General features: G+C 41.3%; 4 protein-coding genes and 1 long non-coding RNA gene across 7 annotated transcripts; 3 read left to right on the forward strand and 2 right to left on the reverse strand.

Moving 5' to 3' along the window:
* The first annotated feature begins 52,517 nt into the window (after window positions 1-52,517).
* On the forward strand, window positions 52,518-72,685 carry LOC125171787 (uncharacterized). Of its 2 annotated transcripts, none has more exons than XR_007154421.1 (3): window positions 52,518-52,580; window positions 61,261-61,412; window positions 72,548-72,685. It is a non-coding gene; the product is annotated as an uncharacterized LOC125171787 (long non-coding RNA). The 2 variants fall into 2 exon arrangements; XR_007154422.1 differs by lacking the exon at window positions 72,548-72,685 and adding an exon at window positions 64,796-64,921.
* A 54,206-nt stretch (window positions 72,686-126,891) lies between these two features.
* FASTKD2 (FAST kinase domains 2) lies at window positions 126,892-144,583 on the reverse strand. 2 transcript variants are annotated; one of them, XM_047872057.1, is made up of 12 exons: window positions 144,383-144,583; window positions 142,770-143,590; window positions 139,255-139,358; window positions 138,461-138,569; window positions 138,048-138,171; window positions 137,638-137,777; window positions 136,346-136,518; window positions 132,221-132,384; window positions 130,739-130,948; window positions 130,256-130,343; window positions 128,453-128,567; window positions 126,892-127,087 (listed from the first exon to the last, which is right to left on the reverse strand). In XM_047872057.1, the coding sequence occupies exons 2-12, from the start codon at window positions 143,490-143,492 to the stop codon at window positions 126,968-126,970; spliced, it is 2,070 nt and encodes a 689-aa protein (XP_047728013.1). In that variant the 5' UTR covers window positions 143,493-143,590; window positions 144,383-144,583; the 3' UTR covers window positions 126,892-126,967. The 2 variants fall into 2 exon arrangements, with proteins under 2 accessions (XP_047728013.1, XP_047728014.1); XM_047872058.1 differs by lacking the exon at window positions 126,892-127,087 and having other exon boundaries at window positions 128,450-128,567; window positions 130,767-130,948.
* Window positions 144,584-144,641: 58 nt separating this feature from the next.
* MDH1B (malate dehydrogenase 1B) lies at window positions 144,642-169,293 on the forward strand. Its single transcript, XM_047872059.1, has 11 exons — window positions 144,642-144,767; window positions 148,592-148,704; window positions 151,967-152,101; window positions 152,297-152,439; window positions 154,007-154,503; window positions 157,556-157,697; window positions 159,037-159,200; window positions 161,638-161,777; window positions 162,316-162,367; window positions 164,858-164,938; window positions 168,778-169,293. The coding sequence occupies exons 1-11, from the start codon at window positions 144,746-144,748 to the stop codon at window positions 168,807-168,809; spliced, it is 1,521 nt and encodes a 506-aa protein (XP_047728015.1). The 5' UTR covers window positions 144,642-144,745; the 3' UTR covers window positions 168,810-169,293.
* Window positions 169,294-182,206: 12,913 nt separating this feature from the next.
* DYTN (dystrotelin) lies at window positions 182,207-233,815 on the forward strand. Its single transcript, XM_047868742.1, has 12 exons — window positions 182,207-182,225; window positions 184,977-185,051; window positions 188,189-188,390; window positions 190,169-190,254; window positions 190,771-190,871; window positions 195,671-195,742; window positions 196,240-196,403; window positions 200,972-201,083; window positions 202,766-202,914; window positions 225,778-225,937; window positions 228,305-228,809; window positions 233,712-233,815. The coding sequence occupies exons 1-12, from the start codon at window positions 182,207-182,209 to the stop codon at window positions 233,813-233,815; spliced, it is 1,749 nt and encodes a 582-aa protein (XP_047724698.1).
* A 4,861-nt stretch (window positions 233,816-238,676) lies between these two features.
* On the reverse strand, window positions 238,677-243,153 carry FAM237A (family with sequence similarity 237 member A). The gene is made up of 2 exons (XM_047873639.1): window positions 242,742-243,153; window positions 238,677-238,816 (listed from the first exon to the last, which is right to left on the reverse strand). Exons 1-2 carry the CDS (start codon window positions 243,151-243,153, stop codon window positions 238,677-238,679), a joined length of 552 nt encoding a protein of 183 aa, XP_047729595.1.
* Between the last annotated feature and the right edge of the window lie 4,864 nt (window positions 243,154-248,017).

Consider the following 248,017-nt stretch of genomic DNA (forward strand, 5'->3'; position numbering starts at 1 on the left):
GAGTCATTTGTCCCTCCATATAAACTCTAGAATCAGTTGGTCAATATCCACAAAATGACCTTCCGGGATTCTTATTGAGATTTCATTGAATCTATAGATCAACTTGGGAAGAATTGACAATAGTGAGCCTTCCTATCTATTAATATGGAACATCTCCCCATTTATTTGGTTCTTCTTTGATACCTTCCACTAGAGTTTTATAGCTTTTCTGATATAGATCTTGTGCATATTTTTTTAGGCTTATACCTAAGTATCTTATTTTGGGAGGTGATAATATAAATGATAATATGCTTTTATTTTCAAATCTCTCTTATTCATTGCTGTTATATACAAAAGCAATTGACTTTTGTACATCAACCTTGTGCCTTACAACCTTGCTTAATTGTTTCTTAATTCCAGGATGGATTTTTTGTCAGTTCTTTCAGATTGTCTACATGGGTGATCATGTGATCTGTGCACATAGTTTTCTTTCTTCCTTCCCAGTCTGTATACCTTTTATCTCCATTACCTGTCTGATGGTATTAGCTAAAACTTCCAGTGCAACGTTCAAAAGTAGTTGTGAGAGTGGACATCCTTGCCTTGTTTCTAATCTAAGCGGAATGTTTCTAGTTTTTCACCGTGAAGTATGATGTTAGCTGTAGATTTTTTTGTTGCTACTCTTTACGACGTAAAGGAAGTTCCCCTCTATTCCTAATTTACTGAGTTTTTATCAGGAATGGGTGCCGGTGTTTGTCAAATGCCTTTTCTGTATCTATTGATTCTGCATCATATGAGTTTTTATTTCTTTGCCTATTGGTGTGATGGATTTGCATTAGTTGATTATCAAACATTAAACCAGCTCTACACGCTTGAGATAGATTTCAGTTGGTGGCTGTGATGTATAGTTATTTTTATATATTGTTGGATTCAACCTGCCAGTATTTTGTTGTAGATTTTTATATCTATGTTTATGTGAGATATTGATCTGTAGTTTTGTTTTGTGTTTTTTTCATAATGCTGTTTTTCTGATTTTAGTATTCGGGTAATGCTGATCTCATTGAATAAGTCAGGAAGTATTTCTTCTGTTTCCATCTTCTGATACAGACTGTACAGAATTGGTAAAATTTTCTTTCAGTGTTTGGTAGAACTCATCAAAGGCCCCATTGGGGCCTGAGCTTTCTGTTTTGGACAGGTATTAATTATTAATTATATTTCTTTAATAGATATAGGCCTACTCAGATTGTCTATATATTCTTCATCTTTTGATAAACAGTTTAATAAAACTATTCAGTTCCGCTCCGCTATGTCAGATATTGTGCCAGCACGTAAGAGAATATATTCATGCGCGTTATATAATTTATTCTCATTACAACCCTGTGAAATGTTATCACCCATGTTTTATGAATAAAACAACTGAGGCCAAGAGAAATTCAGTAACTTGCAAACGGTTGCGGAACTAGTAAGTCGAACAGCTAGTACCCTATCTCTAAGTCATGCAACTGTTTGATAATTATTTTAGTTCCCTAGCTAAAAGACTTTATTTAAGCAAGAAGTATATAATATTTTCATTATGAGCACATACCAACTGATACTTCATTCACCCAACAAATATGTATGGAGTGATTATCATATTAAGAGCACTAGGATGGGAGCCTTTGGAGAAGCTGGGGTGTGAACTTTTGGATTGTGACCTTGCACTGCAAGGATGTGTCAGAGATTGAATTAGTTAATGTTTCAATGACTTTTATCTATTTTCTCTTTTTTTTTCCCCCTCTGAACATTCGTGGTATCATATCTGCCCTTTCCCTAAACCTTCATTTCCTTATCTGCAGAATGGGAATAACCATACCTTCCCAAAGGATTCTTACAAAAACTAAATGAATTAATACACTTATCCATGTTACAGTGAGCATAATTCTGACAACTAGTTAATGCTTGATCGGCGTTAAGGCACACTAGTAGTTCAAAACAAAGCAAAGCAGAACGCTATTTAGCTGCAATCGTTTTAAAAATAACAATTGTGTGGAGAATACTTGAGCCACCTAACTGGTATTGTCTTCACACAATACTGAGCAACAAAATATTTTGAAAGAATTAATTAAAACTCAAGTTCCATTCATAGCTACAGAACTCCAGTAACTGAATTGACTAAATTTTATTTTTCAATCTGGTTCATTTAGCACCATGTACCACAATTACCCACTGTAATAGAAATCAATCTCTCTAACATAATTCCATGGCTTTCAACTTGGAACCACACTTATTATTTTTAATTGTTACTAATATTTATAAGAATAGCTAATATTAATAAGAATTATTATTCTAAATTTAATAACAGTATGAATTTTACCTTATTCACTCTGTGCAAATGAAAATCTCATGAGATAGGATTGTCTAAATAATCAGTTAAAATAATGAAAATGAATTTTAGGGGATTAAAAGAAATAACTTATTAAAATTGTAATGGTTAAGAAACAACATGTTATTCAGGGATTGGTTTCTAATATTTATCATTCATTTGATTTTTTTTTTTTTTAGTAAGCAAGAGTGCTTCATTCAGGGTGAGCAATTCTAATATAAACCATATATACTGATGCAAGCAATATGTTGAGGCTGATCAACAAAACATATTATCATCTTGTAAAGAAAATATGTACAACCCCTGGTGTGTTTAAATTAATAAAAATTCAATCTACACATAAATGTTCAAGGGCACATTTCATGTCTTTATCAAATAATCAGAAGATATATATATATATACATATATATATATATATTATGATACCAGCTAATCTTTATTGAGCGCTATATGCTAGGCACTGATAAAAGCATTTACTTCATTCAACAACCCAAGAGGTGGGTGCTCTTGGTACTGTATGCAAAATTAGTAATAGATAATAATAAAAGAAAAGTCGATTTTGTTTTTACAGACCTTAAAATCTACTTAAGGGAATAAACATAAATACTCAGCCATTAAATAATAAGCCATAAAGTGTGAAAAGGAAAGTGCCCGATTGACTACCAGTTAAATGGTACACTAAGTGTATTGGAGACAAAGGAGGGAGAATTCTTAACCTGAGAATAGCCAGTAATAACAACCAACTTTGTGCGAGCAATTATACGTGCCAGCACTGTTCAAAGAACTTGATACATATATATATACACTTATTTAATCCTGACAAAAATCCTTAAGGTAAATACTATTATCCCAGGTTGTTGTTTTATTCTGAAGATGTTGTTACATAGGTAAATTATGCATTTATTGTACCCTAGGGAATCAGCATACAATATTTATTAGCCCATTTAAAACTTTGTCTAGCTCTAATTTGGACTATGAATAGAGCGCAAAATAAGTACGAGCATTATAAAGTCACTAGAAAACAATTTTAGTGCTTTTCCTGGAAAGAGGGAGAGAGGAAATGAAGCAAATTAGAAGGATATCTTTTCAGCCTTCCCTTCATCTTTCCTCACATTGGCTGTCCTGCCTGTCCAGTCTGGCCCAGAAATGAGATCATCAGAGAGGCTTTCACAACACTGTTGGGACAGAGATGGTCACTTTTCAAGAGCGACCCTGTTCCATCCTTCATATAGTTCAGCATTTATGGTTGAGTATCATAGTTATCTACTCAGCAGGGTAGGAAAGTGAGTACACAAAAAACAGGGCTGGTCCCTGGTGAGTTCCTGTTTCAGTTGGGTTGATATTCCCTGGCAATTCCACAATAGAGAAGGGAAGAAATTAAAGGTAACTGGACACCATCAAGAACCAACATTTGGCTCTCCCCTAGCTAATGTCTGCTAAATGTATGAGTACCTTGCCTATTAAGCCCAACATTGAATGACTGAGTTCACTTAATATGCAAAAAAAAAAAAAAAGAAAAGAAAAGAAAAGAAAAAAAGAAAAGAGGAAGAAAAAAAAAGAACCGTATGGGATCTGAGTGAAAACATCTGATATTAAGAGTGTTTATCATTTTTACATGAGATTAAACACAATACCTAAATCTTAGAAACCCAAATACTTAGTTCAAGCAATGTTTAAACCATATACTTAGAAAAGGCAATTCCTTGTTTCTAGGCGATTTCTTGGATGATGCATAATGCATGCAGAGAGGGAAGAAAAGCTGGCTAATCCCCCAAATTATCACCAGTCTCATCTCACCGATCAAATGAAAAGATTATTGTACTTTGTGTATTCTTTTTGAATAGGAATTCATGAAATGTTTAACAGAGAAAATGATCCTTTGGGGTACATTATTAATAAATACTGTGGATCAAAGATTGTCTAGTGGAATTTTGACTGGAATGCATAAAGAGGCAAAAATCTAATGAACACTGAGGCAAATTTTGTATTTTCAATACTTAGTAAGGATACAGTTACATGAATATTTCATGACAGTAATGTATTTTCAAACTTTTTTTCCCTTCTTATAAGATTAGCATACACTTAACCATGGAAAATTTAGAAAGTATGGAGAGGAGAAAAATAGAAAATAGAAAGAAGGAATAATCCTTAATAATCCCATCTCCCTGAGTCCACTGTTGATATTTTGGCATATTTCTTATCTGTATTTTATCCGTGCACATTTTTTTTCTTAAACACAATGCAGATTATATCTACATCAAATTTTGTCTTTACTCCTTTGTATTGCCTATCTACCAGAAGCATTTCCTCAAACCAATGAAAACTTTTTATAAACATTGGTTTTAATGACTGCATAATATTTCACAGTAGGTATATATTACTAAGCATCACTTATTTAAACATTGTCATCTATGCTACATATTAAATCTATTTCTCCTTTTGTTTTTTTGCTATTGTAAATAATTCTGGAGTTAATGACTTTTTGCATAAATCTTCGTGCTCATTTCTGACTATTTCCTTGGGCTACATCCCAGGGAGAAAAATTAATAGGTCAAAGAGGATGAATATTTTCAAGCATTTAGGTCACATTGCTAAATCCCAAGTGATTTTACAGACTGACACTGTCTTGGGAGTATGCAGTATATAGGAGCTCACTTCCCTAAATGCTCAAAAGAAAGATTGCAAAGCTTGTAATCTTTGTTAATCATAGGTTTTCTGGACCTGTATTGCATCACATGTAATGAATAGAGTATCAAAAATGGCAGGTAACCGATGTTTTGAGTTGGTAAGAGCCATAAAAAAAGTGGACATTATTTTATATTAGTAAATAATAATGAAGATGCAAACAGTCACTAAGGACCAAGACTAGCAGATTTAAAATGTTCTCCTTAAGAGCAGTCATAGCTGCACTTGAGTTATCCGATGGAAGTCATCTCGTCAGAGTCCCATTGCCTGAGCCAAATCATTCCCCTAATTTAACCTGGGCTTGAAAAATATTTTTTTCAATAAAAGTTTTATGCATCTTTATTGAAGAAAATTCACAAAATGAATAATTGATATTCACAAAATGAATAGTTGAAGGTAAAGGGGGGAAAATCACCATCCAAAGATAACAATGACCATTTTGGCACATACTTTTTCTTTTCTTTTTCTAGCTATTTTATTACATTTTTCCATTCCGCACCTTGCTTTTGCATAAAACGTGCTTTTTCTAATTCTATTAAAATTTTTTCATAATCATTATTCTAATGGATAAATAATACTCCATTATCATAGATCGTATATCAACATGTATATAACCTAATATGGGACATTTAGGTTGTTTCCAAATATTATAATATTTTATGCAATATTTATATTATTAATAAAGCTACATCTCCATGCATAAAACTCTTTCTGTGCTTAGCTTATTTTCTCAATATAAGTTTTCAGAGACAGAGCTACTACTTGAAACAACGTGTAAGTTTTAAGGCTTTTGATATTTTTAAGCAAGTTGATTTTTTTCCCAATCAAAGCCCCATGACATATGCAAGTCTTTGTCTCTAATTTGTGAAGGAAGAACCTCAGGTGGAAAGATAAATGCAGTATATATATATATATATAATATATATATTATAATATATATAATATATATTTTATATATATGATAATATATATAATATATATATTATATATATACTGATAAATGCAGTATATATATATATATATATATATATATATATATGAAACCAAGTAAACTGATGGAAAACATGAGATGGACTGTTCAAAGAGGTTTTGGCATTGGAAAGATCCTAGACTCTCTCTATATCTCTGAAATAAGACTTCCTATCAAGCTAAGAGATAAGCTGAGATTGCACTGTTCATCTGGGGCAAAAATCAGAGTGAACTTCCCTGTTCTGTGAGAGTGGGTTTATTGCAAGATTCTTTTAACCATGAAGCAAAAGGAAAAAATACTATCTACAACCATGCATGCTTGATGAGATATGCCAAATGAGCAGGATAAACCATGCATGAACAAAGGAAAATACACACTTTATGTGAAAACTATACCCTGCGACACACACAGATTTGATATACATTATATGTTTTAAAAAGTTATGATTCATTATGAAGAGAGAAAGAACACAAACATAAGCAAATGATACGAACAGGCAATTTATAAACTAATAAAATGAGTAATAATCAAGACAAAACCCACAAAATTTTATTAGAAATCAACAAAATGCAAAGTAAGGCAAGTGGATATTTTCACACACAAACCGATACAAGTTTTCTAGAGGGAAATTTGGCAATAAGCAATATGATTCTTACATTTTCCTCAGCTTCTGAATGAGGAATTCTCCTTCTAACTTATATTAAGAAAATAATCAGACTTGCAAAACATTTTTATGTGGCTGGATGCTCACCGTGGCATTATTTGTAAAAATGACAAAGTAGAAATCAAGCATATGCCCCGTAGGGTACAAATGATGGGATATTATTAATGATTGCAATATGTTTTAAATGAATTATGAATGTCAAAGGAAATTTTCAATAATACAATTTAACAGAAAAATTCTGACAATAGTACTGAATCTATCCATCTATCCAAAAACAATAATAACTATATCTTGGTGAAATTTTAAACATTTTTAAACATTTTCTCAAATAATTAGCATAATCTTATTTACCAATTATGAACCTGTAAATAAAGGATACAGAATTTTCATTAATATTTCCTTTTTTCAATCACACATGACATATCTTTGGTATTTATCATATGTCATGTTGGAAAATATTTGTCAGATATTTATCTATTTATTCAAAGATTATTAGAGTAACACTGAATGACAAAACTTCCACAATCTTTATTATTCTTATTTCATGGTAGGTGCATATGGGTTGGAAGAGGGGAGAATCCAGCTATACTGATCTTGAAAAAAGCTTTCCATTTAGATGGTCTAAATCAAGATAAATCAGCCCCTCTTCCCACGTCACTCTCACCCATCATATCCCAGCTCCTCAGGAACCAGGATCCCCAAGAGGTAAAGGGTCCCAAGCAGCAGCTTCATTCTCCTGCAGAAAGAACTAGATAATCCTGGGCTTCTCTTGCAGGTTAATGGACCAAGCACCTCTGAGAATGCATAAAGGCAGAGGCTCTCACAATCAAGATAAGTCAGTTAATGGATGTCTCAGCAGAATTTTATGTGAGCAGTTGCTTTATTAACTCTATCGTGTCCTCAAATAGCTTTTTTTTTTCCTTAAGTAGTGGAAAACACTACCATTTTATTTTTCATTTCTCCTTGAAAACCAAATTCACACAAGTTCTTGGCTCCACTAGATCCAGAAAGAAGTTCTTCCCTACGTGAAGTCCTCATTGCCAGGCATCCCCATCACCTGTATTTACTTAGAAGCTGATTATTCCTGCTGTTCTCTCCACACAGGTCTCTGAGCATAATGGGTTGTATGTCTTCCGCTCTGGGTACGGTGGGTGTGGTTATTATCAGGATTTCCACTCCCCTCTTAAAGCTTTACGTTGGGTCAAATTCCTTCTCTTGTTCTGAGAAATCACCCCACCAGCTTCTTAAACAAATCCAGGTCTCTCCGAATCTGAGCAGTGAACACATTTTAAATCCCTTCCAAATGGATTTTCCCACACACCCCTCTCACATAAAGGACTCTGTCACATACCCCACCATGTTTCCAGACAAACCCAGGATATGCCTGAATCTCAGTGATCACTAACAAGTAAAAGTTCAAGTTAAGATTGTTGTTAAAAGTCTAATTGAGCAAGGCAAGCTTTCGTGCAGAGAAGTGGAGGATTTAAACAGAGTCTTTGGCATTTAGGGACTTAGTCTAAATCCTGTGCTCCGTATTCATTCATTTATTCATTCATTCATTCTACAACAATGTAACAAATACCAACCACACACCGGGCATTAGTACAAAGATGAAAACATACAAAGATGAATGGGGCAGACCATGACTCTGCTTTATGGAATTCACAATAGAGTGGAGAGAACAATAAACACGTGTGCAAACAATTTCAAGTACAATTTCAAGTAAAGGGAATCAAATTAAGGAGCTAGAGAGTGATCATGGGCCAAGACTATACTGAGATGGAGAGGTCTGTCCTGATTTAAGACAATATTTTTTAAATGTTTATTTATGTATTTTGAGAGACAGACAGAGAGAGAGTAAGCATGAACAGGGGAAGAGCAGAGAGAGAAGGAGAGAGAGAGAATTCCAAGCAATCTCTGATCTGTCAGCAGAGCCCAATGTGGGGTTTGAACCCATGAACCACAAAGCCATGACCTGAGCTGAAATCTAGAGTTGGATACTTAACCTACTGAGCCCCTTATTTAAGATGATTTTTGAGTTAAGTTCTAAACGATATGGTTCATGCAAAGGGTTGTAGAAAAAGTATGGTAGGTGATGGGGCAGCATGTGTAGGGGTCCCCGGGAAGAAGTAAGTTTGGTGCCAGTGAGGAACCGGAAAAAAGCCAGTATTTGAGTGAAGTGGGACTTAGAGAGTGATGGAAGATGGGGTCAAGGAGATAGGCAAGGGCGCTGGTCTTGTAGAGACCATGAGCCATAGTACGGACTTTGAATATTATTCCAAGAAATCACTGCAAAGGTTTTGCTTTTATATTTTAAATAATTTGCCTGGCTGCAGTGTAGAGAGTAGGCAAGCATGGAAACACAGAGGCCAGCTGGGAGGACACCATAGCAGTCCAAGGGAGAGATGATGGGGCCTCGGGTTAGTCAGTCACAGTGATATCACGTGACATGGCCACACTGGGAATTTATTTTAAAAGCAGACTCAACAAACTTGCTTATGGAATACTAATGAAGTGTGAGGGAATTAGGAAACTCAAGAACAACTCATAGACTTTGGGACTACAAAATGGAATGACTAGTGGTGACTTCTCATGAGATGGCGGAAACTGAGGGAGATGAGATTTGAAGAAGGGGAAACTCAAGAATTATGTTTGGCTCTGATAAGTTGAAGGTGCTTATTATTATGCATCCAGGGGATTGTCATGTGGGCAGCAACAATGGCAGGCTGGAGCTGAGGAAAGTTGGAGTGGGGTGCATAAATTTGTGACTCTTCAGCTTGCAAAAGATGATGCCTGAAGCCACATGAGGAGCTCATCTAGGGTGTGAACATAGATCAGGAAGGCAAGAACGAAGACGGAGCCTTGGGCTGGTCTAACATTTAGAGGTCTGGGTAGAAGAGAGGAATTCAGCAATGGAAATTGAGAAAGAACAGCCAGTGAAGTAGGTGGAAAACTGAGAGACTGTTGTATCCCAGAAGCCAAGTGAGAAAAGCATTTTAAGAAAGTGGGAGTTACCAGCTGGGCCAAATGTTGTTCAGAAGTGGAGTCAGATGAGGACTGAGAACTAGCAGTCTCATCCAGCAGGATAGAGGCTCCTGGAGACCTAGAAAAGAGCAATTTCAGTCAACATGTGGTAGGGACAAAAGCCTGACTGGAGTTGGTTAAAGAAGGAAAGCAAAGTGAGAAAGTGGAGGCAGCGAGTATAGAAAACTGCATCAGCATAGCTTGCCTAATGGAAACTTCATTGTTATGATCTTCCGCCATCCCTTTGGGATATTGTCAAGTCAGATATCTTGAATTCATTTTTTTTATTTATTTAAATTTGAGTTTGTTAACATACAGTGTAATCCTGGCTTCAGGAGTAGAACCATCTTGCACATGACACCCAGTGCTCATCCTGAAAAGTGCCCTCTTTGATGCCCGACACCCATTTAGCCCATCCCCCCCCCCCACCTCCCCTCCATCAACCCTCAGTTTGTTCTCTATATGTCAGAGTCTCTTCTGGCAAAATCAGATAAAAACGGAGAGGGAGGCAAACCATTGAATTCAAATTTTGATGATGTCCAGCATGAGAGGTAAGATGCAACACCCGACACTTTTCCCCTCACCCAAGTGCGGGGACAGAGCAGCCACCTCAGAGTCTTCATTCTGAAGCAAAGGTTTTAATGGAGCTGTGAGTTCCACAGAGGGAGAGTGGAAGAGAGGAGTTGAGGGTGTTTTCTTTCCAGTCTCCTCTCTGCCTCATGACAGAGGAGTATGGGGGTAGTCCAAATAAAAGGTGAGATTAGAATAGGCTTCCCCCTCCATCAGATATGTGACTCTATGCAGTTATTCCAAAGCTAAAGAACACAAATAAAAATAAGAAATACATGAAAATGCACAAACAATATATACAAATTGCTATTAGAAGCCTACAAATAATTTTTAAAACTATGTTATGAGACTTGGGTGCTCGGGTGGCTCAGTCAGTGAAGTGTCCAATTCTCGTATTTCAGCTCAGGTCATGATCTTATGGTTCATGAGATAGACCCCCATGTCGGGCTCTGAGCTGACAGTGTGGAGCCTGCTGGGGATTCTCTCTCCCTCTCTCTGCCCCTCCCTAACTCTCTCTCTTATGCACTTGCTCTCTCTCTCTCTCTCTCTCTCTATCAAAATAAATAAATAAACTAAATTTTAGAAATATGTTGTAAGCACATTTGGCATTGTTACACAGGGTTTTCCTAACAGTCACTGGTAATTGGATTTTCCTCAATCCTCGTGTCCAAATGCACTGCAGTATGTGGTTTCCTGCCAATTCACTGGCCAAAGATTATCTTTCTGCAACCTTACGGAATGAAACCAGTAACCTAGAGCACCCAGAGCCAATGAACTGGGACCACTGGACTCCTCACTAACAAGGGTGAATTATTATCACATCTTTCCCGGTGATTAGATTATTCCTCACTGTTGTGTTTTATGGCTTTCTAGTTAGTCATCTCAAACAATTTATTCACAATAGTAGTGTTTTTTATTATTGCTGTTTTATAGTTCCTATAACAGTAAAATTTATCCTCAACTCTATTATTACAATATTCAACTACTAATGGAATTTTTGTTTCTATTTGATTGTGTTTTAAAGCCATAACAATAAAATTTACTCCCAAAACTGTTACCGCAAGTTTTATGTTCTTTAAACTATGCGATAGCATGCTCACAAACACATGTGGTTCTTTAAACCCACATGAGAGAAGACCTGCCAAACCATAAACACTGTTTTATGGGAAAAAAAAAATGGGAATTTGTTGCTATTATGGTGAGACCCATGTTCTTTGAGAGAATAAGTAATAGGATTAAAGAAATGAAAGAATCTTAGCGACTACTGATTTGGAGGATGATTACGTTGTAATTGGCAGAAATATTTGTTTAAAAGATCAACCTCTTTTTATTACATGCCAAACCCTAGACATTTCCACCGTCTTCGTCCTCCAAAATAATGTGGCCTCAGAAGGAGGTCCATGATTTCCCATGGCTGATTGCCATATTTGTTGCAAAGAAGCTCTATGAAATATTAATAACAAAGACCAGGGTCATTTTGAAGGTAAACAACTTGAGTGGCTTAAAAATTGAAAGTTATACAGCCAAGCCAGTTCACCACCTCTGCTGCTCCTTAGTTTTTTCCACTGACCTTGAACCCATGGACATTGCAGTAAAACTCATCGCTCGCCATGCACGTTTTATGGCTGGTGATGTGACTTTCACAACTGGGTCAAAGGGCTGGAACGTGAATCATCATCCACCCAGTGGAATAAAATACCAGCAGGAAGCAAGAAGGAGGTGTGTCAGACAGGCAAAAAGTGGGCTGTGTTTAAGGGCTTGGTCTCAGATGGATAATAGGTTGACTTATGGTCACAAGTAGGGACGCAGGCAGATTGCAGGGAGACACAAGCTAGTTGTCACTCAGAGATGATGGCCTTAGTGGCAGAAGAGGCAAACTCTAGATTTGGTTTGTGCGGCAGCACCTAGCATACATTCGTGTCCTGACAGAAGCTTCGGAGAATGCTGCTGTCATCTAAGACAATAGATGAGTGGATGGGTGGGTAGGTGGACGTGTGGATGCATGCATGCAGGAGTAGATGGAGGGATGCATGAATCTATATGCCTGTTATCGACAGACGGCATAAATCCATTGGCTAGATCCAGCCTCTCACCTTTATGGCTCGGCACTTAATTTTCTGTGACCATCCCCTTCCCTTCTGCCGGATGCGGTAGCTGTGACTATGCCAGCAGATTGAGATCTACTTTCAAGAGAAAAGCTGCTGCCAGTCTCTGGCTGTGAGTACTTTCAGAGTCTGACTCAGCATTCAAGCTGAGACTCAGTGCTACCTAAGAGGCATTCCCTAACCAATGACTGAACACAGAAGTGGCACAAGGGCTTACCACTGTACCTGTGCAGGATTCCTCTATTAGCAATCTTTTTGGAGTTGCACTACAGTCTGAGGCCTTTGTTACTCAGTCCCTCTGTCCTGCCCTTCACTTTTCACAGTTGTCAGATCTGGGTCATGCTCTGAAGGCTCTCCTTGCCTTTTCCTGTCTCCTCTCCCTTCTGTCTTTCCCAAGGATTACCCCCTGTAAATCTCTTCCACTTCTAAGTTCATCGTGACACCTGCTTCTCAGATGGCCCAGCCAACACATCAACCAGACCCCAGGACAAATGAAAATAAATGAATACAACTGTTCTTGAGTCACAGGGGTCTTTCTGGACTTTGCGGATAGTTAGATGCAGAAACAGACAAAACGGAAGTTCAGAAGAGCAGGGACCATCCCACACGGCCAGTCCTTACCAGGCTTCCAGAACAGCCAGTGAACTACAGAAAATCACATGCTGGCTAGATTGCACGCCATACTAGTTGGCTTAGAAAACAAGCGTCGTCTGTCTCATTGTTCGCTTGCCTTGCCAAATGTGTTCACAGTACTGTGTGACAGGGTCCTCAAGGAGGGAGATGATAAACTTTGCTCCTTCCCTCATGCTAAAGTATCTTTCATGTAGATCATCATGGAAAGGAAGAGGAGCAGAGGGAAGAAATACATGCTCTCAAGTGTCAACAGGAGAGGCGGGAGGGCAAGGAGATGGGAGGAGTTTGGATTTCCTCCAGAAATCTTTGCCACCTGTCTGGATGAGGGGTGGGCATAGAACCAAGGTGTGGTAAGGGCAATTATCTTGGGAATTAGCCCTTTGGATACTTTTCTGTCTCTTTCCCAGTTGGATGGTATTTCACTCAGCATTAACCACCAACTAATTTTCAAAACAACAAGACACTTTTGATTCATCACCCTGGGTCATACAATACGTATATATACACACTATATATATATACACACTAATACGATACAATATCATTCATCTATGAGAAAGAAGGAAATCCTGCTACTCGTGATAGCATGGATGGACCATGAGAGCTAAGGGAAATAAGTCAGAGAAAGAGAAATACTGTATGATATCACTTACATATGAAATCTTGAAAAAGCCAAACTCACAGAACAGATAGTAGGGCAGTTACCAAAGGACGGGAGGTGGGAGGAATGGGGAGATACAGGGCAAAGGGTACAAACTTCCGGTCAGAAGATGACTAAATTCTGGGATTCTCATACACAGCATGGTCATTACAGTTAAGAATACTATATTATATCATTGAAAGTTGTTAAGAGAATAAATCTTAAATGTTCTCGCCATAAAAAAAGAAAAGGTAATTATGCGGCATGATAAAGGTGTTAGCTAATTCTATGGTGGTAATCAGTTTACAATATATAAGTGTATCAAGTCAATATGTCATACATCTTAAATTTACACAATGTTATATGTCAATTATATCTCAGTAAAGCTATAAATATATATATGCAAAGATATATATATACAGGGGCGCCTGGGTGGCGCAGTCGGTTAAGCGTCCGACTTCAGCCAGGTCACGATCTCGCGGTCCGTGAGTTCGAGCCCCGCGTTGGGCTCTGGGCTGATGGCTCAGAGCCTGGAGCCTGTTTCCGATTCTGTGTCTCCCTCTCTCTCTGCCCCTCCCCCGTTCATGCTCTGTCTCTCTCTGTCCCAAAAATAAATAAACGTTGAAAAAAAAAATTAAAAAAAAAAAAGATATATATATACACATATGTACACATATATATGTATGTGTGTACATGTATGTATAAAAGAAAGGCAACACAATTAGAACAGGCTTTCTTCTCTTCTCTGGATTTTCCCCCAGCTTCATTGCCCTAACCTTTCATTCCTGTTGACTATATTTAGCAAAATCATTACAGATTACTAGAGATTATTACATTCATTGTCAGAATCTCAGTGCATTACTAGATAGACCATGTACAGAGCACTGGGTTAAAAGTCAGAAGCCTTGGTCTCTAATTTTTGTTCCCCCATTTATTAGCCATATGACTTGGGGCAAACCTCACCTGTCTTCCTTCATAAACAATTGTAACAGTCTGCCCTCCCACTCAGACTTGTGGAGCATATTAAATGAAATAATCTACGAAAGAGCCCTGTGAAGATTGTAAAAACTATCAAAAATGTATGGTGTAATTACCATTGACACTAATAACAAGGATCTGTAACCAGTTTATATTTCTGCACAAGATTATTCCCGTATGATAACCACATTCTATAGAAAAGAAAAATCAAACTTCCAAATAGCAAAATGTAGAACTGTTTTCTCTTTTATCATCAAATTTCCTAATAATATAAAGTTCTCTAGAGAAATTTTGATTTTTTTTTAAAAATTATTTTTTTCTTTTACATTTATTTATTTTTGAGAGACAGAGAGAGACAGAGCATAAGCGGGAGAGGGGCAGAGAGAGAAGGAGACACAGAATCCAAAGCAGGCTCCAGGCTCTGAGCTGTCAGCACAGAGCCTGACACGGGGCTGGAACTCACCAACCCTGAGCCGAAGTCAGACGCTCAACCAACTGAGCCACCCAGGCACCCCTCTACAGCAATTTTCTAGAGGTGAGGCAGAGGGTGGAGGGGTTTCTCAGCTTTATATCCATTAGCAAAACGGATTTTTGAAAATGAGCATCCGCTGAAAATGAGCTGTATATTAGCTACTAAAATCAGCTGGATAGAATCTATATAATCCTAGCTTTCTGTTTATGACCTAAGAACGTATTAATATGAGAATATCCCCAATTTAATGTATATTCCTATTCTCATGAGTTTCCTATATATCGAAAATAAAAACGTAGGAGTAAGACTCCTACTCTATTTCACATATGGAGATTCATTTTATACAGAAAAGTAGTTACTAAAATTATTATGGGGTTTAATAAACCCAGGTATACTAAAAAATTTCAGTTCCAGCTCCACACTTGTACTCTGAGACTACCACATTTCACAAGATTCATACCTGTTATTCTCTTGTATGGAAATAACGTCAGCAAAGCATTCACATCCCTTACCCTAATTGTCCTATGTCCTCATCACTTCTATTAGCATTTCCTTAACCCCCCAGGAGGATGCCATTTTACTCTGATGGGAAGTCTTTTAGAAGCTAAAGCAAATTATAAAATTATAAGGAAAATTTTTAAGAGATTACTATATTCCCAGACGCTATGCTTTAATGCATAAACAACCTTCACGTGGTAGGATCAGTTTTTGACCCCAATTACAGAAAAGGAAACTGAGACCCAGAGGTCTGCATTGATCATGCTATCTAAAACCAAAAATTACAAGTCAGAATATGGACTGGGAACCAGCATCATAAGCATTACTGAAGCAAGGTCAGAAAGGCCAAGTCTCCATCCCAGACTCTCCATTTTAATAAGACTCCCCCGGGGGGCGCCTGGGTGACTCAGTCTAGGCTTCACACTTGGGTTCAGGTCATAATGTCACGGTTCATGAGTTCGAGCCCCATAACAGGCTCTGTGCTGACAGCTCAGACCCTGGAGCCTGCTTTGGATTCTGTGTCTCCCTCTCTCTCTGCCCTTCCCCCGCTCCCACTCTGTCTCTCTCTCTCTCTCTCTCTCAAAAATAAATAAACATTTAAGAAAAAACACTAATAAGATGCCCCCAAATGAGTCCTACTTTGTTACTTTTGTATTCGTTTGTTTATTGTGGGCCCTATTTTCTTCTATCAGCATTTCCTTAAGACTCTAGAGGAATGTTATGTCACGCACCACTGCGCTCGCTTTTCTCTCCACCCAACGCTAACCAAGATTTCCCTCATTCCCTTAGCAGCACCCCACCCTTCCCTCACCTCCATCCTCCTCCCCCCTCTCCCCCGCTGAGGCAAGTCACCAAGTCTCTCGGAGCCTTTGTTTCCTCCTTTATAATATAAACAAGGATGAAAATACCCCCCTTAGGGGGTTACCAGGAGGGTTAAAATGAAATGGAAGCTCAAAGACCACTTGTAAATTGCCTAGCACTGCAGTTTGCTAACGTTGCTTCCTTTCAGAACCATCTGGAGAGTTGTGGGGGGCACCTCCCTTTTCGGGGCAATTACCTCAGAATTTCTGGTAAGGGCTCCCTGGCCGCAGCATTTTTACATTCCCAAAGGTGATTTGAATGGGGAGGCAGGTTTGAGAATCTCTGGCACCCTTTGCCATGTACATTGTAGATGCTGAATAAAATTTAGCCTTGATTATTATTTCTTCTATCCAGTCCTTGTCAAAGAGCAAAGCTCTGTGAACAGGCCATGCTGATTTCCTTTGCGTCTTATTACAGCAGGCTCTACCTTCCCATCTCTCCTGGGCTTTCTGAAGTCCTGACTCTGAAATCATACCTTTTCTCTGAAGTCTTTTCTGGTTATTCCGCCCTAATCTCCTTCTTTCCTCAAATCCAATGGCAACCTGAAGTCCCTACTGTAAACTCTACTCATTTGCCCACCTCTCTTAGGTGTAGTTTGTAACTGTTTCCCATGTGTCAAATTACCTGTTTCCCAGGCTTCGTGAGTTCCAGGCCCACATAGGGAACCTGTGCCGGCAGCACCGGGCCTGCTTAGGATTCTCCATCTCCCTCACTCTGCCCCTCCCCCGCCCCCCAAATAAATAAATAAACCTTAAAACAATTGATTCTATTTACTGCATTAATTAACAAGAGAGCAAATAGGAAGTTAGAACCGGTTCGAGGGAGAAGTCAAAGCAACACAGATATATAGGCAACAAAGAATGCTATATTGAATTTACAAAAATAGGCAAAATTAGTCATTTCCTTCCACTGAACACTTTTCAATGGTATTTGTTTTTTTTTTTAATTTTTTTAATGCTTATTCATTTTTGAAAGCTGGAGACAGAGCGTGAGTGGGGGAGGGGCAGAGAGACAGGGAGACACAGAATCTGAAGCAGGCTCCAGGCTCTGAGCTGTGAGCACAGAGCCCAACGTGGGGCTCGAACCCACAAACCGTGAGATCATCACCTGAGCGGAAGTCAGACGCTTAACTGACTGAGCCACCCAGGTGCCCCTCAATGGTATTTCTATGGACAAGAATCATTTGGATTATTATTAATTTTTCACAATGTACAGAATTGTAAAATATATCAAAAACAATGAAAACCAGGTAGCCACAAACAGTGCTGTAGATAGTGTTCTACCTTTACCATTGTAGATGCCCCATAATCCTCGTGGTCCATTACGTAGCTTTTCACAATTTTTCCTGACAACACTCTGCATTATTATGGTCTATTCATTTCGGGGGCAATTAGAAAGGGTAGTTGAAAATCAGGTGAAAAGCTTCACTTAGGTAGGAATTTGTGTGAGATTAATTCAGCTATTGGTAGCTTCAAATAACTGCAACCAAGGTAAAGCCCAAATCCAAACTTTATCTGGAGTAACCCAGACTTTTGAGATGTCTGTGCAAATTTTACTAATAAGGAGATCAAACTTCCAAGGTTGCTTGGAACGTTGTTATTATCAAGCTGGTCCAGCTGGGAAAGAAAGGCAACTTTTAAAATTGATAATGACAGGGGCGCCTGGGTGGCTCAGTCGGTTAAGCACCCGACTTTGGCTCAGGTCATGATCTCGCGATTTGTGGGCCCGAGCCCCATGTCGGGCTCTGTGCTGACAGCTCAGAGCCTGGAGCCTGCTTCAGATTCTGTGTCTCTCCATCTCTCAGCCCCTCCCCTGCTCATGCTCTGTGTCTCTCTGTCTCTCAATAATAAATAAATGTTTAAAAAAAAGTAGAAGTAAATAAATAAATAAAATTGATAATGACAAAACAATTATGACTGTTAAAAATACATATGGATTTTCACACTGACTTGGCTGGCCAAAGCCCATTTATTCAACTTTATTCATTCTGAAATGTATATTATTAGTCTAATGTTAGTCACTGATAACTTCTGATGAACATACAAGTATCTGGGGTGTATTTCCTTAGGACTTACCAAAGTAGAATGAATAGGTCTACAATTACTCTGTGGAAAATTGAACTAAATTATAAATTACAGGACTCCTGCAACAGTTTCCTAATTCATCTGCCTGAAGCCATTCTTTCTCTCCTCCGATCTGTTCTCTACTCTGATTCCAAAAAAAAAAAAGCTTTTCAAATCCCAAATTTGTTTATATCTTTCCCTGACTTCACATTGCTTTGAGGGTTAAGACCATCTACTTGTCATTTCCTAGGACCCTGTGGTTTGACCCTTTCTGATAACCCTACCCTAGTTTAGGTAACAACCATCACTGCCCCGTCATACCTCAACCTATCCATTTCTCAAGGAGGTCTTCCTTGGCCCCCTCCCACTCCTAATTGGGGTACCTCTTCCTCTTATACGCTCTTTTATTAGCACTAATCAAAAGTCCTTTATAGCACTAATTAAGGCCACAATTTCATACTTACTGATGTGATGATTTGGTTATTGTCTGTCTTTGCCATTAGACTATCCATGAGGGCATGGATGTATTTCCATTGCCTAGCATGGGGCCAGGCCCAGAAATGTATCCAATAATTATGAACTTAATAACTGTATAAACAGTCACCAGTTACATACAAATGTAGCAGTTTCTTCTTGGTCCCCAGAGCTTTATCAATTTATTTGCTGGTGTGTTTTGCCTGAGCTTTTCTTGTTTTGCTTTCCTTTGTTGCTGGTTTTATAAGATTGCATCATTCTAAAGGGAAGGAGGAGGGGTGCCTGGGTGGCTCAGTCGGTTAAGCATCTGACTTTGGCCTAGCTCATGATCTCGTGGTTCATAAGTTCGAGCCCTGCATCGGGCTCTGTGCTGATAGCTCAGAGCCTGAAGCCTTTTCAAATTCTGTGTCTCCCTCTCTCTCTGCCCCTCCCTGACTCACACCCTGTCTGTCTCTCTCTCTCTCTCTCTCAAAAATAAACATTAAAGAAAATTATTTTTAAAAAGGGGGGGGGGAGGAGGAGACATGAACTAAGCAGGTACCAGGCCCCTCACGGCATATTTTCACATGATTTCATTTGATCCTCATAATCTATATGGCATGTATTATTTTTCCAGTTTTACAAAGATGACACTGAGGCTTAGAGATATTATGCAAGTTATACCACCAGGAAATGGTAGAGCTGAGTTTGAACCCAGATTTGCCCTTTACTGCTAGACTTGGCATCAAAGACCTTGCTTGGTCAGCAGGCTGGGAGGTTATCTTCTGTACCATCATAGCAAAGTTTTGGGCCTCAGTTTCTTCCTCTACAAAATAAAGGCTGGAAGCCAATGTTAATATGCATTTCTTTATTCACTAGTACTAAAATCAAGTTTCCGTGCAATGATCTGCTATTCTGTGTGAGAGCCGCCTGTCTCCTTTGTCAATTACTGACATGGGGTAGGTTACAAAAATGGTCACCGATCTGCCTCTTCCCTGACTCTACATACTTTGGCAATGCCCTCCCACATGGACTCTGGGACTGATCATGTGATTCTTTTGGCTCATTGAACAGTAGCCAACGTGATGCAAGCGGCGACATGTAGAGCACTTGTGCACTGGGGTTTGCCCCCTGGCTGCACTTGGAACCCATCTGCCGCACATGAGCAAACCTCGACAAGACAAGATGGGATCAGGTGCCCCATTGCATCAGCCAACAGCTGGCCTTAGGGGCCAGACCACCTAACTGACCCCAGATGCCTGAGTAAGCCAGTGTAGACCAGCAAAGGAGCAGTCAGTCCAAACTACCAACCCATGGACTCGGGCGCTAAATAAATGGTTATCATTTTAAGCCACTACATTATGGGTTCTGACTGTGTATATAGAAAATTTTGTTTTTAACAGTAAGTTTGTGTTATACGTTGATCTTATAATTTTCCCATTCCAGGAGAAATGGCTCATATTTCCTAGATTTATTCTATTAAATGATATAAAATGTATAACATAATAGGCACATATCTCTTCTTCATCGGTGGGAGAAATAGGCTTTTTTATTTTCTTCTGATTGTAATACAATTTAACCCACTAATTCATTTGGAACTTAATGAAATTTTAGGGATGAGGCATGGATTTAAATTTTTTTCCTCCACATTAATATTCAATTGTGACATCCCTTACCATTTAATAACTCCTTTCTCAACCGCTATATTGCTTCTTGATCCTCAAGCATTAATTTCATATAATGTAGTAGTTATATTCTCTGGGATTGCTGTGGCGGTCTACCAAGTAACTTTTCTTTTTATAATTTAATACCATAATTTTATTACAAATTTACTATTCATCAATATAAAACATATTAGTAATATGCAACTCATAAAGTTGTTTGTTTCTAATAGTGTAATTAATGAAGGCCCTTTATGCACCGCAGAAAGCAGTTTCTTTCTCTCTGCTAATTTCCATGGCCTTTTATCTTCCCTCTGGCTCCTCCACAATTCTGCTTCTCTTGTAGTTATTTCTGCCATTCCCGGCATTCTCCACCTGACTGTAAAATTCTTGAGAGCAGGAAGAGTGCGTCTCTTCCCTTTGTTCAGTGTTTTCCACAGAGAAGATGCCCAGTACTTGTTTGCTAGAGTGATGTGAAATTTCATACCCCGGCAGACATTCGTTCTTAATGCAGTCTTCCTGAGCCTGTGAGCGCTCCTCACTCATGAAGTTCTGAAACCTGTACAAAGCGTGTCTTGTTGTCCTGCCTGGTATTGTGTAAACAGGATATCTGCAAGCTAGAAAGGGAAACTTCTTGGGTAGCTCAAAAAACAGGCATGTAAATTTAACCGATCGGGGTGTCCGTGGAAATAGATTCTAATTATTAGTACAGTAAGTGAATGCAAGACCTGGGGACAGGTTTTAGGTCAATGCCAGCCTATCGGGCAATACCCCCACATGCTGGGCCCAGGGCCTACAAGGGTGACTCGGTATGGTCCGTGCTTTCAAAACCGGCATAAAAATACTGACCACTATGAGAGCGGCAAAGTTTCATGACGTGCTTTTGCAAATCTCATTTCAGCTACTTGAAAGAAAGATTCTCTGTAAGAACTGAATGTCAAGACTGTCATTGAAAAACCTAGTTCTAATGTCTGCTTTCTTCTCCCACTCACAAATCTGTTTTTCAAGGAGAATCTATTTGCTGTTTAAGCTTTTTCCTCCTCCTTATCCTTGACGGTGGGAGGTTCCCACTAGGTTGTGAGGAATGCACTGAGAAGTAGAAGGTCAAGGCCAGGAGCACAGTTGGACCTGCCAAGGTCATAGCCCAGCCCTGCTCCGTCTCCAGTGGTTCCCATAAACACTCCACTCCCAAGGCCTCTCCCCAGACCTTTTCTTCACCTTGGCATGCACCACCTCTCAAATCCTGTCCAACCCAATCCTCACGGAGCATCATGTGTCCATAAGGCTTTTGCCGGCACCCTTAACGTCTTCACCCCCAGCTACACCCACCTGAAAATCTTCTAATCACTCTGGACCATTCACTCCATCTGCCTCTTTTGCATCTCTACCCCAGCATTTTTGAGGGAATGGAGAAATCTCACAGCTGCCATATCGCTGAGGCTTATTCAACCAGTTTTGTTGAGTGGCTGCTAGGCACTAGAAACAGTAGAAGAAACTATCCTAGACTCAGAAAAGAATACAACAGTGAATGAGAGAGAGGTTCTTCTTCTTCTCAGAGCAGGGAAGTTCTACAACTACACCATAGTGTTATCATATGGGAAAACAGAGTACCATGGAAATGCACAGGAAGGCACCTAACCTAGAGACTTAAGGGGCCAAGGAAGGCTATGTCACTTCAAATTCATGGCCTTCAACTCCAGGGGGGCCCTTGGCACCACTCAGCAATTATTTTATAATTGGCTGGTCAACTACAAATTCCCAAAAGGAGTAGCTAAGCCTTCATGGCTCTCCTAAAGGGCCCCAATCGACTCTTGTCGTCCTCATCTCTCAGCAGGCGAGATAGCCCCTGACTACACTGAAGAAGTCCAGTCCATGTTTATGAAACCATTTGCACTGCAACTCTTCCCCTCCTGACTTCGGAGAAAAGGTGCCCTTTTTTTAAAAATCCTATCTCTCCACCATTATCCCCAATTCTGGGACCAGGGCCTTGGCAAGTTGGTTGATTGGACTCCTTCAGAGAGACTCCATATACTCTTCCATGTTCGAGCTCTTCCTCTTAATTACTCAAACACAGCCAATAAATACAAGTCTCTACTACACAAAAAGTAAATCATAAATAAAGAAAAATATAACGCAACCCAAATGCTCCCGGGTTTCACCAGTTTCCAGATTAAACCCAAACTGTACCGGGTTAAAAAAAAAAAAGTTTACAAATGCTTTCCTGCACCTTGCCAAGTATTCTAACCCCAACCTCCACCTACCTCTGCCTCCAGCCTATGTGAGAGCCCCAGAAGGAAGGAAGATATTACATGTAGTCATGAAAATACTGTGTTTGTTGCTGCTGCCTTCCTAGAGACCTACCTCTCCCAGCCCGCTCCCAGCCCATGTCGGGGTTCTGTCATCCCCTGCTGGAGAGCTACTGCACTGTTGTCAAAAGGTCTGCAGCCTCCGAAGATTCCAGCTGAATCTGCAATGCGCCGAAATGCTGGCCTCACTGCTGAGCTAGGACTCCATGCCGGGGTACAGAGTCCTGCTGATGGTTCTGCCCCCTCAGTGCTCTCAGTGTGGACACTGACCTCGGTACCTTGCACGGGGCCTGGACAACTGCAGGGTGCAGACAGAAGAGAAGAGAAAGGATCGCACGTGTCTGCCCTAATTTCTTTAAAGAAGCCTGATGGCAAGCGTGTCCCTGACAGACCTAATGCCCCGTACAGCTCCAAGAGGGTTCCTTGCACACTATTTGCTATGTGAATGGCAAACTCAGAACATAACTCCTTAGAGTCCTCTCGGCGGCAGTCCTGTTGAATATTCCAGTCTCTGCTCCCCCCACCTCCATTTGGGAGGCGTGTTGATATCTTCTGAATCCCCATTGTGGCTGTGACTTGGGATCTCCCAGGAGGATCTCAAGCTTCCTGCCACTCAGCAGGTGTCAGAAAATACTTGGGTGGGAGAAGGAGGTCACAACTCAATATAGTAGCTGTAGGGAATGAACAATATTTCCTTGACCCCCTTAGAGTCCCTGGCTGGATCTGAATATTAAACGGACACGAAGACGAGTTAACAAAAGAAGAGCATAAACATTTTTTTTTAAATACAAGTTTTACGTGACCTGAGGGCCTTCACTTGGTCCTGAGTATTTTTATGCTCAAGTTGAAGGGCAGGCAGTCAGGTAGAAATGTGATAGGTCAGAGGGTTTGAAGGAAGTGTAATGAACTGGGGAAAATTAGCAAGACTTGTTTGTTAGGATTCTTCTCAGTATCTCTTTGTCTTTGCAGATAAGGATGTTTCTTCCCTCCAGGTATAGAGAGGGCACCTCTCTCATGAAGGTCTTGTGATCTCTTGCAGGGCAGACTGGTGGGGGGGGGGGGGAGTCAGAGTGACCTTCCTGCTTCTGCCATTTTCTCAAACCCCTTTAGTTTAAAATAATATGCCAAGGAGCCATGATTTAGAGTAGCATTTCCCAAACCCCATCATCATTTTATACAAATCATGGAATAGCCATGACTCTGCTACAAAAAAGAAAACCTCACTCCTCAACCCTGCACCCAGTCCTGGCTCCTACTCTCTTCTTTTCTTCACAGCCAAGCTCTGGAAAGAATCAGTTGTAATCTCTACTTTTGCACTGTGCATGCATTCTTTCAATTTAATACTACCTTCTTTTTAAACATAATCATATATTCACTTGGTTTAAATCTCAAAAAGTACAAAAAGCCACCCCTGGCTACCAAACATCCCTCCCTAGAGGCAATCAGTTTCCTGTGTATCCTATCAGAGATATTTTATTAAACACAAGCAAAAACAGATCTATTTCCACTTTTTTAAAAATAGCAATTGCATCCTGCATCTACACACTGTTCCTTTTTTTTTTTTTCCTTTGCTTAACATTGTATTTTAGGGATCATTTCAAATCAACAAATAAAGAGTGTCCTCATCATTTTTGGGGGGGTGGGGTGCTACAGAATATGATCTTGAATAGCTGTACCCCAATTTTACTTAATTAGTCCCACATTGTGGGTCGTTTTCAATTTTTCATGCCTTGCTGTAGAACAGAATTTTTTTTAAAATGCAAGTTTCCACTGAGGCACCAAGATGTCACATTTTGTTAAAAAACAAAATCCAATGGAATAAATTTTAGAGATCTTATTGGCTTTAGTTAATGATTCATGAATCATGCAGCCTCTAATCTAGCAGATAGAGAGAAGCTCCAAAAAGCTGTACAAAATGAATGACTTTTAGAGGCAGAAGGGAACAGGAACAAGGAAGTTATACTAGACAAAAATAGATTGGTTATCACAAGGTTGCTTTCCTTTAGGGGATAGAAAGGGTCTACTGGGCAGATTACCTGACGACTGCTGACCTCGCAATTCCCGACTGCCTGGTTTAAGATTCCATTTGTGGCAGAGCCAAAACCGTAATTAAGTAAAGTTTTGCTTTGGTGACATGGGGCTTAGCGGAAGCCACTCAATTTCGGACCCGTTGTCTAGTGTTTAACAATCCCAAAGCGAGGTAAAGATCATATGATTTCTAAAAGAGGTGAAAAACCAGTTTTGTGACTCTTAAGCTTCTGACCCACAGAAAGGATATAAAGAGGCGGAGATTTGGAGATGAGCAAGTATTTTGGAGACCGTAGTCTTGGGTTGTGAATCCTAGTCCCCCTTGGGGGGAGCACTGGGGATCCTCGCTCTCCATTTCATGACAAAGAAAGATGCTTCCAGATGGTTGCCCAGAGAGTGTGATACATGGCCATACATCTAGAAAACCTAAAGGTAAGGGTTGTGAGGCTAGCTGCTTAGAAGATGAACAAAGACATGGCACAGGGAACCTGCACTCCTTGAGTTGGGCAAGGAATGTGTGTTTCCTCAGGACCGGATGAGGACCCCAAGCAAGGGCTGTGTGGGATGTCTTAGGTTCTGTTAAACAGGAATACCTGGAAGAAAAATTCACAGTTGAACTGAAGCCAGAGTGTTAAGAGCTGAGGAAAACATAAAAGACGTGTTGCAGGGACACCTGGGTGGCTCAGTCGGTTGGGCGGCCGACTTCGGCTCAGGTCATGATCTCATGGTTTGTTGAGTTCGAGTCCCGCATTGGGCTCTGTACTGACAGCTCGGAGCTTGGAGCCTGCTTCGGATTCTGTCTCATTCTCTCTCTGCCCCTCCCCACTCATGCTCCGTCTCTCTCTGTCTCTCAAAAATAAATAAATGTAAACAAACAAACAAACAAAAACCCTGTTGCAATAAAGGTGGATCTATCTTCATGAAAGGTAAGCAAGATGAGAGATTCCCTGGAAATAAGGGAGACAGACCCAGCACTCCAAAAATCCGTGAAAGATCTCAAGGAAGAGCTGGGTTAAAAAAAAAAAAAAAAAAGCCAGCACAGCCAGAAATTGGTGTTGGTCAAATGAAGCATTTCTGCTTCCTCACTCTTAGCTCTCCCTGCTGTTTCCACCTCTTGGGGGGTCTGAAGGGAGATTAGAAAGACAAGAGGAAGCACAAAAGCATGGGGTGGGGAAGAAAAAGGCAACCATGCCCCCTCTCCCATGGCTGGAGTCCAGCCTGCAGTAAGCTGAACACGAGAAAAATGGGACTTAAATGAAATTCTAAGTATTTATTATTATAGTGGACTAAACATTTGACTTGCTGACTATAAGACCTTTTTATTAACTGAAAGTGATCACAGAAGTCATAAGGCTTATACCAATTTTCACTGAGGGACGGGGTTCCACAAATAAATCTAAAGTGACATCGGGTGACTGCCATTTCCTGTGAGGATGTAAAAAGTCATGAGAAACTGTTGCTTCTATCCTAGCAACAAGAACACTCCAGAGAAGTTACTAAATCATAGCTGTGGGCGTTTTTTTCTTCATCTGTCAGAGAGATAAGGACACAAAGAAATCTAAATGAACTGCATTCCAGAAAGTGACCGGCCCTTCTTAGGGGAAAAGAGACCCGTGGCCACAGTCATCCCTGGCAGAGTAGAAAATCGGATACTGAAAGGGGTAAGGAAAAAACAGGCAAAATCTAAATGAACTTTTAATGGCCTGCAATGGGTGTTCTGAGACCAATTTCCAACGTGGGTGGTGTTCTTCCCCATATCTCCAGTGATTTTCGACACACCGTCTGGGTGTCCTACAATTCAGCTCAGTTCCGATACTCTCCACCTGGAGATAGAATCAGATTCCACAGATTAAAGGCTCAGTCCTACAGGACTGCCTTCCCTGCCACTGCAGGTACCAGTCACAGGCCCAGGTGACCACCTGTGCTTCTGACCCACAGGCTATAGATTAGAGACCTTGTTACCGGTGGGACAGTCTGAGCTGTGTGAATGGAGGTCTCTGTCCTTGGATTCCCATGAGAAGATTCATGTGAGGGTCCGTGCTCAGAATAAAGACAGCCAGAAGGAAAGTTAACAGGGCCAAAGCGGTTTACTAAAGCAAAAGTACACTTCCAAGGTGGGAGACCAGCAGATTCTGCTTCTAATCCTTTGGAGAACTCCTCCCACAGTTTGGGGGGGGGGTAGTTTTTGACCCTACAAAGTTGTACCTGAAGGGCCCTGGCAGCCTTTCTCCCTGGTGGTGGTGGCAATACCCGCAATGCAAATGTACTATCATGAGTCTAGAAGTTGTCCTTGGGCACAGGTGGAAGAGGAGAGTGCTTCCTCCACACCTGTGCCTCTTGATCTCAGCCCCAAGGTTTTGGAAGCCTGTGACCCCAAGCTTTTAATGTGTAACCTATTTACCCTTGCCTCCAGCACCGGTCTTTATTGTTCCCCTTCAAGGACTTGGGACTCTGCCTCGGGGTGTTCCTTCCACTGGGTGGCTCAGTCATTGTCAGACTTTGGTTCAGGTCATGAACTCGCAGTTTGTGAGTTCCAGCCCCATGTCAGGCTTTGTGCTGACAGCTCAGAGCCTGGAGCCTCCTTCGCATTCTATGTGTGTGTCTCTCTCTCTGTCCCTCCCCTGTTCACACTCTGTCTCTCTTTCTCTCTCTCAAAAATAAATAAATTTTAATAAAAAAGTATTGTTTGAAGATAGACTATGTTAAGTTAAAGATGCTTGTTGTACTATCTAGAGCAAACACATAAAAAAAAAAGTACGGCTAAAAAGTCGATGGAGGAGATACAGATAATTAAAAAATCACGTTCAATTCACCAGATAGAAGTCATCAAAAAATGCACAGAGAAACAAAGAGGAAATGGAACTATCAGAAGCAAATAGCAATATGGTAGACTCAGACCCAACCATACCAGTAATTACATTAATTATAAATTAACTAAACATTCCCACTAAAAAACAAAGATTGTCAGACCAGATTAAAAAATTCAAGATACAACTCTATGCTGTTTGCAAGAAACTCACTTTAATAACTTTGAAAAAAATTTCCTTAAGTAATCTCTACACCCAACATGGGGCTCAAACTCACAACCCAGAGATCAACAGCTGCATGCTCTGCCAGCTGAACCAGCCAGCCGCCACGCAAGAAATCCACTTTAAATATTAACACACAGGTAGGTGAAAAGTAAAAGTGTGCTATAAGATAAAACATGCAAGCACCAAGTATAAGATGGGTTGTGTGACTATAATATCAGACAATGTCAATTTCAAGATCAAAGGTATTACCAGGGTTTAAGAGGGACATTCCTTGATGAGTTAAAAAGGTTGAGTCATCAAGAAAACATAACAATCCTCTAAATATTTCAAGATACATGGATAAAAATCCGAGAGAATGAAAAGGGAAAATGTGTACTACCTTTTTTAAAAAAAAGTGGAAATAGGAAATTTTTATATCCCTCTGTCGTAATTGATAAAACAAATAGACAAAATCAGTAATGATATAGAAAGCGTGAAAACTGCTATCAGTCCCCAGACTAACTGATATTTTAGAACAATACCCAACAGCTGCAATACTGAAAAGATATATTCTTTCCAAATGCACATGGAGCGTTCACCAAGGTAGACATACGGAGTATGCTCTCTGACCACTAGAATATTAAATTGGAAATTGATAATAATAAGACATCTAGAAAGTCTTCAAATATTTGGAAATTTATTAGCTATGCACATCTAAATAACCCATGGGTCAAAGAAGAAATCACAAAGGAAATTAGAAAATATTTTAAAATGAATGGTAACAAAAATACCACACATTAAAATTTGTGAGGTACATTAAAGTAATCGTAGAAGGCAATTTATTATATTAAATACTTGTATTAGAAAATAAAATAGTATAAAAATCGATCATCTAAGTTTCCTCTTAAGGAACTAGCAAAAGGAGAGAAAATTAAACCCAAAATAAGCACAATTAAGGAAATAATATATATGAGACCAGAAATTAATGATACGAAAAGACAAAATTGAGAAAAATCAATGAAGTCAGTAACATTGATAAAATTAATAACATTGATAAAACCCTAGCAAGATCAATGAAACCACACACACACACACACACACACACACACACACACACACAAGCAGGGGGTGGGCGCGGGGATGGGAGTGGGGGAGAGAGAGAGAGAGAACAATAAAATGAATGAAAGAGGCAAAGTTTTTTTGTTTTTGTTTTTGTTTTTACTAAACTGCATTCAAATGATAATAAGGGATATTATAAGCAATTTATGCCAATAGTCAAGAAATGCAAGGGTCCTGACTTCAAGAACTATGAAGATATCACTATATTTGTAAGCTAATAAGTTAGCCTGCCAATTTTGTGTATGCTGGCAGAAGACACAAGACTCCTAGGTCAGAGACAAATGATATTCCTCACAGCAAGTTATGAGCTTCATGTTTGAGCAGGTTCTCCCTTGATCCCTCAGTTCTATCAGGTGACACGGTAGTTCAGCTGGATGCTGCACATCAGTTGGTTTGTGTCACAACTGAAGAATCCCAAGGTTGAGAAACTCCAGTCTTTGAAAAGGAACAGCAAGCAAACCGGTCTGACATTTGCCCCAGAGGAAGACCTTATCTTTATTATACTGGAGAACAGAAAAACCTGCCCTCTACTCCAGACAGAGAAATGACTTCTATCTTCCAAGCTATTTGCCATGTAAATATCTTCAAAAGACAGTCTGAGACAAAAGCTGTCAGTGTTTCTGCTCACAAAACATGCAAAATTTGGCAAATCCATGGATAATTATCTCCCAACACCAACTAGATCAACTTTGGACAAATTCCTTGAAAAATACAACTTACAAAAACTTGCAAAAAGACATACAATATTAAATAACTCTGTATCTACTAAATAGAAGTTATAATCAAAACATTCCCACAAAGAAATTCCAGTTTTTATCAGTTTATTCTATCAAAGATTTTAAGAAGGAAATTCTTTCAGAAAATAGAAGTGAACACTTATTATTTTTATGATGCTAATGTAACCCCAACAATATTTGACAAAAATATCTTTTAAAGTTACAGGCCAATATCCCACACGAACATAGATTTGAATAAACTTAAGAAAATATTAGCAGATTCAATCCAGCAATGCATAAAAAGCATGCCAAAGTGGATTTTATTCCAGGAATATAAAGTTAGTTCATTATTTGAAAAATCAATGATTGACACTAACAGAAAAAAAAGATCAAAAACATAATTATTTGAATAAATGCAAAAAAGTATTTGACAAAATTCATTGCCTATTCATAATAGAAATTCTCAACAAATGAGGGATAGAAGTGAATTTTTTCAATGCGATAACTTTTTATATGGAAAACCTATAGGTAATATTGTATATCATGAAGCCACAAACACCTTTTTTCTATGATCCAGAACAAGGCAAGGATGTATACTGTTATCACTTCTATTAAACATTGTATTGAAGTCTAGTCCAGGGCAATAAGAAAACAAAAGAAATAAAAAAGCATAAAGATTACAGAGGAAAAAGTAAAACTGTCACTCTTTGCAGGCATGAATTGAATTTACAACACTCTTTGAAATTTGCCAAAAACTACTAGAACTAAAGTTAGGATGATACACAAGCAATTTGCAAATCCATCGTGTTTCTACATACTAGCCATAAACAATTGGAAAATGAAATTAAGCTTAAAATGCTGTATATAATAGCATCTGAACAATCAGATATCTGAAAATTAAGCTAATAAAAGACAGGCAAGATGTGTACATTGTAAGTGACAAAAGACTGCTGAGAGAAATTAAAGGAAAACACAAATAAAGGGGGAGAAACATATGGTATTCATCATTTTCTATTAAGTTTTTTATTTTAATTCCAGCATAGTTAACATACAGTGTTGTATTAGTTTCAAGTGTCCAGTATATGATTCAACAATTGTACCCATTACTCAGTGCTCATCATGATAAGTGTGCTCTGTAATCCCCATCACCTATTTCACCCATCCCCCACCCCCCCCACCCCCCCCCCCCGTAACCCTCAGTTTGTTCTATATAGTGAAGAGTCTGTTTCTTGGTTTTTTTCTCTATCTCTTCCTCTCTCTCATTTTCCTTTGTTTTGTTTCTTAAATTCCACATATGATTGAAATCATATGGCATTTTTCTTTCTCTGACTTATTTCGCTTAGCATTACACTCTTTAACTACATCCACGTTGTTGAGGATGGCAAGATTTCTTTCTTTTTTATACCATTTATGCATATATAATATATATACATGTGTATATATCATCTCTTCTTTATCCATTCATCTATCTGTGGACACTTGGGCTGCTTCCATAATTTGTCTATTGTAAATAATGCTGCTATAAGCATAGGGGTACACGTATCCCTTTGAATTAGTGTTTTTGTAGCTTTGGGGTAGGTACCCAGTAGTGTGATTCCTGTATCATACGGTAGTTCTATTTTTAACTTTTTGAGGAAACTCCATACTGTTTTTCACAGTGGCTGCACCAGTTTGCATTCCCACCAATAGTGCACAAGAGTTCCTTTTTCTCCTCATTGTCACCAACACTTGTTGTTTCTTGTCTTTTTGATTTTAGCCATTCTGACAGGTGTGAAGTGATATTTCTTTGTGGTTTTGATTTGCATTTCCCCGATGATGAGTCATGCTGAGCATCTTTTCACGTGACTGTTTTCAGATGACTGTTGGCCATCTGTATGTCTTCTTTGGAGAAATGTCTGTTCATGTCTTTTGCCCATTTTTTTAATTAGGTTATTTGTTTTGGGGGTGTTGAGTCGTATCAATTCTTTGTATATTTTGGATTCTAACCCTTTATCAGATATATCAGTTGCAAATATCTCTTCTGTTCAATAGGTTGCCTTTTAGTTTTGTTCATTGTTTCCTTTGCTGTGCAGAAGTTTTTTATTTTGATGTAGTCCCAATAGTTTATTTTTGCTTTTATTTCCCTTGCCTCAGGAGACATATCTAGAAAAATGTTGTTACAGTGGATGTCAAAGAAATTACTGCCTGTGCTCTCTTCTAAAAATTTTATGGTTTCACATCTCACATTTAGGTCTTTAATTATAGTGTTCATTATTGAAAAATTCAATGTTGTTAAGATATCCATTCTCCACAAATTTATCTATAGATTCAATACACTCTCAAACAAATTCAGCAGCTTTTTGTTTTGTTTTGTTTTGTTTTGCTTTGCTTTTAAAGAAATTCAAGCTGATCCTGGGGCACCTGGGTGGCCCAGTCAGTTAAGCATCTGACTTCGACCCAGGTCATGATCTTACAGTTTGTGAGTTTGAACCCTGTGTTGGGCTCTGTGCTGACAGCTCAGAGCCTGGAGCCTGCTTCAGATTCTGTGTCTCCCTCTCTCTCTGCCCCTCCCCTGCTTGCATTCGGTCTCTCTCAAAAATAAATAAACACTAAAAAAAATTATTTTTTAAGAAACTCAAGCTGATCCTAAGTTTTTTCTGAAAATGCTAATGATCAAGAAGTGCCAAAATGATTTTGAAAATTAACAAATTTGATAGTATGGAAGACTTAACCTACCCAATATCAGCAACTACTATAAAACTATAATCATCAAGTCAGTTTGATATTACCATAAGGACAAATAGCTCAATGAAAGAGAATATAGAGTAGAGCCATTGACCCATACAATTGATTTTTGACCAAGGCAACAAGTCAATTTAATGGCGGAAAGAAAAGTCTTCTTAACAAATAGTGAAAGGAGATTGAAAATAAAACAAAAATAACCTTTCAATGGCTGCTATGGTGCACAATCCAGATTCCCTCTTCAGACTCATTTCTCTGTCACTGGAGTGTTGGCGGCTGATGGCTCACAGCTGAGCCCCTTCTCCAGAAACTGTTGTCATCAACCAATGTTATAGCCTCTCCTTGGTAAAAGCAGGAATCCAATAACTGGCTAGTGTGGAGGTACAAAGGTCCGGGACTGTCGCATCACTTAAAACAATGTTGAAGAGCCATCTAAATCCTGAGCTCCTCATAGGATTGCCTGATGCCTTTTTTGCATCACACTTTAATTTCTCCCTCTGCCCAATCCTGCTTCCTTCACGACTCACAAGTATTTTTCCTGGGAATGAATGCTCCCCAATAAACCTTCTGTATGCAAATGTGTTTCACGGAGAACACCATATATTACAAACTGGACTCTACTGACCCCATACCAAAAGGAATAATTTGAGATGGATTATAGAGACAAGTGTAAAAGGCAAAACTAGAAAACTTCTAGTAGAATAACTCATGGGAGAATTTCCTCGTGACCTTGGGGTAAATGAAGATTTCTTAGGACACAAAAGGTACTACCCAGGAAAGGGAAACATTGATAAATGAGCTTCATAAAAATTAGAAATGCCTGCTAATCAAAAGATACAGAAAGCAAGTAACGGACGGGGGGAAAAAATACAATATTTAAAAAAAATAGCTTGTGTTCATAAATATAAACCAGTCTTTATAAATCAACAATATAAAGATAAATGGCCCAGTAAAAATGGACAAACGACTTAAAAAGAGATTTATGAAAAGCATATGTAAAGATAATTAATGTCATTGGTTATCAGGGAAATGAAAATTAGAGCCAAAAGTGTGATACTGTTTACAACCACTTACAATGGCTAAAGTTTTTGAGACTGACCACATAAGGCAAGGATGGGAGTACCTGGAACCCTCCTACATTGTTGGTGGAATGTAAAATTCCATAAAAACTTCAGAAAAATGTTTTTTTAGTTTCTTATAAAGTTAAATATACATCTACTCCAGGACTCAACAGTTCCACTTCTAGATAAGAAATGAAACCTTATGTCCCCAAAAGGATTTGTCAGTAGTGTTCCTAGCAGCCTTACTGATGTTTGCCAAAACCTGGAAACAGCCACATGTCCATCAATAGAAGAATAAATAAACAAATTGTGTATGTCCACTCACTGAAAATAACACTCAGCCAAAAAAAAAAAAAAAAAAGACCTACTGATACACACATCAATATGGATGAGTCTCAAAAAGATGTTGAATGAGGAACACCAGACACAAAATAATCATAGTGACTGATTCCATTTATATGAAGTCCAAGAAGAGAAATATAAATCTATGGTGATAGAAAGCAGAAAATAATTGCCTCTAATTGTAAAGGAGCATGATGAAATTTCAGCTGTGGTTAAAATATTCTCAAGTATTTTTACTTGAAGAGCTTTAAAAAGAGTTCAGAAAGATTGGGATCTCCAAATAAAAGACACTACAGTTTTGGAAAAAAACCTCACAAGTTTACCAAGATTAAATTTAGTCTTTTTAGGGTGAGATAAACAGCAATTGCTTCACACAATTATTCTATCTTCAAAGTACCACATATCTGCCAAATTCAGTATTGCAAAAATTGGGGATAACTTTTTCCTGAAGTGTAAGCAACTTAATAGAAAGGACTCGAGGCTTCATTTATTTTGGAGATTAGTGCTAAGCAGTGTACTTACTGTTTTCTTTTGTTTTGGTTTTATTTATCTCAAGGCAAAGAGCTTGGGTTGTTTGTTTTTTGTTTTTTGTTTTTTCCACTGGTATAATGATGTCTTCATCATTCCGGCAACCAGACAAGGAATCACTCTGGCTTTCTCAAAATCAGAGACCCCATCCTCAAAATAGTAAGACCCCATAGGCTCTTGGAAAGAATATTAAAATTATCCTTTGTTATATCACATTGTCCTACTCTTGCTAACAGATCGGGAAGAAGTATGATGAATCCTATTTTAATGATAGTAGTCTTCTCGATAGCTTCCTTTTGTGGTTTTCTACCAGAAACATTACAATCCCCCACTAAGGGGCACTTGGAGTGGTGTAGGAGCACTTTTCGGTTGTCATGGTGACAGAGTAGTACTATCACTATTTTAACATTGGGGACCAGAGTTACTGAGTATCCTGCAACGTACACAAAAGTCCTGTATTATAAAGGATTGTTCCAACCGATGTCAGCAGCACCTGTCTCAATCTGCTTGGGCTGCCATAACAACATATCAGAGACTGAAAGGCTTAAACAACAGGGATTTATTTTCTTATAGTTCTAGAAGTTGGAAGTCTGAGACCAGGGTGCTAGCATGGTTGGGTTCTGGTGAGGGCCCTCTCCCTGGCTTGCAGACGGCTGCCTTCTTGTAGTGTCCTCACATGGTGGAGAGAGAGAGAGAGAGAGAGAGGGAGAGGTGGGGATGGGGACTGGGAAAGAGGGACAGAGAAACGGTGGTGGAGAGAGAGAGAAAACTCTGTGTCTCTTCATATAAGAACACTAATTCTATCAGATTAGGACCCACCCTGTGACCTCATTTAACCTTAATTGCTTCCATGTAGGTACAATCACATTGGTGATTGCTGTAACCAGGGCATCACCATATAACTTGGGAGGGACACAACTCAATACATAGCACACCTCTACTGAGAACAATAAACGTGAGTCTGTTCCAGTTTAAGGTTATACCAAGACATTAAAATTAATATTGTTGCTTCAAGTTAAAATTAAAATTATGCCTTCAGGATAAATCTAAACTCCTAATCATGATGTCTAGGCATTTAATATCCTAGCCCTAAACTATTTTTCCAGTCTCACTTCTGTCCATTTCCCTTATTCCCCAATTCCATTTTTATTTTCACACCTCTGCCCTTGCCCCATTATTCCCTCACCCTGGAATGTTCTTCTCTTTTCAGTCTGCCTAGGAAGTGTTTACTGATCTTTAAAAGACCTAACTCACATGACTTCCTCTTTGCAATTTTTTCTGATCACATCACTCCTGTCAGAATTCATTAATTTCTTCTTTGGATTGTGCCGAAATTATTTACAGCCTGTCTCTTCTGACAGTTTGATCTTTATATCTCCAGCATCTTAAGAGTCCAACGTACATATGTGCCCAACAAATCGTTCTTGAATTGTATTAAAATTTAATTGATGTAATGGTGACCTCATATATTTTTTCCACTTTCAACTCTGTCATGTATCTCCTTTCTCCTTGGCTTCCTGCTATAGAAAATTACGATTTAGCATCCAAACCACCCTCATGACTTCATTTCTTCTCTCCCCATTCTCCTGATTCTTATATCGCAACTTTTCATAAGGTGAATAGTAATTGTTTATAATAACGATGCCTGTAGAGTCATGAAAAATTATTATACTTCATATCTTATTTTTTCTTGTATATTTGATTCCCAAATAATCTTCTGTCTGATTCATAGTTAGTCCTTGTCTTAGACAAGACACATCATGTCTTGTCCTTACCACTAAAGTTTCAACAATGCCAAGCAAATCTTCCGTCAATATAGTAGTGTTCCCCCCCACCCCTTACTTCCGCAGTTTCACTCTCCACCATTTCGGTTACCCAGAGTCACCTGCATTGTGTACACAGAAGATTCTCCTTCTGACCTATCATCAGATGATCAATAGTAGCCTAACACTACATGACAATGCCTGTGTCATTCACTTTACTTCATCTCCTCACATAGGTACTTTATCAACTCACATCATCGCAAGAAGGGTGAGCCCAGTACAATAAGATATTTTGAGAGAGAGAGACCACATTCACCTAACTTTTATTATAATAGACTATTATAATTGTTCTATTTTTTTTTTTATAATTTTTTTTTTTCATTTTTTATTTATTTTTGGGACAGAGAGAGACAGAGCATGAACGGGGGAGGGGCAGAGAGAGAGGGAGACACAGAATCGGAAACAGGCTCCAGGCTCTGAGCCATCAGCCCAGAGCCTGACGCGGGGCTCGAACTCACGGACCGCGAGATGGTGACCTGGCTGAAGTCGGACGCTTAACCGACTGCGCCACCCAGGCGCCCCTAATTGTTCTATTTTATTATTAGGTATATTTATTAATCTCTTACTGTGCTAAGTTATAAATTAAATTTTATCATAGGTATGTATTATGCATAGAAAAAAACATAGTATATATAGGGCTGGTACTATAAACAGTTTCAGGAATCCCCCGGGGGTCTTGGAATGTATCACCCAAGGATAAGGGGGAACTACTGTACAGATTTTGACTTTCTCAAAATCGCCAATAATATTTTTGGGTTGATGGATGAAATTCTCAATCACATATAGGTAAAACAAGCTAAATTTACTGCTTACTAAACAATGGAGAGCTATTCTTAAAAATCTCATTCTCGGGGCACCTGGGTGGCCCAGTCTGTTAAGCGTCCGACTTCAGCCAGGTCACGATCTCACGGTCCGGGAGTTCGAGCCCCACGTCCGGCTCTGGGCTGATGGCTCAGAGCCTGGAGCCTGTTTCCGATTCTGTGTCTCCCTCTCTCTCTGCCCCTCCCCCGTTCATGCTCTGTCTCTCTCTGTCCCAAAAATAAATAAACGTTGAAAAAAAAAAAATCTCATTCTCTCTGTACAAAGCAAAACTTGATATCATAAAGGGTTTTAGGAACCATGGTGTTCAAGGATTGGCAGACTCTCTAAAGTGGGAGGGTTTAGAGATTGCATGACTTTCAGCTGTGAAGTTTAGGGATTAACTGACTTTCAGAAGCAGGTCCTGGAGCGACGCTGCTGCTGATTGGCTGACCTTCAAAAGCACGTGGCTATCCCTCATTGATTCCTATGGGCTGAATACTTGTTCTGTGGTTACTTGTTTGCTACTCTGGACTCAGACCAAAGAACAGTCTTTTAATCTTCATTTTCAAATTAGGAAGCAAGATCTTTCCAGGTAGGGCATGCATCAGAATCACCTGGAGTGCCCGTTAAGACAGATTGCTGGGCACCCCCCCCCCCCAAATTTATTATGTCATCAGTCTGGAATTGTACCTTAGAATGCACACTTCTAACGAGTCCCCAGGTGCTGCTGCTGCTGCTGGGGCAGAGACCACTGAGACCACTTTGAGAACCACTGAGTTAGAGACGAAAATGTCATAAAAGTAAACGGTAATTAGAGCTGGCCAGGTTTAAGAACTCTTTGGTGGTAGTGACCTACAAGATCAGCCGGGTTACAGTTGGATACAGGAGCTAAGGCAATGGACGGAGGCATGGGCAAGGCTAGCCATGGGGGCTTTCTCAGGGGCCCATGGATGGCAGAGCTTAAGACCTGTTGGTGTGAGATATCTGCTGGAGAGGCAGAAAAAGGACAGCTTTTGCTCTCCGCCTTCCACACAATGCATGACTGCCTTCCACTTCTAAATTGTCAGTTAGACAAAGGAAGTCACTTTACCAAAATTTGTTTTCCCTTGTGTAAACATAGAATACCTAAATACAACGGGATTTTAATCTCCCCTTTCTTCTCAGTGTACGTCCATAAATTTTGCCTTTGCTAATTAGCCCATTCCTTCAAGGTAGTGGATACTTTATACATCTGAACAGGCAATTTAATGCCTTAAGGAAAAGAAGATCCCCAAGGGGGGAAAAATGTGCATCATCAGTTCCTAACACATGGAAGATCTATGTTGAAAAATCAAGGCCCATGCCCAAATGTGCAATATATTTTTTGTCTTCAATCCATTCCAGCACAAGAAATATGATTCCAACTAGATTGAAGATTTTTCTTCTCCTAAGAAATGTGATAGTTGCCAACTAGTGATGAAGTTTCCAGAATTCTTCTCCCGATACTTAACAGATGAATTTATTGGATGGAAAAGTAAGAGCAAAATCTGAGCTTCTTTGGAAGCGTGCCCAAACTCAGCAACGGTGATATCCATAAGTGTCACGTGGAGGCATGTATAAAAGACAGGAAAAGAGCGAAGCAAACACAAAACCACCAAAAAGGCAGCAAAGTAGAGCATAGCTAACCTTGATGGAGCACCAGAGTCAGGATCTGAGCCTTACCCATCCATCACCATTGCGTGGTGCTCATCAGGGTAACCAGAAAGAATGAGTGTGTCCTCCCTGAAGGAACGGAATGCTCTGGGACACAGCAGGTTGTGTTTCCTATTCTCTATAACGACTATGACAGCTCTTATCCTCCACAATGGAGGTCTTCTCTACAGAATGTTATTGACCATCCATGTTTGGAAGTACCAAGAGCTTCAGGAGAAGTCTCCAAAAAAATCAGAAACTGTGAATCTCTACATTTTGAAATGACAGAATCTTTCTTAATGGTGGGAGAACGCAATGAATTGGGCACAGAAATTCATACTTCTCTCTACTTTTAATTCCAAGCATCCCCTAGTGAATTTTCTGTGCCTATTTCTGCCTACCTAATAGAGTGAATCATTTACCAAATGTGCGAAATTTCAGCCAGAACGACATCTATTTTAACAATATTTTATTTTCAGGGTTTTTTTTTTTTTTTTCCCATGGAGGGTGAGCAAGCACTCTGTAGGTAGGATGTGGGTTTTTTTTTTTTTTTAATGAGTCTCATGGACAGCTCCAGAAGGCCCACAATGGCACAGATTCTCTGTGCATGCACAATTTGTATACTTTTTTTCTTTTCGCTGAGGGATATGCTAGACTGATCTGACTTTATTGATTCAACAAACATGTCTGTGCACCCACCCTGTCCCAGGTGCTGTTCTCAGGGCTGCACTTCCTAAGTGAGTCAAGTCTCTGGTTGCCTACGAGTGTGGTCTCCAGTTTTCCTTACTAGCTTTTTTATACCTGACATCACACAGAGTTCTAGTCCCTTGTTTCAAAATAAACAGGGGCTTTGTTCCTTGTTTAAAAGTATGAACAATATTAAACAGGTCCCATGGTTATTTACGATTTTCTGCCACTTAACTCAGAAATGTGTATGTTTTCCAACAAAGGATTTTGGCTAAGGAAAGAGTAAGGGTCTGGAAGAATGGAGACATGTGAGTCTCATTTACTTCTTTCCTACTTAGGGTCTTAGTGAGAGGGCTCCATTTTGGATATATTTTCCATAGCTTTGCTTCTCACAGTGTAGTCCCTTAGCAAATGCTATCAAAGTCACCTGGGAGCACTGATCTAGATACACAGAATGCAAAGTATAATAGATACTTATTGGATATAATAGATATAATAGATATATCTATATATAGATCTGTTATATCTATATCTATATATAGATATATCTATGTATATATCTGTTATATCTATATCTCTATATATCTATGTATGTATAGATATAGATATAACAGATCTATATATATATAATCTATAATATAATAGATATAATAGATACTATGCGTGATTGACTGCCACTAACCCCCTGCTCCCCATAAGTCTAGCACTTTGTTAGTCCCTCCATTCAACATTTCTGAAATACCTACGATGTGCCCATCACGATGCCAAGGACCAGAGGCACAGTAGGAGAAAACACATACATCTCTTTACCCAAGTCTACATTTTAATGGTGAAGATAGATGTAGAAAGTTGTCATTTCAGTATTTTGTGATGAGTGCTATAAAAAAATAAGAACATGCCAATATAGCAGGTTATAATTGGGGCACCTAACCTAGTCTAGGGAGGGCTGTGAGGGAAGACAAGGAGGAATCAGCCAGGAGGAAAGGATTTAAGGTTAATATTGGGAACATTATTTGAGATTTTATATCTATATATATCTAGATAGATAGATAGATAGATAGATAGATATATCTACAGTGAAGGTCTACAGTGAGAATGGATGTGCAATAATAAGAATATATTGGTTTCTGCCCCTGGTTCTTGCAAATATTTGGGCTTTGATCCTGGTTTCTGAGACACGGAGATTTTAAAACTCCTGCAATTTCCTGAGTAATGGGGTGATAGGAGCATCTTACACAGGGCTCCCAAATCCCTTAGAATTTCCTGGGTGATGGGAGCATCGTTAGTTCTAATAAAGCAACTCTTAGTGGGCTCCTGGATGGGGGTTGGTCACTAAAAGGACCAATCAAGACCGGAAGCTTGGAACTTTCAGCCGCACCTGCCATTCTCAGGGGATGAAAAGGGAGCTAAAGATTGAGTTAATAATGGATCATGCTTACGTGATGAAGATTCCATAAAAATCCCTGAAGTACAGAATGGGCCATGCCTCAACCAGTTTAGAATGCAAGTACTGTATGCACAGAGAGATGTTTAGAACTTGATAATCATAATAAACCCACTTTGCAAAAAATCTACTTACTTTATGATTTTGAGGTCTCCAAGAAGAAATTAAAAGCTATTCTATTATGTTAAAGAGAAGGCTGTTACGTCTTTGCTCTTTTGCCCACACTACTTTCCAGTCTCCTTGGTCATCTAAAAGGTCTTTGGCTTTTCTAATGGAAACAAATTTGTATTCCTGGAGAACCACAATAAAAACCCAGCTGAGTTCTGCCAGCCTGGCCCCAACCATGGACTGTTCTCCCCTCCTACATTTCTTCTTCTTCTTCTTCTTCTTCTTCTTCTTCTTCTTCTCCTCCTCCTTCTCCTTCTCCCTCTCCCTCTCCCTCTCCCTCTCCCTCCCTTTCCCCCTCCCCCTCTCCTCCTTCTCCTTCTCTTCTTCTTCTTCTTCTTCTTCTTCTTCTTCTTTTCCTTCTCCTTCTCCCTCTCCTTCTCCTTCTCCCTCTCCCTCTCCCTCTCCTTCTCCCTCTCCCTCTCCCTCCCTCTCCCCCTCCCCCTCTCCCTCTTCTCCTTCTCTTCTTCTTCTTCTTCTTCTTCCTCTTTTTCTTCTTCTTTTTGGCAATGTATGTCTTCCCTAAAGATGAAGCTGAATCTTATTAGGTAAAAGTAGAGTATTTCCTGGTAGGAGACAACAATTTCACCTGTTACTTTAAAAGAAGAGATTTTTTTTTCATGTTTATTTTGTTTTTGAGAGACAGAGAGAGACACAGAGCAGAGAGAGGGAGACACAGAATCCAAAGCAGGCTCCAGGCTCTGAGCTGTCAGCACAGAGCCCCAGTTGGAGCTCGAACCCACAAACCGTGAGATCATGACCTGAGCCTGAGCTGACGTCAGATGCTTAACCAACTGAGCCACTCAGGCACCCCAAAAGAAGGAATTTAATATTGACGATTGTTCATTAGATACAAAGAACTGCTATCAAAGAGAAAGCTAAGGTAAGATGAAGTAACAACTGTTGGAAGCAGCTCTCACTCCTAAAAATGAAGAGAAATAGCAAAGAGAGGTTGGAAATTTTGAAGCTTAAAGCCTTTTGGAGGAGGGTTGGAGGAGGGGCCCCTCTGCGGTGGGGGTGTTACTCCACTAATGCTGTGGGTGTTAGGGACACTGCAAAGTGGACTCAATGAACTGCTGTTGGTGAGATTAAAAAGTCTTGCTGTGTTATATTCACTGGAGAGAGAGCTGAAAGGAAGCCCATAGGAAGCAAACAAAAAGGAGACAGTCCATACCTCCTCCTCTAGCTTCGCAGTTCCCTCCAGCACCTCCTGCTGGCAAGTCAAGGGTGGAATCATCTGGCAAAGCAGATGAGTTCCCAGCCTCAGCAGCAGAAAGAAGCAGGTAGATTGGTGAGTTTAATTTAAGAGATAATAAATGACACTCTTCTATTTTTTGTAAAGAAGAGGTCCTTAATAAAAAATGGGCTATAACTTCTGAATTGGAAATCAACATCAGTGTTGAGAAATGGAAAAAATAAAACATCAATTGTAAGTACAACAGATTTTATGAGTTAACCACCATTTGTACAAAGTATAATAAATGATAATACAGTTCAATTTTCTTAAAGATGATGAGTTTTACTTTACACCAAATGTGGTAGATTTAATTAGTGGTTCTAATTGCTTCCTCAACCATAATAGAATCCTATAGCCACACCCCTGCCTGGCTTTATGGTGGGGAGAATGTACTCTTCTAGCTCTAGCTCTAGAGTACGCTTCTACTCTTCTTGCTGTGTCATGTGATTTGCTTTAATCAGTGAGACATTAAGTAATGTGACCAGGGTGGAAATGAACTTGCACAACTGAGCTTTGGTCCTTTGATGGTCCACTACGTGATTAACATACTCCCCACTGTAGCTGCTGCCCTTTCAACTTTGGCTCCAGAATAAGGTACATGGATCGTACCAAATGCTCTGGGTAACCCCTGGTCCAAGAAAGAGCAGAGATACATGGGACAAAACCTGATTTCAGCTGGAAGCCTGGAGTCCAGCCTAACCTAGCTAAGTAAAATTCAACCTACAGATCCATCAATGTAAGAGAAAATCTGTTATGTTAAGCCTTTGAGTTTTGGAGTTTGTTATGAAGCATTAGCGTGGCCATAGCTGACTAAAACGTTAGGTTTCTCAGGGTTCTTTGATGCATCAGTGGATCTAATCAGGAAGCAGAAAACACTCATTATTTAATAAAGAGACATTTAATGCAGGGAATTGATTATAGAGGTGATAGAAAAGGCTAAGGAGTCAACCAGAGGACATTGAGAGAAGCCAGAGATTGGTAATAATAAGAAACTGCTTCCAGACCTAGACTGGAGGGAAAACAAGAGGAAGGCTGAAGGATCACTCAGTGGAGACTAAAACCTTGATAGGTCTTTTCGATGGCAACTGGAGTCACTGAAGTTACATAATCACTTAAAGATGATGCCACTTAAAGCCCGACAACAGGGGAGAAATACCCTGGTTTCTCCCTTATTTCCCCTCTCCAATCTCCTGTGAAGTGCCGGTCATTGGCCAAAGCCCCCAGAAACCAGGTTTATGATGCCTGAGAAATGCAGCTTGCAGGAGACCACATGTCACACAGAGCTGAGCCCAAGGGAAGGGCAATGAATGGATCTACAGGAGAATCTCTAATCAACAGGAATGCTTATATTATTGCCTGACCACAGGAAAGTCAGTCTTGTAGAGTCCCTTTCTTCAAGAAATTTCTAGAATGTCCCCCAGGGGGGCTTACATGCACTAATTAATCGGCCTTGATCATTGTCACTGTGGCGACAGGTTAGAGGACTCAGGCCCCAGCAGTTCACAGTAGTTTCACTTCAAGCTATAACTCTGCTTCAGAGGCCATGGCTGCTATGCGGCCATGTCTCTGGAGCTGGAACTCTACAAGGCCCGCATGCTGATGGAATAAGAACGCAGCAGGGCTGAGATAATACCACCATTCTTTACAGTCAGAGGTCCACATTACTAATTTCAAGAAATGAAAAGGAACACATTCTTTTTGTTTTTAACCAAAAGAAGAGAAGGTCCCAGAACTAGCCTGAGTGAATCCTAAAGCATTACAGCATGGCGGTAAAGCGTGGTCCATTCTCCCAGAGCGTACAACTTATGCTAAGGCTGACTAGTGGCAAATGAACTTTCCTACCACTCGCCAAACCATTGATGGAACTATGACCTTCCTTTAATGTTTAGGGCTTTTGTGTGCTTCACGTTTTTTTCACTTATGGTGTGTTCCCTTAGAGGTCCCCGATGACCTTTTCTATGATATGGCCTTAGTCAGAGCCCCCCAACTTATTAGACATGCTTGTATGTGAGTGAAACTCCAAAACTAAAACCTTAAATATTTTCCTAGGAGGCTGCTTAACCCCATTGTAAATTGGTAGAAGCAAGAGTTAATGGAGTGGGGATGACTACATCCACTAGCCAGAGTACCTGGGCCTCTCAGCTCCTTCCCAAATGAGTTACCTTACTCTGCTCACGGTTCACACTAGAGGGAATCTAGAGGTTTCACTTAACCGTGTCAATTTAAATTTGAGAAAACTGAAGTTCAGAAACACAAAATGATTTGCCTGAGGCACAACTTTAGGTAGTGAGATGTGAAAAGTCATCCAAATAAGCCAGAGAAGAAGCAAACTAAGGGAGAGTCAGCAGCAGACCAAAGCAGATGAATGGAATGCTGGAAAAGAAAATAAGCCAGGGAGAAAGTAGCTTAATTTAAAGAAATGAAGTAAGAAAAATCAAAAGATTACATCTGTATGTATGTATGTATCTGCTCACCTACCTACCTACCTACCTACTTACCTACTTACATTTAGGCTGTGATGTAGAAACTCTATTCTCTTCAAGAACCATACCATGTCTCTTCTTAATTCCTCTCTTCTTGAGTTGTAGAATTACTCAATTCATATTTTCCCAAACTAAACAAAAAACTCACAACGTATATTGAGATAATAACATTGACTGAGAGTCTACTGTGCTTACTAGAGCAGAACACAAAGCAAGAGAGACAGGCTTCCCTCCTGCATTTAGGAAAGAGATAACGTCATCACTGTGGCTCCTTTCCTACCCACAGAGGTGGTTTCACCTGGTGCAAGCCATCTTGCCTCCCTGCGTCTGTTTCCCCATCTCTAGAATGTGATTAACTACATTAACTCCATGAGACCCCGTCCCTCTCAGGGAAATGCTGCTAGAATCGTGTTGATCTTGAGATGATTTTTAACTCTTCGGGTTGATGTGGGAATACCAAAGGAAAACGAGATGAGTTGTGGAAATACAGATGACTATTGTTTTGTAGGCGTAGAGTTTTAATAATCAGAAAATAAAAACGATAGAAAACCTGCTCTTATTGGAGTTTAAGTTAATAATCATCCCCCCCATCTTCTTTGAGCTCAAATCCAATTATAGATAAAGGGGTTTAAAATTTTTTTTTGATTCGTACTAGTACAACTGCATTGAAGAACAAAGCTTGGACTTGAGGCCAGTGTAGGCTTCTGGACACTTCCCCCTCACCCTTCACACACTCCAAGACCTCAGACCTGCAGAAAAGACACTCGCCCCACTAGGTGCTGGAGGATCCTGGCTTGTCTCTCCCCTTCGAATGCAGAGGGTCCTATTAATAGAGACAACACAGGGAGGCCACAAAGCGCCTACAACCCTTCACACGTCAATTCCATCTACCAGCAGACTGCTAGAGGCCCAAGCTCACCATCACACCAAACAGATAATACCACCCTTTCTTTTATGGAAATGGCCCAGGAAAGAGAACACACACACATACACACACACACACACACACACACACACACACACATACACACAGTTCCTCTTACCTCACACGGGCTGGAAATGTCTATTTTATTGGCCAGGAATCGAGGGAGAGGATGGCGCCTCTATAGGTCCTCACTGTCCCAGTGACCCTGGCAGAAAGGGACAAGGTAGCAGCGTGCAGCATGCTACTGACAGCTGTGTCCCTGCAGCTTCCTAGACAGGGCACCTGTGTGAATAGTTGACTGAAGCAATGGCAATGATGTTTGTGGCTCCCTCGGCCTATGCTGACCCCACTGGATGAAGAGGGAGCTATAAAATCAGGCAGAAAAAAACCCAGTTGACCAAGTAGTCCATGTGTAGAGACTATTCATTTCCTCTATGGTTAACTGGAATTTGGGGTTTGGAAATAAAGTCTTTTTTTCCCCTTTTGATAGATAAGAGGGTGGATCTTCACAATATTCAAGAGGAAGCAGCTGCATATTTTGGCAACCATTTAGAGGAAAAGAGTGAATATATGAAATATTACTGCAAACGTATAAGGGAGAAATTTGAGTAGACAGCCAAGAAAAAAAGCGAGGAGTGGAGAACAGTAAATTTAGGAGATCTCCATATGATGTGGTTTCTCAAAGATGGTGTATTAAAAAAAAAAAAAAGGAGCAAGGAGAGAGGGATAGAAGCAAAGGCTTGGAACAGTGAGCACCAAATTGAGGAAAAACTTTCCTGAGAGACACTTAAAAAGTAATCACAGAAGTAAGTTCAAGACCCAGAAAGGGCAGTTTGTCTGGAGCTTGAAATGGAAAGAATCACAACGAGATTCCCCTACTATATCAAACTCTCACCGGACCGAGAAATCTGCTGTGCTAATAGCTCTGAACCAATTGCTTTGCATGAGATCTGGGCTAATCTAAATGACTTTGTCAAACTTCAATTTCCCATTTTAAACGCAGAACAAATAATGACTTCGAGGTGTATATAGCATTAGAGCTATCCAGTTAACTCCTTGCCAAGAAGCCAAGTTAAGTGTATACGCTCGGGAGTTTTCTCGCAAGATTGATTCTGAGAAAGGCTGGATTAGCCACTTTCTGTAACACACCTTTCCTGCTCTGCCCTTCTCACCTTCAGCGTGCACTTTTCTTCATCTCATAGCTCATTCCTGGAGAATGCTGCGTCATCATTCCTTTCTTCTCCCTTATCTGGCATATCTACTGATGGACTCGGTGTGGCTACAGAGAATTCATTGTTGATATAAATTTAAAGTTTCTGCGACTTTAGATGACTCTCTGTTTTACACCGAACCTGACTTCTTATCATGCTTGGATAAAAAGTGTGCTGTTCTTATGTAATCAAGTGGTATATTTTGCTGAAAGCAACCCTGAAAACTGGCTTAGGGATCTAACATTTAAATCAAATAAAATCCCAGCTGAAAAAAAGCGACAATCATTAAAGGGTATTAACATTGAACTGCGACCGAGTAAGGGGTCATTGAATCAAGACGTAAGTATCTGAATTTCTCAGTGACACCATCTGAAACAGATCTTCCTCTGCTAATCAGCCAAGTGGAGGGATGGAGAGAAGCGTTGGTCAAAATATTGTGGACAGTCTTCTGGAATCAATGGAAAGAAGCTCAACTGTAAATGAGAGTCTTCTAAATTCCACAGCCTTTGCCAGCTGATTTTATAAACTTCATCTCACAGTGGCATTGGTATCACTACTTTCATTTTAAAGGCATGTAAACAAAATCAAAGAGTTTATGGCACTCACTCAGATTCACACCGCTGTTACATGGCAAATCCAGACTCCATGCTCTGGGCTATTTGACTCTGAGTTCACTGCTATTCCATTCTTCAGAAGTGAGTTCTTAGAGTTGTCCTATGGGATTCTTTTTCCTCTTCGGGCCACAGCCCTGGGTCTTATCTCAGAGGGACTCCTCAACACCCACTGAGAGAACAGACTCCTCTGTGGACCTGGAAGAACTCTATTCGGTCCAGTGGAGTACACGTCTAAGACACTATGATAGGTGTCGGGACAGAGAGGAGAGAACCTGGAATAGAAATACAAATAGAAGTAGGACATGTCTTCAATGCTTTGCAACAGTTTTTCTCGCTATGAAGTCTTTTCTGCATCTGCCTTCCTGGATTGACTTCTCCCACTTGAGGCCCTCACTAGACCAGGGACATCCTCCACCTTTGCACCTCTCGTGTTTCATTCCACTTGGAGCCTGTTTTACAAAGGAGAAGTCAGCAGTTGGCCCCCCTTAAAAGGGCTGGAGGAGAGGAGAAATTTGTAAATGAAGCTAACACTTATTTTTCTCCCTACATTTGACTGTCCGCTCCTTGAGGGCAGGGAATGCATCTGTACTGAGTGTTTAGCACAGGGTCTGGGGCATAATGAAGTTCAGAGTGAATCACTACATGAACAAATTGGGTAATGCAGTCTAGTAGTGGAGAGAAATACTTAAACGACTCAGTAAGAAACCAGACAGGTCAAATTCAACTGACTGACTAAGGGCCAATTCAACTGATAAGATTTTTCCAAATAGGGGTTTGCAGCTGAAATAAAAGAATCATCCTAAAACACACCGACAAACATTGAAACACTGATGAGAAGAATCCATAAAATGTGCAGTGTAACGTCTTTTCACCTTTTTCAAGGTATCTTCTAAACGCATCTGTAGACACCATAATTTATTCTGCCCGCCATTCTCCAACCGCAAACTACAGGGGAAGGTGTGCAATGTTCACTGTAACAATATTTGTTTTCTGATCTGTTCCCCTCAGCTCATCTTCCATTATCTGTGTCACACGCTATGAGACTACATATGGGACATGCCTCATAAAAGGGCATAAACACCTTCTTTTATTCACAGTAAGGTGAATGGCTGCTATTTATCGAGTACCTATGATGGCTGAGGCACCCACTAGATTCCTGACAGACTGATTTTATTTAATCTTCACAAATATCTTGATGAAGTGACTGTTAGGTTTCCACACTTCACAGATGAGATTTCTGGGACCAAGTTAAGTAATTTACCCACAAACTCCATGGTAACAGGAGGCAGAGTAAAGATGTGAATTTTGATTTGTCTGACTTCAGAGTCAGACTTAAACACCCATCTAAGCTCAGCAGCCTTAGACTTCCTTTGCAGGAAACAAGGATATCAAACACCACTCAACTTCTTCATTTCCAGAGAAAAAGCACCCTCCTCATAACGGGTCCTGCTGTTCTGAGCTGCTGTGAGAGGGTAAAGTTGCAACTCTGACATGCCATGCTAGCCCAGCTCGACTGCCTTAAGGAACTATTGGCCATGATACAGCTGGGGAGAAAGTTGGGGCTGAAATGAAGTCACGCTTTATTTTGTGGGGTCGTTTTCTGCATCAGAGAAAGGGGTCTTAACACATTTCGTACCAGCAACACAACAGGTCCCCAGTAATCTCAGGAGGAAGCATTTCCCTTTCTCACAGTTGCAAATTCTCTACTCGAATGCAGGCTTGTAAATAATTAGAATAACTAGAGTCAAATGCAGAGCCTCTAGAGAGGGAATTCATAAACACTGTGCAAAGTAGTTTATAAATGTCATGTTATGATTTCTTAAAATGGGTTAGGCAGGTGTTTATCCACGCTTTTTTAGAGACCAAAATGATTTCACATTCTCAAATCTTTCTCCTGTGGACTAGAAATGGTTGCAGGCTATCTCTAAAGGAGAAACTGAATACACATACGCACATGCGTGTTAGGGCTGGAGGAGCCTCAGAGCTCAGCTTGCCTGGCCATCATCCAGCTGAGGCCAGGGGAGCCGGTGATTGCCCTCAGGACACATCCTGGGCGCATCAGTAGCCGAGCCCAGCCTGAAACCCATGCCTGTCTGTTCTCAGCGTAGGATGACTTTTATAACACCCGAGGGGAAGCAATGGTCATTCAGGGAGAGCAAGAGTCAGAATGTCATGTAATGACTTGGAAGGCTCATACCAAGTCAATATGCACCAATATCTTTTTAAGCAAATATAAGGACTTTTACATAAATAATACAGATTGATTTTTTAATAGATAATAAAAAAAAGAATGGATGGGAAAAAATGAAACAATCATCTTATCACCCAGAGACAGTCGCTTATTGAACCTGGGTAGCAATGCCTCTGGATGTTTCTATGCTCACATGTGCTTAGAAATTGATTCTTTTATACACATGAGACCACACTATAAACACTGTCCGATAATTAGCTTAGTAGCATATTTCAAACATCTTTCCAAGCGGATGTATCTTCATCTATGTTATTTTTATAGCTGACTAGCATTCCAAGGCATGGCTCCTCCATAATTTATTAAACTGGTTCCCTAATGTGAGACCTCAACTATTTTTTTTCTTTCACTAATAGAAACATGGTGTGATAACTGGATGGGCTCGGCCCCCTTCCAGTGGTGTTTCCTTAGAGCTGTGTCAGGACGGACAAACAACTAACTTCTCCAAACTTTTTCCTCAAGGAGCAGTCACGCTTCTCACGGAGGTTGTTTGGTATCTTACGGGAGGGGGTGCGCATAGGAAGGTGCTTAACACATGTTAGTTGCTTTCCTCGTTACCATTTAGTTGGATGGTGTTGTTAGTAACAAGTCTCCCACAAAAATTTTTGCTAAATTTTTGTGCCCGCCCTTAATTATTTCCTGAGAATACGTCTTAGAAATTGTATCCTGAAATCACAAAATATTTCTAGATATTTCACATTTATTGCCAAGTTGCCCTCTTAAGACTATGCCAGGTTGCTGTCCCCTGAAGAGAAACCACTGTGCTCATTACGTCATACATTCTCCACAACTGGCATTATGATTCTTTTGAAATCATCGTTGCCAAATTGAGTATTGATAAAGAGTTGCCATTATTGTTTGAATGTTATTTCTTTGCGTGTCAAGATGGTCAACCTATCAAGAAGGTCAACCGGTTCCATCCATGTTTTGGCCATTTACATCCCTCCCTCCTCCCCTTCCTCCTTCTTCTCTTTGGACTTGTCTCTGGCACAATCTTCTCTCTCTGAGATTGTTCATAAAGTCCATTTAGCAGCTGCTTTAGCCCTTTGGGTAAAAAAAAAAATCCTCTAGATTACATAAGCACCATGAGGTCAGGGATGGAGACTGTCTTCTTCGCTGTTCTCATTCTCCATAGTGCCTGGTTGTGAAATGGCCCCAGGAAACATTGATGGAATGACTGATTGATTGAATGGATGATGGATGATGGGTGGGAGACTATAAGAATGGTTCCCTAGAGGGGCGCCTGGGTGGCGCAGTCGGTTAAGCGTCCGACTTCAGCCAGGTCACGATCTCGCGGTCCGTGAGTTCGATCCCCGAGTCAGGCTCTGGGCTGATGGCTCGGAGCCTGGAGCCTGTTTCCGATTCTGTGTCTCCCTCTCTCTCTGCCCCTCCCCCGTTCATGCTCTGTCTCTCTCTGTCCCAAAAACAAAAAAATAAAAAAATAAAAAAAAACGTTGAAAAAAAAAAGAATGGTTCCCTAGAATCAATATTGTGTACCTACCAAGTGAAGGCACTGGGGTCTGGGGGAAAAAAAAACAACACATGACGAACTTAGAGGGAGGAACAGGGTGTGCTGTCCCCGTCCTCGGGAACAGGAGTTCCTTCAGTCCTTGCAGATGTTACAGGAGCCGGGCAGGTCAGTATTGTGGTAACACAGCCACCACCAAGGGTGAGGGAGCATGATCTTGTTTTTTTCTTTTTAATTTTTTTAATGTTTATTCCTGAGGGGGGGGGGGGTACAGAACATGAGCGGGGGAGGGGCAGAGTGAGAGAGGGAGACAGAATCCAAAGCAGCCTCCAGGCTCTGAGCTGTCAGCACAGAGCCCCACGTGGGGCTCGAACTCACGAGCCTTGAGATCATTACCTGAGCCGAAGTCAGCGCTTAACCGCGTGAGCCACCCAGGGGCCACGAGGGAGCGTGATCTTAAAGAGGGCAGTCACTTCTCAGCTCTAGTCAGAGCAAAAACATGGGCTTGGAGCTGGCAGCATCTATCTGGGACGGGATGTGAAATCACACCGTTGGTTTACTTTTCAAACATTATGTAGGTCCAACAAAAGGTTAGCTGGCCCATCCGGGAGTTCTGCTCGGGAAGCAGTCAGCTCCTAGGAAACAAAAGGGCCACACTGCAAATGAGGGGCGCAGGTGGTAAAGTGCAAGGGCACGAGGGAGGGAGTACTGCTTGCGGGCGGGAAGCAGCTGCAGACAGAGGTGAGGCATGAACCTCATTTTGCAGGGCGGCGTTCAGATAGACCGAAAGGGCCATTTGAATGAACACTGAATGCACTTCTCGATCTTTCAGTTGCAAAGAACTGGTGTGTGGGGCGTAAAGGCAGAGCCCGGGCAGAGTGCCTTAAGTGAAGTGGATATAGAATCCACCGTGAATATAGGACCTGGCGGATTCAGCAAGACGTTAGAGAGCTAGTTTGGGGAAGATGGCAGGCCCACGTCTCCACCAGACGGAGTCCCCTCCGGCCTGCCTCCACGGCATTACAGATACAGCTCTTACCCTGCCTTGTCCCTACTGCAGCGACCCAGGACACCACCAGTCTTGGACCCCCGCCAGCAGGTGTGCATGGCAACCCTAACTGGCTTCACAAAAACCAGGAGACTCAGGAGCCTGACATTGCAGAATGTATCCTGGCAGAGGCCCGTTTTTCAAGCCGCTGCCCATCCCTTTTCTCTTTAAACAGCAGACTCATGTATGATGTTCTATTTTTCCATCTGAAAACGCTCCAGCCGAACACTTGCGCGGTTACCATGGCAACTATCAGGTAGCATCGTCTTGTGCCTGAAGCTGAGACTGCCTGCAAGAAAGCCAATGCGGTAGTATATTGTTTCTTCCTGGACGAATCTTTTCCACTGTAGCCTATAGTGTTCCCATAATATATTCGATCAGAAGCTTGAGTGGTTTATTGAATTTAATGTGCCATGGCTCTCCCTTGACTGAGCAATCCATTCAGTGGTCGGCCTTTATTTTGAATCTTCTCCCTGGCAATAAAAAGTGCAGGGCCTACTGTGGTGCATGTTTTGTGATTTCTAAGGTTCTAAGAAAGCAAATGGGTTGGCACACACCAACAGACTCTGTCTTTTTTAATCTCACACTAGTTGAGGAATTATTCGTCTTATTTTGACTGGACCCGAGTGGGCTATTTGCCAAACATCTGATTTCTAGATATTGTATATATCACCAGGGGAGAGCTAATACATTTCTGTGATTAGTGAACACTGTAAGGAGGCATGGAGCAAAAGCCAGCTGGCTCAGCCAGACAGTGGCCATCAATCCTAAACCCTCCAAGGTGCCCCCCTCCACCTATGCCCCTTATAGAGTGTCCATGCCCCCCAGCCTCCCTGGGCGAGAGACGTAAGGTAAGCAGAGGATGGGGGTATGTTTACCGTGGAAAGGGGCAACCCAGAAGGATACCATGAGTGGTAGTGTTCTTTGGGATCAAGAGAATGAGACACTCGACTGTTTCACAAAGTTTCAGAGTAGACTAGACACGGGGAGAGAGTAGGGGATTTTGAAGGAGCTTTTATACACCTGTGCGTGTACCTTTGCATGTCTGAGAGAAGTGTGGGTGGACACTGAAATCCTTTAGTGGGCTATGCTTCTTTGACTGTGAAACCACTCGGGATAGGGCTGGACCGCATGGGTCATAGCTTAGTACGCACTAACAATTTGTTCATTGGAACGTTAACGTTGCCTAATAATTTCATTAATACTCGTACCAAACCACTGACTAGTTATAAAATATTTAGCATTAGGCTTCTGGGTTTTGATTTTTTTTTTTTTTTAAAATCAGACCTTAGGCACACACTCATCATTGGCCCAAGCATGCCCTTCTTTGGTAATTGAAAAAATCTACACATGGGTCTACTTGCTAATACCTTGTGGACACCCATGAACCCATCATCCTCTATTCACAGTTCTAGATGTTGTAGGAGGTACAAAGAGGAGGGAAATGTGTCGCTTCTTCCAAAAAAGCCTCTAATTTGGTGTGAGAGGCTGATGACGGCTCCCAAAGATATGTTCGAATCCTGCCCCTTAGAACGTGTGAATATCACCTTAGTTTGAAACAGGGCCTTTGCAGATGTGATTAAAGTAAGGATCTAGTCACGAGCAGATTATCCTGGATCCTCTGGCTGGACCCTGAATGCCATCAAAAGTGTCCTTATAAGAAAGAGACAGGGGCGCCTGGGTGGCGCAGTCGGTTGAGCGTCCGACTTCAGCCAGGTCACGATCTCGCGGTCCGGGAGTTCGAGCCCCGCGTCAGGCTCTGGGCTGATGGCTCAGAGCCTGGAGCCTGTTTCCGATTCTGTGTCTCCCTCTCTCTCTGCCCCTCCCCCCGTTCATGCTCTGTCTCTCTCTGTCCCAAAAATAAATAAACGTTGAAAAAAAAAAAAAAAAAAAAAAAAAAGAAAGAAAGAGACAGAGAGCGGACCCACCCAGACAGACGAGAAGACACTCTGAAGACAGGGGCAGAGATTCAAGTGATGTGGCCGCAAGCCAACGAACACCCAGACAATCCAGCAGGCATCAGAAGCTGGAAGAGGCACGGGATAGAGTCTCCCCTAGAGCCGCCAGTGGGAATGCAGCCCTGCTTAACATTTGACTTCAGACTTCCGGTCTCCAGAACTGGGAGATAATACATTTCTGCTGTCTGAAGCCACCAAGTTCATGGTGATTTGTTACGGCAGCCCTAGGAACCTAATACATTTGGTGTGATGGCGAGGCACGCACACAAGCAGCAGCAACTAGAAAAGCCAGCACTTACTAAACACCTTCTCTACGCTAAGCATTTTACCTGCATTCTCTCTTTTCATTCTGCAAACGAATGGAGTCCCTGTCAAGCAGGGACTGTAATCCCCTCCATTTTGTATCTGAGCTAATTGAGCCTCAGTATCTTAGAAAACTTTCCCAGAGTCCTACACGTAATTAGTGGCATTCAGGGAATTCAAACCGGGGATTCCCCGCTGCTATCCGAAAGCAGAACATCCCCGTGAAAACTTTCATCCGCCAAAATGGTGTAAACTGAAAAGTATCCTCTGCTTCCTGAAAGTTCCTGTTAGGCCACGTGGTTGAAAGAAAGCCAAAAGGATTTTTGCTTTTACAAAAACAGCCTTAACTGTACTAACGTAGGTTTTTGTAAAAGGGAAGTGACAAATTGCAGACTCTTTGCGCAGGTGGGTGAGGGACGCTTGTACTGAGCACTGACAAGTGCACCCTCTAACTCAGAATTGAAACACATGCACACCTGAACTCTAACGTGCAGCTCAGCCATAAGTGCCGAAATGAACAGAGTTTCCTTCTAGATTTCCTAGTAGAAAAATTCCAGATAGCTTAATAGAAGCTTCATTTTTCTCTGCACGCTCGGTCTTCATTTCACTGGTATTCTAAGCCATACCTCATCTGTCTAATAAGAAAATTGCTATGTTTGCCTAGCACAAAAATGTGCAGAATGCCTTCAGGAAACACGGGGTAGACCAGTTTTGCTGAAGCAGAGCTGTTTGCATCAGAGAGTCCCAAGGGAGGCAAACAGAATTTTGGTGCGAGCCAGATTGCAAGAGGACAAAGGAAGTCTGATCTAAGGGACCCGGACTTGATTCCGTCATCAGAAGTCGGTGGAGGTAACTATGAAAAGACAATCAGCCTAGTAAGTAGGGGTCATTGGTGACCTTGAACTTAACAGAGTCTGGGGTGAGGATGATGGTAGACTGCAGGTACTTAAGGAAGAAGAGGGCATGTGGACGTGGAAGCAGATGGGACAAAGTCCTCATTGGAGGTGTCGGGCAGTGGAATAAAGGTGACAAACAGAGTGAGAGAGGGGGTAGGTGGGTGTCTGGGCATCAGCAGGTCAAGTCTCTTCCCTGTAGGAGAGACTTAGTGGGTGTGGGGCTGAAGGAGACTGGAAAGGAGGGCAGGCATTTTTTTAATTGAAGTATAGCTGACACACAATGTTCCATTAATTTCAGGTATGTGACATAGTGATTCCACAAGTTTATACTTTACGCTGTGTTCCCTACAAGGGTAGCTGCCGTCTGTCACCATACAACACTATTGTAGTACCATTGACTATATTCCCTATGCTGTACCTTTCGTCCTCGTGAATTACTCATTTCGTAAGCAGAAGCCTGTACCTCCCGCCCCCCTTCAACCCATTCGCCCATCCCTCCACTCCCTCCCCTCGGAAGCCAGTGATTTTTGTAAAGCCCCAGGGTAAAAGCAGGGGCCCTTCCTAGATTCCAAAGCAAGTGGATTAAACTGAGTTCAGTAATTCTCAGAGGGCTCCAGGGAGGCACTGGAGTGTATGAACTCCTTCGAGAATCTAAAGTCCAATCTCAGACACACCAATGCTGTGGTAACGTCTGTTCTTTAGTTTTTGCACGAATCACTCCCTTCACTTCAAAATAGTCTGCTAATATTTAAAGTGGCTGAGAAAAGAAGTTCTGTTTCCTTCTCGCCCCGGCCCAGCTCTGGTCCTGTGATGCCCAGCACAGAAGCCTTGTTTAATAAGTGTGAGCTGAAGGAATGAAGGGTGTCTACAGCACGACTCTACCATATAAGTTCCGTGACCTTGGGCAAGTTAGCTAAGCTAGTTTCCCGATCGCTAACGTGCAGATAATAATATCCCAGTCGCAGAATCATTGTGAGCATTAACGGAGATAATGAGTGTAAAACATATAGCGTGGCAGCTGACACATAATAGAGAAACTACCAAGTTGTTGAAACCACGTTTTGCAAAGCCATGTAACAGAGCTGTCAAGACGGAAACTGTGAATCGAGCACACTTGACTTCCAATTCAGTTCAGCTGCTTACTGTCTGGATGACTGTGGACGGTTTACTTATCCTCTCTAAAGCCAGCCTTTCATTTATAAAATGTGGACAATCATATTTACTTTATTAGGGATGTTTTGAGGAATTAGTGAGGTATCATACGTAGAGCTGGACTCTCCCTTCTTTTACAGTAATATGCAAATTTTTAACTAATATTTCACTTTGAGTGGAAAAAGAACATGGAAATTTCCAATAAAAATCATTTGGATTGGATGCACTCTCTTCTTTTTCCAAATGAACGATGCTGTGCTTTCTTCCCTATTTTCCCTAATCTAAAAGACAAGGCGTTATGCACTGAAAAAAATCTTTTAATGTTTATTTATTTTTGAGAGTGAGTACACGCAAGTGGGTGAGGGGCAGAGAGGGAGACAGAGGATCTGAAGTTCTGTGCTGTCAGCGCAAAGCCCCATGTGGGGCTCGAACCCACAAACTGTGAGATCAGGACCTGAGCCGAAGACGGATGCTCAACCGACGGAGCCCCTCAGGCATCCCACACTGATAAACTTAATATCATTCCTTCCCTAGATTAAAAGTGTCCCCAGCCTCTCTATTCTGAATGGGGTGGAACTTTACAAATTTACATATAGACATAAGAACATGATATTCCGTAATGTTCCTTATTCTAGTCTCTCTCTGGTTGGTTTCAATACTTCAAGGTATATAAAACTAACAAGGTTCACACTTTCTATCCCCCAGATGATGTGAGACAAATGGGAAGGATAGCAAGTAAGATCTGAGAAGATTTTGGAATGTAGATTCTCACGGTTCACACAGCCTCTGAGTGCCAGCCCATAATATCACTTCTAGATGATTATTGAAGACATGAACATGAAAATATAACAATTAGATATGACACTTCAGGGTCTAAAATCCCACAAGGTTCTGCTTGATTAAAAATGGTCCATGTGGAAACTTTCAAAACCTGAAATTAGTTTCAATATATGAGGAACTCTTCTCACACAGACTAATAACGGACAAATGAGCTTGCTACCAGGCCTTGGAAATAGTAAAAGGAAGCACAGTGAATCAACGCTCTAAGTAATAAATTCAAAACAGCCATGTGTTCCAACTTTTACTCCATAGAGTGCATAATGATTGAGTGTCCATTTAAACCAAGGTTCCTGACATATAGGGGTTTGAGTTGCAACGGGGGAGACAGACGTGGAAACATTCAACGTAAGTGCTATAATAGAGCGGGTCTTGAGGAGTGGGTCTTGAGCAGTGGGTCTTGAGGGTGCCCAGTTTGTGGAGAACAAAGCCCTGAAGCTGGATCGACAGATTTAGCAAAACATTTAATTATTTGGTCTTAATTCACTGGCTGCAGAATGAAAAAGACAGTTGGTAGAGCTCAATTTTCAGCGAAATATGAAGCTCGAATTTCACATTCTTCCTTTTTAAGATATCCGTCTCTTCTGCCTCTGATAGGAAAGTGAGGTCTTGGTGCCATGATGTATTGAAAACTAAACTTGAAAAAGAGGAAACACAGACAACCTATTGTTTATGTGACCTATGTGCTATCAAAATACTGATTTGTGTGGTGAATTGTTGTTCCATTTCTTTCTCATTGACTTGGTAGGTAGGTACACTGGGTACAAACTAAGTGAACCCAGAAACAGCAAAAGGCCCCAAGAAGATAAATCTATCAAGAATTATGAGAAGACTGATGTTACTAGAAAAGAGGGAAGAGTCAGTTGAATGTAAATTTCAAAGCTATCTTTATCATGCCGTAAAAAATTCCAGGTTTCGACGTATTTTTAAAGTCTTTGAATTGAGAAGCTCAGAAATTGGTGCTAGTCCTGCCTCTGACTTTTTCTAGGTCTGTCCTACCTCTGGATAGGTCACCACCACCGGTGTCGGCTCCCTAAGCCTCTAAAACGAGGGGTTTGTATACCCAGAACTCTTTTGGACCTAAGTAAGAGAAATTCAATTCAAACTGGTTTCATTTTTTCAAAGGGGGAACTTCATCGGTTTCGGTCACTGAAAAAGGTACACCAACTTCAGGCATAGCTGCATCTAGGAGCTTTGAATTATGTTGTCACCAGGACACTGTACCTGTACTTTATTAGCTCTATTGAGCTCTAATTTTTATTGTGCTGGCTTCATCCTCATGCACATTCTCCCTCTGTGATGACAAAATTGCTCCTCACATCTTCCGCTTTTTTCCTAAACACGTAAAGCCCAGCAAAAAAAAAAAAAAAAAGAGTTTCTCCTTCACCGTAATCCCAGGAAAAGTCCCAGAATTGAGTTTCATTGGATTTAATTGACTTCAGGCACATCCTTAAACCACTCACCTTGTGAATGGGGAATACAGTGTTTCAAACTGGTCGGGCCTGGGTAAAATGGAGCCACAGGTAGAGTCAGTACCAGGTCCGAGAGTGAGGGAAGACTGATTTCCAAAGGAAAGCCAAGAATCGGCTACAGAATAAAGGGGAAATGGAGTTTGGAGGCCCCTAAACAACAGATGTCCACTGTAGGATGAAACACATCGCCTGTAAGGCCTCTTCTAACCCCGAAACCTACCTCTTGAAACCTACCTCTTTCCTTTATTAGATAAGGAAATTGTCACCAAGAAAGGCCCGGTGATTTGCCCGTCTCACAGTTAGTTAATGACAGAAACCGAACCTCTGGTCTCGTAAGCTGCAGTCATGTATCCCACATATTTTCAAGGGTTCCGACTCCAGGATCACAACGGACAGAACACCAAGCGGTTCATAAAGTGTGATCTCTGCCACTCCGGGAGAGCATCGCGTTGAAGGTCACTCCTTGTCTTGCTTCTGAAGATGCCATTAGGGACTGCTGATAACCGATCGCAGGTGCGGCCGAGAACCTCTGCATCGCCTCATGTGATTGGTTGACTCCACTTCAAACGTGCTATATACATCGCACCTGTTTCCAGTCCAGCTGAACACGCTTTGCGTTCTCATTTTTAACGTCTTAGAAGAACAAGCTCGTGGTTACCATAGCAACTGTCCGGCGGCGACTTCTGCTTGGAGATGAGCATGCCAACAACAATACTGCTTCTTTTTCTTGATCTAGACTAGCCTTGCGGGTGGGCCCAGGCACGGGTGATTTTTCTCTTATAAGCTTCTCAGATGATAATGCACGGCCAGTGTTAGGAGATCTGATACAGCCTTTTAAATTCTTATTAAGACTGGTCTGGCCAAGAGGTCAGCCAGTTCATTCAATCTCATGCCTCCTGTTTCACTTCCGAACGTCCCATAAGTGCCTACCTGGTGACTTATTTAAAACCCTCTTCTCAAAGGAAAGGATCTGGTCCACTCTGGCACAGTATGTGATTTCTGGCTTTCCGAGGTGCAAACTCATGAATATTCTTAATTAGAACTGGGGTTTCTCCATCTCTTTCAAATTGGGCTATGCTGGAACTTAATTGCAGCAAGGGACTAGGGACATCTGGCAGGTGTAACAGCCATGATCTGTGGTTCTGAATATACCATATGAATTACCAGCAGAGTAGTGCGTCACTGCTGTTGCCGATATGCTGTGGAGATGTGGAGGAAGAAGGAAGCAAGGCAAATAATGACCTCTCAATTAAGTTTTCCAAAAGGCCCAGATGATTAACTAACTGCCTACAGGCAAAATTTACTCCTCAATTGAAAACATAAGCAACAACATAAAACAGGAACACCTGCCATCCCAATAACTTAGGGATGGTGAAAAGAAACATTCCATTTTTTTAAATTAGCGCGTGCCCAACGTGCGGTAGCTCTTTTCCAAATGATTTTATGTTCCTTCCTTCATTAGTGTGAAGCTTGAAATAAGGTCTATTCAGTTTCATACTATGGACTTGATTTATGTCAAAACATTGTACTGGTTATGACCTAGGCAGTGATAGACGTCTTTGAGGGAATGTGGCTCGGTATTTAAAATGTGGTCCTTGGGGCGCCTGGGTGGCGCAGTCGGTTAAGCGTCTGACTTCAGCCAGGTCACGATCTCGCGGTCCGGGAGTTCGAGCCCCGCGTCGGGCTCTGGTCTGATGGCTCAGAGCCTGGAGCCTGTTTCCGATTCTGTGTCTCCCTCTCTCTCTGCCCCTCCCCCGTTCATGCTCTGTCTCTCTCTGTCCCAAAAATAAATAAACGTTGAAAAAAATATTTAAAAAAAAAATGTGGTCCTTGAAAACTGAGTGAGAAATATTTAGTAGGGGACTTCTGCCGCCTTATTTTTGAGCTCTTAACAGAATAAATTTAAATTTTGTGATTGAAAATCATGGGGACCATTTTGGTAAATAATAATACAGAATGTATTCAGTAGATATTTATGGAGCATATCCTGTTGGCAAACTCTTTAGATGCGATAAGGGATATAAAGATGACTGTTCTTGGTATGTTTACAATCCATATGAGGAAATGAGGGAGACATTAATCACTACAATGCTAGGCCATATGTGATCAAGTAAGATAGCGTTTTGAACGTGGCGGGGAGAGAAAGTCACATAAAAGGAGCAATAGGAACAAAAATTCCTAAGGTACAGTGGGGACAGAGTGGGTGGGAGACGAGACTCACTGGGTGTCTAACGGTATGAGAAGCAGGTGACAGATTCTTTTCTACACACGTTATCACCTTTAATTCTTGCGACAACCCCACGAGTTTATTCACAGATAATTTCCAGATAAATAGACTCAAATTCTGAAATCCTAACTCAGTTTCCCCAGATCACTCCAGCAGTAACATTCACATTCATGGAAAAATGATCAGCTCAGTGCGACCACCCCGAAAGAGGAAAAGAGGCTGGAATGTAGTCAGAGAAAGCAAGATCACACAGGGCTGGAAAGTCAGACCGACGAGTTCAAAGTCAACCCCACAGGTAATGTGAATCATTCGCAGCCTGACCTAAATCTCAGCCAGTTCGCCTGTGTCAGGAGAGCGATGACAGGAGTCTGATGCCACCCTTGTGACGGTTCAAAGCCCTCCTACGTTTCCCATGCTTTCTTATGCTCATTTCCTCTCTCTTCCCGATGGCTCTGTGCTCCTGTGCCCTGCACATTTGTGTACACATGATGCCCAGCTCCATAGGGTCTCCCCAAGGCCACTACTTCCAAATATTTCATAAGCTTGGCGGCTTTCTAAAAGTGAATGGGGGTCATGAAGCAAGACACATCAAGAAGAGAGGTATCTATGACCCCGGGCCCATTCCTTCTATTTCCCAGTCCCTGCTTTTTGACTTTCTACTCCTCTTCCTTGTGACACAGGCAAGATGCTGCTCGTATTCATCTGTTTCGGGGAAGTTCCACCCACACCCTTGAGTGGGTCCTTGGTGCTTGTCTGCAGCACCCCCTCCCCGCCCCCCCACCCTGTGAGCTATTTCTTCTAAACAAATGCCGAGAGTTCTCCTCGGCAGGAGTTCTAGTAGATAGATGGACGGGATCCTGAGAGCCTGAAAGCGGGGAGACATGTACTCAAGGCCATCGCCCAAGCGCAGCACGAGCCTATACTGACTTTACCCAGATGTTGGCAGTAAGGGCGGAAGAATAAAGGGCAAACATGAGACACGAGGAAGGCGAAACTCTATTTCAAGTGACAGGAAGGAGAACTTTTCTATTTCGTAGATTCGTTTGCACCATGAAAACTACCTAAGTTCTTAATGAGGTTTATGGTATTTTTTTTTTCTTTCCCATCAAATGCTTTAGTTCTATCTAAGTTTTGGACATAAGGCAGTATTCTCTCTAGTTATAAAATAGACTATCAGCAGGTGGTCTCAGAAAGGAATTTTCCTAACAGGCTGTACACTTTGTCAGAGAAAATTTTTCATGCCACTAGATCTTTTTTAAAATCATGATTTACTTTCCAGATATTTCAACCTTTATTTCCATTTCGTTTGCTTTGAAACACAGTAGATTAGCTAGAGCACGCGGTTGTCTAGGATCGGCTGAGCAGCACAGAACACTGACACAGTGAGAGAGCGGAATGTGAGTCATTTGTCTTCTCTGCAAGCACACACAAATGATCCTTTCCTGCCATATGTTCCAGAGAGTTCTTTTATTTCCCTTCAGGTATTTGACCCCCTATTGAATAGAGGCATTGATCAAAGTTGAAGCTGTAAAGTGACTGATAGAACAGCTTTAGTTCTCAGTAAATCAAATGTTAAAAAAGAATCAAAAGTTAAATTCTTGATGTTTAATTCCTGTTCCTGAGCCTGGCTTATGTGGACATGAGGATATTGCTTAACAGTCTTGTGCTTCTGGTTTCTCTTTCTTTCTTTCTTTCTCTCTCTCTTTCTAGAATAGACACAGCCAAGAAATTCTACAACGAGAAAGAATTTTTTTTTACTTGTACTGACCTTAGAGATGAGACTCCTTAAGTAAAAGATGGCAATTTGAAATAAAGCTCCTTGTGTCTATTTCCAAAGAATTATGACTTGGAAGGTTCATGTGAGGTGAAGGAGAACAAGAAGAAATAGGCATCGAGTTGAGATGCGGTGCCAAACATCTGGAGGAGAGAATGAGAGCATTATGGGAAAACAGATGGAGGGAAGCTTGGCCAGATGAAATTAAAGGAAACGCCGCTCAACATCTGATTAGCTAAGAGAATTCTATGTAAAAGGAAAATATCTATAAAACCTGTACTTTAAATTGTCTCTTGACATAAAAACACTTTTAAAAACTAGAGTTCTTATCAGGCTTGAGATTTACTTTGAAGGTTTTAATTTACTAATTACTCTGTGCATTGTCTTGTTTGGTTTTTTAATTAGAAACATGACCCTAACTGATAACCAAAAGGCTTATAGATAAAGACCTACACTAAAAATTATTTCTATGCTATTTTCATTAACCCACTGAAATTCTGCTTGAAAAACCAGGGTCTAAATTAAGCATTTGTGGGTGTGAGTTAAATATTTGTATTTATCAAGAGAAGCTGATAATACCTCTTTGGAAATTGGCTTTCCCTCTGCAAGAAAGAGCTTACTGTCGCGTATGAACATTTTATCCATCAGTTATGTTGAGCACAGGGGCTGAAGGTTCAGAAGCTTTGCAGAGGTCCATGAAAATGTCTAAGATCTGATCTTAAAAATTCATTGGGTCCAAATTAAAACACTAAACTCTGAATAAAAACAAATAATTACATCAAGAATATATATTATCAAAAGCAAAATCACAAAGATGGTTTCAGATTCTTACAAGAGAATATTGACCGTATGTAATGTGACAGACGGGACATGAGGGCTCTATAATAGGGACACCCAGGTCCTACAGAGGCCGTGGATTAGCCCTGCTAGAGCACACACACCCTTATGTTAAGCATTTCTTTTGTAGCCCAAGGGAAAAATCATCCTTTCCTTTAACATCCAGAGGAAATGGTTTGAGTCACTAATCCAGGCCCCGGGAGATGTAGAGCATACTCCTCATGACTCTGTGATATTCTCTTGGAGTCTATTGCTACCCTAGTTAGCTCCTGCCCAGACTTCCTGCCTCTTCTGACTTCTTGATCCTTGCTTACTTTCCCTTCTCCTGTGAGTCCCCTCCTCTTTCCATGCTATGTGCAGCCACGTTTCTCCTCATTTCTTCCAAAACACACTGCCAACAAAAAGCCATTGTTCACAACAGACTTTTTTGAGTGCTTGGGTATAAGGAAGAGGGACCAGCACCTCATGGAATAATAAACAACTCAAAATTGAATACAAGGGAATAGTGTTCTTATAGTTCCTCATCCATCCGCCAAGGGGAAGTTTCCTATCAGCACTTTCCTGCCTTGCACGCTGGCCCGCCACCATATTTCCGGGTCCCCTCTCCCTAGCAAGATTCCCATTTTCCAACTCTCCTCTCCTAGCTCCCAGGAACCCCTGCCTACCAATAAAAAGTGAGCATTCCTGTCACAAACCATCTAGCTTGTGTACTTTCTTTTGCATACCTAGTGATGCCCCTGATTGCACTTTCCTAGCAAATATACATTTTGCCCTTAAATTCTGTTACATCCTTGAAATGTGGACACTGCTAAGTAACTTTCTTTCTTTCTTTCTTTCTTTCTTTCTTTCTTTCTTTCTTTTTCTTTCTTTATTTCTTTCTTTCTTTCTTTCTTTCCTTCTTGATAGTAATCTTTACCTTTCTATGACTTCTAAAGAAGACCCACATGCTCAAAATAACAAAAGGCATATGTTTCAGTAAACCTTCTTTCCCCTGAATAATTACTTTCTGATTTTTTTTCTTTTTTCTTTTCTTTCCTTTTTTTTTTTTTTTTTTTTTTTTTGACAAGGCTTTGAGAAAGAGTCCTTGGAGATTCAAGTACTTTGTTGATTAACAGAAGAGACAGTACAAAGAGCCATGAGACCCAGCTTTTGCTTCCATGGACCAACATATTTCAATTCAAAATACTGACTGAGTCCAGGGTAAGGAATTTAGGAAAGAATTATGTACAAACAACCATCATTAGAAGAGTTAAATAGAGAGACAAACACAGGAATGATAAGCCAACAGAGGCCTCAGGGAGAAGGTAATGTGTGGGTTAAGCCTTGAGGAAGTAAGATCACATCCTGGGAATGCTGGGGCACCATTTTCTTCAGTTTCATTTGACTCTGGACATCGTGACTGAAAATGTGCCCTAAGAAGTCCATTTTGTCTGGATGACATACTCGAAAGGAGAAAACCACAATGTCCATTTACTTCACAAATAAAGACAACATTCACTTATTTTCACCGAGTTTGCTAAGCTATCAATGGACTCAAGATACTCTTTGATTCTGACTCGGGCTCAGTGCACTATTTTTCCCTATTTAGCCAGCGATGATCATTTCAACTTGCTGTGGACACGCACGACGCTAGGAGACAGGAACAGACATGGAAGAACACACAGTAAGACATGGCCTCTCTGATCACTGAGTGAGGAATAATACGGCTACAGAGAGAGAACTGCAAAACGATGTAGTAAATGGCATCATGGAAATGGTCAGGGATAGCCATGGGCACAAAGGGTGATCGGCTCTCTCCAGGGATGTTGGGGACGGTTCTAAGCGGGGGTAACACCTGAGCCCCTTCTCCAAGGCTGAGAGGAGATCACCAGGCAGCAAGGAGGAGGAGAACATTCCAAGGAGGGAGGTAGATGGTGCAAAGGGGGAGAGCACAGGGAGAGGCCCAGAGTTGAAACGGCACAGAAGGGGAGCTGGAGAAGCTGTGCCATGTGCTTTGGATGTTCATGATTAAAACAGGTCCTAAGGGATCCTGTGTGTGCCACTGAGAGGAGGAGGACGAGGGTTGGTCAAGGACAAGGGGGCCAAAGATGTGGGGACATAGACTGAATGAGCAGAGACTCTGCCCACACCCAACCCTACTCCTACGGAGCAGAGATGCTTCAGTGTTTTATATATTGGGATGTCATATTATACTTCATTTGGGGAAGAAAAGGGAAATTAAACCTTAAAAAACAGGTGACAATGAAAAGCAGGAAAATGGCAATTGTAGATTTGTGAATTAGAAAGACAACTTCACCATCAGTTACAAAGTAGATTGGAAGACGTGGAGACCATGAAGGGGTTTATCGCAATGGCTCGGGAGAGGTGATGAAGCTTTGAACAAAAGCATGACATAGTTTGAAAGCCAAGTATAACTACCTCAAGGTTTTCAAATGTACTTTAGGGCATTTTGTTTTTTAAAAAAAATTTTTTTACATTTATTTATTGATATATTTTTGAGGGACAGAGACAGAACACAAGCGGAGGATGGGCAGACAGTGAAGGACACACAGAATCCAAAGCAGGCTCCAGTCTCTGAGCTGTCAGCACAGAGCCCAAAGCGGGGCTCGAACCCACAAACCGCGAGATCATGACCTGAGCCGAAGTCGGATGCTCGACCGACTGAGCCACCCAGGCGCCCCTACTTTAGGGCATTTTGTAAGGCCAGAAAGTGTTCTAGAGATCTAAGATCGTGCTGGGTAAAGAGGGAGAAATGAATAATACATACGACTACTTATTCATTTCACTTAGACCTGTGCCCCTTTACCATAGCAGGAGGGGTGATATGCTTACTGCCCACTGGTTAAATGGGTCCATTTAGGACTGTCTTCAGGACTGTCTTCCTTATGGTGGAATCCAGCTGACAGCTGGTGATGGGGAGGATGGGCAGAGCACCAAAAAGGTGGCAAACACAGACTGGGAATCCCTAAAAGGTATAGTCACTTCTCTGCCTTCGACATGAAAAGAAGCTTTTCATGCAGAACCAGAGGATAATGTCCCTCGTCTATTTAAGGCACCCCCGAGTTCACAGGAGTAAGACCTTTCTCTTCCCCACTTGCCCGTAGCCTCTCCCACACGTGTGCTCCCTCGACCTTGTTAATTCCTGCTTCCCTCCCTTCCTGTCCCCAAGGTCCCCCTCCTCTGTGCATTACCAGTAGCCTCCCTCCTCACAGACTGTTAAAGACTCCAGAACCCAAGGATGGAGGGAAAAAAGGAGGGAAGACCATCATTGTGGCTGAGCCTAAGGTTAGAAATATAAGATATAGTTAGACACTAAGTGAACTACAAAGATTACATTCTGCTAACCAATCTTCTTATAGCTCATAATGCTAAGAGTGCTTCCAAAATTCTGTTGCATTTCAATATGGCTAGATATTGCTAGAGATAGATATAGATGTTTAGATATAGGTATAGATATAGAAATTATGTGTATACATATTTATACACACAATAGTTCCTCTATTTCCTTAACTTGAAGAGAAACCTAGTTCTCCCAAGGAGAACAGAGGTGGTACACCTTTCCTGCCACAGTTTTAAATATTGTTTCTAACTTAAAGAAAGTATTTACATAATTAGATGCTAACATATTAGATTTTTCTTTCCCAAAGTCACATGCAGATTAGCAAGAGAAACCTAAAATAGAGCAAAAGACACCAAGACCCAAAGAGACCACTGTAGGAGATTCTTGGAGGGGTGGGGAGGATTTTTGACCTTCAGGGCATCTTCAGTGGTGGGTATTTCAGCTGCTCTAGACAGAGCAGAAGAGAAGAAGCCCTCAGAGAAGAAGCCAGGTCTCCTACCTAATTCCCCCTAGAGCAATACTGGGAACCTCTGTGCCAGTGTACGTGGATCAGAGACAATTCTAGATTGAGGCAGTGTCTGTCGCTGTGGGTTTTCCCCAGTTTAATCCGGAGGAATTGGCATTGTGGCAGAGTATGTGTTTACACACATTCTTGTCTTGTGTCTTCATAATATGCACTGGCTTGAAAACAAATATGAGTCACTGACCCTGCCATAAACCAGAGATTGCAAGAAACAGAGAAAGAAACAAAGACAGAGAACAAGAACGTGTGGGAGGGGAAGGAGGGAAGGAGGGAGGAAAGAAGGAGAGAGAGAGAGAGAGAGAGAATTCTGTTTCCTTTTTGAGCATCTTTAAGCATCCTTAAGACAAGTTGTGACATTCCTCTATTTGTCCTGAACCCCAGCTTCCGAGGGTGATTACAGTTTGTATTAACCACCATTCCGGGAAAACTTGTATCCCTTCTAAAGTCAGGCAAAACCAAGAATGTGGCAGTCATAAAACTCCCATTCTGCTCTAACAGAATCAGTATTGCCACCTCAGGAATCGGGGACGTAAGTCCTCTGCAAAGTTGTCAAGGAGGTTCTATTTTTGGCCCCCAGTCTGTTTCAGCAGTGATGAGAAAAAGCAGGCCAGAAAAACATGAAAAATAGTTGAGGGCATCTGTAATATCCATGAAAGGGACACGGAAGAAACTTGCATGTGTCAGATGGAGGAGAAAATTTGAAACAAAAGGAAAATCTGGAGGCAGATTATTTAACATTCATTTATGCATTCATTCAACAAATATTTGCTGAGTCCCTACTTGGTGCAAAGCACTGCACAGGGCGATCTTATGGAGGATATAAATATTAAACAGGCTCAGCTCCTGCCTTTATCTTACAATCAAGTAGGAGAGATAAGGCATGCATGTATTTATTATTTAGTGGTGTCGTGTAAACGTTTGAGGTGGGAATCTGTGGGCTAAAGGCTATATTAGTCACTCTACCCAGAGTGGAGGCACAAATCAACCTGGCCCACAGCACCGTCAGCCGGCACATGGCAATGACCTTCTGGCCTTTCCATAACCAACAGCCCACAGGTCCTATGTCACGGACCCAGACTCTAAGGAATGCAACTGAGTCCTCTCTCTTTCGGAGGTAGCAATGGCTACGGAATTGCAAAAATCCCGTATTCAGCGGCAGAGGATTTCAACAGCCTAACACGAGTGGATTCAGAATTCAAGGAGGCTGTGGTCTATGGTGGCTTAGCGCAGAGGCTTTGGAAGCACAGCCACGGATTTGCTTCTCACTCCTGCCTATTGGTTCCTTGACAATGAAACGCTCTGAATCTCTGTCTCCTCCTTTGTAAAATGTCATTTGAAAGGATACTCTGAAGCAATGTGCTCTGGAATAGAGTACTCAAAACACAGACGTTGGTAATAAATAGAACGCTAAAAAAAAAAAACCCAGACATTAAAGTTATCTTGGTCACTTTGTGTTCAAAGAGCCCTGTTACTACTCTGCTAGGGGTTAGTCCTGCAGCTTATGCTCGATTTTTCCTTTTGCCTCGTGGGGTACTAGATTCGCCATTTTCTCATTCTCTCATCCTTTTAAATCATCGTAGTAAAATATACATAACATAAAATTTACCTAACCATTCTTAAGTGTGCAGGTCAGCAGCATTATGTACATTTGTATTGTTGCACAGCCGTCACAACCCTTCATCTCCAGAACTTTTTTCATCTTCCTAAACTGAAACACTGTACACATTAAACACCAACTCCCATTTTCCCCTTTGTCCGGCCTCTGGCAACCGTTATTCTTTGTTTTTGTGAGCTTTTTTTTTTTAATGTTTATTTATTCTTCAGAGAGAGAGAGGGAGGGAAAGAACAAGCAGAGGAGGGGCAGAGAGAGGGTGACACAGAATCCGAAGCAAGCTCCAGCCTCTGAGCTGTCAGCACAGAGCCCGATGCGGGACTCGAACTCTCGAAACGTGAGATCATGACTTGAGCCAAAGTCGGATGCCTAACAGACTGAGCCACCCAGGCACCCCAACAACCACTATTTTATTTTCTGTCTCTGTGAACGTGACTACTCTAGATAGTTCATACAAAAGGAAGTATGCAACATTAGTCCTTTTGTATCTGGCTTATTTCACTTCGCGTTACGTCTTCAAGGTTCATCCATGTGGTAGCATTGTTGGAATTTCATTCCTGTTTAAGGCTGAATAATATTCCACTGAAAGTGTATATCACATTTTGTTTATCTGTTCGTCCATTGATGGGCATTTGGGTAATTTCCACCTTTTGGCTATTATGAATAATGCTACTCTGAACATCAATGTATACATACCTGTTTAACCCTTTCTCGTTTTTTAAAACAATGCCTTAAAAATATTAATGCTGTATTTAAAAAAAAATTTTTTAAGTATTTTTTAAAAGTATTTTTAAAAATACTCTCTTATCCCTCTAAGTGACAATATAAGGATTGGCGAAGTAGGTTCTCTTTTACCTATTCTGTGACCATAGTGGGAGTATCAGGAAAGTTATTTTATTTGGGTCCTGTAGAGGGTTCTTTGATAAGCCTCTATAACCATAAAGCAAGTACCCTTATAACTGGCAGAAGTTTTGTCAAATCAGATAGGCTACATTTAAAAATAATTTATTAAATGAAAAAAATGAAAATATACTATTGTTGAAAAGTATTACATTTGTCCTATGAATAAATTAGGCATAAAGAAATAGGGATTGACCAACAATGGCCCATGGGCCAAAACCCAGCCCACTGCCTAGTTTTTATGGTCTACAAACTAAGGATGGGTTTCACACTATTTTAACGGTTGAAAAAATCACAAAAAGAATAATACCTTGTGACATAGTAAAATTAAACACAATGCAGATTTCAATGTCCATTAGTAAAGTTTACTGGAATACAGCCACATGCATTTAATTATATATTGTCTATAGCTCCTTTTAAAGTACAATGGCAAAGTTGGGTAGTTGTGATAGAGTTTATAGAACTCTCAAATTCCAAACGTGTATGCTCTAGCCCTTTATAGAAAAAAATGTGTCAACCTCTACCCTAAATCATTGATATAATCAATCCCTCATTTACAGTTAAAGAAATCAAACCCCAGGTAAGTGTCCTGTCAGACCATAGATTTTAAAGCTTGAGTGGCTAGGGGCGCCTGGGTGGCTCAGTCAGTTAAGTGTCCTACCTCGGCTCAGGTCATGATCTCACAGTTCGTGAGTTTGAGCCCCAAACCCAAACAGCTGTCTGTGTTGACAGCTCAGAGCCTGGAGACTGCTTCGGATTCTGTGTCTTGCTCTCTCTCTCTCTCTGCCCCTCCCCTGCTCACGCTCTGTCTCTCTCTGTCTCAACAATAAATAAAACATTAAAAAAAAAATTTAAAGCTTGAGTGGCTAAAAGGAATCCATGCCCCAACCCCTGACCCTGAGTTCCTAACCATCTCTCAGTGTATTCCTAAGTTACAGTACAGTGGTTTACCTTACAGATGTAGATTATAGATGAAGACATAGCTGTTTCACATTACTAATGCAAGACAGTCAGCTTCTGTTCTTTATTTCCTCTACAGAATGCTTGGAGTACAGAGCTGGATGCTTAGTTGTTAGCTTCTTCGTGAGGTTCACATCGGTTCATATCTTTAGGTGTTGACCTTGGTCTTTAATTCCTTAAGCACTATTTCATATAATGTCAATACTTCCCAACTGCTCTTGTGATGAATCCTGTAAGATTCAATATGTCACGAGGCTTTTCTTGACATGGCTTCAACTTACCTTCCCAGTCTTATTTCCCCATCTTTGTTTTCCCCTCTTCGCTCCTTGTCCTCTATGCTCACAGGACTTCCGCAAACTCTCAGCATCCTCTGCAGACCTAGCTCATCTCTGAGTCTTTGTTCACGCTCTCCATCACCAGGGTAACATTAATCTCACTCACTCAGCAAGGTCTTCTTCATTCTCCAAGACCCAGCCCAAATGCCTCTCCCAGTGAGGGGCCTCCCCAGTTCCTACCACAGGCAGAAGCAATAACTCTCCTTCCCTGTGGGTTGTGGCCAAAATCATTTCAGGAAGGTGTATTAAACATCTGAATTTATTATGAGAATAGACAAGAAGTTATTTCTATAGATAGCAGACAATGCAACATCAAAGGCGAAGGTCCGTAGACATTTCCCAAGCTTTTAATTCACAGAGATGTGCATCAATGCCATTTGCTCATCAAAATTCAAAGAAGCTTGTATTATCATCATGTGTTTTTATAGTAGTTTTTGCGTCAATGTGTAGATATTGTAACTACAGTTTCTGACTCATGGTACTTTACGCTAATATGTACGAAGCGTTATGTTTTGAAAATGAAATATTTTCTAGTGTTTATTTTGAAAGAGCACTCTGAAAACTAGAATAATGATCTCAGAGCCTCATTTTGATTGATTCCCAACCAAAAATAAAATCTTGACTGCACTGAATCTTTTTTATTATTATTTTGTTAATGTTTATTTATTTTTGAGAGAGAGAGAGAGAGACAGACAGAGCATGAACAGGGGAGGGGCAGAAAGAGAGGAAGACACAGAATCTGAAGCAGGCTCCAGGCTCTGAGCTGTCAGCACAGAGCCCGACACAGAGCTTGAACCCACAAACTCTGAGATCATGACCTGAGCCGAAGTCGGTCGCTTAACCGACTGAGCCACTCAGGTGCCCTGGCACTGAATTTTACATTTGAGTTTCCTTCACTCTTGTTGGACTGACAAGAACTTAATGTTGACAATTATCAATTCGGTTCATGAAATCTTCCTGAAGATGAGATGGCATACAAAGGAGTTTATTTTTTGGTGTGAATTACCAATTTAGATCTTGCTGTTTTATAATCAATTAGGTTACAATAGAGACTTGAAGGAAAACATAAATGGCATGTTGAATACGCCACTTGGATCATTTCTACCATGAATTCATTACCTCCCTGTTGATTTTCCTTCTCTTCTGTAGTGCACACTGACCAGAGGGACAATCGAATTTCCACGTGGGTAAACTTTGGAACAGCCATCCATATTTCAGGACTCCTGAGATCTTCTCTAAAGATAATTGTATAGGTAAAAACTGACTTGTTATCAGAAAACCAGGATCCAAGCCTTTATTCCTCTCATTAACTTATCTTGATCAAGTCAATCTGTCTTTGAGCTATTTCTTTTTCAGTAAAATTGCAATCGTAATTCCTACCTTCCAGTTTGTCTCCTGAGAATTATATTATGTGACTTCTTTCAAAATTGGGGCCACCCATTAGGAGTAGGAGGGTAATTCATCCCAAACTCATCCTGCCAAATGCTCACCAGATGCTGGCGAAGTACCTACCACACAGTGTTCTGTCTAGTGAAGAGAATAGGACCGTCTCTGTGCTTGAGGAGTCAACACCCAGGTCTCAAGAGGCAGTAAAGAAATAAATATGTGAGTAAAGATTGTGTTGGGTGCTACAAAGGAATGGACAAGCTGCCCTGAGAGACAGAAAACACCTCTGAGGGTATGACATGTAAGCTCTAGTTTCTACAGGCCGAGAAGGCATCAGCCATGGAAGGGGGATGGACGCCACGTGAGTGATTAAAAAAGAATCAAAGCCAGACTCCAGCGAGACCAAAAAGACACTGCTCCCTGTGACAGGAGAGATGTTTAATCCCCTCATCTATGCCACAGAAAGAGGAAGGGCTTGTACAACACGTTTGCCCTCTCTAGGGGGCATCCAGGGGGAGGTGTCAGACATCCTGAAACTTCATGGAGCATGCAACCCATGTACAGCATTATTTAGGTATCCTGTGCAAAGAAGGTTCTTATGCATTTTCTGTAGTATTAATACTGAGAGTACTGCAGCTGGCTTTCTGAAGCCGCCCCAAGTCATATCTCTATATGAGATAGCAGCATGAGACTTTGTAGAGCCATTCATCTGTTCGGTCAGCATCTATGTGGGCCATGCCATCTGTATGCCCGGCACTGTGGTAGGCACTGGAAAAAGACGAAGGCACACTCCCTGCCTTCTGGGAGCTCAGAGCCAAGCCCAGAATAGACAAGTAAACAAAAGAGGCCAGTGGAACACATCACAATGTGAAGGAGGACGTGAGCTCTGATGTGATAGAGGCATGGGGGGTGGGGGGACTCGCTCAGACTCGAGGGGACACGGCTGGAGGAGGCTTCCCAGAGCCGCCATGTGTAATAACGGTTCAAGGCATGAGTTGGCACGCCCATTTGGGATATTGCAGGGGTTCCAGTCAGAGCAGAAATGTACAGTTTAGGACACTAAGGAGAAGAAAAACAAGCCAATAGAGATGGGCCTTTTGTGCCCTTCTGGAGATTTGAGATTATGCCCTAAAGGTCATGGATTGCTAGCAAATAGTTCTGAACAGAGAAGTTATGCATCTCCTTTGCATCCATGAGGAAATGTTATTATATTTTAGATTTAACTTTCAGAATTGTTCCATACAAGAAAATACATAAATCATAAGTGTGCAGCTCAATTAGAATTAGAAATTACAGGGGTGCCTGGGTGGCTCAGTCGGTTGAGCAAGCGACTTCGGCTCAGGTCATGATCTCGCGATTTGTGATTTCGAGCCCTGTGTGGGGCTCTGTGCTGACAGCTCAGAGCCTGGAGCCTGCTTCGGATTCTGTGTCTCCCTCTCTCTCTGCCCCTTCCCCACTCATGCTCTGTCTCTCTCTGTCTCAGAAATAAATAAACATCAAAAAAAAAAAATTCTAGAATTAGAAATTACATTTTAGGAGGGGATTTTATGTTATTTATTTATTTTTTTATATTAAATATAATTTATTGTCAAATTGGTTTCCATGCAACACCCCGTGCTCATCCCAACAGGTGCCCTCCTCAATGCCCATCACCCACTTTCGGGATCTTATTATTCTATGATAATTTACAGTCATTTTGGCTGCTGTCTTATATTTTCATAGTACAAGTGTTTAAAGTTTCAACTAGAAGTGAAGACATTATTTATTCTGGCCTAATTCATGATAGAGCAGTGCTAAATTACTCTAATTTGTATATCTGAGGGATGTAAAGGAACTCAATAAACACTCACCAAGCTTCAGTCGTATCAGCCTCCCTTCTGTTACACAAACACCATAGCACTTGCCTCAGCTCAGAGTATTTGCACCTGTTGTTCCCTCCACCCAGCACTCCCTTCCCTCGGCACCCATTAGATTGGACTCCTTTGCATTCTTTAGAACCCAACTTAAATGTCACCTCCCTGAAGAGATAGTCCCTGACTTACTGAGTCAGCAACTCTGGGTTGGGCACAGGACACACTGAACTTTGAGAACCACTGGTTAAGAATTATAGGATAAGCCAGGGAGATTCTGAGTTCTAAAGGACTTAGGCACCATGATGAATGTATTCCAATAAATAAAAATCCTATATATATATATATACTTACACATTGTTTGTGTAATAGGTGTTATAAAGAAAAGAAGATAAGTAAGGACCAAAGATGATAGTGGACCATGAACCCCAAGGTTCACAAAAAATCCATTCATTTCTCCATTAAATAGGGCAGTGGCAGTGGCCAAGTACAAGGGATAAGATGGTCACAGACAGCATCCTGTGTTCCTGAATCAGCCTTGAGTTGTGATGTGACTCAGGGGATATCTGAGGATCTGGGGACAGTGCAGTCCAGGAAAAGTTCTCGAAGCAGCAAGAGGCTTGGTGTGCTTGAGAAAGAGAAGGGAGAGCAGCATGTCTACACCACCAGAGCAGGGGCAGCGAGAGAGAAATGGGTTGCAGAATGAGGTACAAGCAAATGTACGTGGCCATGGTGACGTTTGGATTCGACTCTTCATGCAAGGACAGTTTTGGAGTGTTTTAAGCAGTCAGATGACATGAAGGGATTCTCGGTTTTGAAAGATCACTCTGGATGCTGGGTAAGAAGGTACCATGAGGGCAGAGGTGGGCCTGATGCTATTACTGATACACTTATGAGGCTTACAGCATACTCAGCCCTGCTTTAAACAATTTATAAGCAATGGGGCGCCTGGGTGGCGCAGTCGGTTAAGCGTCCGACTTCAGCCAGGTCACGATCTCGCGGTCTGTGAGTTCGAGCCCCGCGTCGGGCTCTGGGCTGATGGCTCAGAGCCTGGAGCCTCTTTCCGATTCTGTGTCTCCCTCTCTCTCTCTGCCCCTCCCCCGTTCATGCTCTGTCTCTCTCTGTCCCAAAAATAAATAAACGTTGAAAAAAAATTTTTTTTAAACAATTTACAAGCATTAACTAATTCACCAATACCTACAACACCTGATGAGGTAGATACTATCGCTCGCCCCACTTTATGAACAAGACAACTGAGGCACAGAGAGGTCAATAACTCTTCCGAGATTGGACAGCTGGTAAGTGGGAGAGGCAGGACTCAAATGCAGGCAGCATGAATTCAGAGTCTGCACTCATAACCACCATGCTAAAATAGGCATCCTGCTCTTGTCTTCCCTCCTGACAAAGGAGGGCTTTGAGCTTAAAATAGAACACTCTAGTAAAGTGCTTTGAATATTAAGAAGGGTACTATGTGAATTTAACAATGCCGTTGTATTGTATAAATATAACTCATTAAACAAAGTATAATGAATTGGCTCCTAATCTTCTGTATGTTGTGGTTAAAAGCAGCACTAATAGTTCCAGCAAGAAAAACAATTAGCACATTCATTAAGTAGAGTCCTGCTTACACTTCACTCATTAACTTTAATCATCTATGAAATGCTTAAACTAAACTAACCTGTCAGCCCCAGAGTCATTAGTGCCTGTCTGCAAAAGATGATGCTTTAATTTTTAGGGTATGTTTTAATTTTACAGACTAACAAAGAACCCAGCTCAGTCACTGTTTTCCCTTAATGGTACTTGTGATCAAGATATTGAATATTATTTAAGCTAAGAAATTATTATCCTTCACAACAGCACCATAAATTGGATCCTAATTAATGGTTACATTTGTTTCCCTTCACTTTCCCAAATATCACACTCCTGTTTAGCCTTCTTTTGTTAGCAATACGCATTCTTAAATGAAACAGGTCAATACTGTTGACCCTTGAACATCGTGGCAGGTAGGGGTGCCAATGCCCTGCCTAGTTGAAAATCCACATATAACTTCTGACTTCCCCCAAACTTAACTACTAATAGCCTACTGTTGACTGATAACATAAACAGTCAATTAACGCGTATTCTGTAGGCTATATTTTTATATACTGTATTCTTACAGTAAATTAGCAAGCTAGAGAAAAGAAAATGCTGGGGGACTTGGGTGGCTCACTCGGTTAAGCGTCCAACTTCTGCCCAGGTCATGATCTCACGCTTTGTGAGTTTGAGCCCCACATCAGTCTCTGTGCTGACAGCTCAGAGCCTGGAGCCTGCTGCGGATTCTCACCATTGGGAAAACTTGAATATGGAGCTGATATTAGAGGTTTTTAGGATATTATTGTTTCATAAGTGATATAATAGCATTTGTTAGGCAGGAACAGGCTCCTAGTTTTAGGAGATGTAAAAGTCTTTGGAGCTGAAGGGTCATGACTGAAATCTACATGAAAAAGTTTCAATAAGATTATATATACAGATGGATAGATAGATGGATTGATCGAGGGACTGAATTCTGGTTCCCCCACCAAATTCTTATGCTGTATCCCTAATCGCCCATGTGATTATATTTGGAAAGGCTGTTAAGTAATTAAGGTTAAATGATACCGTGAGAGTGGGACTTAATCAAATAGGACTAGTGTCTTATAAGAAGAGGAAGAGACAGGAGTGTGCACAGAAGAGACTGGGGGAGAGCACACAGTAAGAGGGCGAGCCAAGGAAAGAGGACTTAGGAGAAACTGAGCTTAACAACTTTGATCTTGGACTTCCAGGCTCCAGAAATGTGAGAAAATAGATTTTTGTTGTTTAAGCCACCCAGTCCATTGTATTTTGTTATGACAGCCCTAGCAGACTAAGACAGATAAGGAGATGATAGATAAAGGTTGCATGATAGATGAGAGAGAGGGAGGGAGGGAGACAGAGAGAGAGATGAGAGATAGCTAGATAGAGAAATTAGATAGATCATAGATAGATAGATATAGATAGATAGATAGATAGATAGATAGATAGATAGATGATAGATACTAGGTGGTGAGTATATAGTTTCTATCTTACTATTCTTGAAAATTTTTCTGACTTTGAAATTTTCATAATAAAAATGTGGAGGGAAGCATCCTTGATTTTGAGCATTTGGGGTATGGGAAAAGAAAACATTAATGCAATTTGCAAATCGAGGTGGGGGGAAGGTAGGATTTACATGGATATTCTAAAATAGAGGCTTCTAGTAGGAAAGTCCAATAGAAAAGAAGTTTCAGAGTTGTTCTAGAAATAAGATTAGGGAAGAGGTTAATAAAAAAGGAATGCCTCAGGTAAGGATCATCAATGGTCTACACCCACCTTAATTTCAAGTAAACTGAAACTTCTTTGCAGATTTGGCTTATTTATTCTTTTCTATGTATAGCTATCACTATCAGCCTTGATCACCGGATGATTAATTTTTGGAGGAATCTGTGAAAAATATTGATCTGACGTATGTTCTTTCAGAGTTCAAGGATATTACCAGTAACTGTAGCAGGTAAAGCTGATGTGAGAAAACGCCCTTCCACAGCCAGAAGAATCAATGAATAAAAGGAATTTTAATGCATTACTAGGACACGTAAGAAAAACTGGATAAACGGAAAGCTATACTACATGCCTGGGTGGGAAAACTATTGTAAAAAATATCAATTCTCTCCAGATCTATACATAGATCCAATGTAATTCCAATAAAAGTCTCAGCCAGATTTTTCATGTATCTTGAAAAGCTCATTCTAAAATTTGTGTTGAAGACCAAGATTGACAATAATAGAAAAAGAAAAAAAAAAACTTCTCTGCATAAAAAGAAGAAAAAGATTTAGTGATTTGTCCTCACAGATACTAAGCTGTGGTTATGAAAACAGCGTGATGGCGTGCTACTGGTGTGGGATAAATAAACAAAAGTAGAGTGTCCAGAAACTGATCCTCCACAGATGGAAAATTGATGTATCACAGAAAAGACTTTGCATATTAGTGAGGAAAGGATGGATTTTTTTTAATTTTTTTAATGTTTTTATTTATTTTCGAGACAGAGAGAGTCAGAGCATGAGCAGGGGAGGGGAAGAGAGAGAGGGAGACACAGAATCTGAAACAGGCTCCAGGCTCTGAGCTGTCAGCACAGAGCCTGACGCGGGTCTCGAACTCATGCACTGTGAGATCATGACCTGAGCCAAAGTCAGACGCTTAACTGACAGAGCCACCCAGGCGCCCCAGGTTGGATTTTTGAATAACTGGTGCTTGGACAATTGGCTATGTGTATTAAATATATGAACTAAATCCCTCACGGTGTAACCAAAAATCCCTTTTAATTCAGGTTAAAGTTTGAACTAAAACTTTTCTTTGTAGACTCTGGTTAGGAAAGAACTTACTTCAATATGACCAAATAAGGGGCGCCTGGGTGGCGCAGTCGGTTAAGCGTCCGACTTCAGCCAGGTCACGATCTCGCGGTCCGTGAGTTCGAGCCCCGCGTCAGGCTCTGGGCTGATGGCTCAGAGCCTGGAGCCTGTTTCCGATTCTGTGTCTCCCTCTCTCTCTGCCCCTCCCTCGTTCATGCTCTGTCTCTCTCTGTCCCAAAAATAAATAAACGTTGAAAAAAAATTTAAAAAAAAAAAAAAAAAAAAAAATGACCAAATAAGAGAGAGAGAAAAAAAAAGGAAACCATTGATATTTTCCCTACCCCCAATTTAAAAATCCCTGCCATCATTTAACAGGTGAAAATAACCCACACGTTGGCAGAAGATATTTACAATTCATATAGTAAACAGAGGACTGGCATGCAGAATACTTAGAACTCCTGATGGTGAAGAAGGCAAGTGAATGGGCAGAGGCATGAACCACAGCATTTCACAGAAGAGCAAACAGAGAGTCAATAAACATACAACATGTTCCCTTATTAGAAGTTGAGGAGGGGCCCCTGGGTGGCTCAGTCAGTTAGGCCTCCAACTCTTGATTTCGGCTTAGGTCATGATCTCAAGGTTCGTGAGTTCAAGCCCCACGTGGGGCTCCACACTGACAGTGCGGAGCCTGCTTGGGATTCTCTGTCTCCCTCTCTCTGCCCCTCTCCTGCTTGCTGTCTAACTCTCTCTCTCTCAAAATAAATAAACATAAAAAAAGAAAGAAAGAAAGAAAGAAAGAAAGAAAGAAAGAGAAAGAAAAAGAAAGAAAGAAAGTGCGGGGGCCTGGGTAGTTCAGTGGGTAAAGCACCTGATTTCAGCTCAGGTGATGATCTCAACAGTTCGTGAATTCCAGCCCCACATTGGGTTCTTTGCTGTCAGCTCAGCCTGGAACCTGCTTTGGATTCTGTGTCTCCTGCTCTCTCTGCTCCTCCCCCGCTTGCACTCTGTCTCTCTCTCTCTCTCTCTCTCTCTCTCTCTCAAAAATAAATAAACATAAAAAAACGACATTGAGGAAATGCAGATTGAAACTGCAAAAAATATACCATTTACACTCACCAGATTGTAAAGTCATGCAGTCCCACATGTTGGCCAGGATGTGGAACATCAGTGACATCTCTACATAGCTGATGGGAATGTGCACCGGTGCACCCACATTTCCCAATAAAGTAAAAAATGCAGATACCCTGCAGTCCAGCACGTTAATTTCAAGCACGTACCATAAAAAAGGCTTTCATGTGTGCACCCAAGGCACAATGTATGAATGGCTGTACAGTGTTGCTCATGACAGCAGAAAACTGGAAAACAGCATACATGATCACCATGACACTGAACAGATAGCTATATCTATATAGGTAAATAGATAGGTGGACAAATAGATAGACCCTTCAATATTTTACTTCATATTTCCTGTAAGGATATTCTCTTGCGCAAATCCTAGGTAGCTCAATTATCAACGTCAGGGAATTTAGCAAAAATGTACTATTTGTATCTAATCTTCAGTTCTTAAGACTTTAATCTTCCAGCCACAGCCAACCTTTCCTGTTGTTTCAATTATGTACCTTTCCCCTCCCATATGGGATCCAACCTGGGATCACGCATTACATTCCGTGATCAGGTTGCTTTAGTGTCCCTTAATCTGAATTTCTCAAATGTTTCTTTCATTGGCTTTCATGGCATTGACACTTTTAAGCATTTTGGCCAATGACTACACAGAATGTCCTGTTTTTTCTTTTGCTATATGTGGTTTCAAGTCATAATTGTAAAGGCTTTTTCTACAGCTGGATTGTAGAGGAATTCATCCGTGTCTCCCAGTCATTGTAGTCTTATTTTTTCATAGATAGATCGTTTATTAATTTGGAGTTTATTCTTGTGTGTAGTGTGAGTTTTATCTTTTTCCAAATGGCTCTCCAGTTGTCTCAACACCACACAATAGAAAATCCCATTTTTGCCCCAATGATTTACAATACCGCCTTTTTCATACACTAGATTTTTCCATGTAGGTGGTTTATTGATGAATTTTCAATTCTGGTCTGTTGTTCTACGTGTTCATGTGCCGGTACCATACCGTTAATCATAGAAGCTTTGGAATGTGCTCTGATAATATGGGAGAGTCAGTCTTCTCTCAGCTTCTTTCTTCTCAGCACTTTTCTAATGATTCCTATGTGTTTATTTTCTCCTATTATGTTTAGAATCAACTTTCCCACCTTCAACAAAGAGCTTGTCAGTACTGGTGTTTTTATTAGGATTGCGTTAAATTTATAAATTAACTTAGGGAGAAGTTGCATCTTGACTATGTTGAGATGTCCCAAGCAAAACAAGAGATGTCCTTCCATTTGCTCAAGTCTGCTTTTGTGTTTTGATCTACAAAAAATAAAAGTGGCATTTTAATATGGTTAAACCTAATAAATGGAGAAGGTTTATCATGCCTTTGGAGAGGAGATTCGATATAATGAAGATGTCATTTCTTCCCAACATAAAGACCAAATTTAATAAAATTCTAATCATGGTCTCAGCAGCAATTTCATTACCCTTGACAATAATCCTAAAATTCATTTGCAAAGGTAAAGCATCAAAGATAAGAGAGAGAAGGGGAATGCAGACTTGCCCTATTGGAAACCAAGACTTCCCCTCACACCAAATTAATTAAGACACTGTGGTATTGGTGCTTGGATAGGCAGATAAACCAATGGAAGAAAACAACCCAGAATCAGAACCATGGTATATTAATCAGGATAAGCCACAGCAACAAATTAGCCTGAAAATCTCAGAGGTTTAGCACTTAAGGTTACTTCTTGCTCGTATGGAGTCTGCTGCTGGTACAGATGACTATGAGGTGATGTCACAATGCAGACAGCTCTGTCTTGTGGCCCTGACATCTCAACACACATTCTTCAGGGCATCTGAAATATTGATCAAGGATTTTTCATTCTTTTCCCAAAATTGACACACGAGGGCTTCTGTTCGCAGGTCACTGGCCATTACTAGTTACACAGCCTTGCCAAGCTGGAGAAGAGCTGGGAGGTGGTTTTTGATATATCCAGAAATGACAGGATCACCAGCTATTGGCGAGTGCTAGTAATGTCCGGCTTACACAAAAACTTACCATACGAAAGAGATAGCATTACAGATAGGTTATTTTTGTGGAATATGCAAGCACTGGTAGAAGGTAAATTGGTTTTCATATAGAAAAAATATTAAATTTGATCCCTGTCTCACACTATGTCCATACATTACCAATGGATTAAAGATTTAAATGTGAAACATAGAACTCCAGCATTTTTAGTAGGAATTAGAAGGATACACACAGGGATTTCTTTAATAAGACAAAAAAGTACCAATTATAAAGGAAAGAAATGATAAACTTCACCAGGAACAAAAGAGAACACAAGCAATGTGTAAAAATAAACCATAGAATTGAAGAAGATATTTGTATTATATAACAACAACAGATTGTATTAAACAATGCAAATAACTCCCTCAAATGAACAAGAAAAATAAAATAACACAAAAAAAGATGAATTATATGAATAGGCAATTCTACTTCTTGGTACAAAGGTGTTTATGGGAATATTGTTGGTATTAAAGAAAAAATGAGAAGTGACCAACACGTTCAAGGACAGAGACTTGGGTGAGTAAGATATGGTATATCTTGTACAACGGATTCTAAACCAGAGTTAAAAGGAAGATCTGGACCCACTTGTATTCATAGGGATAAGACCTGGAAAACATAACGTCGGATAAAAAAGCAAGTTGTAGAATATGTATAGTAATAATGCCATTTATTCTGTGTATTATCCTGTGTGTTTTAAATAGGTATATGTATCATCTTGTATATTCTTATGCATACACATGACTCTAGTCAAATAAAAACTCATGGAAAGGAAGGACACACATCACCTTTGATATAAAGATTTCCCTTGAGGGAGAAGAACGGGCTTGGAAAAGTCTTTCTAAATTCTAGAGTGTTCTGTTCTTCCCACCACTTTCCCATAAAAGACATGAAGCAACATGGCAAAATAGCATTTATTAAATCTTGGTAGCTGGTAACTGTGTTTGTTATATTGCTGTCTGCGCATTTTGGTGCATTGGATACACTTCTTAATAACGAGCGGAAATAAAAGAAAACATAAAGCACTTAGAAGGCGTGATTTGTTAAAAGGTACCCGTTTGATCAAATCAGAGCTCCCTAACTAGTCAGGAGAAGTGAACAGGCATTGTATTCATCTATCAGAGACCAAACTCAATAGGGAGTCAAGAAGCCTGAGCTCATCTTTTAGACCAGTTCTTAGTTCTACAACTGGCTTCCTTTTAAGGATACTGCAAACACCGCAGTGTTGGTAAGAACAGATCCTACCTGGGCACTGGAAACCTTCAGAGGTGCATTTAAGTGTGCAGGTCAGAGGGATACTATTTTATTCTGCAGAAGCAATAATTGAAGTAAAGGTATCCCAACCACCCATACAGAGTGAGCAATCACATAAATAGCCCTGTTCTGTGGTTACTACTCGGCCTGTGTCATGTTCCCGACATGATAAGATGCTTTGAATTTCTAAGGAAAAAATGATAATAAAATATTATTAACCTGCTCTTTTCCTTTTATTTTTGGACCTCAATGGCATTTTAATAGCTGCCATAATTTTGGTTACACTGTAGTCACCCATATATCATTTATGAGGCTCCCCAGACATCTTTCTTGCATTAGGTAATTAGTTCAGCACAAGTTATGGTGAACGACATCTATTCAGTTGACCATCTGCCTCCACAATGCAGTTCAGTTTCAGGAAATGGCTCTCGTTCTGTCACACCATCAGTATTCACTGCATAGGTGCATTGCCCAAAGTTCCACTTCTACTCTCTGATCACTTGTATCTTAACTCTTTCCAAAAGATTTACAGAGCAGACCCACAACTAACACAAGGGAGATTTAGTATTAGAGAGATTTAGTAGATGCAGTCAAATCCCTTTAAAGATGGACTGGTCAAATGGTTATAAATGGATGTTTTTATATGTGATGTGGTTTTCCTAAATCAACAAATCTTATTATACGTCATACATCACCATTACAATGACAACCAAGAGCGTTGCTCCAAAACAACTCTCAAGTGTCACAGCCAATGTCTGGCATCTCTTCTGGGAAAGAACAATAATTCTCAGGACAGTGCCATGACACCAACTTTGAAACCATCTTGAATTTCCTGTTATGTTCAAAACTGCCTCTCACGTGCTAGTATAGCAGCCTTCCTGGCTCCTTGTTCTTTAAGCCTTGTAAAAGCGGATGTTCATGTTATTCACAAGGGAGTTAGTTTGTGGAAAAGACCAATAAGGAAAGGTGGGAGGAGTGTGGGAGGGAGACAGGGAGACTTATAATTTTCCAGAAGATTTGAGCTATATAGGATGCAGCACGCGCGCACGTGTGTGTGTGTGTGTGTGTGTGTGTGTGTGTTAACCTGAGACTTGGTTTTCCATCATACCATTGAAAAACCCCTCCATGATGACATCACTCCTATTTTCAGTTGCCATACTGCTATTCCTGCCTTACCAAGAATTAGAGGTAAATAATTCATCCCAGTTTTCGCTTATCTGCGTTTTCTACGTTTTTTACAACGAGCACATAGTAATTCTATAAGTAGAAGAAACAGGCACTTTAATTCAAAAATGTTTTAAGGTTTGCCAAAATATTGGGATTTCATCATATAATAGTATTTTTTTTTCTTATCTCGTTCTGCCACACGCAGATGTGAAATGTGATAGTGACGGGGAATTACTTTCTATCCATTGCTTTCCTGTATATTTGAGGTAACTATGTCATTTTAGCCTCAAATTTATTATTGTGTCCCTGTTGTTACTGGGTTACAACACTCAACTGGCGAATGTGAACAAGTAGCAGAGCAAATGTAAACAACACTTGCTCTACGATATTTTAATAGGCTTCCTTTGCTGCAAGGTCTCTTGACAACCATAAGAGGGTATATATGCAAATATCACTTAAATAGTTAAATAGCAATGTAATGTGAGTGGATCAATAATGAGATCCCCGCAAATTTAATACACTACGAGGTTCAGCTGAAATGAACACTGGAACAGCAAAGTGTGATTTTATCTACTAGCTTAGACCAGGATGAATAGATAAATGCACATGTTTTAAAGGTCAATAACCATAGGATCACACATATTAAGTGTGTCACATTTTTTTCCTTCAAGGCCTTATTCAAATTCTACCTCTCCCATGAGGCTTTTCCTGTTATTTCTGGAATATTCTTTCTTTCCTTGGCTCTCTTCGTAATTTGTGTCTTTTCATCCTAACGCTCACCACTGCCTCATACTGCATTGTCTCCTTACTGAGGCGCATAATTAAGCACATTTTAACATTTCTGAAATTAAGATGCATCCTATAATTTATATGCATAGTTAACGTGGTGCTCTTTTCCCCCTTCTCTCCCTCCTGCACCCCCCAAACAGCTCTCATAAATCAGTGGAAGAATTTATAATTGATCAAGCCTGGAAATAGCTTTGCTGTCTACCTACCTGGAGGACAGGTAGCACACCTTTGATTCTTGTAGTTTCTGATGATATAGACTATAGCCCTTACAGGATAGAGGCGTGGGGGAACTGTAGCTCCTAACACTCAGGCTCTCCCAGACTGCGAAGAGAGAAGAACTTTAAAGAGGAGACCACCATCAGGAAGAATTTTTGGATTTATATCATTGGAGTGCCATCCAATGATTTCCCCTTCATCTCTCCAAATTCACGTGAGTGTTCTAAGTCTCAATCTCAGAAGATTCTGTGATACCACATCTGTCTATATAGCAGCAAACAAATCAGACTTTACATATTTTATGTAAGTGACTTGAAGTTCAAAGCCCTAATTGCTTTCCTTTCTCTAATGCACACTCTGCTGGGCCATCCAGAGGCCTCCGCCCTCTCAGCACTAAGGCAGTCATTTACCCAGCTGCTGGGAATGTTGGTGGCTGACAGCTCGTGATTGATTCCTGCCGCAGAGATTGCTCTTTGTTAAAGAGAACTGCCTAAGCTAAGCTCACATCGCCTTCCTGGGAGAGCCCACATGCAGTGACTGGTCAGAGAAGTCAGGCCTGGTCCCCTGCCCCAGTTTGGGATGACAATCCAGAGCCTCCTCAGCCTCAGAGCAAATCATGGGATTGCCCGGGATCTTGGTCATCACAGCCACCTTTCCCCTTCTGCTCACTCCTGATTCTTTCCCTTTCCCGTAAGAGTCTACCCTCCCAAGATTACTACCTCCCAGGGTACGTGATTTGTGACAGTTGGTGTGTTAGGAGTGGTCCGCAAAATGATTCAACAATAAGATTTGGATCATCCACGAGCCAGTTAATAATAACTCCTATCAACTGATGGTAGGGGGAGCATGGGTGGACCCCAGCATGAGGCAAAACTTTCATTGGTGGTGAACCGGGATGGTAAAGTAGTGAAATAGAATATTCAGCAGGTCTGATGTACGAGGCATTTGAGAAACAGAGGGAATAGTAATAATAAGGATAACTCATCACCAGTTAAAGACTAGGCGGGTAAGCCAAAGCCTGCTTTGTGGCATATCAAGTGACTTTCGTCTCCTGCTATTGGAGGGCAACCAAATCTGAGAACCAGGCCCAAGACTTACAAAAACAAGAACAGTCTAATTCCCAACAATTCAACATCCCTGGCAGGCCTGACACGCCAAGGCCAATGCCCCAGGTTGGGAAGAATGGATTTGAGACATGAGATAAAGATGTCTAGGTTGATGCACTTGGCAATCTTAAGTCCCCAGATTCTCTTGAACCCTCTGTAGAAGTGACCCACCCCTCCCCATTAAAGGCTAATGCCCCCTCCCCACCTTGATGAAAGACAAGGCAGAGGGACTCTGTCCTTGCAAGACAACATAGACTCTACTCAGGGTCTGTCCTATCTTCCTCTTCTGGCCACTCAAATAACTAGAATAATTCACACCAAAATTTAGCCTGGGAAGTACTGGGCATGCTAGGGGAAGAAAGGGATCTTAAGCCAAAGGAGCTGTAGGACCTAAACAACAGTACTGACGGGGACAGGAGAAGATATCCAGGACTAAATTCCAAGGATTAAGGAAGGAGAGTCAGATAAGGGAGAATTTATAGGTGTGAGAGTCACATAGAATTTAACACTTGGCAAGAACCCAGTTAGGTAGTGATAAGGGTGGGGGCGACGGGGGTTGTTTCAGGAGCTTAGAGAAAAAAGTGGCCCATGCTAAGTAAAACTGTGCTGTTGGTTGAAGGAAGGACCAAAAGCATCAGGAAAGTAGGTAATAATGGGTGTACCAGTTAAAGGTGGAAAACCTATGAGACGACCCTGATCTATGAGAAGGCCCAGAAAGCACACTATGTAACAAAATGGTAAGGAATGCACTGTTGCAAGGAGCAGGAGCCTTGCTGGGAAGCTCAGTGGTGGCCAACATTGGTAGATCACGCCCAAACATTGGTAGATCACGCCCAGCAGTGGGAGTTGGTACAGAATTAAGCTCCTTGGTAGTGGGGAGGGGGTGGCACTTAGTCATGTGAAACAAAGTGGGTGCAATTATTGTGGCATGCATCAAGGACAAGGTAAGAGTTTCTAAACATATGTCTTTGGACTTGCTAGAGAAGAACTATCTGGAGGAGAAAAAAAAAAATATATATATATATACATATTTCTCAATTTCCACCCCATACCTCCAATCTTTGTGGGCGGGCCCCAGGAATGTGTATTTTTTAAAGCTCTCTGGATAATTCTGGTATGCAACCTAATTTAGGAAATGCTGCTACATCAAGAACTCAGATTCAATGCAGCCTATGATGTATGCACATCTTTCTCCATCTTCCTGTTCCAGCTTCTTACAGAAGGGGGAAGTCAAAATGGTCAAAAGTTCGGTACTCCTAAATACAACGTGGAGAGCTAATGTATGAAGTTCGCGGGAGGGACTGGGATACTTTTGACTATTGGACACCGACAATTGCAACTCAGCCCCTTGCCTCTGTCACTCAAGAAGCTCCGAACAAGCTCCAAACCTCTGGCTTTCAAGAGGACTTTACCATTTGGGCTTCCAAATGATCACCTCATCCCCGGCGGTCTCTCATTTTTGCAATCCAATTTCCCTCTCCCATCAATTTCCTCACTTACTTCTCGTTGTGTTTATATTCCACATATTACTGTAGGCAGCCCCAAACCCATTTTTTGGTTGTTGTTCTTGTGAGGAACAAGTGAAGAATCAATTAAATGAAGAAGGAGAAAAAGGATCTTGTCAGTGCTTAGAAATAGAGGCAGTCGTGGAGGTACAGGACCTGAATTATTCAGACTATAGATTATCACAAGCTGCTTTTATCAGACCATTATTTTAGAATGAGAGTTTACCACTGAGCGTTTTTCTAAGCATTGGGCAGTTAGTTACATATGCAGTATGTATACTAGGATGAAAGGGTGAGAAGGATGGGAGGGTGAATTCGGCTATGGTTGGTCTGGGCCCTAACTGAAGGTTCAGGTTTCAGCGTTTTTCCTCAGGCATGACCAGACCCCCACGCTGGGCACTGGTCCTGAGTCCCACATACTCACAATATCTGTACACAAGGCAGTTAGTCGGGTGGAGAAGGTGTGGAGGGCAGGGCTGAGGGGTCTGTTTAGTAATTATTCTTACCTTGCCCAGAGAGTGATATTTATTATAATTGTAGATCCCTAAATTCCCATCTGATACTGTTCTTTTTCTACCCGGTAGCCCCTGTGTGTTTTATATTAAGATTCTGAGTCATGGGAGGGGAAGTGAAAAGCTTTCTCTGGAACAAATCTGGAATGGAAACCTAATAATGCTGTTTTTTTTTTTTTCTTTTTTCTCGGGCTGGATAAATGTCCTAAATGAAACTGCCAGAAAGTCTGACATTATGTCCCTGATTATAAGCTTTTTCTCTCCTTCTGTAGTTGGCAATTCCTTGGAAGAATAGAGCTACAGTTTCCAAATGTATCAAGATCTTAAAAATACAGCTCGCGCACGTTGAACTTTATTTTCTCCTCTCTGGAAGGTAAGTGATCGTGATTAATAGCAACTCCACTTGTGGGACTCCGAGGCAACGTGGCCCCCTAAGGAAAAATGAGAAAAGAAAATCAAGCTAAAACACATTTGTCTTCATTTCAAGAGTATGTTATTCACTTCTATTTATTTAATGGTGTGTTTTGTCCATCTTGGACTGGGTTTGCCTAATATTCTTGTGCCTCCTAGAGGACTTACAATGGCCCTGGTACATTCCAGAGCTGGCCCCTGAACTAACCTTGTCCACCGTCCTGTCTTTCCCACCCTCAGGTGCCCTCTGGGCCTTTAGAGACATCCGCCTTGTAAGGAGAGGCAAGTATGCGTTCCTCACTCTATACCAAAGTACGAGATGAGCCTCAGGGCTTGTCAGCCCACAAACGTGCTTGACTTGATGTAAGTGCTACCCTAGTCTCATTTGGAAATCTATCAATGCTTAGGAGAGCTAAGAAATCTGAAACCAGACGGATATCAGGGCATAAGAGAATGAGCTCCTCTCTTAAGCACAAGTGACGTTGGAGAAAATTAGCCAACATTTAACGGACTTATCTGGAGAAAGAAATACAGCCTCACATTTGTATGTCATTTTATTGTTCATCGTGACATTTCACGATATTATCCACGGGGTCTAATGAAAAAAACTCTGAAGGAGGCAGAATTGGCGTCTTCATTTTCTTCATACAACCACCTTCCCTGCCTCGCTGCCAGGCACTTATTCCTCTCAGTCCCTAATATTTATGGATTTATATTTTTGAGATGCAAAAGAATTAAACTAGTGCAATTGGTCAGCCTAATAGAGTTGCTAAAATATCATCATCGTATCCTTTTGGACAGGATGACCACTTTTGGGCCTTAGCTTCCCCATCTTAAAAATAAAGGGTTGGTATTATAGGATTATTTGGCATCTGTGTAACCCTGGTACTCTATGGGCCACTAAAAAGTCCTCACCAGACCGGGGGTTTCTCCGTGGACTTCCGCAAGACAGCAGTATAGGAAGACCCTGAACTCGCCTCCCTTAGACACAGCAGAACTATGGCGATATATGGAACATTTTCTTCTGAAAAAGATCTGGAAACGGGGTGAACTGCTTTTCCACCTCAACAGACAAAAATACCACATCAAGATGGGCAGGAGAGGCAGACACACAGTCTTGCCAAACACCCCACCCCAAGTGTGGGGACGCACAGTAAGTAGAGAGGGATCTCACCAGGCTGGTGCTTCTCCTGGAGGAGCGAGGAGTTGGTGCCCCCACCTCAGGTACCTTAATATCTGGGATTTTCACAGAGATGAGCCCCTATAACATCTGCTTTAGAAAATCAAGGGACCCACGGGCACCTGGGTGGGTCACTCGGTTGAGTGTCCAACTCTTGATTGCAGCTCAGGTCATGATCCCATGGTTGTGGGGCTGAGCCCCACGTTGGGCTCTGTGCTGAGCGTAAGATTCTCTGTCTCCCTCTGCCCCTCCCCTGCCCCTGCTCATATGCACATTCTCTCTCTCAAATAAAAAAGAAGAAGAAAGAAGAAAACCAAGAGACCCAAAGCGCTATAGGAAATGGAGACTCCCCTTTCAAAGAGCTCATGTGCAGCCTGTTCACCCAAAGACCCAGGAAAAACCCAGCAATTTAAAATGCACTTAGACGACACCTGAAAGAGATTTATTTACTCATCTAATAGTACCTGCTAGAGGGTCAGGGGATATTTGAAACTCTCCCCAGAGATGGAGGCACTGACAGACGCCATTTTGCAGGTGGGAGAGCTCAGAGGTGGCACCTTCCTTTAAGACCAGCATGGGGCCAGGGGTCAAGACACTATTCCACTGCTTTGCTGAAGCCAGAGAGTATGGCCTAACCCCTACGCTCTCTAGCTGCCTAGCTGAAGTCAGTGGGCATATGCAGTCCACACATGGGTCGCCCTTTGAATGCCTGGCCCCGGCAGTCAAGTGGGCTGCGTTCCTGAACTTCATGGGGATGTAACAATTGGCAAGACAGAGTGTTTGCAAGCCACCACCCCACAGCACTGCACAGACAATAGAGTGACACACAAGCCCAGTCTTCCTATGAAAAAGGCCCACCGACTTAGCCTGGAGCCTCAGCTTGAGGAACATGCTTCAGGTTTCCCACACATCTAGAGGCTGCAGAGGCACTCTCGGGAACGTAAGCACAAAGACCCACCCTCACACACCCCCGTGGCCTTCCTGAAGCTTGATGAGATCTGCCGGAAAAGAGCTTATACCCTTGGTCTGGCCCCCCCAGTATTTGTAACTGTCATGCGAGCAACACTTGCAGATCTCCTGGTCTGGCAGCCAGGATACAATTGAGATATGATAATTTACGTCTTCAAATAAATTATACCTTCAAATAATTTATATCTTCAATAATTATATCTTCAATTTCACGGGAAGAGTTTAAGACGGTAGGTGTTAAATATTCTTTAAATGTTTGGTAGAATTCACCAGTGAAGCAAAGTTTATGCTTAGAAATCTGATGATGTATTTATGGGAAATGCTTCTAAACCATTTTGCGAGGTCAGCACTACCCTGATACTATCCCCTGACAAGGACACTACAAAAAAAGAAACCACAGGTCAATATCCCTGATGAACATAGATGCAAAAATCCTCAACAAACTATTAGCAAACTGAATTCAACAATGCATTAAAAAGATGATTTGCCGCAATCAAGTGGGGTTTATTCCAGGGATGCAAGAATGCTTTAACATATGCAAATCAACGAACATGATGCACATTAACAAAACGAGAGATAGAAGTCATATGATCATCTCAATAGATGCAGAAAAAACATTTGGCAAAATTCAACATCCATTTGTGATAAATACTGCCCAAAAAGTAGTTATAGAGGGAATGTACCTCAACATAATAAAGGCCATAGATGACAAACCCCCAGCTACTACCGTACTCAATAATGAAAAGCAGAAAGGAATAAGACAAGGCTGCCCATCTCCTCACCTTTATTCAACATTGTATTGGCAATCCTCGCTAGAGCAATTAGTCAAGAAAAAGAAAAGGCATGCAAATTGAAAAGGAAGAAGTAAAACTGTCACTATTTGCAGATGACCTGATACTATATAAAGAAAACCTTAATGATGCCACCAGAAAACTGTTAGAACTAACAAAGGAATTCAGTAAAGATATATGCCCCTCTGTGTTCATATTTTCATTGCCATGTTATTTACAAAAGTCAAGATATGGAAATAATCTAAGTACCCATCAATAAATGAATGTGTGTGTATATTCATATATATGAATATGAATATATATATATATATGTATACTATTCAAGCATAAAAAAGAATGAAATCCTGCCATTTTCCACATGGATGTACTTTGAAGGTATTATGCAAAGTGAAATAAATCACACAGATAAAGACAAACACCACATCATTTCATGTATATGTGGAATCTAAAACACCAAACAAACAAAACAGAACCCAGACTCATACATACAGAGAACAGACTGGTAGTTGCCAAAGAGAGGGGGGTGAGGACCTGATATGGGTGAAGGGGATGAAGAAGTACAAAAGTCAGTTATAAAATAAAGAAGTCATGGGGATGTAATGTACAGAATGGGGAATATAGTCAATAATATTGTATTAATTTTATATGGTAACAGATGGTAACTAGATTTATTGTGGTGATCATTTTTGAAATGTACACAAATGTCAAATAACTATGTTGTACTCATATATATAGGTTATCTCATCTAGACTTATGACTTTGAATAGCATCTATATACTGAAGACTCTCATATATACATCTTTTTTTTTTAATTTTTTTTCAACGTTTATTTATTTTTTGGGGGACAGAGACAGAGCATGAACGGGGGAGGGGCAGAGAGAGAGGGAGACACAGAATCGGAAACAGGCTCCAGGCTCTGAGCCATCAGCCCAGAGCCCGACGCGGGGCTTGAACTCACAGACCGCGAGATTGTGACCTGGCTGAAGTCGGACGCTTAACCGACTACGCCACCCAGGCGCCCCTCATATATACATCTTTAGATATGATTGCTCCCCTGAGCTCTGGTTTCATATTCAATGGCTGATTAAGCATCTCAAACTTATCATAAGCAAAGTAGACTCATGATCTCCTCTCTACCCTGAAAACCCCATCAACCCAAATCTCCTCCTCCATCAGTCCTCAATCTCAGCAAATGGCACCACCTCCCGTTAGTTGTTTAAACCCAAAATCTATGCATCATCCACAATTCCTTTCCCTCCACTTTTAACCCCTTCATTCTGCAATCTTGTCAGTCTGCCTATCAACATATCCTGAATCCATTCACTTTTCTCCACCTCCATTGCTATCATAATACAAATTACCATTATTTCCTATCTGGAATACTGTAATCATTGTTGCAGTGCCTCTGGTTGCCAGATAGTGTATCCAACCTGTAGGGATAGATGCTTGTCCATAGCTAGGTCGATCAGATTCCCTCTCCCAGGAATATGAGTCTTAATCAAAAGGACATACAGAAGTCCCCTCAATTCTATCACTATTTTAGGAAGTTAGTTGTAGATGGGTCAATAACAACTTTATTACCAAGAGGAACCAATTTAAGGATTCCTGACCCTGAGATGCTAGAACTTTTTTGGATCCTTTGAAGCCTCATCATTACCTTTTTTTTTTTTTTTTGACTTGTGAGCTACCCAGTATCCTTCCCTAAGGAAGGGTGCAGCGAAAAGTCTCCCTTGGACATCTCTAAAGAATCCACAAATGAGCTTTAGTTGGCACAAGACACAAAAACTTGATTAGAACAGCACCAGTCCTCATGTTAGTGAACAGGGACTTTTCTTTCTTACTCATTAGCCTTATCCTTAATGCTTAGTGCAGTGTGGCACTAATGCTATAATACATTAACCAAATATTTGTTAAGTGAATAAATGAATGAATGTTATCCAGGCAAAGAAGGACAGAATAGAGGGGGGTCTAGACAGAAAAAGCATCACATTGGGATGAGAGAAAACATGGTACGTTAAAGAATCAAAAAGAAGTCAGTCTGCATGTGGTCTCGAGAGTCAGTGAGGGGATGGTTAAGTATGAAGTAGGAGTGGTCAAATCATAAAGGAGTACAAGCCTGTAAAAGTGCAAACTTCATGGAGGAGGAAAAGGGTACATCTTTACATTTTAAGCAGAGGAGAAAATGATAAAATTTGCATTCAGAGATGACCCTCTGGTTGCAATATGGAGGTTTGAGTTGGAGAGGCAATGGACTAGAAATAAGCGGCTAGCCTAGGGCAGCAGTAACATGTTGCTGTATTTTATGAGAGACTTTGAAGAGGTAAAATACAGTGATGGAGAGCTAGAGGTCAGGGATGATGTCTGATTTCTGGCTTGTCTGCCAGATGGGTGTAGATGACATTGACTAATCTAGGGAATATGGGAGAAGGAGCAGGTGTCAAGAGAATGGTGATGAATTGAGTTATGGACACAATGAGATGAGGTTTCTATAAGACATGCTAATGTAGAGGTCCAGGAAGCAAGTGGATCCGGAGCCAAAGGGAAGGAAGTATATAAGCTGAAAATGTAGGTTAGGCAGTCATCAGCATAAAGATACAACAGAAGATGTAGGAACAAGTAAGATTGCATAGCAGAGCAATGTAGCATGAGGAGAACAGAAAGCCCAAGACAAAACCCCGAAGAGAGAAACCAATTCTTAAGGGCAGGCAGAACAAGAGGAGCCTGCAAAGAATATTGGAAAGGACCAGCTAGAAAAATAAGAGACACAGAAATATTTTAAAAGCCAAGAAAAGGGAAAATTTCAAGAAGGAAGGAGCAGTCAAATGCCGCTCTGAAATCAAATGAGATAAGGGCTTCAAGTTTGGGTTGCATTTAGCAACAAGGACATCACTCAGACTCAGTGGGAATGACTCCAACAAAGGAAGTAGAGAGGAGTCTGTGGGAGAGAGGCAAAGGAAGAGGAGAGAGTAGAGAAGTGAGGTCAAAACTCTTCTTAGGATTTTGTCTTGAAAGGGGAGATGAAAGAAGGCAATGGTTGGAGAGGGATTAGGGGTCGTGGGAAGGTTTTGTGTGTTTAAGATGCAAGCATGTGAGCATCTTTAAACAGTGACGGGAAGGAGACAATAGGGGAAAAGAGGGCAATAAATAGAGGATGGGACCAGAAGTGAAAGAGATCTTAAATGCTGTCAGGTATTTCTCCATCAACTGTTTCGTGTTTTCCAAGTAACCATTGCAAAGTTTTCTACTTTCTCCAAATTCTTGATCTTCTCGCCCTCACTCACTATCAACCAAAGTAGCTCCTCATACCTCAAGAGAAGGTGGAGCCATCAGACAGGAGCTCTCTGGACTTCCTGTATCCATGCCCATCTTTTCCTCCTTTCATCCTGATAAGCTGAGAGGTGTTCCAACTCCTGTTTGGGGCTATTGCCCCACTTTCCCCCCTCTCCCATCCGTTCATTCAAATTTTCAAATAGTCCCAACTTTGTGGCAAGTGCGCACTAGGCCCAGGAGACACAAAGTTGGAAAACATAGAGTCCTTCCCCCAAGGGGGCCAGAGTCTATTGGAGAGAAAGATAGGTAACCATACTATAAATAGACAATATTGTTAATGCTGTAATAAAAATGTAAAGAGAGGGGCACCTGGATGGCTCAGTTGGTTTAGTGTCCAACTCTTGATTTCAGCTCAGGTCACAATACCAGTGTTGTGGGATTGAGCCCCACATGAAGTCCCATGCCAAGCCCTGCGTCGGGCTCCATACAGAGAGTGAAGCCTCCTTGGGATTCTCTCTCTCCCCCTTTGTCCCTCTCCCCTGCTTGTACTCTCTCTTTCTCTAAAATTAAAAAAAAAATTAATTTAAATTTTTTTAAAAATGTGAAGAGAGCCCTGAATGATCTCAAATGGTTCTTTTGGGCTCTCAGAAAATCCTGGTGTCTCCCACTTCCAAAGACCAGGCCCTCTCAGTTCACCAGTCCCAACCCATCAAGGAATATTATGGAAACCCTACAGAAAAATGCCATTTTAACATTGCAGAAGAAAACAAAAACCCCAATTCTCTGAGGTGCATTTGACTCAATAGAAAGAAAACTTTCTGTTTCGCAATACAAATGTACTCTTAATGTATTATCTTTAAGTGTTAAGTAAACAAAGCACCCCATACAATTTCAAGTGTTATCATTTATTTCTTAGTAGCAAATTTTAATTGCCATGTTCCAGAGACAAGGTTGTGGAACAATACAGGAAAATTCTCAACATATATTTTAGGCTTCCCTTGGATATAGTTTGAGGGAGGATGGTAAATATGTTAGACAATGTAATTACCACCATATTGAGTTTGCTACATTAAGATTGAAGTGTATTCATGTATGAATAACTGAAATGTATGAAATATTCAAATTGTATCAGTTTAAACATGACACTTGAAATATGTAGTTCCCAATGGCTTCTCTCTCAGCAATGAACAGTCACCATCTGGGCATCATCAATAAGATACAGGGACCTGTCCCTAAACACTTCATAAAATGAATCTCATCTCAGAGAAAGACAGCAGTCACTAAAAAAGATCAAAAGGACTGTGTGGCAGAGATTACCATATGCCCCCCGATATCACTATTTTCCCCATCTTCCTTTTATTTTTTTTTTATTTTTTATTTTTTAATTTTTTTTTTCAATGTTTATTTTTGGGACAGAGAGAGACAGAGCATGAACGGGGGAGGGGCAGAGAGAGAGGGACACACAGAATCGGAAACAGGCTCCAGGCTCTGAGCCATCAGCCCAGAGCCTGACTCGGGGCTCGAACTCCCGGACCGCGAGATCGTGACCTGGCTGAAGTCGGACGCTTAACCGACTGCGCCACCCAGGCGCCCCCCCATCTTCCTTTTAGTACTAGAAAACTCTTAATTTTCGCTGGATACTTGGCCACTCAACTAAGAGACTTTATTTTCCAGATTTTCTTGAAGGTAGGTGTGGTCATGTGATGATATTTTGGCCAATAGGACAAGCAACTTCTGCGTTATATCTTTCAAATGGAAGCTGCTTGCCCTTCATCCCCTCTTTACCTCTTTCCTTGGGCTGGAGAGCGGATGTGATGCTTATGGCATGGCTTTAACCATGCAGCTGTGGACAATAGTCCAAGGGATGACAGAGCAACAGGTCTCAGCAAACCTGAGACCCCAGCTTGCTGGTGGGGCAAGACCACCCACCCATCTCACACTTCTCCTCATTCTCACCTCCGGACTGTTATGTAAAAAAGAAACTTTTAGCTTATTTGAGCCTTAGTATGTTCAGGTCTCTTTGTTACAGTAGCTTAGTCTGACCCTGACTAATACAGACTGGTTCTAGATAACTTTCCCCCCAAAAAGGAACCCCTGTTGGGGTCTTCTCATAGTCCATGGAAGATAACCACATATCCCATTGGAGCTCAGTGATCCCTAAGACCTCTAGAGGATCACCAACACCCAGCCTGAGTCTAGAGAAAGCACCCAAGATGAGGACAGAAATTGAGTGTGACATACGCATCTTAAGCATACTGGCCTTGTGAGTTTCTGTTACATTCAATGCCAAAGAAGCAGTTAATTATGTTCATCAAGGTGTTTAAGGGAGAAAAACAACCAGGTAGTCAAGGCAAAGGCGTACTTCACCTCATTCCGGCAGTCCACCAATACAGACGGCAATCTAGCAGTAAAGGATTTTATAAGCAAAAATTATACAGCACAATTAGAATAAACAGCCCTTGGTGTTCACTGAGTGGTCAGCAATATGCTTTTATTTGTTCTAAGAGCTATTAGCATTGTGCTTCCACACATGGTCACAGTTTACTATTTTTCCCAGTGGCACCCTCCATATTTTTTCCTATTATCCACTGAATGTTGTACTAAATACATATTAAAATATTTTTTTTTCTGAAACAGGAGCTTCTATTGCTAAACTGGTATACCAAAGCCTTTTCATTTTTCATAAGATTGAGAGTTCATTGTTGATTATAAACCCAGTAAACAAACATCCCTTTATTGTCTCATTGACAATTACACAATATCTTTACCCTCTTACCTACAGAGTTTTATGGAAACTCTTTCAACAGAGTAGACATTTGTCATCTCAGGAGAAAGTCCCATTTAGACATTAACTACCTTAGCTTTATTAGAAACTCATTTTCCACAGATGTCCAGGCATGATTTGCTCCTTTTTATCAGGAAATAAATAATATCAGGTAATAGCTTCCTGTGGCAGAGGTTACATCTTTATTATACCCAGGGAAATAGATATCAACCAGTCAGAGAATAGCCAGATGGCTTACCCTTCTTATCAATAAAATTTAATTTTCACTAAGCCAATTGTGACCAAGCTCATTTTTAAATAGGAAGCCAACATTTAAGATTCTTACGTGTGGCAGCAAATATGACATCTATGAGCATCTCCAATTTGCACTAACACACATCCCAAGCCAGAAACCTGGACCTTTTCTTTGGCACTAAGCCACTCATTCATCAAGCCCTACTGGTCCCAACCCATATGACCTCCTGAATCTGTCTACTTTTTGTGTTCCCGATGCCCAACCGTAGTGTAGTCCTGTCATTTCACACCCGGGTCACTGAAACAAGCAACTCATGCCTGTCCCGTCCTCCTTCCTCCATGCCATCACAATGGTCTGTTAAAAGCAGAAGCTCATTCTTTTTAGAAGAGAGCAAAATGCCTAAACGTGGTTTTAAATGTCTGTCTGATCTGCTCTCCTGTCTAGCTTCCTGCCTTATTTGCTACCTCCTTACCCCTTAACTCTGACATTATGTCCTATTTGTAGACGAATTATTGGCAGTTCACTCAAAATAGACAAAGTTCACTTCTACCTCTGTGTCTTTGCAAACATTATTCCTTTTGCCGAAAATGCCTTTCCCACTGCCCTCCCGACTCCCTTTCACCTTGACGTTAGTCGCTAACTGCTGTTTTCCTTTCCCTTCCAGCATACACATCATCTTCCCAATGAAGACTTCCCTGGTCCTTCAAGACTACACTACCTACCCTTCCTATAGGCTTCCCCAGCATCCAAGTGAATGTTTGATAAACTTTATTGACAAACAACAGCCCTGTCAACGTTAACTGGTTAGTCAGTCTTGTAGGATCTTGTACAGATGATGAGCTAGGGCAGGGGGCAGGGTGTATGTTCAGACATGGTTATTACTCTGATTTCTGGTTCTGACATGCACACCCCCCAGCCCGCTGACCTTGATAATGTCACCAATAGGTGCATCCATTAGAAGCTGCAATAAACTGCTCATATCAAAGGACAAAAATAACAGGCTTCAACAAAATAGAAGGTGATTGCTCTCTCACAGAAAGGAAAGTCCAAAGATGGACAGTCCTGAGCTCGTCTGCCACACCACAAAGTCATCAGGGACTACAGTTCCTCGTCTAGCTGCTTCACCATGTTTAGCGTACGACTTCCATTCTCAAAATGTCTCTGGGTCCCTAGACATCCAAGCTTCATTCCAAACGAGAAAAGGGCCAAAGTAAGTGGGGCGGGGGGGTCTTCCTGATGCCCTGCCTATGGTCTTTGGCTTATATCACATTGGCCGCCCCCGTACACAAGAAGCATTGTGGAATGAAGTCTTTCAGTTTGAGCACACTGGTGCCTCAAATAACATCTTATTTACAAAGAAGGGGGAGGTGAATACTGAGTAAACAACTAGCAGTTTATTCCACATTGAGAGTAGGTATAGAATCCATTCTTCAAGAAAATAATTGCCCTGCTTTTCAAATTCAAATTTCACATAATCTAAGAAATCATGAATTGCTCAGAAAGAAGAGTCACAGCAGGGACTTTCCAAACAGTACATTTCAGGGGTGGCTGAGTCGGTTAAGTGTCCGACTTTGGCTCCAGTCCCGATCTCATGGTTCGTGGGTTCAAGCCCCATGTTGGGCTCTATGCTGACAGCCCAGAGCCTGAAGCCTGCTTCAGATTCTGTCTCTGGCTCTCTCTGCCCCTCCCCCGCTTGTGCTCTGTCTCTAAAATAAATAAACATTAAAAAAATTTTTTTGTAAACAGCACACTTCAAATATGAGAGAAATTTTTAAAAATTTCAGATCACATACAATCTTTTAGGAACACCTCTTTAACATACAAGGAAGGATACCCTCATGCAGATACCTTACTTATTCACTCATATCATCCACAATGAACTACTAATGAGTAACATTGAACATATTACTTTATGTGCTCCTCGCTTTATGAAGCGGGATTGTTATTCCCACTTGTAGATAAGAACACTGAGGCAGAAAGTAGTTAACTGACTTATGCAAAAATCACATTGCTGATGATAACACCAGCCGTTGAACCCAGGTCTGTCTGATGCTCTCTCTATCCTGTAATGCAACTTTTCCACAAGCCTCCCTCACTTCACTTGGACTAATGATTCTGACACTCCAAAAATAGAATTTCCATCATGTTGAGTTTGCTACATTGAGATTGAAGTGTATTCACAGATGAATCACTGAAATGTATGAAATATTCCAATTGTGTGAGTTCAAACATGACACCTAATACCTGAGCCCATGCTTGCTTAACCCTAATGGAAGATATTGGACACTTTACTGTGTTTAAGTATATGATGAGTGATTTAGATTACTCAGGGTCTTAAAGCTAGAAGGGTCTGTATAGATCGTCCAGAATCACTTTACTCATTTTTGAGATGAGAAAACCAAACTGGCTAACTGATTCGGTGAGTCACACAACCAATGAGTTGTACCGCTGAGGAGAGAACTCAGGTCCCCAGGCCTTCATTATTTCTAGGCTCTCTTCTTCTGTGGCACCGTTCAGCTTTCCCAAATTTTGCAGCCAGTGGTCTAAGCCCTCTGCCACACCCTGATACCTTTTACTTGATGGAACTATTTTTACTGAGTAGATACAAGTCAGAGATTTTCAAAGCCCATTCTAAATTCCCTGGCATCCTTAAGGCGCTCCATGATTCTCCTAATGAGAATTCATTGTTCTTTGCTTTCCACTTAACTTATACTTTGAACCTCCATGTTAGCACTTAATTCCTTCTGATTTATATTAATTATTTATGCTGGTCCCCCATTCTGTATGATACACCCTTTAAGGACATGTTTTTTATGGCCTTTAAGCCGTTGGTTACTCTTTTGTCTATACTAGACGTTCAACGTGTTTTTATTGAATGAATGAATGAATGAATGAATGGAGTGAATGAATAATATAATCATATTTTAACATTTATTTTTAGTTTTTATTTTCATTTATTTTTAAAATTTTTTTAGTATTTATTTTTGAGAGAGACAGAGACAGAGCACAAGTGGTGGGAGGGGTGGAGAGGAAGGGAGACACAGAATCCGAAGCAGGTTCCAGGCTCTGAGCTGTCAGCACAGAGCCCGACATGCGGCTTGAACTCACAAACCCTGAAATCATGACCTTGAAATCAGATGCTTAACGGACTGAGCCACTCAGGCGCACACCTCCCCCCTCCTTTTTTGTTAATTGAAATATAGTTGATATCATGTTACCTTTGTTTCAGGTGTACAACATAGTGATTCGACAACTCTATACGTTATGCTACACTCACCAACTGTAGCTACCGTCTATCACCATAGACTCTACCATAATACCATTGACAGATGCTCTAGGCTGTACCTTTCATCCCTGTGAATTATTCATTCTATAACTGGAAACCTGGTTTAGTAGGCTTAGTAGGGTGAGTATTTCTTTAAGTGTTTCTGTTTAAATGTGTGTCTCTCTAGATTTAAAAATAAACTAAGCTGTGCTCATTCCTCTATATTAGTACTTTCCATGTTGAGCTCTTTGTTGTCCACTTACTTGTTTGGCGTATCCTCTAGCAGAACCAAGGTCTGCACAAATAGGCTTATTTACATGTGCTTCCCCACATTCCCTAATGCCCAGCACTGTGTGTGACAGAGCCAGCACTCAAGCGTCCAATAAATGGGAGATAATGTGAGTGAATCTCTTCCATTTCACAGACACTCCTAGGATTTTTGCAGCTTCAGTCCAGATCTTTCTGAAGCATAGCCCCACAGAAGTAAATACCTCAAAACAGCTATGTTGTTCTTCCAAAGAAATTATTGTAGAATGTGTGAGAACATTCCGTGGGCAAACATGCAATGTGTCTCAGGAAAAATGGAAGTGTGGCTGTCAAGGAGAAAAGACATAAGGACAAAAGTCTTTGGCACTGTATCATTAAATATTCCCAGTAATGCCAACTACTCACCAACCACAGTACTTTGGTGCCCACACAACAATGAGCAATTCTTGCTCATGTCTCTGGGATGTGTGATTGGGCAGCTCTGCTAATCTTGGCTGGGCTTGGCTGGGTGGTTCTTCTGGTCTCAGTTAAACTATTTCACAAGTACAAGGAGACTTACCAACGTGTGGGGGGATCAGCTGGCTTGAAGCTGAGATAGAATACTCTTGGCTGGAATGACGAGGCTAACTCATCTCATTTCCAAGTATGTCTAATCATCTAACAGGTTAGCACAGATGTTCTTATGGTAAGGAAGAAGGCAAGAATGAGATTAAGCCTGACTGCACCAAGTGCTTTCAAGCCTCTGCTTACGTCATGCTTGCCAACAACTCATTGGCCAAAGCGAGTTTCACGTCTGAGACCAGAGCCAAAATGGAAGGTCACTATAAAGTTGTGTAGCCAACAGGAAGGGGTGGAGAAATGGAGCCAGTTTTGCAAACCTACCACAGAATAAAGACTGAATGTTGCTTGCTGAAATCTTTTGCCCCTAGCATGTAATAGTAGACTCCAGAAATATTTGTAAAATAGATGTACAGATCAACGGATGGATAGGTGAATGGATAAATTAATGAAGCTAGTCTATGGGGCTCTGAACACAGACTAGTCATCCATAATTCTACTATTAACTAGATTATGCCAGCAAGAAAATATTTGTCCTGAGATTTCCACAAGATCCAATATAATATCTTACAAAAGTAGAAACAAGCACACACTTACTGGGTCCATCAAGAAGCTCCAGGGATGTGTTCTTCAGAATATGATGAGCATGAAGTACTTGTCCAAGGTATCTACCCTTCTTTAGTTATCACAAATCGCCCTGTGCAACTGAGTGTTTATCACAATCACTTCAAAGACATTCTAATATCTCCAATTCTCGCTTTCTTACTACACAAAACGAAAGCATCAGAAAAGTATCTTTGGTCTCAATTACAAGTTTTTTATTGCAAGGGCAGCAACACTAAAAGTCTCCTGAACCACAGCTAACCTCTGACAAAGCCATGCAAAACTTCATGGAGTTTTTAAGTAGATCTTTACTCAGGAACGTTTAGTAGGGGAGAGAAATCTCCACTGGTGATTAGATTGCGATAGAAAAATTCTCCACTGAAACAGAGAGCTCCTATAGCCTCCTCCTTTATCTAAACCCTCAAACCGCATATAGCATTCTAGTAAAATGGATTTAATAGAAAATTAATTTACCGAGTCCAGGGGTTAGGATGATGAGACTTCTATGTCACAGGAAGAACAACATGCCTGTTCCAAGAAAAAAAACTTAAATCTTTTGGGGAGTTCTGTATAATACACAAGTGACAAATATTAATTGTTGATAGTATTTAATGCTTTGGATTGCTCTGAGGAACATGAAAACTTGGGTATGTATAGTTAGCTCAATAACTAACATTTGTTGACCCTTAGTATAGGACAGTCTCTGTGCTAAGCACTCTTTATTCATCGTCTCATTTAATCCTTACAATATCCTATAACAGGGGTATTTTTCAAATGTTTACATTTTCCTGTACATATTACATTTCCTGTGCACATGTTGTCCTGGCACAATTTTTGATGACATTCTCTTTCACTCTTAACAAGTGATCTGGTTTGGATGATTGCTATGATCATCCTGGTTGGAAAAAAAAAAACCCACAAAAACAAAAACAACAACTGCCTGCACAGCTAGTGAATGGCTGATCTAGGACTATCAAGTGGGTTAGTCTTATACCAGAGGCATCAGTTTTGCCTCATTGTCCTACAAGTTCAACCATAACGATGACTGACACTAGGCCATTCTTCTGGCATCTGTCAACCTAAGTACGGAAACCAAGCATGTAGAGATCCTCAAGTGTAATAAGACTAGAACGTAGAACTTCAGTAAGTTCTAGTTATATTTCCAAAAGACGGGAAAACTGAATGGCCTCTAGAGTTGGAAAACAAGAAGGGAATAGATGCTTTCCAAAGCAAAGCCCCTGGGTAGAAATTAATTAACCCTTTGGATAGAAATTAAAACATTCTTTTATATGCTTAAATATCAATTAATGTATTGGATTCCTATTGCATTTATTGAATATGCACATTGAAGAGACCACGATTTTGTCCTAGTTCTCAAGTAAAAGGGAAGACAAGTTTGCAATTGGAATATCCTTCCTCTTTCCCATTTATTTTGCTACCAGTAAATAGCAACATTTATCTCCGTTTTTTTTTTCCAGCAGGACAGATAGTTTGTATTTTCAAAGAGGGTCAATTTGGGTAAAATGTAAATCAACAAAATCAAAATGCATTCTTTCAAAGTCCCACCCCTTCCCCCAGTAGTAAGGATTATGTACAGTAGCAGCACAGAAATGTAAAAGAACTAAGGAGGAAAACGGTAGAGGAAATGCAAATAAGTGCATTTCTTGTATTTATTCATGATACAAATAAATACATTCTTGTATTTATTCTTTCCTGCACAAAGAGACAATCACCCAGGTTCTTTAGATTACATTGACTGTTCTTTGCTAATGCATAACACTAGGAATTCGTTCATAACACGTGTCCCGTAAGCAAGTCAAATTGGAAAAAAAGTTAACTTGGAGGAGTGGTTGTTTGCCCTTATAAAAGAATCCCCCCTGAATTCTCTTGAAAAAATATATAGACCAAATCAAAGGAGGAGGAAATAATAAGTCCAGAAAATTGACAGGGGTAGAAGTCAGCCCAACTTACAAGAACAGAGACGAAATAAGAGTCAAGGAATTAAAAAAGCAACTAGGATAAACACCTAGAGATGTGAGAGGAGAGGAAGTATAGAAATAAGGCCTTCTTACAGAAGAATTAGGAAGCGTGGCGGTGGCTAAGAGATCGCTCCCCCAAACTACAATCTACGTAGTGAAGCCAGAACGCCTCTAACTCATGGGAGATAAACCCATTTCGACAGTGAGAACAGATGTTCCAGTGGCTTGATGGCTCTGGAGAGATCTGTGAGGCAGTCATGCAAACCCCACCTAGAAGACGCGCAGAGAGGGAAAGCAAGAGGAAGGAAACGCACTGACTCATAAGGGAAGAAAGGAGCTGGGCAGTCGCTCTGCCAGCTGCCTGACCCTACCTAGAGCCCCACCTAAACCGTCCCAAGCTCATGAGACTGCCAGCCCTGTAGCTCCATGATCTCCCTTAGTCACAGTGCTCTGGGTGGCACATGGGTCAAAATGATTTCCTTCTTACTAATATTGACACCCCTGCACATGGAATTATTCTTCCATTCTGTTTGCAGGGCAGAGAGAGCGAGCAAGTGAGCCCCTCATCACTTGTTTTCTTGTGGGGCCAACAGGCGCTGACGTTACTTTCTAGTGTGGAGACCCTGTCTCCTGGAAGACTATTACCGAGAGCTCTCATTGTCTCCTCCAGACGCGGTCATCCAGGTCCTTGAAGCCTTTCCTCCTGAGAGGCAATGCCCAGGTTTTAAGAATTAGTGCAGTTGGAGAAGACAATTTTTTAAAAAATCGGTGTTAAGGAAATAAGGCTGCTCATGATGAGAAACACGTAAAGGCAAGGCACTTGGGAAATGAGACTCTGTCCCTCTGGCGGCTCTCCGGAGATGGGTTCCAAATGCAAGGACCCACCCAAATCCATTAAAGGGTGATTATCAGAAAACAGAGAGGCCACAAAGAGCTCCACACAGGCCAACGTCTGATCCCGGCAGCTCTGGATTTTGACAGCTGTCTCTGTTCTACCAACTCTTGTTTGGGCCCTCTTTCAGGTGGTAAGTGTTCTACTATCACTAACACTACAAATAATAACAATGACACAAAAGTATGTAGTTGACACTTATTTGTGCTTGCTGTGTATGGTAAGCAGCATAATGGCCCCTGCCTCCACCCTCAAAGGTGTCCTCAGAAACCATGAATATTGAATGTGTTATGTGACACGGCAAGGGAGAATTAAGGTTGTTAATCAACTGACCTTTAAATAGGCAGATTATCCTGGATTACCTGGTGGGCATAATGTCATCACAAAGACACGAGCAGAAGGGGACACAGTCAGTGTCAGAGCGAAGAGACGTGAGAAAGACCGGCCGTTGCAGACTTCGAAGACAGAGGAAGGGGCCGCGAGCCAAAGAATGCAGACAGGCCCCTAAAGCTGGAAGCGCAGCAAGGACAGCGAAAACCAGATTCGCTTCCAGAGCAAGAAGAAAGGAAGGCGGTCCTGCCGACGCCTTGAATTGATCCTCCTAAGTCCCATTTTGGACTTGGAGCTCCAGCAATATAAGGTACTCAATGTGTGTTAAGACACCGGGTTTACCCAAATGTGTCACAGCAACAATAGGCAACTAATACACTCTGCCAGACTTGGGGCCAAGCGTTTCCTGTCCAACGATCCCCGATTCTTACAACACTGCAATAAAGACATGATCATCGCGTTCACGCAAATGAGGAAACTGAAGCTCCCGATGTTAAGTGACTTGCGTTAGGTGTTGGCTAGCAAGATGCTGAGCTAGAACGCCATGCGGGTCTGTTTGACTCCAAGGCCCATATCTCTTCTCTATTCAACACTAACCCACAGGAAAACACACCCAAAACGACCTTAGCACCACGTCCAGATAGGCACCGCTCCACCCCAGCTGTTACACTGGCTCCCTCGAAGCTGAACAAAGCATGCGCGCGCACTCATACACACACACACACACACACACACACACACACACACACAGTCAATTACCATTTAAAAATAGCTCCCTATCCAAATGGCCACATGAAAGTAGTATTTTGGTCTAATTGGTCCTCATTTATTCACTGTATAGGACTCTTCTGAAAAAAAAGGATAGAAAGGGCAAGGGGAGACTTGTGAACGTAGCCTGAAAGCTTGGCTGAAAGCACTTTGAATCAATAAGCAAGCCAATGCTCTGGTCTGGGAAATTTACTATAGTCAAGTTTGAAATGCTTTTCACTTTTATAATTAATTACTGTGGGTAATGCTTCTTGTTATTATTTTTATAATTAATTACCAAGCATTGCTAGTAGCCAGCAACTTTTCACACATTGCTTAAGCATGCGGAGATAAAAAATCAGAACCGTAACTATAGTGCGTGTTCATGGATTACTAAAATACTCACATAAGAATTACACACTAATTCAACCACAATAAAAAAAATTACACTTGAAGAGCTTATTATATACTATTCCTTCCCCTTCTGAGAAACATTTGAGCAGAAGCCTAGCATGGTTACCATGGCAACTATAATGCAAAATTGTCAGTAACTTTATGAATTGCAAATTCCTCTAAGGGTGTTGGGGAATTTTTTTTCCGACTTCCATTTTTAACCATCTCATATGCATTATTCCAGCAATATGTTAAACAAGGTTTTTGGGAACTCATGCATCATTTCAAAACAAGCCATGTTCTAAATGCTCAAATTCCATTATTCTAACAAGAGAAAGCTAAACAGGGAACACCCAATTTGCTGAATATTAAATCGTCTATTGTTTTTAACTGAGTTCTGAACACATTTACTACCCTCACCTTTCCTGAAGAGGATCCTATTAGTCAAATAAAAGGAATCACTATATTCTCCATCATTGTCTGCATCTCTCTGAGAATGGAAAAAGGGATAGTCCCAATTTAAAACAAAACAAAACAAAAACGCACAATCCCACAATCCACTTTTCCCTCCAAGTAATTTCAGTTACATTGTATCTGGAACCTTTAATCAAGTGAATGGTCAATGTCCACTGTTGTCCCCTCTCAATCCCATCTTCTGTGTTCTCAATAGACTATGAAAATGACCCAGAGAAGTTCCTTGAGTAGCCAGTTCCCCAACATGGATTGTTTGCGCTGGGAGGTTAGAGACATGGAAGGTAGCCAAAAACGTTGTGTGACAATGTGAGTGCTTTCTCATTTACAAATACTGGTAATGAGGTGGGGGGCGGGTACACACAGAATCATAATTGGTTCTGGTGTTAGCACTGCCATTTCCTCGGTATCTGGCTTCGGACAAGGCATTTATGCTCTACGAGCTTCAGCTTCCTTGTCTTTAAAACAAGGATTTTAATTTTTTCCCTGTCCATTTCACAGGTCTGTTATAAGGATCACATGAGATCATGTATTTGAAAGCTACCATGCCCTATTAAAATACTGGTAGCAATTCTTGTGAATTTTTATTTCACATAACCAGTACTAAGAATCTCTAAAATATGAATATTCTTTATTTTCAGAACCTGATCTCAAGAAGATAAATGCTGATTCATGTCTTGGTGGTGGGCAGGGGGGGCGGTCCTCAGGGCTTAGAAAATAGATGGAAATAAAGGTAAAAACAAAAATATCAGAATGAAATCCTATTTTATACAGGAAGACCTAAATTATTGCCTCTGATGAGTTTCCAAGTTGCAAGACCTATTTGTTTGCAAGACTATACACAGAAAATGGCTGCATTCAAGGCACATCTCTAAGACAAGTGTGCGTCCATATGCTCACTGAGCTCAGGGAGCAACAGCATTTTGTGAAGACAAGTGAGTCTACTGATTTGTTCCTCTCTGTGCTGTTTGGCAGCAACTTCAGAGGAATGTTAGTTGTTTTCCTATTCTTGAACAGTAGCCTTCAAAAAAGATGTAAGTACGGCATAACCTCTGTCAGATATGAATTATTATATACAAGATGGAGAAATATGGTGGAGAGGTTTTAAAAGACTGAGACCCTGTTGGTTTCCGAGGACTTTGTGTTCATTCCTTCATTTGTTCATTAAACAGACACTTCCTGAGAGCCAATTCTAGTCTATTGTAGAAAATAAAGGGAAAAACCAAACATGTTTGCTCTCATGAAGAGCTCTCCAACTTATTGGTGGGGGGAGATTATACACTTCTTTTTCCTAGCCCTAACTGCATCTAAGGGCTATCAGGACCCAGAAGTGACAAAGCCTACTGCACATGGGGCAGGAACGAATGAGGAGAGACATCACAGAGAATGTGTGTTTGAGCTGCATTGATATAGGAGTTTGCCAGGTGGAGAAGAGATAGCAGGGATTTTGAAGAGTAGGAGGCATATGGAAATGCTTGGAAAGATGAGATTGGAAAGTCAAAGACCCCCGTGGCTAGAGCACAGGATGCAAAGGATGGAGAATAATGACCAAAGAATCTCAAATAGCAGGTTCAGCATGCATACAGCATGCAGTGTGTGCAAAAGCAAGAAGAAGTCCTGAAGATTTTATTTATTTTATTTTATTTTATTTTATTTTATTTTATTTTATTTTATTTTCTGAAGATTTTAAATAAGAAAGAGGAACAACACTGTCAGACCTGGGTTCTCAGCAGGGCTCTTTAGGAGTAGCAGAGTCAACCAAAGTAAGTACAAGTGGTCAAAGTCACTGCCATGTCCAACAGGAGAGTCTGCGTTCCTCAGAGCAGACTTAAAACCCAATGGCCCTGAGGACACGAAAAGCCTGGGAAAACTGCAGGAAGGAAGTCAGGAGTCACTCAACTCCTCAACTTCCCAAAGAGTGAGAAAAAGTTTGGAAGACTGTCGGCATTATCTCAGAAGGTGAGCACACAAACTACACAGTATCTCTGCCTTCCCAAGTTTGGCAATAATACAAAAATGCGGTCGATTCCCTTCACTTCAAGTAACTCACACCAGATGCTGATGCCCTTCGACTCCTCCACAGCGACGGTTCCCAAAATCATTTCTTTCCAGAGGTCAGGCATCTGGAGCTCATTAAATCCCACACGCCAACATTTTAACTGTGTAAAACTTTTTATGTGCAGTGCAATTTAGTGTTGAATTTGATTTACAAAGCACTGTGTATTCTTAGTTCTGGGATGACAGTTTGCTTGCCTGAGAGCTTAAATCGTGGTTTGGGGCAATGGGAAAGACCTTTGGCCAAAGCTGGAATTGGAAATCTAGGCTTATGCTCATCATTCGTAAAGAATGGAGAGCTTCGTGTCTTAGAGAAGATCTGTATGACCTCCTTGTTATACAGGTAAGGAAACCAAGACCCAAAGAATTAAATGACAGAGGTAGAGGCTGAAACTCAGGCCTCTTGATTATCAGCCCAATGGCCTTTCCTCTCATTCCCCTGCCTTTTTACAGTTCAAAACACACACACACACACACACACACACACACACACACACACACGGGGGAGAGAGAGAGAGAGAGAGAGAGAGAAAAGAGGAAAAGAGAAGAGGAAAAGAAAGAAAAGAATTGAAAAGAAAAGAAAAAAGAAAAGAGGAGGGGGTCCTATTTGTGATTAAATTTATTAAAAAATGAAAAAAAAATTACCTATGTATAATGTACCGGCACTTTTGTATCTTAGTATAAAACTGAGAGAAAATTGATGAGATCTGTTTGAAGATGACCTGTCCTCTGATTGTATAAAGTTATGTAATACATGACATATGGCTCCTGAATCGAATCTGAAATGCTCAATAACTTGCTCAAAGTCACATGGCTCATGAATCTAGGTCTGGGTCTGTAAAACGGGCATAATAACATATACATCGATGTTGGATTGTTTTATTTAATTACTTTTTGAGAAAAATGCTTAAAAGACAGTGGCTATTATTCTATTTTGTATATCATATATGTGGGTTTGAGTCTAAAATAGTTTCCCTGGGAACTCACCATATATTCATTCCCATGATGCTGTCATTGTTCAAAATATTTGGTACGTTTTTCCCTTGGGACTGCTGCCAGAGCTAGTTTTTACATCTTAAGAGAGAATTGTCCCTTTAAGCCTACATTTTGGCCAAAACGAGTTCTACTCAGTTTTATCAACTTCATTCACCAATGTTAGCTGTGAAGGAGTTTTAACCATTTGTGAAAACCACAGCCAAATACAAAAGATGAAGATTCGCCACGACTGAAGATTCTCAAAAGAATCTGCTTCCTGAAGGGGAGAGGATGCATTTTGTATTTGCTGGGCCAGGTCCAGAAACCCCGGGAAAGTCACAAGCCATGGAACCAAACCCTGTTCCAGAGTTGAGAAGGTGGGAAATGGGGGTGTTGATGATTCAAGGTCAGCCCTTGGGAAGCTGGAACTTTTGAGATAGAAATATTGCCTCTCAGAAACAATTACATGTGGATCTTCACAAGCAGGAAAGATCATTGTAGCTCTGGGAATGATTAATTCCAATTCTGTATGAGGGATAGAGGGAAGGAGAAGGCTTGTGAGGGCCACTCATGACCTTGAATGCAAAGCAGCCTGTGGAAAACACAAAAGAACACCCAAGCCGCTCCTACCACATCCTTACTCAGGGTAAACTTATCCCCTCCCCTCTCCACTGAGACAGACAGACACACACACACACACACACACACACACGTACACGCATGCGTGTGCCCACACATATACACGTGTGCACCTATACATGCGTGCACACGCAGGCACACATACATGCACATGCGTACTACACACGTGTACATATATGCGTGCGTGCATGCGTGCGAGCACACATGCACACATACACACGGTTACAAATAGACTCCCTGTCTCTGGTTAGGTTCTAGGGTTAGCATCTTGCCTGCAAATTGCACCTCAAACATTTTCATTCTTCATGTTGTTATCATTATAACCCTATCATTACACTGCTGGTTAATCATGAATAAAACAATGAACATAGAAAAAATCCTTTCCCTGGTGAGCATAAATAATTGCAGATGAATACCTCTCGTTTGGGCCCCACACCATGGAACGTCATATGCTATTACAAGCAATATCAGAGGATGTTTTATTGCAAGGAGTAATTTTTTCTAATTGTAATGTTTATTCCCTTAAGATTCCGGCCTCCTCCTGAAGGCCCTACAAAGTTACTGAGAGGGAGTTTGCAGCTCTTGCCTGCAATTTATGGAAATATCCTTTCTCTCTGATAATAATCCTAATGTGAAAATGTGAAACCAAGCTGAAGAGGGCAGAAAATTTTTCTTTAACCAGAAGTTAAAAGGAAAAACACGTAGGATATGGATTCTAGAGTGAGCTTAGCTGCTGGGGGCAAAGGAGCAAGGAAAGGAAATCCAGCATTTCCTTTGAAAATATATCATGCACTTGAAAGGCTTTCCCAAGGTGAAACCAGCCTATCGTATGGGTGGATCGTAGTTAGGCTGGAAGCAGCTCGATTTTCTTCCCTCCCCTGCCCATTGTTCCCGCCCGGCCACCTCTCCCTCCTCGCCCAGCAAGGATACCTCAGACATACACTGGAGCATTTGGGGCCCCCTTGGATATTAGAACAGCCTCATGTTCAAGTATTAAAAGTTATCTACTGACCTATTCTCTAAACATTCTAATCTCTCACGCACTTAAGCTTCCTCTTCTGAGCTTAGTAATGAGCAAGTCTCTGCTTCTGCTGTTGTCCATCTTGTTCTCTCTCCCAGTCCCACTGACCCCCTGGCTGTGCCGCCAGAGTCAGGATCCTATCTCCGGCCTCCTCAATGTTCAAAAGACTCACATCAAGCTCTCCAAAGAATCCTGAGTCAAGATTTCGGGAGTGTCACTCCATGAGTCATGGCTGTCCCTCACCGAGTGAACAATGAGTCCAGGCACCAGACATGCCCTCCAGGACGAGAGCCATCCCCTCCCCCTTCCTCTCCGTACACTCAGCTCCCTGTGTGGCAGGTGGCTCTAGCTAGGATTACAGATCATGTTTCTCCGGAGGACGTATCAGCTTTTGACTTAACCAAACGTTTTAAGCATAATATCCTTCTCTATTATCATTTTAGGCATTGTATAGAGATAAATATGATTTCAAAGCTCTAACACATGAAGTATGGATTTTTAGATTAATTAGAGTATACAACCCTGACATATAAAAGTTCATACTCATAAATAGTATTTCCACAAGACTCAGGTCAAGAATGGTCTCATATTGATAGTAAAATTCATCCCTGATCAATTAAAGTGAATCCAGAAAACCTTGCCAAACATACATAAGACGCTTAATTCTTTCGTAAATTCCTATGAAATGGATGAATAGGTGGATGGATGGATAGATGGATCGATGAAATATTTCTAAAGCACCAAATCTAGGAGATCGACATGGAATTAGAGATGAATTTGGTTTCTTATTCTTCAATAATAGTTGTGACCTTGGGAAATGCCATTTAACCTCTTCACATCTCAATGTCCTTGTCTGTAAATAGATACAAATGCTGTAATCATCACAAAGACTTACTATGAGCACCAGATAAGATAACCTTGGGAGCTGGAAAGCTTCATGTGACAGAAAGGTATTAGTGAGATGGATGCAGAAGTTCTACAGCTGTTGCCTTGAACAATTTCCATGTTTCTGTGACTCACTTTGACTACCTGCAAAATAGACACGGAAAGACTTCTCTCCAGCTTTCCTTACGAGGCAGCGCACGTGGGGCCTATGGGAGGCCCTTGGATTTCAGGCCCCAGTAGATCTAACTAGCTGTACAGCCATGGACCAGTCATCCAAATCTCTGTGCTACTGTTCTCTCAGCTGTTTGAAAGGATAATGATGACTATGTCGGAGAGCGGCTGTGGGAGTCACATGTCTTAAAGCAGCACAGTGCCTAGAACATAGACAACAGTACTCAGCCTATGCAACTATTAGAATCAACAGTGTCCTGTGAATCTCCGGTGAAAATACCATGGGGTTGCCTCTCCCTTTATTGCCTAGATTCAGTCATTTCTGAATAAGCTCCGTTGCTATGGTTACCTTCCAAAGACACCACATTTGAAAATGTGTTGGGAGATAGGGATTGATGGCAGAAGGCTTTAGTGGAGGACACAAAGCAACTTCAGCAACTGAGACATGTTAATACATGTGAACCCTTTCTCTCGGAAACCGAAGTCACATTTTGCCAAAATGGAAATGAACTCAGGAAGTGGAGTTTCAGAAGTTCCGAATTTGGCCAGCCTCCTTCCCCCATCACCGGGACCTCAAGGACAGGTATATCTGGCCCTGAACCAACTCCTCAGCCTCTCAGTTTTCTCCCCCAGGATCTGGCAGTCTGAAGGATGTTGGTTGCCAGACAGAATTCATCAGATTCACTTCCCAGATGCTATCGCTTCTGATGCCGAATAAAAAATAGGTTGCCCAGAAATCGAGGTTGGAAAGGACAAGTGCGGCTGAGAAATGCACAGTGATATATATGCACAGAACGATAAAGGGCTACTCTCATTGAAAATTCATTAGCGTTTATATTTGAATATTCCAGGGGTCTTCACATCCCTCGAATCCCATACTCAGTCCCTGCAGGGGCCAGCGCTAACATCCTAGGCTAAACTATCTCCCACAGCAGTGTTATAAATGGTTTTCGATCTGTCAAAATCAGTCACCGCTCCAACAGGGAATGAATAAAAGTTGGCCTGACCGCGCTTCCTGTTTCTAACTACAGAACCCAAGACCTGATGGGCAAGAGTATTGTACACTCGGTCCTACTAAAAAGACTCTTTCTTCCCGGTCATTTTTCCCCAGACCTCCTAGGGAGCTGTCCTGCTCTTATTTGAAATTCAAACCAGAAGGAAGTCACCTCTAAAAATACCAAGTTTCCCCGTTTTCCTTTTCACGATGATGCAGCACCACCTAGGGGACATTTCCATTCATTTCTTGCTATTTGCACTATAAAATTCCTTTTAGAATGTTACAGTCCTCCTTATCTACATGAGAAACGCACAGGAGCTTCTCTGAACACAGTTTTCTAGATTCAGCTCCAGACTTACGTCAGGTGGAAACCCTGGTGGACTAATTTATTACACGATGATCACTGCCACGGGTTGTGGTTCACATTTATAATCACCGAGGAAAATTGGCTTTATTATTACATCAACTACCAATTAGTAAGCACCTACCACATGACAAGGTATATATGTATTTATTTCTAATATACACGGTAGTTCTTCAAATTGGCCATTAGCAACCCCATTTTACATAGGAAGAAATCAAGGCTTGGAGAAGTTTTGAGAAACTTCCCCAAGATCCGAGACCAGGGTTGTCTTACTCTTTTCCACTATAAAATGCTATCCCTTTATCTTAACGTGAGTTGCGCCTACATGGCAGTGAGGCTGCTCATTTTAATGATTATAAGGCAGAACATTCAAATAACTCTTGTCTTTCAAAGGAGTCACCTTGAAGCCTGTACTGTCATTCTAACGACTAACACTCATAACACTGCTGAGTGTCTGTTGTGGAAACTGCCTGCAGAGCTGTGAGTTGCACAACACAATCTCCTGTTATATGATGTCACATGTTTAATGAAAACCTGGCAGAGATTCCCTGATGTCAAGTAGTGTACGTTTTTCAGGCCCATCCTCTGACGATTTTGATTCAGTACATGTGGGAAATAGTCCAGGAGTTGGTATTTTCATGAGGAATTGAAGTAAATGTCATCTTCAGGAAAGTCTTAGAAATACAAGTGCAATGATACCTGCACGAGCTTTGGGGTGACACGGACTTGGGTTGTGGATCTAGGTCAGTCTTTTTTCTAGTTGTGTACCCCTAAGAAAGTCACTAAAGTCCTGAAGTATCAAGTTCCTCATCTATAAGATGATATTAATATTTATTAATAGCCACCAAACAGAGTTGTGGTATGGAATGAATGAGATTATGGATGTGCAGTGCTCATATGGCTTATAGGAGGCACTTTGTAAATGGTCATTGCTATTGTAACGTAAGCATCCTCTCGGTCATCAAATTTGTTCTATGTGACAAATATTTCCAAATATTAAATCCATGGTGAAAGGATATCAGGACGCATAAAATATACTACAGCAACATGTGCTTAGTTCTAAAATTAACAACTAAAGACTCATAGGAGAGAAGATGAAAGATAATAGATCGATAGGGACAGAAATATGTAATCTTTAGGGTATGCAAATGCTTAGGAAATGAGAAACCGACATTTAAAACAGTTTGACATTCAAGAGAATAACACGTTTCTGGGAAAAAAAGAAAAAACCCACACACATTATACAAGAGATGGAAGCAACCCAAGTGTCCACGGATGGATGAATGAGTAAGTAAAATGTGGTACATACATACAATAGGATACCATTCAGACTTAAGCAGGAAGGAAATTCTGACTTATGCTAGAGCCTAGATAAATGTGAAGGATGCTATGCTGAATGAAATAAGCCATCACACAATAGGACAAATACTGTATGATTCCACTCATGTGGGTGCATATAAAAAATGGTTTCAGGGGTTGGCACAAAAACAGACACTCAGATCGATGGAACAGAATAGAGAACCCAGAAATGGACCCACAAACATATGGCCAACTAATCTTTGGCAAAGCAGGAAAAGAATATCCAATGGAATCAAGACGGTCTTTTCAGCAAGTGGTGCTGGAAAACTGGACAGCGACATGCAAAATGAACCTGGACCACTTTCTTACACCAGACACAAAAATAAACTCAAAATGGATGAAAGACCTCAATGTAAGACAGGAAGCCATCAAAATCCTCAAGGAGAAAGCAGGTGAAAACCTCTTCAGCCTTGCCCGCAGCAACTTCTTACTCAACACGTCTCTGGAGGCAAGGGAAACAAAAGCAAAAATGAACTGTTTATCAAAATAAAAAGCTTCTGCACAGTGAAGGAAACAATCAGAAAAACTAAAAGGCAACTGACAGAATGGGAGAAGATATTTACAAATGACCTATCAGATAAAGGGTTAGTATCCAAAATCTAGAAAGAACATATCAAACTCAACACCCAAAAAACAAATAATCCAGTGAAGAAATGGGCAAAAGACATGAATAGACACTTCCCAAAGAGGACATCCAGATGGCCAACCGACACATGAAAAAATGCTCAGCATCACACATCATCAGGGAAATACAAATCAAAACCACAATGAGATACCACCTCACACCTGTCAGAATGGCTAACATTAACAACTCAGGCAACAACAGATGTTGGCAAGGATGTGGAGAAAGAGGATCTCTTGCATTGTTGGTGGGAATGCAAGCTGGTGCAGCCACTCTGGAAAACAGTATGGAGGTTCCTCAAAAACACTAAAAATAGAACTACCCTACGACCCAGCAACTGCACTACTAGGCATTTATCCACGGGATACAGGTGTGCTATTTCGAAGGGACACATGCACCCCCATATTTATAGCAGCACTATTAACAATAGCCAAAGTATGGAAAGAGCCCAGATGTCCATCGATGGATGAATCGATAAAGAAGATGTGGTATATATACAATGGAGTATTAATCAGCAATCAAAAAGAATGAAATCTTGCCATTTGCAACTATGTGGATGGAAGTAGAGGGTATTACACTAAGCGAAATTAGTCAGAGAATGACAAATTATCATATACTTCACTCATATGAGGACTTTAAGAGACAAAACAGATGAACATAAGGGAAGGGAAGCAAAAATAATATAAAAACAGGGAGGGGGACAAAACATAAGAGACTCTTAAATATGGAGAACAAACAGAAGGTTACTGGAGGGGTTGTGGGAGGGAGGATGGGCTAAATGGGTAAGGGGCATTAAGGAATCTACTCCTGAAATCATTGTTGCACTATATGCTAATTTGGATGTAAATTAAAAAAAAATTTTTTTTAATTATAAAAAAATAAATTAAATAAAAACAGTTTCAGGGGCGCCTGGGTGGCTCAGTTCATTAAGCATCCAACTTCAGCTCAGGTCATAATCTCACGGTTCATGAGTTTGAGCCCTGCATCAGGCTCTGTGCTGATGGTGCAGAGCCTGTTTGGAATTCTCTCTCTCTCTCTCTCTCTCTCCCTGTCTCTGGCTAACTCTCCCTCTCTCTCTCTCTCTCAAAATAAATAAAGTTAAAAAAAAATCGGTTCCAAAATATGTGTATTCTACCACAATTAAGAATATTTTTAAATTTAAAAAAAACCACATGGGTGTCAAAATCAAAATTAAATGTGGCTTCTAGATTGTCTTGCTGGGTTTGTGTTTCTTTCAAGAGTGCCACGTGAGACACTCTGCCTTAGAAATGCATAGAGCACATTTATTTTTTTTAAATGAGCAAGTAAATTCACAAGTAGTTTTACGTCCACATTCTCCAAACTGTGACCAGCACCGCCTTGCTCGCCTCTGTTTTTCTTTAAAGCTACATGGTTACCCACAATCACCCAAGAAATATTACTGGGCAAGGTGGGAGGTTGAGCCTGGAAAACCTGTTCTGAGTTCACTGCCCTGGCTTGAGTCGGGGCTTCGAGAAAAATGGCTGAGGAGCATGGTTCTCCACGAGAACATTGAGGGAGTGCGCTCTCTTACAACACTGCAGCGTGCGCAGAGTCCTGCCCAGGGGCAGCTGGGTGAAGAGGAGGCGCATCAAAGGCACAGCCCATCCAGGACTGGACTGTGTGAGCCCCTCTCGACTGCAGCCCGCAGTGGCAGAGTGGATGCAACTTGATTTGCACCGCAAGCTGGTGAAGAGGGCATTGCCTCGTTTCAGTTAACTGTGCTTTTCCTTGAGACCAGCATTTAATAAGATAGATGGGGTCTTTTCTGATGAGTCTACTTGACATCAAAGCTCTTCAAAGGTCCCCAAACTATGATGGCGTTGGCTTTTTGTCTAATTTAACTTAAAAGTCATGACTTTTAAGATGAAAGCACATATTTATCAAATTCCACGTCTTTCCCCATTTGTGGCACTTTTCACAAAAAAGACGAATGGATTTCCTGAAACAAGTGGGCAAAAGTTAGCTGCCATTCTTTCCCTCTTCAGGGTGACGTGGGTCCTGGCGTACAGAGGTCACCTGAGATGGAACTGGTGGGCTTCCGGAGTTGAAAACCAGAGAAGTATGGTGACAGCTGGGTGCACGAGTAGAACATAAAGGCAGGAGGGCTGGTTTCACCTTTCAACTGCCAGGGAAAATTTATTGCTGTCTAAAAGAATCCCCTGAGGGTGAGGGACGTGTAAAACCAGCTGGCAGCATCCATGGATGGCCCTGGTGGCTCTTAGTAACATAATGGATGTCTCTAGCCTTGAGTGAGATTCTTCAGAGCAAAATTCAGAAAGTGTTTTTAAAAGGTATCCCATTTTTGGCTCTGGGATAGATAGATAGATAGATAGATAGATAAGATAGATAAGATAGATAGATAAGATAGATAGATAGATAGATAATAGATAGATAGATAGATAAGATAGGTAGATAGATAGATAGATTAAATAGATAGATAGATAAGATAGATAGATAGATAAGACAGATAGATAATAGATAGATAATAGATAGATAAGATAGATAGATGATAGATAAGATAGATAGATTAGATAGATAGATGGATAGATAGATAAGATGGATAGGTAGGTAGATAGATAGATAAGATAGATAAGATAGGTAGATAGATAGATAGATAGATAGATAGATAGATAAGATGGATAGGTAGATAGATAGATAGATAGATAGATAAGATAGATAGATAAGATAGATAAGATAGGTAGATAGATAGATAGATAGATAGATAAGATAGATAAGATAGGTAGATAGATAGATAAGATGGATAGGTAGGTAGATAGATAGATAAGATAGATAGATTAGATAGATAGATAAGATAGATAGATAATAGATAGATAAGATAGATAGATGATAGATAAGATAGATAGATTAGATAGATAGATAGATAGATAGATAGATAGATAAGATGGATAGGTAGGTAGATAGATAGATAAGATAGATAGATTAAATAGATAGATAGATAAGATAGATAGATAATAGATAAGATAGATAGATAGATGATAGATAGATAGATAGATAGATAGATAGATAGATAGATAGATAGATATGTTATAGTACCTTTATCCATCAACACTCTGTAGCTGATAACAGAAAGCACTCCATCTAGCTCCATCTAAGCTTAAACACCATGTGATTGGATGTTAACTTCTGGCCATCCACAGAGCTTGCTTCCTCTTTCTTACAAGATGATTGGGAGAGCTAACAGCGCAGCCTTTATCTGACTTCCGGGTGTGACTCTTGGACCACCAGCCCGGAACTGGCTGTCCAGAAGAGCTCCTAGCCCTGCCCACAGCACGGACATCGGAAAATCACGGTGCCGCTGCCTGCTTGTTAGTTCTAAGGCCACAGAACCTACCGCCCACATCCCGCTGGAGCATGCCCTATTTGCTGTCCAGAAAAATCAAATGCTCCACAGTCGTGGCCAGAGAGAGCAGACATAATGGTTTCCATCTCATCTGGGCTTCCTAATCTCAAACAGGAACATCTGCTTGGAGGAAACCAGGTCACATCTGGAATTCAAGCCGTAAGGGGGTGCTTGGGAAATGTACAGACTTCAGTTCCCTGGGCCCCTCTGCGAGCTGTAGCGCATCCATGTGCCGCAAGTGGGTTAAAAGTGTATCACACACACGCGCTCAGAACTTCATCATTACTTGGAAATACCTGGTGTGAAAAAAATTCAATTGCAATTCAAACCCATTTGTATTAGCACACACACACAAAAAAACCCACTTCTCATTTGTCAATGACAGAACGAGAAGAGCTATTAGGCTTTAAATAGAATTTTCAATTTTTGAATGGATTTTAAAAAATGGTTTCAAATTGTTTCAGCAGCTACTTACATAAACCAAGTTTCTCGTCAATGGTGATTGCCAAGAATTCGAAGAGCTCGTCATGAAAATATCTTGATCAAGAATTGGATATAGCCATTTCAAGCATACAACTTGATATTTAACAGTCTGGAAAGCAAGATCAAGTTTCTCATTAAGGCGTTTTAAAAAATGTATTTGGGAATTTTGCACAAAATCAATATTCCTCTCAAATACTTTGGATTTTACTGATTTTAGTTCTTATAGCGTATGGAGAAAATACAATATTTTGTTCTACTAAACTCCAAATAAAAATCTCAAAATAATCTTTAGCTTTGTGCTATGAAAACACTATCAATTTCTTTTTTTTTAAGTTTCTTGTTTACCAAATCTCATTCTTTTTTAAATATATTTTAATGTTTATTTTTGAGAGAGAGAGAGAGAGAGACAGAGTGTGAGTAGGGGAGGGGCAGAGAGAGAGACACACACAGAATCCGAAGCAAGTTCGGGGATCTGAGCTGTCAGCACAGAGCCCAACACAGGGCTCGAACTCACGGACTGCGAGATCGTGACCTGAGCCGAAGTCAGACGCTCAACCAACTGAGCCACCCAGGTGCCCCGAGGATCCCTGTCTTAACTTCTTTATATCCCCCCATTATTCTAGGTATACACTAAGTAAGCTCTTGGTGGTTATCACTAATTGCTAAAATGCTGTTTGGAGAATCAAACATTAAGAACAGATAGAGATGAACTCATGATTTGTTTTCTGATTTTAAGTGTAATACATATTCATTCTTGCAAATATGAAAAATAAGGTATGAAGAAAATAAAAATCACAATTCTGTTTTTAAATTTTTTAAATGTTTATTTTTAAAGTTTAATTATTTATTTGGAGAGAGAGGCAGCACAAGTAGGGGAAGAGCAGAGAGAGAAGGAGGGAGAGAGAGAATCCCAAGCAGGCTCCGTGCTGTCAATGCAGAGCCTGATGCAGGGCTTGAACCCACAAAACTATGAGATCATGACCCGAGGCAAAGCCAAGAGTCAGACACTCAACTGACTGAGCCACCCAGGTGCCCCAAATGTTTATTTTCTAGAGAAAGAGATACAACGTGGGTGTCACGTTGGAGAGGGAGACAGGATCGGAAATGGGCTCTGCACTGACAGCAGAGAGCCTGATGTGGGGCTTCAACCCACAAACTGTGAGATCATGACTCCAGCTGAAGTAGGACACTCAACCTACTGAGCCACCTAGGTGTCCCCATAATCACAATTCTATTCAGAACTATCATTCTCTCCATCTCTTTCCTTCCTATCTTTTTCTGTACTACTATGCATTATATAAGCTGCTAAGAAAAAATTTTTTTGTTTATTTATTTATTTATTTAGAGAGAGAGGCAGAGTGAGAAGAAGAGAGAATCCCAAGCAGGCTCTGGACTGTCAATGAAGAGCCCAATGAAGGGCTCGAACTCATGAACTGTGAGATTATGATCTGGGCTGAAATCAAGAGTTGGACCCTGAACTGACTGAGCCACCCAGGCACCCCTAAGCTGCATGTTTTAAAAATAATATTTGGATCCCAATATGGAGTTGGTGTTTGCTTTTCCATTTAATATCATTGTAAACTTTCCCCGTCAAGTAAATTGTAGCACATCCAGATATTTTACAACTATTAAAATGATGTCTTAGAACAGTGCTTCTCAAATTTTAATGAGCATACATTAACCTGGGATATTGTCAAAATATGGGTTCTGGTTAGTCGGTCTTGAGATGGGTCCCAAGATTCTGCATTTCTATCAACCTTCCAGATGATGCCAACACCATGGGTCCGTGGACCACACTGAGTAGCGAGAGCTTAGAGAGTATATATATTCCAGTAATGATGAACACACATAATTTTCAATGTCTGGCTCATATGTGGTGAAATATCACATCAATGGAGCGATAAGAATCCTTACACACAATGCAGGAGTAATACAAATATTTATCACGTATATACTCTGTATGCATATAGGCACAAAGATCATTAAAAATCTAATGCTGGTCAATTTCAATCCATATCAATATTTCTTTTTTTTTTTTTAATTTTTTTTTTCAATGTTTATTTATTTTTGGGACAGAGAGAGACAGAGCATGAACGGGGGAGGGGCAGAGAGAGAGGGAGACACAGAATCAGAAACAGGCTCCAGGCTCTGAGCCATCAGCCCAGAGCCTGACGCGGGGCTCGAACTCGCAGACCGCGAGATCGTGACCTGGCTAAAGTCGGACGCTTAACCGACTGCGCCACCCAGGCGCCCCCATATCAATATTTCTAAGACTCTGGATGCATGCACCCAAAGGACATCCCATAGAGACAGAAAGCAGATCAGTGGTTTGCAGGGAACAAAGGGAAAGGCAAAGAAGGAAGAAATTTTTAGGGGTGGTGGATATGTTCACGATCTTGATTGTGGTGATATTTTATATGTAAAATCTGATAAAACTGATCAAATTGTACACTGTAAACATACGCAGTTCATCGTCAATTGTGCTTCAATAAAGCTATTTCTTTTTTTAAATCCAGGAGGGAAGCCACAAAATGCATTCCACAAAGGTATTTACATTCCTCCAGCAGTATATGCAAGTGCGTGCCTCATTACACCTATGGCAGCATTGTAATTCTTAAAAGGAAAAAAAAAAAAAAACACTGCTAATTTGAAAGGCAAACATACCTCATTTGTTTGAATGTGCATGTCTCTGATTAGTAGTCGACTGAAATTTTTTCATGTTGATCAGCTCTTTGCTCATTTTTCTTTTGTTATGTTAGTGTTTCTTACCAACTTACAGGAGCTCTTTCTTTAGCTAGCTGTCAAAAATATGTCATCTATATTTTCCCCTCAGCTTGATGTTCACCTTTGTGTATACCTGATGGAATGTAATATAAGTAGACATTTTAAAGAAGCCCAAGAATAAAATAATCATAATAATCATCTTGACACTGCTCCAAATACACACAAAGCTCAGAGTCTGAACACAGAATCAGGTATAAAGAACATGGAAGTCTTTTCTAAATCACCTAATTTCTTTCACGAGGTGAAAGACCGATTACCAGAGACTACATCAGAAGCAAGCCGTGTATGTTAACACATCAACTTCTAACTTTCACATTCATGCTTTGGTTGGTTGTTACAGTAAAATAGGTTGGTTCATCCTTTCTAGAGTGGAGTTAGTGGCACTAAGATACAAAATGTTTTGTGACTTGATCAAGAGCAGTCAGAATTTGAATGTATAAACTCCCACCTTATATTGAAACCTCTCAGTGTATGAGAAATGAGTCCATGAAATCAAACCAGGGTTGTGTGGTTTGGGTTTTTTCGCTTGTTTTGTTTTCTTTTGATCAACTGAATACCAGAAAAGGAGAATATGTAAATATCCTCCTGGAATGGGAAGTAAATGTTTCTATCCTGAGAAGACTTATATATTATTACTTAAACGTATACTTAAACGTATGACTTATACCTGGAGTCTCACAAGATTGTTTTTAGACCAAAAACCAATGAAGAATGCCGACACTGGTAATACCTATTTAAAGAGAAATGCCTTTTTATGTACCACGACAACTGGTACAAATGCAAGAAAACTACTTCCCCAAAAGGTAATTACAAGTATTCATAAAACTGTCCCATCCTGGGCACCTGGGTGACTCAAGTCAGTTGAGCGTCCAGCTTTGGCTCAGGTCATGATCTCATGGTTTGGGAGCTCGAGCTCTGCATTGGGCTCTCGGCTGTCAGCACAGAGCCCACTTCGGATCCTCTGTCCCCCTCTCTCTCAAAAAAAAAAAAAAAAAAATTGTCCAATCCTTTGACTATGAGCCATAATTAGCCACTAGAAGCAACAGATACACACAAAACATTTGAAGAATGAATTTTAGTTTCTTTAGTCAAAGATTTTCAAACTTCATTCTGAAGCTTATAAGGGTTAAAATCATTTGGCCGAGGCCACAAAGCTAAGTGCCGTCCAATCTGAAGCCAGAATCCAGATCTGCTGAGGCCCAAGCTAAAGGGCAGTAGAGGATGAAATGAAGCAGCAATCAATGATGGGGCTTAGACTCCAGGAAAATCAAGTTCCTGGAGCTTTAACCTCCTCATCCATAAAATGAGGTGAGTTAAATGATTGCTAAACTTCCTTTCACCCTGAACCTTTTCTAAATGCTGGATAAGCGGGTAAAACCTCAAGAGCTGCAGTCCTGTGCTGGACCTTTATTGCCACTCCAGGGTTCCTCCACTCTCTCTTAAGCCCATGTCACCTCAGGCTCACACTCCAGCCCTGCCCTATGATCTGCATCGCCGTGGCAAATAATCTATCTTCGTTTTAGAGATAAGGAAACAGGGGCCCCAGGAGGATCATAAAGAGAGTTACAATACTGGGAAAGAATACATCTGAATACTTGGCCGGGTCTGGCAGAGAATAAGATGTCCAATAATTGCAGGTCTGTGTATTTGGGGTATCTTAGTCCATCCGGGCTGATATTAACAGAATGCCATTAGTTGCGTGGTTTATAAACAACAAAAATTCTCAACAGATCTGGAGGCTGAGAAGTCTTGAGATCAAGGCTCTGGCAGACTGTGTCTGGTGGAGGCCCTCTTCCTGGCTCACAGATGCTCATCTTCTGTGTCCTCAAATGGCAGAAGCACCAAGGGAGCTCTCTGGGGTCTCTTTAGGAGGACCAACACCACTCATGAGGGCTCCACCATCATGGATTAATCACCTCCCAATGCTCTACCTCAAACACCATCATGCTTGGGTTAGGTTTCGACGTAAGAATTAGGAGGGATGACAGAAACATCCAGTCTTTTGCATTGGGATAAAATACTTATCAAATTACATGGCACTCGGGTTTCATAAATGAAATTCACTATATCCACAGTGAGTCAAACACTAGGTAGACAGCTATACTGCAAATTTGAACAAATGTTGTTTGGTTGTTTTTTTTTTTTTTTTTAACATTTATTCATTTTTGAGAAAGAGAGACAGAGCACAAGCAGGGGTGGGGCAGAGAGAGAGAGACACACACAGAATCTGAAGCAGGCCTTTAAGCTGTCAGCACAGAGCCCGATGAGGGGCTCGAATTCTAGAACTGTGAGATCATGACCCGAGCCAAAGTTGGACACTTAACTGACTGAGCCACCCAGGCGCCCCTTGAACAAATGTTTCAATGAAGGAATAAACAAGAAAAAGACAGGGGGGAGTGCACCTCCAGGTGGCTCAGCCGGTTAAGCATCCAACTCTTGATTTCGGCTCAGGTCATGTTCTCACAGTTGTGAGACTGAGCCCGTTGGGCTTCATGCTAGGTGTGCAGCCTGCTTGGGATTCTCTCTCTTCCTCTCTGTCCCTCTCCGGCTCACACTCTCTCTCTGAGGGGGAAAAAAAAAAAAAAGGAACAAACATAACTGAAAAATAGTCCTCAGCTCTGACTCACAACATAGCTCAGCTATATATTTAATTTAAAAGACTGCCTGAAATGGTGGGGAGAGGGGAAGAAAGGGAAAAGGAACGACCTCAATAATGGCAACAACAGTTACATGTCAGCAACCCACAGCCTAGCAGTTTTAATAAATTTAGACTCGTTGCCATGTCTGTACTGTCTTCGCTGTGCAGTTCTTAGTGTGGCTCACGAGCCACTTCCACCTAGAATACCTGTTACAAAAGCAGACGCCTGGCCTGCAGGCATTTGTCGCATCATTTCTTAAATTCTGTGATTTGAGCACCGGGTCCAATGGCCACGAAAAAGGCAGTCCGTGCCTGAATTCTAGAACAGCGTATGCAGTAAGAGTGCAAATATGCAGGTCTCGAACTCAAGGACTGCCCGTGCCACCTTAGCTGCTGCCCTTCACAACTAAGAAGCCAGTGTTCAATGCATCAAAGCTCAGGAGCCAAAATAAAACCTCATGAATCTGTCACATATCTGTGCACTGGAGGAAACAGGTTGGGTTGGAAAAGTGATCCCCCTGGAGTTTTCTTAGCACCTTCTAAAATGCCAATAACAACACTCTCCCACTCTTCAAATTAATTTTAACAGTGAACTGAAGTGATACTTTTTGTTACAGTGACTAGTCAGGTAGATTCCACTGACAACTGAATTGCAGCCTTTATTAAAGTTATTTTACAAATTTACGTCTCCCAATATGAAAAGGCGGCTTCCATTTTAACACGTGCTTTGCAGATTTACATCAGCAGTAGGAAAGGCTTCAGCTGAATAGAGTTCAGTCTTCAAAAACGTGACTACATCCTTCATCTGCAGTCTTTCTATCTCCCAGTTATGGACCTTACCAAAGAAAGGAGAAAATAATCAGTTTGCAAGAAGACAATGCATAAAATAAAAGCTAGTTTCGAGATCCAAGCATATCAACATGATATCAAGCCAACTGCTCTTCAAAAGCAAGTGCTGGGGCGCCTGGGTGGCTCAGTCCATTGAGAGTCCAACTTCGGCTCAGGTCATGATCTCACAGCTCGTGAGTTCAAGCCCCGTGTCGGGCACTGTGCTGACAGCTCAGAGCCTGGATCCTGCTTCGGATTCTGTGTCTCCCTCTCTCTCTGCCCCTAACCCACTCGCATTCTGTCTCTGTCTCTCTCAAAAATAAATAAAAACATTAACAAGAAAAAATTTTAAAGCAAGTGCTATCTTATGATTACTCATATTTTAAAGGGTTAGTAAGAGAATGTGCTAGGTAGGGTTGAAGAAAGCTCTATCAGTGAAAATTCTAAAAAGTTTAAAGCTCTCTGGGGCACGTGGGTGGCCCAAATGGTTAAGCATCCAACTCTGGATTTAGGCTCAAGTCATGATCTCATGGTTTGTGGGATAGAGCCCCACGTTGGGGGCCCTGCTTGGGATTGTCTGTCTCCCTCTCTCTCTGCACCCCCCCTCTCAAAAATAAATAAACATTTAAAAAACTAAGGTCCTCTAAAGGGTGAAAAAATCCCTTTCTTGGGATAATCTTCCTTAGAATACATACAATATCCCTTATGGGGAAAAAGCTTAAACAGTAGCCCATTAAGAGAAATGTGGCGTCTTAACCTCAGTAATATACATGTAATCCATTTTTGGATAGGAAAGTATCATAACGTAAATGTGAATGTTTACATTTCACATAATATGCAGGACCAAATGAGTGGCAATTAGATAGATCCCAACGCTAACATATATATAAATTCGTTCACAAGGTTCTTGCTCCATACAGAGACATCTGGAAAGGCTGGTCACGCAAAGCTGTGGAGTTGGAATCAAGATGAGATGTGAGCTCCCCTCTTACAAGCAGCTAGCTTTTCCTGGAGACATACTTCCTACAGTAGCCTCACACCAGCCCATGAAAACAAAGCTTAAATTCTCATCTTTCCTTCCCTTAAGGAACTCTGCGAAATGAATATGATGTCATGGGTCTTAAATAAGAAATTTTTCCTCCTACCAAAAAGGATTAAAGTTGACCAAATGTAGCATTTATAAAACTCCTAGTAAATGACAGCTATCAGCTGAGTAAAAACCAAATCACATACAGAAATGTTCTTTTCCAAAGAATTACTGCAATACTGCTGACGATTCCCCTAGAGTCCTTGTGACCACCCTCAACCACAACATCCCCAGCAGAACAGACATCAGTCACTGAAGAGTATCTCGTGTGCATTTTCTTCTTACCAAGATTACATGAAAACCCATTACTTTCAAATGCCGCATTTTCATAGCAAGGAATCCTCTGGGGTGGGTTAAATCCAAACAGTAAGTAGATCTAGGAACACACAGCACAGCTACTCTGAAGACAAAAATGCACAAAAGGAGACCCGTTATTAATGAGATTGCATGTACAATCTGCTGTGCTCCTGTTCTTTGCAGATTTCATGGCTGAGCTCTCTGCCAACCACAGGCCTCACTGTTCCCCACTGCCCCTCCCGTCCTCCACCTCCTTGTTACTCGGCCTTTACAAACACTCCAGCACATGAAGGCTGCTTTAGAAACCAAAAGCTTGCAATAATGCTTTACGCAGCTATCCCTCAACCACCTTCAAGGATGGCTACATTCTTGATGAGGAAAATATCCAGATAGGAAAGCATTTCAAGGCTTTCCTGTGCAGTGTTCAATCTCTGACCCGAATATAATTATTTATGCTACTAGAAGTACTGATGTAGAAAAACGAAATGGCAAATGTTCTCCTTGTATACACATGGTCCAGAGAGAGCAGCATCTGAAAATCAGAGAGACCAAACACAAAACAGGAAAAGCTAAGAGAAAGGCCAAACTGTTAAAAAGATAAAATCTGTATGTGTAACAAAATATGGAAGGCGTAATTTGTTTTTTCATTGTTCTTGGCCTTTTGGAAAGATTAAGTTGGCTGGGGGGAAAATAAGACATTTGTATCCTTTCTCTCTTCTGTTATACTTTGGCTGTTATCTGAGATAACATAAGAGAAATTTTATCTTTTAAAGGAATGCTCACATTCCTTACTTCTCCTCAGGACTTTAGGCTGAAAGCTTGTATATTATTAGGCCAGAACAATGGAGTACCTGAAAAAGAACAATTAGCTTTCACAGAGGTCACGGAGAAAGCTATTCCTTCAGGGGAGATGGGTGACAGTACAGGGAAGATCACAGTGAAACAGATGGACAAGGAACAAGCTAGATGGATTCAGAAAAGGGTAAAGTTAAAGAGTCGTATGAGAATGGAGAGGGATGAGCAGGTTAAGAGTCTGAACGCCTACAGATCTGTTTCTATACCTCTCCCTACTGTATTTACGTGCATGTCCTATAAAGCAATCGAGAGACAGGTTCCTTGGGGTCGGGATCCACGTCTGCCTCTACTTCGTGCACCCCGCAGGGCCTAGCAGAGCCTTTGTACGAAGGCTGACCGAACACGGGGTGTCGCAACATGACCGGAAGCACCTGCTTCACTGGCTCGGCAGGACATCCTCTGGGGCACAGTATCACAATTCTCCAGAGACACACGGTTTGTAGTATGCGAGTCAAGGAAACGGCTTATGATTAACTTCAATACAGTCTGACCCATACACGATACAACTTCATTAAAAAGCTAAAGTTTCTCTACCTTTGGAAAGATCCCGGTGGTAGAACAAAATATTTACTGGGTATTTAATTTTCGTAGATGCCTTCATTTTTTATGATGACTATTACACTATCTTGTCAAAAGTTTATATTGCACCGATAGTTTCAATTATGTTGACATTGTTTTATTGTAGTATTCAGCTTTAAAACCTGATTTTTAAAAACTTCCTATTAAAAAAAAAACACACACACACTGCCTATTTAACAGCTCAACTCCAGTCCACTGTCTTTAATCAATGTCCACATTTACACCTAAGGAGATTAATGGATGAGAAGTCTCTTGGTACATTATAAGTTCTACACAAATATAAGGTCTTAGTATTGTTACTGCTACTTATTATGAAGTCTTTGAGAATTAAGATTTAAATGAACATATGCAAGCAACCTTTGAATATCTGCAGCAGAAGTTACCGCATCCATATGGGAAAATGGAAGCACTTGACTCCTGTTAATATCCATTCTGACTTCAAAATCTGAAAGAAAAGAATTTTTCAAACATTGCTCAAAGTGATTTTCTGTTTCAAAATGTATACTACCACTACTAATAACGATAACGGCATCAGACAAAAACTATGTTGAGCTTACCACGTGCCAGACTCTAGTCTGGATTTCACACATATAATCTCATTTATTCACCACAGGAACCCTAGGAGGTGGGCACCACGTTTACTGCCGCTTCACGGACAAGAGGCCGGGGGCTGGGGAGGGCCCGAAAACGCAGCACGAGTACGCACAGAGCAAGAGCCCAAATCAGGCAGCCCAGTCTGGGGCCAACGCCGCACTAACCTGCTGCGGAAAACCCATCTTTGTCCAAAATAAAGGAAAATAAATAAAATACGGTAGAGGAAAATCTCATAAAGCCCCATACCGATATGGTAATTATGTGGCAACTGTACATTTCTTAAGAAGTATCCTTCTCCCAGGAGGCTACTTAGTGCGTCTGCCACCTTCGCGTTTGGAGATAGCGGTGTGGAAGGCAGCGGCGGCAGCGCTAAGTCTACGGCCTTGGGACAAGAAGTATCAAGTTTTAGGCAAGCGGCCAAAATACGAAGCTTGTGAACGTTCCTCTCTATGTCACCTAAAAAAAAAGAGAAAGAAAATCTAGAGTTAAGAAAAAATATTTAGTTACCAAAAAACACTAGTGCCACAGTTAAGACATTCTATTCACGTATGTATGTTTCTGATGATTTGTTTCCTATCGAGAGGAGTCTTTGTGTCTCCCTAGTTCCCAGAGTCTAGATCAATGCCCAGATCAGTTTGGTCTAGATTAGTTCCCAGTGTCTAGATCAGTATTTGATGACCTCTTACAGTTTAAAATCTCTCTCAAGATGATTTAGTCTAAACTCTTCACTGAGTGATGAGGGAAGGCCCAGGAATGTTCAAGTGCCTCATGATTACCAAAAGGCAAAGTCGGGACTAGAATCCAGGTTTCCTGGGTCAAGGCTGCTTCCCCCACAGTAACCGCTTAAAAAAATCAGCACGTGGTGTTCCTCCTTCACAATTCAACTTCAGAATTTCCTAACATTGTTTTTTCAAAGAATTTAAACTTCTCTGTTCTCAGACACATGATCAAATTTTGCACATCCGGCCAAATATTGCTTTTCTTTGTTTAATATAAAAGACCAAAAGTCAACAATTAATTTCGTTTCAAGAGTAAATGAATTCACTACTTTGGGAACTATTTGATTGCTTGACCTAGGGGGTGTATCCTCGTTGTAGGCCACGAGTGACAAAGTGTTTAGAGCTGCAAAAGCTGACTGAACTTGGCTTCAAAGGTGACACGTAAGGATTGGGAATGACAAACATCTCCGATCAAGGCATAGAGAACACCTTGAACACTCGGCCTTTGTACAGGTGCAGACAGCGTAAATAAAAGGAACAAAGGGGGCGCCTGGGTGGTTCAGTCGGTTAAACGTCTGACTTCGGCTCAGGTCACGATCTCACGGTCTGTGAGTTCGAGCCCCGCATTGGGCTCTGTGCTGATGGCTCAGAGCCTGGAGCCTGCTTCCGATTCTGTGTCTCCCTGTCTCTCTGCCCCTTCCCTGCTCATGCTCTGTCTCTCTCTCTCTCTCAAAAATAAATAAAAAAATAAAAAAATAAAAAAAAAAACATTAAGAAAAAAAATTAAAAAAAAAAAGGAACAACGATGATGTGTTTCTTATCCTTGCCTTCTGTATCTGGGATCTGTCATTAACGGAGGCTGGTTTGCTGGTTTAAAGCATTGGCCTTCAACTTCATCATTTGTGGTTCTGTCCTCAGTAGCATCTGCTCCACCTATGACCCCATTCGGAATCACAAGGCAGCCAGGGTATTGCCTTATTTTAGTCGCCATTGTACACCGACGCCATACCTGATGTCAGCAGCTCATTGATGATGTCCTTTTGGAGAAGCTGATTAATAAGGGCCAGGGGAAAATGGTTCATCAAGCAAAATGAAGACACAGCTTTCAAGAGGTTTTCAGAAGAGATGTGGTGAAGGTAACCAGTCAGAGAATGAGCCATAGCTTCCTGGAACCTTCAGGGGAACAAAGAAAAGTCAGCTTTCAAACATGAACAGAACACCAGGTCATGGTGAGGCGAGTTAGGTGCCAGAGAACCAATGGCTTTAAGGAGTCCAAAGAAAGGAAGTAAGAAAATCAGACTGGCAGGAAGTATTCACATGCCCCTCAGGTCAGGTGGCTACCTCATAATAAATATAGATTCTCAATAAATGCTAGTGAACTACTGTCATATGTCTTATACAGAGCAAATACTTCATAGGCTTTAACTCATTTAATCACTACTAAAGCTTTATGGGGTAGGTATTTTTATTATCCTCTTAAAAAAAGATAAGTAAACAGGTTCATTGAGGTTGAAGAACTTGTCCAAGAAAAAACAGCCAGGAAGTAGCAGAGACAGTGTTGGAACCCAAGTTGTCAGGCTCCAGAGACTTTTAACCACGATACTGGATTTGTACGATGAGTATGTCTGTAAGGCCTGAAACACCAGTGTAGATTCTCCAGCTACCAATATTCTGAGTTAAAAGTAAAAGAACTGCAAGCCTAATCCTACCATCCAGAAGCAGTGTTATTTATACAGTGTAACAAAGCAGTTAAACATGCATGAAGAGAGGAAAGAGCACAGTAGGAGAGGTCACTTGCCCAGGGTGACACTGGTGATAAACAGCACAGGCAGGTTCTGAACCCAGGTCAGTCAGAATCTTAGAAGCTATCTATCATTATGGGACATGCAAAGTACTGAGATAGCACACAGCAAAGTAAGTAGATAGAGCTTTGGGGCTAAGGAGAATTTCAACAAGTGGAAAAGACAGGAGAAGGGAAGATCATTTGAAACTGAGCAAAGAAATGGACCCCTGAGAGTGCGTGCTATCTGTGCTATTGTAAGGAGCTGGTGGGGCCACGCTGCAGAGCGAAGGCAAGCGCGCCCGTGAGCGAGCCCTTTGCACAGTGAGCCTGTAGAGGAAAAAGTCTCAGATCAGCTGGTAGGTCCCAGGGGCAGCAGGAGGGGGTGAGGGAGACAGTGGAGGCCAGGGCAGGCTGAGCAGGACTGTGGGAGTTACAATGGGATGGGAAGAAGGGGAAAGATCCCAGAGAAGGCAGTGAGGCGAGAAAGGGCGGGCTGCAGATGACCGATTCTGGAGCCTGGGTGCTGATCACCTCTCGAATCTTCTCATCCCATTCCTGCCGTTCCTCGTGTTTTAGCAGCACCCAACTGCACGTCCTTCCCTGCACATGCTCTGCTGTTTCTTTCCTCCCAGACTGAATATGGAGTCCTTTCTGCTCAGAATCTTCCTTCCTGCTTATCTTCCTATGGTTACCTCCTACTGCTCCATCTTTTAAGATCTGCTTAGGAACCACCTCTCCAGGCAGCACTGCTTGGCATTCATCCTGAACCTCCATGTCACCAGGCTGGCTAGTGTCCTGGCACAGTCTTCCTCTATTGCCATTTATCCTGCATAAAATTCTCTCACTCCAATTTCTATGCTGTATTCGATTGCCAAAATCTACCTTACCCATTACATAGAATCCTGGCAAAAAAGGATTGTGTCTTGGGGCGCCTGGCTGGCTCGGTGGGAAGGGCGTGGGACTCTTGATCTTATGGTTATGAGTTCAAGTCCCACGTTGCATATAGAGATTACTTAAAATCTTAAAAAAAAAAAAAAAAAAAAAAAAAGGATGTGTCTCATTCATCTTTGCCCTAAGTAGCCACGTGCTTAGTATACGTTTTCTGACTAAATAATCAAATTTAGATGAGGAAGACATGAGGAAGAGAAGGTGAGTAGAAAAGAATCAAGAATAATGAGTGAAAAACTCACCAAGTTGGGTGCATTAAACATGTAGTTTTTTACATGTTAATCAGACCTCAATAAAGTGGTTTAAAACATCACTTCACATAGTATTTAGTAAACAGTAAATAACTGCTGGAGGAGGAAGAGGAGGGGGGGAGAAGAGGAGGAAGAAAAGAAAGAAAAAGAAGAGGAAGAAGATACATGGTGACCACATGCAAACCACAGAAGTCCTGGAGTCCAGAGGCACACTAAGGACCAGAGATGCAAATCTGGGATTATTTACAGGGTGGTAAATACAGATCAAGAAGAAACCAAAGGACTGAAAGGACAGCTTAACCGTTACAATGTTTTCTTCCTTGGGTTTCAAACCCAGGAACATATTCTGGATTTAACACACCCTGTCTCCCAGAGGCCATCACATAAACAAAATGATTAACGTACAACATGTGGATATACACTACGCTCAGCCAAATCTTCTACCGCTCTCTTCCAGTCAACTTATTTCCCAAATGCTCTGAGCTGGCCTGCTTTTAAAATCTCTGCCGCTACAGCCTAAGACCCCAGCATCCTATCTCTCTCTTCCGGAGAGTGTTCATTTGGTACCTACCATTTACTTCCTTCCTCTGGATATCCACGCCCTGTCTCCTTAAGGGGAGTAGAAGAACAGGGAACACAATGTAACAATTTCGACCAAGTTGTCTCTTGCAATGCTTACAAATAGGCTGAAAAACTCCCTAACCACCCAGTGCTTTTTCTCCTAATACCATGGAATCTGTGCAGCTGTTTCTGGAGTTTTAATTATCACTGCTTGACGGTGTTTGTCAAGAAAGTGCAGGAGGTACATGGGAGCCAGCGTCAAAGACAAGCGTGGGAGTAGAGAAAGACCAAGTTTGGGGGTACTTTTAAACCTTTATTAGATGCCTATTCAGTGCCAGGTCTTGTGCTCAGTTCAGAATAACAAGAACCTGGGTCTCACTCTAGAGAGCTTTCCATCTGAGAAGCAGAGACAGGCTTATTGATAAGTGATTACAGCTCTGCGTCAGGGCTCCACCAGAGATTCATAGATATGACAAGCACAAGGGCTCTGATGGGGACAAGTAGGGAAGGCACGGGAAATGCAGCACAGACTGAGTTTTTCAGTACGATGGAGGGTACAGTGGGCAGCTGCTTTTCAGTGGGCCAAGGATTCTTGGGTTACGTGCTCCAAAGTGACGGGCATGTGACCCAAACCCAGTCAACCAGACTTGCTGTTTTAGAAATCTGAATCCTGAGGGAAAACCACAGGGACAGAAAGCAGCTGCAGTCAAGTAACTTACCTGATGGCAAAGTGATGGCCTGTGACTCTTGCCACTGAGACCCTCAGAACTGCCCTAGTTTATTCCTGCCAGCCTGTGACCTACGCTGTAAGTTTTTTTTGTAATCTAACAATTACTATGTGCCGGGCACTGCTTTAAGAACCTAACACAGGTTAACTCGTTTAATCCTCATAACAACCCAATGTGATTAGAAATAATTCTTACTTCTGATCCCCATTTTAATAGATGATGAAACCGAGGCACAGGCAAGTAACTTGCTGACAGTTAAGTAGCTAACAAATGGCAGAGCTGGGATTCAAACCTAAGCAGACTCCAGAGTCCGGGCTTTTAATCACTCTTCTAGCAAGTGACATTTTATATGCATTTTGGGTTTCAGCGAATCCAATCTGATTAGAAAGGGAGAAAAGATGTTCTGGGTGGAAAGCAGAGGTATGAAAGAGCCCAGCACGTCTGAGGAGCTGCTGTATTTAACAGAAGTGCATGGTTGTGGTTAAAAATGAAAATTACAGAAAACAGTAGTCTGGGACCAATTGAATAGTCAGGGTGAAAACTGAACTATGAACTCAGGAGCTGAGGGAATAAGCTGGGAGAGTTTGAAATGAAGACTCCTATGCTGAATTAACAAATATGTCATAATGAACAAAGAAACAAGCAAGGCAAAAAAGAAAAAAGAACAGCAAAAATAAAATAAAATGAAGTTCTGTTTAACTTCTCAAATAAAGTATACTAATGTTTTATTTGTTGATATAGATAATGACCATGGATGTGTTCACTTGTAACAATCCATTAAGCTTATGACAATATGTAATCTTCTCCTGAAGTATGTTATGCAGCAATAAACAAATTAAAAAAAAAAAAGAACAAGTACGTACTCTTGGGTCTGGCATTTGTAGAAGTGATTGAGAGAAGAATACACGTGAAGAATAGAGATAATGCTTTTCATGTTTAGAGAAGCAGGATCATCTATCACTTTTTTCATGAACAAGTCCATCAAATCAGTATGTCGGAAGCCAAGGTCTTCAAGTAAAATGAGGAGAAAGAGAACCTTTAAAAGAGTGAATTGAGGAAAAACTTTTAATAATTACAGCATGCTACCAGTAACTGTTTTAGATCTCAATAGAACTGTCTGAAGAGAATATTCTCCACAAAGAAACAGTTCTCTCTTCCTCACGAAATCTGTTCCAGTAATTCTTGAATCAGGTATTAATACTATCTTTTTATAAGCTGAGAACCAGAGCATACAATGGTTTCCATATTTCTAAATCATTTCCTATAGGTTTTTCATACAACGGATATGAAAACTACTTTAAATACACCTTTTCTGAGGTTTTTCAAAATGACCGAATCATCTTGAACTATTCCCTCTTCCAAACCCAGACACTTCCTACATCCAAAAGGAAGAGAGAACATGTAAGAGAGAACTCAAAAATTTCTCTATTCCACATTGAGCTGTACAAATGAGAACAGAGATGAAATACTATGATTAAATTAAAATTTCCAGTCCACTTCTCATTTCCCTCTTGGAACTTCTCACAATTAGTGCTTCTCTTTCCAAAGAAAATTTCCATGGCAATCTAAATATATACTTTACCCTCCAAGGTAAAGTGAATCTAGTGATCTAACGCAATTACCACTGCTTCGTCACAAAAAGAAATTTTTACCAGCTGCTTCTAGATATTTATATTGCTAACACAGCCCCCAAATTTAAAGGTTCTTACTCTGGAGGAAACAAGACAACTTTTCATAAATAGAAAATAGGCATGATCATTAAGTAATGGCATTTTATTCTTCCAAATGCATAAGCCTGCCACATTACCCATTTTTATTATTCTAAATCTAAAAAAGTAAAAGCAGAAACAGAAATAATCCTAATTATCCAGAGTACCACACAACTGGTTTTTTTTTTGAAAAACAAATAGAAGAGCAAACTTTGGACAATATAATTTTTATTTCAGAAAGATAGTCAAAAGATTGAATAGTGTGTTAACAGGTAACTCCTAGACATAAATGATAAGGAGCTGATTTTTCAAAAGTAAATCCAACATTGGAATATTTTGCTCTTTTAACTGCTATAGAGCTGATAGAGAAATACTCAGAATGGGAAATGAATTGATATGCTTCTCCCAAGTTTCTGAGGCTTATTCTAAACTGCTAACAAACTTACTTGTTTTAACTTCCAGATGTCAATAGTTGTAGCCACATAATCTGCTATTCCCTTAAAAAGATCTAAATTACGGTATCGGAGGTCTCTGCAAGACTGCAGTATGTTGATCAATACTTTAAAAGGACACCCATGGATATTACCTTTAAGAATGAGTTAAATAAACAAACAAAAATTACCACACGGCTTTGAACGTAACATCCAAGACACTCTACACTCGATACTTTTGTTTCTTTAGAAAAAAAAAAAAAATAGCACTGTACTTTGTAAAAAACAAAGGCAAAAATAAAATTCAGATCTAATCATATCAGATAGTGTCTGTATAACAGCAAAGATCTTAAGACAAACAAAACAAATACAGTCCTCAACAGTAGGTCAGATGCTAAGAATCATGAAAGAAAAATTCCTCTTACCTATGACCATCTTACTGCATTCATTCAGAAGTGTAATAGAGCGGTGATTCATGGCAGCTAAAGCCTCAAACATGTGCTGGCTATTCAAATCGGAAAACCTGTCTAATTCTCTCAAGGCTTTCATCTAAAGAAAACAAACTTTAATTTGTAACTTGTGGCAAAGTAAAGTAAATTTATCTTTAAGTAAAAAGGATAAAGTTTGAGCAGAATGACTCAAATAGATACACAGATTAAACACATATATTTGTATATACAAAAAATATAAATCTGCATCTATTATTTCACTTTAGCAAAGTTATAACCCCAAAGCACAACAATGTCCTCCTAAAAAACTGACTTCAGGAACTGATAGCAGGTCGTAAGAAAATTTTTTTTCAAATCCTGCCACTAGAGAAAATCCAAAATGTGTTTACCTCCAGTTTCCTTTTAAGAGCAATTGGTGCGTCTTTTCCAACACATTTCATCACAGCTTGTAATGTGAAGACACGTTCAATTTTCCAGACTTGCTGATCGGCTAGTATCCTGTAATTATACACAATAAACCCCACAATTCTAGTGTCTGAAAACCAAAGTTATCTTAGGAGTCATTTGGTCCTGCTCCTAATTCTAGGCAGGGAAGATGAAGCCCATAAAAATAATGTGCCTACCCACGGGCGAGTGTAAGTAGTTAAAGATGCAGGGCCAGCCCAGCACTGTCCTCTCACATTATTCTGCTACCATTATGAATAAACAAATCATATCAGGAGATTATAGTAAGATATCCCAATGCACAGTCAATGAAAAAGGAAATTAAGTACTATCCTCACAAACCTATGACAACACATCAGTTGCAGCAATTTTATAAATTATAAAACTCAAGCCCCTTTTCAGGCCAAGTCAGCGCCACGTAACCTCCCCATGGTGCCCAAATAACCGTGATGAGCGGAACACATGTCAATTCTCCCCCAGCCCACATCAGTACTGTGTTTTAAGACCAATTTAGAATTCACTATTGCCCACACTTTTTTTTTATGGTAGACCCTAAAAGAAGTATTATTTCTAGCTTTTCCTGATCCAGAGTCAGGATTTGAAGTTTACTAAGGTACTGAAGACTATACTGCAACAAAGTCTCCCCCCACCCAAAAAAGGCAGATCAGCTTTCCTCTTGGTTTTTGATTGGAGATATAAAAGGGAATGCCACATGAAGAAAGCGTAAGACAGGACTCACCGCACTCCTGCTCGAAGAACATCCACATTCTTGCATGGCTCCATTGCCTCTAAAACAGTTGACAAAACTGAAAGACATTTCTCATCACACTCATTGATACGTTCCTATTGAAATATAATTACAAGAACACTGCAGATGATAAGCCCAGAGCAGACGATCTCACCAAAGCAAAACTGCTGAACTGACGCTTTCAATTATATGACTAAGTATCAAACCAATAATTCATAGCCAGCCCACAAGAAACAACATCTTTGGGAAATGAAATGTATTATGAAGTGAATTTCCCAAATAACCAACACACGCTTTTGTGCACCAACACTTTTTACATTCATCATTACCACTGAAAATCCATTTGGTACTGATCATATTCAGAAGCTTCTGAAGTGACTTTTATCAAACATTATTTTGACTTCTTCTTAGGACTCAAGTTCAGCATGGAGACAACAAATGCAGTAACGTAAGAGCTACTGAGGTATACACGGTAATCTGTCTATCCCCAAAGAAACTCAGATAGCTGTTCTCTTACAATTTCTCTCTGTCCTTTCCCGGTTATCATAGTGTAGCTTCAGTTGTGAATCTTCTGATCCACATCTGCTATCACATTTTACCACTGGGTCCCAAGGGGGGCTCCAGGCCCCCAGCTCCATCTCTCAGATCTCCTGGATTAGGGTACTAATCTAGATTCTAGAAATGGCAGTGGGCATAATTCGGAAAGTTAAAAGTGACAACACAGTGTATCTAGTACTCTACAACTTAATCACAACCAGTTCATACACCTCACAAAAGTAGTTGTGAACACATGTGAGAAAACTTAGGCTGCAAGAGGTATGCTCTTCTGCTAAAATGGCATGACTAACAAGGCACAAAGTCTTAGCTTAGAACCAGGTAATGAGAAGAAATGGAGAAGGCCGAAAGAAAAAGAAAGGTCTCATTCCCATGGGAGGGTTTCCATATCAATTTGCAACATTCCATCATTATCTGCTGTGAAAGGAAAGACCAAGTAACTGAAGGACAAATTCAGCAATGACATACTGAGCTTTCATCTCTAGCCAAACTGTCTTTACAACATTCCAACAGGTCAGCAAGACACAACTGTACCTAAAGATATACTGACTCCAAATGTCCACTGCTCATACCTCACCAATACAGAGGCTATGCTGATGGGGATACTTGTCCAAAATCCAGTAAGAGCATTGCTAACCAGGTAGTGACTAATTGGAATCACTTTTAAATAACTGTGCAGAGAACACAGTCTACCAAATAAACAGAATAAAGATATATTCTGTGGTTTAAGCACACACACACAAATAAAAATTCATTCTTAATGAAGGATGGATGGAAATCAGAGTAACATAAAAAAGTTAAAGTTAAATACAGTTATATGCCTATGAGCTTAATTCTTCAATTCTATAATAGGAAGGACTACACGTGAGATCATCCTCAAGAAATTTAAAAATTATTGGGACACCTGAGTGGCTCAGTCGGTTAAGTGTCTGACTTCCGCTCAGGTCATGATCTCACAGTCTGTGGGTTTGAGCTCCACATCAGGTTCTGTGCTGACAGCTCAGGGCCTGAAGCCTGCTTCTGATTCTGTGTCTCCCTCTCTCTCTCTGCCCCTCCCCTGCTCATGTTCTGTCTCGGTCTCTGTCTCTCTCTCTCTCTCAAAAATAAACAAACATTAAAAAAATTAAATAAAAAAGAAATTTAAAAATTATTTAATCCTGATCATTGAGTTTAAAAGACGAGATGTCCACCCTTAAAAGGTACACAATTAGTTGAATGGGCTATCATTTCATCATCACATCTGGTGGTGTTTCCACTCATACAGTGATCTAAAATATGAATTTGAACATGTTGACACTTTGCTTAAAATACTTAATGGATCCCCATTGCCTATAGGATAACTCCAAACTCCTTACCCAAACATAAAAGGTTCTTCATGATTGAGCTCCGCCCCCCTTTCCAGTCTCGGTCTTGCCTCTATACTCATAACCCCTCCTCCTTGACCACAATTACACAATTTCCTCCGTACTACCTCAAACACACAACCCCAATATTCTATACTTCAGCACCACTGAACTACTTTCAGCTCCCCCAAACCTGCCAAACTTCTCTTCTGAACAGGCAATCTTCTCTGCTTCAAACACCATCCCTTTCACTATCAATCTCTCACAAGCTGCTGCTCATTCAACTTAGATATCATCTCCTACTGGGCTTGAATCCTTGTTCTGCTATGAACTAGGTATTTGCTAATTTACTCAGCAATTCAAGACCTACAAAGAGTGACATTCACAGAAAGGTAACTTTGGCCAGGTTATTTAACCTCTCTAAGCCTCAATTTACTAATCATTAGTAAGATGATAGTATCTATTAAAAAAAATTTTTTTTAATGTTTATTTATTTTTGAGAGACAAAGCGTGAGTGGGGGAGGAGCAGAGAGAGAGGGAGACACAGAATCCAAAGCAGGCGCCAGGCTCTGAGCCGTCAGCACAGAGCCTGACGTGGGGCTTGAACCCACGAATCATGAGATCGTGACCCGAGCCGAAGTCTGGCGCTTAACCCACTGACTCACCCAGGCGCCCCAGTAGTACATATTTTAAAGGCTACACTGAGGATTATATGAGACAATTCTGTTTTCAAACTTTGTACGTGTCTCTGCCTCAAACACTAACCCTGTATCCTCCTCCCCTGTCTCTTCTTCCCATCATGAAAGCCATCTCCTGACTAAGCTGTTAAGTCTGTTACACACTCTTACAAGACTAGAGTTTTCCTTCATTCCACTTAAAGCTCCATGCGGCCGTTATTTTGTTCATAATTATATCCCCTTGCACTCAGCACAGTGCCTATAATTTAGTAAATGTACGAGTTATTAAACGAATGTTGGTTATTTTTATAATTGCCTACAAAATATTTGTCTTCCTTTCCCTTTCCCTTTCCATAGGGAGAACAGGAATCAGGTCTCCTAAATCTTTCTCTCTAGTCGCAACTGCAGTAACTGATACACCATTGATACGAAATAAATGTTAATTGTATGAATAAATGAATCCATTAGCTGTCTGACTTTAGCCAAGTTGTTTAACATCATCAACTCTGTTTTTTCATCTGCAAAACTGAGGTAAACATCGAAAATAGCTTGCAGGGCTATTGAGAGGATTAATTAAAACTAGGAAAAAGTGCAGGTACTCAACAAATATTAGTTCTCCCCTCTTCCCTTCTCTCCTGCCTTCAACTAACCAACATTTCCTTGTATGTTTTGTATCTCTCCTCATTTTAGTCCTCACTATTGGTTAACTCTGGAGAAGAAAAAACGGCACAAGCTTTCATAAATGTCCATAGCAAAAGGAAGGAAAGGCCCAGTCAACTTAAGGTCTCTAAATCACATATATGCAAAAACAAATATAAACTACCATTCCACTGATAATCTCTTCCAAGGAGGATACTTCTCTATTTCCCCTCAGTCTTTCAAAGTATGTCATGTCGAGAAAAACGATATGTAAGTCGCCTTTTGATTTTACCTGGACCACTCTCAGCAAAGTCTGTACCAGCAGACTGTTCTGAGGAATTCCCAGCTTCACTACAGCATGGAGACTGAACAGCAGGTGGTCACAGTGCATGATCTTGGCTTCTCTCATCACTTGTTCACACAGTTGGCTAAATGCAGGGTGGTTAAACATCAGTTGTTTCTCAATGCGTTTCTGGTCATCAGACATCCTTTTGGCAATGGTCCACATTGCTGAAATATAGTTACTACTGGGAAAAGTAGATGCTTCTGAAAATGTATCTAACACATCACTCAGAGAACTACACTCCCGAGACAGTTTTCTATAGTTGACAGGGGTTGGTTTTGTTTCCTTGGTGAGAACACTTTCATCGGAGGCCTCGTGATGAAAGTTTATCTTCAATCCCTCGTCAGAGAAAAGAGAGTGTTTTGAATCAAAGGAGAGTCTTCTAGGACAAAGCCCTCTGCTAACTGTAAGGACTGTTTCAGTGCTTACGCCCTTTGTTTGAAAGTCGTCTCTTGATTTAAAAACTAAGGCATCCTGAAAAAGGTACCTAATAGATGACTGCACTCTGTTGCCAAAGTCACTTAAGAGAAGGTTTCTTAGGTTTGAATTGTATGAAAAAACAATTCTGGGTCTGGAAAATCCCAAAGGATACAGCCTCATAGTTCTGCTTGTTGGAACGAAAGTACTGACTTGTCTGAGGTTCCATAAAAAGGAATTTGCTCTGTTCATCATTTTGCTATCCACTCAAACACTTTCAACTCGCTTTAAAGTAGTCTATGTAACACAAATGCCACTTCTATGAGTGAAAGAGAAGACATGCCGTTGTTTTCCTGTGGGGGAAAGGGTTATAAAAAGAATACAAATCAAAGCAAAACTTTTACTTAAAGAAACGAAATGAATTTAACAGAGACTAAAGTGAGAACCTATGGAGACATTAAAGATTAAAACGGTAAAAGTGCTTTACCAACATGGGCTTCCTCCGCATCCACCAATGTGTACAGTCTCAGAGAAGCCAGGTTACTTTGGAAGTAGTCATCGTATAAATGAGTTTTAAAAATAAGTAAGTAGAGTGGGGTTTCTGGTGGAAAGTGTTCCCACACAATGTCCTTTTAATAAAGGAATTTTATGTTACCATTGCCTGGAGAGATCTTCACTGAGAAAGTTTTAACGTTGGCGGATACTTTTTTTTTTTTTAATGAAATTCATTGTCAAATTGGTTTCCATACAACACCCAGTGCTCATCCCAACAGGTGCCCTCCTCAATGCCCATCACCCACTTTCCCCTCCCTCCTACCCCCCATGACGGATACTTTTCAACATGAAGATTTAGCAACTGCCAAACCCGGACTTGTAAGAATAGGGACTGGGACAAGTAGAACCGCTGAGGAGAGGAAGCAATAAACCAAAGTGACGCTCGCATGCGGCCTGCGCTTAGGAGATAGATACATGAGCCAGTATCACCAGATCTCAGAAAATGTTAGGAGCCAGTGCTGAGCCACCCAATATTAACCCACCTCCCTAAACTTAATGCCCGAGCAACTCCTGAGACTTTTCTCCAAAAAGCAAGAAGTCTATGGTACAGGGCTGCCAACTGTTCCCACCTATGCCCGTCGCCCACTCACCTGAGGTCAGAACCCCGTGGTTCTATACAGGCGCAGCCATGACAGCTTCCCCGCGAGCTCCGCGTATCGCGAGGTTTTACGGATCCCTCATAGGTCAAAAAGCTTCCGTTCGCGGTAGTTGGCGAGGTTAAGTTCCTGAGAAGAAAGCCTACCAAAGAGAATGACTAGTTTTCTTGGGCTTAGGGATAGGGACAGGGGAGAGCATAAGGCTTTTAAATACAATGTGTGATCGTGTACCCCAACACCTCACGTCTGCGACAGGGCCTCAAACCCAGCGCTCAGCTTCAAAGTGCGCCTGCGCCATGCCGTGGTTGCTAGGGAACCGCTGAGCCGCCGTTCCTGGTCCTAGGTCGCGGCTTTAACATGGCCAAATTCGTGCTTGCGGGTGAGTGATCCCCAAGTGCCCCCCCCCCCCCCGTAGGTCTCTCAAAACACCCAAACTCTCACCTCCTTTGGCCAATTAGCAGTGATATTCTTAACTTTTGTTCTAGCGACTCCAGCATCTATATGGACCACCTCAAGCTTCTTATGCATTTATTCAAAGATGTTTATTGGGCAGCGCCCTGTGCAAAGCACTCCCGCCCACTGGAGATACAGTGGGGGAAAACAACACCAGGGCCTTCCAAGAGCTTTCGGTCTCACGGAGTACAGCAGCATGTAAACAAGAAATTTAGATTCACTGGAATTAATGAAATAAGGGAGATGTGCACAGGACTCTGGGAGGCGTTCCAGGAGCTGATTTGTGAATATTTGCGATAGGGAGGCCATTCCAGATAAAAGCTGGAAGAGGCTAGAGGTCTCATGGCCTAATGGAGGAACAGTCTGGACCTGGGGCTAGAATGGGAGCAGCAGTCAGATCCTTGCACGTAAAGTACACCAAACAAAGGTGTTTGAACTGTATCTTGAAAGCAATGAGGAGTCTTAATTTTTTTTTTTTTTAAGCAGGAGAGTATGTGTTTGCATTTTAGGAAGCCCACCTGTGTAGCAATGGAGGGGGAGGATTGAAAACGTCCACTGGCGTCCAGAAAAACCACTAAAGGGTCTCAGGAAAAGCAGCAGGCTATTGTACCTGCCTCCTTGCCTTTTCTCGGCAAGTTTCTTGAAAGAGCAGACTGCTTTCTTGTCTTCAGGTCCTTCCATTCAATCTGGCTTCTGCTTCCACCTCCTTTCAGATATGGCCCTCACCAAAGTCACCAATGACTTTTACAGAAGCTGTCCAGTCCTTATTTGAAGTTGCTGATGCATTAACACAACTGGCATCTCCCATCTGCCTGGCAACCGATTTTGCTTGCTTCTTTATTCATTCAGAAGAACATTTTTGATCACTGACTGACTATTTGCTGAGAAAGCAGTGATACAGAAACTTACAGAGAACGGTGCTTGTGTGTCAGTGACAGAGCAGGTTCTGTAGGAGTAGTGTGGCAGGAGACCTCATTTAGTGGAGTCAAAGACCTCCCGGAGGGAGTGGTTTTTTAAGCAGAGATCTGAAAGATGGGGAGTTCTCCTAGCAGAAAGGAGGTAGGGAGGAAGAGAGGGATTAAGCATAGGAGTGGGGTTGGAACGAGGAAAGCTAGTTTGGCGATGATTGAGAGTGTACAATAAGCAGAAGATGGAAATAGATTTAGTAGGATTGGAGTAAAGGGTACAAAGGAGAGAGTATCGTAGGCTGAGGCCAGAATTAGTTAATATAGATTCTTGTGAGCCATGTTTAGTATTTTAAACATTATCCAAAGTACATGGAAGGAGAGAACATAATCAAGTTTTCATTTGACCTGAATGTTATTCTCCATTGGAAGAGAAAGATTAGATGCCAAGACCCCAGTTAGGTGCAATAGTCCAAGAAGGAGATAGTGGCCGGCCTGGTCTGGGATGGTGGGCAATGGAAATGGAAGGAAGTGAATGGACTGGAGGGATATTACAGAGACATAATTCACAGCACTAGATGTCTAATTAGGTCGAGGAAGAGAAGTAAGGGAGAAGAAATAGTGAAAATTATTTCCAACCAATGGTTTGGAAAAATGGGTAGATAAGGAGTCACTGAAAACAAAAATTGGAGAAGTAGGCTTAATACCCTGGATACTCTTAATTCTCTTAAATAACTACGTAGTCAACATAAAGAACATAAGAGAAGGAGCAGATTCAGTGGGGGGGGGGGGGGGGGTTGGGAAAAATCTGCCCTAGACATGCTGAGTGCCTATGAGACATTAAGAGGGAGATGGAAAACTACAGGAAGGTGTAAACATCTTGGATAGTTCTGAACGGGATGTACAGATTTCTACCTGAAACCAAGAGAGTGGAGAAGATTAGCCAGAAAGAATGCATAGAGTATGAAGATAAGAGGCAGTGAAGAATGGTCCTTTTAGGGGATTGATAAAGGAATAAGAACCTACAAAGTATGGAGAGAATGGCCAGAGAAGTAGGATGAAAACCCAAAGAGTGACCTGACCGAAGTGGGTGTTTCAGAAGGATAGAAGAGGGCAAATGCCAACAAGAAAATGTCAATGAGAGAAGGATCAAAAAGTATCCATTGGATGTAATGACATGGAGGTTCCCTGATGTCCCTCCAGAGAGTCATGGTTAAAGCCAGATTGAAATGGGATAAGAAATGGAAGTGAAAAACTGGAGATGGCAAATGTAGAGGAGTCTTTCAAGAAATTTTCATAGAAAAGGGCAGGTAGAATGCATTAGCTAAAGAGGGACATAGGCTTTTTGGTTTTTTTAGGACAGGAAAAACTTAAATATAATTGTACTATATTTAAATACGATGGAAAAGGAACATTAAGAACAGAGATAAAATGCTGAAAGAGAGGCAATTCTGAAAGCAGAAGAGGGTGGTATTCAGAGCATAAGTGGTGAGATTAGACCTGGAAAGGAGGTAGGAGCCACCTTCCATTGAATAGGAGGAAGAAGGAAAGGATGAGTCCAAATGCAGACAGGCTTATAGGAATGATGGTAGGAGGTTGGAGGATTTACCAGCTGATGCCTTTTTGTATGATTTGGGTTTGTTTTTGTAAAGTAGAAAGCAAGGTTTTCTGTCACCTTCCAATAGTAGTGGGAAAATGGAGACAAGAGGTTTGCAAGAAGTGGGCCAAGTTTAGAAGGGTAATTGTGAAGAACAGAAAAGAGTGATGATAAAACAGAAGGAGTTCCAGGCAGAGTTGAAGGCCAGTTGAGGCTAGTGAGCATGAATTTATAATGGCGCCTCTCTGTTTGGTTCTACCATGTTTCTGCAGGGGTGCCTAGCAAATGGAACCCAGAAACAGGAAAGGCAGGTACACTTTTACCGGGCTGATTTGCCAGAAGCATAGTAGGGCAAGATAATTTACAACATGAGCCAGAGAGTAGTTGAATTCATGAACCATGGATTTGAACTAAACAGGGAGGCTAACAGACAGGGAGTGGGTGGGAAGTTTGATGATTGAGAAGTCACCCTGAAGTTGAAGAACTCATGATTGGGAGTAACTGGGGAAGATTGTTGCAGAGGGGGTTCTGCCCTTGGCTCCTGCCCCTCTCCTCCCACTCCCTCAGACACCTAATCCCATCTACTCTGGTGGCTTTAACTTCCTGTGTGTTGATGGCTACAAAATCTGTATCTTAGTCCCTCACATGGGTCCTGTACTTGAGACTTAACATGTGCAGCTACCTGCTGGTCATATTCGATTAGATATACTGCACATACCTCCAATGCACTTGTCTATAATTAAACTTCTTACCTGTGGTTTCTCTCTAGTAAGTGCAGGATCATCTGCCCAGGCCAGAAAATAGAAGTTATCCCAGACTCGTCTCTCTCCCTTCGGCTTCTCCTCCCCTTAGCACCATGTGATTTTACCACCACTCCTCACTTCATACTTGGCCTTTTAGTGGATACTAATGAGTAGTTCATTACTAGTAATTCATGCTTAGTTAGTAGCACAGCAGCCCTTTAGAGAGAGTAAGATCTAGCTAATGCTGGAAGAGAGTAAATATCCAACAGTCTTTATTTTCTTTCCACATTTTATTTCTTAAGATCCTGACCTTCTATGAAATAATTTTATGTTTACTGCTGTTATAAAAATCAAAAGTTTACATGGTGGCAGTTATACAATAATTCTATGTAGTAGAATATATCATAACTATATCATTATTTCTGTAATTATATGGCAAATACTTATAACTACATGACAATTTCTGTGTGATGTAAGAAAATGTTGCTATTTTGAACTCTTTTAGGTAGAGCAGATTGCCCGTATTATGCTAAAGCAGAACTTCTGGCAGATTATTTACAAAAGAATCTTCCTAATTTTCGGATACATAAAATTACACAACATCCTCATGTTTGGGAGGTAAGAAGCCTTTCTAGTGTGTTAAACTCACACACTCACAAAATGTGTTCTAATTTAATGAAATATTAGCCAGTGTATCAGATAGGCTTCCAATAATAAACGTTCATGTACTACTGATATTTTAACACTAATAAAATAAATTTCTACTTACCAGTCTCAAAACATTATGTATTTTTTTCCCCAGTAGCTAGTAGAACAAATGAGGCCCTAACCAATCAGTGGAATAAATTTCGCTATTTTTTCTCCTAGAATCCAGGTAACTTATATTATCCTTTTTAACTTTTCACTGTCCTTCATCTGATTTCTAATGACACGAGACACTACCATACTGCTGCGTCAGAGGGCTCAGCCAGCCCTGAACTCTGAAGCTGGGTGGCCCTTCAGAGATACTCTAAATACAGGCAAGGGGGCTGGGCTTTTGTACTGGCACAACTAACAGTTGTGTTGCAGTTGGATGCAGGCTGCCCTTGGGGAAGGGACTTAACTCTAAGCAAGGGAACCTCTCTGAGGTCGGTTCCTGTAGAGAGACTCAGCACTGAGCCATCAGCAGCCAGTGCACCTGGTGGCCCAGGCAGTGCGTGTCTTGGTCATGAAGAGGAAATCTGAAAGACATATGACAGGATCTGCTACAGTTCACCAGCTGTGCCTTTTGGATCCACATTCTCCAAATAATAATTTCATACCATCTGGGAACAGCTTTTCTGAGGTTCTGGTTGGCGTCTTTCCCTGAGGAAACTTTACAAGAAGATGGTTAGTCAAAAGAACCATAGTCTCCACTGCATATCATTTTAGGGCTGTAACCGACACTCGTCACCTTTCTGTCTACGGCCCAATGTCGATCCCCCTCCCGTTCTGCTGGTCTAGGTGACTTATGAGGCATAGTCATAAGTCCTGTATCCTTAGGGGTCTGAGTCCTAGTTTCTAGCACATGCACATTTGCTGTCAAAACTGAGCAAAGCAGTACCAAGGATTCCCCAATGGATCACCTAGATGCCAAATATTCTTTTCTGCCCACATGCCCCAGATCAGCAGTGGCATTTACTCCTTCCAGGATGGTAACTCCTTCCCTTGACTGCTGTCCCTTGGCACAGGAGCTCCAAGTGACCAAGCAGAAGCCATAACTTAAAGTTTAATGGAACTCTTCCTGATAGAACCACCCTTGCACCTCTGGAACTTAGAACCTCCAGACCCATAGAATCTAGAGTAAGTAGGTTAGGGGAAGCACAAATTCTCCAGGTGGGTCACTGGGAGTGATGGTAAGCAGGATCACTCTTAATTCCATCTCTTGGTTCCTGGATCCATATATGTCACCTATTGGGGAAAAAAGCAGTATATTGATTCATGGTATATATTGCATCCTGAAAGACAGTGCTTTATCCCTACAAGGTAGCAACCTCTAAGCACCTCCAGTGGGCTGTCCTATCCCTCTATCAGGCTGCCATGTGATGTGATTTATGGTAGGGCCAGTGAATCCCATGGTTATATGCCCAGTTCTACACATGCTTTAATCCAAAGTGGTTCAGAGTGATGTTACACAGGATCCCGTGTTGCTAGGTTGAATATTTTGTAAGCTCTTGGGCAGGGTGCTGGCCAAAGCCCCACAAGCAGGAAAAGCAGTTCTTTACCCAGAATATTGATTGTGATTGTCATTGCAAAGCCTGGTCTACACAAACCAGATTGTTGATTCCAGTCAGGATGAATCACTGCCCTTCCTAGGCTGAAAGGGGTGAAATGTAATCACCTTGCCACCAAGAAGCTGGTTAATGTCTTTGAGGGATAGTGTCATTATCACTGGGTCAGTGTTGGTCTGTATTACCATCACAGTGGACATTCAGCAGCAACAATGGCTAGATCAGCTTTAGTGAGTGGTGGCTCATTCTCTAGGGCTGTAGCGTAACCTCTGTCTCTTTTGTGAGCCCACTGTGCCTTCAGCTAAGTCACCTTATCTGCTGGTTGTCTCATGCTTTTATCACAATATAGATGTTCTCTGGTGGGCACTGTCCCCAGCCTCTTTTATTTCAGGATTCTATCATCCCAATCCCCAGGGGGTCCAGCTCTAGAACAGCATGTCCTTTAATAGCCCTGGCCAGTAATGGACATCCACACCAGGCTTCCCAGTGATGCTGAAAACATATCACCAGCACAGTTCTTATCATTTTGATGAAAGTAGTGTCCCCCAGGCCCTTCCGGAGAATGTAACTGACTAGTAGGTTCCATGCTTCCATAGTAGCATATCCATACCAGCATGCCCACTTTTCTGAGCTTTTTGATTCCTTCTCCTATTGTCTTCCATGGACGTTCTGGCATTTCCATTTCATTTCTTGTGAACCATCACTTTCTCCAAGCTTCAGAGAGCCATTCTAGAAACGTGTTACCACTGTCTTCTGAGGTTCTTGCCAGGATATATACCACTGAGTTGTAGAAGAGTGATTCATATTGATAAATTCTCCCCTATCCGACTGTATGTTCCATTCTTGATTCTGCACCCTCAGGGTCCAGACCTATACATTCACTGGTCGGGCTGTATAATGACTAGGGGAACCATGGTAGAATCCTCACAGCAGCATTATTTGCTTTAAGGGGTGATAAAGGCACAGAGATCTTCAGCATAATCAAGATAAATTAGTTTCTAAGATTTTATGCGTAAGGGGGATACACATGCCTCCAATGGCAAGAATGCTATCATGTACTTTACTCACAAGAAAATTGCTCTCTAGCTCTACTCAGCTCTTGTCATTGGAAAGCCTGGTCTACACAAACCAGATAATTATGATTTAAACTTTTCCTAATGAATATTATTAACATCCATAGATGATTTTTAGCTCATTAATGCAGTCTGAATGACATAAACTATACCCACATAATTGGAAATCAGGGTCAAGTTTACGTGGCCCTAAGACTGGAAATATCTCATAGAGAAAAGCAAGGGAAGAACCAGTTGAATTTTTTGGATATCAGAGGAGTTGGGACACTTGGCTTTTCTTTTAAGCTCTCCACTTTCATTCACGGTCTCCTCAGCAAAGAGAGCAACTTTCATTAGGTCAGCAAATTTGAAGAATCATCTTTCTGATTTGATCAATTTGTTACTTAACTCGCTACTATTTTCTGCATATACCTTTTACAGTGTAAAGATGTCTAAATTTTATTATGTATACTCAGTGGTAGTAAAAAAACAAGCTAGTTTGTGTTTGAATTCTGAAGTAATGAACTAAATTCTGACACCGATTCAATGGATGACGTGTCTTGGAACATCATTCAATAGGAGTGGCTAGAAGATTTGTGTGAAAAGAATAAGTGGAGTCACAGAAACTCCCCCATCATCTGGAGAGAGCTGTTGGATCGTGGAGGAGAGGGGTTGCTTTTAGGAGGCTATAACGAGTTCCTGGAGTACGCCCAGGTATGCAAATTAAGTTGGTTTATTTGCTCAAAACATTATCCTTCTCTCACGCTGTTCTTCAAACGTCTTGCTTTCCAAAGTATTCCCTCAGCTCTCTTTTTACGCTCTTCTGGCTTTAAATAAGAACTTCCCATTATAATTACTGTCAGCTAATTATGTATTCTCGGTGTTGACTTTTTCTTTCCTAATATTTAGCTTTACTACGGTGTCACCTCTAGCATGACTACTGAGCTGATGAAGATAATTGCTCAAGAGAACCTGGAAGCACATATAGAAAAAGAACTGCAGGAAGAAGTCAGGAAAGATCTTGTCAATCCCTTGCAGGTCTGGATCACCAGGTAGCACAGTCAAACTCCAGGATTCGTGAGATTGGGTGTTTATATTTAGAAAGAACAATAGCGTGGGATTAAGTCCATGATGGAAGAACATCTGAATGTCAAGTTCGAGATTTGTATGGATAGATAGATAGATAGATAGATAGATAGATGCATATGTATCCCTCAATATAGCTTCATATTTGTTTTATTTTTTTAAGATTTTTGATTTATTTATTTTGAGAGGGAGAGAGGGTACATGTGCATGGGCCAGGGAGGGGCAGAGAGAGGGAGAGAGAGAATCCCAAGGAGGCTCTGCACTGACAGTGTGGAGCCTGATATGGGGCTCGATCCCACCAACAGCAAGATTGTGACCTGAGTTGAGATCAAGAGTTGGATGCCCAACCAACGGAGCCACCCACGTGCCTCCATATTTAAGCTTTACAATATAGTGTGTGTATGCACACACACACATGCAGTCGAAGAGCAAGGGTATAGCAAAGATAAGTACTTTGATAACCCCATCTCCAGCTCTTGTCCCCTCAGTCTGTGTCTCTCAGGCCCTCTGCTGCTCTCATTCTTGCTCTTTGCCTTGCTGTCCTTCCTGCCCTTTCCCTCACTTTCTGTCTCCTCCCCCACTCCCATCTCATTGCCCACTGCCTTCCCCTCTTCCCCACTTGCTAGAGCTGACGTTGACTCTTCCTTGGCTCTTCCTCTGTCACCTCCTGTTGTGTGCCTGCCTCACTAACCAGTGTTGTGGCTGGACCAGCCTGTGGTTCTTACCGTGACTGCAAGACACCCTCAGCAATAACCGTCAGGAAACTTTGGAAAAAGGGGCTTGTTACTTACACCTCCCGGAACTTACATGGCACACCTTGAGCCACACGGTGATGTCACTGTTACAGAAAGAGAGAGAGAGAACATGTAAGCATGCGTGGGCCTGGGGCTCTGCTTTTCTTGAGGCTGAGAGTGGGGGGCCTAGGGTTTTGTGGACTCACTCTGGACTGCCGAATTTAAAACCTAAGAGTGGAAATTTAAAGCTTGGAAAGAGAAAAAACTAGTGGCCCAGATGGTCAGCTACCCAGATACTTGCTGAATTGTGGACACCGACCCATGCTGCCTAGCCTAGGCTGATCCTAGCCTTCTTTGCAAGGATTTAGAAAAGATAGCCCTTTCCTCCAAAATGTCATTACTTTGTAGATAAGAATATAAAGTAGAAAAGAGCTATGGCTAAATAAAACTTGTTATTTCTTTACCTTTTTAAGACAAAATGTAAACATGTAATCAGAGTGATATGACACCATTCTTTTAAATTCTGCTTTCTGCATAACCTATTTTATTTGAAACTTTTGAAACAGGTACATTTCTTATTTGGGGATTGTTTTCAGAGGGCCAGAGTAAGGGATTAGTAGTGAGCATTTTTTTGTTCAACTTTTGCTTTCTAGTCTTAAAAAGTCTATGCAGCTGTGGACGCTGATTTAAGCTATTAGATCACCTGATTACTGCACATGCTGAAATATCTATTAAGAATAAAGGCTTAACAGGGGCAAAAGATTTAACTATTCATAATCTGGCTTTGCATTTTTATTAGTGCATCTGTCCCTGCCTGCTACAGCCTAATTCCCATTTTGGTAAGTGGCGAGGTGTTCGGAATGCATACGGAGATGAGCATAAATCTATTTGACAAAGAGCAGGCGGAAGAAGATCTCCACCTTCTCATGACTGAGACTCGGAACCTGGTGGCACCCTTGCTCCGGAGCGTCTCCGTCTGCACCAGAGTGGAGGAGGCCTTCCGCCAGGCCCACGTCATCATCATCCTGGACGACAGCGCCGACCGGGAGGTGTATACTCTAGAAGGCTGCATCCGAAGCAGGCTTCCTCTGTGTAGGCTGTTTGGACACCTGATTGAGAAAAATGCTCACGATTCCGTCAGAGTTATTGTGGGAGGAAAAACCTTCGTGAATCTGAAAACAGTTTTGCTTATGAGATACGCCCCAAACGTGGCACATAATATCATCGCTGTGGCGCTGGGTGTGGAAGGCCAAGCCAAAGCCATGCTGGCCAGAAAACTGAAAACAGCCCCCTCCAGTGAGTGAGCTTCCGTTTCTGTTTCTGGTTTTAAACAGGGCGATCTCAAAGCAGCTAGGAAGAACACCATACCCGTTAGGATTTTTCTGGGTAAACTTATTGTGTGATCTGACTATTGTGCAAACTGGTTTTTGGTTTTTGGTTTTTTACTGTTTTTAATGACTGGCTGACTTTGTCCATCATTGTAAAAATTAGTAAACAGGGGCACTTGGGTGGCTCAGTCGGTTAAGCGTCCAACTTCGGCTCAGGTCATGATCTCACAGTTCGTGAGTTCGAGCCCCACGTCTGGCTCTGTGCTGACAGCTCAGAGCCTGGAGCCTGCTTCGGATTCTGTGTCTCATTCTCTCTCTTACCCTCCCCTGCTCACCTGCTCATGCTCTGTCTCTTTATCTCTCAAAAATAAAGACTAATTTTTTTAAATAGTTTACTAATAAAAATTAGTAAACAAACGTTTCATATAAGACATATTTTTCAAGCTATAATTTGAAACCTAATGTTCCAATTTTCCATTATAATAGTCAACTAAGGTAATCAGTGTTTTTTTTTAAAAAAATAATCAGGGGTGTAATTAAGTGGCTCTACCTCACTTCCCACCTGTGTGACCTTGGGCAATCACTTAACCTTGCCTCAGTTTCCTCATCTGTAACATGAGGATGTTAATAGCACTTACCTCCTGGAACTGATGTGAGGATTCAAAAAATAATGTTTCCAAAGTACTTGGAAGAGTGGCCAGCATGTGGTAGACATTTGCGAGAGTATTTCACTTGTCCACGGGATTGTATCTGAGCTGTTTGTGCCTCTGTTGGTCTTTGGAATGGCGGGCATCAGAATCCTGCGAGGATGATACCAGTTCAGAAGATGGATGGGTGTATTTTTTTTAAATTTTTTTTAACATTTATTCATTTTTGAAAGGCAGAGAGAGACAGAGCGCGAGTGGGGGGAGGGGCAGAGAGAGAGGGAGACAGAATCCAATCCGAGCTGTCAGCACAGAGCCCGACGCGGGTCTCAAACTCACAAACTATGAGATCATGACCTGAGCTGAAGTCAGCCGCTTAACTGACTGAGCCACCTAGGTGCCCCGGATTGGTGTATTTAAAAGCGGGGTGCTGTATTTAAAAATGTTTATTATATTTGACAAATTTCAGCTATTGGGTAAAGGAAAGAGAGACATGAGAGGGACGGCAGTCAATTGGAATTGTCAGCGGAGTAGCAACAAGAAACTCAGCACCAACAAAGACATTGAAGCAGAGGGACCTGAAATCTGAAAAGCATCAAGGAGAATCATTTGGGGGAAGATTCCAGATGCCAAGGGGGTAGCAGACCTTTTCAGGATATCCCTTGAGTTCAGTTCACACATAACCCTGTTTCTCAGACCATGTGCATTGGCTTAGTTGGAACTCTTTCTGTTGCAGGTGATAGAAAGTCCACTCAAAGCAACTGAAGTCAGATCATTTTTTGTGGGTTTTTTTTTTTTTTTCAGGCATAGATGGATGCTGGGGCTTAAATGGTGATGTCAGGTCTAGCTGGTTCTCTCTCTTGACCTATCCCTCAGCCCTGCTTTCCTCAGCGTTGGTTTGATTCTCAGGCAGGCTCTTTGTAAAAAGTGGCAAAGTGGCCACGGGTGTCTCCAGCTCATACATTCATAGCTTAGCCACCCCAGTATAAAGAGGGTTTGCTTTCTCAAATGTGCATAAGTAGCAGGATAATATCTCATTGGCCAGGCTTGGACCATTTGCCCATCTCCAAAACAATTGTTGTGGCCAGAAATCTGGAATCTGGGTCTCGTGCCTATTGATAGACCTGAGGGGTGAGGACAGCCCCACCCAAACCATATGGACTGAAATTGAGAAAGGGTAGTTATTTATAGGAAAACCAGGATGCTGTTAAGGAAAAACATTAGGAAGAAATGTTAGGAGAAAAAACAGCAGATGTCCACTATGATTTTCTCTAACAGAGCTATAAAGAGCCTTAAATCTGATAAGCAGAATTCTTCTTCCTACTGCCTGCCTTTGCACACAACTGTGTGAGAGTGTGATACTTGGAGCTGATGCAGCTGTTTTAGGACCATGTGGGGCAGGCCAAGAGAGTAGCATCTTCTGAGCCGCGGAGCAAACCCCCGTGTCACTGCCTACCTCAACCTGTTACTGTAGAAGAAAAGCGAATTCCTTCTAGTTAAGCCAAGTCACAAGGATATTCTGTTATGTGAAACCAAACAGCAATCTTCCCTCGTGCAGAACAGTAAAGAATGTAATCTCCACAGTAGGAAGTAGTGTGAACTTAGAATGACGTCTTTAAGCAGATAAATAAGTGAATCAATCAACCAATCAAATTACTTATTTTTCACTTTGGATGCAATATTCTTAAAAGATCCACAGTTTTAGAATCATATTAAATCTTAATCACTATTTATCTCTGACCCCTATCCTCTTATTTTCCTTCATAATACACATCACTTTGTATAGTAGTTTTGTCACCCGCTCCCCTCCACCCCCAGAATGTTGCAAGGATTTGGGCTCATTTGTTTTCTTCCAAACGTACCACCTAAAAGCACCTCACACATAGAAGCCAATTCAATTATTTGTTGATTAGGACGTTCCTGGGGTCCTCTGATTATAACACCCTCATTCTGCTGGAAATGAAACCAACTCAGGGGTTAAGTGATTTGCCAAAATTTTCTATTCCAGTGTAGAATCAAGGACTCTGTCAGAACCAAAGCAGAGAAAAAGTTCTCTTAATGGCAAGCAGAGTGGTAAAAGGATCACACCGGTGGTACAATTTTCAGGAGTAATTCTTTGAGGGAGCATTTCAGTATTTCTTGAATTCAATGATATGCCCGTGCCCTACACAGAGCACGATTAGGAATTGCCAAACCCCGATGATTAAGGAACTTATCCACACCATTTCCACATTTTGGGGGACCATAAACTAAGATCATCTTATAGCAAAAAGATCAATCACTCCTAAGACAAACGCACAGTCAAAAAATAGACTGCAGGCAACTTTTTTATATTAATGCTCATTATTATGTTAAACATTTTTTTTTTCTTCACAGGCATCAAAAATGTGATCGTTTGGGGCAATATTAGTGGAAATAACTACATTGATCTGAGAAAAGCCAGAGTTTACAGATGTGAGAGTGCTATTTGGGGACCTCCTAACTATTCACGTCCTGTTTTGAGCTTGATTTTTGATAGGTATGGTATATTTTTAAGTCAAGTATACTAACAGTGTTGGGCAAATGTATAATCATTGTTATAATCCTTTAAATCATCTTAGAAATCATTGTACAAAAATAACTTGACATTATTCACACCCACCTTTGTTTATGTGCTGTATTGAAGAAACATAGAAAATTCCATAGAATTTTCCCCATGCCCAGCTTATTTGATCAGTCAATCCCCATGCCCAACTTATTTGATTTTGCAATTATGAATTTTTGTGTTAGACTATCCTTCAAGTAGCCCACATACTCCTTTAAATTTGTCTCTAAAGCAAGCATACGGAAAGTGAGCCTTCATTTAACACGGAGACAGAGACATGTATCCTAATTGAAATCGGTGGGAACATTTTCAAGAATAAGGAATCAAGGTGGTGAGCGGGCCCAGGCCCGTGCTGGGTGCCCTGTCCCAGGAGAGGCAGAACCCAGAAGTGGTGAAGAGCATGGTCTCAAGAACCAAGCCACTTGGATTGGAATTCTCAAGCAGCCACCTATTAGCTGTGTGACTTCAGAGAAGTTCCTTAACCACTCTAGGCCTCAGTTTTTTCGTCTACAAAATGGAAATGCTCACATAGTATGAGCCTTATAGGGCTGTTGGGAAGATGAAAGGGATTAGCACAGGCAAAGCACTTAGACCCAAGCCTGCCACAGTCAGCACCCCCAATACGATGGGGTGGGGAAGGGGAGAGGAGGAGGAGTGACTCTGAAGTGTTTTTTTCTAAGCTTTGCAGCCCTTTTCCAGTTGCAGCATTTCCTTCCCATTGCCCCTTCCTCAGATCAGAGGCACTTCACCCATGCCCAGAAATGATGTGCCCTGAGCCCACTCTCCTGCAGCATGCTTCCTCTGGGTAAGGAGCAGTGTCTCATGGAGCTATCTCCAGCTGGCTTAGCGGGGACAGGCATTCGAGGCTTTGTTCTAGTCTAGCTGAACTACTCCCTGAATTTAAACTTTACAGATTCTAACAACTTAGTTATTTCCCTGGTCTCAATGTGAATAGCTCAAAGTCTTATGGTATCATTTTATTTAGGATGAAAGATACCACTGGTTCCAAAGATAACATCTACATATAGAATAAATTCTTTGTAATGGAAGTAATCGTTCTTGCAGTTCTCTGACCATGTTTGTGTGTTTCATATTTGTTATCATGTTTTTCAGTTGACACTTTGGGATTCCTTTCTGCTACAGTTCGTTACTTTTCCATTGACTCTTTATGAGATTGAAGAAGCTTGAATACTTAGATCCTTGACCCAAGAAACATTCTTTTTCACTTGCATTCCTCCCTCCGTTGTAAAATTGTTTCTTTGTCTCCTTATAGGGAGTGGGTAAACGGACAGTTTGTGGCAACTCTCAAAAAGCTGACTGAGACAGGAAAACAATTTGGAAGCATCTTAGCTGCACACAGTATAGCCACTACGTTGAAATACTGGTACCAGGGCTCACCTCCTGGGGAGATCGTATCTTTAGGAGTACTAAGTGAAGGTAAATCTGTTTTGTTTTGTTTTGTTTTTAAACCTTGTATTATTTTCAAACTTCCAGGTATGCTCTGTGCTCCTACTTCCGTTTCCCCACCTCCTGCCTGACGTGAACTATAAACTGTCCGGACGTCCAGAGTTCTATTGCCATTTATGCACCATGCATTCATTCAGTTACCCATTCAGAGATCCAGGAGTGTTTGTGCGAATGCACAGGGAGCACACAGGGATCAGACCTGGCCTCTGCCTTCAGGAGATCTCGAGCAGAGTAAGAAGAGCCAGCTAACAGCAACTAAACCATTCCATTAAGTTTTTCTCACTGCACCCCCGCTGAGGAAGGGAAAGAAAGGTTGATTTTAGGCAGATGGCAGGAAGAATCAGGACAGACTTCAATAAGGAGGTGACACCCCAGGAGGCCTTCAAGCTTGAGTAGTGTTGCTGTGGCAGACAAGTGTGGGAAGAACATCTTGCAGATGCCACAGGAGCAAAGGCACAGGGGCAGGATCCAGAGAGCACAGCAGGACACAGATCTCAGGTGCCAGTGGAAATGTGGAAAGCCTGCTCTCCAGCCACAAATTCCAGACATGCATTTTTACAGCCTCATTGCTTTCATCTGCTAAAAACCACTTCAGAGGACTGCTACCATTTTTGCAAAGTAGGAAAGAGCGAACAGTTGGCGTTCTGTGTTCTGTGGGTTCTTCTATCGAAGGCACCTCTTTCCTTTGTGTTTTATTTTCTCCCTGTGCAAACTCATTCACGCCTAAAGCTTCAGGCCTCACTCTCTGCTGCGCTGCAGCCTATGCAAACATTGCCACCTAGATGTCGCTTCAAACCAAACTACACCAAACTGAACTGTCTTCCTCTCCCATGTGATCTACCTCTTCTATTCCTTATGTTGTCAGGAGAACCACCATCTTCCCTGTTATTCCAGTGGCTGTAGTGCAGCTCAAGGTACTCCCCCCAAGCCCCCCAAGTCAGAATCAATCTGCCTGTCCTCTGTACACACATAGCATGTTGTTCCTCTGTCAGACAGCATATTCCAGCCTGCCCTCACTGGTGGCATGGTTGATTACATACGTCCCCACCATTAGGGGGCATATACCCTGAGGGCAGGGCTGTGGCTGGGTCTCCTCCTTGCTGCTTGATGGTTAGACACTCAGTGTGGATCTTGTTTCGGTTGCAATTAAGGTGAGAAGCACCCTTTTACTGAATGAGGTGAATTCAAATCAGCATGTGACCTTTTTTTTTATAGTTCTTTTTTTTTTCAATGTTTATTTATTTTTGAGAGACAGAGCATGAGCATGAGCAGGGGAGGGGCAGAGAGAGGGGGAGACACAGAATCCGAAGCAGGCTCCAAGGCTCCGAGCCGTCAGCGCAGAGCCCGACGTGGGGCTCAAACTCACAAACCGTGAGATCATGATCTGAGCTGAAGTCGGACGCCCAACCGACTGAGCCACCCAGGTGCCCCCAGCATGTGACCTTTTTAGTGTAACAGGCATTTAAAACCTTGTCTTTATTTGTAAACAGTTTGATTAAGCTGTGTAGGAATTCACCAGCAAGCAATGGGATCAATATTGGAGGTGAGGAGCACGTAATCATTATCTCCCTGAAATATATAGGTAAACTCTCATATGTTGTCCACCCGTAAGGCTGGCTTTTTACAGATAAAAAAGAGACTGAACACAGAACCTGGGATGCTCTCTAAGGAAAGGCCTTTTAGATCCCAGTTTCTTGACTATCCTCCCATTTTGGTTCTACTGACAACATTTTTGATGACCAGATGGCAAGAATAACTTTCTCATTTGATTGACTCACAAAAAGAGGGGGAAGTTTTATCTGTATGTTGTTCAGTTAGTGGTAAGTATTGTTGATCTTTTTATTTGGAACACATCCAAACTGAGCCCTGGGAACTGCGGGGAAGTCATCCACTTTCCCGTCCATCTCCCCCCCACCCCCCCCCCCCCCCCCCAGCCACCCTGGCCCTCACACCAGAGCTACGGACCAGCCACATTCAGGCTAGCAGAGCAAGGCCAGGTGGACAGATGCCTTGGAGTCTTGGGCTACTGAGGTGTCAAGGAAAGGCCACACGGAGCAGACAAAAGGAATCCACAAAAAATGGAGGAGAAAGACTGCATTGGCCCCCGAAGCAGAGGCAGGGGGTTTGAACCAAGCCAGAGGCAACAGAAGGCGCAACAAGAGGAACAGTAGTTCTTCTTTCGGAGAGAAACACAGAGGAGAGAGTTGTCAGAACTTGGAGAGGTGCTCAGGCAATACTTCTGGAGTAAATGTTTCGATCTTCCCAGGAGAGGAATTGCCAGAAATATAGTTCCGCCATTATCATTACAAACCATATACGATGTCTGTCCTTTTCTACGGTGCTTAATGTGAAGGGTTTATTGTTCTGAGCGCTTTGTTTTGCTTTGCTTTGTGTTTGCTCACTGCAGGCCAGTTTGGTATTCCTGAAGGGATCGTCTTTTCTATGCCTGTAAAATTTGAGAATGGAACTTGGGTGGTTCTTACGGATCTCAAAGATATTGAAATCAGTAATCAAATGATGACCAGAATGACAAGTGATCTAATTCAGGTAATGTCCAAATAAATACAGGAGGGCTGACTCTGATACTGACTATAAACTGATTTTCTCTGGGCCAAGGCAAATGCTGATCTTCTGTGGATTCAGTTGCATCTTATCCCTAAAAACAATAAGAAGGCAATAAGAGTTTGAAGAAATCAACAGAAGAGCACTACTCATTAGGTTATATAATTTCTGGCATGTTAAAAATATTTGTTGGTTACCGGGGCGCCTGGGTGGCTCAGTCAGTTAAGTGTCCGACTTCAGCTCAGGTCATGATCTCGCGGTCCATGAGTTCAAGCCCCGCATTGGGCTCTGTGCTGACAGCTCAGAGCCTGGAGCCTGTTTCAGATTCTGTGTCTCCCTCTCTTTCTGACCCTCCCCTGTTCATGCTCTGTCTCTCTCTGTCTCAAAACTAAACGTTAAAAAAAATTTTTTTTAATGTTTGTTGGTTACCTAAAAATCAAGACTCAAGGTGCTTTTCTATTGAAGAATGATTAAGTTAGCAATTGTGGTCATTTACTTCTCTGATTATAAAATTTTTCAACAGGAGAAACTTGTTGCACTTGGAGATTTGATCAGCTTCCAGCCCTATCAATCAGGTAATCTTTTAGATGTGACATTTTATTGAGCTGTTATTAAAAGACTACTAAAATAGTTGTAGAAATGAAATATTACTCAGCCATCAAAAAGAATAGAATCTTACCATTTGCAATGATGTGGATGGAGCTAGAATGTATTATGCTAAACAAGTCAACCGGAGAAATACAAATACCACATGATTTCACTCATGTGGAATTTAAGAAACAAAACAGATGAACATATGGGAAGATGGGGAAAAAAAGAAAAGAGAAGAGAGAGAAACAAACCACAGAGAATCTTTTTGTTTATTTTAAGTGTATTTACTTAAGAGAGAGAAAGCATGCACATGCGAGCAGGGGAGGGGCTTAGAGAGAGAAAGAGAAAGAATCCCAAGCAGGTTTCTTGCTGTCAGCACAGAGCCTGACATGGGTCTTGAACCCACGAACCATGAGATCATGACCTGAGCCAAAACCAAGAGTCAGATGCTCACTGACTGAGCCACTCAGGTGCTCCACAAGAGACTCTTAATGACAGACAACAAACTATGGGTTGATGGAGGGAGGTGGGTGGGACACGGGCTAGCTGGGCGATGAGTATTAAGAAGGGCACTTGTGATGAGCACTGGGTGTTGTATGTAAGTGGTGAATCACTGAATTCTACTTCTGAAACCAATATTGTACTGTATGTTAACTAACTAAAATTTAAATTAAAAAAAATAAGATCACCATAATCATCCATGAAAAAAATAAAATATTTGTTGAAACTGAATCACTATTTGATATTGGTAACTATAATCTACATTTTATCACATTTAAATGAAATTATTGACAAAATAAACTACCAAGTTCAGTGTGTCCTTTGAAATAAAATATCTCATAAGAATGCTAAAGAAATTACCTCTTAAAAACACTATGACCTTGGGGCACCTGGGTGGCTCAGTTGGTTGAGCATCTGACATCAGCTCAGGTCATGATCTCACAGTTCATGGGTTTGAGCCCCACATTGGGACTTTGCGCTGACAGCGCAGAGCCTGCTTCAGATTCTCTGTCTCCCTCTCTCTCTTCCCTGCCTCCACTCAGGCTCTCTCTCAAAAATAAACATTTTTAAAAAGCTTTAAAAAAAAGCACTATGACCTTATAAATGCGTATATCATAAGTATTCATTTCCCAGGGCTGCCATAACAAATTACCACAAACTGGGGGCTTATACAAGGGAAACTTATTCCTTAGTGAATAAATGAGACTAGAAGACCTACAGCAAAGTGTTGACAGGGTCATGACCCCTTTGAAGGCTCTAGGGAAGCACCCTTTCCTGCCTCTTTGAGCTTCTGGTGGCAGTGTTTGGCGGTCTGGGCTATAGCCGCATCACTCCAATCTCTGGCTCTGTCTTCACATGTCAGTCTTCTCTGTGCATGTGTCTGTGTTTCTTCTCAAATGGTGTCCATTTGAGATGAAACACAGACACCAGTATGACCCCCTGTGAACTTGATTAGATCTGCTAAACCTTATTTCTAAATAAGGTCACATTCACAAGTATCAGAGATTTGGGACTTCAGCATGTCTTTTTGGGAACACAATCCAACCCACAACATCCCATTCACTTTTAGGTCACTTAAAAAAAATAAATTTTAATAAGCTTATTTTTCTCATGGGCAGTTTCTCGAATCCTAAACTGACAAGGAAATGTTATCATCTTTCTTTAATCTCTATTGAAAATGTTTAACAATCAGTGTGGCACAGATTTCACCCAATCTGCCTCTTAGAATGAATTAACAGGTAAAAAGAACTGGGCAGTGGACAGAGGACTTCCTTGGTCCAGACTAGAGAAGTTTTAGTGAGGTCAAAGCATTGCCATAGGGGAAGGGCAGAGAGACTAGACCTCAAGGAAAAGAGATTCTGGGCAGAAAGGTGGGCTTTGGGAATTCAGACCTGGTTGTGCCTGGTAATCAAGTCACCAGGAATGGGCCAAAGTCAATGAAGCCCAAAGACAGCATGGAATCCAAGGGTATGGACTCAGAAGTCCAAAGAGCAGTCGATTTTCACTGGAACTCTTTTATTCCCAGATTTTTGAGTCCCTCTGTGAGGTTTCCTGCTTTTGCAGGGTAGAGCTACAAATTCCTTTTCTCAGAATGGGGTATAAAGCAGTCATTCTAAATTTGACTCCTTTGACTGGTAGTTAGTCCTAAATTTTCCATAATACTTGCATTATAGAGGGTTTTGTGAAAAAAGAACAACCTGATTTTATGCTATTTTCATTAACAAAGGTCAAAGCATATATGTGTGTGTATATACATATATATACATATATATATTTGATTGATCTTGACTCTGTCACTTGAAGGTGACCTTGACCAAAACACTGTTCCAGAGATTCCAAGATCAGAGCATTAAAAATAATCAGAATTTTGCTGTTTGGAGATCTCTGCTTATTAACATATCAATGAGATGATTCGTGTATGAGGTTTGTTTAATCTTTTCCATTAATTTAATACATAATTTCTTGACTTTTAGAAACTGACTTAGACGAAAGAGATGAAAAGACCACCTTACCCACCACATACACCAACCAGGAAAATCAAAGACTCTCAGATGGTAGGTATATCAATTGAAAAAAAAAAATGTCCTTTTTATCCAAGGTTTAACACTAAATTTTGAAGAAAGGAATTTGATCATCAATTAACCATGAAGGGGAGGTAAGCCTTTCATCACCCTTATCCTATATTCAAAAATCAGATCGTATTTAAAATCTATTAAAACCTGTGAAGGAAATTACCAGCGATTCATTGAGCACCTTCTGTATGCTGGCCACTGTGAGAGACACTGGGGGACACAATAACAGAGTTATGGCCACACAAACACGTCTTGGGAAAGGAGCCATAAGAATATTAAAAAGTAAATGCAAAGATGCACAATGAATTAAAAGGCTCAATAAAGCAAAGCAAGACAGGTCAAAAGTAAAGAGAGTACATAATAACTAATCTGGAAACTCACAAGGAAACGAGAGGTCCTTGTAATATATGGAGGAAGTTTAGTCATATCTTCAAATTTAGTTGGGACTTACAGTAGCTAAAAATAACCAAATGGTCATATATTTAGTTAGAAACTGTGCTAGTTCTGTCACACATGATGAAAAAATTCTAGAGATTATTGTACAACAATGTGTACCTGGTTGATATGCTCGTGTATGCTGAAAAACATGTTAAAAAGGTAGATTTCACGTTACATGTTTTTAGCATAATAAAAAAAGAAGAAAGAAAGAAATACTAGGTTCTAGAGACATGAACATAAATCAAATGTTGTTCTTGCTCTCAAAGTGCTCACCATCTAGCAAAGCTGACTTAAAACTACCCAGTTGAGGGGCACCTGGGTGGCTCAGTTGGTTAAGCGTCCACCTTCTGCTCAGGTCATGATCTATATAGCTCGTGAGTTCGAGCCCCACGTCGGGCTCTGTGCTGACAGCTCAGAGCCTGGAGCCTGCTTGGGATTCTGTGTCTCCCTCTCTCTCTGCCCCTCTCCTGCTCGCTCTCTCTCAAAAATAAATAAAATTTTTTTAAAAATTAAAAAAAAACCTACCCAACTGAGAAGGCAGGGGTATGCAGAGAGAGGCCCAGGCATAATGGAACCACATTGGGGGTCTCCTGACATAGACAGGAGTGTTAGCAAAGGCTTTCAAGAAGAAACAAAATGGGAGTGGAGTCTAGAAGGATGAGTAGGAATTACTCACGTCATGTAGTGAAAAAGAAGCATGCTAAGAGGAAGAGTAGAAGAGGCTGTGGGAGGTGCACCACCAGAAGGAGACACATGAGCCAAGGAGACATGTCAGGTGACCAAGGCACGACCAGAAGTGTGAACCTGAGGCAGTGTGGAATTGTATTCAGAAGACATTAAATAGAGTAGCTGGGCTAGAGCAGAGGGTCCCAAGAGGATGAATGGAACTGGAAAAGGTGGATGGAGGACATCTCCAGTTTGGCCGAATGGTTGGCTGAGAGCTCAGCAAAACAGCCAGTGGATGGCCAGACAAATCACGGAATGGGTGGGTCAGGCTTAGAGAACTAATGTGGCTTTATCATCGGCCCCTAGAGGATGATCACGCAGCCCAAGTCAGTGTCCGCAGGATTGTGCTGAGCTCAGTCCCAGACAGAATAGGTACTTTAAGAGGCCCAGGGAGACAGTATCTGCAGGGATCAGAGTGTCAGCACTATTGTTCCAGTGAGCCTGCTGGTGCTAAGCAGTACTCAGGAAAGGACTGAGGGCTCCAAGGCCCTTGTGAGGGAAATGAGAAAAACTGGAAGACCTGTCATGATGAAGGTGACTGGCAGCTTTCCAGAACAGATGGAGAAAAGCCAAATTGTAGAGGATCTACTCCTGAGTTTCGACATCAGAACAATCTAAGTGGTTAATTAAAATGGTAGATTCTTAGGGGGCACCTGGGGGGTTCAGTCAGTTAGTTAATCAAGCATCCAACTCTTGATTTCAGCTCGGGTCATGACCTCAAGTTCATGAGTTTGAGCCCTGAACTGGGGTCTGCACTGGCAGTGAGGAGCCTGCTTGGGATTCTTTCTCTCCTTCTCTTGCTGCCCCTCCCCTGCGCTTGCTCTCTCTCTCTCTCTCTCTCTCTCTTTCTCTCTCTCAAAAAATAAACAAACTAAAAAAATTTCTTAATGGTAGATTCTTAGACCCTCTACTAAGTCATAATCTTACGTAGACTGAAGAATGTTAGTGGTGATAACATAAAGAAAATGGGGTTGATCTCAGGTTGTTTCGGGGCTAGCTGTTGAATGAGCATCAAGAATCAAATGTCACTTGATAGAGCTTTCCAGTGTGAGTTCGGTGAATTGTCAAAAAATTTTGTGGGTGACAAAATCAGTATAACAACTGGCATTTTTTCCCTGAACTGGAATAAAATTGATAAGTAAAGAACAGTGAGAAGACCAGAATTTTCTTCCCGGTGCACTTGAATAGAATAGAAAAGCAAAGATGAGTAGTAAAGATTAGAAAAGGGTAAGTACTGTTTCCTGTAACTTTTTTGTTTTATTATATGCACACAAGTGCATGTACTGGACTATAATGTAAAATACATTTTTCACTGTAAGTCCTGGTCAACAAAGATGGAAAAACACTGACCTAGAACATTTCAGAACAACATTTCAGGTTGTTAAAGTCTACAGCCAATATGTTTTATTTAATTTTGGTTTCAGAATACAAAGATAGAATGTATTCTGATCTAATCCAAGATTAGGAAAAAGATCTAGTTATGCCAGACAGTAAGTCAGTCGGTAAGAAACAATCTCTGTAGTGCTAATGGTCATGACTCACATTGTCCAGTCTTAGACAATAACGTTGCAGTCAGAAGAACATAGTCCAGTTCTTGAGATGCCGTATGAAAGTGATCTGGCATCTGGCAGCTCCTAAAGAGCAAGGCTTTCAGAGAAACTTGGAATGGAAGAAACAACATAGGAGAAAATGAGAAGATCTGCAAAAATCGATGTGTTTTAGATACTAAAATCTCTGTTCTTTTCATTCTCTATTTACTATGGTGGGTTTTTCAGACGTGACTCCTCTAACCATCTCTGAAAAGCCATACAGTCAAGCATCCATAAATGGTCGGTGGGAAACAAAACATTAACTAGTCTGTTTCTTATTCTATAAGTAGAACTGGGTAGAAGAGATCAAGTTTCCCCCAGATACAGTTCTTTTCAAACCCTTTCCCCATCCCACATCCCCAGGTCCTCAACTTTGCTCACTGATGCTTCTGGAACCTACCTTAATACATTTATAACCAGGGCTGTGTCAATGACAACTGAATCATTCCCTTAGAATGAATATGTAAGGAAATGGACACAGATAGATCTGTGAGTCCAGATTTTCAAAGTCTATAACCTAGTTGTCACGGTATTGTACGAAAACAAGGCTGATGCAGACTTCTTTGTGGTTGACCAGTCAGGATATTCACCCACGCCTCCACACTTTTATTTAAATGTCCAATAAAATGAACAAATCAATTGTACCTTCCATTCTGAAAATGTACAGTATGATGGGCTTTGAAGTGGGGCTCACCACAGGGAATTGGAATTGGTGCATAGATGAGAAGCAGGGCCAAGAGAATAAATGGAACTGACAACATAGCTGCAAACAAAATCGAGAATGGGAAGCAAAGGAGCCAAGGGACACTGCACATAGAAACAGACTGAGGTGAGGGGGGAGGCCAGAATTTAGTTTTGCTGTGTAAAAATACCTAGCAATGGTCTCGTGGCTCAATGTCCCTCCTAGATAGAATCCCTCTCACACACACACATGCTCCCTCAATTGAATCAGATGGAATACAGGAATCCAGGGAACAGAAGAAAGAGGAGAGCAACAAAAGCTAATACAAATATAGGTTATTAATAGATTTTTAAATAGTTATACCTTTTATCCTCTTCCTTTTACAGATTCTGAAGGCAAAACTATGGAAGAGCAATAGAGCATATTAGACCAACTATAAAGTTCTTTAGTAATGTAATAAATACGGAAAGACCCATGAATGTCTGTATTTAGGGAAAAATAATTTGAAAAGGTTGGCTTTCATCTTAGATGATGTTATGCTAGACAATGACAGTGACAGCACACACCCATGAAAAAGTGAGTCCAGTCATTTTGTGTTATCCGAATCCACCCATAGGCTTCCTTACTGTCCCATTTTCTCATACAGTTCGGTGTCAATTGCTATTTTGTAAACCACATTAAAATACAGTTGTCAGTCATTGCATCCTTGCCCATATATCCTTCTAGGAGAATCTGCTTCCTCCCACAGGCCACACCTAAGGCATGGACATAAGCAGCCATGTTTGCTCAGCTGGTCTCACCACCTTTGGCTTCATCTGATTGTACCAAAATAAACATACTTTACTCAGAGAGAACCAACTAGATTTTTTCTCTCTGTGTCCAAAACTTTGCACTGAGAAAAATGGATAAGTAACTTGGTGTCTGGATGATGGTAATGACAATAAACTAGAGAAGGCCACACATTTCTGCTGTGAAGTCTTCCGAGCTAGTCAGGTTCACCACCTTCATTAGGTCTGGCTGTGTATCCTTTCTCCTTGGGTTTGCTTGGGATAATTATATTTACAATAAATCGCACTTTTACTTTAGCTTAGATTGAATGGGTCTCTGTTTCTTGACACTGAAAATAAATAGAATGTTGAAAGGAAAGCCTAATATTTTTACCATATAATTGCATGGTTTAAGTAAAAATTACAGTCTTTATTAAAGCAGTAGTAGTCAAACCAATATGCTCGTATATTTTCAAGCTAATAGAACCCTTTACAAATGCCAATTAGGAGCTTTTGAAAGCCCAGGAGTCATGTTAGAAACTGCTGATATCTGTGCTTTCCGTGCAGTTTCAATAGATCTTACAGTACAAATTACTTTCTGAAAATTCAGGGAAATTTTGGATACTTCTTCATTGCTTCTACACCCTTATGATTCAAGGCTGTGACCAACTTCAGCTTGTTTCCAAAGTCAGCACCTCATTTGATGTTATTGTAAAGAAAACTTAATGTCTGTCAACGTTGACATTGGGTGAGGTGTCGTTCCCTGATCCTACCATTTCCCCTGCCTCTCCTTGTGCTATTCTCAACCGAAGCAGTGTGACCACAAAGAACAGTAACTGGATGGGAAGTCACGTGGTGCTCTACGCATCACGAGGCCGGTATGTGGCGGCTATTCCTCGATATACAGGGCTTCTTTATGGGAAAACCACACTAGTTTGGAAAATGTGGCTCAGACCAAGAAACCTAAGTAAGGCTTCCTATTCCATTCTCCTTGAATCAGGTATGCTAGTCACTTATCAACAGGAACCAGCCAGAAAACTTGGAATAGAGAATATAACCATGAAGATCCATCACCTTTCAAGGCAGTGGTCCTGCCCCTTAGTGATAGGCTTTCCAGTGGGTGAAGCCCTGACCAGCTGCTGCTCTAATAGGTGGCCATCTACAAGGGGCTATAGAGAGACAGGGCAGAGTTTCTCCTTTTAGAGATGCTGTAGGACACATCCAGTCCCATCCCCAGCAGGCTATTCTTTCTAGCATGAACATAAGCTATTATATGTTTGAAACACTATAGGATGACCAGGATATTCTAGGATAGGCTCCCATCGGAGCACAGACCAAAGTGATATTAATCATTACACATAGTATCACACATTTGTCCCAGATTGATAGAAGATATGGAATTACACCAGAAGGAAAATATTGGCGTTTGCTATTTGTTTGACAATAATGCCGGGACCATTCCGAAAACATCTCTCAGAGAGTTTTGTTTTGTTTCAGCTAAGGCACTAGCTGTCACAGTAGCCTGATAGGTATGGTCGACCAACTTGGGAAATCTCAAGTCTGGTTTTCCCCTTAGAAGTAACTTTAATAGGAGGTTATAAAAATGATTTCTCTATGTTATCACAACTGTCCTGATAAAGTCATGTGGGAGAAATATTCAGTAGAAAATTTAGAATATTACTCGAACAGAGGCATTATGTGAATAAAATAATTATTGGTCCCAGAAATATAGGTTAAGTGTATATGTTCTTATAACTACAGCAAGCACTGTTACTTGCTCCCCCTACAGCCCTGTCCCCATTACCTTGACTAACAGAACTCCAATTTAATTGGGATGTACAAAGGCCCAACCCTAGGGATGCATCTTGCTAGATGTCATCTACTCTCATGTCCTGGTGATTGGTCCGGGGGCAGGCATGGGATCCAGTTTTGTGCATTGACACATAAGAAGTCTTCTGGAGGTGTGTGGGAGGCAGACAGGGTTGGAGATGAATAAACGGCATATGGAAAGAAAGCACTTGGGCTTCCACCTACTTCCTTCCTGCTTAAAAATTTGCTCTTCTACCAGGATAGAATGCTTGCAGCTTGGGCAGCCATTTTGTGGCCATGAGGAGACACATCACCAGTATGGTGCCACCAGGAAGGTGGTTGCGTGGAAAGAGAAAAAGCCTGGCACCTGGGACTGAGACCTTGATGAATTAAAAGAGCCTCTGAACCAACTCTGGGCCAACTTCAGAATTTCTGTCAAATGAACAATGAACAACTTTATGGCTTAGGCCCCTGTTAGTTGTTAGCCAATGAATATATACATATATATATGACCATATACACTTACGGCCAACAGCTATGTAACCTGATAGAGAAATATCTTTCAATTTATTATTTGTCTCAGAGGAACGAATAAGAAATGGATTTATATAATTTAAACAACTGACTTCTCCCACTCAGCCAAGCTCAAAACCTTTATTGACTCCTATATTTGTAATATTCTTCCTAATCCCAGTTAGTAAATGCCTCGTTTGGTCCTAGACCTGTGTTTTCCAACATTAGCATGTATCATAATCATCTTTTTAAACAGATTGCTGGGCTTTACCTCCAGAGTCTCTGATTCAGTAGGTCTCAGGTAGAGCCTAAGAATTTGCATTTTTAGCAAATTCTCAGGTGATGCTGCTGATCTGGGGAAGCACACTTGGACGGACACTGCCTAGCCTACAGGCAGTCACATCCTAAGTCAGCCATATCCCCAGTTCCCTCCACTCACCTACACCCCAGACAGTTGAGTCTGAATTTCATTTTCTGACCACAGGATTCCTCTCCATACTCACCAGTAAATTGTTTTAGGTCTCCTTGATGCTCTCCAAACTGGTCCGCCACGATCCTGTGAGCCTTAGGTTTCTGGCCTGCCTGCTTTTACTTATACCATTTGCCCTGCCTGGAGTGTCCCCAAACCTGACCTCATTGAAGCCTCTTTGGGTCTCACACAGTGGGTGGCCTTCCCTCTCTTGACCAAATCCTTCTTTCTTTCTTTTTATCTCAGAGAGAAAAAAATTGTGGGACTTCAACACCTAGAAAGAGGTTAAAGAGCCTTTTTCCTCCCTCTGTACTCCCTACCAGGTTCAATTGGGGGATAACATCCCACATAACTGTCATTTGCTCCTTTGCTGGCCTTAACACAAACATTTTTAACTCTAAAATTGCCTTGGCCCAGAGCCGAACGTTCACTCATTCTGCAGAGGACACAGAAACGTTATTCAGGCTTATGGCTGAGCTACTGGAAGCTAAACCAGTAACCCTCCCAGGAGTAAGTGCTTGCTGCATCCTTCACATTAATTTCCTCCGGGCAGAAACTATGAGCCCACGGACACATCTGACCACCACTTTCTCCCTTCACTGGTACAAAGAAGAGTGATTTCTGTACAGAGGGTCCATAAGCAAGGTTTTTGCAGAATGCACGCAGTCTCCTCCCTTCTCACAGGTGTGCTACCTATCCCCGGGACAGTGGCCACAAACTGGAATGTGTCTTGCTCAAGAACAACATGCAACGGTCACACTCAAGTAATGCTACCAGGCAAGTTTTCATCCTCGGTGCCCAACAACTACCCATTGTGAGCTCTCAGTCCCGGTGCTGACTTGACCTATCAGCGGTATCTGACATGGTTGATAATTTACCTCTCTCTTGTACCTTTCACTTGCCTGCAGGGCATGACTCTCTCTTGGCTTTCTTCCTATGTAATCTCCATGAAGCGCCTCACTTTTTCCTCAGTATCCTTTGCTGACTCTTCCTCTTATCCCTTCACAAGGTTGGAGAGACTCTGAGGACCTGCCCTTGGTTGTTGTCTCTACCTACACTCATCTATTAGTGATCCTAACCAGTCCCATGACTTTACAAGCCATCTATATGTGAGTAATTCCCAAGACTGTATCAGCAGGGTGTCATTGCTTCCAAACCTCAGGTTCATCTATGCTGCTTAATATTTCCAGTCAAATGGCTAATCAGCCAAGAAACTATCAAGTCCTTGGGGCGCCTGGGTGGCACAGTCGGTCAAGCGTCTGACTTCAGCCAGGTCACGATCTCGCGGTCCGTGAGTTCGAGCCCCGCGTCAGGCTCTGGGCTGATGGCTCAGAGCCTGGAGCCTGTTTCCGATTCTGTGTCTCCCTCTCTCTCTGCCCCTCCCCCGTTCATGCTCTGTCTCTCTCTGTCCCAAAAATAAATAAACGTTGAAAAAAAAATTAAAAAAAAAAAAAAAAAAGAAACTATCAAGTCCCAAATATGTTGGGGCGGGCCCCGGGCTCTGCGCTCTTCCAGAGCCCTTTCTCCACTGTGGCGTGGCCCCGTCCAAGAAAGGGAAGGGGAAGCCATCGAACGTGTCCCCGGCGGAGGTCCAACCCAAAGACCGGCCCGTCCTCCTCAGGCACAAATGTCGGGGCAGTCCGCCTCCACGTTTACCCGAGCCCAGCCAACTCGGTCACAGTTGAAGTTCCTGGTGCCCGTGTTGGACCCGCGACCGCGTCCCCACGCATCACACCTTCGTTAGCCGGGCAGGCCCTGGTGACAGGCCGTTCACAGCGCGGGAAGACCTTCTCGGCGAGCACTCTTCAGGTTCACGAGCGGACGCACACCGGGGAGAAGCCTTTCGTGTGGAACATTCGCGGGCGATCTTGTACCATCAGAGGCAACCTGAAGGTGCACATAGGACGCATGGGGCCAACAGCAGCTCGGCACGCCCGGGGGGGGGGAGGGGGAAGGAGGCTGGCCATCCAGGACACCCGGCCTCTGTTAGGAACAGATGAGAAGAGAGTCCCCGAGGGGTTTCCCAAGGAAACCCTGGCCCCCGCATGGAACGTGGGCCCTGTCGTCTGGAGCCAGTACAGCACCGTGCTCGGGAGAGGTCTGGCCGTGACGACCAATGAAATCTCTGTGATCCGGAGTGGTGGCATCCCGGCCCACAATGGGGCTTGCTGCCTTGGGGACAACACCAATGTCTCCACGATGGGTGGCTGGCTCCCAGTCGGCTATCAGCGTCCAAGTGGAAACCCCGGGAGCTGCGGACAGCCTTCCTAAACCCCAGTTCCCTCACTTTCGGAAGAAAACAGGATTGCAGGCCTCTATGCTCTAGGAGAACCCTTGTTGAAGCAGAAGGGCCGGGAGAAATGACCCGGCTAGAACTGTACTTCCTTTTCCTTTTTATTTTTCCTTTTTAAAAGAACCCACCCCTTCCTGTGTGTTTTCTTACTGATGTGCAAATGATGTTTTTACAGTTGCCATCACAGCCTCAGGCAAGGCTTACAATCAAATGTTATGTTGCTTGGCAAAAAAAAATAAATAAAATAAAATAAAATAAAATAAAATAAAATAAAATTGAAAAAATAAAAAAATTGGACAAATATTGAAAAACATACAAAAAATAACACCCCAAAATGAAAAAATACAAACCACAACAAAAACAGACTAGATTTTTTTTTTTTTTTTTTTTTTGGAAAGAAGCAGGTCTTGCAAAGTAGCTTTGTTACTTTTAACAAACTGTATGCATAAAAACCTTTGTACAACCTAGAGTAACTGTTTCCAAAGACTGTTCCCTTATTTCAAGCTGGAACTTACTGACCCACAACGGAAAAGACAACTGTTAGCCTAATTGGGGGCTGGGGATGGGGGTACTATATACTTCCCTGGTAACTGACTATATGCGCATCCATGGACAAGATGGGTCATCTTTAGAGTCTTTTTTTGTATAACCCCCAACACTGCACCCATCTTTTTTTTTTTTTTAACTAAGGTGGTAGAATTTCAAAATTCCTTCAACCTTGGAAACTTAAATAGGATGATTTAAAGTTTTTCTAAGTTTATTTATTTTTGAGAGAGACAGAGAGAGACAGCGTGAGCGGGCAGAGAGAGAGAGGGAGAGAGAGAATCCCAAGCAGGCTCTGCACTGTCAGCGTGGAGCCCGATGTGGGGCTTGAACTCACAAACCATGAGACCATGACCTGAGCTGAAACCAAGAGTCGGATGCTTCACCGACTGAGCCACCCAAATGCCCCTGGCCTGATTTTAGTCCTTAGGGAGTCAGTGTGTGTTGCTGCTTTATCGAAATACAGTTCAGTTGGAGCCCCAAACATACTTCCTATGGTTTCCAGATGCCTCCTTCCTGAGCCACCAGGAGAGGACCCTCAGCTGACTTAATTTGGTTCCCGTGTGCCTACCCTGTTGAAAAACTGGGTTTTCATTCTTGAAGAAACTCATGGGAAGGCATGTTTCTTATAGGTCCACAGACTAATTTGTATGAAAATGTCCTTGGTACGACTTAAGCCAAGTAATTATGAAGATTATTTTGAGTATTTCATGAAGGCTACGAAGTTGGAACAGGTAAGTCATGGGTGTGAAAGCTTTCATTGGTCTGCCTCGTTTATTTTTATTTTTGTAGCCATCATTTCTATTTTCCTATTTTATGACCGCTCAAGTCTTCAACCACCGCCAGCGGTGGGAGTGACTGGACATTTAAGATATCTTTACGGGTCTTTGTTTTAAACTCCCCCCTTTGCGTATATGTAATATGCAGCAAATGAGGACACATTGCTCTAGTGGATGAACAAGAGAGAAGAAAGAAAGACCTTAATTTCTGAGTGGAGAAGTCTCCTATGTGGCAAAGTAGATCAAGACTGTTATCAAAAGTTTGTCTTCATTATTGCACTTTCTTACGATCCCCCCCCAAAAATTTTTTTGCCACATTGTGCCTTTCCTACTGGAATTGTAAATTGAATACAATTTTACACCATATGCTAAAATACAATTTAGCACCTGTTTACACTGTGAAGTGGATATTGTCATATTGAATGCATGATCTATGGAGAAACCCCTGTAGTCTTACCTGCTGATGCTGTGTTGTTGGAGGATACCTTTTGGATGGTTTTTTTCCCTTCCCTCCCCGCCCCCCAGGATGTTTTTGATCCCTGTCTTCTAAATTCTGACAATATTCGTTATTAATTTTTTGAAGTATGAAAGAAAAGGAAACCAGCGAGTGTCCAAGGAGGTGGGAAGGTTACTTACTACAAGGGTGACATTACCTCGGTAGAATCCACCACCAAAGCCTATGCTTCATCTTTGCAGGGTTAGAGGTATAGTTTGCAGGCACCAGTAGTGACCTTCACATAAGCGAGAACAAGACTGATGATGGGACAAGAATGCCACTTTATAAATCTTAGAGTCAAAATAGAACTACCAAGGATACCAGATGTCCGTAGCTCTGACAGTGAGTTCGCTTCCTTTGCAAGCTAGATGGAGGCAAGGTAACGATCCGAAGGCTTAGTCAGAACAAGGAAAAGGATTCAGATGTTTTGGAAATCGGATGGCCTGAAACTCTAACTTTCATCTCCATAAGAAAGCCATATACGATACAGGCTGGTTGAGATGGGCAGGGTGCCCTCTTTCTGCTTGGTGCCAGTCTCTCTTGATTTATTTTTTCTTGAGTGCTTATGATAGGTGACGCAGTGTGGGAAGCAAGCACTGAGGACACAAAGCATAATTCTGCTCCCAGTTCTGAGCTGTGGGGTTTCCTCAGCACAAAGCAAGACTCCTACTCCAGCTGGGTGTTCTACAATTTAGCTCAATTCTGACACTATCTACCTGGAGATAAGATCAGATCTCACAGGTGAAGAGCTGTCTTATAAGACTGCCCCCCCCGCCCCCCCCCCCGCCACCACCCCACTTAGGTACCAATCAAGTTGTCACCTGTGCTTCTGACCAACCAGCTTACAGATCAGAGGTCACAACAACCCTCTCCCTGGGTTCAATTAATTTGCTAGAGGGGCTCACAGAATTCAGAGAAACATTTTACCTACCAGATTACCAGTTTATTACAAAAGGATATGTAACTCAGGAGCCAGATGGAAGGGGTGCATAGGGCAGGGTATGGGGAAAGGGCACCAAGCTTCTGCACTCTGTCCAGTGCACCACTCATCCCAGATCTCCACGTGTTCACCAATCCATGAGCTCTCCGAACCCCACCATGTTGGGATTTTCTGGAGGCTTCGTTGCATAGGAATGAGTGATTAAATCACTGGCCATTGGTGATTAATTCCATCTCTAGCTCCTCCCCCCCCCCCCCCCCCCACCAAACCAGGGGTAAAGACTTAAAATTTGGTTCCCCTGGCAACCAGTCCCCTCTTTTAGAAGGGGCCAATAATCGCCTTGTTTGCATAACAAAAGGTATGTTAACCCTCTCATCCCTTAGGAAATCGCAAGGGTTTTAACAGCTCTATATGCCAGGAAGACAAAGACCACATGTATATTACTTATTATAAATCATAATGTCACATAGGGACAGACAAGAGAAAAGGGCTCTTGTTCCCGCCTTTGAGGAGCTTGCTTTCTATTAGAGAAGAAAAATAATAAGCCAGTTAACCAGTTAATATAAAAAACCAAGATGACCACAGTTTGTGCTTGCTTATAAGCTATGAATCAAGTAGAGTGACGTATTGAAGCCAGTTGAGATGGGGGGGGGGGGGGTGTGAAAGACCTCAGCGAAGCCTAAAGGATGAGTTTGCAGCCTGTGATCAGTGTCTCCCCTTCTACCCACCCCCAGCCATCTCTGGAAAACACCATTCTACTCTCTGTAACTATGAGGTCAACTTTTCTTCTTGTTTTTCAAAAAAGCCCACAGGTAAGTGAGATTGGGTGGTATTTGTCTTTGTGCCTGGCTTACCTCACTTAGCAAAATATCCTCCAAGTACATCCTTCTCGTCGCAAAGGGCAGGATTTCCTTCTTTTTGAAGGCTGAATAAAACTCTATTGTATATACATACCACAAAGTCTTTACTCATTCATCCACTAATCAACACTTAGGTTGTTTCTATATCTTGGTGACTGTGAGTAATGCTTCAATGAACACATGAGTGCAGGTATCTCTTTGAGATACTGATTTTATTTCCTCTGGGTATATACCCAGAAGTAGGATTGCCGGACCATACGGCAGATCTATTTTTAATGTTTTTGAGAGATCTCCGTATTGTTTTCCGTAATGGCAGTACCAATTTACATCCCTACCAACGGCACACAAAGTGTTCCCTTTTCTCCATTCTAATCTGAGTCGATTTTCGTAACAATTTTTCCTTGAAGTTGTTCATGCGTATGTAGATATGTGTACAAAGCCATCCTGTGATTTACGTAAGGGACTATGTACACATGTTAGGGTGCAAGGTGTCACGCCCCTTCTTTCTCTCTTGGGAGTTAGAGTCTTCGCATGTATGTGCAAAAAGCTGTCAGATAGAGGGTGAACAGAACACTGGCTGCCTCAAAAATCAGTCCCCGTGCGCAATAAGCAATGGTCACCCAGTCTCTGGTTGGTGTGCAGCCTGCTATGTCCAAACCAGGGCATGCTGGGATTGTGCGGGAAGTTTGAACCCTCTGCCTCCCTGCTTCCTCAGGGTGGCGCTGCTCTGTTTCAGGAGGCAAAGAATATCAATTATACATTACGGTTTACGGGACCTACTGTCATATGCCAGCGAAAAATGCCCCCTCACTGAGGATCTATGGTGTAGTACAATCATAGTAACTGGCTTTGATTTATAACCCAAAACATCCTATGAAAAAGAAAAAAATCTTACTGTGACCAAGTCTACCTGAGCCTGAACCGGGAGGTGCAACAGTTAACTAAACCTTTCCAGAAGTAAGTGAAACCAAAACAGTCCTGGGAGCCCTCAGCCCGTCCCAAACCAGCCAGCCTTGCAGCTCAGACTATCAGTTGCTCATGCTCACGTGCTTACGTTACTTTCCGACAAACCGTGGTTCATTTGTATGTACTTAAATACTTGTCTGTTCAATGATGTCATTTTGACTGGAACTTTGGACATTTTGTTGTTGGTGGTGGTGGCGCTACGATTCTTGAGCCACATAATTAATCAACACCAGAGGGCTGCTCAGATCTCAACAGTGCAGCGTTTAGTAAAACATCCCTCTATCACCAATACCTCTGATACTATATTCCTCGATCCAGATATAGTGGAACATGAACCTCGTAAGTACGATTTCAACTTTGAGTCTACAACACGCAAAAGACAGAGATTTCACATGAGAGAAACTTACTCTCTTCCCACATTGTCTTATCTGTTCCCAGAAAAATCAATGTAATTTATCTATGAAAAGGCAAATGGCGGGTTGATTTTTTCCCTCCTCTTGATCCACGTGAGCCCCATTGTTAATCAGTTTTTCATTCTTTATTTTTTTAAACACAGAGTCAATTTTATTCTTTTTTTTTAATGTTCATTTATTTTTGAGGGAGAGAGAGAGAGAAGGAGGGAGAGAGCATGAGTGAGGGAGGGGGAGAGAGAGAGGGAGACAGAGAATCTCTGACAGTGCAGAGCCCGAGGCGGGGCTCATACTCCTGAACCAAATGGTGAGATTATGACCTGAGCCAAAGTTGGAGGCTTAACCAACTGAGCCACCCAGGCGCCCCCATTTTTCATTCTTTAAAACGTCCCAAGTTTGAGTTTAAGAAACCAATAGTGTGACACTAATACTTTTCAAAAAGACAGGAATACATTGACTATCCTTGGATATCACACTTTTGAAAACTGATTTTTACAATGAGATATTCTGGAGTGGATTCATGACCACTTGTCATAATTGTTTTAAGTGCCTCGGTTGGGACCATGGACTCCCAGACATTCTGGCTCTTCAGGGCAGAGAAGTAATATACTCATAAAGTAATATACCCACGCTTTGGGTTCTAACCCTTTTGAAAGGCATGTTAAAATCAGCTCTTTACTTCCCTGGCAGTCTGAAAACATTAGTAAAGTTCTAATACATTTGGTTCCTGAGACGTCATTTTTTAAAAATTTATAAAACCGTATTAGGATTCCAACAGGTTTTTCATCTGAATTTCTTAAAAAGTAAAGACATTTTCAGGTGCTACTCAAAACTTCAGAGGAAATGTGTACTTGTGACAAATCATTCCCATTTTGAAGACCTGCGTTATATTTGGTGACTTTTAAACTGTGTAGCAATACCTCTGAATTTATAAAAGAGTTAATCAAATGAATTAGATTTCATTCCCAGGTCACTCTTATCTGGGATGGCCAGTAAGGTGGCCATTAGCTGGGATGTGGAGGCTTTTTTACCGGTTCATAATCTCTACGACAACCCCTGCTCTCCATAGCACCCAGAAGACGCTTTACTTGCCTCTCCTACACATGAAAGTAACGCAGAAATAGCCATTGAAACAGAGACGTAGGAGTAGCCTTAAATTATTCAAGATCTTTATTACTAATGAATGCACTTTTGTGAGGCCTTAAAAAGGGTGCAACCTCAATGTCATTGTTTTACGGGCAATTGCTGCGCAGTCAGAACAAGACATCAGCTCTCCATAGGAATGCCACGTCTGGAAATCTGTTATGACTCAGCTTGTCCCTCTTTCAAAACTGCCGAGTTTTGAAACAGTCCTATACGGACTGTTTGCTAAACTGCTTCTTCCATAAAGTCCGAAAGGTAAGGAGCTGACGGGAAGGTGGATCAATTTCATCTCCAGCTGTACTGTTGATGGTACAGGAGGCTGAACCCTTCTCACCTACCTGGGGGCTTTAGGAAGAGCTCAAGGGAGCAGTTGTATGCCCCCAAGGAGGTCTAATCTGATTGCCCTTGCTAGAACTTTTCAAAACAAATCTTACTTGAATATATTTGGAAATTTCCTAGTTTGGGGCAAGTCAGGGATGATCACTATCGCTGTCATTTTTAAATAACTTATGCAATCAATTTTTGTTTGCAAAACCGTGCCATTAAATAACTCATTCATTAGAAGAGGAGGAAAGTGCTATTTAAATTTAATTGTCATGCAACTTTAAATTCTTTTTTATGTTTATTTATTTTTGAGACAGAGACAGAGCGTATGTAAGTGGGGGAGGGTCAGAGAGAGAGAGGGAGACACAGAATCCAAAGCAGGCTCCAGGCTCCAGGCTCTGAGCCATCAGCACAGATCCAACACGGGGCTCAAACCCACGAACCGGGAGATCATGACCTGAGCCAAAGTGGGACGCTCAACCAACTGAGCCACCCAGGCACCCCAATTGTCATGTAACTTTAAAAAACAGTTCTCAACTGCTTATGTTAAAAAATGGGTTTTTGGGGCACCTGGGTGGCTCAGTCGGTTAGGCGGCCGGCTTCGGCTCAGGTCATGATCTCGCGGTCCGTAAGTTCGAGCCCCGCGTCGGGCTCTGTGCTGACAGCTCAGAGCCTGGAGCCTGTTTCAGATTCTGTGTCTCCCTCTCTCTGACCCTCCCCCGTTCATGCTCTGTCTCTCTCTGTCTCAAAAATAAATAAACGTTAAAAAAAAATTTTTTTTAATGGGTTTTTTTCTTAGAACTGTGTAAGGTTTCTTAGAGCATAATCCATTAACCTATTCTTTTTGTTGTAAGTTCAAAGATATATATATATATATGTATGTATATATATATTTATATTTATATGTAGTCTGAACAATAGTTGCAACATGAAACAGCAGGTAGCTAATTGACTACTCTCTTTAAAATAAAACATCAATTGAATTCTGTGTTCAATACTCATATATGCATATTTGCGATAAGGTGTTCAAATGGATAGTATTTGTCAGAAATTTAATACATCGATTATTTAGTATAGAACTGCTAGAAGCTTAAGCATTGAGATCTTCAAATTTTGTCCTTAAAAATTCAAGTAAATTTGCATTTTCTTGAAATGAGAATCTAGTCTCCTGCTAAAATTATAATGCCTCAAAAGTTCTAAGTATTCACATATTAGTCTCAGAAGCTGTTCTCAATTTCTGAGGTACAGCTCCAAATCCCTACAGGCATGGCCAGTATAAGAAGCCTCTATCCCTATATTCCTTATTTTTATTCCCCAAGGAGAGTACACAGGCTCTCTGAACACCTTTTATTCATTGCTTCACAGGGGAAATGGCTTTGCTTAGCGGTCTTTTTGTTCCCCCCCCCTTTCCCCTTCCACTGCAAAACCTTTCTGCTTAAAATATGGATTTATTTCCAGTTCCAGGGGCCCTCTTACCAACTGCCATTCTAAGAAATTCCTGAAATGGATCCAGATAAACAAGGTGAGTACTATTGTCGAGGTTCTGAGCACAGTCTGTAAAAAAAAAATTAGGCACAGATGCTGTATTTTCAGACCTCTGAGTTACAGAACAGTAGACGTTTGGCATCTGGCTGAAAAAGAAACTAGTGGGTGATTGAAAAGATATTCTTTCTTTTTTTTTTTTTTTCAAACAGAAATTCATCATGTATGGAAGAGAGTTTAGTCTATCGTCCCCAAAGCACCAAAAGTAATTTAACAAAAGATTTGTTCTCCATATAATTGCACTTTAAATTGCTATTCACATATAGCTTGTCTTATTTTTGTATATTTTCTTGTTTACTGTTAAAATGACATCCTTGTACCTATTTTAATGTCAGGGGTAAGTTCACAGTATTATGGGGGCCCAAAGTTGGGGGAAAGGTCTCACAGCTGTCACTATATAAATATTTGATAAATGGGTATGGGGACACCAGTGCCCCTTTCTACCAATATTTCTGAATGCCAAGGTAGGCCCAGGACTGGCTTGTGACATTTTTATTGCTGAATCGAGTTTCAGCCCTATTCTGCTACCTGAAATCTAGAGTGTTAACTTCACTTGCTTTACGTAAACTTCGGTCATATCTCAAGTGATTTATCTAAAACGACATATGGATGAGTCAAATCATCTTTGGGGTTCCCAAATTGAAGCCCTCATTGTAATAAGCTTCATACGAAGAGGTAGATAACCCGTTCAAAGCCCGACGTTCTCTCCCTAAAGGGATGCCTCCCGAGTTTAGTGTCACCAGAATCACCTGGAGCCTTTGTTAAAGTGCCGCGCTCCACCCCCAGAGTTTGTGACTCAGTAGGTCTGGGCTGGGGTCTGAGAACACGCGTGTCTAACAGGCTCCCAGGCGGAAGCTGCTTGCTGGAAGCCCTGAGGACCACCGGCCAAAAATCTCTCTTTCTGGATCATCGCACTAGAGATGATGCACAGCTGAAAGATAGGTTATTGCATTCTGTCTCAGCAGACATATTGATGTGCTGACACGTATTGATCTGGCTAAGCAAAAATAAGAATCATTTAAAGCAACACGTGTTTCCCAAATTGCTTCCATGAACAAGACCATATGTAGCTTGTATTATTATTTCTTTAAGCATCTAAAACCACTCTCTTCATAGCTTTGAGCCTGAGACGTCAAGCGATTTCTTCCTTTCTTGAGTTTTCTCCCACCAGCAGGAAAGCAAAAAAAAAAAAAAGCCTTTAGGAAGCAGAGCTGGTAGTGAATCACCTGGGATACTCATTCATTTGCCACGCTGTATTCTGTCACAGCTTGCCGCGCCATGCTGCATAACTTCATCAGAGGACACTGCAAAACGCAATCTGACAGGAGTGCACTGGGCCAGATGGTAGGGCAGCTATAGAATCGCTCTTGCACCCATGACAGCATCTGGGAACCCACAGAGCCCCTAGTTTGCTGATTTTCGATATTCGCTTGTTGCATCGGAGTGGAGCCAGGGCACAAAAACTGGCCAGTTTCCAGAAGGAAAGACAATGTTGGGCATTACATTTTTGTAAAACTATTTCCACACCGTGACGGCTGCTCTCAATTTGTTTTCCTTCTCCAGATTATAGGGCAGAGGGGTTTCTGACTTCTCCATACTCCAACACTGGACTCATCTGAAAACCGGAAAACATTTTCCAAACATAGGGAAATATTAAATAACAAAAGATTTAGCACAAATTGTAGCTTCTTTGATATCGTTGCATCTGTTCAAAAAAGGGGCGGGCGGAGGGAGATGTGGAGAGTTCATAGGATTGCTTGTGTAATGAGGTTTTAAGGCACATTTACCTGAGGTAAATGGCTTCCGCTCATGATCGTATATCGATCACTGAATTCGTGTACGTTCCAGGAGAGGCTTTTGGTGGCTCTAACCCCCGAAGGGTGGATCTGACCTCGTTCAGCACCATAAGCCCCTCAGTGGTTGAGCATAGTGCCTGGCACTCCGTATCCATATGTGCAACAGCTAGAACTTTCCCCCCACAACCCTCCAGGGCACGAAACATTATCTTCTCAACCAAAACCAGGGCATTGTAACTTGGTAGGCAGTTCAGATCCAGTTAAGTTTGGGAAGGAGCCATGCCTTAAAGACAGACAAAAACTTCTAAGCTTCTTATGCTGAACATCCCATCCGAAGTATTCAGAATTTCTTGTACAGGAATGAGCCTCTCACCCCCTTCGGGAAAAAGAGAACCGTAAGTACTAAGAATTCAAGAAACCAGAGATATCCTCTATGAACAATTTGGCAAACGCTCCTAGAAATTAAGCTCCACGGGACAAGGATTTGTATCTGTTTTGTTCACTGCCATAGTTCAGAGGCCTGGAATCGTGCTGGGGCCATACAGTAGGAGCGCACTAAACATTTGCTGAACAAATGAACGGATGGAGAGTTCTGTGTTGTTTTCATTTATAAATATATGTGTGTACATCTGACTACAATATATTAACAAAGTTGAGTTTATACTCTACACAGAGTTTTTTATCCTATTTGTTTCACTATTTGTTCCTTTTTATTTAAAATGTTTAGTGGACTCAGAGGGTACCCTCTAAGGTCACTTGCAGCCTAGGACATTTTTGTTGTTGTTGTTGTTCGCAGGTAGGAAAAAGAGCTCTAAGACTGTTTCCTCACCTGCAAAATAACAGAGCTACGTGATCTCTCAGATCCCCCTCTTGGATGTGGGGTTTATCTAACGAGATGGTCTTTTTATTCATGATATTTCATCTTTTCTTTACAGATGCTCTTAACAGTATTGAGAATTCCATTTATAGAACAGCCTTCAAATTACGATCAGTGCAAACTCTGTGCCAATGTAAGTACAGGCTCTCGTTAAAAACTCGAAAGCATCTGATCCTGATGTGTGATGTGAAATTCCGAGAGAAAACAAGTACTCCCCCACGTGAGCGACTGCTGGATCCAGAAGGTGTGATCTGTGCATTCACCGCATTAGTAACAGAGAAGGTGGAGTGGAGGGGGGCACACCTTGCGTGTTCCACACGCGCGTAGCCTCACCAACAGGAGACGATAATTCGTGGATGAGGATTTTATTTTAATTTTTTTTTAACTTGGTTTCTGGACATGTTTTTGCTTGTTTCCTTTTCAGGATAACAATAGTGACACAAAATGAAATTACAAAATAAGTTAGTTTGGAATCTCCACTTGTAGATTTAAGCATGACAATTTTAAATTCCTTCTGCCACATAAGATTTGCATTTGAAATTGTACCTCTCTCCCTGAACGTGCAAAAGTATATTCAGATGAATAATCCTTGGGCCACACATTTTAAAACTATCTCAAGAGTTCTCTGAGAACTGCTTTTTTTTTCTGCATTAAATTTGTATCTGCTTAATTGCTATGATTTTCTTTTCTTATACTGTCATCATAGGCAAACTAAGGTAAAATGTGGTAAACATGTTTATTTATTAAAAATTGTCCAAAATGAATTAGACTGGGCTCTAGCTATGAAAAATAACAGGGATTCGACATCTCTAATAAGTTCTGTATTTTGCATTATAAAATCTCTTCATAGGAAATAATTTAAGACATGTATCATTTTAGACCTAAATGAAGTTGTGTTACACATATGACATTTCTCCTGAAGGCTGAAATTTTTTTAGGGGTTGCATGGGTGGCTCAGTGGGTTAAGCAACTGACTTCGGCTTGGATCATGATCTCACGGTCCGTGAGTTCGAGCCCCGCGCTGGGCTCTGTGCTGACAGCTCGGAGCCTGGAGCCTGCTTCGAGTTCTGTGTCTCCCTCTCTCTCTGCCCTTCCCCTGATCACACTCTGTCTCTCTCTGTCTCTCAAAAATAAATAAATTTTTTTAAAAAAATTTAGTAAGTAAAAAAAGAAATTTTGTCATAGTTTACCTTCTGCCTTACAAGTTCTAGAGACCAGTGGTTTTCAAATTATGCTTTCACAAAGTGCACATGGATGCTATTGAACACAGCAGGAAAGGAAGTGGGAAAGGGAAGTACAGGCAAGTGAGGGAAACGTAAAAGATCATCTCTTCAACCAGTACAACTCGTTGTCTCTATTTTCTCTACTACATTCTGTACAAGGGTCCTTTGAAGAAAGATTCTCGGCTTTTTAAACAGTTTTTTTGTTTTTTTTTTTTTACTTAGCAAGGCAGACAAACTCACTTGTAAGTATTATTTACTCTTCCAGGAATCAACAAAAGGCAAAATATGCTCACTGAAAGTTTACACTCAATTATGCTATTTTCCTGGGGAACTTCTCCATTAAAGAAAGTTAGCAGCGAATGTCTGTGTAAGCCCCCATCATCAACGCCTGAGTACGTACAAACAGCACAACTTGAGGATGTACCTTTTTGAACTTTTTATTACCCCTGGCATTAGAAACCGAGTATAAATAATACTCCTGGGAATATTAACAATACACAAAACCAGTATTTCAAAGTTCTGCCTAGAAGCGATATCCAAACAATAATCTGAAAACAAAAAAGTCCCCAAACCAGTGATAAAGCACGCGGTGAGCTGCAGACGACGGCATCCCAGAGCATTGCGCATAAATCTTGTGCTGAGACGAACCAACGCGCACCACCGTTATCTGTTTTGCTGTGATACCGAACTCGTGGCAGGGGACAAGAACGCCTTGCGTACCGCATGCCAGGCCAAGGGGATGCGTCTTGCGATTGCGCAACGATAAAACGGTTTGCGCCCTCTACCACCTGCAGCCAGGGTTTTATTAAAGCCACATCCTGAAACCTACTCCTCACTTCTGCAGACTCTCTTTGAAAGCAGTATCAGAGAACAAATAAAAACTTTTATTGTACTTGCTAGATTCCTTATCTGCGAGGCTGATTTACGAGGTAGAGAAAGGCGCAGGGTCTTATCATTTCACACACTGGAGCATTTTCAATGCCAGCAGCTCTGGGTGCCACTGACATCATCTGTCAGATGGTGCAAGTGGGTGTTTATTAATTTTGTCTGTTATCCTCTGTCGGCAAGAAACCATAGGGTTAGCTCTGTTTCATTCTTCCTTGTATTCATTGCCTTGTAAAATTTTTAGGAGGTGGTAAAAAAAAACATAAGAAATAAACCATTATTTTTTGTAAGCAACTTTATTAAGTGCCTTCCCTAGATAATAATACCGATGGAAGGGAGATCAACAAAAAGAAATATTACCGAGGCAAGGAAGGGACTTGAAGAGTCTCATAATTCAGCAACTGCTCTTTATTATAAAGATCACGGGTTTTTTTTTTTTTACCTTAGGCAATTGCATTTTAACACAATATTCCTTCTGCAGCAAAGGTGCAGACACGGAAAACTATATTTGAACACAAAAGGTAAATTTACTCAGTTCATTTACTAAAGAGTATAAAAATGTTTTCGCCACTTTTCAGCACAGTGCCCTAACTTCCCTGGAAGGCTGTTTTTCAAATTTCTCACGTTTTCCCCTTTCAACTTCATTCTATAAAGCACCATTCTAGAGGTTATGCTGGCAACAATCTGGTAACAATGCTGTACTAACAGATACGCTTTTCCAAAATCAAATCTACTATCAGAAGAATAGGGCCTGAATTCTACACAAGAGATATGCATCCAAATAGTGGTCGTATCTAATTCCTTTTGAAGAAAAGAGCTGCCAGGGCACGTGGGTGGCTCCGTCGGTTAAGCGGGCGACCGGCTCAGGTCATGATCTTGGGGTCTGTGAGTTCGAGCCCCGCGTCGCGCTCTGTGCTGACAGCTCAGAGCCTGGAGCCTGTTTCAGATTCTGTGTCTCCCTCTCTCTGACCCTCCCCCGTTCATGCTCTGTCTCTCTCTGTCTCAAAAATAAATAAACGTTAAAAAAAAAAAAAGAAAAGAGCTGCGATTAAAAAAGTCTCAATTAAATGCTAGATAGATGACATTTGCTTTATTTGAAGGCTTTATATGAAGGTTTTGTTCCCATTGGAAAATAAGACAACTTTTCGTTTGCTTCCTACAGTGGACTTGATGGACAGCTCTCTGATTCAGCACGTCCTCCTACGTCACAGTTTCTGGGAAGCAAGAGAGAGCCCCCTCTCTGTGCAACACCTCTTTAAGGCTCTTCAGGAGCTGTTTCAGAGAGTCAGGGTGGAAAATCCAGGACAGGTGCATCCCAGAGCTTCAGAACTCACTCTGAGCCTTCTCACAGCGATGTATGACAGGTGAGCATGTGAAGGTCACACTGTGACCTCAAGGGCAGTGTTTAGTCACCACTGGCCAGTGACCATTTGGTGTTTGTCTAAGGTTCGATACATGAGAAGGCTTCTTTGTTTTCGGCAAATGTATTATTCATTCAGCAGAGGAACGAAGAAGCACACGTTTATCAGTTTCACTAATACGAAAGACCCATGGGTAGCAAAAAGGGAAAAAAAACAAATCCACATTACTTTTGCTTCACACAAACTCGTTTCCACTCTAGACACACACACACAGCTTTTGCCAGGGTGATTGTATGCCTATACATGGAAAAAAAATCACACTTTTCTCTTGAGTTCCTGGTAGCTTATTTGTTTGCTCATTTCCTTGTAAGCAATGATCAGTTTTTGTTTTGTTTTGTTTCTCAGGTGCAGTAAGGTTGAATAACCTGTGTGTGGGTGGCTAACCTATTGTCTTAGTCTGTTTGGGATGCTACACCAACGTACTGTAGACCGGTGGCTTAAACAACAAACGTTTCTCATGGTTCTGGAGGCTGGGAAGTCCAAAGCCAAGTCGCCGGCCAGTTCAGTGTTTAGTGAGGACTAGCTTCCTAATTCACAGAGGACTACCTGCTCACTGTGTCCTTATGTCGTGAAAGGAGTGAGGGAGTTCTCTGAATTCTCTTTTGTAAGAGCACGAATCCGGTTCATGAGAGCTCTACTCTCATGAACTAATCACCCCCCAAAGTCCCACCTCCAAATTTCATCACATTGGAAGCGAGAAGTTTGAAATACAGGTTTTGGGGGGACCCAAACACTCAGTCCCTTGCACCTGTAAGCCAATTCAGACCATGTCAAAGGCTTTATTACGCATGCCATCAAGTAAATGGTGTGTGTCTGTGTGTATGTCTGTGTGTGCGTCTAGCTATGTGTGTGCTTCCCTGGCTCTGGGGTCCACCGTTCTTCTTTCCCACTTCATTTTGTTTACCTTATTTGGTCTTGACCTCATCCTGTAGAATGGACTTCTAAAAATCATAGTAAATATAAAACATTTGGAAAATACAGGAAAGAGTAAAGAAGAAGAAAAGTCACCCTGAATCCCGCCTTCTGAGGCAACCACAGTTTAACCATCTGGAAAATGGTTAAACAAAAGGAAACAGTGTTTCCTTTTCCAGTTTGTTATTTATTTTTTTTTATTGCATAAATAACATATCAACATGTTTTCAAGCTATTTTTTTCATTATTTCAGATTCCTTAAACATTATGCTTTCGACTATCGTTTCTAATATCAACGCCTGCCTCTAGAAATCCTCCTACCTGTGAGACATTGTTCTGCGGGTTTGAAACTGCGGAGCCAGTGAGCCAAGAACAATTAGGCTCTACGTGAGGGCCCGTGAACTGGTGGATTTTGTATATAAATGCTTGCTCCTTTTGTGTTCCTTTTGTGCTTGTATCTTTGGTTTCCAGACATGTGTATCCTAAGGACGTGACCCGGCCCGCTCCGTGAAGACAGGGGGGATCCCTGTTTCCCTGGTGCCTAGTACAGTGCTTAGCACAGAGGAAGCACCCAATAAATAATTGTTGGGCACATGAATGAATGAATGGATGAATGAACGAATAATGAAATATTTTAAGTCAAGTTTTACTCTGTCAAAAATCTAGATAGCGGAAAACAGACCATGAAAAATGTGAACTTGGAACACAAGGTCAGAAGCGTCCGTTCATAGTGATTGTTTTTATAACCCACGTCACCCAGAATCACCCTGCCTTTCCCATCCTGGTCTCTGTGTTTTGTTGCCCTGCAGCACGGGAACGGGCTTGCTCAAGCTGGCACCTGTGGCTGCTGCCCTGATTGCTCTGTGCGGGGACAGCCCTCTTACGAAATACAGAGGTAACATACATAAGAATTTGCGTGTATCGAGTGCAGTGACCTCTGAATCTCCAACACACTGTCTCCTTCACTCATTCCTATTCCCTGCCACGTGGCTCTTGTTTGGTATGTCCTCAGCGCGGTGGAAGTTTTCAAGGTGTCCATCTATATGTCCTCATTATTCATAACTTTGTTATTCTTGCTCCTTATTCGTGTGGGAATTATCCGGACACAAGTGGTTATTATTCGTTTAAAGACTGGGATTCTCCTCGCATCGCCATTTTCCAGCCTCCTGGTCTTCATCGCCGATGTGCTGAATGATCAAGAGGTTGAAATGTGAATTGCTTTTCATTAGTCATCGTATTATCTAATTTGGGAAACCTTCAAAACAGCAAGCAAATAATCAAGAAATATACCTTTCCTTTCCGTTTCCCTTCACACCTACAAATAAACTGTTTAGAATTCAAGGCACATATTCTTCAAAGACGTATTGCAAGTATTCAATTTAAAGATTTCTTTTTCTCCTTGTATGTCTAGCTCTTTTTCAGCTCTATGCAGAAAATAACAGGGGAGGTTATGATTCTGGGGCACGCATGACTCGAAGGGTTTTGAGAAACCTACTAACAGATCTACAGCAGGTAAATCTCCAATACTTAAGAATTCTAAATGTGTTCCAGTTATATTAGCCACCTTTGTTATTAAGGAATATGGTTTTCTACTGTGTCAATTCTATGTTAATGTAGTTCTCCATGCAATCCCTCCCCTCTATAGCCACTGCTCTTATCTGAGCATAGACCTAATCTTTTATAATCACTTCCTAACTGGTTTCCCCAACTCAAGCTTCTCCTCCCTCCAACTCTGCCTCCACCTTGCTGTCAGTGACTTTCCAAAATGCAAATGTCACCCGCGTGCCTAAAATTCCTCCTTGGCCATTCAGGTCTATTGAACAAAGCCTAAATTCCTTAGCATCATATGAACAGCTTTCCTGGGGCAACTTGGTGGCTCAGTTGGTTGAGTGTCTGACTTTTGATTTCGACTCTTGATGTCAGGCTCCTTGCTGAGTATGGAGTCTGCTTGAGATTTTCTCTCTCTCTCCCTCTCCCCCCCCCACCCCCCGCCGTCTGCCCCTCTCCCCTCTCTTTCTCTTAAAATAAAACAAAACAAAACAAAATGAAATGAAATGAAATAGAAAAACAAAAGAAAAGCTTTCATGATTTGACCCAATCCTTCTCTTTTCAAAAAGAGATAAAATCATGATTTTTATAGGAATACAAAATGAACATGTGTCCAAAAATGTATTTAACTTGTTAATTGAAAGAAAGCATCAGCAAGATGTTACAAGTAGTTAAAAGAAATAGCCCAAGAACAAACAAAATGGTAGATAAGGAATATTAAAATGAATTTGCAAGTGGATGAAAGATTGACTTTTGGGGGAGGAGGGGGAGGTTGGTCACCAATCAGGATGGAATTTATTTGCATGTCTATAGATGAGAATTATTTGTATTTCAATCTGATTTCTACCACAAGTTAACTTTAATTTTCTACAGAGTTGTAAAATAACCTAGTCACATGATATATAATGATGCATGTCTCCGTAGGTTCCAGAATCACCATTGAAAAGATATCCAGTGGTTTCTTCTGTTTGTTCCATAGTGTTTAATTTTTTCTTACCTTTTGTACACTGATTTCACTCCTTTGTATCAAAATCTTTACCCTGCCCAACATGTACCAAGTTCTCCATGCCTGACTTGTGTGGTTCCTTTTATCTCCAACAGCCTGCGTCTCTTTTCCCTTGGCGAATACTGTTCATGTCTCAAGTCATTTAGATTATTAGTCACCTCCTCACTAAAAGCTCTTTAACTCCCTGTGCATAACTTTGTTGTCAAATTTTGTTGCATTTATTGCCAGATATGTGGCTTCCACACTAGGCTGCTTCTCCAGGGGAAGGATTCTATTGCATTCGTGTTCACGTCTCTGATGGCTTAAAAAGTGCCTGGTAGTAAGGCCTTCGACAAATGTTTAATGAAAGTATAAATGAAATTCAGTCCTAAATAGTTAACATTTGCATCATTTCCTGTGCTTGAAGAATGTACAAATGTACTGCTATTTTTAGCCTTGCTAGGTAAGGGAATTGAACCTCCTTAAAGTAAGTATGTTACTTAAATGTTAAACTGATAGGGGCGCCTGGGTGGCGCAGTCGGTTAAGCGTCCGACTTCAGCCAGGTCACGATCTCATGGTCCGTGAGTTCAAGCCCCGCATCAGGCTCTGGGTTGATGGCTCAGAGCCTGGAGCCTGTTTCCGATTCTGTGTCTCCCTCTCTCTCTGCCCCTCCCCCGTTCATGCTCTGTTTCTCTCTGTCTCAAAAATAAATAAACGTTAAAAAAAAAATTTTAAAAAAAATGTTAAACTAATAATAAATGATGTGTCTGAGCAAGAACTTCTACAAATGGATTAAGCAGACTCCAGATTGTCTTCTGTGGAAGTGGTTGCTCTCCCAGCGTACCTTTTACCCATTTCAAGAATGTCTCTACTTTTTTTCCAGCCCCTGTAAAATCCCCACAACTAGGCTTTCTGCACTATGATGCCATTAAATAGCTTTCTATCATTTTTCTCCTGGGTCTCCCTCCTGGGTCCCCTTCCTCCCTGTAAGGGAGGAAAAAAAATAATCTTTTCTTCTACCCATTGTAAGGTTCTCTGGCTGGGGCCCTGTAGATTAGACTGACAAAAGACAGATTAACAAGAGGAGAACAGACAGAAATTTATTAACATGTATACGGTGCACACACATGGGAGTACCCAGTGCTGAGTAACTCAAAGGGATGACTAGAATTCAGGCTTACGTATAATCTCAAGCTAAACAAAGGGAAAGGGTTTTGGGCTTCCTGGTGGAGAAGGAAAGTTATGAGAAGGTGACCAGGAAAACTCTGATTGTTTAGTAAGGTTTGTTGTGCGGATTTAAGTCAGTACCTTGTCCATTGATCAGAGTTGTTAAGACCCCTCCTCCTTCTGGTAGGGAAAGAGAGACACCCTTGGCAGACGAAAATTTCCTTTATAAATAAATGTACATTTTCTTTACAAAAGGAAAACTTGTGCCCTGCTTTTAGAGCTTTTCCTGCATCTGCTGGTTTTCAATGGCCTTTAGCTCAAAATAATCCATACGCCAAAGAGGCACATATTGGGGTGGCATATTCTGGTACTCTTCAGGACCAAGAATTCGGAACTGGGGAAGGTCATGAAGGGGGTGGGTAAAGAGGAAGATTATTAGAACTCTAGGACAGGGAGTATGGTTTAGAACAACCTATCCAAAATTACCTGTGATTTGATTTGGTCTTAATATCTTAGGTTCATATTGATCATGAGGATATTTAGTTTATTCTGGAAATTCCAAGTAATAGTCAATAGGTTCATATTTTTTAAATGGAGTAATGATTTTGTTTTTAATTTAGAAGGTTAAACTTCAGGCATAGCTATTGGTGATCGTGGCACACGGATCCCACGGACCCTTAGGCATATCTGCCATAGCAGAGGCACCTAGCCCAACACCCCTCACATCTCAGGGCTCGAGCTAACGGGGAGCCGGGGAGATTGGAAGAGTCTGTCCATCCATTTCTGCAGGCAGACTTGTAAGACTGGAGGGCTTAGGTGGATGTCACGAAAGTAGGTGGACTGAGGGGCATTTTCCTTCTCCCGTAGAAATCCTTGTGTTCACTTTCTAGCTACTGTAGCTTGCCCCAGGCTAGCACCGTATCCAACAAACCCTAAAGCTCTGTCCTTGTTCCAGGCCCAACTGAGGTCAATGAGCTGCTGAAATGGCAGCTCGAGCAGTGCTCTGTCTGCCACCGGTGCCTTAGTACGCTCCTGAGAGAAGTCTTTGGAAGATGGAAATTTGCATAGCAAATTATCATCCCATTGACTTCCATTAAGAACTCAGAGATGGATTCCCATAGAAAATTCCAGGCCCCGTTGTGTGATTCAAACCCCTCCCCTAAGGATCCTAATTATCATTTCAAGTGGCATTCTGCCTCTGCTAGTGTTCCATCTAGCCACATGGGATCTTCCATAGCACACCTGCAAGAAATTAGTCAAATGGACAATGAATCCAGACAATTTTCACGCACACACTTAAAGCCAAAATGTGGAGGTGAAAGCCTCCTACCGAAGTGAGTTTTCTTTTGGCCGATGGCAGAATCACAGAGCTGGCAAGCCGGCTCCATCTGATCTCCTTCCCTTGATTTACATGAGGTCGACCCCCTTTCTCAGGGCTCAAGAACACCCTCCAACTAATTTTCCAGTTAGTTCAACACTCACAGGCCAAAGTATGGCCAATGAGTCAGTTTTTCAGACAAAGGCCAAATGACGTAGGGAGCAGTTACTTATGTTCAGCTGGTGACGGGGTTATTATCAATTTAAAGTACAGCCATCTTGTCGCTGTTACGAAAATGTTTGTTGACTCCTGCCTGGCTAATTGTCAGCAAAGTGGTTCTAAGTGCCACTTTCCTGATTAGAAGAATGTTTATTCGAGTTGATGGACTCAGCAGGGGGGTCTTTGAAATTACTTTTGAGCTTGCAGGCGATGCCTCCTGACAGCCAGTGCTGTACAAGACATCAGACGCGAAATTAGGACTTGTGACCAAATGGGCATAAATGGAGGTGACAGGTACACGTATTTGTGCATATAGATAATGTCAGAACCAAGTCCCTGGCCATCTTGGCAGTCACAAGGGGTTCTTAGTCCCTTAGTTAAACTCCCTTGGTGATCATGATTGAAAGGTGGAAACCATTGAGTGAGGCAGTGCAGACAGACCCCTTGGAACACCTACAACAGAAGTCAGAAGGACAAAGCTTTGTGAGCACCCCTCAACAGAGTAAGGAGTCTTGAAGCGAGATCTCAGTTCTGCAGCTAAATCACTTTTTTTTTTCACCCTGAGCAAAACAGTAAATCTCAATCGCCCCTTGCTTTAAGCAAGGATAATGATTCCTGCTCTACCCCAGAAACTGGTGTTTGTTGAAATGCCATGAAAGTGTTTTAAAAGGTTTTCCTTAAAACCGCTCTGAATATTAATACAGTATCATTGTTATATGTGATTCACAAGTAAATGAGGGCAAAGAAGGGTGAAAATAATTGGATTGGGATCATAAGAAGTGAAACAGCGACAGCCGTGCCTGGATTGCCCCAATTACTAGACTGTCTTCTCACCCTCCTCCTTCCTCTCAGCCCCACTTTTTCCCACTTGTTCATTCATTGTCCTCATGCAGACATTGCACAAAACCCACAAATTTCTCATCTGCTTGGACTGAGGCAGTTCAACCAGTCTCAGGCACTAAATACTTGTGACCCCGTGGCTGTAAGCACCTCTACTCAGAAGTGCTGATTTCAGTGGTCACCTACTTCTCTATTTTCTCACAACTGACATGGGGATTTCTTGCCTCTTGTAGATCCCAACTGTTGTAGGGGAGAGTCGTGCTCTGTGCTCTGTGGAAAGTGCCACCCGCAGCTGTTTCCAAGGGGTGAGTATGATGCAACTGTCCCTGGGACTTGGGGGCAGATCCCCGGGAGTTGGGGGCAGACAAGTTTGCTGCCCAGTTCAAATTACAGAATTGCTACTCCACACAGCGTCCGAGACAACCTAATTCAAGATATAACCTTGCCTCGGAGCATCTGGGGGGCTCAGTTCATTAAGCAGGGGACTCTTGATCTTGGCTCAGGTCCTGATCTCACGGTTTGGGAGATTAAGCCCCGCATCAGGCTCTGTGCTGACAGTGAGGAACCTGCTTGGGATTCTCTCTCTCTCTCCCCCTCTCTCTCTGCCTCTCTCTCTTTCTCAACATAAATAAAATAAACATTAAAAAAAAAAGGTATAAACTTGCCTCTGACTTTTCATGTGATAAACGTCTTTGGCAGAGCTGACAGAAACAGCCAGAAAAGAAAATGAAAATACATTTGCATCTATACTAGAGACCAAAGTCAAGCTGGAAACACATCTAAGTGAGCCATTGTTTTTCAGGTGTTAAGCCCAACAATCAAAGAAGAAAAATTCCTCTCTTGGTTACAGTCTGAGCCTCCCATCCTCCTGTGGCTCCCAACCTGCTATCGGTTATCTGCCACTGAAATGGTCACTCACCCTGTTCGGTGTAGAATCTGCAGGAACTTCCCAATCACTGGACTGAGGTACTCATCAGTGTTTCGCATACGGTCATTCTCCAAATGGGTCTCGGAGTAGAGCTGTGTCTCTCCAGATTCCTTTTGAGGTCCTTCTCACAGATCTGGAACTCAGTTGATATTTTGAAAACTACTCAGTCAGTAATTTTCTGCATGACGGATCTTGGTTGACAATAAATTATATTTTATCTTCTGTAATTAATGGAGTATTAAATTCTTCCACTAACACAGTCTGATCAATAGACATTTGTATTTCTTTAGGGGGAAAATGTGTTTTCTTTTGTTACAAAAGAGATATTTAAATTTAATTTAAATATTTAGCTTAAATATTTAAATATTTGGGAGCTATTTATAAGAATTACAGTAATAATAATAGTTTATGAACTGTTGAGTGTTAGGCTGAGTGGTTCACGTGGACCATTTCGTTTAAGGACTTGTTAGAACCTCTATCCAAGGTGGCATTATTATCCCCAATTCGCAGAGAAGATAAATGACTTACTTGCACATGCTTAGCAAGTAGCAGATGCTGGCGGACTGAATCCAGAGTCTCTGCCTTGCAACTATGATGCTATACTGCCTCCCAGTGCAGAAAGCTGGGAACAAGGGCTCAGGATCCAAAGGAATAAAATCAGGTTTTGTGGGGGCAGCTCACACCAAGTCTCCACTCTGCCTGGAGGAAAGGGCAGATTTGGAAGCTAGGTTTGGACATTCAGATCTTTCCAAAGCTTTGAGGATGAAAGTCGGAACCCCACCTTAGGAAAAAGGGTGCTGTTGGTCTCCCGTAAATAAAACAATGAAGAAGTGAAGTTCAAGTGGTTGAAAACTTGGGGAGGAAAGAAGGAAAGCAGCAGGTCTAGGCCAAGCACAGGGATGCCATTATCGTGGTGAATGAACACAGGTAGGGGCTGAAGGGGTGGGGTAGGACTGAATTGCTGAGAAAACCCAGTTGCTAAAAACAAGTCAAAGAAAGGGGTGTCCAGAGGGGCAGGAGTGAGGACTTGGGGACTCTGTTCCTCTTCTCATCCTATACTTGCAGATCTTTACTAGCCCAGACAGTAAGCATGCTCCCTGTGGGTATAAATTACATCCGCTGGGTCTCTGGCCAACCTGGAAATCATGTTTTAGTTTTGCCAACGAAATGAATTGGGTTTGCAGAGAATTCCGAGTACATGGTGAAATTTCATTCATGATTAACTGTACTTTAAACAATAGAACCTATAAATGGGAAGGACTGTTGGAAACCAAACCAAAGAAATCTCCATACTGCAGTGAAAAACAAACTCCTTTTATAGTGGACAGTGGAGGAACATGAATACGATGTACCATGTGATATGCAGCCAATAAATAAGTATTAATTAAGTGGTTACCACATGTCCTGCCCTCCCCCCAGGGGCAGAATTCACTTTGCAGTTATATAAAACACAACTTTTACACCGAAATGTTTTTAAATTATTGTGTGTAACACAATGCAGATATTATTAATCCTGTTTTACAAAGGAGTCTCAGAGAGTTTGAGTGGCTCAGGTCATACGAAGGCGGAAAGCAAAAAGGGCCATACGCTAAAGTTGAGACTACGTCACTTTCTACAGAGAATGAAATTAAGCTTCCTCTTAGAAATGCCTCCGTGCAACCCATCTTTCTTTCTAGACATCTGAGGCAATGTACAGTTCTCATATATGCAGATGGCTGAGCAACTTGCCCAAGGCCATTAACCTCTCTGGGCCTCGATTTCTTTAGAAGTAAAAGGAGAGCTGGAGCCAACGGAGTGCTAGACTTACTTTATCTATAACCTTCTGAGTCTATTAGAAATTGCATGTATTACAGTCCCAGCCTTAAGCTTGTGTTTTTGGCTCTCATAAGCTGCAGCAATAGCCTCGCGGCTTTAAGTTTTAGTGAGATGAAGAAGGTCATTTTAAAGCAGATCTGGAGGTAACAGGGAGAGGCAAGAGCTCAACCTTACAAAGAGGAGGTAAAAAAATCAGAGATTGTTCATAAGCCAGTGTTATATTTTAGCAGGATGTATCGTATTTATGCTCTGTGATAGCCATGTAAGGTTGGGATGAGATTGGGGGAAAACCCAGACTTGGTTCTCTCTTGGTAAAGGCACCAACAGATCCATCTCATCAGGGATGGATGGATCTACGCCTTCTACAAAGGTGTAGAAAACTCCGCCTTTTCTCATGTACCTCTAGGTAGCTTCTGAGCATAAAGGGACTAATGCAAGGTTAGGGTCAGTGTATTGTCCTCGATGAGTCGACTGCAGCCATATGTAATGCTGATAAAGTAGCCAGTACAGGTGGCTCATCAAATACTCTTTATATAAAATATCGTGTTCTACGTTTCACGCAAACAGCAGTTATCTTCCCAATTCTGCATGTTGAATCATTTTCAAAGCTTTGTAAAAACCTTTGTAAAAAGCCAGGCCAAGAAGGCAGGGCTTTCCAGTCCCATTCTTCTCGTGAAGAAACTAAGTCATTCACTTAACTTCTTTCGTCTCATGTTCACTGAAAACGTTCAGTGCACCAGGTATCCTCCAAAGCATCTGACCTTAAGTTCCCACTTCAGGGTCACTGGTAATGGTGGGGTGTGTGTCCAAATTCAAGCCTCCTGCACCAGCGGTCTATTCCAGGGGTGAAAACAGCTGGCTGTCCATTCAGGCGGTATCCCTGGGCTCAAAACCTAGTTCCCCCTCTGACCAAGACGTGGTGTAACTGTGTGCAAGTTGCTTAAATTCTGATTGCTTCAGTTTATTTATCTGAAAAAATGAGAATAATAAGAATGCCTTACCTCAAAGAACTTTCATGGGGATTAACTGTCAATACATGTAGATGTATTGCATATACATATGCACATGTATACGTGCCTGCCCTTAGTAAGTGTTCCAAAACTTTGGAACTGTTTTGGCTACCTTGGCTACTATTCTAGCCATTCGATGCTGTTTATGAATACTGTATCATGGAACGAGGTGTCAGGGTTAGGCAGTGAACAAGGGCAGCTGACGGTTGGTCTCACGGAGCTTACATTCTTCTGCTCTGCCTTCCAAGGACTGTGGTCAGAAGACCTTCTGCCATCTGGCCTCAGGGGCACTCCAAGTTTTGATTCCTCTGTTCTTCAGAATAACCAGCGGGTCTGATAGATTTGATGTGCTCTAAACCCTCCTTCTTGGCTCCAGCCTCCTTACCCCACTCCTTTCTATCTGGAACTTCATCCTCGTTGATCTGGAGCCCAATGGCACACTTCCTCCATGAAAACTTTTCTGACCTCGCAGCCCACAGGGGTCTCCCCCTCTCTCCCTCCTACAGCACTTGCCTTCTATGCCTCACATTTGGTGCATAATCACATATTGCTTAACTTTTCCAGTTAGGACCACAAGCTTCCCTATCATCTCTCTGCAGCAAGACATGAAATTTGAAGAGCACGGGGGTCTGGTCATATTTCTTTTTCTGTAACTTTCAAGGGAGGGGTTGAAAACTCAAATGTTTACAGGAGCTAGGCACGTAGTCTACATGTGAGAAGTTGGCCAGGTAGGGATTGTGGTGAGCTGGAGACTGTTATCTCCAGTCTAGAAGGAGTAGCTGTCACTTTGCCCTCACCTATTATTGTCATTGATGAAGAAGACAGAGCTTTTATGCCACCTACACTGTGTTTGGAGAAGAGAATTAAAATATCAGAAAAAAAAAGTATAGATCCCCAATCTTTGACAAACACTATGATTCCATTCAAATATTGTCAAAAGTCACTAAATCGTAACTATGAGGCCTTACCAGCCCTCCCTGATATCACCATATTATGAAACACCCCTCCTTCCCATGGGTCTCAAGATACCCTCCTCTCCTGCTGACCATGGGAGATTTAAGGGTGTGACTGTTCATAAAAGAAGGACTTCAGTGTTGATGTATTAAGAAGCTTGGGTGTGGTGGTCGCCCCCCCACACTCCAGCTGAAGGAACAACCCTCGTCCACTGCGTTTCTTTCCTACAGACAGAGTTCTAGAAAAATCACAAAAGTTGCTTTTAAATTCTTTATCTACGGCTTTATTTTCCCCAATACCATGCAGGAACACAGGTCCGGTATTATCCTGTCTTGAAATTCCTCAAGAGAAGTCAAAAGTCAGAATGTACTGAAATCTCCTGGTGTTTGGTTTTTGGTTTTGTTTTGTTTTGTTTTGTTGTAACTTGGCGACTAAATTCAAAAGATTTGAATGCCACCATACAAAATGTGGCTTCAGACTTAGGGCTCTGTCTTCAGGGTCGTAGTACACAGTAGCCTGCCTGTAGAAAGTGTTCGGTATATCTGCGGGGGCATGAATCAGACTTCTCTACTATAGTTTGTTGAATAAAACGATGTTAGTGTCATGCTGTATTATAAAAAAAATACTATCAAAAGAAGATTTCTTTGATTAAAAATAACATGTCAGAGTCACTTAACGTCCCTACAAAGTTTGGGAGAAATTTTACGCTTACTTGATAGCCGTGATATCTCCTGTATGTTCTGGGGTACCCATTCTCCACCTGAACGTTATTTTCTGAGCTCATGAGCTAGTTGCCACCTTAGCCTTACTTCCGTTTTAATTGACAGATACCGCTGTCTGAAGTGTCTCGACTTTGACATCTGCCAGGCGTGTTTCTTATCTGGTCTTCACAGCAGGTCCCACCAGAAGGCCCCTCCTGTGTTTGAGCATTGCGTCCAGGTAACTTCTAGTGCAAAATACCAAGCATTCATGAATCGGTACCGGTGACAGCAGTTCACAAACTTTGCCTCCAGTAAAACCACAGATTCTGGTCCTTTCGTTCACGATAATGTTTAAGAGTAAGGAAGGGGTGGGATGCCTGGGTGGGTCAGTCAGTTAAGTGTCTGATTCTTAATTTCGGCTCAGATCATGATCTTTCGGTTTTTGGTGAGTTCGAGCCCCCCATCCAGCTCTGTGCTGATGGTGCAGAGCCTGCTTGGGATTCTCTCTCCTCTCTCTCTGTCTCTCTGCCCCCTCCCCCACTTGTGCTGTTTCTGTCTTTCTCAAAATAAATAAATAAACTTAAAAAACAAAAGTCTAGGGAAATGGCAAACTCAACCTTAAATATCTCTCAATATAAATCTACAAATATTTTTTTACATCATAGATTTTATTAAAACCTATTAGGGGCAAGAAAAGGCCAAACAACACTCAGTACGAAGCCACTGATAACACACTATATTGCAGACAATATCTGAGGAATAAGAGGGGAACAGCATTGGGAGTGGACTCAAAGAAAAAAGGCTTTGATTTGGTAAAAATGACAAACCTAGGCTTCTAGTTACTAGTGCCTCTGGGGAAAACTTTTCTTTTAGCATGTCTTATCCTGAGCCCTAAACTTCCAGTATTTTTGCTGTAGGAAAAATGAAAGAGAAAAATTGCCATCTCGGTTTTGACTGAAAGAATATTAAACTGAGACTTCACAACTGCCTTTCAAATGTTTTTTTTTTTTTTTTTTAAGAAAATCTACTCAGCAAGAGAATTCAGGTCTTTTGAAGAGACAAGAGAAAGAGGATAGTTAATTTTAAGCAAGGAGCATTTTCATTTTCCCAGAAAGAACACTTTCTTCTCATCGCTAAGTTCCTACAAATCCATTTCACCATATAGATTTTGTCACACGGCAATGGTGAGAGATGTTGATTAGCTAGCCTTACGGAGGACAGCTTTCTCTTGTTCTCTCTTTAACATGAATGGTCCACAAAAGTCAAGTGCTTGGATCTTGCCAAAGAATTCCAGTGGGTATTGTTTTATGCAACTTAACCCAGATGCTGGGTTACTTGTTGGCCTGGGGAGATATAGGGCTTCTTGAGGTTAGACTGACACCATGTGGTCACTTTGTTATTACACTTCAGATTTCAAGACCTGAAAATCTTTGAATAAAATCCCTCATTCCTTTGTTCTTTTTGGCAGAAGTTCTTAAAGTGAGGTTGATGGGTGGACTTCAGGTGGAATCCACTGATATTTTGTATAGAATTAATTGTACGAGCCACTTTTCTGTAGATAAATCCACGAGTGACCATCCAGTGTGGAAAGGAATCCACACCCCAAATGTTAGCAGCCCTGGACCTAGCCCTGTTTCATACACCTTCCAGATTCAGCCTTCCAGGTTACTGGATTGCTCTAAGGAAGAGAGGCTATTTGTGTAAGCTGAGTGATCTTTAATTTAGAAACTTACACTGCGTGGACAAGTAGACAGAATGCAAAGAAATTCATGTAGTAAGAAAGTAACATGATTTTTCTAAGGGCATAAAAGTGAATGAAATAATTCCAAAAACTTTCATGGTGGCCAGTCCACTCAAGTAAGGAAAAAAGACCACACTTAGACTGATAGGACCCCTTTTTAATGTTGGCTATTCCAGCAGATGTCAGCAAAGGAGAATACAAAATTCCTCCTCAGGACCCTCAGAAACAACCTGCTCCAAGGGCGCTGTGGGAGAAAAGAAGCTTTAAGAAGGCGGTGGCTCCTGGACCAGGTGACCCCAAAGAACATGGCTGACCACGCAGAGGCCAGGTGAGTGTCCATGAGTGACGGTCCTGTAGGGCAGCCCCTCAGGAGCCTGGGGACTCAGTTATGCAGCCGGCACAGCATAGCACAGCACACACACATGCGCGCGCGCACACACACACACACACACACAGCTGCTTTCATAATGCTGACCGTAAAGAAGGCACGACCTGGGGGTGAGAGGGTGCTTAAGATGTGTTTCCCCTCCAAAAATGATCTTTAATTTTGAAGTAGAACAAGAGGCAAAAGTACTTCTAAATGGCCCATCCTGACGTCTTAAAGGCATCAAACCCAGGAGCCTTTTAACAACTTTGCTTTTTAACCCTAGTTTTGTTGGTTTGCTTTCAAAAGCCTAATTTAGAATTAATACTTTATTTTTATTAAAAAAGGGAAAGAAAAGCACTCAGAATCCCATCACGCATAGATGAGTACCAGTCACATTTTAGTATTACCAAAACAGGAATTATGCTGTGGATACGACTTTTTTAAGTTTAATTAATTAATTAATTAAGAGAGAGCATGTAGGGAAGAAGCAGAGAGAGGGAAAGAGAGAATCCCAAACAGGCTCCATGCTGTCATCGCAGAGCCCGATGCTCGGCTCGATCCCATGAACTGTGAAATCATGACCTGAGCTGAAATCAAGAGTTGGACACTGAACCAGCTGAGCTATCCGGGTGCCCCTGTGGATACAATTTTTGATTCTTCTTTTCATCTACATTAAATGGAGAGTATTTCCCCATCATTAGTTTCCAAAATATTATTTTTAATGGCCTCACTTTCATCCTTATAAGAAAGTATCATAATTCATAAACAACCTGATTATCATTAAACATTTTGGTTATTTTCAAAATTTGCCCCATCAAAATTCTGTAGTCAACATCCTTATACATGCATCTGCCTACAGTTTAAATATTTTATTACGATAAATTTGCTCAAATAAAATCATTGGATCAAAAGTTCTGAATTTTGTTAACCCTTAAAATTCAGAGTACCAAATTTGTGCTCCAGAGGGTTATCTCAAAGCTTGCCCAGCACTACTAATATATGAGGTCACCTATCACTTACCTAAAGATCACCAGCCTAAAGATGACTTTAAAAAGTCTTTGTGGGGGCACATGTGTGGCTCAGTTGGTTAAGCGTTCAACCCGGGCTCAGGTCGTGATCTCATGGTTCATGGGTTCGAGCCCCATGCAGGGCTCTGTGCTGACAGCTCAGAGCCTGGAGCCTGCTTCGGATTCTGTCTCCCTCTCTCTCTGCCCCTCCCCCACTCATGCTCTGTCTCTCTCTGTCTCTCAAAAATAAATAAACGTTAAAAAAAATTTTTTTTAAAACAGTCTTTGTGATGGGGGCACTTGGCTGGCTCGGTTGGTGGAGCATGTAACTGTTGATCTTGGAGGATGTGAATTTGAGCCCCATGTTGGATATATTGTTAAAAACAAAATTTTTTAAAAAGTCGTTGTGATGTTAATTTTGGAAGTAACCATCTCAAAATGTAAAATTGTAGAAAACAAAAGAAAGAGATACTGTTTCCATGGGCTTATGATCATCAAAATTTTTGGAGAAAAAAACCCCAGAATTATTAATTTTACCTACAGAGAATAGAGGAGATCAACTTAAATCAGACTGGTATTCATTTATTAACTTTTTTTTGTAATCTTCAAATGTTTTCTCAGACACCCACCAGCATATTTCTATCTCAATGCCAGACCCTATTTCTAGGGTCATTTTGTCACTTTCCAATCTAAATATGTTTTATAGTTCTTTCCTTTCAAGGAAAAACTACATGTTGACAGTGCAATTAGATACCATTTATTATGCCTGTGTCACACTTACCTAACAGGCTGCATCAATATATCTTTAGACTTAGAGAATTTGAGTATCTGGATGTATATCTTTAATATAGTACAAAGAATTTTAAAATAAGCACAAAGATATCAGGTGCCAATTCATCTGTCTTCTTCAAGACAGATTTCACTTTTCCCAGGCAAAGAAACAATACAATGTGTTGGCTAGTCATCTGGATTTATTATACACTTGAGATCTTGTCTAAATTCCTACATTCTCATAGTTAGAACACAGAGATCCATACTCTTAATTCTATTTCTTTTCGCTGCTAAAGCCAGACTGATGTTTTAAAAGCACAAATTTGACGGCATTCCTCATGTGCCCATATCCCCTAAACTCCCACGTCTGACATCCCTCCAGTATCCTCCCATTGATTTTAAGCTAAAAACTAAAAGTTGTAATAACCACCTGGGTGGCTCAGTCAGTTAAGTATCCAACTCCGGCTCGGGTCGTGATCTCGCAGTTCTCAAGTTTGAGCTCCGCGTCAGGCTCTGTGCTGGCAGCTCAGAGCCTGGAGCCTGCTTTGGTTTCTGGGTCTCCCTTTCTCTGTCCCTCCCCTGCTCACACTCTCTTTCTGTCTCAAAAATAAATGAACATTTTAAAAAAAGTATTACCTTTAAAAACTGTAATGATTTAGAAAATTTCTGCATATTTTGGGCCCCCTGAGCACCTCTCCAGTTTCATCTTCCCCCCGCCCTACATTGTCTCATATCTTCATGTTCCCCACAAGACTAAGCCAAGTACCCACCCTCTGAAGACTTAAACCTTTGCCTTAAGGAATTGGTACCCCTCACTCCTAAAGACCCATAGAAGTCTTTGCTCATATGTCATCTCATCCATAAGGCCATTCTTGATCACTTACCATTTCAACCCCGTCGTCCCTGTCACTGGCACTCCAATCTGCCTCTCTTGCTTTATTTTATTTCAGAGCATTTCATCAGCACCTGACATCCTATATATTTTGCTTTTATTTTTTGTTTGTTTGCTATAATGTGAGCTCAGGGGTGGGGGTGGAGAACCTTTTATTGTTTCCAGTTGTATTTCCAGAATTTGGATCAATGTCTGCATTTGATAAATGCTCAATAAATGTCTGTTGAATGATTGGCTGATGGACTGAATAATACAAGGATGGAAGTTTGATGAAGGAATTGATTGGGGTAATAAGATAGGTCATGAACTCTTTTAGAAGGGAGCATGAGAGGAGCACCTGGGTGGCTCAGTCGGTTGAGTGTCCAACATCGGCTCAGGTCATAATCTCATGGTTTGTGGGTTCAAGTCCCATATCGGGCTCTGTGCTGACAGCTCAGAACCTGGAGCTGTTTTGGATTCTATGTCTCCCCCTTCCTATGCTCCTTCCCTGCTCATGCTCTGTCTTTTTCTCTCTCAAAAATAAATAAACATAAAAAAAAAAAAAAGAATGGAGCTTGAGAAAGTCTCACAAGAGTGATTACACAGTGTTGGGAGAAGGTAGTGAAGTGATTGAGCTTTGTCCTCAGTCAACTGTGTGGCTTTGGGGAAATCACTTCATGTTTCTATGAATCAGTTTCTTCACTTGATAATAAAAATAACCTGTCCTATAATAAAAATAACCTGTCCTTCCTACTCGGAGTAGTATCAGTGGAGATAAGAGGAGGGACAGAAATTGCAAGCGCTATGCAAAGCTAAAGGTTTTTTAAATGTCAATGTGTTCTACTCTGTCTACCCGAGTGCAGTAAAGTGCTCCCCAAAGTAAAATTCTTGTGTAATAATTTTCAGTTTAGCTTAGATATTAATGAGTTCAGAAGTTCTGATCAGTGGCTGATCTAGGAGAAATGATGAGGAATATTATTAGTTAACAATGTGACAATAGGCAGAAACACATCCCTGATACCTGTTGACATATTAGTACTGATCATTATCTAAGAGATTAATGATTTTGCCAAGTGATAGTACTAAAAATTCATTCATTGGTTCAGCAAATATTCTGCACGGTAATGAGCCTCCTCCCTTTTAATGTGAATTCACTCACTTTAAATATAATGGTTTACATTGAGATTATTTTCACTTACAAAAAACATAACCGAAAGCCAGGTGCCAAATATCACCACTGTTATTAAATATTTTGGGAAGTTCTTACATATATAATAAAAAAATTAAAACAGTGAAACAGACAAAATTTCTTTCATTTGCAGCTAATATGATTGTAAATCTCCAAGAAATCTTAAGTAACTCTAGCAAAAACTATTAGAATTAATAGGCTTTGAGTGGTGGGAAATAAAATATATATGCACAAATTAATAGCTCTGTACTATGATAACAACAGCCAGCTAGAAATTTTGTTAAAATCCCATTTACAGTACCTGTAAAAATTATTTTAAAGAGAAACTAGGGGAAAAAAGCTTAGCAAAAAAGATACAAAAGCCACGTTAAAAAACTATAATATTTCAGAGTGCAGAAAATAAGACCTGAAAAGGGGGGCAACATCCCAAATTCATGAAGGAGAAGACTCTAGCATGAGAATTGTACATGCTCTGAAAATTAATATAGTTGATCCTCATTATTTGTAGTTATGAAATTTTTGAATGCACTTACGAAAATGTATTTATAACCCTAAAATCAATACTTGCAACGTTTTCCTGGTCATTTGCAGACATGCACAGAGTGGCAAAAAATTTGAGCTGCCCAATGCACGGCTGAGGTCAAACTGAGAGTCACTCTGCCTTTTTGTTTCAGTTTTTATACCCTAAACACATCCTTTTCATATTTTTTGTGTGTTTTTTTGGTGGTTTCCCTGTTGCAAATTGCCCACACTGTGCTGCAATGTTGTCTGCTGTTCCTAAGGGCAAGAAGGCTATGACATATGTGCCTTAACAAGAAAATGTGCTTTAACCTTTGTGCGGGCATGCATTATAGTGCTATTGACCATAAGTTCAATGTAAACAAATGAACAACATGTATTGAATAAGGTGTCCATAAACAGAGACACACAGGGGCCCCCAGGTGGCTCAGTCGGTTGGGTGTCTGACTTCGGCTCGGGTCACGATCTCATGGTCCGTGAGTTTGAGCCCCGCATTGGGCTCTGTGCTGACAGCTCAGAGCCTGGAGCTTGCTTCAGATTCTGTCTCCAGCTCTGTGCCCCTCCCCCGTTGGTGCCCTGTCTCTCTGTCTCTAAAATAAATAAACATTACAAAAAAATTTAAAAAAAAACAGAGACACACATAAAACAAAGTTATATATTGAGTGAATGACGGAGATGATCTGCCCAGAGACCAGCAAGAACCTCTAACCCTGTATTTCCCCTTGGGGCGATGGGTCAGTCTGCATTAAGTCAGGTTCACAGTGACTGTGTAAAACAGAATGGCCATCATTAATGAGACCTGACTGTATTTAAATTAAATCCATTTCCAAGTAGAATCATAATGTTTTTTTAAATACGAATCACAATGTTTTTTTAAATACGATAAAATGATTTTGAAGGCATTTTGAAATAATAAATGGGACCAGAATATTTTAAATTATAAAATTGAAGAATAGTGGGAAGGGATGTTTTTCAACAGATATTAAAACTTAGTATAGAACCACTATGTATAAAAAAAGAATGAACATGTAGATATGAGGATAAGATATACAATTTAATTATTGATTCAAGCATAAATGGGAACCTAATATATGATAAAGATGACGTTTTGATTCCCCCAAAAAGGATGCGTAGTTGGCTATCCATCTGAAAGAAAGCAAACTGGCCCTTATTTCATCCTGTAAACTAAAATAAATTCCAAATTGTTTAAAATTTAGATGTAAAAACAACTCTCCGTGTCTCCCTCTCTCTCTGCCCCTCCCCTCTTACGCTTTGTCTCTCTCTCTCTCTCTCAAAAATAAATAAACATTAAAAAAATGTGTAATAAAAAAAGGGCACCTGGTGGCTCAGTCGATTAAGGTCATGATCTCATGGGTCGGAAACCCGCACTGGGCTCTGTATTGACAGCTCAGAGTCCGGAGCCTGCTTCAGATTCTGTGTTGCCCTCTCTCTGTGCCCCTCCCTTGCTCGCACTCTGTCTCTCTCTCCCTCTCAAAAATAAATTAATATTCAAATTTTTTAAATATATAAATGTAAAAACAATTTTAATTTAAAATAAAAATATTAAACTTAGCGTTGGAAGAGATCGTCCTAAGAAAGACAGAAAAACAAAGCATTGTGAAGTAATAATAGGCAGATATAGGGGCACCTGGGTGGCTCAGTTGGTTAAGCATCCGACTCTTGATTTCAGCTCAGGTCATGATCTCACAGTCATGAGATCAAGCCCCACATTGGGCTCTGTGCTGAGTGTGGAGGCTGCTTGGATTCTCTCTCTCCCCCCACCCCTGCTCACTCTCTCTCTCCCTCAAAATAAACAAATAAACTTTAAAAAACAATAATACACAGATATCCATGATAACATGCACACTTAAATATTTTCCTGTGGTAAATGATATAAAGAAAATCAAAAGATAAACTTAGAAAAATATTTTCACCAATAAGACAAACCATATGACAGAAAAGCCCTTGCAAATTGATAAGAAAAACCCAAAAGAAGGAGAAGGAAGGGGAAGGGGAAATGAGGAAGAAGAAAATGAGGAAGAGGAAGAGAGTGAGGAGAAAAATACACCAAATATATAAATAGGCAACCACAGAAGACGTATTGCAAATGGCTATTAAACACCCCAAAATATTCTCAATGTCACTAGTGGCTAAATTACAAATTAAAGGAACAACGAGCTACCATCATCGTATCTAACAGAACAGCAAAGTGTGAGTGAATAACCACACCCAGTGCTGGTGAATATGGAAGAGAATAGGCCCTCTGAAATTCAGTAGGAACACAAGTAGCTGCAGACTTTTCAGAAAATAAGCTGAAAAATCTCCATTTGTTTGTTCATTTCATTAACCTGTAGCTAACACTCTTCTAGGCATTTAGGATACGTCAGTGAACAAGAGGGACAAAGAGCTGTCTCTGCTTGCAGAGAGCTTTCATTCTAGTGGGGAGACTAGACAATGAAAAATAGGCATATAGGTGAATTGTATAGTATATGAGAAGTTATAAATACTAAAATAAAAGAAAAAAAGAAGCAGGTGAGAGATGCCAAGACTTAAGAGGAGGAATTGGTAGCACATTTAAATAGGGCGGTTATAGTGGACGTCTGTGAAAAGTCACATTTGAACAATGCCTTGAAGGAGGTGAGGGAGTGAATCCTACAGGCGTCTAAGAAAAGCCCTGCAAATTGAGCAGACAAGCAACCAGAAGTGCAAGTGTGCTTTGCAGGTCCAAAGAACAGCAAAGAGGCCAGTTTGGCAGAACTCGGCAAAGGAGGACACGCTGAAAATAGACCAACAGGATGCAAGGGTCGGGGCAAAAGCAGAAGCAAGGTCGTATCCTAATTTCCTAAAAGTTCTTCCGGTGTTCCTCTTTTCAACTTTGAGTTTACACTTGAGTCCATTTGGAATTTATTTTAGCAAGGGTCTGACTTTGCTTTCTTTCAGATGCGTGCCAATTTTGCTATCTTTCCCCCCACTTAATTACATTGCCAACTTTGCTACATATTAGATTTCCTTATATGCTTGGATCAGTTAAGAGAATTTATATTCTCATCCTCAGATCTTATGGGTCATACTAAACTATATGGTCATGGTGATGCTATAGTAAGTAACAGGAGAAAGTAGCTATCATCTGAAATAGGGAGGCTGTTTTTGGAGCAGGTTTTGGGGGAGGATGATCAGGAGTTCAGTTTGGGATAGGTTAAGATTGAGATATCTCAGACACCCATGCGGAGATGTCGACTAGGCAGTTGCCCGTTCATGGTCTGGAATTTGGGGGCAAGCCTCCTGGACGTGCAAATTTAGGAGTTGCCAACACAGATGGCTCTTCAAGCCATGACATTCTATGAGATCGCCGAGGAGAGTATAGACAGAAAAAAGGTGGATAGCGGATTGAGCCCTGCAGCAGTCCACATTACAAAGTTGGAGAGCAGAGGAAAAGCCAGCAGGGGAGACGAGAAAGATGAATGATCTAGGAGGAAAACCAAGAAAATGAGGCATCCTGGAAGGCAGGCAAAGTGTTTCAAGGAGGAAGGCGTGGTCTTCTCTGTCCAATGCTGCTGCTAGGGCAAGCAAGAATTGGCCTTTGGATTTTGCAATGAGAGAATCACTAACCTCAAAAAGAGCAGCATAGGACAGTGGTAGTAGCAAAAATCAGACTAGAGGCAGTTTAGGAGAGAATGGGGGCTGAGGAATTGAAGACACCAAAGAAAATTCTTTCCAGGATCTGTGACAGTAGAGGGAGCAAAGAGTCAGCTTGCCTGAAGTGGAGAGAATGTTTTGTTATGATGGAAAAAATAACAGCATGTTTGAGTACTGAAGGGAATGATCTTATGGGAATAAAAGCACCACTACCTAGTAAATAAGGACACACATTGCAGCACTGGAGGGTGGGGCAGTAAACCGGAAACAACCCAAGGGTCCACCAGTAGAAAACCGGTGGAACACACATGAAACAGACATCCAACAGAACGTAATAAATCCTCTTAAATGAACAAATTTAAGCACGTGTCTATTATACTAGAGGGCATTCATCATCCTACATTAGCCAAAGGGCAAGTGGCAGAATAATGTGTATAAAATGATGTCATTTTTCTTCCCCAAATAAATCCAATATATATTTGATGTTTGTATGAGAACTGAAAAATGGTGTGGAGCAACCCAAAGGTATCAAAATTATCTCAGACGGGGTAGGAAGAGAGTGTGTCACTCAAACATATGTGACAAAGAAGTTACGGGTTCTCCCCAAATGTCCCATTGCTTAAAGACATAATCAAGTGTAGCACAGAATAATCACTTCATTCCCTGTGCTCTCATCACATCCTGTAGAAATAATCGCGTTAATGTCAATAATGATTGTGTATTCATCTGTTCATTAAATGTGAAGTATCTGTGAGCAGGGAGTTCTCTGCTTTTATTTTTAATTGTCTTATCTGCAATAACTCGAGATGGTGAGACGCTTTAAAAATAGTTTTTGAATAAAAGAATTAAACTAAGTGGAACTGTATAAAATGGAATATGCCTGACCTTAAACTAATCGGCTCTATTTTATGTTCTTTCCGATATGACATGGTAAACACACACTGGCGCTTAGAATCCCTAGAATCTGACCTGCACAGGATGACCTGGGGGTGTTGATGCAGCCATCGCTAAATTTCCCTGCATTCTCCTTTCTAGATTGTCAAGAAGGAGGGTGGGAAATAAAATCCCCACTTCCATGATTTGGCTAATTCCTCTCTATCACCTAGGTAGTTGCCTAGGGGAAAGAAAAGCACCAGAAAAAAAAAAAGTCACGCTACTTTAATGCTCTTTTGAATATTAAATTTAATATCTGATTATGCATTTTCTAAGAAGGCTCTCCTCGATGTCGTAGCTGATAATTAAATATTATTAACACCTCTTATAAATCTCTGCTTTAGAGCAGGATTTCTATTCAGACGTGAATGTGATAAAGAAATATTTTTTGAAATCACTTTTTATCCCCAATCACAAAGTGCTACGTATTTACTATAGAAAACCTGGAAAAGCCAGCAACGAACAAAATTCTAACTGCAGTCAAATCACAATGGAGCCACTATTGTAATATTTTAATATTTTTTATTAAGTTTTTTATTTTAATTCCAGTATAGTGAGATACAGAGTTATATTAGTTTCAGGTGTACAATACAGTGATTCAACAATTCTATACATGACTCAGTGCTCCTCGTGATAAGTGTACTCTTTCCTGATATTAATATTTTAATAGTAATGTGTTAATATTTTGGTGTACTGCTTTCCTTGCAAATACTTGTAATACAGTTTACATCATACTGCAAAGCATATTGATTATATAGTTCCATATCAGTGTAGGTTATGTTGTAAGCATTTCCCATTGCCATTACAACTCTTCAGACACATTGTCGTGCAATGTTTATTCAAGTGGGTGTAGCATTATTTATTTAACCCTTCTTCTGTCATTGGATATTTGAGTTATTTCCAATTTTTGCATATTTTAATATTTTACTATTGAAATCCTGGTACTTTATTCTTTGTACGTGGTTCCCTAAATGTTTCAGTGGGGTATGTTCTTAAAGTGAAATCACTAGAATGAGAGGTGGGAATGTCGTCAAGACTCTTCATACTCGCTATGAAATGACTATTTAGAAGCTAAGCACCAAACTATACTCCTAGCGAATTCAGCTCGCCATTTGGCTTGATCCTTGCTAGTACTGTTACTTAATTTTAAATTTTGGTAATGTTATGAGCAGAATATTTTTTTATTTGCTTTAATGTCCATCTCTTCTTAAGGTAGAAGGCAATTGTATTTTCTCTTCTGTCGGTGTCTTCTGACCAGTTTTCCTGATGCATCAGTTTGTTTCATTAATGTATTTGAACTTTTAAGATTTTAGCCATGGGCAACGCTTCTTCATAGTTCTTTCCTTTTAGTCTTATTTGTAATGTGACTTGCTATATAGACAGTTTTAAGTTCTATGGAAACATTGTTAATCGTTCCTTTTCTGACTTCCTACACGGTTTTATGCTTGGAAAATTTACTGCGTTAAAAAATCAAATGACCCTTCAGCTGTATTTGCTTTAACAGGGCTTGATTTTTTGTTTTTTGGGTTGTTTTGTTGTTGTTGTTGTTGTTGTTGTTGTTTGGCATAATATGGCTTGACTTTTTTTGGCAGTTAAGTAAGGTTTAAGTCTACCTGGGTTTTATTTCAATGCATGTTAGAAGGTGAGAGTATTCTCCTATTCCTACTTTTTTTACTTAAATAGGCAATTCTCCCGGCCACTTCCAGTAAAATCAGAATGTGGATATATGACCCGCCCCTTTCCTAACTCCCCCCAGCAGAGGCGGAACTGTCATGATGTGTAATTAGCGTCTGGGGCCAGGTGGTAGATAGGAGGGTCCAGCGCCTTTTCTGCTGTCTTGCTGACATCATTGTTATTTTTATTTTTTAAAGTGTTAGCTGTTATTAAACAATTATTCTTCTAGAGAAACTTTAAAACCATTTGTAATATGCCGAATTAGTCATTCGTATTTTGGTTCGATTTGCATTAAACCTCTATCCTGAGGTGCACATATCTGTCGGTAAGGGTTGTATGTAGCTTACTTCTTACCATTCTCCGTTTCCCACTGAGAACACCCTGGGTCTTTTACGTTTGTTGTACTTGTTTTGAATAAAGGCCTTTCCCATCGTACCTTTTTTCTTAATTATTGATGATGGCATATTGGAAAGTTATGGATTTTTGAAGAGTTCTCTTATAAAGAGAAAGCTTTCTGAACTCTCTTAATAATTTCAAATACTGGTTTAGTTTGAATCTCTTGCTTTTAAGTAAACAATCATACAGTTTGGGGGAAAAAAGGATATTTTGGTCTCTCTTTCCAATATTTAAACCTCTCATTTCTCTGCATGTCTTCCTGAGAGAATCCAAATCTTCCAGAACTGGACTGAATAATGCAAGAGGTGGTGGGACAGCTTATCTCACTAAAAATGGAATGAGATTTAATGGGGCATTTCTCTCATGCTTCTCCATTAACTCTGATGGTGTTCGTTGTTGGATTGAAATTCCTTTTATTGTGAAGGAAGTAATTTTCTTATTCCTTTTACGTTTTTGGCGGGGGGGGGAGATATGCAATCAGAAATGATTTTGAATCTATTTATTTTAAATCTCTTTTTAAGCCTCATTTGACAGTATCTCATGTTTTCCTTTATTGGGAGAACTGCATTAATAGTCTCTGAGAGTAAACATTCCTGGCATCACTGAAACTAAAAGCTATATCTGTTTGTAGTGGATTGTTCTTCGATTTAACTTAAATTTGATTTGCCTATTTTTTATTTAGAATTGCAGCATTTATGGGGCAGCTGGGTGGCTCAGTCGGTTAAACATCTGACTTCAGTCCAGGTCATGATCTCGCGTTTCGTGAGTTTGAGCCCCACGCCAGGCTCTGTGCTGATGGCTCAGAGCCTGGAGCCTGCTTCTGATTCTGTGTCTCCCTCTCTCTCTCTGTCCCTTCCCCTCTCATGCTCTCTCTCTCTTTCTCTCTCTCTCTCTCAAAAATAAATAAACATTTAAAACAAAATGTTAACATATATTCTCAAATTAGATAACTACTGGTCAGTCTTTGGCCTCTTTAATATGATCAACTGCATAGTCTTTCCCTAAGAGTAGAAATGTATCAGGTTAATCTGATGTTTCCAAGTGTGCTGTTTATTTGAAACATTCTTCCCAGCTAAAAACTATGAATTAATGGCTACAATGGTACACACAATTAATTATAATATAGTCTACATTGTTCTTTGTGGCATGTTTTAGAAGATTCGGTATTAATATCCTTAAGAAGACAACAAACCTATCCTCATTTACATGTAGCTGAGCAACATGAATTTTCTCTTACCTTTTGCTCCCCCAAAAGAGGGAAATGCTCACCACAACAGCATATGCAGCCAGGGAACTGGACTGGCCACTTAGTGGACAAAGTTCAGCTTTGAAGGGACTGTTGCTAAGTCTACATCCTAAAAGTAAGCTGCATTCGACTTTGATGTCTTTAAATTTTGATGTCCAGTGTCCACAGATATGAAGTTTCTGCCCCCAAACTTGCTGGTATAACTTACAGATAAAGATTTCTTCTGTCCATAGGGGCCTCAACATGGCAACTCAGTATCACACAATGTGATGCTATGCAAAAGTAGGGGGGAGGGGAAGGAAAACCAGTACATCCAGGCATAAGGAAAATGCCAGGAAATTTGGAAGGGAAGAGATGAGAGGCAAAGAGAGGTAAAAGAAATAAAATGAAAGAGAAACGTAAAAAAAAAAAAATCCAACGTAATTTTTCATCAAAGGAATTAGAAATGCCACCTTGGTTGTGTGTGTGTGTGTGTGTGTGTGTGTGTGCGTGCGCGCCCGCGCACGGTCTGCAAATACTTTCTCCTGTTTTCAATCAGTTGTTTATTTGCTCTCCCAAGTGTGACTCCACTGGTAGGTGTTCCCCTCAATCAGTGTAATCAGTACAGTCTGATCCTAACGAAGGTCTTCAGAACATTATCTGTAATGTTTTTCAATCACCCAGGAAAAATTAAAGTTCCCATGCCGCAGCGGTGCTGGGGAGAAGTGTGAGCGGAGGCTGGGTCCTGCGACAGCCCAGTGACAGGCAGCCCGTGTGCATGGTAACCATCAGCCCCCGTAGACCCCGCCCTGCAGGCGTAGCAATGCAGAAGGCTGCAGTTACCCATGTGGGGACACATTAAGCAGCCTCTCCGTCTCCTGCTTCGAATAAAAGAGGAAGAAAAGCCATTTCCACAACCGAGCCTTTCTTCCACTTTGACATTTCTTTGTTCCAAAGGAGGAAATTTCAAAGAGGTTTTGCTGTTCGGGTTTTCTATCCTTTATTTCACTCTCCTTTTATTCCACCTCCCCTCTTTTTCATTTTTATAGTTGCTACAGCCTATCTTATTCATGTAGTACATTTCTTTCTTAGATTAAAAAAAAACATTTTTAATTATACAAATAAGATGAATCTGTTTGCCTTAGAAAAAGTTAAAATATTGCAGAGAAAGGCAAGGTCTTTTTCAACCATAATTCCCATCCCAGGTCAGGTTCCCAGTTCCCCAGAGGTAATCTGTTTGGGCTAGATCTTCGCATTTATTTGCGGTATATCTATGCATTTCCAAATATGCATACATGCATGTTCACGTGTGTGTGCATATGTGTGCACGTGTGTGCCCAAAGTGGGCAAATGGCTACTATCAAACGTAAAACCTGAGAACCCTGCACACATATAATGCTCGAGGAGACATTACAGCTTTGTTCACTGCAACATTGCTTACACTTTCGAAAAACTGGAAACAACTTGATGTCCTCCAAGTGAGAATGACTAAATAAACCATAGTACCTTCTCTATGGCTGAACCGTGGTAACCCCATATGTGCCAACCCGAAACGCTTCTCAACTACAGAACAACATGTACCACGTGATAACACTGATGTTAATAATATAACGTTCACGGACTCCAAGGCTATGCGAGGCATGCGGAAGCTGTTTGAACATTTGAGTGAAGAGACAGACAGGCCCAGGTCACTCGGAGGGGCCACAGAGTACACGCCAACCAGAGAGCGTTACTCTAAGTCTGTAGTTCAGTTCCTTCTTCCTGCCCTTCCCTCTTCCTCTTTCAGGCTGTTCCTGTAGACAAATGTTCCCAAGGTGGCCAGCTCCTCTTCAGTGGGTTTGCAGGAAGGAGATAAGGCCACAGAGTATTGCCACAGCTGCTTATAAGTGTAGAGTAATAAAATCCAATCTCCCATCCAGACGTGCAGGAGCCAAGGGCTGGTACACGGTGCCCCAGGAGGCTGGGCCAGTCTGGGTCAAGTCAGGACTTCTACCTGGGTGCCGTTCAGGGAGCAGAATGTGATATGAGAGGCAAAGTTTGGTGGGAAAATCCTAAATGAGAGCTGAGCTGATCACTATTAATTCAAAGAGCCTCGGTGAATCCAAAGAGAAGAGACAACTCTCAGTACACATCCATGTGGAAAGGGGTGGAAAGATAGGAAAGTTTAAGTAGAAAGTGACAGACCGAGGGGAAAGATTCCTTGAGCCAAGATTCCTTCCCAAGGGGAAGTCAGTGGCCCAACTGCTTTTCATAGATGCCTTTGGGGAAGGAGGTTTTCTGGGCAGCAGCCTAGCTCAGGCAAAGGACTGTTGTAACTTATTTTTAAAACCTAAAAATCTTGTTCATGGTGAAATCCTTTTAAAGAAAAGCATAGTGTAAAAATGAGATGGTGAAGTTGCCCTGTGAGCATATGAACGTCTGCATCCTTGTATATGAACCTAAACCCAAACACCACTCACTTCTTGAAATATACTGTATTTCATATATGTATGATATACATTATATATATTAGAATACGTACATATCTCATTATCATGTTCCTATGATGAACTGTAAGGAATGTGGGTTAAATTCAAACCAAAAGACAAACACTCACATTCTGTATTTCTTGCTCCTCTAGACTGGTCAGCATCAGGAATGAACTGTGGAGAGCTCACGAATCCGTTAATGCACTCCACAGGGAGTGGAAAAATTTCTACAAAGATATCACCATTTTTTTAATTATTATTAAGAAGAAATCCCTTAAACAGAGAAATACTAAGCCCAATATGAAGGTAAAAGGAGACTTTGGTTCTATTTGAGTTAAGCAAAACAGAAATCATCGGGCTGGTTCCATTAAGCCTGGGAGATGGGGACAGTGACCAGCATAGGAAAAAAAAGAGAAACTGACGCCACTAATGGCTATAATAAGCACAATAGTGTCTAGAAAACTGTCCAGAGTGACTTCTGAGGATGTATCTTTGTTGTGTGCTTCAAGTCCCTGGACTGACTCCTTTCTGAAAAACCCATCATAAAGATACATTTGAAACTCCAATTATAATCAAGGATATTAGAGTCACACTCCCTTTTCATCTGAGTGTGATTGCCGATAAGTGTGAGAGGGCTCTCCTTCAGAGATGCCCACTTTAGGCGGGAGCCCAAACCAGACCCCAAGACCTCCCCAAGACCTATGGTAATTAGGAATTTCAGAGGTTCTAACACTGAGAAATCTTGTTGCGTTTGCCACCGACAATTTGATTCCTACAAATTCCACCCATATGCCAACCGTGCTGATGAACGAAGAAGATTGTACTTCATTCTGCCAGTTTTAATTGTACACATACTCCGTAACCGGGACTATTTTAGGCCCGGGGCCTGGGACTATGGCAACAAGCAAACCAGAAGAAAAAAATTTGCCAGAATAAAGAGACAGTAAGACATTATTAAGTAATAGAATAAGTAAGGTATACATAAAATAACAAGTAAAATATATCGTACGTCATATAATGTGAGTGTCTGGAGGTTTGAAGGCTGGAGACTAAGTCCAAAATCTAAGGCTTTATCAAGCTCCGTAGCAATGAGACAAGCAGAAAGCTAAGAAGACAAGTAAGTAGGAGAGGAGATGTGAGGTGCTGGAGGTCGGGTTTTGCAATTTCAAGTAGGGCAGTCCAGGAGCCACTAGGAGAAGTTAAGGTGGCAGAGTAGTAAAGGGACCCTGGGTTTGTCTCATCCCTGGATCACAGCTAGATCAACATCAAACCATTTTGAACGCATAGGAAATAGATCGGATGATAAACAGAACAATCCGCATAATTGGAGGGAGAGAACACGGGCAGGTAGTGGTGTGGAGAGGCGACCTAGGGGACAAAGAGGGAAAGAGAGCAGTGTGTCGGGTTTGCACAAGAAAGCACTCCACCCCCAAGCCCCGGAAAGCGGCTAGAGAGAAAGAGTGAAAACAGGCACAGAGGACTGTGCAAGAAACCTGTTCACCCAAACCACTGACGGGAGTGGGGAGGAAGGAGACGGATTCAGTACCGCCAGTTTTTTATAAACGGCAGAGTACAGAGTTTGAAACTTCAGAGGTCAGCTGTAGTGTGTTCTGAGGATCCCCTGGGTCGCACAGGTAGCAGTGGTTCCCCGGGCATTTGGTAGAGGTGCTACAGCCTCTCCGTGGGCAAAAGATCCCGCGGGTGCCATCGAGCCACCAAGGTCACCAGTATAGGTTGTAATAATTCCATTTTCATTCATGATTTTATCTATTTGGGTCATCTCCTTTTTCTTTTTGAGAAGCCTGGCTAGTGGTTTATCAATTTTGGTGTTGTTTTTTTTTTTTTTCCAAAAAACCAACTCTTGGTTTCATCGATCTGCTCTACAGTTTTTTTAGATTCTATATTGTTTATTTCTGCTCTGATCTTTATTATTTCTCTTCTTCTGCTGGGTTTAGGATGTCTTTGCTGTTCTGCTTCTATTTCCTTTAGGTGTGCTGTTAGATTCTGTATTTGGGATTTTTCTTGTTTCTTGAGATAGGCCTGGATTGCAATGTATTTTCCTCTCAGGACTGCCTTCGCTGCATCCCAAAGCGTTTGGATTGTTGTATTTTCATTTTCGTTTGTTTCCATATATTTTTTAATTTCTTCTCTAATTGCCTGGTTGACCCACTCATTCTTTAATAGGGTGTTCTTTGACCTCCATGCTTTTGGAGGTTTTCCAGACTTTTTCCTATGGTTGATTTCAAGCTTCATAGCATTGTGGTCTGAAAGCATGCATGGTATAATCTCAGTTCTTGTATACTTATGAAGGGCTGTTTTGTGACCCAGTATATGATCTATCTTGGAGAATGTTCCATGTGCACTTGAGAAGAAAGTATATTCTGTTGCTTTGGGATGCAGAGTTCTAAATATATCTGTCAAGTCCATCTGATCCAGTGTATCATTCAGGGCCCTTGTTTCTTTACTGACCGTGTGTCTAGATGATCTATCTATTTCTGTAAGTGGTGTGTTAAAGTCCCCTGCAATTCTCACATTCTTATCAATAAGGTTGCTTGTGTTTGTGAGTAATTGTTTTATATATTTGGGGCTCCCGTATTCGGCGCATAGACATTTATAATTGTTAGCTCTTCCTGATGGATAGACCCTGTAATTATTATATAATGCCCTTCTTCATCTCTTGTTACAGCCTTTAATTTAAAGTCTAGTTTGTCTGATATAAGTATGGCTACTCCAGCTTTCTTTTGACTTCCAGTAGCATGATAAATAGTTCTCCATCCCCTCACTCTCAATCTAAAGGTGTCCTCAGGTCTAAAATGAGTCTCTTGTAGACAGCAAATAGATGGGTCTTGTTTTTTTTATCCATTCTGATACCCTATGTCTTTTGGTTGGCACATTTAATCCATTTACGTTCAATGTTATTATAGAAAGATATGAGTTTAGAGTCATTGTGATGTCTGTAGGTTTCATGCTTGTAGCGATGTCTCTGGTACTTTGTCTCACAGGATCCCCCTTAGGATCTCTTGTAGGGCTGGCTTAGTGGTGACGAATTCCTTCAGTTTTTGTTTGTTTGGGAAGACCTTTATCTCTCCTTCTATTCTAAATGACAGACTTGCTGGATAAAGGATTCTCGGCTGCATATTTTTTTCTGTTCATCACATTGAAGATCTCCTGCCATTCCTTTCTGGCCTGCCAAGTTTCAGTAGAGAGATCAGTCACGAGTCTTATAGGTCTCCCTTTATATGTTAGAGCATTTTTATCCCTAGCTGCTTTCAGAATTTTCTCTTTATCCTTGTATTTTGCCAATTTCACTATGATATGTTGTGCAGAAGATCAATTCAAGTTACGTCTGAAGGGAGTTCTCTGTGCCTCTTGGATTTCAATGCCTGTTTCCTTCCCCAGATCAGGGAAGTTCTCAGCTATTTCTTCAAGTACACCTTCAGCACCTTTCCCTCTCTCTTCCTCCTCTGGAATACCAATTATGTGTAGATTATTTCTCTTTAGTGCATCACTTAGTTCTCTAATTTTCCCCTCATACTCCTGGATTTTTTTTATCTCTCTTTTTCTCAGCTTCCTCTTTTTCCATAACTTTATCTTCTAGTTCACCTATTCTCTCCTCTGCCTCTTCAATCCGAGCCATGGTCGTTTCCATTTTGTTTTGCAGCTCGTTTATAGCATTTTTTAGCTCCTCCTGACTGTTCCTTAGTCCCTTGATCTCTGTAGCAATAGATTCTCTGCTGTCCTCTATACTGTTTTCAAGCCCAGCGATTAATTTTATGACTATTATTCTAAATTCACTTTGTTATATTGTTTAAATCCTTTTTGATCAGTTTGTTAGCTGTTGTTATTTCCTGGAGATTCTTTTGAGGGAAATTCTTCCATTTTGTCATTTTGGATAGTCCCTGGAGTGGTGCGGACCTGCAGGGCACTTACTTCCCCTGTGCTGTCTTGAATAACTCGAGTTGGTGGGCGGGGCTGCAGTCAGACCTGATGTCTGCCTCCAGCCCACTGCTGGGGTCACCATCAGACTGGTGTGTGCCTTCTCTTCCCCTCTCCTAGGGATGGGATTCACTGTGGGGTGGTGTGGCCCGTCTGGGCTATTTGCACACTGCCAGGCTGTGGTGCTGGGGATCTGGCGTATTAGCTGGGGTGGATCGGCAAGGTGCACAGGGGCGGGAGGGGCAGGCTCAGCTTGCTTATCCTTTGGAGATCCGCTTCGGGAGGGGCCCTGTGGCACCGGGAGGGAGTCAGGCCTGCCGCCGGAGGTGTGGGTCCGCAGAAGCACACCACTGGGTGTTTGCATGGTGCAAGCAAGTTCCCTGGCAGGAACTGGTTCCCTTTGGGATTTTGGCTGGGGAATGGGTGAGGGAGATGGCACTGGTGCGCGCCTTTGTTCCCTGCCAAGCTGCGCTCTGTCATCCGGGGCTCAGCAACTCTCCCTCCCATTGTCCTCCAGCCTTCCCACTCTCCGAGCAGAGCTGTTAACTTATAACCTTCCAGATGTTAAGTCCTGCTTGCTGTCAGAACACACTCCGCCTGGCCCCTCCGCTTTTGCAAGCCAGACTCGTGGGCTCTGCTATGCCAGCAGGCCACCCCTCCACTCCGGCTCCCTCCTGCCAGTCCGTGGAGCGCGCACCACCTCTCCGCCCTTCTTACCCTCTTCTGTGGGCCTCTCGTCTGCGCTTGGCTCGGGAGACTCCGTTCTGCTAGTCTTCTGGTGGTTTTCTGGGTTATTTAGGCAGGTGTAGGTGGAATCTAAGTGATCAGCAGGACGCAGTGAGCCCAGCGTCCTCCTACACCGCCATCTTCCCTCCGATCTAGCCAAGGTCACCAGTATAGGAACAAAGATGCCAGCTGCGGGCAGCAAACCCTAGCCCCGGCCAGTGTTGTGATTTACCATAAATTCTGATCTGTTGCCACCGCACAGTAACATGACTATTTCTTGGGACAAGCGGCACCAGCCACAATGCGAGGAGACCCTCCCCCAGAAGATCACTGCAGGTCTGACCAGCTGGAGTCTCTAAATGGTGGGATTTTGAAACACAGCCAGGCCTGAGATAAAAATTTTGGAGAGAGGCACCGCCTGGTAGGCAAACAGCTTGGACATAGAGAAGGGGCAGATGGGGAGCTGGTGGAAGTGGGGACACAGGAGGGGTGACTGATCACATGCCTGTGAGAGTGTGAACTTCCTGCTCTGGAGACTAGAGAGAATGGTGAAGGCGTTTTCGCTATTAGCCCACCAACAGTGATTGACCCCAGTGTGCTATACAGTGCCACCAAGTGGAGAATGGAGCCATTACACCAAGCCCTGCCCGGCTGTGACCTCCAGACACCTCTCGGCTAAGCAAGTGGGTTTGAGAACTGAGAACCGTAGAGGCAGGCCCCTCCCTTAGAAGACCAGCCTAGATCCCTTCCACGAGTTCAGTCTACTGACCATAGACTCCTGCAAAGTTTCAGCTCTAGGGGAAACTGGATCTAGCTTCATTTGGGTGTTTTGTTTGTTTGTTTTTTTGTTGTTGCTGCTGCTTCTATTTTGTTTTGTTTTTTTTCTATTGTTTTTCTTTTCTTTTATTTCTTGGATACAGAAAGAGCAAAATTGTTTTATTTTTTATTTTTTAATTTTTAATTTTTTTCTCTCTTCTTTTCTCTTTTTTCTATCAAGCTTCTCTTAACAAGCAGACCAAAACACACCTACAAGCTAGCTTCCCTTATTTTATGTTTTCAGGTTTTCAAGTTTTATTTTATTTTATTCTATTATTATTATTATTATGTTTCCCCCCCAAAATGACAATATGGAGGAATTTACCTCTAAAGAAAGAAAAGGAAGAAATGACAGCCAAGGATTTCATCATGCAGACATAAGTAAGATGCCGAACTAGAGTTTAAAACAACAGTTATAAGGATACTACCTGTGATTGAAAAAAGCATAGAAATCACCAGAGAATCCCTTTCTGAAGAGATAAAAGAACTAAAATCTAATCAGGCCAAAATTAAAAATTCTATAACTGAGATGCAAACCCACACAGAGGCCATAAAAATGAGGATGGATGAGGCAGAGGAGTGAATTTGTGGTATAGAAGTAAAATTATGGAAATAATGAAGCTTAAAAGAAGGGGAAAACACAGGTCAGTGGTCATGAAGGTAGCCTTAAGGAACTCAGCAATTTATTAACATGTACTAACATTCAAATCACAGGTGTCCCAGAAGATGAAGCAAGAAAAAAGGGGCAGGAGATTTATGTGAGCAAGTTATAACTGAAAACTTCCCTAATCTGGGGAAAGCCACAGACATCAAAATCCAAGAAGCACAGAGAACTCCCATTAAACTCAAAAAAAGCCAGCCATCACCAAGATATATCATAGTCAAATTCACAAAATACACAGACAAGGAAAGAAAGCAGCGGGGGGGGGGGGGGGGGGGGAAGTCCCTAACCTACAAGGGAAGACAGATCAGGTCAGTTCACAGCAGATCTGTCCACAGAAACTCGGCAGACCAGAAAAGAGTGGCAAGATATATCAAACATGCTGAATCAGAAAAAATGTGCAGCCAAGAATTCTTTATCCAGCAAGGCTGTCATTCAAAATAGAAAGAGAAATAGAGAGTTCCCCAGACAAATAAAAATGAAAGGCATTTGTGACCACTAAACCAGTCTTACAAGAAATTTTAAGGGGCACTCTTTGAGTGGAGAAAAAAAAAAAGACCAAAGGCAACAAAGACTAGAAAGGACCAGAGATCATCACCAGAAACACCAACACTACAGATAACACAAAGACACTAAATTCATGTTTCAATAATCACCGTGAATGTAAATGGACTAAAGGCTCCAGTCAAAAGACATAGGATATCAGAATGGATTAAAAAATAAGATTCATCTATATGCTGCCTACGAGAGACTCATTTCAGTAAAGACACCTGCAGACTGAAAGTAAGGGGATGGAGAACCATCTATCACGCTAATGGACATCAAAAGAAAGCCAAAGTAGCAATGCTTATATCAGACAAACTAGTTTTAAAACAAACCCTGTAACAAGAGATGAAGAAGGGCATTATATCATAATTTAGAGGTCCACCAAGAAGATCTAACAATTGTAAATATTTATGCCCCTAACTTAATGAACCCAAATATCTAAATCAATTAATCACAAACATAAAGAAACTCATTGATAGGGGGCTTTAACCTTCCTCTTACACTAATGGATACATCATCTAAGCAGAAAATCAACAAGGAAACAATAGCTTTGAATGACACACTGGACCGGATGGACTTAACAGAGAGATTCAGAACATTTCATCAAGTAAGGCAGTCAGGGATGGCCTCACTGAAAATGAAATGTTGAGAGAGTGAGGAGAGGAAAGAGGGTTCCAGGCAGAAGGACCAAAAGGGCAGACTGGTGTGTTGAGAGTAGCCAAGAGCTCTGTGTGGCTGGCAGTGAGTGAGCCAGAGGGGAAGCAGAGGGAGGCCAAAGAGGAAAGGGGGCTCTTGGCCAACTGCTGGGCCTTGTCTGCCTCTGAAGGACTTTGGCTTATTCTAAACAAGGAAGGGGACCCTTGGCGAATTTTGAGCAGAGGAGTGACATGATCTGGTTTGTGTTTTAAAAGAATTGCCCTGACTGCCTGGTTCTTTCTTAAACCCATGAACAACTGCATTTAGGAAGAAGAACCAAAACAGACCCACAATTCATGAATTGCCTGCCTCGTTTTCCCCTCCCTGTCCTGGTCCCTCCCTGCCCTGCTAGGTGTTTAGCCATGACATGTATACTGTCCTTCTAAATGGAGTGATTCCAGACAAAAGGATAATGAATAAGGTCAAATTTCAAATGCAACTAGCTAGTGAAGGTATGCTGTCAAAAGCAATCCATAACATGCATGATGAGTTTTCTAAAACACCTCTAATGCCAATGAAATTCTTAATGGAATTGTGTGTGTATATAAGAGACGTAAAAGGCAGTGGTATATGGTGACCATATAGTCAAACAGTATAAAACAGCATTTATTGATCAAGGTTAAGTAATAGTCAAGGCACAGGCTCCTCCAGTATCTTTTCCCACAGAGAGGACTCACGGTACATCTTGCTAGGGCTCTGGTGAGTGTGCTGGCCTCTTGCCCTTCCTACTCACGCAAACCTGTCCTCTTTGCAGAGTCCTTAAAAAACAGTTAAACCAATACAAAGACAAGTTGCAAGCCATATATGCCGCCCAGAAAGAAAAAAGTTGCCGATTTGAAACAAAGATTCACCAACTCACGGCCAACCAGGATAGTCTGTGGACCCAGCTACAGCAGATGGGGCAGCATCTACAGGTAGGCAGTGTGGGAGACACTGGCCATCTGGACCGTCCAGAAATCTGGCCTCAAATCCTCTGGCCAGTGGAGGGACTTCTGCCTGAAGCTTCTCACCTCACTCTGATCGGCCTCTTCTCTTCCCTGCCTCCTCTCTCCATTCCCTCACTCCTCCCACTCTTATCTTCTCCAGACTGTGTCCTTCCCCTTCCTGAAGGCAATGCCATTGGGAGAATCGGTGGCTGGTGTGGTTATCAGTGCCATTTAGAAACTATAGATCTAGAGCAAAGTGGTCCTTTACAGCACTGATTAGCCTTTTGGTCTCTGCATCCTTTTTACATTCTTAAAAAAAAAAATTGAGGATCCCAAGGAGCTTTTGTGGGTTATATCTATTGCTCTTTACCATGATCAAAAATAAAAGCGAGAGGTGGCTTAAAAGTTTATTACTGAATTTAAAAATGTAGTAAACCCATTACATAGGGAACAATTTTAAATAGTAACTATATATTTAAAAAAAAACCTTAGAATAGTGGCATTGTTTCACATTTTTAAGCAAATTTCTTTAATATCTGGCTTAATAAAAGACATGACATGGGGTGCCTGGGTGGGTCAGTTCGTTAAGCGTCTGACATCAGCTCAGGGCATGATCTCATGGTTCACGGGTTCGAGCCCTGTGTCGGGCTCTGTGCTGATAGTGCAGAGCTGGGAGCCTGCTTCAGATTCTATTCTGTGTCTCCCTCTCTCTCTCTCTCTCTGCCCCTCACTGTCTCACACTCTGTTTCTCTCGTTCTCTCTCTCTCTCACTCTCTCTCTCCCTGTCAAAAGTAAACATTAAAAAATGTAAATAAACATTAAATTTTTTTAATTAAATAAATAAATAAGTAAATAAATAAATAGAAGACATGACTTCACTGCTTCATTCAAGATGTTTTATTGAAGTATATGAAGACATCTGGTCTTATAGAGATTTGCAGTTGAAAAAGAGAAAAATGTTTGAATAAAGCCTTTTCAAATCATTAGAGATCTTTTTTGTTGGAAGTGCACCGAAACACAAGTGATTGTTTCTTAAAGGAGAGTTGCAACCTTGAATCTGAAGCCATCGCTCTCTCACACTCTTGTTTCATTAAAATACAATGTTGTGTTGTGCTCTTCGAATGAAGCTTCTACCCATGCATGATATTGGAGCACGATACACTGGTAATTTGGAAGTTCGCTGAGCTAAGCCAAACTTCTTGCCTCCCATTATACAATACCCGCACTTCCTCCTCCACCCCCCCCACCTCACCCCCCCCCCCCCCCCCCCCCCCCCCGCCAAATCACATTCATTAATACCACCATTAAGCTCATCAGGAAAGTCTTTCCGGGTTGGAAAGGTATCATGCACATGGTGGTGATCCGAGTTTTCTAAAATCTGGTTTCTGCTACAAGCCTCACCTGTTGAAATTGACAATACATACTGTGAATCGCTTCCTTACTGTGACAATCTCACTTCACCTATTTTTGGAAAATGTTTGCCAGACTTCCAAGTCTGCCTAACAGTCTGCAAGTCCATCCTTTCACCCAGAAGGCAACGTTTGTGTTTCAGTAACATTCGAAGTATTTTGCACACTTCCCATTTCATCCTACAAAATACATGTCATAACTAAGAAAACTGAAAATGTGTGTTATACCACCGAGGATATTTTTATTTTATTTTTATTTATTTATTTATTTATTTTAGCTGCGAGAACATAATTGTGAAGAACACTACTGACTAGTAGCACTCTTTGGTGCTGCCTTGATTTGTACCAAGGCACCAACGGTGTTAGCCTTACTTACTTTAGCCTTACTTTTGACTCTGTACCCTCGGGGCAAATGTCAACACAGTGAACAGGCAAATAATATCTAAGTATCATGGGGCAAATAATTTTGACCTCACAGACCTCTAAGAAGGTCTTAGGGATTTCCGAGAATCTGTGGACCACACTTTGGGAATTGTGCTTTATAGGGTGCACACCCCCTAGATTCTATACCCATGGCTTATTATAAGCCCCCCCAACATACCTAGCTAGATGGATCATTATGAACGTGTTTTACTGTAATACATTTTAGCTACAATTCAAGGTATCCTGATGTTCTCAGAAATTCCTTATGATAGTTTTAGAACCTGAACATTTAGGACCTAGAATTGTCCCAAGTTCTTGTGATATTTTAGAATCTGAACTGCTGTCCTTTTTGTAGCCGGTTTTAGAGGGACATTGAATTAACAGCATAAAATAAAATCAATCATAAATGATTTAGAAAAGAGAAAAAAAATCTTGCATTAAAATTTCCGATTAGGAGATTAAAACGTATTTATGAAAAGGGTGCGATAAAGGTTGATTTCTTCATGAAGTTTTCTTTACCCAGGCAATGTTGCAGCCACTCCACCCTTCATCTTCTTCCTGTCAAAATACGATTTCCAAGGGTGACCACGGAAAGGATGGAAGGTTTTGGAGGGGAGGAGATTCTTCCCAGGTCACAAATGCCACTGAAACCTGTTCAGAATGGGAACCTCTCGCTTACCCAACCATGATTGACAAAAGTCACCCAAGTCAAGCAAATGCAGAGCGTGCTGTACCAAATTCAGAATCCCCAGAGGCCCTTTTGCCGCTGAAGTCAACACAAAACAGCAGGGCACAAAGCCAAGCACCAAAGACCTCAAAGGAAATCTTTAGCTCCTTACCCGGTTCTCAGGAAGGATCGCTGCAGGACACCCCCCATATGGCTCCTGAAATGAGCAGTCATGCTCTGGCAACTGCAGACAGAAAAGAGATGCCTAACATCCAGGAGGGAAAGGATGAGCTAGAGGAAAAGGAACTGCAAGAACTGTTGTCAAAACTTACAGATGCCTTCACTCTAGAAGTGCCACCAGGTAAGATTTTCACAATCATTGGAGAAAGTTAACGGCCAAGGATTCAGGCTGCCTTTTTAAAAAAAATTTTTTTTGTAATGTTTATTTTTGAGACAGAGGGAGACAGAGCGCGAGTGGGGGAGGGGCAGAGAGAGAGGGAGACACAGAATCCAAAACAGGCTCCAGGCTCTGAGCGGTCAGCACAGAACCCGACGTGGGGCTTGAGCCCACGAACCGTGAGATCGTGACCTGAGCCGAAGTAGGACACTTAACCTACTGAGCCACCCAGGCGCCCTCAGGCTGCCTTTTATTTTATCACATTATCCCAACAGCTACAATTCATCTAGTGAGTAAGAGTCAGAGTTGTGAATCGTTTGGACATCAGTAGCATCTCTGAACTTGAGGTCTAGAGTTGCCCAATTTACAAGGTTTTTGTGAGCACTAAAGGTGATAGACCGTAAGAGATTTTACTATAGCGTCTGGCACAATCCTAGCATTCCATAATAGTAAATAGCTACAAACACTTTAGAAATAAGCAGCTTTCATAGCTAAACTGGAGAAACAAAAGCAAAAAATAAAAACGATATGAAGATGTCAAAGACCAAAAGACTCTCCTAGAGGAGAAGCCAAGTTTTTACGTGAAATTTAAATTAGAAAGCATTTCCATTATAAAGTATTAAATTATAGAAGAGCAGTAAATAACAAAAAATAGATAATTTTGTTATTGCTCTTATTATTATCAATAGTACTTTCACAAATATAATTGGGCAGCCTGACGTTACCGTTTAAAAATGGGGGTAATGATAAAGCATAAGAGACTCTTGAAAACTGAGAACAAACTGAGGGTTGATGGGGGGTGGGAGGGAAGGGAGGGTGGGTGATGGGTATTGAGGAGGGCACCTTTTGGGATGAGCACTGGGTGTTGTATGGAAACCAATTTGACAATAAACTACATATATTGGAAAATAAATAAATAAATAAATGGGGGTAATAATGATGTTCTTCCAGAAGACAATTGATTAAGTTTCTACAATGTAAGTAGTACCATCATTATGATCATCATCTTCTTCATAAGCTATGACTCCTTGCTAAATTCTGAAGGCTCTTTTTAAAAAATCTTGAGGGGTGCCTGGGTGGCGCAGTCGGTTAAGCGTCCGACTTCAGCCAGGTCACGATCTCGCGGTCCGGGGGTTCGAGCCCCGCATCGGGCTCTGGGCTGATGGCTCAGAGCCTGGAGCCTGTTTCCGAGTCTGTGTCTCCCTCTCTCTCTGCCCCTCCCCCGTTCATACTCTGTCTCTCTCTGTCCCAAAAATAAATAAACGTTGAAAAAAAAAATTAAAAAAAAAAAAAAGACACTACTATTGGATTAGGATCTGCCCGTATGACTTCATTTTAATTTAATTAACTCTTTAAAGAAGCTGTTTCCCAATAAATTCACACTCTGAGGTCCTGGGGTTAGGACACCCACATATGAATTTGGGAAGAGACACAATCCAACCCATAACAGTCAGTGAGCTGGAAAATCAGTACATCATAATGTCGGTCGTATACTGAAGTTGGTAGAAACAAGTCAATAAAGTAATTATTTGGTGATTCTGAAAATCTCCACTGTGAGAAGAGTTGGAGTTATAATCCTTGCATTAGAGAACACACGATTACCAAGATGCCCAAAGCATGCTCAGACGGCCTGAGATAAAGACAGGATGAGAACTCCTTGTGCTTGATTCTGAGGCCGGCACAAGATTCCACCCACTGTGTTTCCACTTTAACTTCATTGGGGTCATGACGAGTACTCAGAGCAAAGTCAACATCCACTTGAAGGTTTCAGGAAAATTTCACGTAAAAAATTGGCTTTTATTCTAGAAAAATCTTCCAGTCTTTGATATCTTCATCTCATTTTTATTTTTTGTTTTGTTTCTCCAACTGAACTTATCAGGGCTGTTGATTCCTCATAGCCTTGCAAATGTAGCAGGCTGTGTTGCACATTCCAGATCACTAATAAGCTAGGTCTAGTTCACACATTGGGAAGACATTATCCCAACACTTGTGCAGTTTGATACCTAAAACTAAAAGATGCATGCATATTTTAATTTCCTTTATCAAAGTCTATATATAAAAATCATACATATATACGTATACACACATGATTATATCATTAAAAGGAAAATCATGAAAGGGTAAAGCTTATTTCTACATTTAGATGATGCAATAATGTGTAGAGGTGCAGTTAGCATTGTCCAATCTTGTAGAATATACCAAAAAAAAAGTATATCTCAAAAAATTAATTTAAGGAGAATCATTAGGATGTTTCTACCAGAGGTATACAAAAGTGCTTAGGATGTTAGCAAGAGAGCACGCATTTTCCCTTTTTGTTATTATGGTAGTGCATACTTCAGGATGATCCCACAAATACTAATTGACAAGATTTAAATTTACAGTTTTATTTCTTTTCGAGCAGCCCTGTTTCCTTAATGCTTTCAAGCAGAGAATCTATGTTAATCTTCATGGCTATTTGCATTTCCTAAACCTCGTCACTCCTTACTCAAATATTTCTAAGTAAGTTTATATCTTTATTCAATCTGGTTTTGAATATGATCTTGTTTGCAAATTCTTCTTAGCCATTGGTGATATGGGTTATAAAAGTACACTCCGTCATTTATGCATAATCTCTGCATGCTTGCCAAAATTACACCAAAAGGGCATAGCAGGGCCAGAAGTGTGATAACCACACTGATGAAGGTGTGGAAAGGCCAACAAACTAAATTAGGGTGTTGGCTACCTTTGTTTTATTTCTCTGTCACGGATGCATCAAGTAACAGCAGGAAGTTTTTGATCACCTTACTGTCCCAGTTCCTTTTTTTTTTTAATTTGAGAATTCTTTGGAAAATTAGGAAGTCCCATTGTTTGTAACAGGCTAAGGTTTACTCAGTGTCAACGTATTTACCCAGTGTTGTGATCATCCTAGTGATGTAGGCAGGCTGGGTCCGAGGACCCAGAGTGGGTCCTGAGGACCTGCCAAGAGAGTCCGTGGCTTCACGCAGGATGGAAATCAAAGCAAGCCAGCAGGAGGTGAAAGCAGAATTTATTGAAGATATAAAGAGCGAGGTACAGATGGAGAGTCTGAGAGACTTGGAAAGGAAGAGAGGGAGTCTCATCTTTGCTTCAGGTCTGGGGGTTTTATTGGCAATGGTAGTCAGTGCACGTGTCCTCTCGGGCACACAGGAACCGGTCAGAACAAGGACAGAGCGCAGGTGTCCATCGTAAGGCACTTATTCCCTGAAGCCAGGGAGTCTTGGCATCAAGATAGATAATCTAGCACCAGTGGTCTGGAAAAGGCACATGATGGCTCTGCCCTGTCATTCCTTACATCTATTATGCTGGAAGACCCCAAAGACATCATTATCTCTTTGTCCCTTACAAGGAGGACACACATTAAGGCATGTGTAGGGTGGGGGGTGCAGGTCCTAGCAAGAATAGAAGCGGGAAAAGAAGTGAAGGGGGAAAAGAAAAACACAGCTTTTTCTTTCACAGGGTCTCTTCAGTTTCTCTGCCTCACTGTCGCTGACTATTCTTTTAGATTGGAGCTGCACTAAGGAGTCAACACAGTTTGGAAATTAAGATGAACTTTAAATTACTTAAAAGATAAGACTAACGCAGTAAGCCTAATGGTCAATTAGGCAGTTGTGCACATTAGCTGAATAGAGTCATTCGTTATCACAATAGGATAACAGAATTTCAAGAGACTATGAGAGTTTAATAGAAAGCATGTAGAAGAGGTTCCCCAAGCCTCCTTAAATTCCAAATGCTGGGTTGAAAATCAGTAGCAAACGATTTGCTCAAGCTTGCAGCAAAGGAATTTATCTTACAGTGCAGGAACAGAAAATTTTTCTCTGTATGGTTGTATGTCTTTCCTTTTTCAACTTAAGTTATATTGTTCTTGCTTTTGCTTTTTTTTTTTCATAGGGCACCGCTCAAACTATTCATCAGTAGCTAAACAGCAGAGGTTCTCACAGCATGGTCCCTAGACCAAGGGCATCAGACTCACCTATGACCATGTTAGCAATGCAAATTCTTGGGCCCCATCCCTGATATACTCTATTAGGGAGCTCCAGAGAAACAGAACCAACAGGGTGTAATACAGAGACTTATGTTTAAGAAATTGGCTCATGTGATTATGGAGGCTGGCAAGTCCCAAGATCGACTGTCAGCAAATTGGAGACCTAGAAGAACCAGCGGGTGTGGTTCTAGTGCAAAAGCTGGCAGGCTGGAGACTTAGGAAATGGTGATCTTTCAACTGGAATCCGAAGGCAGAAGAAAACTCATGTTCCAGCTGCAAGGCAGTCAGGCCGAAGGACTTCTCCTACTTAGCCTTTTTGCTTAATTCAGGCCTTCAATTGATTGAATGAGGTCCATCCACATTAGGGAAGGCAATCTGCTGCGGTTAGTCTGCAGATTCAAATGTCAGTGTCATCCAGAAACACTCCTACAGCACACCCAGAACAATGTTTGACCAAATATCTGAGCACCAGTAGCCAATCAAGTTGAGGCATAAAATTAACCATCACATGTACCAAATCAGAACTCTTAGGGGAGGACCTAGAAACCTGTTTTTACACTGTCCAGGTGATTCTGATATACACCAGAGTTTGAAAACCTCTGCTCTACAGTGGGATTTCTGGCTCCTCAGATTATCGCTCAGAGTCATGGGAATGTCCTTTAAGAACCCACGACCAAGTTGTATTAGTAATCAATCGTGGCAAATAACAGCCATCTTATTTTCCAGGTAGCCTAGAGAAAGGGCATTGTCAACAGGGACGGGGGAGCGATGGTTTCTATTTCTTCTCCATGCTAGAACTTTGGCACGATCAGCTTAGGAACCTGTAAGTGCTTTCTCTGAAGGACTCTCCTGTTTGTTGATTTCAGGCCCGCAATCTTCGGTAAACATGGACCTGTATTGTGGAGCTGAGCGGCTGTGCAGGGCCTTCTCTGCCCTTGTCGATCAAATCACTTCGTCCAACTTGAAGTGATAAGGAGTCCAGGCCCAAGGACCCCTTGGATGATGATGAAACATATTTTCAAAATCTATACTAAAAGAATTAAGCCTTTTACCTCTCCATAATCTGGTGTGAAATGTGAAGAAAATAAGTTTTATTTTTTTCATCTCCCTACTCACGTATCTCAGTCCTGCAGTTCAGACTAAAGCCCCGGGAGTGAGGGCAAAGGAAAAGAAAGGCCAAGTCAAATCTAGGTGTATTGGGTTTCCGATAGAGGGACATTATTCATTCGAATACCTTATTAGTGATATTCCAGTGTGTGATCTACATGAATTAATGCAACTGTCTTCTTCAAGTAGCACTTAGTGAATTGATGACTGTATTTTCTTTTTTTTTTTTTTTTGGCCCGTATTAATATCTTTCTTTTTTTTAATTTTTTTTTCAACGTTTTTATTTATTTTTGGGACAGAGACAGAGCATGAACGGGGGAGGGGCAGAGAGAGAGGGAGACACAGAATCGGAAACAGGCTCCAGGCTCCGAGCCATCAGCCCAGAGCCTGACGCGGGGCTCAAACTCACGGACCGCAAGATCGTGACCTGGCTGAAGTCGGACGCTTAACCGACTGCGCCACCCAGGCGCCCCAATATCTTTCTTTTTTAAATTTATTTTTTATTTTTAAATTTACATCCAAGTTAGTTATCATATAGTGCAAGAATGATTTCAGGAGTAGATTCCAGTGATTCATTCCCTACGTATAACACCCAGTGCTCATCCCAACAAGTGTCTTCCTTAGTGCCCATTACCCATTGAGCTCATCCCCTCACCCACAATGCCTCCACCAACCCTCCGTTTGTTCTCTGTATTTAAGTCTCTTGTCCCCCTTCCTGTTTTTATATTATTTTTCCTCCCTTCCCTTATGTTCATCTGTTTCACATCTTAAATTCTACGTGAGTGAAGTCATATGATATTTGTCTTTCTCTAATATCGCTTAGCATCATACCCTCTAGTTCCATCCACATTGTTGCAAATGGCAAGATTTCATTCTTTTTGATTGCCAATTATTACTCCATTGTGTGTGTGTTTATATATATATATATATATAAACACACACACACCACCTTCTTTATCCATTCACCTGTCAATGGACATGTGGGCTCTTTCCATACTTTGGCTCTTGTTGATAGTGCTGCTATAAACATGGGGGTGCATGTGTCCCTTCGAAACAGCACACCTGTATCCCGTGGATAAATGCCTAGTAGTGCAATTGCTGGGTCATGGGGTAGTTCTAGTTTTAACTTCTTGAGGAACCTCCATACTGTCTTCCAGAGTGGCTGCACCAGTTTGCATTCCCACCAGCAATGCAAATGAGATCCTCTTTCTCTGCATCCTCACCAGCATCTGTTGTTGCCTGAGTTGTTAATGTTAGCTTTTCTGACACGTGTGAGGTGGTATCTCATTGTGGTTTTGATTTGTATTTCCCTGATAATTGAAAGAAATGAGCATTTTTTTCATGTGAGATGATGCTCCTGATGGAGACCAGGCTTGTCAAAGAACTAAATACACACACACACACACACACACACACACACACAATCAAGTATATGCAAAACTGATGAAATCTGGATAAACTTTGTGGATTGTACCAATGTTGATTTCCTGGTTGCATTATTGTACTATAATTATGCAAGATGTTACCATTGGGGGAACTGGATGAAGAGTATACAGGATGTCTCTGTATTATTTTTTTTATAACTGTATATGAACAAATGATGATCTCAAAATAATTTTGTTTTTAAAACGTGAACATTTCTCACTAAAATCCCGCACCCAATGCGTTTGGCTAATGTACCTATCCACCAGTATAGATGCTTAATTTAATAATGTCCAAAGTAACAGCTAACATTTTTTTTTTTTACTATTCGAGTACTTAGTTTCTAAGCACCTTGTAAGTACCAACTCATTTACTCCTCACAACAAAACTAGCAAATAGATATCTCATTTTATGAGGAAACTATGGCACAAAGAGGTTCAATAACTTGTCAAAAGTTGCTTGGCCAGTAGTTGATGAAGTTGAGATTTGAACCCAGCTTCTGGGCCTCTACCCTGTATTTTCTCTCAATAAATATTGCTACGAGTCCAGTCTGATGGATATTGTCTTGATGTGCAACCCATGTTGCATTTAGAGAGTCATGGATTTTTATTTATATGATCTGTAATTTCTAGTACTGTCCCAGAAGAAAATGATGGCCATTTACATAGGATTAAGAGTGGGTTATCCCTGTTCAACCTCATGCTAATATTTGCTCTTTAGCCTATCACAATTTTTTTATTTTGCTGCTTTTCACTCTTCTTCTCACTTTCTCCCAACTTATTTCTTATAAGTTTAATAAGCATCCCCTACAACACAGATCAGCAAACTACAGCCCACAGGCCAAACCCTGCCGACTGCCTGTTTTGTCCGAGCTATGAGCTAAGAGTAGTTATTACATTTTCAAAAATGGTTGAAAGAGTCAAAAGAAGAAGAATATGCCGTGACGCTTAGAAGTGATATGGATTCAGATTTCATTGTCCACAGGCAAAGTTTTATTAGAACATCACCACGCTCATTCATTCACATAGTGTCTATGGTTACTTTTATTCTACAAAAGTGGAGTTGATGATTCATTGCAACAGACACTAGATGACCTACCGGCATATGATAGTTACCATCTGATTCTTTACAGAAAAAATTGTCAGCCCCAGTTATAGAGCACCAAGGTGACGGGGGAGCCACAGGCAAGCTTTTCCGTAAGCAAGAGGGGTATTTCTTCAATGATTTGTAAGAGATAATAAGATAATAATAAGATAATAATGATTTGTAAGAGATGGCTTTTAAGAATGTGATAAAAGGTACTAGAGAGAGGGGCATGAAAGCAATACTGTAAGCCTATGTAGGGGCACCTGGGTGGCTCAGTCAGTTAAGCGGCCAACTTTGGCTCAGGTCGTGATCTTGCAGTTTGTGAGTTCGGGCTTTGTGTTCACAGCCAGAGCCTAGAGCCTGCTTCAAGTTCTGTCTCTCCCTCTCTCTGCCCATCCCCGCCTTATGCTCTGTCTCTCTTAAAATAAATAAATATTTTTAAAAAATGTTTTTAAAGAAATGATAAAGTGGCAGTTTTTAATGTGCTCATTCTCTTAACAAAGAAGAGCTGAAGGTTAACAAGGAAAAGCCAGTTCCTTCCTCGGACTCACTTCACCTGTTGTTAGGACTTGTTTAATTCTCAGTTGTGGCTGTCTTCTGATAACCCTTTGGATAAGATTTTTAGTTTAAGGAGGACCTAAACCTTCAGTGAAAACATTTCCTGAAGCTTCCTTTAGATCTGGAAAAAGCAAGTCAATTGTTAACATATCTGAAATTCAAACTGGTTGTCAAGCATTGGTTATATAGTACAATTGGAGAGATGAAGTAGTTAGATATAAAAAAATCACATTGTGTCTGGATCTCAAATAAATTTGCTCATTGAACTTCTCTGTAATGAACCTCATTTGGGTCTGGTCACTTTTCAGGAAAAAAATTTTTATGGATTACTTTATTATAATACTGTTCATTTTACTTTTAGTTTGCTTTGCAGTGCAAAGTGTAACTAACCACCTATAAGGTTTTATTATTTAATCAAATAGAAAATAGGCTAATTGAAAGATACTTATACTTACTGTTCTTTTCTTAGAGTTTAGATTGTCAGTAATGGTAATATAAAATATTGAAATATGGGGCGACTGCGTGGCTCAGTTGGTTGAGCATCAGACTTCGGCCCAGGTCATCATCTCACCATTCCGAGTTTGAGCCCCAAGTGGGGTTCTGTGCTGACAGTCTAGAGCCTGGAGCCTGCTTCGGATTCCGTGTTTCCCTCTCTCTCTGCCCCTCCTCTGCTTGCATTCTGTCTCTCTCTCAAAAATAAATATTAAAAAAAATTAAAATATTGAAATAAAAAGACTCCTTGGGGCACCTGGGTGGCTCAGTCAATTAAGTGTCCAACTCTTTATTTCAGCTCAGGTCTTGATCTGAGGGTTGTGAGTTTAAGCCCTTCATTGGGCTCTATGCTGGTTGTGAAACCTACTTAAAAAAAAAAAAGACTCTGGGGCTCCTGGGTGGCTCAGTTGGTTGAGCGACCGACTCTTGACTTTGACTTGGGTCATGATCTCACAGCAGGTTTGAGCCCCACATCCGGCTCTGCAATGATAGTGTGGAGTCTGGTTGGGATTCTGTCTCCCCCCCTCTCTCCGCCCCTTCCCTGCTTGCTCTGTCTCTCTCTTAAAATAAATAAAAATGAACTTAAAAAAAAAAAAGACTCCAATAATGTCACTTGGGATCCAGAGCTTTTATTAATTTTGTTTCCATTAGAAGAATGCTTTATTTGCCGTTGCATATGGTTTTTCTTGTTCTTTGTTTTATTCATTATTCAAAAATATTCTTTCAAACAAGATTTAGGTATTATAGACAGTCAGTAACTGGTAATAAATATAGCCCATTATGCCTGTACGTAAGCAGTGGCTACTGGCTTAGAAGTCATGCAGTGTATTCAAGTTAAATGTATGGCACTCCAGTTCACCAAGATCCAGCATCCCAGAACAGCTGATCAGAGTGAATACAAACAATGTGACTCGCCCAATCCCCTGGTCATCTTTGGAAGCTATTTTAACTCTTTCAGATAGTGGGATGAGCTGGCAGTAAAGCCACCCTTTGAAGGAACATGCTAGCAGGCTAAAATAATGAAAAACCTTAAGTAGGTACGCTGAGAGAATGTGGCTTAATATTTACCTCTGGACATTCCTACCATTTCAAGTAATTAAATGATCAAGAGTCAAGGAAACAATGTTTTTTTAGTTCCAAGATACGAGTTAGCTCTGAGGTTAGATTTACTTTCTCTTTATTTCCAGGCCACGGGTGACTTTCCCAATGAGCTTAGACCCACTTCCGTGCAAGTGCATGCTTATCACACCTTCAATCAACTCTTTCTTCTTTAGGAAAGGTGTTCTTAGCTGCTGAGAATATGAACCTGAAAGCAGAGAAAAGGAACTAGTCGTTAGAGCACCAAATTATTCTCTGGTTAATTAAATGTCAATAAATTGGTTTTAAAGTTTGTTATTTCTGTCACTCTATCAGAAGTCTGTATAAATTTATTGCAGGAGTGTGTATGTGTCCTTTGCAGTTTAGTTAAATAACCTAAGTAAAGTATAATAAAGACATGTCCTTGTTAACTAAAATGTATGTATCAAGATATGTTCTGACTAAACAAGTAAAAGTGGTCATTATATCATTTTGAATACAAAAATATACAGAAAAAACTTAAATTACCCATAATATAATCTTTCAGAGATAACCATAATTTTATGCATACACACTTTATACCATAATTTAGCGAACCATTACCTTATTGTGCGACGTTCCAATTATTTCCACATTTTCTACTGTTATAAATAGCATTGCAGTGAAGATTCATGTACTGCATGATTGGTTACATCTCTGAATATTTCTCTAGGGTAGAGTTCTAGATAAGTAATTTCTAAAGATGTTTCTAGGAAATTTCTTGGAGTAAGTAAAGTAAAAAAAATCAAACATTGGTGCATCTAATTATTTATATTCCCGAAGCACTGTTTTCTCTAATGCTTGGTGCTTTACAAAAACAAGCACTAACATTTACCAGCTAGTTAGACACCAACCGCAAATATCATCAAATTATAAACTTGAATTTTAATGTTCTTATCATGAAGGAATGCAAAGACTCCCAATTTTTCTAGAACATACAAACTGCCAGTCTCAGGCAGGCAGGTTTTTTTTTTTTAATTTCTCTCACTGGCAAAGCATGATTTGTTGAAGGAAAGGGCCATTGGGTTTTGACACAAACAAGGATATACTTCAAAATCCCTTCATTTGCATTGAAGCCTTTACTAACCCATGAGTTAACGTCAAATCGGTCATTTTCTATTTGGAAGTTATCAGCCTACTCTTTTCCTAAATCAATTAATAACTCTCTCCCTCCTTCTGCCTTGACAAAATCCATCATACTTTGGTGGTTAAGGCCGGTTACACCATTTTCACACCTTCTGGATATTACAGCATTCAGTTAATACCTCATCCTTTCTAGACAAACTAACAATGACCTTTTGAGTCTTTTCTCAAGTGAGAACACATCTAGACCTCAGAATTTTTGGAATTCTCATTTCTAGATTCCCTCTGTTCCTGTTTAGCACTGTTATAAACAACTATAGTAACTACGTCATCACTCAGCTCAACAAGCTGTCCTTGGGGTAAAGCTCTTCCATACTCTATTGATTGTTAAATACATGCCTCTCATAAATTTCTTTTTTATAGAATCACAGAACATTAGAAAGGAGAACATAAAGAAACTTTACAGTTCATCTAGTTCTTTCCACACCCCTCTTTTTCAGATGAAGAAACTGAGGGCTAAATAAGTTGACTGAGGTTGCATAGCTATTTAATATCTCTTGTTTTCATAGTTTTTGACCCAATAGTAACAAAGAGGATATACTGGCATACAAAATAGGAGTTTTATGGTTTGGGGTTTTTTTTATTTTTTTTTTGTTTTTGTTTTTGTTTTAGATAAGGAAGGGGAGAGAGGCAGAGGAAGAGAGACAGAGAGAGGAAGAATCTTAAGCAGGCTCCATACTCAGTGTGGAGCCCAACGCAGGCTTGATCCCACAATCTTGGGATTATGACCTGAGCCAAAATCAAGAGTCAGTTTGCTCAACCAATTGAGCCACCCAGGTGCCCAGGAGTTTCATGTTTTTAGCAATGATTGATAGCAACAATTCTCAAGTGTATTTAAACTATTAAACTTGAAGATATCAAAATAAGAACCCTTTTGCATATTATGTAGACATATTAGTTCTTCCCTTCTGCTCTGGTGATTTGATTTCCCTGAGAACTAGAGAGACAAACATCTCTTCACCCTCACCTCCATCCCAACCTGGTAGCGTATTAATCCCCCAAGGACAATAGAAAAAGTTAGTGGAGAATCCGTGCAGGTACATCCAGAGCCCCGCTGAGCCACTAGAGATCTCAGCAAGCCTCTTGAGATGAAATCTCGATGTTCCAGCAACTATTTAACTTTTAGACACGGTGTCTTCTTGACCCAAGACCCTCTTTGACTGTGATGATACAATCAAAATGGAAAGCTTTGTTTCCTGATCTGCAAACAGTTGTTTATGTCAAACATTAAAATAACTCCAATAAAGTGGAATGTTCCCTCCTGCTACATAGTCACTCTGACTAAAGTTTGCAGACCAGCTGAGTCAACAGCAACTCTGTAGCAAGATTAAAAAAGTGGCTTCCAAAGCTGAAGATAAATCTACTGCCTTTAAAAAGAAGAATAAGAAGATAGAAATGCTATGTTGAAATATGCTCCAAAAATTACATGAAGCTTCTGACTATTCTGATAGCCACATTGCAAGCAAGCAAACTGAAAGCTGCTTTAGAGAAAGACCTTGTGTGTGTGTATACTTATTCTCGTGTTCATCTGAACACAAATATTATTACATTCATTTATTCTATAGATAATTTAGTAATTCAAAGTGAGTGCAAATATAAAAGATAAATATTGGTAGTGATTTGAGTATGACAACTAAACATGGTAAGAATGGAAGAAAGAGTCCTACAGTACAAATGAAGAAAATATACAGGGGTAGAGCATTTGACTGCAAGTGAAGAAAGTATGTAATTCTCTTGATGCTGATGTCTAAACAGCCTCTGTTTAAATAATTTTTAAATATTGGTAACCAACATTGAAAGACGCTTATTTTTGTATTTCTTTAGTAGCTAAGCTGATAGAAGAATATTTCCTCTAAATATGGAAATTGGTTTAAGTTACAATGACACTTGCCAAAATAATAAATTTATCTATAAATAACAGCAGAAGATTATCTGGTTTAATGGATCAGCAAATCATAAGATTTTTAGTGAGGTTAAAGCAAACTAGATATATAAAAGCTCTACAATCTCGGAAAAGTGTTGCTCTAGAAATATTACTGTTAAGTGCTGTTTTAATAGGGAAATTATAGGGATTATAACAGTTCTCACAATAAAATATACAAATGTAAATTTTATTTCTGCCTCAGTTTTGCACTATCGCTTAAATGACTCTAAGCACCCAAACAGGATTTGCTGCAAGGATTGCAAGCTCATTGGTTGAAACAACTCTAAAAATGGAACAAAAACAATATGAATAGGGCCAGGGTATCTATCTCTCAGCTTACTCATTGGGGCTCACTTGCTCTAATTCTAATTCTATAAAGGATACTTCTTCTAGTGCCCCCAGAGAAGACTGTTTTTTAATAAAATATTTACACCAGTGAGAATCTCTAAATTTGTCAGAAGTTCCAAATTACTAAAAATTAATCATTCAACTTGCTGGAAGTTAATTACGTATTTGAGATGTGTTCAAAAAGCAACAAGGAGTGAATCTGCAAGCTAGCCAATTTTTCTGCCCTTTACTTCACCAACTAAGTACATTACAAGGAGCCTCTCCATTTACATGAAAGCAGTCTTTTTTTCTATTTAAAAGAGGCAAGAGCTTGCGTGCTGTGAATATTCCCCAGACTTACATTCAAATCTTCCCAAATCCATAGCATGCAAAGACAGGTTATGACTGCTAATATTCAGGCTAATCGCTTTATGCCTTTATGTTGTATTTTGAGAATCATGCTTTTCCTTACTTGCCTTTTTGACTCTTCTTTGCTGCTGTTTACATGAAGTATGAAAATGACAATATGTTGATACAAACAGCTACCATGAAATGCAAAAGGCAGTGCTATCTTCCTATCACTTATGTGCTCTTGGGTTCACCCCTGAGAGGAATATATGTGGCAATGGATTCCCCGAAAGCCATTTCCCTCTTCCTCACAATTCATCACATTCATACTTCATTGACCCTTTCGAAAAACACGGGATCTAGAGTTCACCACCTTGTTTTCTCCCTGTGTGCTGTGGACGCACTGCTGCAATCTCCTCTTCCTTCCCAGCCAATTGCCTCCTTCCTAAGCCATGGTTCCTGGAGAGGACACAGTCCACATAGATGTCCCAGAAGAGTTGGGCCAGATCCCAAAACAGTGCCCCGTGCTTCAAGTTCTCAGATGACTTTAGGTAGATCATAAAATCCCAGAAACCTGAAACAGTGTTAGAAATTCGAGGCTTCCGCATTTCTAGGAGGAGCACTGAAGAAGATTCCCAGCACTGAGGATCAGCTTGATTAAGGGCCAGCAGGTCTGTCTGGCTATGGCAGAAGAAAGGAGACACACAGCACATTCCCACAATGAGCAGGGAGCAGGTAAGGGTCAAGGGGCGGTAGATCCCTCTTCTGTTCCCAGGATTGGCCATGGTGTTGAAACTGCACAGAATGGAAATATCTTATGAATCCTCACTTGATCTCCACTCAGTAATGAAAATAATTATGCCTTTAAAAACCTTGGTGTCAGCAAACAAAATGCACCATTGTCCCTAGGAAAAGTCTTATCATACCTCCCAGATCATAAGCCCCGTTCTACCTAAAATGACTCATCGTCGAGCCAGGTATTGTAAAACCAAGATACTTAGATTAAAAAGTGTTTATTCCTAAGACATGTTCCTTTGTGAGATGAATAAGTGAACTTGTTTTTCCCAAGTACAGAGGAACATAGTTGAAAAGAATATTAAGTGAAAATTTAAGATTTTGCTGCATGGCTTTAATTATTCTATAATATCTTAATTTAGCCTACCTATTTCTCATCCAGGACTCACATGCAGTTAAGAATTTTAAACTATTTTATCCTTAAATGTTTTCTTATTTGGGGTGGCTTTCAATTTTTTAAAACAAATAAGAATAGCAAAATATTATAAATAAAAACAAACATAAGGTAGTGTGCTAAAAGTATAAGAACTAAGGGGCATATATTCAATCAATTAGAGTAGAATTAATAGACAGTTTATTAATACCCAAAATGCTCTACAATTCTCATATAACTTTCATAAAGATGATATTTTGTCATTTCTTTCTTCTTGCCACAAATATCAAGAATTCTAATGAAAATATTTGCCTCTCACCCAACTTTTCTGGCTCTCAAAGCCTGTTACAATAAAATTAAACCACATACCACTTTGAAATTATTATGTTACACTTCAGACAAGTGCAATGAGAAACAATGTTCTTAAAATAATCTAAATTTTCTTTTTTCCAAGGAAACAAGCTTATCTTACCCTTTAAGACTACTCAAAATGTATATCACACTGAAACAACTCTCACATAAAGAAAAAACAGGAGAGTACATGTAGCTCACTTTTAGTTTTCCCTTATATTTCCAAACATTTTAGATGTTAGTATCACGAAGGCAAGCAAGGCACCGCTCATAGGAACACTTATGGGAATACATCTATCTTGGAATATGTAAGGAGGATAACACCTTAAGAGGGAATCTGTCTCTTCTGCACAGCAGCAGAACAGATTGAGGTACCTTGAAATCAATATTCCAGAACTGCCTTTGAACAAGGCATGGTCCTATTTGGAAGAGGTACGTGGAGATTCGAGATTATTCAAAAATATTTCAGATCACTTACACAGGATCTCTCCGTGAACAAAATTATATTCGGTGCGTCCTCCTCTCAACTAAAATGTCAAAGTCGAGTTGCCCCAAAGGCTGTTTTTCCTTAGGGGACAAGTCCAAGTGTCAGTGCCAAGTTATCGGAAGAGGGCGGGCCGCTGTCCAGCGTGCTGAAGTTAGTGTTGTCCTGGACTTCCTGCCTGATTGCACCACAGCGCTCACACCGGCTCCTTTAGATTCCCTTCTCAGGAGTCTTTCTCGAGCCTGGAAGTTCCTCAGCCCTGGGGTCCGGCGTGCGCCCCGCTACGAGCCCCGCGCTGTGCTCGCCGCGTCCCAATCCCACACCTGGTTCTACGGCCTCATCCACATCAAGGCGGAGCTGCCAAGGACCCGCTGTGTCTTTTGTGCCCCATTATTTTCCTTACACCGAGGCTCAACTCCCAGGTCTCAGGAGGGCACCCCTTCGCACTTACCTCCCTCTCTGGATTCCTTCGAGCGCGTGGAAAGGAAAAGCTCAGGCTGCTCCCGGAGCGAGTGACGGTCCCCAGCCCCGGCGTCCTGAAGGCTACGGTGCCTCTTAAGCAGTGGGAGTGTTCGGCGCCTCTCCAAGTCTACGTCAAAGCGCCGGGAAACTGCCGCCACCTCTCGCCCCCAAGTCCAACTCCCGCACCCTCTTTTTCCCTCCCTCCCCTAGAGATCTCACTTCAGGTAACCGGCAGGCTTAGCCACACACGCCCTCACTGACCCTGACGCACACCTACCCTCCACCCAGTGGAACTGAGCCTTTCTGCGGTTTGGATTCCCGGTCTTACCTCGGGAGGAGCGACGCGAGGCAGGAACTGGAAAGTTGGGACCCAGCTCCGAGACAGTCTAGGAGTGAGTGGGGCTCCCTAGATTCCCCACCCTCCAGGCGCTCCTTGTTTGAGAATGCAGAGATGTGAGGGAAGACCCAGGACTCCCGGAGGTCGGAGAAGGCACGAGGGCACCCTGAGAGCGGTCAGAAAGGGCTCCAAGGGAATAAGGAGCCTCCTAAAAACGTCATGGGTGTGAATTTCTCTGTCTGTAGTCCTGGGCTGAGAGTAGAAAAACGCCCCCGGGGCAAGGATGTGAGTAGGGAGACGTTGCTGGAAGGCCCCCTTAACTGGGGACAGGACATCCCCATTACCTCTAGGCTCTGTGGCCTGGATCCCCTCAGGAGCGGGTGTTTTTGCTGGCATCACTTGTGCCAGCCCACTGTTGAAGACTCACCTCAGGGGCCCTGCGTTTTGCCTGGGACTCCCTTTGGTTCTCAACTCACAGCTAGTTAATACCTTAGAGAGGGACTAAGCCCTGTCAAGCTTACAGAGCTCTGCTGAGCATTAGCGTCTCCCTTCACTAAAACACACCCTGCCTGGGAGCCTGAAGCAAAAGTCTTAGCTTTGCAAGTGGTTTCCAAGGTTTGCCCCTCGCCTGGAAACCCTCTAAGTGTCCTAAAAAACCACTTGGAGTCTCCATTAACTGAAGGCTTTTGTGTCAGCTCAATAGTATCCATGGTTACCTTCCAGAGGGGCACAGAGAGGAACCCAGGCTTATAGCAAGGTTTACTGAAGACAGAGAGAACTGACCAGCCACCCAAAGGATAGAAACAAAGTTCCAAAGAGGATTCCTGAGGGGTTCTGGGCTTTTTCTTCATCTCTGAACCTGGATGGGGTGTACTTCAGTTACTCAATCTGTGAACTGAACATACTAATGCCTGCTTCTAATTGCACCCTAAAAGGTGGAGGGAAAGATAATAGGTGAGATCTTGGACTTGCTTCCTAACTTCAAGACGCTCTCAGCCTTTTGGAGAAGGTCATTAGAGAAACACAGGTGTGTGAACAAGAGAGAATCCTGTGGAAAGGAAAGGGAAAGGAGGGGAAAAAGAATGTATCATTGAGGAGGTGACTGATGAACTTCTTGAGGAAGGAGTTGTACAGGTATCCTGGGGCCCAAAGGGGATATAGTCTTCTCCAGGCAGAGAAGTCAGCATGAGCAAAGACATTGAGGGAGCACTCAAAGCCGTTCTGTGTTTCTGGGAGAAAAAATAAGGAAAGGAGTGGAAAGAAAGAGGAGAGAACAGAAATTCTGGTTTGGGATGTGTTATTACCTTTGAAAACATCGGTATATTAATAGGCAGTGCTTACTTTGCGTTTCAGTTCCTTTGTGCCAGACACTATTCTAGAAGCTATGTATGCAGAAGGAACAAAACAAAGTCCCTTCACTCATGGAGCTTACATTCTAGTGGGGATGGGCGAAGAACATTTATATATATTTTTAACTTTTATGTATTTTTGAGAGACAGAGAGAGAGAAAGAGCAGGGAAAGGGAAGAGAGAGAGAGGGAGACACAGAATCTGAAGCAGGCTCCAGGCTCTGAGCTGTCAGCACAGAGCCCGACGCAGGGCTCGAACTCATGAGCTGTGAGATCATGACCTGAGCCAAAGTCGGACGCTTAATGAACCGAGCCACCCAGGCTCTCCAAGAACATTTATATTTTAATTAAAAAAATATATATACATATATAAAAATCATTATAATACATATAAATATGATATAATATATAATTATATTAATATATAAATATTATGTATATGTATAATGATTTGTAGTTCCAGTTTCTGTGTTGAACATTGAGTTTACAGCTATATATCAAAACAAACACATAACTAGCTAATTAAATGAACAAATAGTGCCATGTATGAGTCAATAATGAGAGTCTATCATTCTGAAGCCCTCCCCCCCAAAATATATGTATAATATATCAGTTGTGATTAGAAAAAACAAAAGATCATCAAAAAAAGTAAAGCAGGTTTGGAAAAGGATGTGGAGAAGAGTTATTCTATATGAAATACTGAGAAGCACTTCCTGGTGAGGAGATATTGAGTAAATCCTATTAATGTGAAAGAGTGAATCATACATATACATGAGAAAGAATTGCTCAAAGTGGGATATAAGGGAAGCTTGGGAAAAGTGTGCTGTGAGAAGTGTTTTCTGTATTGTGAGAAGTGAGGTCAGAAAGGTGGTCAGCAACCCATCCTGGCTGCTCAGTAGAGCACAGACTGGATGGGGCAGGGCAGAGGCAGGAAGTACAGTTGGGAGCTGATACAATAATTCAAATGAGATACGGTGAATTGAGTAGAGGTTGTAGCAGTGGAGTCAATGAAAATAAGTGAATTCTGAATATATTTTGATGATAGGAAAAACAGGACTTATTGATGGACCAGCTGCGGGGTATAAGAAAAAGAGAGAAATTGAAGACGACTCCAAGTTTTGGGGGCTAAGCAACTGGAAGTTTGGAATTACCACCAGCTAAGAGAGGAAAAGTGTTTTGAGGAATCAATATGAGAGAGGAACATCAAGAATTTGGTTTTCAAGATGTCAAGTTTGAGATGACTATCATCCAGATGGAGATGCTGAATAGGCAAGGCAAAGGTGTGGACTAATGATAAAACACTTGGGATACAGCATTTAGGAGAGAAGTTTAGATTTGGGGTTTAGGCTTACCTGTGGACACTAGGTAAAACCCTCATAGGAAAGTATGTAAAGTGGATAAAAGAATAGCCAGATGATAGAAACTAGGAAGTGCCAACATTTAAGTGATTGAGCAACGGAGTCAAAACGAACCGGAAAAGTGTGGTTCCTTAGAAGTCA

This window comes from Prionailurus viverrinus, chromosome C1, assembly GCF_022837055.1.
Source record: "Prionailurus viverrinus isolate Anna chromosome C1, UM_Priviv_1.0, whole genome shotgun sequence".
Taxonomy (NCBI): Eukaryota; Metazoa; Chordata; class Mammalia; order Carnivora; family Felidae; genus Prionailurus; species Prionailurus viverrinus.

What these genes read in the sequence shown, in the direction of transcription:
- DYTN (XM_047868742.1), top strand. An exon ending in CCCTCTTACGAAATACAGAG is followed by an intron (nt 190,255 to 190,770) that starts GTAACATACATA and finishes TTGTATGTCTAG; the next exon opens with CTCTTTTTCAGCTCTATGCA. An exon ending in TGTTTGAGCATTGCGTCCAG is followed by an intron (nt 201,084 to 202,765) that starts GTAACTTCTAGT and finishes CTATTCCAGCAG; the next exon opens with ATGTCAGCAAAGGAGAATAC.
- MDH1B (XM_047872059.1), top strand. Translation starts at nt 144,746, where the DNA reads ATGGCCAAATTCGTGCTTGCGG. An exon ending in AGTTCCTGGAGTACGCCCAG is followed by an intron (nt 152,102 to 152,296) that starts GTATGCAAATTA and finishes CCTAATATTTAG; the next exon opens with CTTTACTACGGTGTCACCTC. An exon ending in AAATCAAAGACTCTCAGATG is followed by an intron (nt 164,939 to 168,777) that starts GTAGGTATATCA and finishes TTCCTTTTACAG; the next exon opens with ATTCTGAAGGCAAAACTATG.
- FASTKD2 (XM_047872057.1), bottom strand. Translation starts at nt 143,492, where the DNA reads ATGATGAACAGAGCAAATTCCTTTTTATGGAACCTCAGACAAGTCAGT. An exon ending in TACAAATGCCAGACCCAAGA is followed by an intron (nt 132,385 to 136,345) that starts GTACGTACTTGT and finishes GTTCCCCTGAAG; the next exon opens with GTTCCAGGAAGCTATGGCTC. An exon ending in CAATGAGCTGCTGACATCAG is followed by an intron (nt 130,949 to 132,220) that starts GTATGGCGTCGG and finishes CTTTTTTTTTAG; the next exon opens with GTGACATAGAGAGGAACGTT.
- FAM237A (XM_047873639.1), bottom strand. Translation starts at nt 243,153, where the DNA reads ATGGCCAATCCTGGGAACAGAAGAGGGATCTACCGCCCCTTGACCCTT. An exon ending in GCACACAGGGAGAAAACAAG is followed by an intron (nt 238,817 to 242,741) that starts GTGGTGAACTCT and finishes CTCTGCTTTCAG; the next exon opens with GTTCATATTCTCAGCAGCTA.